Here is a 243,793-nt window from a genome sequence, read left to right as displayed (position 1 = left end):
CGCTTACGCTCGGTGTACTTTAACCTAATGGGGGTCGTCCGGGAGTCGGAAGGGGGAGGGGAAAGGGAGGAGGCAGCCGAGGAATTGTTTTTTTCTCTCGCCCCGCCCTCGCCGGGGCGGCCAATGGCGATGGGCTCCTTCCCCACGAGTCTCGCCCAGCTCCTTGGACTCAGCCAATGAGCGATGGAAGCGGCTCCGAGGGGGCGGGCCCGGGAGGCTGTGCGTGTCTTGTGAGAGCTCTTGAACCAAGTCAGAGAGCTAGAGTCGGCTGGGCGGCTGGAAACGGTGGCCGCCGCCGGTGACTCAGGGAGGCGGGAGGCGGGAGGCGGGGTAAGAGCGCCGCGGCCTCGGCTGAGGGGAGCGGAGGAAGAAAGGTGAAGGCGCCAAGCCCGCGGCCCCGCCGCCCCCGCGCCGCGGCGCAGGCTGGGGGTCTGCGGCCGAGTAGAAGGGTGTCGGGGCGGGGCGGCGGGGCAAGTGCGGAACGGCGGGCTCGTCCCTCCCGCGGGGCTGCCCGGGGCGGGGACCCGGCCGCCTGGGACGGGCCCTCTGCTTCGGGGCCTTTTCTTTTCCGGGGTGAGGGGCGAACACTTTGAAATCCACTTAAGCCACAAATAATTCTCCCCTCACTCTGTCTGCGTTTAGGTTTCAGGTTTTGAAAAAGCGAAACTTGGGAGAGCCAGGGTCACGCGACGCTTGGGCCAGTGTTTGCGGTGGGGGAGGGATCGGGGGGCGGGGAGGGCGCGGGTGGAGAGATCGGGTGCGGGGTCCTCCGTCTCACCCGCCGCCGCCGGGGGTCCCCTCCTCCGATCGGGATTAGGACCCTTTCCTCCGCCCTGGCCTCCCCCACCGACCTCTCTTCACGGCCCCCTCCCGCCGGCCGCCCCCGTTGCATTTTGTTTTTGTGTTTTTGCAGGGAGGAGCCCTTCCTGCAGCGTGGAAACCATGGTGCTCACGCTCGGAGAAAGTTGGCCAGTATTGGTAGGGAAGCGATTCCTCAGTCTGTCCGCAGCCGACGGCAGCGACGGCGGCCACGACAGCTGGGACTTGGAGCGCGTCGCCGAGTGGCCCTGGCTCTCCGGGACCATTCGAGCCGTCTCCCACACCGACGTTACTAAGAAGGATCTGAAGGTAAAACCGGCTCCCGGGCCTCGGCAGTCGGACGTTTCCTAGTTACCTTGGTAACGAGACAGCCAGCAACCCTCCCTCCCCTTTTCTGAAAAGGCGACCAGAAAGTTGGCATCTGATCTGAAGGTGCAGAAAAGTAGACCTTGAAAGTCTTTGAAATGGTGTGTAGAGCGAGGTGTGTTTGGCCTAGAGTTGCCCGTGTTTAATAATGGGCTTAGGGTTGCTCAGACATGATTAGTTATTGCACGCGCTGTGCCTCATTAGGGCTGTACGATGATTTCTCCGAAGGGGGAGTGTTGTTAATATTAAGTTGGGCAAGTGGGTGACGTTTGGAATCATTGAGAATTGAGCGCTAGTGCTCAGAAGTGCTTTCAGTCGGGTTTTTTGTTTGTTCCTTCTAATTTCTTCACCCAACTTCTTAAACTTTCAGACTTAGAAGTGTGAGTGTAGAGGAAGGAGCTTAATTCTCTTCAGTATATTAAGGTGGGTATTTGTCCGTATATGGTGGGTCAGGGCAGGAGTGGGTTCCTGGTTGTCTCTGATGAGTCTGTGAGTGGGTGTGGGATATGACCATATATGGAGGGCTGGGGTGGAGCTGCCCCTTATATGGTGTGTTGGAGGGATGGCTTAGAAATATTCCATTTGGGTGTTTGTGGGGAGGGAGAGAAATGGGAACAAGTGCGGCCAGTGATTTTTAATCAGAATGACACGCAGAACCTTTTTCAGTTAGATCTTTTCAAAAAGAGATGAATTCTGATCGTACTCCCTAATAGAAGTATTGGTGTGAAAGGATTGTGTGGAAACTACCAGTGAGGAAGCCATTGTACCAACAAAGACTCCTTTGTGCAAAAATAACTGAAAAAAGGTCCCCAACAAAGACTCCGAAGTGGTGATAACTTGAAGGAAGCTTGTCAGAACAGAAGAGTTTTCCATCCTGGGTAACGGATATGTTTCAGTATCTTCACTTGGTCATTATCTTTGCTTTTTCTTGAAAACTGCTCAAATAAGGGAAGCAAGTTTTCGCATTGGCAGTTGAATATATGTTGATTGCTGAAACACTGTTCAAGGAATTGGCATAACCTGTGTTCTGACCCAGAAAGTTTTGACCCTTGAGCCCACCTTCTTAATCATCGTGCTCCCTGATCAGAGGCTCTGCCACCAGAGGACTCCTGTCATACACTGTGAAATTTGGTTTCACTCCTAGCAAGGTGCGTTTTGATGTTTACAGAAAGAAGGTAATGTGGTACAGCCTATTTGCTTAGGCTAATAATCTTTCTCAATAAAATGGGCTTTGTGTAGTAGATTTCAGTCATAGTTGTGGCGCTTTATTTTACGTGCCAAGTAAAATTCTCTCTAGTGCATTTGTTTTTACCCGATTTGAGTGGAAATAAGATTAATCCTTACAGTCTTTAGTTCTTTGGCAGATGATGAGAGAGTAGGTGTTTCCTTACTCAGCAGTGATTGCGGACCTGTTGGGTTAGGAAGGGAATCTAGGAGGTCCTTTATGTGTGTTCTTTTTAATCTCCACATCTCCCCCACACCCAGCCTTTGAAGTGGTGGTGATATCTTCATTTTCAGAATAAAGAAATAGATTTAGGAAGGGAAATCTTGTCTAGACTTGCATAGTTGGCTATGTGTGTCTTCCACTGCACTAAGGTGCCTAACCTGGAGACGACGGGGATTTTAATTCAAGAACAATTTTGACTATAGTGGATTTTTTGCTTTACCTACAGACTTCACAACTCAGCCCTCATGTAAGAAATCTACTCAGTGTCTCTTTTCCAATCATGATTTATTGCTGCATTCCTTAATTGAGTAGCAGATAAAGTAATTGGTTTAAGTTTAAGGGCATGTTGTGTTAGCAAAAACACAGTTTTTGAAACATTGAAACCAATTGTGTTTGGCGGGATGCAGGCAGGAACTGAGTAACTAAGACAATGCCTAAGACCTGGGCTTTGGGATATTGAGTTTTTGGGGGTGGGTTGGGGGACTGCAATGAATATGAATGAATGAAATTCAAGTAGTGTGCAACTGTTTTAGTACTGATAGAAGTACAAGTCTGTCTAGACTGACTTGCTTCCTTAGTTGAGGTTGAAATTAATGAGACCAAGGCTTGTTAACTTTGTTTCACCTAGAGAAAGACTTTGTAACAAAGTCACTTACTCAGATACAATGTTTAGTAGTTGATTACAAAGAAGTTAGGTGAAGACATAATAGATACTTATCATGCAGTAAATACTTTCATTTAATCCTCACAAAAATCCTAGATAGTAAACCACATTTTTTAGTGTTAGAAATTGAGGCTTAAACAAGTTAAATAACTTGACCAAGTTTGTCTCCAGATCTTAAACACTAGGCTTTAATAAGAGTGAGGTTAGAGCAACTCTCTTTTGCTGGGTTCAGTATCCCCAGCACTGAGAACATTGCTTGGCATGTAGTTTTTGCTAAAATATTTGAACAAATGAAGGAATCATAAAATTGTTACTTGTATATAGAAAAGCGGTTTAGAAATTATTTTCCGATGGAGCATTGGCATTCTCTTTAACTGGGATAACAACAGATCTTAATTAGGTGTGATTATAAGTACTTCTTTAACCTTATTTTTATGCTACTCTGTTTGAGTGTGAGGCAGATTGCTTCCTAACTGGCTTTATTCCTTATGCATGCTGGGAATGCCTTCCTTACCCAACTTGTTTGTCTAGGTTTTTTCCTTGCTTTGAACCTACTTTTTCCTTGAGTCTTCTGCCCCTTCTTAGTTCTTTGGGATGTCCTTAGCAGATGAGTAGTATTTGCCAACTATATGTACCATTTCCTGCTGTTAAAGCCCTTTTTGGCAATTGGATGCCTTGACCAATCAATGCCTAGTTTATTCATCCTTGCATACAGTTGAAACTTGAATGTTGGTGGATTCTGTTGACAGTCAACCCATGTAAAATGAGAAACTCTTAGCACAGTGTAATAAAAACTGTTTACCCCTATAAATGAATGCTAGACTCTGGGATTTTAGATAAGAGTCTAGGTGTAAGAAGACATAAATAGAAGCATAATGAATTAATTCCTAATTTGTGAAGTAGTGAAATAAGTGGTATTCTGTACTGTAGTACTGGGCATAGAGTAGATATGTCATTAAAAACTTCGTGATTAAAAACCATGCCATTGTGTAAGTGCCTACTTTTAAACTTGGAAACACTTTAGTTGGCCATTCTGATAGTTTTCATAATCATATACTTAGGTAAGATTAGTGTATACTAAAAGTGGAGGTTTTGAGGTTGGCTTGATTAGATAATATTAATTCATATATCTTAAAGCAAAGAGATTTATCCATCTGGGAAGAACAGCTTGAAATAATTAACTTGAAATATCCAACATCTGGTCAAGAAATTTTATAGGCTAATAGGCACGTATTTACAAAATGCCCTATTTTTTAAATAGGAAATTTGGAAATTATAGGTAGTAAGTTGTAATTAATAGGCCTTTTTCTGGCCTTTGGAGTCAGACAGCACAGATAACATCTCCTTTGTGGAGCAAGGGATTGTGGAGGAAAGAACACAATTTAGAATGAGAACTAGTATCTGTCACTTTGCAGGAGCTTGGTCAAATCACATTAGTTCCCCCTGAATTTGAATTCTTACCGTTGTTTTTTTTAAATAGAAATTTCTGTAAAAGAGGCTTTTGGTGGGGGGGGGTGTCCTTATATATAGAACTTCAGACCTCAAGGCACAAATGAAAGATATGTGGTTATGATAAACAGGAAACTTTTAAAGAATGTTTAAGAAAGCTCACAACTTGTTGGTTTCATTATATTTTTTAAAAAGTCATCTTTTTAAATGTGAAGTTTTGACCAACACAACCTAATGCTTCAAAGTATTATTATTTATTTTTAAAGAACTAAACTTATTTATTTTATTTTACTTTTTTAAAACACTTTTATTATTTATTTATTTATTTATTTATGGCTGTGTTGGATCTTCGTTTCTGTGCGAGGGCTTTCTCTAGTTGTGGCAAGCGGGGGCCACTCTTCATCGCGGTGCGCGGGCCTCTCACTATCGCGGGCTCTCTTGTTGCAGAGCACAGGCTCCAGTCGTGCAGGCTCAGTAGTTGTGGCTCATGGGCCTAGTTGCTCCGCGGCATGTGGGATCTTCCCAGGCCAGGGCTTGAACCCGTGTCCCCTGCATTGGCAGGCAGATTCTTAACCACTGCGCCACCAGGGAAGCCCCAAACTTATTTATTTTTAAAGAACTAAACTTAATTTTCAGATTACTCAAAAATTGAGATATAGGGACTTCCCTGGTGGCACAGTGGTTAAGAATCCTCCTGCCAATGCAGGGGACACGGGTTCGAGCCCTGGTCCGGGAAGATCCCACATGCTGCAGAGCAACTGAGCCCGTGCGCCACAACTACTGAGCCTGCGCTCTAGAGCCTGTGAGCCACAAGTACTGAGCCCGTGTGCCACAACTCCTGAAGCCCGCGTGCCTAGAGCCCGTGCTCTGCAACAAGAGAAGCCACCACAGTGAGAAGCCCGCGCACTGCAACAAAGAGTAGCACCCGCTCGCTGCAACTAGAGAAAGCCTGTGCGCAGCAATGAAGACCCAATGCAGCCAAAAATAAATAATAAATAAATAAATTCATATTAAAAAAATTGAGATATAAAGAGGGACCTTGTCTAAAATTTGGTTTAGGGTTGATCATAAGCTTTATAGATAGCTTATAGATATGATAAGAACTGTGATATTGCATACATTTTGGGAAGCCACTTAAGATCTTAGATTACTTTTTTTCTCAGTAGATGTTAGATAATCATATTGAAGTCTTCCTCCTCCCATTCCTAACTGAAGAAGTGACACTCTGATAAATTAAGATTTGAATTACCACGGAGGTCTTAAAACTACCTAGTCTCCTTGCCAGATACTTAACATAAATTGCCTTTAAAATCTACCTAACAATTCAGTGAAGGGTGGGTGTTAGTACTTTCATTTTGAAGCTACCAGAACACAAGATTCAGAGAGCTTAGCTTCTTGACCTTGGTACAGTTAATTGGTTTCCTTTGTAATCCTACATATTTTATTTTATGCATGTAAAATCATTCTAAGAAAGCTTCAACATAGCTGGTATTTAAACCCAGATCTCTCTGGTTCTGATGTTGTAGATGTGCATTCCTCTTACACTACATTGATGGGAAAACTGTCATCCAAAGCTTAGTTGGGTTTGAGGTTGATGTGCTGTGGGGCAAAAAGACTAGGGGAGATGTCGGAGGACCTGGATTCTGTGGCTAGGCAAACAGAAAGGAAGATAGGCAGTCTCTGAAGCCCGATGTGAAGGACCACTGGTTGGTTATGGTGATGGATGGAATACACAGAACCAAGGTAGAGTACGCAGGGCCTTGTCACATAGTAGGTGCTTAACACATTTACACTTATTCTGTAATAACTGCAAGGTTAAAAGCCTGCCATACCAAGAAGATATGCAGCTTCTCAGGGGAAGTTGCCTGGGAAATTAGGGGTGCATATTTTGTGGTTGGGGGAGGATAGGATGGGTCTCAAATTATATTGATTTTAAAGATTGATAGTCTATAGCCATAAAACTGGAAAAGTTTGGGATTGAGGCTAGTGGTATATCAGTTGGGAACTTCCTGCCTTCCAAATGGATGAGAGAAACAAGGTAAGAGCCCAATTCAGAGAGAAATTTATTCATTCAACAAGTATTTGAGTACTGACTGATGAAATACATGGTAAGTAAAAGAAGACAGACTTTGACGGATTAGAGTTTTTAATATGTCAATCAGTTAACCATAAATAAATAATTCAAAATGTGGATTAGTGCTAGGAAGGAAGAGTACAGAGTTTTGAGTACAATTAGCAAGGGACTTCTCTTGGGAGAGAGGGGGGCTCTTTGGTAAGGGAAGGCTTCCTTGAGGAAAGGATTTTTGAATTGGGTTCTGATGAATAAATGGAAATTAAATAAACTTTTTTAAGTTAAAGGTTGAAAAGGGAGATACGATTGTCTATGAAATTATGAAGTATTGATAGATTTATTCACTAATTCTTTGAAACCAGAAATGAGACATCACTCTATTAAGAGGAGAGCTTTTAAATCAAATTAAAATAGTGATTTTTACACTGAATATTGAGGGAGTTTATTATATCTCAGTTAAAACATACGAAACATTTTAAAAGACTTAGAGTAAATTAAAGGGTAGCATATTCATAATGGGTTAAGGAAGCTAAGGTGTTTGGTACATTTATATGATTTTTAAGGTTTTGTGACTGATTCCTACTTACGGGTTACTGTCAGAGACCCACTTTTGGACTGAATTCTTTTTTTATGTTTTAAAATATCTGTACAAATTATAAGGGTTTTAACTTTAGGGCTAAAGGGTATTTTGCAGATCAGAAGCAGAAAACTTCATAGTTACTTGGAAAATAGTATTTCAAAGGTAGTTTAATTTTCATGTAAGAAGTTAGAGGTAGTTTTGGAAAATTCTGGGGTCCTGCGTCAATTACTTGTTTCTGTATGTAGCAAAGTTGTCTTGGATTTCAAACTCTGAGATAAATTTCCCAGTTTATTCAACTCAAAGCGTTGAAAGTGCCTTGTGCTGAGTCCTGCTGCTACCAGAGGGATTTGGAAGCCAGTGGTGGATTGTGTTGATGGGCGGTCATCTTAAACTCACTGACAATGTCAACATAGAATTACAATGCCCTGCGAGAAGTACTTTGGGTTTCAGATTTCTGTCTTTCAATTCTCAAAGCTCTGATGTCTAATTAACATATGTAAAAACCTTCTATGTGGGGGTTCTTTTTTGTTAAGGCTTCCCAGAGGTTACTTTGAGGGCAGAGACTGGTCTCCATATCCCTTGACTCTGCTTCCCAAAGTGGTTTGGGAGCCAAAGCTTGTTGGTTAGACTAACAGATCTGGTTAGTTTATTGTGGGTTTAGAAGGGAAGTAAGAGAGCAGGAGTCGGGGGCAGCATATTCAGATACAAGACTCGAGTAGAATGGTGAGGGTATAATTCAACTTAGGCATTTTTCATGTTTATTTTTGTTAATCAAGTCTGCTTTCCTTCAATTCTGTTTGTCTAGGTGTGTGTGGAGTTTGATGGGGAATCTTGGAGGAAGAGAAGATGGATAGACGTCTACAGCCTTCTAAGGAGAGCCTTTTTAGTGGAACATAACTTGGTTTTGGCTGAACGAAAGTCTCCTGAAGTTTCTGAGCGAATTGTTCAGTGGCCTGCGATAGTGAGTAAAACTCGGGCTTATTTGAACTCCTGAGAAGAGGGTATTTCACCCGTTATGAGTGAAACAGGGAAAATCTATACGTAATGCCTATATTTGGTCCTCTGGAAAATAATAGTACAGAGATATGACAGTGTAGAAGATTCAGAAAAACCCCCAGGACCTCCTGTCAGCCCTGCTAGGAGCCCTGCAACTCTGAGCCTTGACTTTCTTGGGCCTCAGTTTCTTCACTTGAAAAGTCGGGGGTGGAGGTCATGTGGGGAACGTCTAGGTCAGTGGTTAGAAACCAGCAGATATATACAGACATACAAATCTTTTTGGTTTGACCCTCACAGTGTTTTAAGAAAATCTAAATTAGTTGTCTACATTTAAAAAATGTAGAGAATGTCCTTAAAAATCTAGAGTTTCAGTTTTTCTTGGAAAAATGGCAAGATACAGCAACACTGGAGCCTCATAGCAATTCCTTATCGCAACAGTAGGCTGAAGCTGAAAAGTAGCTGTTGCCTGGCCCCTGTAAGGGTTTCCACTTTTGGTCTCATGATCTTTAAGGTTCCCTCTGGCTCATATTTCTTTGGCTTTAAAGATGCTAGCAGTCAGTATATGATTGTGCCATTTCCACACCTTAAGTCTGGTGCAGTTAAAGGAAAATAGTGATCAGGAGAGGACAGTTCAGGCTATTTGAGACATGAGCTGGGGCTTGAAGGAGGAAGGGGCAGATTGGATAGCTGAAAGGCTGAGAGGATGATTGAAAGACTGACCAGCTTGTGAAGGGCCTGCATGCCCGTATGAGCAAAGTTAAGATTTTGCCCATGGGTGAGAAGAGCTGCTGGAGATTTTTGAGTGATGTCGGGTTTTGTTTGAAGTTGTAGTTTGCTCTTTGTATTTTTTCCCCCATCTGTTAAGAATTTGCTAAAAACATGGCCCTGTCTCCCCACAGAAATGTACATAAAGCAATATTTTGCATAAATTTGGGGAAAGCCATACATCTGTGGACCCAGACCTATATGTTAATGACTCTCAAATGTGTATCTCATTTAGATTATTGATTCTGGATAAAAATTACGTGCTCCTGTTGTGGTTGCATAAATAGTTATTATTGAGATACTGGTAGTAAATAAACAACTGAATGGCTTTATGTCTTTCCACGTGTATGGAAAATTGCCAGTCCCCATTTTCAGAATTATGCTGACACAGTTATGATGCCAAAACATTTTCTTTTGTTTCAGATGTACAGATCTCTGCTGGACAAAGCTGGTTTGGGATCCATAACGTCTATTCGCTTTTTAGGAGATCAACAAAGAGTATTTCTTTCTAAAGACCTTTTAAAGCCTATACAGGTAAAACACGGAAACAATATTAAACCCTAAAAATAGAAATACAGACTCCTTTGATATGAGAACTAACATATTGATGTTGGTTGCTCTAATTCAGATATCTAACAGAGAAAAGGACCCATCTTATGAGCAGCTAAGTTGTCAGACATCATTGCTCAGTGTTAGCCGTTGGGTTGGTACTGTTTATTTGGGGTTGGAAGGACAAACGTACTACAGTTGATGATGTGTGTGTATAGAAACACCTAGGTGATATGAAGATAATTTCTAAGACTATCATTCATATATATACATATATCTGTATACATATATGTCAGTCCTGATTATTTAAGGATTCTGTATTTGGGAACTTGCTTACTTGCTAAAATATATTTGTAACCCCCCAATCAGTACTCTGGTGCTTTCATGGTCATTCACAGACGTGTGCAGAGTGGTGAAAATTTTCAGTTGTCTGACACATGTTCCCAGCTTAGGTTGAATAAGGTGACATTCTGCCTTTTTATTTCCTCTATTCTACTGTAAACAAGTGTCCTTTTCAAGGTCTATTTAGTACTGCATTTTTGTGCTTTTTTGTTGGTGATTTCACTGTTTAAAATGGCCCCCAAGGGTAGTGCTGAAGTGCTCTCTAGTGTTCCTAAGTGCAAGGAGGCTGTGATGTGTCTTAGGGAGAAAATACATGTGTTAGATAAGCTTCATTCAGCCGTGAGGTATAGTGGCCATGGGTTCGAGGTTAGTATTGCAGCAATATATACTAAATAGTGGGTTTTTCAACCGAAACACATAAAACAAGGTTATGTATTGATTGGTTGACGACAATGTTGTGACCAGAGGCTTGAAGGAACCTAACCCCATCTTTCCGCTAGGAATGGTTCAGTATTCACTAATTCAGTGTTTGTGGTGACTTAACGTAACTACCACAAACAATGTGAATTGTGTGTGTGTGTGTGTGTGTGTGTGTGTGTGTGTGTTCATATTCTTTCCAGTTAGCTTGCAGAACTCCCACTTTTTGTTCACAACATTTAGGCTCTTGGGTCTTGCTCGTGTGTGATTTTTTCCTTTATTATAAAAATGTTGGGAGGGAGGGGAAGAACACACAGATTACCGCCACAGATCACTACCTTGGGAATAATGTTGGTCTTATAATAACATTGGTTTTTTTATATGTCATTTGTGAAGCTTAGTAATCCCCTTTACCCACTTCTGTTTTGTGACCTGACTTGTTTCTATGGCCTGTAGAACAATTAAACCAGTTTATTTGCTAAAAGACAGTTTAGGACCAAGGGTCATTGCCATTGCTGGGCCTTGGCATTAACTGTTCTCTACTCAAGTCTTACTTTTACTTCCATGTCCTCGAAGTGAGTGAAAACAAGATTCACACTCTGAACCCTATATTATAATGTTTAAGTAAATGGAACAGAGGAAGATGCTTTTACTTAATTGCAGACACAAGTTATCTTCATATGTCAGATAGGCATCTTGATATTTTTCCTACATTAAAAGGCAGAATGACTGCTCTTAAGGACCAAGGAACATACAGCAGGGGCTGTGGATGTCTGCTTCACTGAGCAGTAGAGTAGTTTTTACTTCTTAGCATTGTTTTCGGGACAGTTCTGTTTTATATCTTTCATGTGTTTAACCTTTTCAGTTTTGTTTCTTGAGGTTGAAAAAGGTCAGTAAGTTTTATTTATTTAAGAGCCCTTTGTGGCTCGCCCGATTAACATGATATTTTACCTTGTAGTAGGAATTGAACACATTTAAAGTTTTTGAAATTGCAGTAGCATGGAAAAAAAAACACATGGCCCATTTTGGTTATTAATGTTGAGCTCTTATGAAACCCCTAGTTTAAGTCTAATGTTATTTGGCTTAAGAAATTTTTCCAGCATGGCCTCTCTAAAAGACTGTTCTTTCCAATGGGAGAAATGGATGAACTGTTTTTGGCCACTGTGTACCCATTTCACATGCAGAAAAGCATGAAGGCCTGATATTGGAAGGGCTTCTGTGCTATACAGTTTGGGTTTGGCAGGTTCCTCCTATTGACAGTCTGTATACATTTATCATAACTGAGTGTACACACAAAGCCAGAGCACTGTGGAATAGTGCCAAAAATAGAGCTGCCAAGAATTGAATGTTTCAAAACTGGCTTGCTGAAGGCTTAACGCTATTCATTCAGATTTCGTCCTTCCTCACCCCCACGGCCCCCTTCGTAAACAAGAATGTGTTTGGAATTCTAGTTAGGGTAAATGAATCTGTGTGAAATGATGTTTGTTAAAAACAGCAATTTCAATGAATTGCCACTGTGGATCTAAGTGATTTCTATGTATGTGTCTTTTGCCCCTTGCATTTGGAGCTGTGATTTCCCTAATCCATAGAGTTTGGGATACAGAGTATTTTTGACATCAACTGACTGGCTAGGTTGTTTGCTTATTATATTTAAAATTTGAGCCACTCTTAGTATCTGTCTTCCTCTTAGCTTGGGGTGACTTCACTTCTGTCTGCCTTATATTTGTGATGGTTTGATGGTTTCCTACTATTTGACCAGTCTAATTCATTGGAGTTGCAATGGTTTGCTGCCATCAAATGGCTAATTGACACTACTTTAATCCCTGTGATTAAACTGATTGAAATATCCACTGGAATTTAAACAACTCTTCTTACTTGTTACCTTAAAGTGTAATGATTTTCCATTTTTCAGGATGTAAACAATCTTCGACTTTCACTTATCGATAATCAGAATGTCAGTAAAGAATTTCAAGCTTTGATTGTGAAACATTTGGATGAAAGCCATCTTTTACAAGGTAAGAAGCTATGTTTTAGCCCTTCTCACTCATTTGCTCATTAAAAATTCTTATTTGTTAGAAATTCTTTTGCTGCTTTTCCCATGCAACTAGATGAGTGGAGGACTTTATTTATTCTGTAATGTATTCTAAAGTCTCTGAAATTTGGAAAGCTCAGGGATCATGTGAAGACTATAAAAGTGAAGTAGATATTAAACAAGCTCAGCTATATTTTGACATGGAATTTGATATGTTTGGAATTTCAGTCTTATAAAATTAATAAAACGTTAATTTGGTAATCTTGATCTTGCCATTTACTGTTATTGATTTTCTTGGTCAGTTTCACAATTGTAAGTATTTTATCAGACTTAGCAGTTTTGCTGAGGTTCCTGAATTTGTATCCTCTAAAACTCTGCATAGGAGAATGAGTTACGTCTCAATGTGTTATCTGATACTACGTGGTCTGCTACAAATGCTAGAATAAATATATTGCAAGTCTAAGATAAATCAATAGAAAAGTGAAGGTTAAAAATAGGCAGTTTAAATCTTCTTCTAGCTTTGCTGAAATGTCTGTCTTCTTGCATTTATAGCAGTATCTTTTAATGTTTACTTTTTGTCTACTGCATTTTTAAAGACTTGGGAAAAGATTATCCTGGATAATGGTGCTGTTGGGAGATAATGCATATTGCTCTAAGGATTTTTTTTAATTTTTATTTTTTAAGGTGACAAAAACTTAGTTGGTTCAGAAGTAAAAATTTATAGCTTGGACCCATCTACTCAGTGGTTTTCTGCAACCATTGTAAATGGAAACCCAACATCAAAAACTCTTCAAGTCAACTGTGAGGAGGTAAGGATGATGATAACTGTGTGTAAGATAACTTGACAGGGAAAGATAATTATAAAAAGGAATTATAGTATCTTATAGGAGCTAAACACCTTTATTATTTTGTATTAAAATATCAGAGTAGAAAAAAATCACAATTATTTTAAAAAGAAATTATATGTAAGAAGCCCCTATTGTTTGTTTTTTTAAATAAATTTTAATTAATTAATTAATTTATGGCTGCATTGGGTCTTCACTGCTGCGCACGGGCTTTTTCTAGTTGCGGTGAGCAGGGTCTACTCTTCGTTGTGGTGTGCAGGCTTCTCATTATGGTGGCTTCTCTTGTTGCGGAGCACAGGCTCTAGGTGCGCAGGCTTCAGTAGTTTGTGGCACACGTGCTCATTAGTTGTGGATTGTGGGTTCTAGAGCACAGGCTCAGTAGTTGTGGTGCACGGGCTTAGTTGCTCCGTAGCATGTGGGATCTTCCCGGACCAGGGCTCGAACCCGTGTCCCCTGCATTGGCAGGCGGATTCTTAACCACTGTGCCACCAGGGAAGTCCCAGAAGCCCCTACTGTTATGTTGATAGAGCTAATTTCTGGTGTGTTCCTAAGCATTTTTAAAATTTCCCAGTATCTTTGTTTTATTTATTTGTTTTTAAGATTCCAGCACTGAAAATTGTCGATCCATCACTGATTCATGTTGAAGTTGTACATGATAACTTTGTGACATGTGGTAAGATACATTGTTTGATTAAAATCTTTGTTCTCCTTTCCCCTTTATCCTTCTCATATTAAGAGAAACAGGGATGCCAACTTACCTGTTTTTAAATATTTTAGGTAACTCTACAAGAATTGGGGCTGTGAAACGCAAATCTTCTGAGAATAATGGAAGCCTGGTTTCCAAACAAGCAAAATCTTGCTCTGAGGTAACCTTGCTTTATTTTTGTCACTTGTGTAAACCTTTCTTTAATTCTCACAGTGCATGGCCAGTTTGTTTAGTGGTAATAAAGCTGTCTTCTCTGCTCTTCTGTGCTGTTGTGTCTGCTCTTTGCTAGTCCCAGATCTTGGCCGTAATTTCTATACTCAAGCAGATGGAGATAATATAAGTTTCTGGTTCACTATTTTTGTCAAGAAAAAGTTTTTAGTTTCGATGTTTCCTGAAAATTGTCAATCGATTTGACAGTTTCACCATATGGAGGTATTTTTGAAGATAAATTGAGTTGTGTGTGTCAAATCAGAAGAATGCCTTGCATGAGAAGAGGGGAGGAACCTTAGAATTCTGAGTAGATTTGGTGTTGGAATAGGACTCCCACCTCAATAATTGAGAGGTTTGATTGGTCATTTATGATTGGGTGAACAAACGTACTCACTTTTTGAAGGAAGTGGTTGGTTTGCCATTACTAATTTCTGCCTAGAAAACTACAGGCTTCTGTGAATGGCACTGTTGAGTTCAAGTACTGGATTTAATTCTATCCTGAAATAGGATTTGGATCAAGAAACTTAAGGCTGTCAGCTTTTCCCTCTCCTCCCTGTTGTAGAGAAGCTGGCCTTCTTTAGCTCTTCAAGTCCTCATGCTTTCTCCAACCTTAGGACTCACTGTTCTCCTTTCTCTTCTAATCCTATCTTCACTCTAATTAACTCCCATTTATCTTTCTAATGTGATGTTGCTTCCTCCAGGAAGCCATGCCTAACACCTCTACAATCATTTTAACCTATATCCCAGACTAGGTCAAATTCCCTAATTTATTATGCTTTGTAATTACTCGTACATGTCTTCAGGACATCACAGTGTACACAATGGGGCAATTTTATTCAGAATTCCCAAAAGATTAACCTAGACAGACTCGCCTAATGAGGGAATGGGGGACTGGGGTAGACTTCTCAAGGGAGGGTATAAATGACAGGGTCAAATTTTGAAATCTGGAGGGAAAAAAAGAAACTTAAGGCTTTTTCTTTTTTAAGTGAGTTGAATCCTTAGGTCCTATTACAGTACAGATTACTTTTCTCACAACTTAGGTATCCAAATGCACTTGTGGTACATGGAAAGTTTACCGTGTTATAATTGTCAAAAACGCCTTTATGATGCTCTGCTCCAGGCTGGAGTTTAGAATTTTATTTTATTTTATTTATTTATTTTAAAAAATATTTATTTATTTGGCTGCACCAGGTCTTAGTTACAGAATGTGGGATCTTTAGTTGTGGCTTGCGGGATCTAGTTCCCCGACCAGGGCTCAAACCTGGGCCCCCTGCATTGAGAGCGCGGAGTCTTAACCACTGGGCCACCAGGAAAGTCCCTGGAGTTTAGAATTTTAAAATTGATCAAGTGGATATTAAGATTGTTGGCAGCATTGTAGAGGGAACTTTGGAGCCTGGGTGGGGGCAGGGCAAGGAGAGACGGCGTGAGAATGGGTCAGGGTCAGTGAACGCATCTACGGCTCTGGATCAGGGCAGGCTGGACTGCATCAACAGGAACCGAAGCAAGCACGTGCTACACAAATACTAAGCTATCTGGGCGGCTAAGGTGACTGGCTTTCCTGAGTCTTAAGCCTGTGCACAGGCCACAGGAACTTTGATACTAGATGAGAAACTTTGTAAACCAGGATATCTAATACCTCTGTCTTCCTTCCAAATGTGTAGGCTTGACCTCAGGTGGTTCAGGAAAGAATGAAGAGGTAATTATGGAAATTAGCATTACCACTTTTTCATTTTGCCTTAAAGTTTACGAAGGGGAAGTAATGTAGTAAGGACTGTAAATTGAGGATGTCAGGCAAGTGATTATTGCCTCTTAGAGGCAGACTCACAGGGGATACTGTCAAGTAATCCGTGGTATTAGAAGCTGAAAGAGAAACAGAGCAGAACGGTAACCTGTCAGGTTTTGTACTGGATAAATTGTTAACAGTCTTGCGTAGAGGTAATAAAGGGCAGTTTGGAGAAGTTGATTGCATGTTGCCTGTCATGGAGAAGGCATCACTGTAAACGTTTGGTAAGATGAAAAGGAGAGCCACTTGATGTTATGTTGAGGTGGGGACCAGACCCGAGGAAATGGCATCCTGATGGATCATGGAGAAATCGACCTGGGGTACAAGCAGGACTGGGGTCAGTGGGGACCTCCTGTTGGTGGAGGTGCCAGTTCTTCAAAGTGTCAAGTTTATCAGTGATGTGATAGGCAATTGAGCAAGTAAATTTATAAGCTTGAAGGAGGTGCTTGTAAAATATGGTAACATATACGTATGTAAGTGATCCTCTCTTCCTGACTCACGCTCTTGAAGGGCAGGGAGCTTGTGTCTTTGCTCTCTGTCAGCATACTGTCCAGCTCAGTAGGTTTGTGTGCTACTGATTACTGGACACAGTAGAAGCTGTTTTTCAAAAAAGCCTGAACTTTGGTTGGGAGGTAAGTTCCTCAACCTATTTGAGCCTTAACTTCAGCATCTAAAATGTGGAAATAAATTTGATGTTTAAAAAATGTCTGTTCCAGCTCTTAAGAACTATCCTAGTCATCTTCAAATTCTAAAGGAATTTGGAGATGGTAAATTTTTACCTGGGTATTGACATTTTAGAAATTATTATTATTTTTTTAATTATAAAAGTTATTCTCCTTTTACATTGCACTTGTTTTCAAAATAAAGATTCTTACATTTAAAAAAAAGTTATTCTCATTTAAAAATATTTAGGAAACCCAGAAAAGCATAGTAAAGAAAAGAAACATCACTCATAATCATACTTTTCAGAGACTCTCACTATTCGCATTTTGGAATACCTGTCTTCCTCCTGTTTTTTTTCTTTTTCTTTTTCCTGTATATTCGTGGAGGCTTTTTTTTTTTTTTTGTAAACTAAAAGCCATACTCTTGTGTAGCTTCCTTGATTCCTTTACAGTATATTGTGAATATTTTTCCATATCCTGGGTGATCCTTGTAATCAGGCAAGTTTTTGGAAACACTGGCCTAGCCTAGATTTCAGGGGAGATGGAGAGGTAAAGGAAGAAGTGGGGAAAGAAAGAGAGTTCATTTACATGTGTGAGTGAAAGGTGAGTACAGTAACACACTTGGTGCACGTCTCACTGTGTCTGCACTTTCCAGATGTGTTGGACTGGCAAAGAGTTTGGTGGTCTTTGGATGACAGGAGTTTAGGTTGAGGTTGACAACACTCTTGATTGCTGGGATGAATACTTTTGGATAAGGTAAACCTGTTTGCCAGTAACATCTGGCTCCTTGAAGGTCTTCTCTGCCTAGCAGACTATTCCTCAGAGTTAGGACGTTGCCTGGTTAATTGAGAGAGTCTGCTGAGGAGTGTGAGCCAGCAGTGTCCTTTCTGGAATATCATTATACGCTCAATTATATTATCTCCGTCTGCTGGCAGGGAGGAACTATTGCCATGACTGGTATAGAAGACCTTCAGGGAAAACTCTTCAGGTAAGAAGAAACTTTGACCCTTGTCAAGTCAGAGGCCAATGCAGTGGTGTGCACGTGGAGATGGGTTTTGGAATCGGAGCCCTATCCCTGTTGAGCTAAACCTCAGTAAAGTTGTAGAGTGATATACTTCATTTTCTTAAAGGAAAAGCATCCAGGTTATGATAATTCTAACACATGGTGACTGCACCGAGAAACTTTTCAGGATATTTTTCTGCTTTGAGACAGCTAATCTATGTGCCAGGCGCTGTGGTAAAGCACAGCCCTGTACAGTATGCTTCATTACTCTCCTTTTTTCTCATTACTGTCATTCATTACTCCTCATTATGATTGAGGAAACAAGCTTAGAGAGGTTAAATAATGTGCGAGGAAGTGTCAGAGACTGGATTCCAACCAGGGTCTAACACCAAAACCCAATGCTCTTAGCCACTGTGCTGTCGTTGCCACTCCGCTACAAAACCTTTCCTCGGTGTGGTGAGGCACCATTGTAAAATCAGCAGAGTCCTCCCCCCTTCCCTCTATTCCTCCATCCTGCTTTCCAACAAATATTTATTGAACAGTTAATACGTGCTAGACGTTGGTGAGCATTACTGCCTGGTTCTTGAGGTATCTCACAAGACTTAGTTGTAGCTCTTTGAAATATTAAGTGCTAAGAGCGTTTATTCATTCATGCATTCCACCAGCCTTTTTTATTGAGCATCTCCTATGTGCCTGGCTTTAAAAGGTATAACAGTGGATACAAGAGCAGGGTCTCGTCCATAGGGGTTTACGTTTCATTGTGAGGAGACGGACAGTAAAAAAAAAAGTAACTTAAGGTATTTTCACAGTGTGGTAGTACAATGAAAGATAGAAACATGGCAGTATAATAAAGCGTAAGGCAGTGGCTTGTGGGACACTGCTTTGGAAAGAGTGATCAGAGATACTGAGGTGACAGTTGAGCAGATTTGAGGGTGAAGGATGGAACCAGCCAACCACGTGAAAACTGCCCAGACAGGGGGGATAGCAAGTGCAAAGGGGCAGGCAAGAAAGAGCTTAGAACATTTGAAGACTAGAAAGGAAGCTGCTGGTATAGTTGGAGCACCGTAAACAAATGGAGTGAGATGAGGGGCAGGGGTTGGCAGAGACCAGACCATGTAGAATTCTTGTAGGCAGTGGAGTGCCACCATCTGATTGATTTATGTTTTATAAAGATTGCTCTGTGGTAGAATAAATTTCAGATAGGAGGCAAAAGGTTTAGGCAAAAATGGAAGGGAGTCAGGCCAGTTAGTATACACATAGTAGTCTAGGGGAAAGATGGTGGTAATGGTGGCCCGGAAAGAAATTTATAGATTCCAGAAACATTTTGGAAATAGAGACAGGATTTCCTGGTTCATTGATCAGATATGGGAAATGACTTGGAGGATTTTTTGGCTCGAGCAGTTCAGTGGATGTTGTACAGAATAAAAATATCTGATTTCCTCATTTTAAGGATTAGGAAGCTGAGGCCCAGAGAGGTAAAGTTGGCTAGCCCAAGGATGTCCTTAGAATAGCCAAAGCCTCCCCCCAAAAATCCTTCTGGGGAACACTAAGCTGCTAATATTTAACCAACTGAGCTAACGTAGTGTAATATATGATCAGATGATTTAGCATTGATAGGTTAAAATAGTTGGAAGCTATGCCGAAACTGTAATAGTGATTAAGTACATTCTTATTTTTCAGATATTTGTATTTAGCATATACTAGACAGTATTTTCAAGGCTGTCAGAGTAAATGTCTGCGAAAAAGATTCATGAGTAGACTACATAGTCTGTATTCAGAATTGTGAGGTTTTAAAAATTTACTCAGGGAAGTTCTGCATCAAATTTTAGAAGTTAGTAACTAGAAGACGAAACTTTGAAGATTTTGCAAGTTTAGATTTGGTAAGGTGAATGTAAAGGTCATTGTGGTGTGAGAGAGACGCGATTGAAAAGGACAATGTGACTTTAAATTTAAGCACATAATGAAGAGGCTGGTGAAGATGGTCAGTGGGTTTCACCTGGTTAAGCCATAGACTGTTTAGTTGTCTGGAGTTGAGTTTAATCTCTTCCTTCTCTTTCCATGGTGGGAAAGTATAAACTGGATAGTATAAACTGGGAAGAAGTTGATCCGTTATTAACATTTTTGTAAAGTTAAAAGTACACGAAAGTGGAAGGGGACAAGTGTCCTAACTTTGTCCCACAGGCCTGTCATGACTTGATATTTTTTGCAGCTTGGGATGACCTTTGTGACTTGATGAGCCACATACCAGCAGGAACCATGTCCTCAACCTTTATTGCATTGTAAAGGCTTAAGTTGGTACCCAGTAGGCACCACTGCCTGCAAGAGTCCTATGTGGTCTGGTCTCCTGCCAGTCTACGCAGTAAGTGCGTGGTGGGCACTTAGTAATGTTGAACTGAATGCATGTGAAGCTGCCACCATTTGAAGACTGTTGATTAAAAGCTCACTTCTGTGCATTGCATTAGTAAAGTAATTGCCCCATGGCTGCATTTTCCTGGCATAATGATTCAGAGGTCTGTAAAAGATCAGCTTGTGATCTTTTACAGGAAGACGCAAGTTTTGTGAAAAGCTGGAGTGACTTATTTAATAGCTCTCAGGTATAAGTCCTTAATTTGTGATTTACTACTTGTTCTACTGTCCTGTTCTTTTTATTTGGTGATGTTGGTGTGCTTGTTTACTACTAAACCAAGCAAATAAACTTGAATCTTGCTGGCATTTCGTGATGCCTCAACTAGGGGCTTTCCTTTTAATGCCTGTTTGGTTTGGTGTCTTTTAGGCCTCTCCCAGTGTGTGTCCTGTACAGTCTGTTCCCACAACAGTTTTTAAGGAGATACTGCTCGGCTGCACTGCAGCAACCCCGCCAAGCACGGACCCGAGGCGTGAGAGCACTCCGCAGGCCGCCAACTCTCCACCCAACCTTGCAGCAAAAGTTCCTCAAGGGTGAGTAGCTACGAGTTAAAGGTGTTGAGTCATAATGCAAAGAACGGTCATTTTCGCCATGGTTCTTCCTGTCTGAGCTGACATTGCTCAGGTGGCAGGACTGACCCTACATTCAGCGTTTCTAGAGAGACTATTCGTGCGGCTACAGTTTGATGTAATTACCTGCCATCCAGCGTATCTCAGGTTGTCCAGGGAGGTTAGACTTTCCAAGTTGGTCAGGTGCCTTCAGAGGTGGTAAGTGTAGTAGGCATACAGAACAACATTTAAAAGGTTACAGAAAAGAAGGGGGTGTGAGGCAAGAGGAGCTTTCTTGACTTGATACAGGGAGAATGGTCAATGGAAATACTACAGACAGCTGGAGAATAGATGTCCACTTTCAAGGAAAAGGGAGCAGATGGGCTGTATGTGGAAGACTGAGGTCAGTGGGGGGTGTGGAGAAGAGGGAGACAGGGTTCCAGTGAGTGGTTCTCATCAGGCCAGACCTCAAGTATAGGTGAGAAATGTGGCAGTAGAGAAAATACTGAGTCATGAGGCATAGTTACTAAGTTACAGGTGAGGATAATAAGAAATGTAAAATTTAATCAGAGATTTAAAGTGGCTACAAGGTAAATGGAGAGAAGAGTTTTAAGGGAAGGATCTCTTTTAGGAGGAGTGGTGGCCTGTGCAGGCAGTTGATAAGAACCTAACATAGGGGTCAGAGACTGGTGTAGAAAGGTAGGCTTGGAAGACCACTGCAATAAGGTGAGAGAGTGGATGAGCACATCGGTTCACTGGGAGGACAGCGGGCTGCTTGGGAGAGAGCTTGAAGGAGGGACACATAGTCACACACAGTCAGAGAGAGGGCGGAGTGGTCTTCAGAGCAGAAAGAGGGAGCAGTAAGAAGTTCGGTGGTACCCAAGCAAAGATGTCTAGTATAGGTACTCAAGTGAGAACAACTTCTCCAGGATGAGATCCTTTGTTAGAGGAAGGAAAACAAGTGTAACTGGAAAAAAGGACTTTGCATTTTGCTGGGGGAAAGAACTTCAGGATGAATTTCAGAGAAAGAAAATTTCTTGCAGGATAGCCCCTATTGGGGGTGGAGGGAGTACCAGATTGGTCTGTGAACAAGTACGTAATCAGCTGGCTCTTCCCTTTGCTTTGGGTCTTGATCACTGACCAAACAAAAGTGAAATAGTCCAGTGCTAAGGCTGGTAACACGTTCATAGTCAGATAGGGTTTTGCGCTGCTGGTGATTTTGGTTCCATGTGATACTCAGTTTGTTTTGAGGGAAAGCTGAGGTTCATTTTGCTATGAGAAGTAGAACTAACTTGAAGTAGTTAAAGATTTATGAGAACATGCAAATAGGATTTAGGGTTATCTTTTTCTTAGTGTTTAATATATTTTTGCAGAGCCATTGACTGATTACTTTTAACTCCAGCCCACAGAAACCTGTCATAAATTCTCTCATATAAGCGGTTTTCTTTTCTCTTTCATACTGGTTACTTTAGGGAACCAAGCAATTATTTTTGGAAGGTAGGCAAGAGATAAAAGAGTCCTAGATGCTAGTTTTCATATTACTCTTTTTCAGAAGTCATAAACAGATTTTACCAGAACTTTCTTCCTGTCTAAATACAAAGCCTGAAATAGTGAGAACACCAGATGTTGTCTGCAAAGTAGGGTTGCTCTCTTCAAAGTCCTCTCAGATTGGAACTGGAGACTTGAAAACCCTGAGTGAACCAAAGGGAAAGTATACCCAGCTGAAGACAAACACTGACCAGGAAAGCAGCTTGGAATCTTTTCCTCCATCATCGACTGACCTTCCTAAGGAGTGCTTACCTACAAAGGCTTCTTCCAGGGCAGAATTGGAAATTGCCAGTACTCCTGAACTGCAGAAGCATCTCGAACATGGACCTTCCACATCTGATGTCCTTTCAAATAAGCCAGAAGAGAAAGCAGATGTCAATAGTAATAGTCCTAATTGTTGTGTAGAAAAAAAGGTAGAACCTTCAACTTTAGGTTGCCAGTCACAGAATTTAAAGGAGTCTTCAGCAAAAGGAGATACTGAAAGCTGTTGTACAAGAAGCAACAATAAAATCCAGAATGGTGAGTGTTTCTGCATATCTTTATTGGTAGAAGGTAAGAAATGGTTGTCAGTACGTACATATCTTCTTCTTACCTTTTGAGAAGATAATAGGAAAATGACTGTAGAAAAAGTTCGTACAATCAAAAAAGTCCAACGAAGAAAGTAAAATCCCTAAATCTTCTCAGAAATGATTACTTTTAACATTTGGGTGGACTTAGTTCCATGTATATAGAAACACAGATAAACTATTACACATATGGGTTCATACCAACAGTTTTACCCAGTGCATTAGTGTAGGTGCCTGTCAACATTTTAAAGTCTGCAAGGATTCCATTATATGCATTTACCGTATGACTTAGGTGGTTCCCAATTTTTGGTTGTAAGAAAATAATTTTGAAATAAAATCTAAAGTGATCTGATGATTGCTTTATCTTCAGCCTATTACTTATCTTTCTGTGACAGCCAGGTTGGAGTGAAGGAAGTGATTGAAATTTTATGCTCACACAGGTAGTCCAGATTTGAAATTTTTTTAAAAAGGGAAGTGCATCACCACCTCTAGAAAAGGGATTTTTAGTTAAAGAATTTAAGGACAGTGCTGAAACACCAGGCAGAGTCTCTTTGCTTAAGGGGAGGTCCGGCTGCACCCACAATTTAGAACTAAGCACTCTTCTTATAGAGAAAATGGCACATGTATTTCACACTGCTTATGTTAAGTTTGAGGATGAGTATCAGTGGTGGTAGTTATCAGATGCTCTCTTACTAGAATTAATAGAAGTAAATGGCTTCAGTATGTCAAAAGGTTCAGGCCTATTACAGTTTAAAAATAGATTTGATAATTGTCAGCTGTGTGGGAAAATTAACTTGAAAAAAAACCTTAATAAAAACGCTATTCATTTGGGTAAGTAACAACTGAATAATCCACACTCTAGCTTTTCCTACAGGCCTCTGAAACTAGAGGTGGGTTTGACTTGGGGGTCTTTTTGAAGTAGAGTTGGAGGAATTGGAAAACAACTTTCCTTGCTGAGTAATACTTCTAACCCAGCTTGTTCATTCTTGAGGCTTAAGTTGATATAGCTGGTAATTTGCACAAAATTAATTGCATAAGGTTCTACTGTTCCTCAGGAGTTATGTAACTCCCCGAAGAAAGTGAATATTCATAACCACGTCCCTGTTCTATTTCTTTATTCTTTTTGAGTCATCAGCCCTCACATTCAGCTAGTTTTTAAGGCAAATTATTTTAATATGTGAAAAAACTAAGTTCTGGACCAGTAAGCACATTATAGGTATAGAAGTGAGTTTCGGAGTCCAGCTTTGTCTTTCTTAATATGTTGTGCAGCTGTGCTCCAACTAAAATGATTTCAAGAGAAATGAAAAGCCTAGTCCGCACCCTGGTGCATGCTGTCTACTGGGACTTTTGGCTGAGGAGTAAGACAGTGTGATCAGAAGCCTGCCAGCACCTCTGTGCTGTTTCCACCAGTATTGCTGTGGGTATGAAGAGACTCGACTGGAAACTGCTCCTCTGCCGTGTGTCCTTGCTTGCTTAGGGGTTAGAAAACAAAAACAAGCTGGAGTTGAACAGCTGCCCTTTTTCTGTTTAGTAGATGTGTGGCTCCTCAGAAGTTGGTGTTGCTTTTTTCCCGTGGCTCTGCTCTGAATTGAGTCATTGATTGGGGATCAGCTGTTCCTCTCCTCCCTGAAGAGCTAGATTTAGATAGTTCAACTGGCTTATTTCTAGGTATTTCCTCTTTTAAGCCCAGGCAGAACAGATAAGATAATCTTTGGACTCGGTCTGGGAAAACCTGGTCCAACTCAATGGATGATGTGTTTCCAATATCTGAGTGATTAAAATTCCATCATGAACTACTGATTTCTTTATTTTCCCTCCTTTCTTGCTTTACCTTCTCTTTCACTAACTGAATAAGAAGGTTTAAGGGGTCAAGGCCTGATGGCATCCATTTAGCATTTTGCAGCGTGCTCTAGTCGTGCTTTAAAAGAGAGGTAAGATTAGAACACCTCTAAGGTAATTATTAAAGATGCTTATTTTATTTAAAGGCTTCTTTGGTTTGAGATCTTTCTTCTAGTTTCTTTCAAGACTACTTACCACCGTCTCCCACCCGTCTCTTGAGTGGTTCCCCAGAAGTTGTGTTTTTGTTTTTTGTTTGCCTAAGAATCCACTTTCCTCTTCTTAGCTCCCTTGGACCCCGAGAATAGGTCTTTTCTGTCGGTTTTATATGAAATACAGTCCCTCAGTATCTGAGAGGGATCAGTTCCAGGACCCCCTGTGGATACCACAAATCCACAAATGCACCAGTCCCCTACAGTTAGCCTTCCCATTCCCATCTGCAGGTTCTGCATCTGCAGATTCAACCAACCACAGGTCGTGTAGTATTTTCAATCAATGGTTGGTTGAACCCACGGATGTAGAGGGCCCACTGTATACCTCGAGGCTTTTGACTTAGAAATGGATTCCTCTCTGTGTTATTTGGTGTGACGCAGTGGTTGCTCTTTAATGTTACATCTCTATTTTTTTCTCCCTTTTTCTTTAGAACCCATCTTAACTTTTCCTTTCAAGTTCTCCTGCCCATTACAAGTTAAAACTTAAAACATGCATTTACTTAGAATCAAAATCCTCTCTTTAGCCGATGCTCTTAATCTTGAACGGAACATATGTGTGAAGGAAATAGAAGATATGTCAAGGGTCAAGTGGCATCTCTTAGAAGCATTTAGAGGATAACACTTTTTTTTTTTTAATTAATGAATTAATTTATTTTTTGGCTGTGTTGGGTCTTCGTTTCTGTGCGAGGGCTTTCTCTAGTTGCGGCGAGCGGGGGCTGCTCTTCATCGCGGTACGCGGGCCTCTCACTGTTGCGGCCTCTCTTGTCGCGGAGCACAGGCTCCAGACGCGCAGGCTCAGTAGTTGTGGCTCACGGGCCTAGTTGCTCCGCGGCATGTGGGATCTTCCCAGACCACGGCTCGAACCCGTGTCCCCTGCATTGGCAGGCGGACTCTCAACCACTGTGCCACCAGGGAAGCCCTAGAGGATAACTCTTATAGGCCAAGGGACCTGTGACATTTGGAATGGTTAGCTTTTGCAGAATGCTTTGGAAAACACATCTCAAACCAGTCTTTTTGAGTGTGAAAACTGACACAGTTGACTTCCGCACGGTCCTCTGTTGAAGCATTCTTCTTATCTAGGGTTGTGAATAGAGGTATGCACTAACTTGGAATTGTGAGTCTGGGGTTTTAAGTTGCCAAATGGGTTCACCAAATGAGATGTATTTTATAAAGAGAATAAAACTTCCAATTGTTCTGATAGTTGTCTTCTATTAAGCCATTTTTAGAAATTACTACAGTTGAACCAGTAATTGAGAAGAGGAGTTCTCCCTTTGGGAAAACTGACCTTTTGAATAGAATTCAGTCAAATATTGATGTGATTTTTTTAAAATTTGAGGTCCCATTTTCCTTCATCTTTTTTTCTAGCCCCATCCCGGAAGTCGGTTTTGACAGACCCAGCCAAACTCAAGAAGCTGCAGCAGAGCGGTGAGGCCTTTGTGCAGGACGACTCTTGCGTGAACATCGTTGCGCAGCTGCCCAAGTGCCGGGAGTGTCGCTTGGACAGCCTCCGAAAGGATAAGGAGCAGCAGAAAGACTCGCCCGTGTTTTGCCGCTTCTTTCACTTCAGGAGGTGAGCCATTTGGGGAAAAGCTGAGATACCCTGAGCCCTATAATGTACTTTTCTCCCTCTTCTCCTACCAACAGTAAGTCTAAAACTGAAAAGAGTACAGATTATACTTTTTAATCTTTCGATTTAGGAATCTAGATCTTATTACACATTCTTTCCTTCTCATTCTCCTTTTCAGGTTTTTTTTTTTTAAAGCAAAGAAGCTTAAAAATATAAACTTCCATTTTTTTTTAACATCTTTATTGGAGTATAATTGCTTTACAGTGTTGTGTTAGTTTCTGCTGTATAACAAAGTGAATCAGCTATATGCATACGTATATCCCCATATCCCCTCCCGCTTGCGTCTCCCTCCTACCCTTCTTATCCCACCCATCTAGGTGGTTGCAAAGTACCGAGCTGATCTCCCTGTGCTATGTGGCTGCTTCCCACTAGCTATCTATTTTACATTTGGTAGTGTATATATGTCAATGCTACTCTCTCACTTCGTCCCAGCATACCCTTCCCCCTCCCCATGTCCTCAAGTCCATTCTCTACATCTGTATCTTTATTCCTGTCCTGCCCTTAGGTTCATCAGAGCCATATTTTTTTTTGAGATTCCATATATGTGTGTTAGCATATGGTATTTGTTTTTCTCTTTCTGACTTACTTCACTCTGTATGACAGACTGTAGGTCCATCCACCTCACTACAAATAACTCAATTTCGTTTCTTTTTTATGGCTGAGTAATATTCCATTGTGTATACGTGCCACATCTTCTTTATCCATTCATCTGTCAGTGGACACTTAGGTTGCTTCCATGTCCTGGCTATTGTAAATAGTGCTGCAATGAACATTGTGGTACATGACTCTTTTTGAATTATGGTTTTCTCAGGGTGTATGCCCAGTAGTGGGATTGCTGGGCCGTATGGTAGTTCTATTTTTAGTTTTTTAAGGAACCTCCATACTGTTCTCCATAGTGGCTGTATCAGTTTACATTCCCACCAACAGTGCAAGAGGGTTCCCTTTTCTCCACACCCTCTCCAGCATTTATCGTTTGTAGATTTTTTGATGATGGCCATTCTGACCAGTGTGAGGTTATACCTCATTGTAGTTTTGATTTGCATTTCTCTAATGATTAGTGATGTTGAGCATCCTTTCATGTGTTTGTTGGCAATCTGTATATCTTCTTTGGAGAAATGCCTGTTTAGGTCTTCGGCCCATTTTTGGATTGGGTTGTTTGTTTTTTTTGATATTGAGCTGCATGAGCTGCTTGTATACTTTGGAGATTAATCCTGTGCCAGTTGCTTCGGTTGCAAATATTTTCTCCCATTCTGAGGGTTGTCTTTTCGTCTTGTTAATGGTTTCCTATGCTGTGCAAAAGCTTTTAGGTTTCATTAGGTCCCATTTGTTTATTTTTGTTTTTATTTCCATTTTTCTAGGAGGTGGGTCAAAAAGGATCTTGCTGTGATTTATGTCATAGAGTGTTCTGCCTATGTTTTCTTCTAAGAGTTTTATAGTGTCTGGCCTTACATTTAGGTCTTTAATCCATTTTGAGTTTATCTTTGTGTATGGTGTTAGGAAGTGTTCTAATTTCATTCTTTTACACGTAGCTGTCCAGTTTTCCCAGCACCACTTACTGAAAAGGCTGTCTTTTCTCCACTGTATATTCTTGCCTCCTTTATCAAAGATAAGGTGACCATATGTGCGGGGGTTTATCTCTGGGCTTTCTATCCTTTTCCATTGATATATATTTCTGTTTTTGTGCCAGTACCATACTGTCTTGATTACTGTAGCTTTGTAGTATAGTCTGAAGTCTGGCAGCCTGATTCCTCCAGCTCCGTTTTTCTTTCTCAAGACTGCTTTGGCTATTCGGGGTCTTTTGTGTTTCCATACAAGTTGTGCAATTTTTGGTTCTAGTTCTGTGAAAAATGCCATTGGTAGTTTGATAAGGATTGCATTGAATCTGTAGATTGCTTTGGGTAGTATAGTCATTTTCACAGTGTTGATTCTTCCAATCCAAGAACATAGTATATCTCTCCATTTGTTTGTAACATCTTGAATTTCTTTCATCAGTGTCTTATAGTTTTCTGCATACAGGTCTTTGTCTTCTTAGGTAGGTTTATTCCTAAGTATTTTATTCTTTTCGTTGCAGTGGTTAATGGGAGTGTTTCCCTAATTTCTCTTGCAGAATTTTCGTCATTAGTGTATAGGAATGCAAGAGATTGCTGTGCGTTAACTTTGTATCCTGCTACTTTACCAAATTCATTGATTAGCTCTAGTAGTTTTCTGGTAGCATCTTTAAGATTCTCTATGTATAGTATCATGTCATCTGCAAACAGTGACTGTTTTACTTCTTTCCGATTTGGATTCCTTTTATTTCTTTTTCTTCTCTGATTACTGTGGCCAGAACTTCCAAAACTATGTTGAATAATAGTGGTGAAAATGGGCAACCTTGTCTTGTTGCCCTGAAAAATGGTTTCAGTTCTTCATCATTGAGAATGATGTTGGGTGTGGGTTTGTCATATATGGCCTTTATTATGTTGAGGTAGTTTCCCTCTATGCCCACTTTCTGGAGAGTTTTTATCATAAATGGGTGTTGAATTTTGTCCAAAGCTTTCTCTGCATCTCTTGAGATTATCATATGGTTTTTATCCTTCAATTTGTTAATGTGGTGTATCACATGGATTGATTCGCGTATATTGAAGAATCCTTGCATTCCTGGGATAAATCCCACTTGATCACGGGGTATGATCCTTTTAATGCGCTGTTGGATTCTGTTTGCTAGTATTTTGTTGAGGATTTTTGCATCTGTGTTCATCAGAGATATTGGCCTGAAGTTTTCTTTTTTTGTGATGTCTTTGTCTGGTTTTGGTATCAGGGTGATGGTGGCCTCGTAGAATGAGTTTGGGAGTGTTCCTCCCTCTGCTGTATTTTGGAAGAGTTTGAGAAGGATAGGTGTTAGCTCTTCTCTAAATGTTTGATAGAATTCACCTGTGAAGCCATCTGATCCTGGGCTTTTGTTTGTTGGAAGATTTTTAATCACAGTTTCAATTTCAGTGCTTGTGATTGGTCTGTTCATATTTTCTATTTCTTTCTGGTTCAGTCTTGAAAGGTTGTGCTTTTCTAAGGAATTGTCCATTTCTTCCAGGTGGTCCATTTTATTGGCTTGTAGTAATCTCTCATGATCCTTTGTATTTCTGCAGTGTCAGTTGTTACTCCTCCTTTTTCATTTCTAATTCTGTTGATTTGAGTCTTCTCCCTTTTTTTCTTGATGCGTCTGGCTAATGGTTTATCAATTTTGTGTATCTTCTCAAGGAACCAGCTTTTAGTTTTATTGATCTTTGCTGTCCTTTCCTTCATTTCTTTTTCATTTATTTCTGATCTGATCTTTATGATATTTTTCCTTCTGCTAACTTTGGGGTTTTTTTTTTCTTCTTTCTCTAATTGCTTTAGGTGTAAGGTTAGGTTGTTTGAGATTTTTCTTGAGGTAGGATTGTATTGCTATAAACTTCCCTCTTAGAACTGCTTTTGCCACATCCCATAGGTTTTGGGTCATCGTGTTTTCATTGTCGTTTGTTTCTAGGTATTTTTTGATTTCCTCAGTGATCTCTTGGTTATTTAGTAGCGTATTGTTTAGCCTCCATGTGTTTGTATTTTTTACAGTTTTTTCCCTGTAATTGATATCTAGTCTCATAGTGTTGTGGTCGGAAAAGATACTTGATACGATTTTAATTTTCTTAAATTTACCAAGGCTTGATTTGTGACCCAAGATATGATCTATCCTGGAGAATGTTCCATGAGCACTTGAGAAGAAAGTGTATTCTGTTGTTTTTGGATAGAATGTCTAATAAATATCAATTAAGTCCATCTTGTTTAATGTGTCATTTAAATTTTGTGTTTCCTTATTTATTTTCATTTTGGGTGATATGTCTATTGGTGAAAGTAGGGTGTTCAGGTCCCCTACTATTACTGTGTTACTGTCGATTTCCCCTTTTATGGCTGTTAGCATTTGCCTTATGTATTGAGGTACTCCTATGTTGGGTGCATAAATATTTATAATTTTTATATCTTCTTCTTGGGTTGATTCCTTGATCATTATGTAGTGTCCTTCTTTGTCTTTTGTAATAGTCTTTATTTTAAATTCTATTTTGTCTGATATGAGAATTGGTACTCCAGCTTTCTTTTGATTTCCCTTTGCATGGAATATCTCTTTCCATCCCCTCACTTTCAGTCTGTATGTGTCCCTAGGTCTGAAGTGAGTCTTTGTAGACAGCATATGTATGGGTCTTTTTTTGTATCCATTCAGCTGGTCTGTCTTTTGGTTGGAGTATTTAATCCATTTACATTTAAGGCAATTATTGATATGTTTGTTCCTATTACCATTTTCTTAATTGTTTTGGGTTTGTTTTTGTAGGTCTTTTCCTTCTCTTGTGTTTCCTGCCTAGAGAAGTTCCTTTAGCATTTTTGTAAAGCTGGTTTGGTAATGCTGAATTCTCTTAACTTTTGCTTATCTGTAAAGGTTTTAATTTCTCCATCAAGTCTGAATGAGATCCTCGCTGGGTAGAGTAATCTTGGTTGTAAGTTTTTCCCTTTCATCACTTTAAATATGTCCTGCCACTCCCTTCTGGCTTGCAGAGTTTCTGCTGAAAAATCAGCTGTTAACCTTATGGGGATTCCCTTGTGTGTTATTTGTTGCTTTTCCCTTGCTGCTTTTAATATTTTTCTTTGTATTTGATTTTTGATAGTTTGATTAATATGTGTCTCAGCGTGTTTCTCTTTGGATTTATCCTCTGTCGTACTCTCTGTGCTTCCTGGACTTGATTGACTATTTCCTTTCCCACGTTAGGGAAGTTTTTGACTGTCATGTCTTCAGATATTTTCTCAGACCCTTTCTTTTTCTCTTCTTCTGGGACCCCTGTAATTCGAATGTTGGTGTGTTTAATGTTGTCCCAGAGGTCTCTGAGACTGTCCTCAATTCTTTTTTCTTTATTCTGCTCCCTGGCAGTTATTTCCAAAATTTTATATTCCAGCTCACTTATCCGTTCTTTTGCCTCAGTTATTCTGTTATTGGTTCCTTCTAGAGTATTTCTAATTTCCGTAATTGTGTTGTTCATCACCGTTTGCTCTTTAGTTCTTCTAGATCCTTGTTAAATGTTTCTTGTATTTTCTCCATTCTGTTTCCGAGATTTTGGATCATGTTTACTATCATTACTCTGAATTCTTTTTCAGGTAGATTGCCTATTTCATCTTCATTTATTTGGTCTTGTAGATTTTTACCCTGCTCCTTCGTCTGTAACATATTTTTTTTTTTTTTAATAAATTTATTTATTTATTTATTTTTGGCTGCTTTGGGTCTTTGTTGCTGTGCGCGGGCTTTCTCTAGTTGCGGCGAGCGGGGGCTACTCTTTCATTGTGGTGTGCAGGCTTCTCATTGCGGTGGCTTCTCTTGTTGCGGAGCACGGGCTGTAGGCGCATGGGCTCAGTAGTTGTGGCTCACGGGATTAGTTGCTCTGTGGCATGTGGGATCTTCCTGGACCAGGGCTTGAACCTGTGTCCCCTGCACTGGCAGGCAGATTCTTAACCACTGCACCACCAGGGAAGCCCTGTAACATATTTTTTTGTTGTTGTTGTTGTTGTTTTTTTTTTGATGGGTGGTGCTGTATTCTTGTCTTACTGGTTGTTTGGCCTGGGACGTCCAGCACTGGAGTTTGCAGGCAGTTGGATAGAGCTGGGTCTTGGTGCTGAGATGAGGACCTCTGGGAGGCCTCACTCCAGTTGATATTCCCTGGGGTCTGAGGTTCTCTGTTAGTTGGGTGGTTTGGACTCGGAGCTCCCACCACAGGAGCTCGGGCCTGACCTCCGGCCTGTGAACCAGATCCTGCAAGCATGTGGCAGGTGAAGTAGTGGTCCCCCAAAGACACGGACGTCCAAATCCCTGGAACCGCCTGGCTGGTGCGCGGCAGTGGGGATCCGGAGCCGCTGGAGGGGCAGGGCGGCGGCCTGAGGAGCACAGGGCCGCCTGGTGTCTAAAGTTCTATTTTTAAAAGTAACAAACATAGAAAAATTCTGAAGGTTCTAAAAAACCACCACAAATAACTACTGTTAACTTTTCAGTGCATTTTAGTGTTTATGTGGTCATAAAATATATTCAAGCATACCTACTTGGCGTGTTGTATATACTGTTTTTTTTTTAATAAATTTATTTATGTATTTATTTTTGGCTTCGTTGGGTCTTTGTTGCTGCACATGGGCTTTCTCTAGTTGCAGTGAGTGGGGGCTACTCTTTGTTGTGGCGCGCGGGCTTCTCATTGCGGTGGCTTCTCTTGTTGCAGTGCATGGGCTCTAGGTGCACGGGCTTCAGTAGTTGTGGCTTGCGGTCTCTAGAGTGCGGGCTCAGTAGTTGTGCACGGGCTTAGTTGCTCCACGGCATGTGAGATCTTCCTGGACCAGGGCTTGAACCTGTGTCCTCTGCATTGGCAGGCGGATTCAAAACCACTGCGCCACCAGGGAAGTCCCTATATACTGTTTTGAATTTTACTTTCTCCAGTGCATACTTTCCCAGTTTGTAATAGGAACCACTCGATCATGTTAACTTTTTTTTGCAAATACTTTTGAATAAGTATGCAAGAACCCATAATAACAGTGTTGGAAAACTCACTTAACCAATTCCCTTGTTGGTGTTAAGATTATTATGTATTTTTTGCCACTAAAAATAATACAGAAATGATCATCAGCTTGTCCACATCTCTGATTATTTATTTTGGAAAGGTTATTGGAAGTGGCATTACTGGGTCAGAAGGTGTGTGTGTTTTAAGGCTTTGATACATAAGTTCTGCCAAATAGCCCTGCATCCATGCCCACTGGCAGGGTTTGAACATTCCTGTCTCCGTGTACCTTTGCCAGCCGGTGTATCTTTAAAAAATCTTTTCTGCTTTTATAGGCAAAAACTTTCATTTTTACATTGCTTTTTTTTTTCTTTAAGTCAAATTAATTTTCTTTAAATTCTTCCATCCTGAGTGAAGAGAAAGGTAGCCTTCTGGTCTTTTTGATATATAAATGAGCAGTGTTGTTCTGGGTATAGATGAGCTTTTAGATATCATACATTTTCTCAGAAATCTAGGTAGTTTCAGTCTCAACTAAGTTCTAATCATAAACAGCAGTGTTGACTTTAATTTCTTCCTATTCTCCTCTCCTTTAGTTTTATCAAGATTAAAGATTGCTGATGAACTGAATTAAATGCACAGGCATTTTAATGATCAGTAATTATATCTGTGCTGATAACTTTCAGATTCAGGGTTATTTAATGAACAAGAGTTTTTTAGATGGTAGTTTGTCCCATTCATTCCTGAGTAAATTGCAAAAGCACCATGATAATATGTGTGTATAGCATTTAGAGCTGTGATAACTGTTAACAGAAGTCAGTGTATTAGAAACTCAAACAAACTCACTTCTTTGGTAAAAAGACTATCATGGTTGTAAAAGCAAAGCCTTTTTTTCCCTGATGTTTAGAGTGAAGATCGACACTGTCATTAGTCTTATCAAGTTTGTTTCTCATTGAATTCTGCAGATGAAATGGGAGGGGGTAGGGTCTCAGTGGTAAAGCTCAGTTGCCAAATCCTGTTTTCCATCTCCTCCCCATTTGAAATGGCTTCCAAATTTATTTTTTAGAACTATGACTAGCTCTAATTTGGGCTATCAATTAAAAGCTTGCATCTCTCCTTTGGACTCCTAGAAATACATTTGCATCTGTTATGCAACTCCCAGTGTCCTTCCAGTTCATTCTACACAGTTCTGGACAAATGCTTTTTCTAAAGCACAACTTTATGTGTGTCTCGTGGACTCAAAAAAGTTTCGGCAGCTGCCCAATGACTAGCAAAGAAATCAAGGTCCCTGCATTTTTCTTGCAAGGCCAAGCTTAATTATTGTCTCTAACATGAAGTCTTCTTCATATAAGACCCACAAAACTCATAGTCAGCACTTCTTCCTCTGACTCCTGTAAGACTCAATGACTGTTATGATACCTGTCATACCCTACTTCCCTGGGAGTTTTATGTCTACTTCTGTGTCTCCAGCTAGATTGACGTATAATGTTGTGTTTAAATAAGTCCAAAACTATTGCATAGCTTAGAAAAAACATTGCAGATGTCAAAGATGCTGAAAGAGAATGCTGAGAAAATATTCTGCTTTTTGCTCCACCTTCTTAGGTACTGAGGCCCATCTTAACACCTCCTCTTATTCCAGAAGCTTGCATGGTAATTTGTAGCTAGGATTCCTAAGGGTGTTGAGTACCTCATGGATCTGTATGGTCATGGCTTCAGTGTTGTCTAGGGTTAGCCTTCCCCTCCTGAGCATTATTCTTGAAACAGTAGTTGTATTCAAATTTGGTCAGATTATTTGTCACCTTCTATTTGTTATCAGTTTACCTCTGTGGTGACTTGTGATTATTCTTGCTATTAAGTTCCAAGTCAGGCAGGTTCAGTAGCTGTCCTTGAAAATGACATGAGTAGATCTTAGTTCGAGTGTAAAGCACAACTCCCTCTCCCTGCCAACCCCCCATGTCTTTTGGGGGAAAACTTGGAGGTTTTAAAAATCTTTCTATTGATGTTGCCAAGTAGCAATTGGCTGTGATTAGCCATGGAGATTATAGAAAACTGGGAAGGAAATGCTTGATTTAAATACCATTTAAAAAGTAACAACAAGATGTAAATCACTATTTCGTGTACGTAACATCCTTTTTTTATTTTTTCACTCCCTCTAGGTTACAGTTCAACAAACACGGTGTATTGCGGGTAGAAGGCTTCTTAACACCAAACAAGTATGACAGTGAAGCAATTGGCTTGTGGTTGCCTTTAACCAAAAACGTTGTTGGGACTGATTTGGACACGGCAAAGTATATCCTGGCCAACATTGGAGACCACTTCTGTCAAATGGTGATTTCTGAAAAGGAAGCTATGTCAACTATTGAGCCACACAGTAAGAGCATCTCTTAGGGGGTAGGATTTTTCAGTCCAACTCGATTTTTGTTCCTAAATGACACCTAAGTCCTAATTGCATGGATTTCATTTTCACCCAGAAGTGTAGATGACTTTGGTATAATGAAGTTGCATTTTTCCTTTTGTAACAGATTCTGCCTATTGATTTCATCAGAGTCAGTAATCTGTCTGCGGGGTTTGTTTCAGGGCAATTACTAAATTTTTTGTTAAGGTAAAGGTGAGGTGGTGGTGGAATTTGCATAGCCTTATACCAACAGGTGTGGACTCACCAAAAGGGATTTATTTTAAGACAAAGGTTCTTAAGAAAACATTTCAAAGAAGATAATGGACAGGCTGTACCCTAGACCTACTGAATCAGGGTCTGAGGAGGCTGGGACCCAGGCGTGAAAATGGGAACAAGTGCAGATGAAAATGATTCTGTTAGAGTCAAGGTTTTCAGGGAAAACTTGGAGGTTCCAGCCGGGTGTGTGCAGTGTCCCCACTCCCTGAGAGCACTCTCACACTAATCTGGCAGCCCAGTCAACCACAGAGATCAGTGTGGGTGACACATTAGAGCCAGACCTCCCTCACGACATCTCAAGGTACGGTGTCGAGGAGGACAGCACACCTCATGTCTGTGTGCCCTTAGAAGTGAGATATCCAGCCAGAAGCACCAAGGGGCATCTATCTTTTAAGTCTCACACTTCGTTCCATCATTTTATCTTTCCCAAATGGTTGCAAGTTAAAAGTGAAGCCTTTCCATCTCTCTGGTAGATATCTTTTCAGACTTTGCATAGCCAAATATGTTTCAATATAAGCATCCACACGTACTGATCTTAAGAATTTTGGTTGTAGGTCCCAGGAACTAACTGAAGCTAGCTTAAGCACAAAAATAACTTATTGGATAAGTTTGAACACTGTTATATCTCAGAGTCCAAGGAATGGGAACTGGCATTCCCAGGAGCGGGAATTCAGATCTAGGTGGGGTATGGGATTGTGAGCTCCATGGGCAGCCGGGGTCCTGCTAAAGTGAAGAGCAGCTTTATAATCACTGTTCTGTTGGGGTAGAGACTCTGATAAGTCAAGAATCGTATTAAAGTTGTTTTTCCTATAATCTGTTTAGGACACGTGATACTGGTTTCCCATTTTCAGTAGAGATACAAAAGCTTTCTTCTTATATACTTTTAAGTAAGAGAAGATTTAAAGAAAAGTTCTTAAGTAACTGGTCTAGAGGTAGTATATGAATGACTGGGTTGCAAAAACATTTTTTTGGAATATATTAGTAGCTTCCTGAAGTGGAAGGGCTGTTTTAAGCTACTGATGGTTTTTCTTTGCTCAAGGTGAGTCGTCTGAAAAATGTGTCCTTAAAGATGTAATTGTGATTAACCTTTCCTCCTTGCCTATTATCCTGTTCCCCTTTATTTCCTCTGTGACAAGCTGGTCAGCTGGAGAGAGGAAATCACTGTGAGTGATACTGAAAGATGCCACCACAAGGTGTCGCTAGAGAGGGGGTTGGGGGGTACCCTCTGATCCTGAGATGAGGAAGCGGGTCTCAGCCTTTATACATTTATTCCGTCTTTTCAATGACAAATAATCATAGGTGGCTAAGAGATCTAAGACTACTCTCTAATAAAACAGTCTAATCCAAGTGACCAAGGTGAAGTTCATAAAATCTCATCTGTAAAATGCCTAAAGTTCTATGTATTGTGCACTGAGCTTTTACATTGTAATGAATGGCAGAGGTTCACTCAGCAGTTGGATTAACTTAAAGCAAACTGAAGTTAGTCATTTCTTTTGTGGACAGTCTGAAGAAAGAAGTAACCACTGACTGGATTAGGAAAAGATGTTCTCCTTAGAACATGAATGTGACAGTATTGATCCTGTCTTGTTCAGGAGAGAGAGAAAGACAGACAGAAAACAGTCTTCTGATCAGCAGACATTGGGCTTTTCTGTGACGCAGGAAAATGTCCTCCCTTTGCTCTTACTCCTTGAAGCTTTCTAATGCCGTATGTGGCACTCCTCCATGGTCGGGGGGTGGGGTACGATTTCCTGCCCAGTCCTGGAAGGCCCCTCCCTTCAGTTTTCAGGGTTTGGCCACTGGAACCGAAGATGCTCCTTCATAGAATTCTTGATTGTGCCTCAGTCTGTTGGCTACTTGGTTAGTGTGAGTCGGTCCTGGGTGCCTGCATCACTCCTGGCTCTAAAAATTGAGTTTCTGACACTGACGCATGGCAGACCTGACTTTGGACCATTGTGCCCCCCGCTAGTTTATGTGCTGCTCCCTTCAGGTTTCCCTCGGCGGCCTGGGGTTTTTAGTGGGCAGTCTGAGTGGTTTCAGGGCATCTGTGAATAACCTGACACTCAACAGTGAAGGTTGGGTTTGTGTATTCGAGTCAGTTTTTTTTTCCTTTGGAGATAGCATGGTCCATGTTGCCTTTAGAGTCTCAGACGGTCTCATGACCCAAAATGTGAAGAACCACTGCTCCTTTATATTTGTGTCTGAACTCCAGCTTGCGTAACCAATGCTGCTTTTTTCATTGACTTACTCAGCAGGACCTACTATGCAGAGCTCCTCGGAGGGTGGGGTGGGGTGTGGGGATAGGGTACAGCCTGAGCAGGGATTCTGCTTGCATGGAGTTTAGTCTCCCAGAGGGAAGTAAAACTGCACCTGACCGCATACAGTGTGAAGAGGCCTGAGTCTGAAGTACAAATACAAGTTGATGGGAGTGCTGAAGGAATCCAGGAGAGCTTCATGGCGGTGGTGGGGGATTTGAGATGGGCTCTGGAGGCTGAACAGTTAATGGGAACTCCAGTGAGAGGGAGGAATGGCATCAACTCCCCTCCCACTTCATGTTTTATTTCAGGAGCCCTCTCGTCCCCAAGACTAAGTGATTTATTGATTTTTGTAGGACAGGTTGCTTGGAAGCGAGCTGTCAAAGGTGTTCGAGAAATGTGTGATGTGTGTGACACCACCATCTTCAACCTGCACTGGGTGTGTCCTCGGTGTGGGTTTGGAGTGTGTGTGGATTGCTATCGGATGAAGAGGAAAAATTGCCAACAGGGTGAGAACTGACTTGACTCTTCTCCAAGCCCCTTATACTCTTAAATTAAGCCTTTCATTGATGTGTGGTTGATGGATTTCTGAAACTTTTGGGACCAGAGTCCATAAAGAGCAATTACTACAAATCAGTTATTTGCAGGTGCTGCCTACAAGACTTTCTCTTGGCTGAGATGTGTGAAGAGTCAGATACATGAACCAGAGAACCTCATGCCTACGCAGATCATTCCTGGAAAAGGTATTTCGTGTGGTGCAATGATTTTCCTTTTCCTGTGTTTTGGGTAGCTCATAGGGGCTGGTAGTTCGGTTTTACTTTGTGTAGTACAATTACTTGCTGACTTTATTTTAGTATGTACCATAAATTGTCGAGAAATGTATTAAATAATGCCCCCAAACTTTCTGGTAAAGGCCTTGTAAATAGTTTTGTAAAAGGAAAGAAAATGGCACATTTGGGGCAAGGCATACTTAGGAGGTAAAGGGGGGGAGTGTAAGCACCCTAAAAAAAAAATGCTGCTAAAAAAAGTTATCCTGTTAGAAATATAAGCTTTTGCTTTGTAATGTTGAGGTTGAAAGTACCTAATATCCTTGTTCAGATGTTTGCCTGTGCCCTTTTTTTTAGCCCTCTATGATGTTGGAGACATTGTTCATTCTGTAAGAGCAAAATGGGGAATAAAGGCAAATTGTCCCTGTTCAAACAGGCAGTTCAAACTCCTTTCAAAGCCAGCCTCAAAGGAAGACATAAAACAGGTATTACTGTTTATGCTAGATTCACCATCCTTGTGATTGTTGTCTGTCTGTTTTCAAAAAACCCAAGGATTTCTATAGTATATTTGAAAGGAACATGGGGAGAGCTGTCAGTGGAAAGAGATAGTTCATGTGGTTCATGTGATACTTTATAGACCCATTCTCAAGTTTCACATTATTTTTGTGGACCTCATTTGTAGCCTCTTTTAGTAGGCTTTTAATTTTGTTCCTTGAAAAAGCAAAAACCTTGTCTATTATAGTCTACCTAATAAGTTGCTGTCAAATTTGTATAGGTTCTTTAACTTCTCATGTTTTACACAGTAAAAATTATTCAGATAAGCTTTAAAATTTTTTTAATTATTAAATATGTTTTACCTATAATATATATGAAGAATTGAAGGAAATAATACTGAAACAAACCTTTATGTAGCTCTCACTCCACATAAAAAATGTACATTTCCTTAGTGCTCACATGCCTCTTCCTGGTGACATTCCCTTAACCTTCACCATCCCATCTACCCCCCAGCTGTCTCCCTTTTTCTTCCTCACCCCAGTAATCATTATCCCACATTGTTTTTAGTAATCAGAAATTATTTTACATTTTGATAAAGCTGTGGTGTTGAAGGCAGCATAGGTAGAAGAGTTTTGATCTTTGTAGTCAGGATTGAATTTGAATTCTTTTTCTGCCACTTTCCAGTTGTATAACTTTGGCTCAGATGAACTCATGTACATATGCTTCAGCTTCCTCATCAGTAATAGAGGAATAGTAAACAGTGCTGGTAATTGGGCATCACAGAATTATATCACATGTAAAGTGAGGGCCTGGACCACAACAGGAATTTGACCCTCCTTTTTCCTTCTTATGTATGTATAAACGCACTAGCTGAGTTGTCAAGGCAGTTTTTTAAGTAATAGGAAAATAAGGTGTGTTCTGTCTGTCCAGTTTTTGTTGTTCTTGTTCAGTTTATGTTTTGAATTCTTTTTAGGGCTGTTCATCAATTTTTAAAGCCTACTACACTATGCTAAATCAAAAGAGCATTTTCTTTTTTCTGCATCCCATTTCCTTCTGAATTCACAGCTGTATTTCCTACCTTGCCTCATTTATTCGTTCACTCACTCAGCCACTGGGTTTTGAGTGCCTATTCATGATACAGGGGTGAGTTCACAGGGGAGATGGGCCACAAACTGGGCGTTTTAAAGCAACATGGTGAACGCAGTGATAGGGATATGAACGAGCATGAGGGGGGATACGAGGGTGGGGGTGGATGTCTTGCTGTATTTACATTCTTCACTTACATCTTATATTTTTACTAGTAATACTTGAAAGCTAAAAGGTTAAAATCTCTCCTACATAGTTCTGCTCTATTGTCGAGAGATTACTGCAGTGGTGGTGATGTCCAGGGCTATTAGGTGGTTTTGTTTTGGATATTTCTCTCTTACTGGTGAGCAGTTAGGGGAGAAGGTAAGAAAAGGGAAACGTAATTTTTCAGCTCGTGGAAGATTCTCCTTCTGTACTCACCACAGACTTCCTTGGTTGGAGAAAAATCGACTCTTGGTGCCGTGCTCCAGCAGAACCCCTCGGTGCTGGAGCCCGTGGCTGTAGGTGGGGAGGCTGCGTCCAAGCTGGCCAGCAGCGTGAAGCCTGCCTGCCCAGCCAGCACATCTCCTTTGAACTGGCTGGCAGACCTGACCAGCGGCAATGTCAACAAGGAAAACAAGGGTGAGTGTTTCCTGCCTTCCTGAGAACTTCCGTCTGTTCCCAGAGGGTCCTGGCAGCCTTAGTTACGGTGAGAACAGAGTGGTTAGAAGTAGCGTGGAGTGGAAAGTGGTTCCCTGTAGCCACCCTGAGACCTGACACAAATGCAGCGCCGGAGAGAACTTCTGCTTACGATAGAACTCTAGGTAAGGCTGAGATTGTGTTTGGCAAGAGTGGAGTGGGCTGAGACGTGTGTGTTTTAATAGTGATTTTTGCCTTTCTGCCTTTAACCCTGTGTATATTTCCTATTTTGTCTAAGTTGCAACGTTCTGGCTTCAGCTTTATTTTTCTCATCTGTGCTGTTGTCTCAGGATGCTTGATGATAGTATAAAGAACATGGGTTTGGAATCAGGTAGTTAGATTAGGATTTTGGTGATTCTGCTTTCTGGCTGTGTTACAAAGAAAGGAAAATTGCAGATCAGTTTCTTTCATGCAAAGATCCTAAACAACATCTCAGTGAATAGAATTTAGCACTATAAATAAAGGAATCATACAGGGTGACCAAGCAGAGCTTCAGAAATGCAGCTGTAGTTTTAACATTAAAAAAGCGGGGGAAAAGTCACGTGAAGAGATACAGGAAGAGAGTAAAATTCAAAGCCTATTTATAATTTTTTTTTAAAAACCTTAAATTAGGAATAGAAGGGAACGCCCTTAATCTAATGAGTTTCTACGATAAAACTAACAGCAAACATCCTAAATTGTGATTGAATTTTTTAATTGGTTGAATAATTTTTAACAGTTTCCCTCTGTGTTCAGGCATGAGAGAAGGATTCCTGCTTTCACTCTTTCATTAAACATTGTATTGGAAGTTCTGGCTATTTAAGTCAGTAAGGTAAACAAAGAGATGTTAGAATTGGAAAGAAAGGGATATAACTGTTGATATTTGTAAGCAATCTAATTATACATGGGAAAAGTCTTAAGAGAATCTGTGTTTGTAAACATATCTATCAGGGTTGATAATTACAATGTTAATTTACTAAAATAAATTGTATTTTGTATACTAGGAACAAACAAATAAAAAATGCAGTTTACCATAGTATCACCTTAGATATTGGATATTTATTTTTTTAATAGCAGTTGGAAATCCATGTCTAAATCAGTAATGTCATTTATCCTCTTAAGTTTTTTTGGTTCTAGTAAATGAAAACCAAGTTCCAAAGTAATTCCGTCAATAGAAGACTAGTAAGGGATTTGCCTTTTCAGAATGCTTTTCCATCTGGATGTTTTTGATTTGTTTTTAGAAAAACAACCAACGATGCCAATTTTAAAGAATGAAATCAAATGCCTTCCACCCCTACCTCCCTTGAGCAAATCCAACACAGTCCTCCACACCTTTAACAGCACAATTTTGACACCTGTAAGCAACAACAATTCTGGTTTCCTCCGAAATCTCTTGAATTCCTCTGCAGGAAAGGTACGCATTTGTTTTATTGTTTATTACTCCACCTTGTAAAGATGAATTGGAGTTAGAGTAGGGAGAAACTGAAATAGAAAGTAGAAAGAAGGATGAGTCCCATGCTTTCCTTCGTGGGTACAGAGGCTGTGTCATTGGCACATGGGCTTCACATGGTTAGAATTCTGGGCTGGGTCATTTTCACCTGTTAACACTTTTTCCTGTACCCGCTTCTGAGAGTTGTGATGTCAGGTAGAGGAAGAGGACTTACCTTTTTGAGGGTAAGATTCTTTCGTGGCTTAGATTCTGTCCTGGATATGTAACGTATACTCATCCTACCATAATAGGAATGGGTTTTTTGATGGTAAGGAATGACGTATTTAAGGCTCGTGGTTTTTTTTTTTCAAATTCAGACAGAAAATGGACTGAAGAATACACCAAAAATCCTTGATGACATCTTTGCCTCTTTGGTGCAAAATAAGACTTGCTCCGATTTATCTAAGCGGCCGCAAGGACTGACCATCAAGCCCAGCATCCTGGGCTTTGACACTCCTCACTACTGGCTGTGTGATAGTCGCCTGCTGTGCCTGCAAGATCCCAACAACAAGAGCAACTGGAATGTGTTTAGGGAGTGCTGGAAGCAAGGGCAGGTAAGCGGGGCCTCTGCTTTCCAACCCACTTCACATCCCCTTCTTGGTGCCTTTGGTAGACTCCTGACGACCCCCCGTCCCCTCCCACTTCCTGGATTATAAATGGCATATACTTTATCTCTTTTTATTGTTTACTGTGCATACCATTAGAGCAGAGTGTGGCTATGAGTCTTATTTCTTACCGCAGACATTCCTGAGCTGTATTCTCTGATGAGGTTTTGATTGCTTCCAACCAGTCATCCTTGGATTTTTGATGAGAGCATTCTGGGCTCTTGGTGATTCTTGTGTGATAAACCTCAATAGGAGAAGTGGGAATATGACTAAGGCTGGTGGGGTTTGGGGGATTAGACAAAATAGGATAAAAATGAGGCATCCCTCTTCCATTAATTAGAACCTTGTGCTGAAGACAGTTTTAGGTGGCCCTGAGCCATGTGGTGTCAACCTGGAATTGGTGTGTAGTCTCCCAAGGGAAGGAGCCTGCTTTTTTTTTTTTTTTTTTTTTTTAATTGATGAATTAATTTATTTATTTTTGGCTGTGTTGGGTCTTCGTTTCTGTGCGAAGGCTTTCTCTAGTTGTGGCAAGCGGGGGCCACTCTTCATCGCGGTGCGCGGGCCTCTCACTATCGCGGCCTCTCTTGTTGTGGAGCACAGGCTCCAGACGCGCAGGCTCAGTAGTTGTGGCTCACGGGCCTAGTTGCTCCGCGGCATGTGGGATCCTCCCAGACCAGGGCTCGAACCCGTGTCCCCTGCATTAGCAGGCAGATTCTCAACCACTGCGCCACCAGGGAAGCCCGAGCCTGCTTTTTAAAGGGCAGTGATGTTCAGTCTTAAGGTTCGGGTGATAGTTTAGGAGATGCATGGCTTCGTAGACCTGCTCCACTGCTTTCTTGTTTTGGTTTATGTTTTCTGGATCTTTGTCTTCTCTTCTGGGCCACATGGAGTCCTCACTAAAGGAACACTTTGCTCTTGGACAAGGCCAGGACTTGGGGAATTGTCAAATAGAAAAATGTATGTATTTAACCAAAAAAAAAAATTATTTTTTTCAGTCCTGTGTTCTAACAAGATTTGCTCACGATGACAATGACAGACCGAATACAGTCCACCAGCATGTTTTGTTTAGATTAGATAATGTTTTTTAAAAGTTGAACTTGTTGCCAATATTTTAGTCAGGTTCTTTCACATAAAGATCAGGATTTCGGGCTTGTCTTGGATAACCAAAAGACGTGGCAATCCAGGGCCCTGTTCCTGCCTGGTAACAATAGGCTGCAGGCCAGAGGCAGCATCCTCTTTGGACAGGGCGCTCTCGCTGCCTTTGTCTCTGCTTCACATCCCCTGCCTAGCCCTGAGCCTTGGCATTGGTGTTCTGTGAGTAGTGGGATCTGAGTTGGGAGGTGTGATCCTTGCTCTTAGAAGCTCACTAGTGTAGTTTGAGGGGTGTGTGTAGCAGGTGACTCAGGGGACTAAGCTGTCACTTTGGGATCTGAGACTGAGGACCAGCCACAGAGAAACACATCAGCAGCTGTTTGAGGAAGGGCTGCCTCGGGTGAAGGGACGGAGCTGGGGGAGTTCAAACTAAAGTCTTCGTTCTCTCCTCTTAGCCAGTGATGGTGTCCGGAGTGCATCATAAACTGAACACTGAACTTTGGAAACCGGAATCCTTCAGGAAAGAGTTTGGAAATCAGGAAGTTGACCTTGTTAATTGCAGAACCAATGAAATCATCACAGGAGCCACAGTAGGAGACTTCTGGGATGGATTTGAAGATGTTCCGAGTATGTATTAAAGACCTTTTAAGGGGGTTGAGGATGTGAAAGGAGGGGGCACGGGAGTAGCGGCAGCGACAGCATTTTCTATGACTCTGGAGTTTAAAATCAGTGTCTTATCTCCTCTTCCCCTTTCTTTTTACAAAGTTTATGCTTTTGAACCTGAGGCAAATTCGCTTTGTAGCTCCTTAGAGAGTGAGGTTTTAGTCACCTCTTCTTCAGGTGGCTCCAGGTCTGTCCTGTGACAGAAATGTGCCCAAGGGGAGGGGAGCACAGAGCCAGGGCTTGTGACTCAAAGCTGGTGGTTTTATATCGCCTCTTTATTTTTAAAAAATTTTAATTATGTTTAACAAGATAAGTAGAACTGAACGTGCCAGAGAACGTGAATCCGTTTAACGCAGGTTATCCTGGTCACTGCCTGCTTCACCTGGGCGAGGGGTGATGGTGGTGGTAAGGAGGCGTGAGTGTCTGGTGCTGAGCTTGGGCCCTTTCCGTGGACCGGCCAGTCAGTAAACTGTTTCCGAGAACCGCTTCATCAGCACAGGCACCTGGCCTCATGCTGCCACCCCCACTGGAGGGCTTGGCCAGTTCATTCTTATTGGACTCAATAATTCAACTTTGCTCATTTATCATTCTCATTCTTTTACGACATAGTTTTACCTTGTAATCTCCTGCTTCCTTATTTCCCATTACCCACGTTTACAGGTTATGGCCCATACTTTCAACGAACTTTAGAACAAAGGTATAGCTAACTCTAAGTAGGGCATGATGGGGGTTTCCACACGTAGATGTTAGGATTGAGTTTCAGCCGTAAGATGTTTACGTGGGGATCAACGTCTGTGAAGTGGAGGAGGAGGAAGCAGGACTGGGCTGGAGAAGGAGCTGGCTGCGGCATAGGCTCAGCGGAGCCTCCGCCAGTCTGGCAGGGAGCTCTGGAGCAGGCATCGCCTCTCATTGTCTCAGATTGGGCTGAAGTGGGGAAAGTCGGGGCCTTTATCCCCTCACCTCCCTCGGTCTCCAGGTGCCGGTGCCCCAGGGAGGGCGTGACCTGGCAGGACGGCTCTCTGCAGCTGACGCAGACCCCGAAGCTGTGTCTGGGCAGCAGGTCCTTTGAAAGGGGATCGAGGGGCACACATACTACAGTGTGCTTTCCAGTTAGGCGTGGGTTCAAATCCTGACTCTTGATATGTACTTGCTGTGTACGTGAGCTTGGTAATTGCATTTTTCTGGGGCTCACACTTCCTCATGCCTGCAAATGGTTAAGGCAGCCCAGAGGCCACCGCAGCCTGCCTCTTGCATACTGATGATTCTGCTGCCCAGACCCCCAGTACCCCACCCACGCTGAGACGCCACTGGTGTCCTGCACATACACTGTACCCGTATTTTCCTGTGTTTCTTGTCTCCTGGAGTGTGCAACTGTTCAAACTAGGTTATGGGACTCGGTTGACTATAGGACACTATACAGATGTTAGTCCTCATGAATATAAGGTTTGAAACTCGGTTCCAGTTTCAGTTCTGCTGTTTAATTTCAATAGCTGGACAGCCTCAGGCATCTGTCAGTTTCCTCATCCAAAAGTAGAAATATTAAATAGTGCCGAATCTCGCTGGGATGTCGGATTTAGTTGTAAGGACTAAATGGTTAAAACACTGAGCAGAGGCTGGAACACAGCAAGAAGTGAAATAATAGTTACCATTGCTGTTAATCATAATCGTCAACATATTTTTTTCAATTAGAGCTCCTTGGTTCTTGGTTCCTTCACATTACCTGCAGTGGGTAACTGCGCTATTAGAAGAAAATAGTTCTGACTAAACCCTGTATGTGTCACCTAGAAGATGGGGAGGCGGGGGAAAGTGGGCCCTATTAACCCTAGTTGTCTCTGGACAGGACATCAGGTAGCTTCAGTCTCTCTGAGCAAAGTAAGTCATTTCTATTTCATGCTGGCCTCAGAAAACTGGGTTTTCTAAAATCTGTGGTGCTTTGATTGTTAAATTGCTGTTTGTTAGTTGGGGAGCTGCTCAGTTCTTCTAGAACACTGTATAGGAGGAGATTGGATCTGTCAAAACACCGCCTGTGTGGAATAGAAAGAAGGGAGTGGCTGAAATCTCAAAGAAGGAGTAGCAGTTGAATAATCATTTAGAAAAGGCAGGGCTGTACACAGACTAGTTGGTGATCTTCATTTTGCTACCCCTTGCTGCTTCCTGGGTATGAATGGATTTCTTGGCACTGTAGAAATAAAATGATTGGCCATTTGCAGGAGGGGAATATTAAAGAAAAATAATATTTGTATATCAAATGTGTCAGGTTATGAAGATCTTGCAGAGATAAGTTTTATTTGCATTGTTAAGGCTTAAAGTGCTAATTTGCCATCGATTTTGGTCTGTTTCCGAGTTATGAATAGTAGCAATTCAGTAATTCTGGTTCCCTTGCAGACCGCTTGAAAAATGAAAAAGAGCCCATGGTGTTGAAACTTAAGGACTGGCCACCAGGAGAAGATTTTCGAGATATGATGCCCTCCAGGTACGATTATGGGGAGGGGGAGAGATGATCCTGTCCTTGACTTGGTAGGATGAATTTTTTTTGAGGTGGTGAGATGAAGTTACTGACTTTTAAATCTGGCTCACTAGTGAAAACTCCACGCGTTTCCGCTGTAGTGCTCCGCCAGAGAAGAGGCCGGCTCAGACGTGCACGCACTGATTTGGAGGCAGGAGTGAGATCAGACATGCTGGGGTTGGGTATCATACAGTGATATCATTGCTTTAGACAAGACAGCGGAATTGCTAGATCCATTTTCCTGAATTGAGCTTGAACCTTGCAGAGAATCCTCAGAACTAATGAATAATATATCCCTTAATGTTACTTCTTATCATCAGGAATTTGTTTTTCAGATCTTCTGTCTGCAGTATTCTAGATCATTTTGATATATATGTGTGTTGTAGGAGAGAAAGAAGATGTCTTTGTTCATAAGCACTATAATTCTAATCTTAAATGTTGGTTTTTTTAAATTTATTTTTTATTGAAGTATAGTTGCATTACAGTGTTGTGTTAATTACTGCCGTACAGCAAAGTGACTCAGTTATACATATCTATACACTCTTTTTTAATATTCTTTTCCATTATGGTTTATCACAGGATATTGAATATAGTTCCCTGTGCTATACAGTAGGACCTTGTTGTTTATCCATTCTATATATACCAGTTTGCATTTACTAATCCCAAACTACCACTCCTACCCTTTCCCAACCCCCTCCCCCTTGGCAACCACCAGTCTATTCTCTATGTCCCTGATTCTGTTTCTGTTTTATAGATAGGTTCATTTGTATCATATTTTAGAATCCACATATAAGTGATACCATATGCTAATCTTAAATGTTGTTAATGATAGCTATCTCCATCTTCACGAGCACAGATATTTTTGTTGTTCCTTTTGGTATAGAAGGAACAAATCAAATCCCACGATATATTAGAAACATAAGCTTATTTTGCAAATTTCATGGTTCTCTTGTCCTAGGTTTGATGATCTGATGGCCAACATTCCACTGCCTGAGTACACAAGGAGAGATGGCAAACTGAACTTGGCCTCAAGGCTGCCAAACTACTTTGTTAGGCCAGATCTGGGTCCCAAGATGTATAATGCTTATGGTAAGGAAGAAGTGGCTCACTTGAAAAAATTATTACAGAAGTAAGGCAAGTCAGAATGTTTGGAACATTGATTTTTGGGGAGGGAGAGATGGAAAACGTCTATAATCCTAACCCTTAACACAGCAGTAGTCTTCATTTTTGCATATTTCCTTTCACTCCTTGGTCACGTGTATGTATATTTCCATTTCATAGTTGCAGTCGTAGGGCATAGGCCATTTAAAAAGTTTCTCCTACACCTAATATTATACAGTAAAATCTTTACATGTTGCTTAATGGTTTTCAGTGTGATCGTTTTTAACGGTTGCATGGTACATAATTGAATGAATGTAATTTTATTAATTGTTTTAATGTTGCCGGACGTTTAGGTCAGTCTGCTAGCATTCCAGCTGTTTCAGCAACTGCTTCTCTTAAATTCAGTGTTCTGTGTTGGTGGGTAGTAGTTAGTTACTTAAGTTAGTACTGAAAACACCCTTAGAATTGTATTTCTCCGATTTATTTCCTTCCTCCCATAATGATCCCAGCTCCAGTCTCTCAGACTTGAGGGTGGCAAGCCAGAGTCTTTGGCATCTTTGCCATGTTCTCCAGATGCTGTTGGGAGAGGGAGGAGCTTGGACCTCAGCCCCCGACTTCTTCTGTTCCGGTGGAGTTGGCCCAGGGAACCACCTGGAGTGAGGTCAGGGAACATTCCAAGAGGGGAGTTTACCTTGGGAAGTTCCCACAGTCTAGATGCCCAGGATGTTCCCTTCCCCTGAGCCCTTCAAAGAAGCTGGATGGCTGGGACTTCGGGGCATATTTTGTTCACAGTGAAGATTTGCAATGAATTTACGTAAATGGAAGCATTTTTCCACTAAAGCAAATGGTGTAATGTTGCATAGTGATTATCCATGCCTTATAGAAATTATGCAGCTTTATAGGGTAGAAGTGGTTATCTGAGAAGTTTTCAAAATAAATAGTCTGCTTGGTTTAAATGGCTTGACAGCAGCTCTTTTCCTCCTAGATACCAATAGATAGAGGGCAGTGTTACTCTCTACTAGCTTTTCCTATCAAAATTGTTCCCGTTCAGAGTAAGCAGTTAGGGGTTGAAAATAAAGAAAACGTGTTCATTTTCAAACCCCTCACACCTTATCATAAACGTCGTTAAAGAGCAGTCGTTTTTCAGAAGTTGGGTGACTGAGCTGTGACTCCTCCACAGACAACGTGGGGTGAAAGGCTCTTTGGAAAGACCACATAGTCACCCTCTCTCCAGCTCCAGCTCCAGCACCAGTTTTACACATGGGGACCAGGACTTCAGGACGATAGAGGGGACGGTGACCTGATCAGGATATCCAAGGGGCATCTAGTAGCAGGTCCGGGAGGAGGACTTAAGTCTCCTAATTTCTAGGCTTGACCCAGCCTCCAACCCCAGTACTCTGTCACCCAGCAGCCCCTACTGTGTCAGCTTGTGTCCTTTTCATAAAAGTCCATGGTGTGTTTTGTTTCAGGATTTTCTATTTTCTGGGAATCCTTTCCCTGGGACCGTTGTTTTTGGTTCCGTCTGAGTTCAGGCTCTCTCAGTTTAGAGACTGGTTTCATCAGTGTGCAGTCACCCGTAGCTGGGATTGGCTGGACTTTGGGCTGATGGCTGGGTAGGTGTCATTTCCTTCCTCTTTTGCGGAACACTTTTTACTCAGTTTGGCAACGGCCAAACGAGCAAGCAGCTTCTGGCGAGGCTCTGAGACTTGCTCACCTTTCCTCACTCCTCCCAGCTCCATCTCCTTCCTTCTGCCCCCAGTGTTAACCAACATCCTGAAGTTTGTGTTTATCATTTCCTTACATTTATAGTTTTACCATATATGGTTGTGTTCCTGCAGAATATCCTTTAGTATTTAACCTGCTTTTGAGCTTTATATAAATGGAATCAGACTTCTGGATATTCCTCCGTGCTGTCGTGGATAACTGTTCATTTCATTCATTTGCCTTCTATCTTGTTAGTTGCTTTTTTCTCTTCTCAGATTTTACTTGTTCATTTTTTACTATAGAAAATTTTCCAAATGCACTGAAAACGTGAGAGTCCAGGACAGTGACTTCCCCTGTACTCATCCCCCAGTTACAACAGCTCTCAGGTTCTTTTCCATAATTGTTTCCTTATTTCCTCCCTTTATATTTTTCCTTTACTATTTTAAAGGAAATCTCATATATCCTATGATTTTTGTCCAATATCTGTTGCTTTACATCCTCCTAGGGCTGATATTTCAGCAAACTGGAAAGAAAGGACAGTGCAGCTGAGCCCTAGGGCCATGGTCCGCGGTTGAAATGATAAGGTCCCCTCTCCTGTGTATAGCTGCTCCTAAACCACAGGCCCCTGCAAACTAGAGAGAAGTTCCTTGGCCTCCGAACAAGACAGGGCTGCTTCAGGGCCTGGCAGGTTAGAAAACAGCCTCGGCTTGCCCACCCCGAGCTATACTTGGCTCTGCTGCCCATTCAAGAAGCAGTGACCGCATGTCAGGATGTGCGTCCAAGGTAACCGCAGGGCTTGACGAGCCTCAGGGCGAATGCTGAACACATGCACCTTCTCCTGGGGTAAGAGGTTAGAGTCTCGGGTTATGGGCACCAGCGTGGACCTCGTGCTCAGGCTCACCTCTTTCACAGTTGAGGGATCCAGGGAACATGTGGGCAGCGTTCCTTCTTGCACTGAGTCCATAGTCGTTTGAGGGCCCAGCTTTACGTGTTTCTGAGGGGGTTTCTGTTAGACTCACGTCTTACCCCAGAGTCCTTCTAGTCTGTGTCAACCGAAGCTTGAGCTCACCTGCTTGAGCAAACATCCTTTTGGCAGATCCCAACCTCAACAGTCCACTGTACCGTTCCCGAGTCCTGCTTTCTAGTTTTGGCTTTCTTCTTTTCTTGCCAGCATACTGACTCATTAAAAAGATATTTTAAAAAATAATTTCATCAAGGATTTTTAGTTGTTCTCAGCAGGAGGAAACCTATTTTGCCTCTCACCAGAAACAAGTGCTAGTATTAGGAGTTGGTTTTTTATTCTTACAAATAAATATTTAATAAGAACTTTTTTCCCCAAAGTTGAAAGGATAAAATAACTTAATATTAAATATTGTTCCATTACTTTTACATGATTAGAAAGGTAGCTTTTAAGTTTTGTGACCACGTATTCCAGGGAGTGGGAAAGACTGAGGGAGTTTTTGCTGTCTCAGTAAATTTAAGGCATTTTCTGTTTGCAGGATTAATTACTCCAGAAGATCGGAAATATGGAACAACAAATCTTCACTTAGATGTATCTGATGCAGCTAATGTCATGGTCTATGTGGGAATTCCCAAAGGACAGTGTGACCAAGAAGAAGGTAGGGTGCTGAGCATAAAAGTGGGGCTTATTCTCTGAGCTGGGACGTTGTGGTCTGATGTTTGCTTCCTCTTGCTCCAGAAGTCCTTAAAACCATCCAAGATGGAGATTCTGATGAACTCACGATAAAGCGATTTATTGAAGGAAAAGAGAAGCCAGGAGCCCTCTGGCACATATATGCTGCTAAGGACACAGAGAAGATACGAGAATTTCTTAAAAAGGTGTGCTCCTTACCCTATGGCATGTGAAGAGAGATATGCAGAATAGCAGTATTATACTACATGTCGAGACCTGACTGGGTTACTGGAGAATAATCACAGCTTCAAAAGTTAGATCTGGGCATCTCAGATTGGATAGGCTGAAGCTGGTTGCTAAGGAACAACGATTTCTAGATGATTAGGCTCACACCTCTGAAAAGAGGGAAACTTATCTTTTTTCTTATGTCTGTGTGTTACGTCATAGCGCACCTGGAGGTTTTTGTGCGCTACCTTCAAGGTAGTTCCTCTGATCATCGCGTAGTATGTATTTGTTTTTATTGCCTTAAAAATCTAAGCACTTCAGAAGTCCATGTGTCATTTCTTTGCTCTTGATAGCTGTGTTGCAAGTGAGTTACTAAGGTCTCTGTTGGTTTTATCCACCCTTATTTAGTAGTAGGTCAGGAAGACTTCACACCCTACTGTGGCCATTAGCTTATGCGGGAAAGGGATACAGGGACTTTGAAGATTCCAGGTTTCCAGTAGTTAGTTAGCACGTTGTTCAGCAAGGGTTCTGTGTGGAAGTTCTAGGCAACTGGAAAGATGGGCATATTCAGTTTTTAACCTATTCGCCACTGAGGCTGCTAGTTGCAGCCCAGATATTTGTGGCTGGTATTCTTCAGTTGTTCATGGGGAGTGGTGTTGCCTGGTGCCAGGTTAGACCCTTAACCAGCATTTGCTTCAATCAAGATGTTTCTAGCTAAGGATAATTTGACTCTTCCAGAAAACCTGCTGGTCACCATATTGTTCCTTTGATATTGTCACCCTGAGTCTGTGCTGCCAGATACTGGGTCTAGAATAAAGAAGTTTAACCTACAGCCAACTTTGGGACTGTTTCATAACTCAAATTGTTAAGTGAATACAGATTTTTAAGAACTGCAGTGTAGCAAGTCTATTTCTAAGGAGCTTAAGTCTACTTACATTCAAAAGCCTAGGCCAAAATACTGTCCTAACACAGTGTTTACAAAAATATGCAGACTGCCAGTCACGGTTTATAGGAAATGACAGAAGGGAACCCACATTTTCTTTCAGTCTCCTCTTGGTTCACTCAGTTAATGTCTTTGAGTGCTGTTTTCTCTTTCTGCCAACAGGGACACATGTTACAGAAGGCCTGACATTTACTGGCTGACTGCCCACACTGTCCAGGGGGCAAAATGCCCTCATGGAAACCCAGCATGTTACTCAGTTTCATAATACTTGGAATGTATTCTAGGTATCAGAAGAGCAAGGTCAAGAAAACCCCGCAGACCACGATCCCATTCATGATCAGAGCTGGTATTTAGACCGATCACTAAGAAAGCGTCTTCATCAAGAGTATGGAGTTCAAGGCTGGGCTATCGTGCAGTTTCTTGGAGATGTGGTATTTATCCCAGCAGGAGCTCCACATCAGGCAAGAACCATTACTTTATTCTTTATTCTCCTTACACTACAAACTTTGGCATGTGTGACTGATGTGGCTTGTTGTTTTCCAGGTTCATAACTTATATAGCTGTATCAAAGTGGCTGAAGATTTTGTTTCTCCAGAACATGTTAAACACTGCTTCTGGCTTACTCAGGAATTCCGCTATCTGTCACAGACTCATACAAATCATGAAGATAAATTACAGGTAAAAATGGCTGTGATTCCTGGCATTCTCTGACTCTGGCTTCATAGCCCATTACTGACCTTATAAAAATAATCAGCAAACTTGGCCATACCACACTTGGTACAGTGAGTTGATGAACTGGCTTTATGTCTAGTTCTGCTGCCTACTTAGGCAAAGGAGGAATAAACATGGAGGAAATCTCATTTTGGTTTAGAGGCTTTCAGTAGTGAATCATCTAACGTATGATTCCATGTTTGGAAAACTAGGGAAATAGATAAACTGAAAAATAGAGCTGTACCTTGGGGCTTGCTTGTGTCTGCACTCACTGGGAGCAGGGCCACGTAGGATCAAAGCCTCTGGAAGGGGGAAAATGAGCGTTTAAGTTCTTCAAAGGAGGCATGGGTTTAAAATGTGTATAAAATAACAGCCTAAAGGAGGCCAGGGGCCTTTCAAGTATTATTAACATTTCATATTGAATTTTGAGTTTTGAATTTCAAGAGCATGGTATAAAATTGGTAGGGGGAAGGTTTATTCTTACTGACAGATTTTAGATTTCATGGTAAGCTGACCATATTTTCTCTCGTTTTTTCAGGTGAAGAATGTTATCTACCATGCAGTGAAAGATGCGGTTGCTATGCTGAAAGCCAGTGAATCCAGCTTTGGCAAACCCTGAGGGTCCCAGAGGCGCCTTACCCCCGCACATTGGAAGTGAAGTACTGGCAGCTGTTCAAACTCTTCAGGCAGGAATCCTGTGGACTTTGAGACTCATGTTACCTCATCTTCTTTTTTAAACTGTACCCACCTGGTAAGGGTACTCTGTCTAATGTATATTTCTAGTGTTTACAGACACTAAATGTGTATATGTAGTAACTATTTACAGAACATGCATCCTTAAACTGTGACTTCTCACCTAGTGCAGAGCTTCTACCCAGCTGTAAAAACAGAACCCCTTATCAGCTCTGGAACAAGACCTGCAGTTATTCCCCAGCTGTGTGGTTGGACAGCTTAGTCAAATGGGTTATAACTCTTAGGAATCACCGCGCAGTTTATTTGGGTTGTGTTTTGTTGTGTCTGAGTACCCTCTCCCCGACCCCTTAGGGTTCAGAAGGGCAGTGGAGGAAGCGACCGCCGACATTTGGACGTTGTATTGCCTTAGGACTGGCATTATATAGCAGAGGTCAACTACTGCACCATTCTTGGGGTTAACCATCTTTAGTTAAACGGAGTTTTAATTTAAATGAAGCTTTGCTAATTTTAAGTGTTAAGCATTTTGCATTAAAGTATTCATATAATGTTCTGACTCAGTTTATTGGCATCATTCTCTGGTTGCAGAGTCAACACACACTTCATCAGTGTTACAGGTGTAAGAGTTTGCGCCAGGAACTCATCTTAAAAGCAGAGAAATTTGATGCTGTAGTGATTTTTGAGTGGTTATTACAATGCTAACATGGAAACAGGTTTCTCCCCAGCCAAGTTGAAACTCCTGTCACACTTCTGTAAAGAAACACCACTGATTAACTACCTTTAGAAGTGACAGTTAACCAAAAAACCAAATAGTGATGGGTTAAATAGTTCTCAAAAGGTAAGAGATCAAAATTCTTTGTCTCTCTTCTGACCCTTTATAGTTTAAGAGTTTACAAAGGAAAATGAAATTATTAGACGTTTTAGAACAGTAGTATCTAAAATAATCATCTCTATGAAGGAATAAAATAAAGAAGCCACTTTTCTATAGCTCATTGATTCTCCTGGCCAGCTGTAGCTGTACTAAAAGGAATTAAATTGAAACCAAGTAGCGTAGACAAGGCCTAGAGCCTGGATTTTTACCTGTGAGCTCAGAGTAGGAGATCAAAGATCCCCACCTAATGTCAGCCCTCTTCAAACCAAAATCTTTAATGGATGAACTTTCAAAAACAAAGTTTTCTGAAAAGAATAAGTAGAAATATCTACCTATCTTAGTGGGAAACGTCTTCCCTGGGAATTTCTTACCAGAAGCTTCTTTATACAGTTTTGGATCTAGAATTGGCACTGTTGATTAGAAATCTCCAATAGGCAAAAGAAGAGGAAAACTTGGATTCTCTATAGAGGAAATCACCTTCAAGCCAGGCCTCAAAGGAGTCCCACAGATGATAGTTCCAAGGACTGTTATTCACAATCAAATGCATTGTATCCACAAATATGAAAATTGAAAGCTACCATGAGCAAGAGTCAATGCAAACCTGAAACTGCCGTATTTATGAAACTTGCAAAGTTTGTAGGTTCTGGAATGATCCAGCACTTATTTCATATTCTGAAATGTTTAGTATGTTTGTTTGAAGAAATGAGAGTATAGGAATATGATGAAAGAATGAGATTGCCAGACATGACCAGATTTGGAAAGAAGCTGAATAGAACTTTTACAGAAATGAGACATGATGGTTAAAATTAGAAATTCAGCACATGAGTTAAGTGGCAGAAAAAAGTTCTTTTACAAACTGAAAGATTGGTAAAAATAACACAAGACAGCATTGAGTAACAGGAAACTGTAAAGAAGTGTTAACTTATAAGGCGGACACAGAAAAGTATAGGTTTGACCATCAGTGACAGAGAATTAAGAGACTGGTGAGGGAGGGTGACATTCTGAGACTGAAATTTTTCCAGTACTGACATGTCAGATTGAAGAAGCCTAACTAAATCAAGCAAGATAAATAAAATATCCACACCTGTGGGTAGTAAGTAACAGTAATAAGTTAAAAGAATACCCAAAACAAATAGGTTCTTAAAAGTACCCACAATGGGGAAAAATACGATCTTCAAAGAGGTGACAGACTTAACAGCTGACTTCTTAACAACAACAGGGGGAGTCAAGAAAGTAGATGCCACTCTTACTGTGCCAGAGAACATGACTGAAAATAAGTCTAGACACAGCAAAATTATTTTCCCCGTTCTTACTGACATTTTCAGATAAAAGCCAGAGTTTCTCTTCAGGCCCTTGCTGAAGGAACTTTTAAGAATATCCTTAGGATTAAAAAAAAAAGAAAAAGAAAAAAAGAATATCCTTAGGAAAAAAAAGTAACTCACATCATGATGCAAGAAAAAACGTTGTACAAGGGAAACTGTAAATTCATGGATAATCTTAAGCAACAGTGGAACAATATTTTCAGTAGTCTGGATAAAGTTCCTCTAAAAGTTAAACATAGAATTAATGCATGATCCAGCAATTCCACTTCTATGTTTATACTCAAAAGAATTGAAAGCAAGGATTCAAGCAGGTACTTGTAGACTCATGTTCATAGCAGCATTATTCACAAGAGCCAAGAAGTGGAAACAACCCAATAGATGAACAGATAAACAATGTGGCAAATCTATACAGTGGAATATTTTCCAGTCTTAAAAAGGAAAGAAATTCTGACACAGGCTACAACATGGATGAGTCTTGAAAATACACTAAGTGAAATATGGCAAACACACAAAAGGACAGATATTGTATGATTCCACTTATATGAGGGACAGTCATGTTCCTAGAGTAGAGACAGGAAGTAGAATGATGGTTACTGGGGCTGAGAGGAAGGGGGACTGGAAGTTACTGTTTAACGGTTACAGACTTTCTGTTTGGGATGATGAAAAAATTCTGGAGATAGATGCTGGTGATGGTTGTACAACATTGTAAATATCCTTACTGCCACTGAATTGTACACTTAAAAATGATTAAAATGGTCAATTTTGTGTTATGTATATATCTTAACCAAAATAAAAATTAACTCCAAGTAGGAAAAGCTTTTGGAGTTGAATGAGAAAATGACATTCTTATTGTTTTAACTGATTAAAAAGGTAGGAAAGAAGGAACAAGTGGGACTTTTCTAAATGCAAGTTTCCCCCACTATTCGAAAGTATTGAAAGTAGAGGTTTCCTCTGAAACCTTTTGCAAGCGTAGAAGCAGGTTCCCTAGGACACATCTTGCTAATGGATGCACAAAATAAATAGACATAAAGCACAGACGCTCACAGACACAGCTCAAGGCCATGGCGCCTTGATGCTGAGATGCTGAGTGTAGTTTCCTGGGAAGGAGCTTGGCGGGGCCGCTTTCACTGCTCAGGATGCACGCTGCCTCTGCAACACCTCTCTGCAAAACAAACGCTGAATGCTGTTTTCGCATCTTGCCTTTTTTTTTGTTAAAAGCAAATATCCTCTTCAGATTTCTTTCAGTTAGCAAAAACAGGTACTAATGTAGGTATTTCATAAAAGTGAAGTGTAGTGTAAAGTGAACTTTCAACAAGTGGACGATACTTGTGCTCCAGTTGCAAGATAAAGATGGTCTGACTGGATTAAGTAAAAGACTTGACTATATACTACTTACAGAAGATACAGTTTGTAGGTTAAAAGTAAAAGCACGGAAAAAGTTATATCATGCAAACACTAATTGTATGAAAGCAAATATGGCTATATTAATACCAAAGTGATTTTAAGATAGGGTTTTACCAGAGAGAAGTTGTTTTCACAATCATGAAAGGATTAATTCAGCAGGAAGATACAATAATCCTAAGTAAGTACGAACCTAATAACAGAACTGCAAAGTGATATGAAGCAAAATTTGACAAAATTAAAGGAGAAAACAAGTTCACAATTACAGTTGAAGATTCTCACCCACCTCTTTCTGTAATTGATACAATAAACATATAAAACCAATACAAATATAAAATATTTGAACCTATCAAACAAATTGACACTTATTAGAACACTAAAGCCAGTGGCTGCAAAGTACACATTCATTTCAAGCGCACATTGCTTATTCAAGAACAACCATACACTACCCAAAAACAAAGATAAAACTACAAAATTCTCAAATGTCGAGAAATTAAGCAACATACTTCTAAGTAACCCATTGATCAAGAAGAAATCAGAATGGAAATGAGATACTGGGAACGGAATAATAAAAATACAACCATTCAAAAGTTGTGGAATTCAGCTTACAACAGTGCTTAGATGGGAATTTATAGCTTTAAATGTATGCGTATGGGACTTCCCTGGTGGTCCAGTGGCTAAGACTCCGTGCTCCCAATGCAGGGGGCCTGGGTTCAATCCCTGGTCAGGGAACTAGATCTCACATGCCTTAACTGAGAGTTCACGTGCCGCAACTAAAGATCCTGCACGCCGCAACGAAGATCCTGCCAGCCACAAGTAAGACCTGGCACAGCCAAATAAATAAATAAATAATTTTAAAAAATGTATGTGAAGTAATGTTTCTTTCTAAAATGTTTAGTAGAAGCACTTCATCAGTGAAAACATGCAGTAGGATTTTTAACAGAGGATTCAGTTTTTTTCAACAGATCTAAGACTATTCAGATTTTCCTTTTTTATTTTTTATTGTATGCTTTGTGTTAGCTATGGCCTTGTCATATATGACACTATATATATTCAGGTGTGTTCCCTCTATATTCACTTTGTTGAGAGTTTTTATTAGAAATGGATGTTGATAGCTGCCTGTCAGACATATGATCCTGAGGGTAAACAACCAATGCGCTTCAACAATACTGTGTTGCTTGCATTTTGTACAGATTGTGGTTTGTGTTCTCACATCCTGTAATGTCTGCAAAACGCCCATCTGCATCTGCTGCTTCTAGTAGGAAGAAGAAGAGGAAGGCAATTACTCTTGAGATAAAACTCAAGGTAATTGCCCAGCACGAAGGTGGCAAGCCAGTAATGATCATGGCACATGAGTTAGGAATTTTGCATTGATGATAACCATCTTAAAGGTTAAGAAGTGAATCAATGATGCAGTGAAACAGCATCAAATACACCATCATCGTGAAGAAAAGAGCTGGGCTAATTGATGATATTGAAAAATTACTTGTCACATAGAAGACCAGATACAGAAACGTACACCACTTAGCTGACTGATGACCCAGGCTAAGGCAAGAAGTCTTTTCGATTCACTCTTTATACACAAGTGTTTATAGCAAGTCATGGGAGGTTTCAATGCTTCAAAAGCATCATAATTTTCATAATGTGAAATTCAACAGTGAGGCAGTGAGTGCCAATGCTAAAGGTGTTGAAGCTTTTAAGGAAGAGCTATATAGGATGATTGTGGGTGAGAAATATTTGCCAGCACAAAAAGTTAATATTGATGAAACAAGCTTGTTCTAGAACTGTATGCCAGAACATACATACATTCATGAAGAGTCCAAGACAATGTCAGGCATTCAGAGACCATTTAACACTGCTTTTGGGTGGAAATGTTGCAGGGTTCAAATTAAAGCCTTTCCTAATGTACCAATTAGAGAATCCTAGAGCATTCAAGAATGTGAGGAAGCATACACTTCCCATTTGTTATTACCATAATAAGAAAGCCTGGAAACAGTAGCATTGTTTGGAGACTTTTAACTGTCACAGGCAAGAGAATATTGTAGGCAAAACAACATCCCATTCCAGCTGATCTTGGACAAAGCTCCAGGGCATCCACAGCATGTCTGTGACGTGCATCCTGATGTAAAGGTTGTGTATTCGCTTCCAAACACAACCATGCTCTAAATGTGAACCATCACTGCAGCAGGGGAAGAAGTCGCACAGCAATGCATGAATGGCATTTGGAAGAAAGCTCTGAAGACCTACATGGACGCACTGAACGGCTTTTAACAAAGATTCTACTGTTGCCGAAATAGTAAAGGAACAAGATGCTAGTGCTTGGGAAGCAGCTAGAATTGGACGTTGATAAAGAGGATGTTCATGAGCTTCTCGGCATCGAGGCTGAAGAGCCTTCCAATGAAGAGCTGATTGAACTGGAGGAAGAAAGAAGTAAAGAAGTTGAGGCAGAGGAAGAAGAAGTTATACCCGAGGCACCAAGAAAGTTCACAGCAAAGAAACTGGCAGAGACGTTTCCTGCTATCACCAGTGGTGTATGGAAGTTAGAAGACATGGATGTTAATTACAAGAGATTGGCAAGACCTGGCAGGCAGATACAGGAAGCTCTTGCTTACCATAGAGAAGAAAAACTGTGCACTCAAAACTGGTTATCTTCCTGAAGAACAAACACTATGCCTGCTAAACCAAGTGTCAGTGCCCCAGGTCTTTCTACCGGCTGTTCTCAAGCCTCATCAGAAGAGAGACTGACGACCCTGCGGCTGTAGCATCCCCATCATCCAGCAGTTAACTGCAGTTCAGTCCTTCAAAATTCTTCAAATCCAGTGTGCTTTCAGCTGGGTACAGTAATGGTGAGTACCCATACAGCCATTCTGTTTTTCACTTTCAAGCACAGTATTCAATAAATTACATGAGATATTCAACACTTTATTATAAAATAGGCTTGTGTTAGATGATTTTGCCCAACTATGGGCTAATGTAAGTGTTCTGAGCACATTTAAGGTAGGCTAGGCTAAACTAGTAGGTTAAGTGTATTAAATAAAAAAAATTTTTTAACATCTTTATTGGAGTATAATTGCTTTACAATGGTGTGTTGGTTTCTGCTTTATAACAAAGTGAGTCAGCTATACATACACATATGTCCCCATATCTCCTCCCTCTTTTTTTTTTTTTTTTTTTTTTTTTTTATTAATTTATTTATTTTTATGGCTGTGTTGGGTCTTCGTTTCTGTGCGAGGGCTTTCTCTAGTTGCGGCAAGCGGGGGCCACTCTTCATCGCGATGCGCGGGCCTCTCACTATCGTGGCCTCTCTTGTTGTGGAGCACAGGCTCCAGACGCGCAGGCTCAGCAGTTGTGGCTCACGGGCCCAGCCACTCCGTGGCATGTGGGATCTTCCCGGACCGGGGCACGAACCCGTGTCCCCTGCATTGGCAGGCGGATTCCCAACCACTGCGCCACCAGGGAAGCCCTCTCCTCCCTCTTGTACCTCCCTCCCACCCTCCCTATCCCACCCCTCTAGGTGGTCACAAACCACCGAGCTGATCTCCCTGTGCTATGTGGCTGCTTCCCACTAGCTACCTATTTTGGTAGTATATATAAGTCCATGCCACTCTCACTTCGTCCCAGTTTACCCTTCCCCCTCCCTGTGTCCTCAAATCCATTCTCTACATCTGCATCTTTATTCCTGTCCTGCCCCTAGGTTCTTCAGAACCATTTTTTTTTCTTTAGAGTCCACATATATGTGTTACCATATGGTATTTGTTTTTCTCTGACTTACTTCACTCTGTATGACACAGTCTAGGTCCATCCACCTCACTACAAATAACTCAATTTCGTTTCTTTTTATGGCTAATATTCCATTGTATATATGTGCCACATCTTCTTTATCCATTCATCTGTCAATGGACACTTAGTTTGCTTCCATGTCCTGGCTATTGTAAATAGAGCTGCAGTGAACATTGTGGTACATGACTCTTTTTGAATTACGGTTTTCTCAGGGTATATGCCCAGTAGTGGGATTGCTGGGTTGTATGGTAGTTCTAGTTTTAGTTTTTTAAGGAACCTCCATACTGTTCTCCATAGTGGCTGTATCAGTTTACATTCCCACCAACAGCGCAAGAGGGTTTCCTTTTCTCCACACCCTCTACAGCATTTACTGTTTGTAGATTTTTTGATGATGGCCATTCTGACTGGTGTGAGGTGATACCTCATTGTAGTTTTGATTTGCATTTCTCTAATGATTAGTGATGTTGAGCATCCTTTCATGTGTTTGTTGGCCATCTGTATGTCTTCTTTGGAGAAATGTCTATTTAGGTCTTCTGTCCATTTTTTGATTGGGTTGCTTTTTTGATTTTGAGCTGCATGAGCTGTTTGTGTATTTTGGAGATTAATCCCTTGTCAGTTTCTTCGCTTGCAAATATTTTCTCCCATTCTGAGGGTTGTCTTTTCGTCTTGTTTATGGTTTCCTTTGCTGTGTAAAAGCTTTTAAGTTTAATTGGGTCCCATTTGTTTATTATTTTGTTTTTTCATTACTCTAGGAGGTGGGTCAAAAAAGATCTTGCTGCGATTTATGTCAGAGTGTTCTGCCTATGTTTTCTCTAGTTGCATCGAGCAGGGGCTACTCTTCGTTGTGGTGCTCGTGCTTCTCATTGTGGTGGCTTCTCTTGTTGCAGAGCACAGGCTCTAGGCATGTGGGCTCCAGTAGTTGCGGCTCACGGGCTCTAGAGCGCAGGCTCAGTAGTTGTGGCGCTCAGGCTTAGTTGCTCCATGGCATCTGGGATCCTCCTGGACCAAGGATCGAACCCGTGTCCCCTGCATTGGCAGGTGGATTCTTAACCACTGCACCACCAGGGAAGTCCCTCTCCTTCATTCTTGAAGGATAGTTTTGCTGGATGTAGAACTCTTCATTGAAAGTTTTTTCTTTCAGCACCTTAAATATGTCACCCCACTGCCTCTGGCTTCTATGGTTTCCGATGAGAAATTAGATGTTAATCTTATTGAGGATCCCTTGTACATGAGGAGTTGCTTCTCTTTTGCTGCTTTCAAGAGTCTGTCTCTTTTCAACAATTGGACTATAATGTGTCTTAGCGTGGATTGCTTTGATTTTATCTTGCTTGGAATTTGTTGAGCTATTTGCATGTATAGGTTAGTATCTTTCAGATATGGGAGGTTTTCAGTCATTATTTCTTCAAATATTCTTTTTGCTCCCTTTTCTCTCTCTCTTATCCTTCTGGTCCTCCCATAATGCACATGTTGGTGAGCTTGATGGTCTCCCACAAGTCCCTTGGGCAGTGTTCATTTTTCTTTCTGCTTCTCAGACTGGATCATTTCAGTTGTTCTATCTTCAAGTTTACCTATTTTTTTCTTCTTCCTCCTCAAATATGCTGTTGAACCCCTTTAGTGTATTTTTTTTTCATTTCAGTTATTGTACTTTCCAGCTCCAGAATTTCTATGTGGTTCCTTTTTATTATTTCTCTTTATTGATATTCTCATTTTGTTCATATATTATTTTCCTGGTTTTCTTTACCTCTTAAGCATATCTGAGACAGCTGGCTTAAAGTCTTTGTCTAGCAAGTGTGGTATCTGGGCTTCCTCAGGGATGGTTTCTCTAAATTTAATTTTTTTCCTTTGAATGGGCTGTACTTTCCGTTTTCTTGGTATGCTTTGTGATTTTGTTGTTGTTGAAAACTGGACATTCCAATATCCCAGAATAATTCTGGAAATCAGAACCTCCCCCTTCCCAGGGATTTTTCTGTTCTGAATTATTGAAGGCTTAGCTGTGTTCAGCCAGTGTTTTGACAGAGATTTCCTTGAATTTCAGAACCTTAAAAATCAAACAAAAACACCTCTCCCAATCTTCTATGGATTGGCTCTGTGCTGGGACACTCTTAACACTTAGCCAGACCATTTATGATTCTGCCTCAGCCTTCACTTTCTGAATGCACCAAGCCTATAGGTCAAGCAGTGGTGAAAACTGGGGTCTTCTCAGGTCTTTTCTGAGCATGATTCCTGTCCTGCTTTTCTAAATTCCCCAGTATACACAATTGCTTTTGAATGCACTAATATCCCAAAGAAATCCTTTCCCTGGCTTTTCCTCCCAGGTTTTGAGCAGTCTCTTGTAATCTTTTGCCCCAGGTGGCTCTGCACATTAAAAAAAAATAAAAATAAAAAAAAAATCCTTAACATGTTTTCAAGCAAAACTTGCTGCTTTTCCACCCTGAATAAATTCCAAGATAGGCAAACCAGAGATGAGCACCTTGTGTTAGTCTTTCAGGATGGCCCTTAGATTGGGACAAACATGACAATTTAGGAATAAGGTCTTCTCTCTTTCCCTGGGACTAGGGACCAGGGTCTCACATTTGAGAATGTGGGCTGCCGTCTTCAAGACCGCTGCAAGCTGGGAGAGAGGTTTGTCCAGGGCAAGTAAAAATGCCACAAAGCTTTCTTTCTGTTTTTAAGTTTCTTTTTTCTTAATACAGCATCTTCTTGGTTGCTGTAAACCTTTGTTTTCCAGAGTTCTGACAAAGTTGGTTCTGACAGTTTCTGGTACTTTTTTCAATGTTTCTTTGGAAGGATGGGTGTTTGGAGCTGTCTACTCCTCCATTTTGCTGACAACTCTATAAATATATTATAAAACTATAATTAGTAACTGACTGTACTGCTGAACTGAATGAATAAACATTTTCAGAACTCTAATGAAAAACTGATGAACTCATAGAAGTGCTAACAAAAGATCAAGATGAAAAAAAAATTAATTACATGGGACTGAGTGAACTGATGAGGAAGATTATAATTTTTGTAACTTTGTTTGAATTAAAAAAAAAAAATCCCACAAGGACTCAGAGGCAAAGAATATACATATCAATTTTCACTGCAAAGTAAAGGAGCTGTTACAGTGGAGGATTACTGGACTGAATGTCAATATTATGAGTGTATTTCATGTTTGGTAACTGCAATCATTGTTGCTTTTGTTGTGGTCATCCATTTACAATGATTGGTGTCAGTCTATTTATCTCTTGTAAAAATAAAATACAGTGTGTGTGTGTGAAAAAAAAAAACCAAAAAACTATAATTAATTATATGTAAATGAGAACTTCCTTAAGAAAAAGTATTTCCCTACTGTGGTTTAGACTTGGATTTCTGAAATGGCTCAGTGGCTAGGGAATGTTCATTCTGGTATCTCAAAAGGAAACTGCTTGGTTAAATAAATTGGTAAAAGCATATGAAAGGCTGTGAAAAGTTTAAAAAAACCTGCTTTATGTTTATTTCAACCAAACATTTCCCAAGTTTATTTTCACTTATGAGCCTTTCTTATTGGTAATACAGAATACCATTTGAAGAGCATCTGTCACTAGGGTAGGACAAGGAAAACTCCAGTTTTTCAAAGCTTTGATTTTTCACAGTTGTTTCCATAAATACAGTTATGGGGTTGGATTTTAGGGAGAGGTGCAGAGGCAGGCATGACTAGTACTATTTTGGAACAAATATGAGTCACAACCCCTTCTCTCCAGGAGTTCTGAGACACACCTTTAAGTATATGACACGCAAAAGGGCCTAAGGCCAGGTGAGCTGTACAATTGGCAAGGGCTCAGGAAGGTGTCTTTGATAGACAATATGGGGAGAGTGGGGAGGGACAGAGAAAGTGAAGTTATCTGCCTAGAACGAACTGCTGGGTGATCAACACAAGCTGCACAGTGATTTTTAAAGAGTACGCTGTGTCTGAAGACAAAACAAATGAGTTGGCAGTGTGGAATGCTATTCTGGAATGCAACCCTTTAAATTGGGTTTTTTGGGCACCAAGTAGATTCATCTGTGGATGGGGTGGGGAGAGTGGGAGCTGGTGTTGCTGGTGCTGGACCTAAATCAAGGGCCTGAGGTTTAGAGGAAAACTTTTATTGCAGGCGTTGACACCATGGTTTCCCTTTCCGGATTGCAGACCTTTCCAGGGCCAGAAGAGTATCTGACTCACCTTGTTTCCAATGATACCTAACAGAGTATTGAGGAAAAATGGAATATGTGGCCTGATAACGAGCCAAGAATGCTCTTTCCTTAGCCTGAAAACAGGAATGGAAAAATCAGGACCAATTCAAACGATTAAAACAAACCAACCCTACATTTACATCATTTTATTTGAATGGTGGAAAGAGTGCTTGTCATTATTCTGTCCATCCATGAACCTGGATAAACTTTGATTATCCACATAAGGACAAAAACGCTCAGGGATTTATGAGCATTCCTTAATTCCAAAATCATTCTGTGAATAAATTAGCCAGATAAATGGGATCATAAAACTATATCCTGTCAATACATCAGTTCCTCTCAACTTGACTTACAGATTCAAAGCAGTCCCAATCAAAATCCCAGCAAGTTTTGTGGATACTGGCAGATGAATTCTGAAGTTTATATAGAGAGGCAAGAGACGCAGAATAGACAACACTATTGAAGAAGAACAAAGTTGGAGGACTGATGCTACCTGACTTCAAGACTTACTATTAAGCTACAGTAATCAAGACAATTTGGTATTGGCAAAAAAATAAGCAAATACATCAATGGAACAGAATAGAGAGCCCCAAAATAGGCCCACATAAATATAGTCAACTGATCTTTGATGAAGCAGCAAGGGCAGTATACTGCAGCAAAGATAGTCTTTTCAACAAATGGTGCTCGAATAACTGGACATCCACATGCAAAGAAATAAATCTAGACACAGACGTTACATGCTTTACAAGAATTAATACAGATCACAGACCTAAATGTAAAATGCAAAACTATAAGACTACTAACAAAATAACATAGAAACTCTAGGTGACCTTGGGTATGGCAATGACTTTTAAGATCCAATATCAAAGGCACTATCATGAAATAAATAATTGGTAAGATGGACTTCATTAATATTAAAAACTACTCTGTGAAAAACAATGTGAAGAGAGTAAGAAAACAAGCCACAGATTGGGAGAAAATGTTTGCAAAATGTATTTCTGATAAAGCACTATTATCCACAGTATACAAAGAAGTCTTAAAACTCAGCAATAAGAACCCAATTAAAAACGGGCAAAAGTTCTAAACAGATACCTCACCAAAGAATATATACATATGGCAAAAAAGCACATAAAGAGATGTTCAACATCATATATCATCAGGGAAATGCAAATTAACACGAGATACCGTTACACACTTATTAGGATAGTCAAAATCCAAAACACAACACCAAATGCTGGTGAGGATGTGGAGCAATAGGAACTCGCGTCATTGCTGGCGGGAACGCAAAACGATACAGCCACTTGGAAGACTCAGTTTTTTACAAAACTAGACATACTCTTACCATAAGATCCAGCAACTGTGCTCCTTGGTATTCACCTAAATAGTTGAAATGAATGTCTACACAAAGACCTGCACACAGACATTTATGGCTTTATTCATAATTGCCAAAACTTTGAAGCAACCAAGATGTCCTTCCGTAGGTGAATGGATAGTGTGGTGCATGCGGACAATGGAATATTATTTAGCACTAAAAAGAAATGGCCTGTCAAGCCATGAAAAGACATGGAGGAAACTTACATGCATATTACTAAGTGTAAGAAGCCAATGTGAAAGGGCTACGTACTGTATGATTCCAGGAGTAAGTGTACTTGTGGGGTGCGAGATGTCAGTACATACAAGGGGGAGACGGTGCCTGTGTCAGGGCCAGAGGTGTACATGAGAACTCTATTTTCTGCTCAACTGTGCTCTGAACCTAAAACTTCTCTGAAAAATAATGTTTACTTAAACAACAAACTGTATCCTAAAGATGAGATCAAGAGCAATAGGACGGTCCCCTGGATTGAAGATTCCCATTTTGCAGGATGAGACTCGAAGGCCCTCGCTGCAGCACATCTGATACACTTGGATTTCTCCATACAATCTACAAAGCCAACCTGGGAGAGAGTGGTTGGGTTTTTTTTCCTACCTGTTTAGGGCACACAAGACTTGGACCAGAGAGACCTGGGTTGAGCCCCAGTTCTGCCACTTCGTGACTGTGATTTAGGATACGTCACTTCAGCAAGCTGTTTTCCTAACTTGTGAAGACTGAATGATTACATATGTTAAACAGCTTTGTAAACTGTCAAGCCCACACAAATATAAATTGCTACTGCTGAATTATTTCAAAATACAGCTTAGAAATGTGTGAGTTGTTTATAATGCATGACCACACCATGCCTCTTTCACCGGTCGGCTCCTGGCTTTGAGAAAGCACTGATATGTACGCCCATATCCCATGCGTCCAAGACAACCAGCTTAACGCACGGAAAGGCAATCAGAGGGTGAAAGAGTCCTAATCTCACAGCTGTCTGCAACTTGCAATGGGAAGGAAAGGGAGGAAAGCTACAGACACACACACACACCCCTCAGGACACACGTAATATAGTTACCCAGCCAACAAGACAAGGGGTCACAATTCCCAAGCATCCTTTTGCTTACACAGATGACAAAAAGCAGAAGAGTAGCTCACACAGCACATCTGTGAAGGCTGGGGAGCAGGGGCCACAGAGCAGAAGCCCTTTCAGCTGAGCTTCCGAATCCCATGTGCCCTGCTATAGCACCTCCTCTTTCCAAGGCCAACATATAAAATAATTTGGGACAGCAAACACCTTGAAAGTTCACTGCACCCAACAATCTACAATGAGACCAAGTGTTAAAGCAGAAATTTATTAAAATCCATTTATATAGTGTTTTACAGACAAAAAAAAAAATATAGAGTCCTCAACATTCAGGCAATTGACTCTATTCTCAGAAGTGCTTCATGAGAAGACAGACTTCTTTGCCCTCATCCCCCAAAAGATACTTCTGTTTATTCTCCTGAAATGATGCATTTATTACACCACCTCTCAAAACAATTCCACTGAGATCCCCAAACCTCTGCAGAGAGTGAAGAGAGATTAGCAGAGAACGTTCTCCAGAACGCAGTGCCTCACCCAGAGGTGTAGTGCAAGAGATACAGAAATCGGCGGAGGCTTCAAGGAGTGCGCGCCCGATGGCAGGGCCGGAGGAGAGCCTGGGGGCCAGGCTGGGCAGCCCTAGCTGCGGAGTGTGGCCAGACGGGACTGCATGGCCTCCAGGGCCTCTTCCTCCTCCTCATCTTCTGATGCAGCCATCGCTCCTGGAAGTTCAGGCTCTGGGAGGGCGTCGGTCACCTTACTAGGTGCTTTGCCCAAGGCCCCTGTAAAGAAACAGCACGCAGATCAACAAAACATCAGCTTAAGCAAGTGGTCCCTCCTTTTCTCTGTCCTTCAGACCTGGTTCAGTTTGACAAGAAACAGAAAAGGGGCAATAAAACAGCTGTTTTGGTGGGATTTTGCTCACTATGACAAATGTGTGCAAACACCAACTTCTAATGATATCAAAGTCATAATCACTAAGGATTTTGATTGTTAGAATTTTGGTTCTAATCTAAAATAAGAAATGTAGAAGGGAGTTATAATCTAAAGAAAAAGCTACTAGTTAATTTTGCGAATGCAAGAAGAATGGCCATAAAAGGAGAGGGGAAAGAGGAAGGATCTTGGGTCATACCTGCGGTGATTTCAAACAGAATTTTGTCAATTTCCATTTCTGCTGCTTCTTCCATTTCTTCTTGATCGTCCATGCTTTCAAAAGTGTCCTCTAACATCTCTTCTATGATCCCAGCCTAAACACAGAATAAACCATGTCACTTCCTGGAACTGTTTTTTTTTTTTTAATAAATTTATTTATTTTTTGTTTATTTATTTTTGGCTGCGTTGGGTCTTCATTGCTGCGCGTGGGCTTTCTCTGGTTGCAGGCGGGGGGGGGCTACTCTTTGTTGCGGTGCGTGGGCTTCTCATGGCGGTGGCTTCTCTTGTTGCAGAGCACGGGCTCTAGGCACGCAGGCTCAGTAGTTGTGGCTCGTGGGCTCTAGAGCGCAGGCTCAGTAGTTGTGGTGCATGGCCTTAGTTGCTCCGTGGCATGTGGGATCTTCCCGGACCAGGGCTCGAACTCATGTCCCCTGCATTGGCAGGCGGATTCTTAACCACTGCGCCACCAGGGAAGCCCCCGCAACTGTTAAATCCACTCCCAGCAGGCGCCCCTATGGGCCCAGCATCAACCGAGCTCTGGTGTCTCCAAGTCCTGTCCACACTTTCAAGGGCTAAGCCACAGACAGCTGGCTGCAGGCAACACCGCATGCTGTCTGCCCTCTCTGGAGGAAGCAAAAAGCCAAAGGGAAATTGCTCTCCAAATTTAGTACCAAGGTTGGAGGAGGGGGCCTCTATCAGCAGAGCTTCACAAAGTAACTCAGACGATAACGCAGCACGTGGGGAACAACTTGCTGAGATGAGAGGGTGCTGTCTCGGGAAGCATTTGCCCTGACATTGCAAATCTATGCGTGCAGGAGTTGAAACACAATATGAAAACTGGCTGGAGTCACAGCAGACACTATGATAACAAATACCAAGAGCGGGGTGGGGCCCCACGGAACCCCGAAAAGGCCTGTACTTCAGCACATCCAAGTTACAGCTGCTGGCCCAGGGTCTGCAGGGTCCTGGCAAGGATCAGTCAATTCACCAAAGCCTGAGAGAACTGATGAGACAGCGTTTCGGGGCCCAACAAGGCAGTGCCTTCCACAGTCCCTCCTGGAAGCCCCGTGCCTGGTAGCCTGAAGCCGGCTCGTCAGCCTCCTTCGCTCTCAAGAGCACAGCGCCACTGCGCGCACGAGAAAACTGCTCTCTAACACCAGCCAACACGAGCAGACCCTGCAGCCTTCCTGGCTGAGCAATGTCATGCGAGCGCAAGGTCACGTGCGGCAGCTCCAGCCCTGGCTCCCCTGCACTGAGCCAGGGCACGACTCTCACCGACCATGTGCTGAAGGTATCAGATTTAGAGCAAGCCCTCTCTCCTGCCTGTCCTGCTGTCAGAGCACTCAGGTGACTCTTAATGGCACGAATCTAGCTAGTTCCATATTCTGCCCATTCTCAGACCTTTTGCTCCCAACCAAAAGGAACAAATTCACATTCAAGGATACAAGTGGAGCCCTGTGGCCTGGGTGAATGGATCTTAGTGCTGGAGGCTAGTGTAAAAGAGGCTCGATACATACGCACCATCCCAGTTAAAAGAGCCTAGGGCAGCCTGACTAACAGTCCTCCGCATCCTGGAGGGACAAGTGGCCACTCACTTCTACATTCATCCAACCAGCAAGCATTTGTCAAATGTACGCTCTGTGCCACACGCCAGGCCAGGGTCTGGGGACAAATGGAATGACTGAGATCATGTCGTCGCCCTCGACACGCTGGGACCCCGCCAGAGGCTTCAGTGTGCACCTGGAGATGCACCCTTGGATGAATTCAGGAAATATTTACCATCTACTACATGCAGGCCCTCCTCCAAATCTATACTATGCTCAGTATTCAGAAACTTTTGTGGAAAAGATCCCAGATTCTAAAAAAAGACTCCGCCGCTCAGATCCTGGTGGCTACATAAGTCAGAGAGAGCAGGCGTGAAGTCAGTTCAGAATTACCTTGTCACCCAGTCTCACGTGGGACAGGCATCACAACCTGGGGGATGAGACATCCACCCACCACTTGTAAAGGACAGACCCCGCTGACCTGGTGCCCTCCTCATGACTGCCCAAGGATTTCTCACGCCAAAGACCTGGGCGCTGGGCTTTTTATGTTGCCTTTCTTTTCTATCAATTTTCTTCTCCAGTTCCTCTCTCCCATGCCCTAGAGCCCTGTTTATAACTCAAGTTCATACATGAAATTCCCGAGGAGGAGGGGAGGCAGCTTCTATGCACAAGCTGCAAACAAGAGTTTGAGGTGTACCCTCTGGGCTCAGGCCACAGGTTCAAAGTGTGAAACAGCACCTGATGAGGCACCTCTTATCACCATGTCTTCTGAGGCAGCTCAGGCATCTGTGCTTCAACCCCAGATCTGTCACCTCCTACCAAGGCCACTCAGATAAGTTACCTGGCAACTTGAAGACTCAGTTTCCTACTCCTGTATAAAATGGGGAAAAAAATACCTACCTCCCAAGGTGGCTGGGAGGACTTTCTAGGACAGCGTGTGTGCTGCACCACTGGCAGGCGGGGGCTCAGTAAATACGCCCTCCTGGGCCCTGTCCCCCATCTGAAGGCCACCAGGACAGGTCCCTGCCAGGCCCTGATCCCGGGGCAGTAGGTGTTTACTGCTTTCTATTTGGTTCTCAGTTTCCTTTTCTAGTCTAAGGGGTCAGCCAATGACAGCCTGCAGGCCAAACCCAATCCACTGCCTACTTTCATAAATAAAGTTTTATAAGAACATAGTCATGACCGTTTGTTTACACATGATCTACAGCTGCTTTCATGCTACAAGTAGAGCTGAGTAGTTACAACAGAGACGTATGGCCCACAAAGTAGAAAATACATTTACTATCCAGCCCTTTACAAAAAAAGTTTGCCCATCCCTGGTCTTGAAACATCTCCCTTGCCAGCTTTGCTAACACTCCCCTGAGACAAACGGAGGAACCTGGGTTTTTTTCTGTTTCCTTGTTCATGTCAGAACCCTTAAATCCTAGGTCCCCGAATCCCACGCAGTTGCTTCCTGGGTCTCCCACCTCCCCTAGAGCTCTGGGTATACTATCGCTTCTTCTAAGGAACACCCTGGCAATCTGACCCAGCCTCTGCCACGCTCAGCTCAGACGGTTTCAACCAGTGTTAACAGCTGCTCCTCTGTCCTCAAAATCATTTCTGTCTGGCAACAGTGGCCTGTCTACTCCTGCCCAGCCCCGACCCTAGCCCCTGCCGCTTGCTGACTCTTAGTGCTTTGGAACAGGACATAGGGTGGCCCCAGGGCACCTTCATCATCTCTTTGGACAGGTCCCGCATGGTGGCCTGGATTTCTGGGATCTTCACAAGACTCTGCATGGCCTTCATCACTTCTGTGCTCTTCTGCAGGGAACCAGCCACTCGCAAAACCGCTGAAAGGGAAACATAACAGTCAGGATTGCTCAACAGAATGTGACGCAGGATGGAATAAAGAAAGACAGTCAAATCACAAGCTATTCTAATAAAAGTCAGCAATAGTGGGTGGACTTCCAAAGCTATTTATGTACCTGTAGACTACATTACTGTCCTGGGACAAAGACTGACTTTCCTAAATTGTGTGCTACTTTGGCTACAATAGGTACAAATTTTCCGAGCACCCACACCAACCAGCTGATCTGGAGAATGGCCTGAAAGCCTGCATCTGACCTTTAGGGAAGGAAGCCAGCTAGGGATGATGTCACCCCCACGACAAGTCACACACGGGAGGAATGGCTCTAGGTAGGCCTTGCTGGGGCCACAATGGAAAAGAGGCTTTAAGCAACCCAAGCAGTGCTTCCCACACACCAGCCTACGTAGGGGGGCTGCCCGGGAGGGGCCTGTTGCTGGTCCACAGGAAAATGAGAGTCAGTATGTGTCAGTGTAAGATGGCTACAGTTCCTTGTTACAAAAAATGTTCTGTTGTCTGAGATCATACACATACTCTATGTTCTGTATAAGAAATCGTGGTAGTAACAAATGATCATTTCTCCCCCCTAAAGTCTTTAACATGTCAAAATAAAGAGCTGGCAACCCTTCAAATCAGTTTTGAAATTTCATGAGACTTAAAAGTTCTGAGAAATGCCTCACGTCCAGCTGTTCACCAAAACCGGTGCACAGGGCCCCGCAGCTACCCCAGGACTCACCACCAATCCACCTCTGTATGAATCCAGACTCCGGGATGCTGTCACAGCTAAGGAAAACAAGGGGCAAGGAAACAAGAGGAACCAGAGATATGCCTCTCTGACATACACAGCATTTTGTGATTTTTCTAAAGGAGTAAGGAAGTTTGCTAGTTGCAGAGAATACTTCATTTCCCTTGACATTGAAAAGAGAAAGTAAAATATTCATTTATTTATTAAGATTAGTCTATAGAGAAGAAGTATTAAGAATATGTATGGCTGAAATAACCAATAAATTATATATGTCATTATAATGATATAAGAAAGACAGAAATTCTACAATGTTAAAGTTACTATTGATTACTGTAAAAAGGTAAGTGATGGGAGGAAGAGAAGAAGGGTAAAAATAAAGCAAATTCCATATAGTTCTGCTTGAATGATACAAGTTTGATGTCTACACAGGCATATGTTTTATCCTAATTTGCATCCTGAGTCTGTATCCCAGAGAGAGTGGCTGAATATGACATGTGTTCAATAAACTTTTTTGAACTGGTAAAAATAAAAAGACAAAAAAAATGACGTGACAAGTGTTAAGTTAAATACTGAAACATTTGTATTTTGAAAAAGGTATAAACTTCTGATTGTTAAAAGAAACAAGAAAAGGAAGAGTCAATATAGTGGGGAAAAGATGAAGCAAAAATGAACTTAGAAATAAAACTAATTCCAACAATATTTAATTTGATAACCACTCAAAAAGGATTGGGGAGGTGGATTTTTAAAAGGACAAAATAAATGTACATGTACCCTGGAAACTCAAAACCAAGAAGATACATATTGATATATGAGAAAAATAAAATACTGGACCAAAATGTATTTTCTATGTTCCACAAGGAAAAAAAGCACACGTGACAGAAAAAATTATTTTATAAATAAAAATAGTGACCCCCACAAGAGAATGAGAAGACAAGCCAAAAGCTGGAAGAAAATATTTTCATTAGACATTTCTGATAAAGGACTGTTATCTAACGTATACAAAGAACTCTTAAAGCTCATCAATAAGAAAACGAACAACTCAATCAAAAACAGGCAGAAGACCTAAACAGACAACTCACCAAAGAAGATATACAGATGGCGAAAAAGCACATAAAAAGATGTTCAACATCCTATATCATTAGGGAAATGCAAATTAAAACAACAATAAGATACTAGTATACACCTATTAGAATGGTCAAAATCCAAAACACTGACAGCACCAAATGCTGGTGAGGATGTGGAGCAACAGGAACGCTCAATTATTGCTGATGGGAATGAAAAATGGTACAGCCACCTTGGAAGACAGTTTGTCAGTTCCTTACAAAACTAAACATACTTTTTTTTTTAACATCTTTATTGGAGTATAATTGCTTTACAATGGTGTGTTAGTTTCTCCTGTATAACAAAGTGAATCAGCTATACGTATACATATATCCCCATATCTCCTCCCTCTTGCGTCTCCCTCCCACCCTCCCTATCCCACCCTCCCTATCCCACCCCTCTAGGTGGACACAAAGCACCAAGCTGATCTCCCTGTGCTATGCAGCTGCTTCCCACTAGGTATCTATTTTACATTTGGTGGTGTATATATGTCCATGACACTCCCTCACTTCGTCCCAGCTTACCCTTCCCCCTCCCCGTGTCCTCAAGTCCATTCTCTATGTCTGTGTCTTTATTCCTGTCCTGTCCCTAGGTTCTTCAGAACTTTTTTTTTTAGATTCCATAAACATGTGTTAGCATACGGTATTTGTTTTTCTCTTTCTGACTTCACTCTGTATGACAGTCTCTAGGTCCATCCACCTCACTACAAATAACTCAATTTCATTTCTTTTTATGGCTGAGTAATATTCCATTGTATTTATGTGCCACATCTTCTTCATCCATTCATCTGTCGATGGACGCTTAGGTTGCTTCCATGTCCTGGCTACATACTCTTACCATGTGATCCAGCAATAGCCCTCCTTGGTATTTATTCAAAGGAGTTAAAAACTTATGTCCACACAAAAACTTGCACACGGACGTTTATGGCAGCTTTATTCGTAATTGCCAAAACTCGGAAGCAACCAAGATGTTGCTGTAAGTGAACAATAATAATGGATAAATGAAGTGTGGTACATCCACACAATGAGTATTATTCAGCACTAAGAAGAAATGAGCTATCAAGCCATGAAAAGACCTGCAGAAATCTTACATGCATATTACTAAGTGAAAGAAGTCAATCTAAAAGGCAACATACTGCATGATTCCAATGATATGACATTCTGGAAAAGGGAAAATTATGGAGGCAGTAAAAAGGTTGCCAGGGGTTAAGGGTGGGAGGGATGAATCGGCAGATCACAGAAAAATTTTAGCTGTATATATTTCACAATAAAATAAGAATCTCCAAAATAAAAAGGTTAAAATTCTACAGAAAACATTAATAAGTTAGCATTATAAAAACTAGCTGACATTTAAACTTAGAAAGACCAAAGTCGCACAGAGGGGGTTGTGAAACACAACGAGTAGCGCTTCATGGTTATGGCTCTTTGTGCTCAGCTCCTCCCCAGCAGCCCCGCCCGGGCCTCCTGCAGGCCCTCCAGTGTCCGAGGCTCCCTCCACCTTCAGGGCCTCCCTCTGCACAGTGCCGGGGCCCCCTGACGTCTCTAGAGAGTGGGGACTTGGTGGGTGGATTTCTTTTTTGTTCGTTCTTCAAATACAGTACCCTTCATGAATTTGCACGTCATCCGTGTGCAGAGGCCATGTTGACCTTCTCAGTAAGGTTCCCATTTTGGTACACGTGCTGCCCAAGACAGCACTAGGTTTCTTTTTTATTTGGAGGTGGACTCACGATTTTATTCCCAGTGCCTAGCGTTGTGCCCTCACACAGCTGACACTCAAATATTTGTTGAATAAACCAATGAATGGTTGAAAACAACAGAGAACTATAATATTCAAACTGGATAAAAAAATTAAACATATTAGTGTCTTAATAGTAAACAGCACTGAGGTGATTTTATGAAGACTCAAGTGCTCCTACATAAAATGACATATTTAGTATTAGGTCAGAAATTGGCTTTTCCTTTTTTGTACTGACCACAAAAATTCCAGAACATTTTTTTATAGAAATAAGTAAAACAGTAACCAATTTCAGATGGCAAAAGGAGGGTGAGAGATTTCACCCTAGCTCTCCTCAAGTTTTCAATTACAGACACAGTATGACTGCATACCTGTGACAAAAACATCAGTAGATGTACTAAAAGAAACTAAAACCAAAAACAACATAAACGGATTTAAAGAGATTAATCTTTTAGCATTTCATTGTGAAGAATTTCAAACATACACAAAAGTAGGCAAGTGTCATTTCACCAAAAGAGACACAATAGCAAATAAGCATATGAAAAAATGTTCCTAATCATCAACCATTAGGGAAATACAAATTAAAACAACAATCAGAGAGCTCTACAAACCCATCAGAATGGCTAAAAGAAAATAGTGACACCACCCAATTTTTTTGTTTGTTTTGTTTTCAATTTTTTATTGCCAGAGATTTAGTCTGTTAGGCATGGTGTCCTTGACTTTTTTTTTTTTTAAACATCTTTATTGGAGTATAATTGCTTTACAATGTTGTGTTAGTTTCTGCTGTATAACAAAGTGGTTCAGCTATATGTATACATATATCCCCCTATCCCCTCCTTCTTGCATCTCCCTCCCACCCTCCCTACCCCACCCCTCTAGGTGGTCACAAAGCACCAAGCTGATCTCCCTGTGCTATGCGGCTGCTTCCCACTAGCTATTTTACATTTGGTAGTGTATACGTGTCCATGCCACTCTCCACTTCGTCCCAGCTTACCCTTCCCCCTCCCCGTGCCCTCAAGTCCATTCTCTACGTCTGTGTCTTTATTCCTGTCCTGCCCCTAGGTTCTTCAGAGCCACTTTTTATTTTTAGATTCCATATATATGTATTAGCACGTGGTATTTGTTTTTCTCTTTCTGACTTATTTCACTCTGTATGACAGACTCTAGGTCCATCCACCTTACTACAAATAACTCAATTTCGTTTCTTTGTATGGCTGAGTAGTACTCCATTGCATATATGTGCTATATCTTCTTTATCCATTCATCTGTTGATGGACACTTAGGTTGCTTCCATGCCCTGGCTATTGTAAATAGTGCTATAATGAACATTGTGGTACATGACTCTTTTTGAATTATGGTTTTCTCTGGGTATATGCCCAGTAGTGGGATTGCTGGGTCATATGGTAGTTCTATTTTTAGTTTTTTAAGGAATCTCCATACTGTTCTCCATAGTGGTTGTATCAATTTACATTGCCACCAACAGTGCAAGAGGGTTTCCTTTTCTCCACACCCTCTACAGCATTTACTGTTTGTAGATTTTTTGATGATGGGCATTCTGACCGGTGTGAGGCGATACCTCATTGTAGTTTTGATTTGCATTTCTCTAATGATTAGTGATGTTGAGCATCCTTTCCTGTGTTTGTTGGCAATCTGTATGTCTTCTTTGGAGAAATGTCTATTTAGGTCTTTTGCCCATTTCTGGATTGTACTGTTTGTTTTTTTGATATTGAGCTGCTTGTATATTTTGGAGATTAATCCTTTGTCAGTTGCTTCATTTGCAAAAATTTTCTCCCATTCTGAGGGTTGTCTTTTCGTCTTGTTTATGGTTTCCTTTGCTGTGCAAAAGCTTCTAAGTTTCATTAGGTCCCATTTGTTTATTTTTGTTTTTATTTCCATTTCGCTAGGAGGTGGGTCAAAAAGGATCTTGCTGTGATTTATGTCATAGAGTGTTCTGCCCATGCTTTCCTCTAAGAGTTTTATAGTGTCTGGCCTTACACTTAGGTCTTTAATCCATTTTGAGTTTATTTTTGCATATGGTGTTTGGGAGTGTTCTAATTCCATTCTTTTACATGTAGCTGTCCAGTTTTCGCAGCACCACTTATTGAAGAGGCTGTCTTTTCTCCACTGTATATTCTTGCCTCCTTTATCAAATATAAGGTGACCATATGTGTGTGGGTTTATCTCTGGGCTTTCTATCCTGTTCCATTGATCTACATTTCTGTTTTTGTTGCCAGTACCATACTGTCTTGATTACTGTAGCTTTGTAGTACAGTCTGAAGTCAGCAAGCCTGATTCCTCCAGCTCTGTTTTTCTTTCTCAAGATTGCTTTGGCTATTCGGGGTCTTTTGTGTTTCCATACAAATTGTGAAATTTTTTGTTCTAGTTCTGTGAAAAATACCATTGGTAGTTTGATAGGGATTGCACTGAATCTGTAGATTGCTTTGGGTAGTATAGTCATTTTCCCAATGTTGGTTCTTCCAATCCAAGAACATGGTATATCTCTCCATCTGTTTGTGTCATCTTTGATTTCTTTCATCAGTGTCTTATAGTTTTCTGAGTACAGGTCTTGTGTCTCCTTAGGTAGGTTTATTCCTAAGTATTTTATTATTTTTGTTGCAGTGGTAAATGGGAGTGTTTCCTTAATTTCTCTTTCAGATTTTTCATCTTTAGTGTATAGGAATGAAAGAGATATCTGTGCATTAATTCTGTATCCTGCTACTTTACCAAATCCATTGATTAGCTCTAGTAGTTTTCTGGTAGCATCTTTAGGAATCTCTATGTAGACTATCATGTCATCTGCAAACAGTGACAGTTTTACTTCTTTTCTGATTTGGATTCCTTTTATTTCTTTTTCTTCTCTGACTGCTAGGCTAAAACTTCCAAAACTATGTTGAATACTAGTGGTGAGAGTGGGCAACCTTGTCTTGTTCCTGATCTTAGTGGGAACGGTTTCAGTTTTTCACCATTGAGAACAATGTTGGCTGTGGGTTTGTCATATATGGCCTTTATTATGTTGAGGTAAGTTCCCTTTATGCTCACTTTCTGGAGAGTTTTTATCATAAATGGGTGTTGAATTTTGTTGAAAGCTTTTTTTGCATCTATTGAGATTGTCATATAGTTTTTATCCTTCAATTTGTTAATATGGTGTATCATATGGATTGATTTGCGTATATTGAAGAATCTGTGCATTCCTGGGATAAAACCCACTTGATCACGGTGTATGATCCTTTTAATATGCTCTTGGATTCTGTTTGCTAGTATTTTGTTGAGGATTTTTGCATCTATTTTCTTCAGAGATACTGGTCTGTAGTTTTCTTTTTTTGTGACATCTTTGTCTGGTTTTGGTATCAGCGTGATGGTGGCCTCATAGAATGAGTTTGGGAGTGTTCCTCCCTCTGCTATATTTTGGAAGAGTTTGAGAAGGATAGGTGTTAGCTCTTCTCTAAATGTTTAATAGAAATTGCCAGTGAAGCCATCCGATCCTGGGCTTTTGTTTGTTGGAAGATTTTTAATCACAGTTTCAATTTCAGTGCTTGTGATTGGTCTGTTTATATTTTCCATTTCTTCCTGGTTCAGTCTCAGAAGGTTGTGCTTTTCTAAGAATTTGTCCACTTCTTCCACGTTGTCCATTTTATTGGCATACAGTTGCTTGTAGTAATCTCTCATGATCCTTTGTATTTCTGCAGTGTCAGTTGTTACTTCTTTTTCATTTCTAATTTTACTGATTTGAGACTTCTCCCTCTTTTTCTTGATGAGTCTAGCTAATGGTTTATCAATTTTGTTTATCTCTCAAAGAACCAGGTTTTAGTTTTATTGATCTTTGCTATCATTTCCTTCATTCCTTTTTCATATAGTTCTGATCTGATATTTATGATTTCTTTCCTTCTGCTAACTTTGGGGTTTTTTTCGTTCTTCTTTCTCTAATTGCTGTAGGTTTAAGGTTAGGTTGTTTATTTGAGATTTTTCTTGTTTCTTGAGGTAGGATTGTACTGCTATAAACTTCCCTCCTAGAACTGCTTTTGCTACATCCCATAGGTTTTGGGTCACACTGTTTTCATTGTCATTTGTTTCTAGGTATTTTTTCACTTCTTCAGTGATCTCTTGATTATTTAGTAGTGTACTGTTTAGCCTCCATGTGTTTGTATTTTTCACAGTTTTTTTCGTCTAATTGATATCTAGTCTCAGAGCGCTGTGGTCGGAAAATATACTTGATACGATTTCAATTTTCTTAAATTTACCAAGGCTTGATTTGTGACCCAAGATATGATTTATCCTGGAGAATGTTCCATGAGCACTTGAGAAGAAAGTGTATTCTGTTGTTTTTGGATAGAATGCCCTATAAATATCAATTAAGTCCATCCTGTTTCATGTGTCATTTAAAGCTTGTGTTTCCTTATTTATTTTCATTTTGGATGATCTGTGCATTGGTGAAAGTGGGGTGTTAAAGTCCTCTACTATTACTGTGTTACTGTCGATTTCCCCGTTTATGGCTGTTAGCATTTGCCTTATGTATTGAGGTGCTCCTATGCTGGGTGCATAAATATTCACAGTTGTTATATCTCCTTCTTGGATTGATCCCTTGATCATTATGTAGTGTCTTTCTTTTTTTCTTGTAATAGTCTTTATTTTAAAGTCTATTTTGTCTGATATGAGAATTGCTACTCCAGCTTTCTTCTGATTTCCATTTGCATGAAATACCTTTTTCCATCCCCTCACTTTCAGTCTGTATGTGTCCCTAGGTCTGAAGTGAGTCTTTGTAGACAGCATATATACGGGTCTTGTTTTTGTATCCATTCAGCCAGTCTATCTTTTGGTTAGAGCATTTAATCCATTTACATTTAAGGCAATTATCGTTATGTATGTTCCTATTACCATTTTCTTAATTGTTTTGGGGTTCTTTTGTAGGTCTTTTCCTTCTCTTGTGTTTCCTGCCTAGAGAAGTTCCTTTAGCATTTGCTGTAAAGCTGGTTTGGTGGTGCTGAACTCTCTCAGCTTTTGCTTGTCTGTAAAGGTTTTAATTTCTCCATCAAATCTGAATGAGATCCTTGCTGGGTAGAGTAACCTTGGTTGTAGGTTTTTCTCCTTCATGACTTTAAGTATATCCTGCCACTTCCTTCTGGCTTGCAGAGTTTCTGCTGAAAGATCAGCTGTTAACCTTATGGGGATTCCCTTGTATGTTATTTGTTGCTTTTCCCTTACTGCTTTTAATATTTTTTCTTTGTATTTAGTTTTTGATAGTTTGATTAATATGTGTCTTGGTGTGTTTCTCCTTGGATTTATCCTGTATGGGACTCTCTGTGCTTCCTGGACTTGATTGACTATTTCCTGTTCCATGTTAGGGAACTTTTTGACTATTATCTCTTCAAATATTTTCTCAGTCCCTTTCTTTTTCTCTTCTTCTTCTGGGACCCCTATAATTCGAATGTTGATGCAGTTAATGTTGTCCCACAGGTCTCTGAGACTGTCCTCAATTCTTTTCATTCTTTTTTCTTTATTCTGCTCTGTGGTAGTTATTTCCACTATTTCATCTTCCAGGTCACTTATCCGTTCTTCTGCCTCAGTTATTCTTCTATTGATTCCTTCTAGAGAATTTTTAATTTCATTTATTGTGTTGTTCGTTTGTTTGCTCTTTAGTTCTTCTAGGTCCTTGTTAAACGTTTCTTGTATTTTCTCCATTCTATTTCCAAGATTTTGGATCCTGTTCACTATTGTTACGCTGAATTCTTTTTCAGGTAGAATGCCTATTTCCTCTTCATTTGTTTGGTCTGGTGGTTTTTACTTTGCTTCTTCATCTGCTGCCTATTTCTCTGTCTTATCATTTTGCTTAACTTACTGTGTTTGGGGTCTCCTTTTCGCAGCCTGCAGGTTTGCAGTTCCTGCTGTTTTTGGTGTCTGCCCCAGTGGCTCAGTGGGTTCTGTAGGCTTCCTGGTGGAGGGAACTGGTGCCTGTATTCTGGTGGATGAGGCTGGATCTTGCCTTTCTGGTGGGCAGGACTGAGTCCGGTGGTGTGTTTTGGGGTGTCTGTGAAGTTAGGATTTTAGGCAGCGTCTCTGCTAATGGGTGGAATTGTGTTCCTGTCTTGCTAGTTGTTTGGCATGGGGTGTCCAACACTGGAGCTGCTGGTCGTTGAGTGGAGCTGGGTCTTGGTGTTGAGTCGGAGATCTCTGGGAGAGCTCTCACTGATTGCTATTACATGGTTTCAGGAGGTCTCTGGTGGTCCAATGTCCTGAACTCGGCTCTCCCACCTCAGAGGCTCAGGCCTGACACCCACCGGAGCACCAAGACCCTGTCTGCCACACGGCTCCAATCTGCGGAAACTGGAACCTGGTGCACAGGTGATGGGAATGCAAAATGGTGCAGCTGCTGTAGAAAACAGTCTGGCAGTTCCCACCGCTCCTTGGGAGATGGGAGACCAGCCCGGGGCCCAAGTCCTGGGAGCAGCAGGCTCACCTCTCTCCTCGTCCGGCTCCAGCCCACCTCAGCCCACCCAATTTTGAGGATGCAGAAAAACTGCATCACTCATACACTGGCAGGTGGGAATTTTAAATGGTACCACCACTCTGGACAACAGCTTGACAGTTTCTGATATGCAACCACAAAACCCAGCAATTGTTCTACTGGCCATTTATCCCAGAGAAGTGAAGACTTATGTTCAAGCAAAAATCTACACACATTTATAGCAGCTTTATTCATAGTAGCTGATAACTGGAAACAACCCAAATATCCTTCAGGTGAATGGTTAATCAAACTGTGGTACATCCGTACCATGGAATACTACTCAGCAAGAAAAAAAGGAATGAACTACTGATACATGCAAAAACCTGGGTTAACTGCCAGAGAATTACACTGAGTGAAAAAAAGTCAATCTAAGGGGGTGTTGGGCAAAATAGGTGAAGGTGATTAAGAGGTACAAACTTCCAGTTATAAAATAAATAAGTCATGGGGATGTAATGTACAGCACAGGGAATTATAGTCAAAAATATTGCAACAACTTTGTAGGGTGACAGACAGTTACTAGATTTATCGAGGTGATCAAGTTGTAAAGTATATAAATGTCAAATCACTATGCTGTACATCTGAAACTAGTGTAATATTATATGCCGATTATACTTCAATTAAAAAAAAAGAAGAAAAAGAGGAAAAAAAGCCAATCCCAAGAGGTTACATCCAGTCTGATTCCTATATAACATTCTTGAAATTATAAAATTATAAAATGAAGAACAGATTAGTGATTGCCAGATATAAGGAGGGGGTGGGGATGGGAGGGAAGTGGGTTTGGTTACAGAAGCGCAGCATGAGAGATCCCTGTAGTGATGGAAACTGGAAGCATTCTAAAGCTTGACTATATCAGTGCTGACTGCCTGGTTGTGATACCTACTTTAACTCTGCAAGATGTTACCACTGGGGAAAATGGGTAAAGGGTATACACAGAATCTTTCTATTATTTCTTACAACTGCATGTATGTGAATCTATAACTCTCTAAAAACTTAATTTAAAAAAACCTCAGAAGAGTATATAAAAACAAACAATATTATGTTTCCATGCCTGCTAGAGATACAAATGAAAAAAAAAATACACATAAAAATACAAGTTCTAAGACAAACAGCCCAAACAAAAAATGGGTGGAAGATCTAAATAGACATTTCTCCAAAGGAGACAGACGGCCAAAAAGCACGTGAAAAGCTGCTCAACATCACTAATTATTAGAGAAATGCAAATCAAAACTACAATGAGGTATCACCTCACACCAGTCAGAATGGCCATCATCAAAAAAATCTACAAACAATAAATGCTGGAGAGGGTGTGGATAAAGGGGAACCCTCCTACACCATTGGTGGGAATGTAAATTGGTACAGCCACTATGGAGAACAGTATGGAGGTTCCGTAAGAAAACTAAAAACAGAGCTACCATATGATCCAGCAATCCCACTCCTGGGCATATGTCTGGAGAAAACCATAATTTGAAAAGATACATGCACCCCTATGTTCCTAGCAGCATTTTCACAATAGCCAAGACATGGGAACAACCTACATGTCCATCAACAGATGCATGGATAAAGAAGATGTGGCACATATATACAATGGAATATTACTCAGCCATAAAAAGGAACAAAATTGTTATTTGTAATGAGGTAGATGGACCTAGAGTCTGTCATACAAAGTGAAGTAAGTCAGAAAGGGAAAAATAAATACTGTATGCTAATGCACGTATATGGAATCTAAAAAAACGGTACTGGAGCCTAGTGGCAGGGCAAGAATAAAGATGCAGATGTAGAGAATGGACTTGAGGACACAGTGGGGGAAGGGTAAGCTGGGACGAAGTGAGAGAGCAACACTGACATATATACATCCAAATGTAAAATGGATGGCTAGTGGGAAGCTGCTGCATAGTGCAGGGAGATCAGCTCGGTGCTTTGTGATGACCTAGAGGGGTGGGATAGGAAGGATGGGAGGGAGGCTCAAGAGGGAGCGGATATGGGGATATATGTACACATATAGCTGATTCACTTTGGTGTACAACAGAAACTAACACAACATTGTAAAGCAATTATACTCCAATAAAGATATTAAAAAAAAAAGAACCAAAAACAAATTGTAAAAAAAAGAAAAGAAACATGTATCCCATTGTTCATTACAGCACTATGTACAATAGCGAAGACATAGAAGCAACCTAAATGTCCATCGACAGAGGAATGGACAAAGAAGATGTGGTACATATATACAGTGGAATATTACTCAGCCATAAAAAAGAACAAAATAATGCAATTTGCAGCAACATGGATGGACCGAGAGACTGTCACACCGAGTGAAGTAAGTCAGAAAGAGAAAAACAAATACCGTATGCTAACGCATATATATGGAATCTAAAAAAAAAAAAAAAAGTCATGAAGAACCTAGGGGCAAAATGGGAATAAAGATGCAGACCTACTAGAGAATGGACTTGAGGATACGGGGAGGGGGAAGGGTAAGCTGGGACAAAGTGAGAGAGTGGCATGGACCTATATACACTACCAAATGTAAAATAGATAGCTAGTGGGAAGCAGCCGCATAGCACAGGGAGATCAGCTCAGTGCTTTGTGACCACCTAGAGGGGTGGGATAGGGAGGGTGGGAGGGAGGGAGACACAAGAGAGAAGAGATATGGGGACATATGTATATGTATAACTGATTCACTTTGTTATAAAGCAGAAACTAACACACCATTGTAAAGCAATTATACTCCAATAAAGATGTTAAAAATAAATAAATAAATAAAATAGCAAAGGAAAAAAAAAGATTATCAAGTGGATGGGGGAGAAATGCACTGGGAGTTCGGGGTTTTTAGATGCAAACTACTACGTAGAGAATGGATGGACAACAAGGTCCTACTGTAGAGCACAGGGAACTATATTCAATGTCCCGAGATAAACCATAATGGAAAGGAATATAAATAAGAATGTATATTAAAAAAAAGACTATCAATAATAAAGAACAAATTATATTCATGAAATAAGAACAAGATGATTTTTTTAAAAAAAGATCAGAGAACTCTTTCCTGAAAATTAAAATTAAGACAGCTAAAATAAAGAATTCAAGAGAAGAAATAGAAAATAAAGTTGAGCAAATTTCTCAGAAAGTAGAACACAAAGAGAAATTGATGATGATAATGACAATAACATTTAGAACCTACATATACAGCAGTTACCATGTGCCAGGCACTGAATTAAGTCTCACAACTATCCTATGAGGCAGGTACTATGATTATTTCCAAAGTGAAAACAGGAAAGATAAAAAAATTAAAGGATCAGTCTGGGAAATCTAACAACTGACTAAAATCTTTTCTAACAACTCACTAAAATCTTTTCCTTTCAGAAAGAAATAGAAAATATAGTGGAAACGAAATGAACACATCAACATACCCAAGAACTGAAGGACCTAGGAACAGAAGGAATAGAACCGTTGCTTTTTAGAAACCCATGTCGAAATATCTGCAGATGAAATTATATGATGTCTTGGATTTCCAGGGGGAAAATATAGGGAGAAGGCGGGGATACAGATGAAGTAAGACCAGCCAAGGTTCTTGGATGGGCATATTAATTTTGACGTATCCGTTAAGATATGAGTGGAGATGCCAACTATACACTGATAAAGTCAGGCCTGAAGATAAAGATTTGGAAATCAATGGCATTTAAAGGCACGAGGTTAGATGAGATCACCTATGGGGAAAGAGGAAAGATGGAAAAGAGCAGAGGATCTAGAACAGAGCCCTAGAGTATTTTAACATACAAGTATCAAATAGCAGATATTTTACTTTTCAGGTGTGATAAAGCCACAATATAATATATATTTGAAACAACATAATATATTATTATGGATGTATATTTAAAGGATAACAGGCTCTTGACATATGTTGTTTATGTTTACAGTTATGTTCATTACTGAAAGTACATGCTATAGGAGAAGAGATATTTTTCATGTAGATTAATGAATATTTGTGAGCTATAACTCCTTGAAAAGATATTTTGGAATCAGTACACAGGAAGAAAAGGTGAACAGAAGAGACTGGTCAAGCCCACTAGTTCCCAGGGAAATGTTATAACATTTCTCAAAAATTAAAAAGCCTGACAAAGGTTGGTGGAAAGGTATGGAAAAAAGACCTCTTATCTGCTGCTGGTGGGAATACAAATTTGTCTCTTTGGAGAACAATTTTGCAATTCTAGCAAAATTTAAACCCAGCTATTTTTAACCCAGCAGTTCTACTTCTGAGTATATAACTGTCCTAAAGAAACACATGTGTAAAAGTGAAAAGACATTCACAGCAGCACTGTTAGTAATAGCAAAAATTGAAAACAGCCTAAATGTCCATCAACAGGGAAGAGAAAAATAAAATGTGATACATTCACAGGATGGAATACCACCCAGGAGTTAAAAACATATTTATTTATCATATCAAACTATATTTATCATTATATCAATATATTTATCAAAATATATTTATCATCTTATCAAAATATATTTATCATTATATTTATGGGTATATTTCAACAGGACAATGATAAATGGGAATAAACATGCAGAATGGTACACACAGTATAATACCATTTATACAGATTTTAATATTCATGATAGTGGTTACCTCTGAGGAGGCTGAAAGAGAAGGGAATGGAACTGCGAAGGTGTATTAAAGAAGCTTCAACTTTAGTAATACTGCTTTCTTTTACAATATAAAAACTGAGGCGGGGGGGAAGGGGGGGTGGGATGAATTGGGAGATTGGGATTGACATATATACAATCTTGATACTATGTATAAAATAGATAACTAATGTGAACCTACTGTATAGCACAGGGGACTCTACTCAATGCTGTGGTGTGGTGACCTAAATGGGAAGGCAATCTAAAAAACAGTGGATGTATGTATAGGTATGACTGATTCACTTTGCTGTACAGCAAGAAACTAACACAACATTGTAAAGCAATTATACTCTAATAAAAATTAATTTTAAAAAAACTGAGGCAAATATAACAAAAATGTCAAATTGTATTGGTTCTCAGCAACAGTGACGTGACTGGACAGTTATTTGCTGGTCTGGGCCTCTCCACATGATCTTTCATCCCAGGCCTCTTCATTTTAGTGTAAGGATATAGAAATATTCAAAGACGATGAGACGTATCTTTATAGAACATTTACTTTCTCTGAAGCAAGGAGAAGTTAGAAAGAACTCCCTGCCTTGGGTCCCCAGTGAAGTCCTGGGTCCTAACTGAGGCTCTGTTAAGCTGTGTCTGGTCAACTCATTGATCCACCTTGGACTTCCCTTGATATAAATGTGTTTCAACTTTTCTGCCCCAGCCTACCTGACGGATAAGATAAATTCTCATTAGCAACTAAATCCAATTGATTAATTTAGTTTGTTTTTTAAGGTATTAAAAACTATATTATGAAAATAGCAGATTTCATAGTAGAACAATGCAAGGGCAGGTTAAATGAAAAGTTAATGTTCTTTCTCTACTCTCATTTCTTTGTTCTAGCTCCACAGATGTAACCACTATTAGCTTTTTGTATAGCCTTCTAGCAACTTTCTTAAAATATATCATTTAAAAATTAAAAAAATTAAATTGACAGTTCACATGTATGCTGAATACCCAATACAGGGCCTGAAGGTTCCTAAGATGTAAGAAAGCATTAGGTTGAGAGTCAGAGATGAGGCAGAAAAGGAGGTGAGTGAAAGCCAAAGACAAACTTAGACTATTTAAAATCCTGCCTGTGGCAACTCTTGGCCTAGGACAGAAGAAACTCTTTCCTTCTTATGCCTATGACTCAACCCTCAGGTCACTTTACAACACTTTTCACATGAGGAAATACAGTCTAAATTCTAAACAAAGTACATTTAGATGGAGATTTTCCCATTATTTCAACAACACTGGCAAAAGAAAATGAGTAACAATAAAATAAAAATCAGAGTAGTAAGTATATTTTGCTTTTGTATAACACCCCAATTAAGACAATGTAAAGAATAAAAGCCAATGCTAAGACTGTCCTTCCTATTCAAGGAAACCAGTGTTATAATAACGGCAAGAGCATCAGCTAATGATGTGGCTGTAAGGTACTGCTGTCTTACCCAGCTGGTTCTTCATCCCCATGAGCACGGAGTTCATGTGTGCTTTGGATGCATAGAGCTTGCTCACGGTCTTCCTTGACCTGATCATCTCCTTGGCCAGAACCACACAGACATCCTTCTGACCCTTCTTGGCAGCATCTTTCACAGATCGTTTCACTTTTTCTTCTTCTCTTTGGATATCTAAATTTAGAACATAAGACAGAACATCAAAAAATTAAGGGTAAACCAGGAGAGTTATTGGCAATGAAATCTGTTCTTACTGTGATATAAATGTATCTATTAAACAGGAAAACAGGAGGATATAAACTAAATAAGAATAATTAATGTGGTTGGTATACACTATTTCTGGAAACAACATTAAAGTAATATAAGAGTAAACAGAAAAGTAAATCCTATTATACTAGACAAAATTTCAAAACTGCTTTTGCAAGCCCATTCTAACACCTGTTGGTACTGCTACTAAGGAACTTTAAAAATACTGTAAATGCGGGGAATTCCCTGGTGGTCCAGTGGTTGGACTCAGTGCTTCACTGCCATGGCCCTGGGTTCAATCCCTGGTTGGGGAACTCAGATCCTGCAAGCCGCATGGCGTGGCCAAAAAAAAAAAAAAAAGAATACTGTAAATGAATTCCAGAGCTTGCTCTCATAATCAATAAGTAGTATTCCCACAATTACAGGAGTACAATCTCAGTACATTTATTAATGATTTATAAAAACCTACAACTAAAGGAAAGCCTGAACATACTAAAAGTATCACATCAGTATCAACTAGAGGTAAGTTATGTCTATGTTACGTGCTTTATGATTAGTAGAGATTTTTTCCAATTCTCGTAAAATATACATAACATCAAATTTACCATCCTAACCATTTTTAAGTACACAGTTCAGTGGTATTAAGTACATTCATATTGTTGTGAACCATCACCACCACCCATCTCCAGAACTTTTTACGGCTTTCAACACTGAAACTCAAAGGCTTTAAATAATAACTCCCTATTCCCTCCTCCCACCAGCCCCTGGCAAATACCATTCCATTTCCTGTCTTTATGAATCTGACTACTCTAGGTACCTTATGTAAGAGGAATCCTACAGTATTTTGTGTGTGTGTGTGTGACTGCCTTATTTAACTTAGCATAAAGTCTTCAAGGTTCAGCCATGTTGGAGCATGTATCAGACACCCTGCTTTTTAAAAGCCTAATATATTCCATTGCATATATATACCAAATTTTGTTTATCCATTCAGCTATCGACAGACACTTGGGTTGCTTTCACAACCTTTAGCTATCGTGAATAATGCTGCTATGAACAAGAGTGTACACGTATCTTTTTGAGACCCTGCTTTCAAATCATTTGTGTAAATACTTATATTACCATAGACCACGTGGCTTAAAAAATATGAATTTATTTCTCATAGTTCTGGAAGCTGTGAAGTCCAAGATCAGAGTTCCTAGTGAGAACCTACTTCCTGGTTTGCAGGTGAATGCCTTCTTGCTGTATCTTCACAGGGCAGAGAGTTCACCTCTTGTCTCTCCTCTTATAAGGGCACTAATACCATTCATAAGGGCTACACCCTCATGACCTAATTACCTCCCAAAGGCCCCACCTCCAAATACCATCACATTGGGATTAGGGCTTCGATGTATGAAATTTAGGGGCACACAAACATTCAGTCTATAGCATTCTGCCTCTGCCTACCCCCGCCACAATTTATGTCCTTCTCATATGCAAAATGCATTCATTCCATCCCAACAGCCTCAAAAGTATTAACTCATTCCAGCATCAACTTTAATGTTTAAGTCCAAAGTCTCATCTAAATATTCTCTAAATCAGATATGGTTGGGACCTGAGGTATGATTCAACCTGAGGCAAAATTCTTCTCCAGCTATGAATCTGTGACAGGCATAGAATAGTCATTCTTACTCCAAAAGAAAAAAACAGGAAAGAAGGAAGGGGTGACAGGTCCCAAGCAAGTCCAAAACCTAGCAAGGCAAACTCCATGAGCTCTTAAGACTCAAGAATAATCCACTGTGAGTAGAGTCACAGAGGTAGAAAACAAACTTATGGTTACCAGGGGATGGCGGGGCGGGGTGGGGAAGGGAGGATAAATTGGGAGATTGGGATGGACATATACACACTACTATATATAAAATAGATAACTAATAAGAACCTGCTGTATAGCACAGGTAACTCTACTCAATACTCTGTAATGGACTATATGGGAAAAAATCTATAAAAAAAGAGTGTACATATGTATATGTATAACTGATTCACTTTGCTGTACAGCAGAAACTAACACAACACTGTAAATCAACTATACTCCAATAAAAAACAAGCAAACAAACAAGAAAAATAAGAATAAACCTCTCTGGCTTGATATTCTGACTTTCAGACCAACAAGGGTGGCAATGTCACCACCATGGCTGGTGGGGTACCACCATGCTGCAGCTTTCTGTGGGGGCCCCACCCAAGCTGAGGCTCTGTCAGGTAAGGGGTCTTTGCTTGGAGGCAGCCTAGCATATATAGGAACTGAGGTAGTGGCCCTGATGATGTCTGAATCAGATTTGGGGACATTCTTTCCTTTCCCTGAAGAAAAGTGCAAGCTAAAAGCCTAAGTTTTACTGTCTTGTCCTGTAAAATCTAAGTCAGACAGCCTTCCTTTATTCTGACCTGGATCCATCTCCATCAGTTCAGACTGGCAGTGATCTCTCTGGAGTAGCTGATAAAATCCATAGGTCACACCCATACTAATCTCCTTATCAAATGGTCAGTCAGATAGGTCAGCCATACACCTGGTGTCTTCTGAACCAGCTTTCTCAGTTTTGCAATATGGACAAACAGAGATGATTCCAAATTTCTAAGTTCTGGTTCCACTTTGCTTAACAATTCCTTCTTCATTTCTCTCTCCTCACATTTTACTATAAGTAGTCAGGAAGAACCATGCCACTCCTCCTATATTTTGCTTAGAAATCTCCTCAGCTAAACACACAATTTCATTGCTTGCAAGTTCTAATTTCCACAAAACAGTAGACCCTGAACACACTTCAGCCAAGTTCTTTGCCACTTGATCAAGAATTGCCTTTTCGCCACTGTCCAATAACATGTTTCTCATTTCCGTTTGAGATCTCATCAGAATGGCCTTTACCATCCATACTTCTACTAACATTATGTACATGGTTATTTATGTGTTCTCTAAGAAGATGGAGGCTTTCTCTCCAGCTCTCTGTTTTTTTCCCTTAAGCCCTCACCAGAATCACCTTTAAAGGTCCACTCCTGGCAAACTAGGGTTTTGCTAGTACGCAACTCGAAATTCTTCTAGCCTCTACCCATTAACCTAGTTCCAAAGCTACTTCCACATTTTATGTGTTTCTTACAGTTTCTTGGTACCAATATCTGTATTAGATTAGTCAGGCTGCTATAATAAAAATACCATAGATTAGGTGGCTTCAACAACATAAATTTATTTCACAGTTCTGGAAGCTGGGAAGTCCAAGATCAAGGTGCTGGCAAATTCAGTTCCTGATGGAAGCCACCTTTTCCTGGTTTGCAGATGGATGCCTTTTTGCTGTGTCCTCTCACATGGAGGGCAGATATTATTTGTCTTGTGTCTCTTCTGGTAACAGCACTAATCTCGTTCATGAGGGCTCCACCTTCATGGCCTAATTACTTGCTAAAAGCACCCCCTGCCCCCCACCAAATGCTATCACATTGGAGATTAGGGCTTCAACACATGAATTTGGGAAGGACACAAACCTTCGGCCCACAGCAATACTCGAAACTGGAATTTCTGGATCACATGGTAATTCTATTTTTAACATTTTGAGGAACAGCTATCTGTTTTCCACAGCTGCTGCACCATTTTACATTCCTGCCAGCAGTGATCAATGGTTCTAACTTCTCCACATCCTTTGCCAACATTTGTTACTTTATGTTTTGTTTTGATTGATAGCAGCCATCCTAATGGGAATAAGGTGGTAGCACATCCTGATTTTGATTTATATTTCCCTAATGATTAGTGATGTTGAGCATCTTTTCATGTGCTTACTGACCACTGGTATGTTTTTTTCAAAAAATATTCTATAGACTTGAAAGTCTGTTCAAGTCCTTTGTCCATTTTTGAATAGGGCTTTTTTTTTTTTAAATATTTATTTGGATGCACCAGGTCTTAGTTGTGGCACACGGGATCTTCGTTGTGGTGTGCAGGATCTTTAGTTGCAGCACGTGGGGTCTTTAGTTGCAGCGTGTGGCATCTTTTAGTTGTGGCATGCAGGATCTTTTAGTTGCGGCATATGGGATCTAGTTCCCTGACCAGGGATCGAACCCGGGCCCCCATTATTGGGAGTGTGCAATCTTAACCACTGGACCACCAGTAAAGTGCCTGAAGAGGGCTTTTTTAAGTTGAGTTTTACGAGGTCAGTTCTATGTATATTCTGCAAATATTTTCTCCCAATCTATGGGTTGCCCTTTTACTGTTTTCTCTTTTTACTGTGTCTTTTGATTCACAAACTTTTAAATTTTCATGAAGTCTATGTGGTCTGTTATACTTTTTTGTTGCCTGTGGCTTTCGGGTCATATCCAAGAAATCATTGCCAAACCCTATGTCATGAAGCTATGGCCCTATTTTCTTCTAGGAGTTTTCTAGTTTTAGCTTTTACATTTAGGTCTCTGATCCATTTTTAATTAATTTCCATATATGGTTTTAGGTAAGGGTCCAAACTCATTCTTTTGCATGTGGAAATCCGGTTTACATAGCACCATTTGTCGAGAAGGCTGTCTTTTCCTCACTGAATGGTCCCCACATATATTTGACCATATACGTGAGGGTTGATTTCTGGGCTCTCGATTCTATTTCACTGGTCTTTATGACTGTCTTCATGCCAGTAGCATACTGGTTTTATTTAGACAGTTTTGTAGAAAGTTTTTTTCCTTACAGTTTTATTGAGATACAACTGACATACAACACTGTATAAGTTTAAGGTACACAGCATGATGACTTACTGACATACATCATGAAATGATGATCACAGTAAGTTAACATCCATCATCATATAGATAGAAAATAAAACACAGAAAAAATATTTCTTCCTTGTGATGAGAACTCAGGATTTACTCTCTTAACAGCTTTCAAATATAACCTACAGCAGTGTTCATTATATTCATCCTGTCATACATTACATCCCTAGTACTTATTTATCTTATACTGCAAGTTTGTACCTTTTGACCACCTTCATCCAATTCTCACTCTCCCCAAACCCCAACTCTGGTGACCACAAATCTCATCTCTTTTTCTATGAGTTGGTTTGTGTTTTTTTGAACTATTACTGACCTACATCACTATGATAGTTCCTGGTGTACAGCACAGTGATTTGGTATTTTTGTATATTACAAAATGATCACCACAATAAGTCTAGTTACCATCCGTCATCATATAATGATACTATATTGACTATATTCCCCACTCTGTACATTTCACCCCTGTGACTCATTTATTTTGTAACTGGAAGTCTGTACCTCTCAATCCCCCTCACCTATTTCACTCATTTACCTGCGCCCCTCCCCTCTGGCAACCACCCGTTTGTTCTCTGTATCAATAACGGTTTCTGTTTTGCTATGTTTGTTCATTTGTTTTGTTTTTTAGATTCCAAGTACAAGTGAAATCATATGGTATTTTCTTTCTGTCTTAATTTCACTTAGCATAATAACCTCTAGGTCCATCCAGGTTGTCACAAACAAGATTTCATTCCTTTTTATGGTTGAGTAGTATTCTAGCTTATATATGTATATACACACACATCTTTATCCATTCATCTATCAGGGGCACTTAGGTTGCTTCCATATCTTGGCTACTGTGAGTAATGCTGCAATAATCATAGGAGTGAATATATCTTTTCAAATTAGTGTTTTTGTTTTCTTTGGAAAAATACCTAGAAGTATAACTGCTGGATCATATGGTAGTTCTAATTTTTTGAAGAACCTCCATGCTGTTTTCTGCAGTTGTTGCACCAATTTACATTCCCACCAATACTGCACAAGAGCTCCCTATTTTCCACATCCTAATCCAACACTTGTTTGTTGTCTTTTTAATAATAGCCATTCTCACAGGTGTGAGATGGTATCTCACTCTGGTTTTGATTTGCATTTCCCTGATGATTAGTGATGCTGAGCATCTTTTCTTGTGTCTGTTGGCCATCTGTATGTCTTCTTTGGAAAAATGACTATTCAGGTTCTCTGCCCATTTTTAAATCAGTTTTATTGCCTATTTGAGGTCTTCTGTGTTTCCATATAAATTTTAGAATTATTTGTTCAGTGAAAAATGCCACTGGAATTCTGCTACGTACTGAAATGAATCTATAGATGGCTTTGAGTAGTATGGCTATTTTAATAACATTAATTCTTCAAATCCATGAGCATGGTATATCTTTCCATTTGTTTCTGTCATCTTCAGTTTATTTCATCAGTGTCTTATAGTTTTCTGAGTACAAGTTTTTTACCTCCTTGGTTAGATTTACTCCTAGGTATTTTATTCTTTCTGATGCAATTGTAAATGGAACTGTTTTCTTAATTTCTCTGACAGTTTGTTGTTAGTGTAAGAAACACAACAGATTTCTCTGCATTAATTTTGTATCCTACAACTTTACTGAATTCATTTATTATTTCTAATAGTTATTTGGTGGCATCTTCAGGATTTTCTACACATAGTATCATCTCATCTTCAAATAGTAACAGTTTTACTTCTTCGTTTCTAATTTGGATTCCTTTTATTTCTTTTTCTGGTCTGACTGCATAGCTAGGACTTCCAATGCTATGTTAAATAAACAGGGCAAGAGTGGGCATCTTTGTCTTGTTCCTGATCTTAGAGGAAATGCTTTCAGCTTTTCAACCTTGAGTATGATGTTGGCTATAGGTTTGTCATAGATGGCCTTTATTATGTTGAGTGATGCTCCCTCTTTTCTCACTTTGTTGAGAGTTTTAATCATAAACAGATGTTGAAGTTTGTCAGAAGCTTTTTCTGTATCTATTGAGATGATTGTATGATTTTTATTCTTCAGTTTATTAATGTGGTATATCACAATGTCTAATTTGCATAAACTGAACCATCCTTCCATCCTTGGATAAATGCCACTTGATCATGGAGTATGATCCTTTTAAATGTACTGTTGAATTTGTTTGCTAATATTTTGTTGAGAATTTTTGCCTCTATGTTCATCAGTGATATTGGCCTGTACTTTTCTATTTTGTGTGTGATATCTTTGTCTGGTTTTGATATCAGGGTGATGCTGGCCTCTTAGAATGAGTATGGAAGTGTTCCTTCCTATTCAAATTTTTGGAATAGTTTGGTTTTTTTTATTTTGTTGATGTGGTGTATTACATTGATTGATTTTCATAGGTGAACCATCCTTGCATTCCAGGAATAAATCCCAGTTGGTCATGGTGTATAATCCTTTTTTTTTTTTTTAGACATCTTTATTGGAGTATAATTGCTTTACAATGTATAATCCTTTTGAATCCTGTTTGCTTGTATTTTGTTGAGGACTTTTGCATCAGTGTTCATAAGGAGTATTGGTTTGTAGTTTTCTCTTCCCGTAGTGTCTTTGTCTGGCTTTGCTATGGGAAATGCTGTCCGTAGAGAACAAGCTAGATAGTGTTCCCTTTTCTTCAATTTTCTGAAGAAGTATGAGAAAGATTGGTGTTAGTTCTTTAGATGTTTAGTAGAAATCACCAGTGAATACATCAGGTCTAGGACTTTTCTTTGTTGGGAGAGATTTTTGATTACTAATTTAATCCCAAGAGTTATAAGTCTATTCAGATTTTCTATTGGTGTTTCACTATTGGTAGATTTTGTAATTCTATGAATTTGTCCATTTCATCTAAATTATCCAATTTTTTTAGTGTACAATTGTTCATAGTACTCTCTTACATTTTTTATTTCTGTAGAATCATAGTAGTGCTCCAACTGTCATTTCTGATTTTAGGAATTTGATTCCCTCTCCTCCCTCTCCCTCCTCCTCTCTTCTTCCCTCCCTGCCACCATCAATCTAGCTAAAGGTTTATCAGTTTTGTTGCTTTTTTGAAGAACTCACTTTAAGTTTGATTTTTCTGTCCTGCTTTTCTAGTCTTTATTTCTTTTTCTCTGATCTAATCTTTCTTATCTCCTTCTTTTTGTTAGCTTTAGGTTGAGTTTTTTCTTTTTTCTAATTCTGTAAGTTGTAAAGTTAGGTTGTTGATTGATATCTTTCTTCTTTTTTAATGTAAAGCATCTTTATAGCTATAATTTCCCTCTGAGCTTTTGCTGCATCCCTAAAGTTTTGATATATAGTGCTGTGGTTTTCACTCATCTCTAAGTATTTTCTAATTTTCCTTCTTATTTTTTTAAAACTGATTGAGACTTGGTTTTTGGCCCAACATGTGGTCTATCCTGGAGAATGTACCATGTGCACTTAAGAATGTGTATTCTGTTGTTGTTGCATTGAGTATTCTGCATATGTCTATTCTGTATATGTCTATTAGTATTCTGTATATGTCTATTAGTTCATTATAGTGTTGTTCAAGTCCTCTTTTATCTTTATTTATTTTCTGTCTGGTTGTTATATCCAATTTTGAGAATGGGTTATTAAAATCTTCAACTATTGTTATAGATCTACTTCCCTTCATATATTTTGACCATCTATTATTAGGTGCATAGATTACATCTTATTGTATTAAAACTTGTATTAACATATAATGTCCTTCTTTGACTCTTGGAATCTTTTCTAATTTTAAGTTTATTTTGTGTTATATCAATACAGCAATCTCCACTCTTTTGGTTACTATTTCCATGGAATATCTTTTTCCTTCCTTTCACTTTCAACCTATTTGTATCTTAGTATACATTAGGGTCATTTTGCCCCCATTCTGCCAAACTGTCTTTTAATTGGAGAGTTTAATTCATTTACGTTTAAAGTAATTACTGATGAGGAGGGGCTTAATTCTGCCATGTTGCAATTTTTTTCTGTAGGTCTTACAGCTTTTTCGTCCTTCATTTCCTGCATTAATGTCTTCTTTTGTGTTTATCTGTTTCTTTTCTTTTTTTTTTTTTTTAAAGGGAACGCTATTTATTTATTTATTTATTTTGGCTGTGTTGGGTCTTCGTTTCTGTGCGAGGGCTTTCTCTAGTTGCGGCGAGCAGGGGCCACTCTTCATCGCAGTGCACGGGCCTCTCACTGTCACGGCCTCTCTTGTTGCAGAGCACAAGCTCCAGACGCACAGGCTCAGCAGTTGTGGCTCACGGGCCTAACTGCTCTGCGGCATGTGGGATCTTCCCAGATCAGGGCTCGAACCCGTGTCCCCTGCGTTGGCAGGCAGATTCTCAACCACTGCGCCACCAGGGAAGCCCTGTTTCTTTTCTTATGGTGAAACTTCAAGTCCCTTTTCATTTGCTTTAGTGTATAATTTATATCTACCTTCTTTGTGATTACCATGGTGAATGCACTTAATATCCTAAAGTTATAACACTAATTTGAATTTATATGAGCTTAACTTTAATAGTATGCAAAAACTTTACTTCTATACAGCTCTGTCCCCATCCCCATACAGCTTCTGATGTCACAAAAGCACATCTTTCTGCACTAATGTGTTCAAAAATATAGCCTAATTTAAAAAAAATGCACATGCCTCCTAAATCATGTGAAAACAAAAAATGAAGTTACAAGAATATTACCTTTTATAATTGCCCATGTATTTACCTTTAATGGAGGTATTTATTTTTTCATATGGTTTCCAGTTACTGTCTACTGTCCTTTAATTTCAACCTGAAGTACAGACACCCTTTAGCACTTCTTCCCAGGCAGGTCTAGTGGTAACAAACTCCCATAGCTTTTGTTTAAGTGGGAATGTCAAAATTTCTCCTTTGTTTTGCTGGGTATAGGATTCTTGGTGTATAGGTATCTTCTTTCAGCATTTGAATATATCAACCCACTGTCTTCTGGCCCTCAACATTTCTGATGAGAAATCTGCTGAAAATCTTATTCAGGATCCCTTGTATGTGGCAGGTCATTTCTTCCTGTTTTAAACATTCTCTCTTTGTCTTTCTATAGTTCGATTATAATGTGCCTTGGCACGGGTCTCTGAGTTTATTCTACGTTAGAGTGTGTGGACTTTCTTGGATGATTATATTCATGTTTTTTATGAAATTTGTTAAGTTTTTGTCTTTATTTCTTCAAATACTCTCTCTTCCCCCTTCTCTCTTTCCTTTCCTTCTGGGACTCCCACAACATGTATGTTGCTCCAATTGATGCTGTCCAACAGGTCCCTTAGGCTCTGTTTGCTTCAAATTTTTTTCCTTCTGTTCCTCAGACTTGAACATTTCAACTGTATTATTTTCAAGTTCACTAATTCTTCTGCCTGCTCAAATCGGCTTCTGAATAACTCTAGCAATTTTTAAAATTTCAGTTATACTTTTCAGCTGCAGAATTTCTTTTTGGCTTTTTTTCATGTTTTCTATCTCTTTACTGATACTTCCATTTTGTTTATACATCATTTTCTTGACTTTGTCCACATCTTTCTTTAGTTCTTTGCGTATTTTTAAGATCATTGTTTTAAAGTCTTTATTTAGTAAATCTGTCACCTGGTCTTTTTCAGGGACATTTTCTATTCATTTCTTTTCCTTTCAATGGGCCATACTTTCCTGTTTCTTTGTATGCCTTGTGATCTTGTTGTTGTTACTGCTGAAAACTGGATTTAAACTTTTTAAGATGATAACTTTGGAAACCAGATTCTTCCACTTCCCCAGGGTTTGATATGGTTGTTTTGTTTTGTTTTATTGCTGGATGGTGTCTCTGTACTGGAGATCATCCTGAGGTGTAAAGTTAGCCTTCTCAGGTCTTTTCAGAGCCTGTGTATTTCCCTGGGCATGCACAGTGACCACCTATATTCCCCTGTAAGTGTGGTTGCTTTTGAATGTCTTAGCCCTTGATGTTAGGAATGTAAAACAGTGCAGTGCTGTGGCAAACACTATGGTGGCTCCTCAAAAATTAAATAAAGAATTATCACTTGACCTAGCAATTCCACTTTTGGGTATATACACAGAAGGACTGAAAGGAGGGGCTTGAACAGATATTTGTATACTCATGTTCATAACAGCATTATTCACAATAGCAAAAGGTAGAAATAACCCAAATTTCTAGTGATAGATGAATAGATAAACAAAATGATATATATACATACAACGGAATGTTATTCAGTCTTATAAAAAGAAGGAAATTCTGATACATTCTATAATATGAATGAGTCATGAAAACATTATGGTAAGTAAAATAAGCCAGACACAATGGGACAAATACACTGGGATTACACTTATACGAGGTACCTGGAACAGTCTAATTATACATAGAGACAGAAAGCAGAATGGTGGTTACCAGGGAATGTGGAGAAGGAAAAATGGAGAGTTACTGTTTAATGGGTACAGAGTTTCAATATGAGATGAAGGAAAAATTCAGGAGATGGATAGTGGTGATGGCTGCACAGCAATGTAAATGTACTTAACGTCAATGAACTCTGTATTTTAAAATGGTTTAAATGATCAATTTATGTACATGTGATATTACTTATATGTAGAATGTAAAATATGACACAAATGAACATATCTATGAAACAGAAACAGACGCACAGACATAGAGAACACACCTGTGGTTGCCAGGAGGGTGGGGGGAGGGAAGGATTGGGAGTTTGGGATTAGCAGATGCAAACCATTATATAAAGAATGGATAAACAACAAGGTTCTACTGTATAGCACAGAAGACTATATTCAATATCCTGTGATAAACCATAATGAAAAGGAATATGAAAAAGAATATCTACATAACTGAATCACTTTGCTGTACAGCAGAAATTAACACAACATTGTAAATCAACTATACTTCAATAAAATTTTTCTTAAATGGTCAACTTCTATTATGTATATTTTAATGTAATAAATAAAATGGCGGCAAGAATACTATGATTCATTTATAAACAAGTATTTATATGTAAGTACAAATACAGACAAAAATGTATCTGAAAGGATGATCACCAAAATGTTTGTGGCTGTTATCTCTGGGTGGTAGGATTTCAGAATGATTTTAACTTTCTTATTTATACTTTTCTGCATCAGTGTGTGTATTATTACCTTTATAGTCATGGGGGTAAAAACGTAAGCTAACTATGTTCATTTGAGGAGAGGGGCAAAATGAATGTTCTAAATTCACTCCAGTATTGCCTATCATGAGTGCTCTAAATGTGTGACATTTGGCTGAAAGCTAAAAATGTGGACTACCTTGAGTCCTCCATAAGAAGATAAGAACTACTTGTAGTTATACTTTGCTTTAAGTTACTATTGTTTTTCTTTAAATGTTTTACTGAAGTATATCATACGTACATACATATATCACACACATAACCATAAAGCCACATAAACTGTCACAAATTAAACACACCCATGTAACTAGGGACCACATGAAGAAACAAAATATTACCAACATAACATGAAGTCCTTTTATGTCCCTACTAATTCACCATGCCCCCAACAAGGGAAACCAATATCCTGACTTCTAAGAGCATAGAACAGTCTTGCAGGTACTCTTTTTTTTCAGTAATATATTCTTTAATATAGCAGTCACCTTGACTGCTAATATAAAACCAAATGAGGATTGGTTCAAGATGGCGGAGTACGCTCTGGAGACCGCATGCCACGGCTGCTGAAGCCCGTGTGCCACAGCTGCTGAGGCCCGTGCAACTGGGGCTGGTGCTCCACAGCGGGGGAGGCCACCGCAATGAGAAGCCCGCGCGCAGCGGTGAAACCCAACACAGTCTAAATAAATAAATAAATAAATAAAAAAGATGGCGGAGTAGAAGGACATGTGCTCACTCCCTCTTGCAAGAGCACCAGAATCACAACTAACTGCTGAACAATCATCAACAGGAAGACACTGGAACTCACCAAAAAAAAAACCCCACATCCAAAGATGAAGGAGAAGCCACAATGAGACGGTAGGCGGGGCACAATCACAAAAAAATCAAATCCCATAACCGCTGGATGGGTGACTCACAAACTGGAGAACACTTATACCACAGAAGTCCACCCACTGGAGTGAAGGTTCTGAGCCCCACGTCAGACTTCCCAACCTGGGGGTCCGGCAATGGGAGGAGGAATTCCCAGAGAATCAGACTTTGAAGTCTAGAGGGATTTGATTGCATGACTTTGACAGGACTGGGGGAAACAGAGACTCCACTGTAGGAGGGCACACACAAAGTAGTGTGCACATCAGGACCCAGGGGGAAGGAGCAGTGACCCCATAGGAGACTGAACCAGACCTACCTGCTAGTGTCAGAGTGTCTCCTGCAGAGGCGGGGGGCAGCTGTGGCTCACCACGGGGACAAGGACACGGGCAGCAGAAGTTCTGGGAAGTACTGCTTTGCGTAAGCCCTCACGGAGTCTGCCATTAGCCTTACCAAAGAGCTGTAGGCTCCAGTGTTGGGCTGCCTCAGGCCAAACAACCAACAGGGAGGGAACTCAGCCCCACCCAACAGCAGACAAGCAGATTAAAGTTTTATTGAGCTCTGCCCACCAGAGCAACACCCAGCTCTACCCACCACCAGTCCCTCCCATCAGGAAGCTTGCACAAGCCTCTTAGATAGCCTCATCCACCACAGGGCAGACAGCAGAAGAAAGAAGAGCTACAATCCTGCAGCCCACAGAACAAAAACCACAATCACAGAAAGACAGACAAAATGAAAACACAGAGGACTATATCTAAGATGGAGGAACAAGATAAAACCATAGAAAAACAACTAAATGAAGTGGAGATAGGCAACCTCCCAGAAAAAGAATTAAGAATAGTGATAGTGAAGATGACCCAGGACCTCGCAAAAAGAATGGAGGCAAGGACTGAGAAGATGCAAGAAATGTTTAACAAAGACCTAGAAGAATTAAAGAACAAACAAACAGAGATGAACAATACAATAACTGAAATGAAAAGTACACTAGAAGGAATCAATAGCAGAATAACTGAGGCAGAAGAACAGATAAGTGACCTGGAAGACAGAATGGTGGAAATCACTGCCACAGAACAGAATAAAGAAACAAGAATGAACAGAAGTGAAGACAGCCTAAGAGACCTCTGGTACAACATCAAATGCATGAACATTCGCATTATAAGGGTCCCAGAAGGAGAAGAGAGAGAGAAAGCACCCAAGAAAATATCTGGAGATTATAGTTGAAAACTTCCCTAATATGGGAAAGGAAATAACCACCCAAGTCCAGGAAGCTCAGAGAGTCCCAGGCAGGATAAACCCAGGGAGAAACATGCCAAGACACATGGTAGTCAAACTGACAAAAATTAAAGACAAAGAAAAATTATTGAAAGCAACAAGGGAAAAATGACAAATAACATACAAGGGAACTCCCATAAGGTTAACGGCTGATTTCTCAGCAGAAACTCTACAAGCCAGAAGGGAGTGGCATGATATATTTAAAGTGATCAAAGGGAAGAACCTACAACCAAGATTACTCTACCTGGCAAGGATCTCATTCAGATTTGATGGAGAAATCAAAAGCTTTACAGACAAGCAAAAGTTAAGAGAATTCAGCACCACCAAACCAGCTCTACAACAAATGCTAAAGGAACTTCTCTAAGTAGGAAACACAAGAGAAGAAGAGCACCTACAGAAACAAACCCAAAACAATTAAGAATATGGTAACAGGAACATACATATCAATAATTACCTTAAATGTGAATGGATTAAATGCTCCAACCAAAAGACACAGGCTCACTGAATGGATACAAAAACAAGACCCATATATATGCTCTCTACAAGAGACCCACTTCACAACTAGGGGAACATATAGACTGAAAGTGATGGAAAAAGATATCCATGCAAATGGGATGGAAAAAGATATTCCATGCAAATGGAAATCAAAAGAAAGCTGCAATAGCAATACTCATATCAGATAAAACAAAATTTAAAATAAAGAATGTTACAAGAGACAAGGAAGGACACTACATAATGATCAAGGGATCAACCCAAGAAGAAGATACAATAATCATAAATATATATGCACCCAACATAGGAGCACCTCAATACACAAGGCAAATGCTAACAGCTATAAGAAGGAATCAAAAGTAACACAATAATAGTGGGGGACTTTAACACCTCACTTAAACCAATGGACAGATCATCCAGACGGAAAAATAAGGAAACAAAAGCTTTAAATGACATAACACACCAAATAGATTTAATTGATATTTATAGGACATTCCATCCGAAAACAGCATGTGTTTCTGACCACAACGCTACGATATTAGAAATAAATTGCAGGGAAAAAAAACGTAAAACACACAAACACATGGAGGCTAAACAATACGTTACTAAATAACCAAGAGATCACTGACGAAATCAAAGAGGAAATCAAAAAATACCTAAAGACAAATGACAATGAAAACACGACGATCCAAAACCTATGGGATGCAGCAAAAGCAGTTCTAAGTGGGAAGTTTATAGCAGTAAAAGCCTACCTCAAAAAACAAGAAAAATCTCAAGTAAACAATCTAACCTTACACCTAAAGGAACTAGAGAAAGAAGAACAAACAAAACCCAAAGTTAGCAGAAGGAAAGAAATCATAAAGATCAGAGCAGAAATAAATGAAATACAAACAAAGAAAACAATAGCAAAGATCAATAAAACTAAAAGTTGGTTCTTTGAGAAGATAAACAAAATTGATAAGCCATTAGTCAGACTCATCAAGAAAAAGAGGGAGAGGACTCAAATCAATAAAATTAGAAATGAAAAAGGAGAAGTTACAACAGACACCGCAGAAATACAAAGCATCCTAAGAGACTACTACAAGCAACTCTATGCCAATGAAATGGACAATCTGGAAGAAATGGACAAATTCTTAGGAAGGTATAACCTTCCAAGACTGAACCAGGAAGAAATAGAAAATATGAACAGACCAATCACAAGTAATGAAATTGAAACCGTGATTAAAAATCTTCCAACAAAGAAAATTCCAGGACCCGATGGCTTCACAGGTGAATTCTATCAAACATTTAGAGAAGAGTTAACACTCATCCTTCTCAAACTCATCCAAAAATGCAGAGGAAGGAACACTCCCAAACTCATTCTATGAGGCCACCATCACCCTGATACCAAAACCAGACAAAGATACTACAAAAAAAGAAAATTACAGACCAATATCACTGATGAACATAGATGCAAAAATCCTCAACAAAATACTAGCAAACAGAATACAACAACACATTAAATGGATCATACACCACGATCAAGTGGGATTTATCCCAGGGATGCAAGGATTCTTCAATATACACAAATCAATCCATGTGATACACCATATTAACAAATTGAAGAATAAAAACCATATGATCATCTCAATAGATGCAGAGAAAGCTTTTGACAAAATTCAACATCCACTTATGATAAAAACTCTCCAGAAAGTGGGCATAGAGGGAACCTACCTCAACATAATAAAGGCCATATATGACAAACCCACAGCAAACATCATTCTCAATGGTGAAAAACTGGAAGCATTTCCTCTAAGATCAGGAACGAGACAAGGATGTCCACTCTTGTCTCTATTATTCAACATAGTTTTGGAAGTCCTAGCCACGGCAATCAGAGAAGAAAAAGAAATAAAAGGAATACAAATTGGAAAATAAGAAGTAAAACTGTCACTGTTTGCAGATGACATGATACTATACATAGAGAATCCTAAAAATGCCACCAGAAAACTACTAGAGCTAATCAATGAATTTGGTAAAGTTGCAGGATACAAAATTAATGCACAGAAATCTCTTGCATTCCTATATACTAATGATGAAAAATCTGAAAGAGAAATTATGGAAACACTCCCATTTACCACTGCAACAAAAAGAATGAAATACCTAGGAATAAACCTACCTAGGGAAACAAAAGACTTGTATGCAGAAAACTATAAAACATTGATGAAAGAAATTAAAGATGATACCAACAGATGGAGAGATAGACCATGTTCTTGGATTGGAAGGATCAATATTGTGAAAATGACTATATTACTCAAAGCAATCTACAGATTCAATGCAATCCATATCAAATTACCAATGTCATTTTTTACGGAACTAGAACAAATCATCTTAAAATTTGTATGGAGACACAAAAGACCCCGAATAGCCAAAGCAGTCTTGAGGGAAAAAAACGCAGCTGGAGGAATCAGACTCCCTGACTTCAGACTATACTACAAAGCTACAGTAATCAAGACAATATGGTACTGGCACAAAAACAGAAACATAGATCAGTGGAACAAGATAGAAAGCCCAGAGATAAACCCACGCACCTATGGTCAACTAATCTATGACAAAGGAGGCAAGGATATACAATGGAGAAAAGACAGTCTCTTCAATAAGTGGTGCTGGGAAAACTGGACAGCTACATGTAAAAGAATAAACTTAGAACACTCCGTAACACCATACACAAAAATAAACTCAAAATGGATTCAAGACATAAATGTTAAGACCGGACACTATAAAACTCTTAGAGGAAAACATAGGAAGAACACTCTTTGACATAAATCACAGCAAGATCTTTTTTGATCCACCTCCTAGAGTAATGGAAATAAAAACAAAAATAAACAAATGGAACCTAATGAAACTTCAAAGCTTTTGCACAGCAAAGGAAACCATAAATAAGATGAAAAGACAACCCTCAGAATGGGAGAAAATATTTGCAAATGAATCAACGGACAAAGGATTAATCTCCAAAATATATAAACAGCTCACTCAGCTCAATATTAAAGAAAGAAACAACCCAATCCAAAAATGGGCAGAAGACCTAAATAGACATTTCTCCAAAGAAGACATACAGATGGCCAAGAAGCACATGAAAAGATGCTCAACATCACTAATTATTAGAGATATGCAAATCAAAACTACAATGAGGTATCACCTCACACCAGTTAGAATGGGCATCATAAGAACATCTACAGACAACAAATGCTGGAGAGGGTGTGGAGAAAAGGAAACCCTCTTCCACTGTTGGTGGGAATGTAAATTGATACAGCCACTATGGAGGTTCCTTAAAAAACTAAAAATAGATTTACCATATGATCCAGCAATCCCACTACTGGGCGTATACCCAGAGAAAACGATAATTCAAAAAGACACATGCACCCCAATGTTCATTGCAGCACTATTTACAATAGCCAGGTCATGGAAGCAACCTAAATGCCCATCGACAGATGAATGGATAAAGAAGTTGTGGTACATATATACAATGGAATATTACTCCCCCATAAAAAGGAACGAAATTGAGTCATTTGTTGAGACGTGGATGGATCTAGAGACTGTCATACAGAGTGAAGTAAGTCAGAAAGAGAAAAACAAATATCGTATATTAACGCATGTATGTGGAATCCAGAAAAATGGTACCGATGAGCAGGTTTGCAAGGCAGAAGTTGAGACACAGATGTAGAGAACAGACATATGGACACCAAGGGGGAAAAACTGGTGGGGTGGGGATGGTGGTGTGCTGAATTGTGTGATTGGGATTGACATGTATACACTGATGTGTATAAAATTGATGACTAATAAGAACCTGCAGTATAAAAAAACAAACAAAACAACTAATACTGAACTTTCATTGGGTTATTTGTATGGAAATATGTTAATATAAATGTTTCAGACATTACATGAAATTTCTAAAAAAAAAAAAAAAAAAAGTAACAAGAAAAATCTCAAATAAACAATCTAACCGTACACCTAAAGGAACTAGAGAAAGCAGAACAAAAAATCCCAAAAGTTAGCAGAAGGAAAGAAATCAAGATCAGAGCAGAAATAAATGGAATAGAAACAAAGAAAACAATAGCAAAGATCAATAAAACTAAAAGCTGGTTCTGTGAAAAGATAAACAAAATTGATAAACCTTTAGCCACACTCATCAAGAAAAAGAGGGAGAGGACTCAAATCAATTAAAATTAGAAATGAAAAAGGAGAAGTTACAATGGACACTGCAGAAATACAAAGCATAAGAGTCTACTACAAGCAACTCTTGCCAATAAAGTGGACAACCTGGAAGAAATGGACAAATTCTTAGAAATGTATGACCTTCCAAGACTGAACCATGAAGAAATAGAAAATATGAACTGACTAATCACAAGTAATGAAATTGAAACTGTGATTTAAAATCTTCCAACAAAGAAAATTCCAGGACCAGATGGCTTCCCAGGTAAATGCTATCAAACATTTAGAGAAGAGCTAACACCCATCCTTCTCAAACTCTTCTAAAAAAATTGCAGAGGAAGAAACACTCCCAAACTCATTCTACGAGGCTACCATCACCCTGATACCAAAACCATACAAAGACACTACAAAAAGAGGAAATTACAGACCAATATCACTGATGAATATAGATGCAAAAATCCTCAACAAAATACTAGCAAACAGAATCTAACACACATTAGAAGGATCATACACCACGATCAAGTGGGATTTATCCCAGGGATGCAAGGATTCTTCAACATACACAAATCAATCAATGTGATACACCATATTAACAAACTGAAGAATAAAAACCATACGGTCATCTCAATAGATGCAGGAAAAGCTTTTGACAAAATTCAACCCCCGTTTATGAAAAAACTCTCCAGAGAGTGGGCATAGAGGGAACCTACCTCAACATAACAAAGGCCATATATGACAAACCCACAGCAACATCATTCTCAATGTTGAAAAACTAAAAGTATTTCCTCTAAGATCAGGAACAAAACAAGGATGTCCACTCTCGTCACTATTATTCAACATACCTTTGGAGGTCCTAGCCATGGCAATCAGAGAAGAAAAAGAAATAAAAGGAATACAAATTGAAAAAGAAGAAGTAAAACTGTCACTGCCTGCAGATGACATGACACTATACATAGAGCATCCTAAAGATGCCACCAGAAAACTACTAGAGCTAATCAATGAATTTGGTAAAGTTGTAGGATACAAAATTAATGCACAGAAATCTCTTGCATTCCTATACACTAACAACGAAAGATCCGAAAGAGAAATTAAGGAAACACTCCCATTTACCACTGCAACAAAAAGAATAAAATACCTAGGAATAAACCTACCTAGGGAGACAAAAGACCTGTATGCAGAAAACTATAAGACACTGATGAAAGAAATTAAAGATGATACAAACAGATGGAGAGCTATACCATGTTCTTGGATTGGAAGAATCGATATTGTGAAAATGACTATATTACTCAAAGCAATCTACAGATTCAATGCAATCCCTATCAAATTAGCAATGGCATTTTTTACAGAACTTGAACAAAAAATCTTAAAATTTGTATGGAGACACAAAACACCAATAGCCAAAGCAATCTTGAGGGAAAAAAAAAGACCTGGAGGAATCAGACTCCCTGACTTCAGACTATACTACAAAGCTACAGTAAGCAAGACAATATGGTACTGGCACAAAAACAGAAATATAGATCAACGGAACAGGATAGAAAGTCCAGAGATAAACCCACGCACCTATGGTCAACTAATCTATGACAAAGGAGGCAAGGATATACAATGGAGAAAAGACAGTCTCTTCAATAAGTGGGGCTGTGAAAACTGGACAGCTCCACGTAAAAGAATGAAATTAGAACATTCCCTAACAACCACACAGAAAAATAAACTCAAAATGGATTAAAGACCTAAATGTAAAACCGGACAGTATAAAACTCTTAGCGGAAAACAAAGGAAGAACACTCTTTGACATAAATCACAGCAAGATCTTTTTTGACCCACCTCCCAGAGTAATGGAAATAAAAACAAAAATAAACAAGTGGGACCTAATGAAACTTCAAAGCTTTTGCACAGCAAAGGAAACCATATAAAAGACGAAAAGGCAACCCTCAGAATGGGAGAAAATATTTGCAAACGAATCAACGGACAAAGGATCAATCTCCAAAATATATAAACAGCTCATGCAGCTCAATATGAGAAAAGCAAACAACCCAATTCTAAAATGGGTAGAAGACCTAAATAGACATTTCTCCAAAGAAGACACACAGATGGTCAAGAGGCACATGAAAAGATGCTCAACATCACTAATTACTAGAGAAATGCAAATCAAAACTACAATGAGGTATCTATCACCTCACACCAGTTAGAATGGGCATCATCAGAAAATCTACAAACAACAAATGCTGGAGAGGGTGTGGAGAAAAGGAAACCCTCTTGCACTGTTGGTGGGAATGTAAATTGATACAGCCACTATGGAGAACAGTATGGAGGTTCCTTAAAAACCTAAAAATAGAATTACCATATGACCCAGCAATCCCACTACTGGGCATATACCCACAAAAAACTGTAATTCAAAAAGACACATACACCCCAATGTTCATTGCAGCACTATTTACAATAGCCAGGTCATGGAAGCAACCTAAATGTCCATTGACAGATGAATGGATAAAGAAGATGTGGGACATATATACAATGGAATATTACTCAGCCATAACAAGGAATGAAACTAGGTCATTTCTAGAGATGTGGATGGACCTAGAGACTGTCATAGAGTGAAGTAAGTAAGAAAGAGAAAAACAAATATCGTATATTAACACATATATGTGGAATCTAGAAAAATGGTACAGATGAACCGGTTTGTAAGGCAGAAATAGAGACACAGATGTAGAGAACAAACATATGGACACTAAGAGGGGAAAGCGGGGGGTGGGGTGGTGGTGTGATTAACTGGGAGATTGGGATTGACATATACACTAATATGTATAAAATAGGTAACTAATAAGAACCTGCTGTATAAAAATAAAGAAATAAAATAAAATTCAAATCAAAGAGTAAATAAAGCTGTGTAATCTAAAGAAAAAAAACAAACAAAAACACAAAAAAACCAAATGAAAGACTTTGAAAGTGTTGCAGTGGTAAACCTTCATATGCAAGTAACATTTAAAGCAATCACATTATTTCAAAGTTATACTTTGTCTAAAGTAACCCCCACCCTCCTTTTTTGGTAACACCATCAATGTAGTAAATTGTCTACTATATGCCAAGTACTGTCCTAAACATTTTACATACATTCACAGATTTAATTGTCAGTACAGTTCTGTTAGATTCAAAGAATTTTAATAGGGACAGGTGGCTAATTGATAGCAGTGATGGTTTAAATCTGGTAGTGTAAGGACTCCAAAACCAACTATTATTTTTCTGATATCATGTTAGTTAGTTAGTTAACTAATAAATTGCTATGAATGAGAAATAACAGGAAACATGAGGAGAAAGACAGAGCTTGAAGATCATTTAACCAGATAAGTGAGCTACGGATGTGAGAAGGTTTACAATAAGCAAAGCACAAAACAGGAATAAACAAGGTTTGTGAGACACTAACAGAATTTATGTGGTTTCTAAAGATGACATTAATCAACTGTTTGTGCTATTATTGTCATACTGCTTAGTTCTACATATGTTTTATGCCCCACATTATTGTTTTTACTTTAAACAGTCAATAATTACTAAAAAGAAACTTTTAAAAGAGAAAAACATTATATTTATTTACATACTTATAATTTCCAGCATGCTTCATTCCTCTGGGTAAATCCAAAATTGTATCTGGTATGATTTTCCTTCAGCTTACAACTTCCTTTAACATTTCTCGTACTGTACACCTACTGGCAACAAATTCTCTTGGCTTTTGTATACAAGTATCTTTACTTCACCTTTGAATGCTGTTTTCATTGGACAGAGAATTCTAGAATAACATGGGGATTTTTCTTTTATCATATCAAAGATGTTTTGGTTCGTATTGTTTCTGATAATAAAATTTTAATCATTACCCTTTCCTCAGACTGTTTTATCTCTTTATTGTTACCTTTCAGTAATTTGATTATGATACATCCTGGCAAGGTTTTCTTTGTGTTTATCCTGTTTGAAATTGGAGTTCCTTGGATCTGTGGGTTTACAGTTTTCATCAGCTATTATATCATGTGATCCTTTCTGGACTCTCTTCCTTCTGAGACTCAAATTACATGCTGGATCATTTGACTTTTTTTTTTTTTTTTTTTTTTCTCTCAGTACTGCAGTTTGGATAGTTTGTATTACTATCTTTGATTTCACTGATCTTGTTTTCTGTAGTGTATAATCTGCTTGTTCAACCCATTCAGTGAAGCTTTCATTTTACTTCACTTCATTCTAGATCTTTCATCTAAGTCCTACTTTGTTCTTTTCAATATCTTCTATTTACCTCTTCATTATGTTCATGTTTTCCTTTGAAACATATGTTCATTATGTTTTCCTCTAAATCCCTCAACATATTTATAATAGCTGTTTAAAATCCCTGTCTGCTTATTCATTTGATCATCTATTTTTTTTCTGGGTCTATTTATATTTCCTGATTTTTCTCTTGATTTTGGGTCACACTTTCCTAGTAACTTTTCATTGGATGTTGAACACTCTAAATGTTTCATTTTTGGGTATCTGCAATTTTGGTAGTTCAGCTTTAAAGAGCTTTAAAGAATGTTCAGCTTTATTTTGGTTGTTCAGCTTTCAAGACTTATTTTAATTTTTATTTATTTTTATTTTATTTTTTTAAATTAATTTTTATTGGAGTATAGTTGCTTTACAATGTTGTGTTAGTTTCTACTGTACAACAAAGTGAATCAGCTCTCTCTCTCTCTCTCTCTCTCTCTATATATATATATATCCCCTCTTTTTTGGATTTCCTTCCCATTTAGGTCACCACAGAGCATTGAGCAGAGTTCCTGTGTATACAGTAGCAGATTTGTTTTTAAGCTTTGTTGGTGTGGGCTTATGGTAGCCTTTAAGCTAGGGCTACTTTCACCTTAATATAAAGGCATGACCCTTCTGCAGTCTCTATTGAATGCCCTAGATATTCAACAAAGTCTCTTTACTGTGTCTGGTCAGAACTCTACCATCTCTCAATCCTCTGTTAACTCTGGGAATTGTTTAGCTTATAGCCTCCTCCTGGTAGTTGTTCTGTCCCCAGTAACTGTTCTTTGCCTAGCCTCCTAAAATCTCATTCTAAGTATGCACAACTTAATAGTCAGCTAAAGACTCAATGGGACCCTGTGCGGATATTTACAGCTTTTTCTTTGGATATTGTTCTTGTTCTGATACTCTGTCCCACAAGTTCCAGCCACTGCAGCCTCCCTGAACCCTAGTCTCTTTCTCCTCAACTCAGTGAGAACACCACACTCTGCTTGGAATCTGCTTCCACATGCTATGACCCAGAAAGTCTCCCTAGGCAGAAAATGAGGACCATATTAGGGCTCTCTCCTTTTGTTTCCCTTTTCTCACTGATCAAAATCCTGCACTGACAGTTATCCAATGTTTGAAAACAGACGTTTCACAGCTTTTGTCCAGTTTTTTCTTTATTTACAATGGAGTGCAAGTTCAAATCCATAACCATTACTCCATCATGGCTATGAATGTAATTCCCCTCTGTAATTATTTTTTATTTATTTACTTTTGGAATATCTTATTTACAAGTATTTTTTCCACTTTTATTTTTTAATTGAAGTATAGTTGCTGTACAATATTATGTAAGTTACAGATGTACAACATAGTGATTCACAATTTGTAAAGGCTTTACTCCATTTACAGTTATTATAAAATATTGGCTATATTCCCCATGTTATACAATATATCCTTGTAGCTTATTTTATACCTAATAGTTTGTACCTTTTACTTCCCTACCCCTATATTGCTATTCTAATTCTTTTTTAAAAGGAGTGATATTGTGATACCTCTGTTATTAATTTTTCTCCAATCATGAAAGTGTTAAAAATCATAAAAGTTTTAAATGTTACTTTGCAAGTCACCTTAGTTTTAAGTAGTACTCAACAATAATCAACTTTATTTAGAAACATATTTTGCTCAATTTACAGCCATGCTAAGATAAACTGTAGTGAAAATGGAACTGCATTCCTTACATACAATTTATTTAATTTGAATTCCACAAAACCATTTCTTTGTAAGTAGGAAGAGATTTTACTTTTTTTTTTTAAATGGCTTAAAACAACAAAAATTTATTCTTTAATTGTGGTGATCAGAAGTCTAAAATCAGGACTTCCCTGGTGGTCCAGCGGTTGGGACTCCACGCTCCCAAAGCAGGGGGCCCGGATTCGATCCCTGGTTGGGGAACTAGATCCCATATGCCACAAACTAAGAGCCCGCATGCCGCGACTAAAAGATCCTGCATGCGGCAACGAAGATCCTGTGTGCCGCAACTAAGACCCGGCACAGCCCAATAAATATTAAAAAACAAAAACAAAAAAGTCTAAAATCCAGGTGTTGGCAGGGCTGCGTTTCTTCTGGAAGCTTCAGGGAAGAATCCATTTCCTTGTCTTTTCTAATTTCTAGAGGTCAACTGCATTCCTTAGCTTGTGTCTTCTTCCTCCATCTTCAAAGCATAGCACTCTAACATCTGGTTCTGTGGTCACATCTCCTTTTCTCTCACTTTTTCTCAACATACTGCCTCCCTCTTATAAGGACTCTTATAAGCCCACCCAGATAGCCCAGGATTAACCTCCCCACCTCAAGATCCTTAATTTAATCAAATCTGCAAGTTCCTTTTTGCTATGTAAGGTAACATATTCACAGGTTCTGGGAATTAGGACGTGGACATCTTTGGGAGGCCATTATTCTGTCTACCACAGAATGTGAGTGCCTGCTTTGTTTCCAACAGTAATCTGGACTCTAGGAAATCACAGATGAATGAATATGGCCTTTCCCCCTTGAGTAGCTCAATTCCAGGCTGGAGGAAAGATTTTAGTTCTTATCAAATGTGAAGATTTTTGAGTTGATTATATCTTGTTTTTCTTACTATAATTAGAAAGCAAATAATTAGGGCAGCCATAAATAATTAATATAAACTATGTTTTATAGATGTAGATACAGTTTACTTTTATGAACTAATGCAAAATACACCAAGATAAAGAATAGGAGATGTAAAATAATAATTTACCTCTTATTTGCCTGTCAACAACTCTCATTTCCTTTCTTATCTTCAATGACCATTCATTGACCTGGGAAAAATTTTACAAAAGGAATTATAAGTCAATACCCCCAATTCACCACATTTAAAGAATTTTATATTAATTCTACATTTATTCCTGACACAAGCTAGAAATAATATAAACCTATTTTGAAAGAAACAGCCTTAGGGCCAAATTCTTTTTTTTTAGTTTCTTCTCTGGTCAAATTCTGTTTTTTTTCCCATCTTTTTATTCACAGTACATAGAAGTCTCAAACTATTCAAAGATTCCTATCTGAAGGCAGTATGAAGCACTTTATACAAGCTCTCCAAGAAAGTTCAGTACCCTGCAGGTATATAAAAATTTTTCATGAGGTGCCATGGGCATAGAAAGGTTTTATGGGCATCAGAAGATTTTCAATTTCTATACATAATTATTTTTAAAAAACTGCTCTGTGTGATAAGAATTCACCTTTTCCTTCTCCCCTTTAACAATTACACTTTTTCATTTTACAAAAGAAATATATTCCTCTAACCTATGTGTCTCTTCTTACCATGATAGGTTTCCCTGAGAGGCAAAAACCTCTGAAGCACTAAACATAGGGCCAACTAGAAATACTGCTTTAGGTGTTGAAAAAGTAGTGAATGACTCTAATGATTACCAAATTCTTATGCATTTCTTTCTAATTCTTCAGTTTCAAAAATGAAGGAAAATCTGAGTTATCAGCTGATAAATCATTAAAACTAAATTTTACATTTAATCAATTATTGCTTTTTGGCATATGACACAGAAGTTCAAAAAACTAAGTGACACTGACACAGAAAAATCCTTTCTACTACCATCTACTTATTTATATTAACAATGTTTCTCATCATTTGAGTCTAATAAAACATAAAATAGGGCTTTCTCCTAGTTGAGGTGCCTCATGATGAGGCTGTCTTCTCTACATCACAGCCATGCCATCCAAGGACCCTCTGCAGTTGGCGCAGGCCTTCAGACACAAGAAGATGACCACAGCCATGGCACACTGGCTCCTTAGGTGAATGGGTTACCCCCAGAGATGATCCAACCATGCACAGCTACAATACAGCTACAATACAAGTTACTGGTACCAGTTCTGCTTCTGGACAAGGAGCAATTTGCTGGCATGGACCTCGGTGTCTGTGTGAAGGGTGGTGGTCACGCAGCCCAGCTTTTGCAATCCACCAGTCCACCTCCAAAGACCTGGTGATCTTACTATCAGAAATATGTGGATAGGCTTCCAAAAAGATCAAAGACATCCTCATCCTGTATGACTGGACATTGCTAGTAGCCGCAAATTCAAACATTTGGAGACCCTGGTGTCTGCAATTACTACCAGAAATCCTACCAATAAGCCCATCATGAGGATCAGGGTTCACCTTTACAATAAACAATGGTTGTGGGATTTAAGGTAAAAAATAATAAAACAGGAATGGAATTGATGCTAACCCTTTAGCATTCATCCATGAATACATGAACTAAATGGCATTAAAATATTCATATCCTTAAAATGTATTTAATGACTTTAAAATCATTACTTAACAAAATCTGTAAAATATTTATTATTCATCAACTCTAATAACTCCACCCAGCTGAAATATTAAAGCACTTAAAACTGTATGGTTATACAATTTTAAAAGTTAATGTTAGGTTTAAATATATATTTTTTAAGTGAAATTCACATAACTATACTTAGCCATTTTTAAAATAAATGCTATTTATTTATTTATTTTTAAATTTTGGTTGCTTTGGGTCTTCATTGCTGTGTGCAGGCTTTCTCTAGTTGTGGCGAGTGGGGGCTACTCTTTGTTGCGGTGTGCAGGCTTCTCATTGTGGTGGCTTCTCTTGTTGTGGAGCATGGGCTCTAGGCACAAGGGCTTCAGTAGCTGTGGCACACAGGCTCAGCAGTTGTGGCACATGGGCTCTAGAGCGCAGGATCAGTAGTTGTGGCACATGGGCTTAGTTGCTCCGCAGCATGTGGGGTCTTCCTGGACCAGGGCTTGAATCTGTGTCCCCTGCTTTGGCAGGCGAATTCTTAACCACTGCACCACCAGGGAAGCCCTACTTAGCCATTTTAAAATGTACAATTCAGTGGCATTTAGTGCCTTTACAATGTTGTGCAATCACCAACTCCCTATAGTCTCAGAAATTTTTCAATATGTCAGAAGAACACACTATAACCTATAAATAATCTTCCCCTATGACCATCCTCCCTCCCATTCCCTGGCAACAACTAATTTGCTTTTATGTCTTTTGATATGCTTATTTTAGATATTTAATAGAAAAGAAATCATATAATATATGGCCTTTTGTGTCTGGCTTCTTTCATTTAGTATAGTGGTTTTGAGGTTCATCTATATTGTACCATGTATCAACATTTTTTATGGCTGAATAATATTACATTGAGTGTACATACAACACAAATTGTTTATCCATTCACCCAGTGATGGACATTTGGGTTGCTTCCATGTTTTGGTTACTGTGAATAGTGCTGCTATGAACATCTGTATACAAGTATTTGTTTGAGTACCTATTTTCAATTCTTTTGGGTATAAACCTAGGAGTGGAATTGCTGGGTCATATGATAGTTCTATTTTATATTTTTGAGGAACTCCAAAACTTTTTTTCAAAGGGGCTTCACCATTTTACATTCCCACAAGCAATGTACAAGTGTTCCTATTTCTCCACATCCTTATCAACACTTGTTATCTTCCAATTTTTTGATTATAGCCAATCTGTTGGACCTGTTGAAAGAGCATCTCATTATGATTTTGATTTGCATTTCCTTAATGACCAATGAAGTTGAATATCTTTTCATGTGTTTTTTGGCCATTTGTATATCTCCTTTGGAGAAATGTCTATTGATGTCTTCTATCCATTCAGCTGTCTTTTTATTGTTAAGTTATATGAGTACTTTATATATTCTGATAGTAAACCCTTATCAGATATATAATTTGCAAATATTTTCTCCCATTCCATAGGTTATCTTTTCATTTTCTTGATAATATCCTTTGATACACAAAAGCTTTTAATTTTAATGAATTCCAATTTGTCTATTTTTTTCTTCTGTTGCTTGTGCTTTTGGTGTTATAGCAAAAGAATCCATTTCTAGATATGAGGTCATGAAGACTTACCTTTATGTATTTTCTGAGTTTTATAGTTTTAGGTCAAAGACTTTAATTTCGGTCTTTGATCCAAGTTAATTTCTGTATATGGAGTGAGGCAGGGGCCCAGCTTCGTTCCTTTACATGTGGATATATCCACTTGTCACAGACCTTGTTGAAGAGACTATCTTTCTCTCACTGAATGATCTTGGCACCCTTATAGAAAATCAACTGGCCACAGATGTATGGGTTTACTTCTGAGATCTCAATCCTATTCCATTGACTGATCTATACATCTATCCTTATGCTAATACCACAGTTTTAGTTACTATAGCTTTATGGTAAGTTTTGGAATCATGAACTGCGGGTCCTCCAAATTTGTTTTTCTTTCTCAGTATGGTTTTGGCTATTTGGAACCTGTTGTATTCCATATGAATTTGAGGCTCAACTTTTCCATTTCTGCAAGAAAGGCATTTGGAGTTTTGACAGGCACTGCACTGAATCTGCAGATCACTTTGGTGGTACGGCCATCTTAACAACATTAAGTCTTGCAATCCATAAACTTGGAATTTCTTCCTGTAATTTTTTGTAGTTTTCAGTGTACAAATGTACTGTTTCCTTGGTTTAATTTATCCCTCAGTATTTTATCATTTTGGATGCTACTGTAAATGAAATTTTAAAATTTCCCTTTTAGATTTTTCATTGCTAGTGTAAAAAACACAACTGATTTTTTAAATATTTACCTTGAAATCTACAACTCTGTTGAATTCACTTATAACTAGTTTTCTGGTGCATGAGGAATATTTAGCATATTCTATCTGTGGAATCATGTTACCTGCAAATTAATAGGTTTACTTCTTATCAGTGTGGGTGCTTTTTATTTCTTTCTCTTGCTCAATTGCTCTGGCTAGGACTTCTAATGCAATATTGATTAGTAGCAGCAAAATCTGGTGTCTTTGTCTTGTTCCTGATCTTAGGGGAAAAGCTTTCAGTCTTTCACAATTTATAATGTATAATGAAGTATAAGGTTAGCTGTAGATTTTCATAAATGTCCTTTATCATGTTAGGGAAGTTCCCTTCTATTTCTAGTTTGCTGAGTGTTTTTATCATAAAAAGTATTTACATATTTTTGTTCCAAGTATAATTATTTCAAACATAAAAGTATTACATTAGGAGAAATCTATGGGAGAAAGTGGAATAGAAAAAAAATAGAGATTCTCATTCAAAGAAAAAAAATAATGAATAATATCTGACTGTAAATAAGAACTTGTGCATGTATGTTTTAAATGAACATTGATAGGTATCGAATCACTGTGATACTTTTAGAAGTGTCATAACAATTCTATTCAAACACAACAACATTTACTATATACAAAAAATCATACCATTTACAACTGTTTAAACTCATGATAAAAATAAAAAATACAGATTTACAAATGTCCAAGGGGAACACAGGTACTCAAAATTATTGTAGATGATACATCCAGAAATATGAAGACACTGTTATAATCTAACCAGAACTTTCAGAAAGAGCAGGAAAGAAAATTCAACATTCAAACAGTCAAATGTTTACTGAGCACCCACTAGCACCTGTTCAATGTGCTAGGCACCACTCAATGTGCTAGTGATACAGCAGGAGACAAAATAAAGACTTATGAACTTACATTCTAATAAGGAAAAACAGAAAATAAGCAAATAAACATGTAAATGTATACTAGGTCAGAAAATTAGTGCTAGGGAGAAAAATAAATCAAGGAAGTAGGACAAGGGGAGTTGGGAAAGGATTACTTTATACATGGAGATGAAAGAAAGTTCAATGGCTGAGGTGACTTTTGAGCAGAGACCTGAAGATGCCTGCAAGGGAACAATGTGACTATCCACTATCCAGATAGGGGGAGGGGCTATGGCATTTTACTCTGTGTAAGAACAAAAGCCACTAAGAGACCTAGGCAAAAGAGTGTCCTTCAATACAGACTAAGGAATGGGGGTACAAGACCAGGTTTGATTAAATAATTTTTTAAAATTAATTAATTAATTTATCTTTGGCTGCACTGGGTCTTCGCTGCTGAGCACAGACTTTCTCTAGTTGAGGTGAGTGGGGGCTACTCTTCGTTGTGGTGCACAGGTTTCTCATTGTGGTGGCTTCTCTTGTTGTGGATCATGGGCTCTCGGTGTGCAGGCTTCAGTAGTTGTGGCACGTGGGCTCTAGAGCACAGGCTCAGTAGTTGTGGTACACCGGCTTAGTTGCTCCACGGCATGTGGAATCTTCCCGGACCAGGGCTCGAACCCATGACCCCTGATTGGCAGGCGGATTCTTAACCACTGAGCCACCAGGGAAGTCCCTGATTAAATAATTTTTGTTTGAACTAGCAACTTTGATAAGTAAAGCTATTTCAATTCAGGTTTATAGAAAAAATATTTATCATCTATTACACATAAAGAGTCATATAAGGCAGTGAATTACTCCTAATCCTGTATATGATACAGTTAAATCTGTTTAATTTTTTTTTCATGGATCAAAATACTGATTAGCTCCCATTATTTCTGCTTTCAATTGGTCATCTTTGATGATAGCCAATCTACTGGAAGCAATTCAAACTGCAGCAGTTACTGGAATTCCAGGAACAATGCCTAGTATAAATTTCACAATGCAAATTTAAACCTGAAAATGAGGCAGAATTAACAACTGCAGTGGTTTTTAAGCTTGTTTTTAGTAGCAGAATCCTTCAAATAAATGTAACATGGAACTCCACAGATACAAAAAAGATTATGATAATATACATTTACCACGTAGGTTCAGGTTCAAAACTTTTACTAATATAAAGCAAATAAATGAGAATACTCTGTCCCGATTAAAGATAAAACTTTAAATTAGTTCTTACGATGTTATACCAACTTCAGCATCCAGTGTCTTCCGTATTGTTTTACATGTCTAGTATTGAAAAATTCTAATTCAAAGAGATTAAGAAACTATTTTATTACATCTGTTTACCATTACAGTTACTTAACAATTTGCCTTTTAATTTAAGGCTGTCCATTGTTTAAACGAATCTAGAAGCTTGAAAGCAAAGTCATTTAAAAATGGTTGTTTCAAAATTTATTATTACATTATATAACTGCTCATGTTCACTAAGGGGTGAACATTCAATTTAAGACAATAAATGGCAACAGTGAAATGACTTTTGTAAAAACGCACTGCTGCACTGTTTGCAGTAGCGCAAGTCTAGAAATTACCTAAATGTATATCAACAGAAGACCAGTTAAACACATTAGAGAATTTCCATAAGTGAACAGTATATTCTAATTAAAGAGAGAAAGGCAATGCACTGAGGACTACCCATGGAATTAATTCTCAAAATATAAATGAAAATAGCAAGGTAAAGAATGTGTACAGTATAATATTACATATGTTAAAGAAAGAGAAAGAGAGAAGAGAGGGAGAGGCTAAAGGAGAGAAGGAAGGAGCAGGAAAGGGGAGGAAGAGAGGGAGGTGAAAAAAAGGGAGAGAGATATATAAACATGTCTCTATATATTCATATATTACAGAATATCGACAGAAAAATCCACAGGAAATTAGGCTGCCTTCAAAGATAGAAACTGAATTAATTTGTGAACAGGAGTGAAAGGGAGATTTACTTTTTCCTGTAATTTAGGATACACTTTGCTGCCTTTTGAATTTTATAATATGTGCAAATATAACCTATTTCAAGAAATGCTTCTTAAAAAAATAACATAAAAAAGTATTATGAAAAAAATCCAGGTTCAGAAGCTGCTTTAAATCATCCCAGTTTGGAATAAATACTTTAAAATTCTACCTTGTAATATTAGAATATTCATTAAGGCTATGTTTAAAAAATTGTTTTAGATGCCACACAGCCTTCTCTGTTAGACAATTACCCAAAACTTTAAAATAGTTCAATGTGAACCCAAATTTTGTTTCACTTTCGTAAGTGACAACCAGCAGTTTCTAAAATTAAAAAGTTTAAAAAAGTAAAACGTATGACAAATGATGATAATTGAAGACTAAAGTCAACCTGTCTTCATTATAGGGAAAAATAGTAATTAATTTACCTACTTTTATTTCCAAACCAGAATAACAAGTTTTCTGACTTAGTGCAAAATGTATTTTCATCTCTGTAAAAAGACTTCAATGTTACAGGTAATAAACTTCATTGTGAAGGATCACTGTATATCATATATGGGGTAGCAGCTCAGGAAAATGAGAGCAAGAAAGAGAAATGTGCAAATGATACAACACAGAGAAGAATATAATATGCACTTAGTGAGAAAATAATGATTCAAACAAAGACATTAAAGAAAGGTTTAATCTAAGGGGGGATAATTTCAAAAAGATTTGGAGAGTTCCATCTCTGCCTAGATATAGAAAGCTGAGAAGACTCTCAAGATGGTAAGACAAAGCTGAATGAACTACAAAATAACTTTTCCTGAACCTGTTGAAAAGGTCACAAGGCAACAGTGCAGCATGAAATCTAAAGAAAGACACTTCTAAGAAAAGAGGGAACACCAGCACTGAATCATCTGTGGCATAGCCTGGGATGGCAGGCACCTTACAAGCAACTGAAGAAAATTCAGTTAAATTTCTAAATAAATTGATAAAGTCCAAGTGTGGGTTAGTGGACAGCAAAGAACCTCAGGAGCCACAAGTACAATGGGAGTTCACATCAACTTTCAGGTTCTTCAAATGGAAATGGCATAAAAATGCTGAAACGTACACAAAGAACGCCTTCATTGGCTCACAAAACTTGACAGAGCTGAAGAAAGAATCAACAAACTTGAAGAAAAGTCAATAGAAGTTACCCAAACTAAAAAATAAAGAATAAAATAAAGCAAAGTATCCAAGAGCTATGAGATAATAACAAATGGTCTAATACATGTGTAATTGGTATCCCAGCAGGAAATGAGAGAAGAGAGCATAAGTATTTGAGGAAATTATGGCTGAAAATTTTCCAAAAATAATGAAAAATATCAAACCACAGATGCAGGAAGCTCAGAGAATCCCAAACAAGGTAAATATCAAAAACAAAACAAAACAAAAATATAATGTAACACCACACAACACACCTAAACACATTATATTCAAGATGCTGATAATCAGAGATAAAATCTTAAACCCAGCTAGAGAGGAAAAAAGTATGCATTAATGACAAAGGAATGAAGATAAGAAGTACATCAGACTTCTCAAAAGAAACTATGATCAGGAGATAATGGAGAGACATCTTTAAAGTGCTGAGAGAATTAAAAAAATCCTCTCAATCCAAAATTCTATATTGGTGAAAATATCATTCAAAGTGAAGACAACTTCCAGATTCAGCTCTGATATATAGAGATTGGAAGTCATAACTCCCATTCATAAAACAAGGAAAAAAACCAACAACTTTTCTTTGATTCAACAGAAAACCAAGGTTATAGGGCAAACTGCCATCCTGCAATGTGGAGAGAGAGGTGAATACAGAGAGTAACAGTTGAGATATGCTTACCTGGACCACTGGAAGGAACATTTAAATGGTAATTTTGACTAATTGCTGGTAGATGACTGTAGACTACCATGAGAATGAAACTCCTAGGGCCCCCAAAACTTTCATGGGCTTTACCTCCAAGAACCGTAGAAGTTTCTCATGGTGAAAAAGCAAGAAAGATACCCTTGTTTCTCTGGCAGGGAGAAAAGAAAAGTAACCATTCTGAATATTCACACAGTGTTGTTCTTCGTAACAAAGGCCTATTCTCCAGTAAAACAAACCTTGCTAGAGCCTTATCTCACCCTGGAGAAGGGCGTTTATCTGACATTATCTGCTTTCTCCTAGTCTTCCTATGTCACTGGGAGTGGGCAGGAAGCTAAGAAACACTTGTGAACGCCACGTCCAGGGACACAGGCCACTAAAATACTGAGTTTTAATAAGATTATAGAATGCTTCCAGTCCCCCACACCTTACCACCACACCAACAGGGCTCCAGTATAACAATGCATTAGAGATAAGAGACGCAAGATGCATGCCCTATCTAAAGAGGAGTTTTTGTGGATGCCCAAGATAACAAGAGAAATAAAAACAAGGACAGTAGAGGAACTTTAAGCCTCTGGCACCTATAGCCACAGCAAACAGTAACATAGCCAAACCCCTAGCCTGATCACCATAAAACCTCATACTGAAGACCTATTTACCTCATTTCCTATTACCCCACACATCATGTCCAGTTTTCAACAAAAAATTACAAAGCATTCTAAAAGACAAGAAAAAGCATAGTCTGAAGAGACAAAGTAAGCATCAGAACCAGACTTAAATATGACATAGATATTGACATTTTCTGGCTCTTGTGGGAAAAGTAAACATTACCCAAGAAGAGACAGGTAATGTAAGCACAAAGATGGAACCATTAAGTATCAAAAAGAAATGCTAGAAATATAAGACACGTTAATATTATAACAGAAACGAAGACTGCATTTGACGAGTTCATCAGTACATAAGACAAAGCCAAGGAATAGATCAGTGAATCTGAACCAGTGAATAGAAACTTGCAAAACTGAAATGCAATAGGAAAAAGAATGAAAACAAACAGAAGAGGACATCTAAGAAGAGTGGACAATTTCAAAAGATGTAACATACACATAATTGAATACCAGAAGGAGAAAAAAAGAGAAAACAGTACAGAAAAAATATGAAATAATAATGGCTGAGAACTTTCTAAAATTAATGACAGACCCCAAACCATGGATAAAGGAAGCAAAGAGAAGACAAAGTAGGATAAGAATTCAAAAAATGACAACTAGTTATCTCATTTCAAAATGGGGAACACAAGAGCAAAGAGAAAATTTTGAAAGACAGAGAAAAAACATACCTCACCTACAGGGGAACAAAGATAAGAATTACAAAAGACTCCTTGTTAGAAACTATGGAAACAAGAAGAGAGTGGAGTGAGATAAAGTGTTGGAGAAAAAATCACCAACCTAGAATTCTACATCCAGCAAAATTATCTTTCAAAAGAGGAGAAGTAAAGACTTTATCAGACAAACAAAAACTGAGGGAATTCATCACAGCAAATCTAGATTACCAGAAATGTGTTTTAAAAGTTCTTCAGGGAGAAGCAAAATTACACAGGTCAGAAACTGGGACATATATAAAGAAAGAATATTAGGGAAAGGATAAATGAAGACAAAATCTTTTTTCTTATTCTTAACTTTTTTTTTGGCTGTGTGGCGTGGCTTGCGGGCTATTAGCTCCCCAACCAGGTACTGAACCCATGCCCCAGCAGTGAAAGCGCTGAGTCCTAACCACTGGACCGCCAGGGAATTTCCTGATCTTAAAGTAATAATGGTAACAGTATATTGGGTGAAGATAGAATATGGATAACTGAAATGAATGAGAGCAATGTCATAATGGACAGAATACACTGTTAAAAGGTATCTGGGGCTTCCCTGGTGGCGCAGTGGTTGAGAATTTGCCTGCAAATGCAAGGGACACGGGTTCGAGCCCTGGTCTGGGAAGATCCCACATGCCGCAGAGCAACTGGGCCCGTGAGCCACAATTACTGAGCCTGCGCGTCTGGAGCCTGTGCTCCGCAACAAGAGAGGCTGCGATAGTGAGAGGCCCGTGCACCGCAATGAAGAGTGGCCCCCACTTGCCACAACTAGAGAAAGCCCTCGCGCAGAAACGAAGACCCAACACAGCCAGAAATAAATAAATAAATAAATAAATAAAAGACTTTCTATTTCACTAAAAAAAAAAAAAGGTATCTGCATTACATGTGAAACAGTATGATGGCATTTGAAGTTAACTTAATTACAAATGTATATTTCAAAATCTGGGACAATCACTAAAAACTTTTTAAAAACACATAATTGAAACGCTAATAGATGGGATTAAATGAATCGTATGAAAGGTTCAGTGAAAACCAGACAGGGGAAAGCAAGAAAGCGAGAGAGAGAGAGAGAAAGAGAGAAAGAAAGAAAGAGTCAACTATACATTGCTTACAAGACTAAGGTTAAAAGTAAATATAAAGACTAACATTAAAAGTAAAAGGAAGGAGAAATATACCATGCAAACACTAATCAAAACCAAGCTCTCTCCTATCTCACACACTATATAGAAATTAACTCTACATTCATCAAAGACCTAGATATAGGAGCTAAAACTATAAAACTCAGAAGAAAATACATGGATAAATCATAACTTTGGATTTATATTAGAAACATCCCAAAAGCATGAGCAAAAAAAAAAAAGAAAATACATATATTGAACTTCATCAAAACTGAAAAGTGTGCATCAAAGAATATTATCAGAAAAATAATAAGATCACCTATAGAATGGGAGAAAACATTTGCAAATTATATACCTGATAAGGGTCTTCTAACATAATATATAAAGAATTCGTGCAACTCAATAACAAAAAGACAACCTAATTAAAAACAGGCAAAGGGCATAAACAGACATTTCTCTGAAGGAGATATACAAATGGCCAAAAAGCACATGAAAAGATATTCAACTTCATTTGTCATTAAGGGAATGTAAATAAAAACCACAATATACCACTTCATATAGAGCATATTGACTATAATAACAGAATTGGCTAAAATCAAAAATATAAGTGTTAGCAAGGAGAGAAATAGGAACACTTGTACATTGCTGGTGGGAAGGTAAAATGGTGAAGCCACCGTGAAAAACAGTTATGGAGTTCCTCAAAAAGGTAAATAAATTCTACTCCTAGGTATATACCTAAAAGAATTGAAAATAGGTACCCAAAAAATATTCATATGAGAATGTTCATAACAGCACTATTCACAACAGTCAAAAGGTTGAAACAACTCAAATGTCTATCACGGGATGAATGCATGAGTTGTGAGATATGCATGCAATGAAATATCATTCATCCATAAAAAGGAAGTACTAGCTACATCATGGATGAACCTGGAAAACACTGTAGTAAATGAAAGAAGCCAGACATAAAAGGCCCATATATTGTATGATTCCACTTATAAGAAATTAGAATAGAAAAGCAGATTGGTAGTCACCAGATGCTGGAGGGAGATTAGAATGGGCAGTAACTGCTTAGAGGGTACGGGGTTTTATTTTAGAGTGATGAAAATGTTTTGGAACTAGATAGAGGTGGTGGTTGCATGTTATGAATGTACCAAATGCCACTGAATTGTTCAGGGTAAAAATGGTTCATTTTATGTTATGTAAATTTCACATCAATGAAAATAAAGAAGTAAAGAAAGAAAAAAGAAAGAGAGGGAGTGTGGGAGAAAGAAAGGGAGGAAGAAAGGGAGGGTAGCTGTATTATAAGACAAAGCAGACTTCAGAACAAAAAAACTTATCAGAGCAACAGAGGCATTAAGTAAGGATTCAATAAGAAAACAAAACAATCCTTAGTGTGCATGAACCTAAAAACAGAGCATCAAAATATATGAGGCAAAAATTGATAGACTTGAAAGGGGAAATGGATAAATCCATGTTATAGCTGGAGAATTCAAAACCTCCCTTGGGATAATCGACAAATGGAACAGAGAGGAAATCAGTAAGGATATAGCTGACCTGAACAGAACTATCAGTCAACTTGATCTAATTAACATTTACAGAATACTCTGTCCAACAACAGAATACATAGATTTCTCAAGCTCACATGGAAACACTCCTCAAGACAGACCACTTTCTGGGCCATAACACATACAGTCTAACAAATTTTTAAAAAATAGAAATCATACAAAGTGTGTTCTGAGACCACAGTGGAATGAAGCTAGAAATCAGTAACAGAAAAATAGCTAGAAAATCCCCAAATTTTGGAGATTAAACAACACACATCTAAGTAACACATGGGTCAAAGAAAAAGTCTCAAGATAAATCTAAAATCATTTTGAATTAAATTAAAGTGGAAATAAATACAACTTATGAAAATGTGTAGGGTGCAGCAAAAGCATTGGGAAGTTAATTTATAGCATTAAATGCATATATTAGGAGAGAGGTAAACATCAATTATCTAAGATTCCACCTTAGGAAACTAAAGAAAGAAGACAAATTTAAGCATCAAGCAAGCAAAAGAAAAGAAATAATAAAAATTACAGAATCAATGAAATTGAAAAGAGGAAAGTACAATAATAGAAAATCAATGAAACCAAAATCTGGCTCTTTAAACAGATCAATAAAATAGATAAGCTTTTAGCCAGGCTAACAGAGAAAAAAAGAGAGAAGACAAGTTTACCAATATCAGAAATGCAAAAGGGGTCATCACTATTGATTCCATGGAGAATAAAAAGACAATAAAGGAATATTATGAACAATTCTATGCTCACAAACTTGGTAAATTAGATGAAAGGGACCAATTACTTGAACGTCTACTAAAACTCACACAAGGAGTAGATTATCTGATTAGGCCTATTATTATTAAAGCAATTGAATCGGTAGTTAATAACTTCCCAACAAAGGAAGTATCAGGCCCAGATGGTTTCACTGGTGAATTCTACCAAAGATTTAAGGAAGAAACGATAACAATTCTCTACAAAATCTTCAAGGAAATATAAGAGTGAATATTTCTTAAATCATTCTATGAGGCCAGCATTATCCTAATAACAAAACCAGATAAAGACATTACAAGAAAGGAAAACTACAGACCAGTATTTCTCATGAATGCAAAAATCCTCAACAAAACGTTAGCAAATTGAATGTAAAATTACATAAAAAGAATTATAAACCACAACCAGGTGTGATTTATTCCAGGTATGCAAGGCTGGTTCAACATTCAAAAATCAGTCACTGTAATCTACCACACATCAATAGGCTAAATAAGAAAAATCATATGAATTGACACAGGAAAACCATTCTCCTATACTCACAATAAAAACTTTCCACAAACCTGAATAAAAGGAAAATTCCTCAATTTAATTTAAAAAAAATTGCAACCCCACCCTCACCCCAAACTATAGCTAACATCATAATTAATGGCAAGAAATTAGAAGCTTTCCTCCTAAGATAAGGAACAAGGCAAGGATATCATCTCTCTCTACTCCTATTCAACAGTGTAATGAAGCCCTAGCTAGTACAATAAGAAAAGAAAAGGTACACAAATTTGGGACAAAACAATTAAACTGATATATATATATATATATATATATATATATATATATATATATATATATATATATATATATATTTGTTGTTGATTCTTTGGAGTGGATATAAAAAAATCTCCAAGAACTCCAAGAATTAACAAGCAAATATAGCAAGGTCGTAGGACAGAAGATTAATACACAAAAGTTAACTGCTTTCCAATACACAAGTAACAAACAATTGGAATCCGAAATTTTAAAAACATTTACCATAGCACCAAACAAAACAATAAAACACTTGGGTAAAAATCTAACAATATGTATAGGATGTACATGTAGAAAACTACAAAACATTAATGAAAGAAATCACAGACATATAAATAAATGGAGAGATAGTCCATGTTCATGGATTGGAAGACTAAACACTAATATATCATTTCTTCCCAACTTCATCTGTAGATTCAATGCAATCCCAATCAAAATCACCAGAACCTATTCTGTAGATTTTAAAGTTTATATGGAAAGGCAAAAATGCCCTGGAGTAGCCAAGACAACTGTGAAGAAAAACAATGCTGGAGGAGTCCCCATTACCCAACTTTAAGATTTAATATAAAGCTACAGTATTCAAGAGAGAGTAGCTGGCCAAAGAATAGACACATAGATCAACAGACCAGAATAATTAGACCCACACAAATATGCTCAACTGATGATATAACAAATAGATATTTTTTCTCACAATTGAAAGAAACTAGTTTTTAAATGCCCTAAATTCAAATCTTCCCAATAATGCTGATTAAGCTCAATCTCCATTTTATTAACGTCCAAAATCCTAAATTCTACTTTCTGTTTATACTTGGTGAATTATATCTATAATTAGAACCCTGAGGCATGAATTGGAGCAATTTAATAACTATGTAAAAGGTGGCAACTAGCCGACAGAACAACTTCACACGACCACCAGAAAATCTTGCTTTCCCCAAATGTTAGCAAGAGTCAGAAAAATAAAGAACATATTTTCTGAACTTGGTCTTCATGTCTCAGCTTAAATGTTACTTTGGGAGGCCTTCCATGACCCCTGGGATAAGTTAAACCCACCTGCAGTATAATTAGGCAGAACCCTATACCTCCTCTCTTTTGTAAACATTACATTAATTATATTAAACTAACATAATTATATATAACTAATATACTGATATTAATGTGTATACACATTATAGACTGTATGGCTCCAGTAGGTCAAAGACCTTTTCTTATTCACTAACCCCTTGTGCCCCTGGCACAAAGCAAATGCTCAATAATTATCTGTTGAATTTAACTACATAAAATATGCGTTGTGAAGAAGAAGCATAAAATTGCAGTCATCAGAAACACTTACCAAAAATCTATGTTTTTAAATGTCAAAGAGAAAAGGGTTCATAAAACTGGTCAAAATTTTTTCTTTAACTTACAAAATCGAAAGGGATTTTGTGAAAGACAAAATTCCTAAGAGAAATGGGAATAACCAAAATTATCCAGCCATGACCCAGATCAGTAGTTCTCAACCTCACTCCACACAGAAGTTACCTGAGACATTTAAACAATACCAATTTAATTGGGCTAGTAATAGAGCCCAAATGATAGGTAGTACTTAAAATTTCTTCAGGTGAATCTAATGTTCTGTTAGGGTAAAATACAGTCCAGTACAAAGAGCTCAAGAAACTGTCTCAAACAAGTCTCACAACTGGAAAGATCACTACAATAAACAAGAAAATGAAAACTGATAAAATGGAAAATTAACAAACCTTTATTTAGTACCAATAGGGTTTTAGTAATAAACAAAAAGCATTTATAATTGATAAGTTAAGCAGAACATAAGCAAGGAGTACAGTATAAAGAAAAATCAAATTGTAAATCAGACAGTATGCTGTGAAAACCATAAGAACTCTACAGAGAATTTCACACTATCAAGATATATACTTTATTCAAATTCATTCATAGAGTCTACTACATGTCAAGCCAACTAGGCACAGGAAACTAAAACAAATAAGAGTGTGTTTTCTATAAACAGTGTGGAAACAAATGGTAAGCCAAATGGAAAACAAAATGATTGAATCCCTGTTCTCATCCTTCATTGAAATTAATTAAGTGGATTGAAGACTTAAATACAGAATGCAAAACTATGTTACCTTAAGAAGACAGTATAGGAGAATACCTTTATGATTTCAGATTAGGAAAGGATTTCTTCCTTTTTTTTTTCTTTTTAGGAAAAGATTTCTTTAAAAAGACACAAAAATCAATAAGCATAAAGGAACAGACTGATATTCTTATCTACACTGAAATTAAGAATTTTTACTCATCATAAGATACCATTTAAAGGAAGGAAAAAGTTCAGAAAATTGGAGAAGCTATTTGTAACCACATAAATGGGAACAAAAGCATTTATAAAGCCTTGGTATCCAGAATATATAAAGACCTGTATCCAGGATACATAAAGATTTCCTATGAATCAATGCCTTTTTTTTTGAATTCTGAACTTTGTATGTGAAAACCCACAGTATGAACGTGTCTCTGCATGATGTTATCTTCTTCCAGAGAAGACCTAATTTGCTTCAGGCAAACATCTAGCTTAAGAACACTAACAACTGGTTATTAATTAAGCTTAATAAATCCAATCAGGGATAGGGATGATTTGACACTGGACTTCAGTCTTTGTAAAGGCTGGTTTATTTCCAGCTCACTGTTACCACTAAGGTGTATCCTTTCAGAGTTCTAACCAAAAGTCTTGGGGACTTAACTGAGTCCCTCATCCTTGGTGTGCCCTGAACTCCAATTTTTGAACCCCCTAACCACAGGATGTCAAAATCTCTCCTCAAATTCTCAGTTTCTCAACACTGCATGAGGAATTAGAGGATCTCTTTAGGGGAAAACACTGGTCCCAAATGATTGGGCTCATGTAATTGAGCTTCCCACTTCTCTCAGATCTTGATTTTGCAATCCTTCACTACCTTGGTAGTTTTCAGTAATTTCAAATAGTTATACTTTTAATCTAGCTCTTCTAGTTATTTTCAGCAGGAGGGTTGGCTCAAAAAACCTAGTCTCTAATCACCTTCATGATTTTTTTTAAAATTTTTATTTATGGCTGTGTTGGGTCTTTGTTTCTGTGCGAGGGCTTTCTCCAGTTACAGCAAGTGGGGGGCCACTCTTCATCGCGGTGCGTGGGCCTCTCACTATCGCGGCCTCTCTTGTTGCGGAGCACAAGCTCCAGATGCACAGGCTCAGTAACTGCGGCTCACGGGCCTAGTTGCTCCGCGGCATGTGGGATCTTCCCAGACCAGGGCTCGAACCCATGTCCCCTGCATCGGCAGGCAGACTCTCAACCACTGCGCCACCAGGGAAGCCCCCATGATTTTTTAAAGAATATATTTCTTTCTTCTAATTAAAAGGCCTAGAAGCAAGAACACTCCAGTAGTAATAAGCACCACGAGCACCTAAATTTTGGTTTCTAAATACCATTCCCACTAAAAGAAACTTGTACTCCTTGGAGAAATGGTTGATTCCACGTATCAGGGTGGGATATACAAATCACACTGCTATAGACAGAATGTTTGTATCCTCCCAATTCCGATGCTGAAATAGTCGTCAATGTGATGGTATCTGGAGGTGGGGCCTTTGGGAAGTGATTAGGTCATGATAGCAAAGCCCTCATGAAATGAGTTTAGTGCCTTATAATAGAGACTCCAGAAAGCTTGATCCCCCTTTCTGCCCATGTGAGGGCACAGTGAAAAAATGGTCATCTATGAACTAGGAATCAGGTCATCATCAGACACTGAATCTGAGGGTTCCTTGATCTTGGACTTCTCAGCCTCCAGTACTGTGAGAAATAAATTTCTACTGTGTATAAGCTACCCAGTCTGTGGCATTTTGTTATAACAGCCCAAATGGACTAAAACAGATATATAGTTAAAAGTAAGTTCCCCTCCCACTTTTGACCCTCAGCTACCTAGCTCCTCTCCCTGAAGGTGATGTCTGTAAACTAGGACTTTGGGTATCCTTCAAGATTTAAAACATACATAAAACTAGAAATTAGCCAAAAGCAACAAATCTAAGTGAACTTAGGTCAAAAACTGCCTACTCTGATCACTGTCAGATGGATATAGAGAAGATGGTCAATTAGGGTATCTTCAAATGTGTAAGCATTTTCTCTCACCATCTCTACTTCTATTCATGAAGCAAATATTTGATAGACACCTTACTCTTATTAAGGGAGTTCAACACTATGCTGCAAAGTAGATAAGAAAAACACGATCCTTGCTCTTAAGAAGCTTACAAATTTGCTGAGGACACGAAGTAAAAAAGAAAGTATTCTTCCAGGATAATACTTTTTCTAATGTCTTCCCTGATCCCCTGAATTCTGTCTAAAACCACGCTCTGTGGTTCCTTCCTCTCCATCACCATCCTGTCAAAAATCTGCTCTTTTCCTGAATTCTCTCAATTTCAGTTCATGACACCAACACTGAGTGGGATGATGGATTTGATGGCGGTGAGGTTAAACAGAAACCTAAGAATCATCTTTGCACTTTCATCCCACATCCAGCAGATAAGCAAATTCTGACTATATATCCTAAATATTTCTAAAACTCCTCCTATCCTTTCTATCCCCATTTTTGCTCTCAGTTAAGACCAGCATCATCTCTCATCTGGGCCACTTAATTTCTCCATACCTAAGTCTCTTCCCTCAAATTCTTGCTCCAAACCACTATTCTGAATGCTCCCCATCCTTAGTAGGCATGATACATAGGCCTTCATTAATCTGCCCTCTACCTACCTCTCCAATTTAACATCTTACCACTGCCATCACTCCTCCTGCATCCCACTCAGATATAACCTTATTTCATCCTTCAACCATTCTAAACTTTTTTCTGGTTCCTCCAACCTACATTCCACACTTCTATACCTTGCATCTGCAGTTTATTTTGCTTGGAATGCCTCTTCTTTCCCAGTCCTATACCAATCCATCCACCTGGCTAATGCCTCTTATGACAAGACCCAGATAACCTCCCTGACCAGGTCCTCTTCCCTACTCTGAACAGTAAGTTACTCCCCCAACACACTGTGACATCATAGATTTTGTACATACTTATATTATTGCTCTTATTTACCCTAAAATATAAGCATTTGTTCACATGTCAGCCTCCCCCAAAACTTGGTATTCTTTGAAGTTGTCCTCCAGTGTCTTATTTTTGCAAACCTGATGTCAACCCAATATACACTAAAATATCTCAATAAACGTTTGTTGTATGAACTAAGTGAATGAAGCCTTCTCTTTTCCTCCATCTCCCTTTCTCATTTTCTTCCCCCTTCAGATAGCAACCCACAACCATGTGTCATGACTCAGTCTATGGATATAAGTTACTTACATGATTTCAGAATTCTGATGCCATAAAAGGTGACTACATGTTCTACCCAAAGGCTAAATTAGCAAAGTCCCTAAGTAAGGACAGCACAATTTTCCAGCAGAACCTCAGGTCCAAGAGAAGAATCTCTTTGGAGCATAATCTCATGTCCTCTTGATTCCCATCCTAAGACAGTCTCAGTTTCTAAATGGATTACAAGGCTCATCCTCAGCAGGCCCAATCCAGTCTTAAGTTGGACACTTTAAGATAGAACAAGTTTCACCACTAAAATGTCTCCATCAAAGTATCTGAGATAGCTGGGGGCAAAGACTTTAGTCTGTAAAGCCCGTTATACAGCTAATGTTTCCCTGGAATATCCCTTGAAACACTGCTCATCTTAATACTAGTTGACTTGAAACCTCACTTAATCTTATTCTGATACTCATTCATCACTCAATATTTATTTAGCACCTACTCTGTGTTGCATACTTTACCAAAGCTCTGGCGTCATCACCCATAACATAAATATGTATATGTGATGTGACCTGACTTGCCTGACCTGACTTGTGACCATGGCCTAAATGACAATGATGATGGTGTGGCATGGCTGCACCTGGCCCCTGCTTATTCTGTGCTGGGACCTCATCTTCCACTCCCCAGTGGAAGGCATACTGTAAATTGATCCTAATTCAAGAGTTGCCCAGCTGACTCTACAGCATTTAGTCGGTTCTCTTTTTCCTCTAACTCTTCTCTCTCTGCCAACATTATCTTGGATTTTGGTTTGTTTTTTAAGTTTCCATTACTAAGCTTCTTTTATAAAGTTGAATTTTTAATTTTTCTCCTTCTCCCTCTCAAAAAAATGCCGAACTAAAACTAAAATGTCAGACATTACTTGTCTTCTTATTCATATATTGGTTCTCAATACTTTACCTGTGCTTCCACAGCTCTACGGAGAAAAAAGTATTTCTCATTCCTGCTTTATTGGCACTTTCTGGAATTACAAATTCAATGCTAAATAATTGTGGCAGGTGACAAAACAATTTCCTCATAAATCACAGGGTATAAAGAGCTTGGTAGAAGCTGAACGTAAAGCCAACAGAGACACTCTTCTGACAAATTAGAACAAGGTATAATTAGAACTCAAAGGATAGCTTGGAGTACTGTGAAGAGGAACTTGAAGAAAATCTTGGGCAGGGTATCTCCAGTACCAGTTAAAGTAAATAATCTAGCACTAAAATTCCTACTAAAGAGTCAAGAACCTGGACTTCCCAGGTGGTCCAGTGGCTAAGACTCCACGCTCCCAATGCAGGGGGCCTGGGTTCGATACTTGGTCAGGGAACTAGATCCCACATGCATGCCACAACTAAGATCCCTCGTGCTGCAACCAGGACCCAGCGCAACCAAATAAATAAATAAACATTTTTTTAAAAAAGGAGAGTCAAGAACCAATTCACAGGCAGGAGGTGTGTGGAAAATATGATAGTGGAGGGCTAAATCATTTTTTTTTTTTTTAAGATTTTTTTTCTTTTTTCTTTTTTTTTAATGTACAGCTTCACTCTAACATATTTTTAAAATTATTCATTTATTTATTTATTTTTGGTTGCGTTGGGTCTTCGTTGCTGCCCACAGGCTTTCTATAGTTGCATCAAGCAGGGGATACTCTTCATTGTGGTGCACGGGCTTCTCACTGTGGTGGCTTCTCTTGTTGCAGAACATGGGCTCTAGGCACACGGGCTTCAGTAGTTGTGGCACGTGGGCTCAGTAGCTGTAGCTCGCAGGCTCTAGAGCGCAGGCTCAGCAGTTGTGGTGCACGGGCTTAGTTGCTCTGCGGCACAGGGGATCTTCCTGGACCAGGATCGAACCCGTGTCCCCTGCATTGGCAGGCGCATTCTTTTTATTTTTAATTTTTTTTAAATTTATTTATTTTATTTAGTTTTGGCTGCGTTGGGTCTTCGTTGCTGCACGTGGGCTTTCTCTAGTTGCGGCGAGTGGGGGCTGCTCTTCGTTGCGGTGCGCGGGCTTCTCATTGCAGTGGCTTCTCTTGTTGCAGAACATAGGCTCTAGGTGTGCGGGCTTCAGTAGTTGTGGCACGTGGGCTCAGTAGTTGTGGCTCGCAGTTCTAAACCACAGGCTCAGTAGTTGTGGTGCACAGGCTTAGTTGCTCCACAGCATGTGGGATCTTCCAGGACCAGGGCTCGAACCTGTGTCCCCTGCATTGGCAGGCGGATTCTAAACCACTGCACCACCAGGGAAGTCCCCCACATCATTTCTAATCACACAAGTCTGGGGGTGATCACTCCAACCTTTGAATTCCTGTAACTATATATGTGATACCCAATCCAGACTTGTTCTTGAAATGCATATCTTACTTGCTAGACAATACATTCTTTGGCTGTTTATTTCATCTTTATAATATCCCTCTGGCAGGCATATTTAAAAAAACAATCTCGTGCATCAACCCTGTGATTTTCAGGTTTTAATTTACTTTCACAGGTAGGCTACCCTATTGGAAGAGTATACGATCTTCGAGCTCTTAGCAATTACATTTATCATTTAAAAGCAGTCTAAGTGCTATTCAAGTAATACATGTACTAGAGATCAAAGAGTAATGAGACTATTTTCCCAGAATCTTCTCATTTTATGAATGGCAAACCTAAGACCAAACACTGAAGGTAATAATCCTTCCTAATGTCAAAAATGCACTTCTACAGTAAGCATCTCAGAGTACATACATGCCACAAAATGTGCATCTATATAATGCTATACAGTTTGAAAAGTAATGTCACATACTCTTACCTCATTTAAACTCCGCAATTTTTATTTTACCAGGGAGTGAAATTGCGTAAGTTGCCTGAGGGAACTAATAATTATTGAGTGCCTACTGTTCTAGTACATTAACAAATACGATCAACATCAACACACATTTTATGTGCCAACAACCTCATGATGCATGACATTGGTTTTTAAAACAGGCCTACTAGAGCTGAACATGTGAGACCATTTATTAAATGAAAGATTTTAGGTTTGTTTCCCATTATGTGTAAGTCTGTACTGGGTGCTGTAATTCTTCTCAAACTTTAATGTGCATATTCATCACTGGAGATCTTGTCAGAATTCAAATTATGATTCAATAGGTCTCGGGTAGGGCTCAAAATTTCTAACAAGGGGCCAGGTGATGCTGATGTTGTTGGTCTGCATTTTGAAAGCAAGGTTGGACTTCTCTGGTGGCACACTGGTTAAGGATCTGCCTGCCAATGAGAGCAAGGTTGTAGAATATATAATTTACCCTGGGAGTTCCCTGATAGCCTAGTGGTTAGGATTCCGGGCTTTCACTGCCATAGCCAGGGTTTGATCCCTGGTCGGGAACTAAGATCCCACGAGCAGCCTGGGGCGGCCCAAAACAAAAACACAAATTTACCCTAACTAGCACTACTAGCTAAAACTTAACGTCCTTTCATCTTCAATGACTCTTAAGTGACACTATTATCATTTCTACTTGACACCCAAGACTAAGGCTCGGAGAAATTAACTTTGCCTAGATCACAAAGCTGATGTGTGCGGAACCAGATTACAAACTTAGGCACACGGACTCTGCAGGGCACTGAACCGCTTCACAGTATCCCGACGTGATCGCAGTTGACAGGCAGATTCAGAAGTCTAAACCAGATGCAGAGTTGTTACTCCTGTGCCACTCTTCCGAGTGGGGTCCCTGCTATCATTGCGCGTCTGGTGTCAACAGAACGTTGGAGGGCAGGGGAAAGAGATCCAGAGCCTCCCTCTCAATACGGCGCAGTTGGTGGGGAACCGGCGGCGGGCGCCCGGACCGTCCCGCCGCGGGGACGGGGTGTTCGGGGTACCACGCTCGGAACCAGGGGAGGTCGGCCAACTGTCCGCGGGCGGGAGTGAGGGGGCGGGGCCTGCGCCAGGGAAAGGTTCCGGGCGGGACGTACCAACGCGCGTCGGGGAAGGGGTTCCAGAGGCGAGGCCGGCGCTGCTGCCTCCGCGCCCGGAGCCGAGGCCGAGGAAGTCTTAACCCGGCCCTCGGCTCCCTTGTGGAGTGGAATACCAGGGTTCACTTTCGCTACAGCCGTCTCCTAAGAGACTTCCTCCGGCCCCTCAGTCGAGTGGAAGGCCCCGGAAATGGGGGCCGAGCGGCACCTGGCCAGCCGCTGGGGGGAGACTGTCCAGTCGTTTACCAACTCTATCGCGCCCCACACAAACCCACCCACTCCGGTGCGGCCGCCGTAGCCCTTACCAGCTCTTTGGGCGGCTTCTCTGGGGTTTTTCCAAACAGTCCCATGGCGAACTGAACTCGTCTCACCCCTCCCAGCTTTCCGTTCCCTGCGCCCAGGCAGGTCACGGGCAACCGCCTGGGCGGGGCCGCTGAGAGGCTAAGAGTCGGGGCGCCAGGAGCAGGGAGCGGCCGCGGGGGAGCCTTGGTGCGCATGCGCCGAACTCATGCGCAGACTCGGGTCGGCGGAGTTTTGTCAGAAACATTGGCGCGATTGCGCACTTTCTGGGAGGGGACTTGTGGACCAAGGTGTGTTCTCCCGAGGCGTAGAGGCGGTTGCTCTGAAAGATGCGAGTTTATTGACTACACCTGGTGATTACAGCTGTGCCTGCTCACCTAAACCTGTATGTTGTGGCACCGGAAATCTGTATCTCTACCCAAACGAGGTACAATACTTTTACAACCACTTTCCTAACATCTTTATCCTTCTGTCCTATAGGCACCTCACATGCAGCGAGCCAGAAATGACCTCTTCTTCCCGGCAGACCTACTCCTCCCCTCTGTTGTAACTACAGTGACCTAGTCACTAAAACCTGGACATTATCTTTCCTGTCCCTCTTACCAAGTCCCAACAATTGTAACTTTCCTTTTTTTTTAAACTCCAGCCCTCCCCTTTCATCCCAAGTGTCACAGCTTCTGTTCGGGCCTTCGCCATTTCCAGCGTGAATAATTCCTACCTGCCATTTGTGTGTGTGTGTGTGTGTGTGTGTGTGGTCCTGCAGTCCACATAGACCATAACCTTAATCAAATTCTCAGAGGACTCTGGGACTAAAAAGGACTAGTCGCATTTTAGCTGGGCAGTCTCTGATTGAACCTACAATGGTGATCTGATGGCTGGTGTCATTACCTCCTCTCATGATGGGAAGACTCATTTAGTGCCTCAACCCCATACTCCCATCTCTGGTGGGAATGTAAAATGATACTACCACTCTGAAAATATTTTGGCAAGTTCTTTAAATGATAAATGTACATCTATCTCATGCCATTCCACTGCTAGCTATTTATCCAAGAGGGGGAGAAGCGTATGTTCTTACAAAGACTTGTACAGGCCTCCTTATTTGTAATTGCCAAGAACTGGCAGTAATCCAAACGTCTATCAACAGGTGAGTAGATAAACCAATTGTGGTAGATAATAAAAAAGAACAAACTTGATACGTGCAACAACATGGATGAATCTCAATTATGCCGAGTGAAAGAAGCCAGAAAAAAAAAAAGAGTACATTTTGTATGATTTCATTTCTATAACACTCTAGAAGATGCAAACTATAGTGACAGAAAGTAGATCAGTGGTTGCTAGGGCACAGGGCTTGGTTTTGAAAGAGGCTGGAAGGAGGGACTGCCAAGGGACATAAGGAATATTTGGGGGGGGGGGGGTGATGGATATTATCTGGTTTCTGGTGATGATTTCACAGATACCTACAGTGTTAAAAATTGGACACTTTAACATGGAAGCAACCCCTGAATGTCCATCAGCAGATGAGTGGATAAAGAAGATGCAGTGTACACACACACACACAATGGAATATTACTCAGCCATAAAAAAAGAATGAAATAATGCCATTTGTAGCAACATGGATGGACCTAGAGATTATCATAATAAGTGAAGTAAGTCAGACAGAGAAAGACAAATTATCATATGATATCATTTATATGTTGACTCTAAAAAATGATCAAATGAAATTATTTACAAAACAAAAACAGACGCACAGACAATAGAAAACAAACTCTTGGTTCCCAAAGGGGAAAGGAGGAGGAGGGATAAATTAGGAGTTTGGGATTAACAGAAACACACTACTAAATATAAAATAGATAAACAACAAGGACCTACTGTATAGCACAGGGAACTGTATTCAATATATTGTAATAACCAGTACTGGAAAAGAATCTGAAAAAGATTACATATATATATATATGTATATATATATGTGTATATATATGTGTGTGTATATATATATAAATTGAATTACTTTGCTGTACACCTGAAACTAACACATTCTAAATCAACTATACTTCAGTAAAAATGGACACTTTAAATATGTACACTTTATGTCAACATACTTCAATAAAGTTCTTTTTTAAAAAATAGCAGTATATGTTCACTGTAAAAAGTAAAACCTCCAAATCACTTCCTCAGGGAAAAAGGTCTCAAACTACTTACAGTTATAATATTAAATAGTTGGTGTGAATTCTTGGTGATCTTTCCTTTGGAGAATTTTTAAAATATATTTTTACTTATTTGGGAGCATATTCTACATATTGTTTTGCAATCTTCTTTTTAAAAAATTTTTACATAGATTTTCATTGATATAAATATCTAGAGCTAAGGGATTCCTTAGCAGGAATGTACTAACATTTATTTAACCATTTCCTTATCGTATGACATTAAGTGGTTTCCAGTTTTCCCGTTTAGCAATAAATATAGACACAGTTTAAATTTTTCAAGTACTACCAATATCCTCCATACAGGTTGCACAGTTTGAACTACCAACAGTGTGTGAGAGCACCCTATTCCCTAAATCCTTGCTAACAGTGAATTTAATCAATATTTTACATTTTTGCCAGCTCGAGGTATAAAATATTGTTTTAAATTTTCATTTCTCTGATTACTAGTCTAGATGAGCATCTTTTGGTATATTTGTTGGCTATTTGAATTTCTTCTGTGAATTGCCTCTTCGTATCTTTGCCCGTTTTCCACTGAATTGTCTCCCTTTCTTCCTTCCTCCCTTCCTTTTTTTTTTTTTTAGTGTGATGGAGCTCTCTGAAGATGAGAGATCTGTAGAAATATTTTTAAGTCTCCTTTACCATATTCCTCTTCTTTTTTTTGAGAATGAACTATAAGGCAGCAATTTTTCAGGTGGGAGGTCACTGGACTTCCAATTAGTCAACAATATTTATTAAATGCTTACTATGTGTCAGACATTCTATAGGCTGTAAGAAAACCACGATGAACAAGAAAGAACCTCATACAATCTGATGAGAAGGACAGATACTAAACAATGGTGATAAATAAAATTGAGTGAATTACCACAAGTGTGTAAAATTCTGACTATAGGAAGAACATGGTGTTCAGTGACTCTTCCCTGAGCATATTTTGCTTTATTATGCTTCACAGATACTGCATTTTTTTTTTGCAAATTGTAGGTTTGTGGCAACCTTGCATCAAGCAAGTGTATCGGCACCATTTTTCCAATGACATTTGCTCGCTTTATGTTTCTGCGTCACATTTTGGTAATTCTAGCAATATTTCAAACTTCTTCATTATTAGTATATTTGTTATGGTGATCTGTGATCAGTGATCTTTGATGTTACTATTGCAAAAATAATACAACTTGCTGAAGGCTCAGATGATGATTAGCATTTTTTAGCAATAAAGTATTTTTGTATGTACATTTGTTTAGACATAATGCTATTGCACACTTAACAGACTACAGTATAGTGTAAACATAACTTTTATATGCACTGGAAAACCAAAAAACTCGTGTGACAAGCTTTCTTGCATTATTTGCTTTATTGTGGCAGTCTGGAACCGAACCCACAATAACTCTGAGGTATGCCTGTATAAGCTGAGGCCTGAAGGGTGAGCTAGCAGAGGGGTGAAGAGTTTCCAGTGCAAAAGAAACCGCATGTGCCTAAGACCCTTCCCAGTTACTAGGGGCTGGGGGTTTGGGGCCACAGGCATTTCATTTCCTAAAGGTGCATTTGTTCTAAAGTTGGTCATCGAGGACAAAGAGGCCAAACAGAGTGTGGAGGACAGTTTGATTTGGTACGTGGCATCTCACAGAAATACAGAGCCCAAAGCTACCGACAGAGCCTTAAAAACACATCAGTGGGGCTTCCCTGGTGGCGCAGTGGTTGAGAATCTGCCTGCCAATGCAGGGGACACGGGTTCGAGCCCTGGTCTGGGAAGATCCCACATGCCGCGGAGCAGCTGGGCCCGTGAGCCACAACTACTGAGCCTGCGCGTCTGGAGCCTGTGCTCCGCAACAAGAGAGGCCGCGATAGTGAGAGGCCCGCGCACCGTGATGAAGAGTGGTCCCCGCTTGCCACAACTAGAGAAAGCCCTCGCACAGAAACGAAGACCCAACACAGCCATAAGTAAGTAAGTAAATAAATAAATAAATAAATAAATAAATAAATAAATAAAAACACATCAATGCATTTGCTCCTCAGCGACTGGAAGGGCACTATGCATCTTCCACGCATTTTCCAGGCTCCACACTTAGAGCAACATATACTTTCTATTCGTGTCCTGATATTGCCTTGGCATTGGACAAAGCTGTGGCTGCGGCTGAAATTTGTCCTTCCTACACAGACCTCAGGAAGCATGCATCGGATCCTCCCACCTGCTGAGACTCACATCTGAGGGGGTGGGAAGAACTAAGTGAGCAGGCATTCTAGCTCTTTGCTCCTGCCAAACACAGCAAGTATTTAACAGGATCACACTCCCTTGCCATGTGTTCACATAGACATTTATGCACACACATTTTAAAAGGTTTTATATGCATTCTCCTCCAGATCCCTGAAAAATATGATATATAGATGCATATCCTTGACTTGAAAGTTGCCTCAGTGCCTGATGCTTTAAATATTTCCCTAAATTTGAAATGACAAATAGAAAGGACTGTTTTTCCTTCATTCCCCAGATTGTCCTTGCTCATTTCAGTAAGATTTCCTACCTTAGTGAGCTTCCTGGCTCACAACTGTTCCCCATTCACCAGGTAGACTGTTAAATGAAATGCTTTGGGCAAGAAAGTCACAATCCAATTCCTGGCAGGAATTTTGACCTAATAAAAACAAGATGCACCTTGTTTTATACAACAGATGGACTCTGAAAATGTTAGATATAAACTGACCTTTGGGAAATTGAATTCCCTCCCTTGCCTTATATAATAATTTTGGAGTGGATTTCTTAATTTCTGACCAACCTTCAGGTATGAGGGACTCCTAATCACAGTTTATGACTTGAGATAAGGCAAAGAAAGACCTTGAGTCATCTCCTCCCCACTTGCAACCTTCTTCCACCAACCTTACAATGACTCTTGTATTAGATTCCTAGGGCTGCTATAACAAAGTATGACAAATTAGGTGGTTTAAAACAATTTATTCTCTCGCAGTTCTGGAGACTAGAAATCCAAAATCAAGGTGTCAGCAGGGCAATGCTCCTTCTGAGACTCTGGGTAGAATTGCTCCTTGCCCTGTCCTAGGTTCTGGTGATGGCCATCAATCACTGGCTTTCCTTGACTTGGCACTGCATCACTCCAATCCCTGCCCCTGTTGTTATGTGGTGTTTGTATTAGTCAGCTTGGGGTGCCAAAACAAAGTGCCATAGACTGGGTGGCTTAAACAACAGAAATTAATTTTCTTGCAGTTCTGGTGGCTGAAAGTCCAAGATAAGTGCCCGCCTGGTGACAGCTCTCTTCCTGGCTTGGCCTTCTTGCTGTGTCCTCACATGGTAGAGAGAGAGAACTCTAATGTTGCTTCCTCTTATGAGTACTAATCCCGTCATGAGGTCCTCACCTCATGACCTCATCTAAACCTAACCATCTCCCAAAAGACCCATCTCCAAATACCATCACATTGGGGGTTAGGGCTCCAACATATAATGAATTTGGGGAGGACACAATTCAGCCCATAGCAATGTTCTCCCCTCTGTGTCTCTTCTTCTTATAAGCACACCAGTCATATTGTATTGAGGGCTCACCCTAAGCCAGCATGACCTCATCTTAACCAATTACATCTGCAATGACCCTATTTCCAAATAAGATCACATTCTGAGGTACCTGGGGTTAGAACTTCAACATATCTTTTGAAGGGGTACATTTCAACCTATAACAATCCTCATTTATACACATGGGTCCCCCACTTTAAAGAAGAAGGTGATAGAGGGTGGAGGCAGACTGGTTAGCTGAATCCTTTAAAAAACAACAACAACGAACTTCTATCCTCCATGAGTGGGCCCAAAGTAGGGACAGTTTCCACTTGGGAGGGGTAAGTAGATATCTGAGGACTGACTCTAGCTTGGAGGATGTACCTTTCCCGGGAAATCACAGTAATCACTGCAACCATCCCACACTGCCATCTAGAGCACTATTTCCACCACCAAAGCACCTCTCATGGGAGGTTACATGCCTTTTCTTATTTCTCCACAGCACAGCAGAGACAAAGCCTGAACTTAGAAGAAAAAAAAAATCGAGCTGAATTTTTAAGGAATACTTTATTAAAGTCTCCAAAAGTCAGTATCACAGTATCAGAAATGGAAGAGTAGCATCCAACTCACACATTCAACATTACGGTGGACTGGATATTCTGAAAAACTCACTGCAAACACAGATTCTTGATAACAAACAGCCAGCACTATTTTATGTGCATGGTTAAGAGAAATCAGTAATATCTGCCAATAACAGAAGCCAAGAACCCTGTTTGTGTACTGTAAAAAGAATATGATATAGCTTGTAGATAGTAAAGTGCACAAGTAAGTGTATGACCTGATGCATTTCTACATATGTATAAACCCATAAAACCACTATGCAGATCAATATTTAAAACATTTCCAAAACCTTAGAAGGCTCCATCATGCCTGTTTCTAGTCAATACCCCCAAAAGATAACCATCATTCTGATTTCTATCTCTATAGATTAGTTTTGCCTTTCTTGAACTTCACGTAAATGGAATCAAATAGTATGCTTGGTTTTAATGATTGGTTAGAGGAACAGGAGGCAAGGCTTTTGGCAGGGTAAAATGGTGAAGCAAAATTGAGACCCCCTGAAGATAGGAGCCATTAAGACCTCATCCTTGGTGAAAGAGCAGGCTAGAAAAAAAGTCTATCTGCTAGCAAAGGGGACCAAGAAGAAGATGTTTGTTTTAGGTCACAGCTCTGATGAAAAAAGTAGAAGACTTCTTTAAGAAATCATAATTATGGAATTCCCTGGCAGTCCAGTGGTTAGTACTTAGTGCTTCCACTGCAGGGGGCATGGGTTTGATCCCTGCTCAGGGAACTAAGATCCCATATGCTGTGTGGTGCAGCTAAATAAATAAATAAATAATTTTTAATAAGAAAAAAAGCCAGTAAAAAAAAATCATAATTATAAATCTGCCCTCATGTGGGTTTAAATGTATACTAGTCACATACTGTTGGAAATCCCAAGCCTAGATATTAATTTAAACTGTTTCTTGGTTGATAACATCACGAGTACCTGGCAGAAGCATAGTAAGCTCATTTTGAAGGAACATACCCCAAATCCAGGCACTGTAGTATTCCTACAGATTAAGATAAACAAGAATTACCAAATGCACAAGGAAACAAACATCTAAGGCCAAGAGTAAATTTAAAAGGAATCATAATTATAGTCCAAAGCACATCAGATATTAGAATTCTCAAATGCAGAATAAAAATGTTACACTTAAAATGTTCACAGAAATAAAAGAGGGACTTAAAGGGAACAAGAGACCATAAAAATGAAAAAGAACAAAGAATTTCTAGATGTAAAAAAAATAACAGAAGTAAAAACCTTAGTCACTGAATAAACCTCAGTGAATGAATTAAGCAACAGATCACACATTACTAAAGAAAGAATAAGTGAGTAGGAAGATAGATCTGAATTATCCAAAATGCCTTGGAAATAAACTAAGACGTGAGTATACAGGAAAGAAGATGAAACATGGATGTTAGAACATGGATATCCATTATATGTTTAATTGAAGTTTCAGAAAGATTGAAATAAAATTATTGGAGAGAAAAGATTTTGAAAGGATAATAGCTGAGAATTTCCCCAATTTATCAAAGATATTAATCTTAAGACTCAAGAAGTACATAAATTGCAGGCAAGGTAAATTTTTAAAACTATGCATTAAAGTGGCAGTACAAAATATCAAAGACACAGAGAATACTGTAAACATAACCAGAGAGAAAAAATAGGTTACATACAAGAAGACAACAGTCAGACTGACAGTACCCTTCTCAATAGCCACAATGGAAGATGAAAGAAAGTGAAAGAACATCTGCAGAGTGGTTAGAAAAGAAAACAAAAAACTATTAACTTGTAACTGTATACCTTGCTAAATTATCATCCCCAAATGAGGCAAAATAAAGACATCTTCAGGGGAAAACTAACTAACAACCGACAAAAAAAATCCCCAAACAAATCAACACTAAACAATTTTTAAGAATGTGTTTTAGAAATAATAACAATGATCTTTGAAGGAAGGCCTTAGATACAAGTAGAAATCATGACAAATAATTTAGTGAACATATGGTTAATCTAAAAGCTTATTGAATAAACAATAATAGTGAATTTGGAGAGTTAAAAAGATAACTGAGCAAGAAGTCATTGGACTTAAAATGATCAAAGGGGATTCACACGCCTTCCCTTATTTCCCATCAGCAATGAGATACTGAAAACAAGACATACTTGATCTAACTTTTTTTTTTAATTTTTATTTATTTATTTATTTACTTATTTATTTTTGGCTGTGTTGGGTCTTCGTTTCTGGGCGAGGGCTTTCTCCAGTTGCGGCAAGCGGAGGCCACTCTTCATCACGGTGCACGGGCCTCTCACTATTGCGGCCTCTCTTGTTGTGGAGCACAGGCTCCAGACGCGCAGGCTCAGTAGTTGTGGCTCATGGGCCTAGTTGCTCCGCGGCATGTGGGATCTTCCCAGACCAGGGCTCGAACCCGTGTCCCCTGCATCGGCAGGCAGATTCTCAACCACTGCACCACCAGGGAAGCCCTGATCTAACATTCTTTGGGAAGGAGTAAAGATATTGAATAATTTTATGTTTTGTTTTTGTTTTTGTTGTTTTTTGGCCACACCATGCAGCATGTGGGATCTTAGTTCCCCGACCAGAGATGGAACAAATGCCCCCTGCAGTGGAAGCGCAGAGTCTTAACCACTGGACCGCCAGGGAAGTCTCAATAATTTTAGATTTTTAAATAAATTTGTTAGACCTGTAAGGATAAGCACTGAAATAAAAGCAAGCTTCCAAAATAGTAAAGGAAAAAATGGAATTAAAAATACTAATCTAAATAAGATAGGAAAGAAGACACAGAAAAGTCAGGAAAAGTAGAAGTCACAAAAGACAATGGTATAAATGTCATAGCTATAATATTATCAGACAAAATAGATTTTATGGCAAACTAACTTTTTTGGGATAAAGAAGTTACATAATGATAAAAATTTCAATTTACCAGGAGGCAAATCATAGTAAGAAGGAGGAGGAGGAGGGAGAGGGGAGGAAGAGGAGAGGAGGAGAATTTGTCACCAGAAAACTACCCTAAAAGAAAGGGATGTCTCTAAACAGAAAGTTCTCTAAACAAAAAGGTAACAATAAAAGAAGGAATCTAAGAACATTAGGAAGAAAGAAATATCAGAGTAGGCAAAAATATGGAAAAATACAGTAGGCTTTTGCTCCCCTTTTATCTTTCAAAATGTGTTTGATGGTTGAAGCAAAAATTACAACCCTGTCTAATGTGGTTCTAAATAGAGGTAATACTTAAAATAATTATATTATAAATAGGTGAGGGAAAAAGGACCTAAAGGGAGGTAAGATTTCTATACTTGAATTGGTAAAATGATGACATCAGTTGACTGTGATGAATTTTATATATATATGGTAATACCTAGAGCAACCACTAAAAACTATACAAATACATTTAATTAAGAGTACAAATTATCTATAAAATAAGCTACAAGGATATATTGTACAACACAGGGAATATAGCCAATATTTAATAATAACTATAAATGGAGTATAACCTTTAAAAATTGTAAATCACTATATTGTACACCTGTAACTTATATAATATTGTACATCAACTATACTTCAGTTAAAAAAAATAAGTTATTGTTTTAAGCCACACAAACATACAAGAAAAAACCCCATAGATTAGCCATCAGGGAAATGAAAATCAAAAACACAATGAGGAATCAGCCAAGATGGCAGAGTAGAAGACCCTGAGCTCACCTCCTCTAGAACAATCATCCATGAAAAAGATCGGAACCTACTGGAAAAGATGCTCTACAACTAAAGACATACAGAAGAAACCACAACAAGATGGGTAGGGGGGCCGACTCATGATATAATCAAGCCCCATACCCCTGGGTGGGTGACCCACAAACTGGAGAATAGTCACAGTGCAGAGGTTCTCCCACAGAAGTGAGAGTTCTGAGCCCCACATCAGGCTCCCCAGCCCGGGGGTCCTGCACTGGGAAGATGAGCCCCCAGAAAATTTGGCTTTGAAGGCCATTGGGGCTTAATTTCAGGAGTCCTGGGAAATAGAGACTTCACCCTTAAAGGGCACACACAAAATCTCACATGCACTGGGACCCAGGGCAAAACCAGTAATTTGATAGGTGCCTGAGCCAGACCTACCTGCTGATCTTGGAGAGTCTCTTGGAGAAGCAGGGGGCAGCTGTGGATCACCCTGGGGACATAAACACTGGTGGCAGCCATATATGGGAGCTTTCTACCGTATGGACACTGCTGCTGGAGGCCATCATTGTGGGATCCTCCCTCTAGCTCATCAGTGCCAAGACCTGGCCTTACCCAACAGCCTGTAGGTGCCAGTGCTGAGATGCCTCAGGCCAAGCAACTAACTGCACAGGGACACAGCCCCAGCCATTAGCAGACAGGCTGCCTAAAGACATCCTGGGCCCACAGCTGCCTCTAGACCTGCTCCTAAACACGGCCCTGCCAACCAGAGGGCCAGGTCCTAGCTCCACCCATCAGTGGGCAGGCACCGGCCCAGCCCTCCAGGAAGTCTACTTTAGCCTCTGGACCAGCCTTACCCACCAGGGGGCAGACACCAGACGCAAGAAAACCACAGTCCTGCAGCCTGTGGATCCAGCCTGCCCACAGCAAGCCAGACCCTGCCCTGGGACCAGCTGGGCCTCAGCCCTGCCCACGATTAGGTCAACACAAGCTTCAGGACACCCTGGATCCTGTACCCAATAGTGTCAGGAACCAGCCTCCTCCTCACCCCCCCACCCCCCACCGCCCCAGTGATCTGACACCAGCTCTGGGATCCCTGGGCCCTGCAGCCAGACTCCAGGACCTGACTCTGCCTGCCATTCGTTTGGCACTAACCCCGGGACCTGGCTTCACCCACCAGTGTCTTCACCCACCCAGAGTCTTCTGGGCCGTGACTCTGCCCACCAGTGGGTCAGCACTAGCCCTGGGGCCCCCTGGGGTTCTACAGTCAGTCATTTCGTGACTAAGCCTCCCCAGCCAGCAGTCAGAAGCCTCCACACAAGGCAGGGTCTGGCAACCAATCAGACTAGGGGCCAAGCAAGCCTACCAGACTGCCCACATAGTCAGCCCACAACAGAAGGAGCCATGCAGCCCTCACAGGGGGAACCCCTAGAGCATATAGCTAGGGTGATGAGAGGGGAGTGTGCTGCTGAGACACACAGAACGTTTCCTACAGAAGGCCACTTCTCCAAGGTTGGGAAATGTAACTAACCTACTAGATACATAAAAATACAAATAACAATGTAGGCAAAATGAGGCAGCAGAGGAACATGTTCCAGACAAAGGAACAAGATAAAACCCCAGAAGAAGAACTAGGTGAAATGGAGATAGTCAATCCAGCTGAGAAAGAGCTCAGGGTAATGATCCTAAGTGTGATCAAAGAACTCAGGAGAAGAATGGATGCACAGAGCAAGAAGTTAGAAGTTTTTCACAAAGAGTTAGAAAACATAAAGAACAACCAGAGATGAAAAATACAATAACTGAAGTGAAAAATATACTAGAAGGAATCAACAGTAGACTAAATGATACAAAGGAATGGATCAGCTGAAAGCATTTCCTCTAAGATCATGAATAAGACAAGGACGCCCACTCTCACCACTTTTATTCAACATAGTATTGGAAGTCCTAGCCACAGCAATCGGACAAGAGAAGGAAATAAAAGGAATCCAGTTTGGAAAGGAAGAAGTAAAACTGTCACTGTTTGCAGATGATATAATACTATACATAGAAAATCCTAAAGACACCATCAGAAAACTACCAGAGCTCATCAATGAATTCAGTAAAGTTGCAGGAAACAAAATTAATATACAGAAATCTGTTGCATTTCTATACACTAACAATGAAATATCAGAAAGAGAAATTAAGGAAACAATTCCATATACCATCTCATCAAACAGAAAAAAATACCTAGGAATAAACCTACCTAAGGAGGTAAAAGACCTGTACTCAGAAAACTATAAGATACTGATGAAAGAAATTGAAGATGACACAAACAGATGGAAAGATATACTGTGTCCTTGGGTTGGAAGAATTAATATTGTTAAAATGTCCATACTACCCAAGGCAATCTAAAGATTCAATGCAATCCCTATCAAAATACCAATGGTATTTTTCACGGAACAAGAGCAAATAATTTTTAAAAGACCCTCAATAGCCAAAACAATCTTGAGAAAGAACAGAGCTGGAGGAATCATGCTCCCTGACTTCACACTATTCCACAAAGCTACTGTAATCAAAACAGTACGGTACTGTCACAAAACCAGACACACAGATCAATGGAAAAGAATAGGGAGCCCAGAAATGAACCACACGCTTATGGTCAATTAGTCTATGACAAAGGAGGCAAGAATATACAATGGAGAAAAGACAGCTTCTTTAGTAAGTGGTGCTGAGAAAACTGGACGGCTACAAGTAAAAGAATGAAATTACAACATTCTCTAACACCATATACAAAAATAAACTCAAAATGGATTAAAGACCTAAATGTAAGAGCAGATACCATAAAACTCCTAGAGGGAAACATAGGCAGAACACTCTTTGACACAAATGGTAATAATATTTTTGGGGGGATTCGTCTCCTAAAGCAAAGGAAATAAAAGCAAAAATAAACAAATGGGACCTAATTAAACTTAAAAGCTTTTGCGCAGCAAAGGAAACCACTGACAAAATGAAAAGACAACCTACTGAATGGGGGAAAATATTTGCAAATGATATGTCCTATAAGGGGTTAATATCCAAAATATATAAACAGCTCATACAACTCAAGATCAAAAATCAACTCGATTAAAAAATTGGCAGAAGACCTGAACAGACATTTTTCCAAAGAGGAAATGAACATGGCCACAGGCACATGAAAATATGCTCAATATCGCTAATCATCAGGGAATGCAAATAAGAACCATAATGAGATATCACCTTACACCTATCAGAAAGTCTATCATCAAAAAGAAAAAAATAACAAATGTTGGTGAAGATGTGGAGAAAAGGGAACCCCCTACACTGTTGGTGGGAATGTAAATTGGTGCAGCCACTGTGGAAAACAGTATGGAGGTTCTCAAAAAACTAAAAGTAGAACTACCATAGATGTCAGCAATTCCACTCCTGGGTATATATCCAAAAAAACCAAAAACACTAATTCAAAAAGATATAGGCACCCCGATGTTTATAATAGCATTATTTACAATTGCCCAGATATGGAAGCAACCTAAGAGTCCATCAAAAGATGAATGGATAAAGAGGATTTGGTATATATTTACAACAGAATACTACTCAGCCATAAAAAAGAATGAAATTTTGCCATTTGCAACAACATGGATGGACTTGGAGGGTATTATGCTAAGTGAAATAAGTCAGAGAAAGACAAACACTGTATGATATCACTTACATGTGGAATCCAAAAAATACAACAAACTAGTGAATATAGCAAAAAAGAAGCAGACTCAGAGATATAGAGAACTAGTGGTTACCAGTGTGGAGAGGGAAGCGGGGAGGGGCATTATAAGGGCAGAGGATTAAGAAGTACAAACTATTATGTATAAAATAAGGTACAAGGATATACTGTATAACACAAGGAATATAGCCAATATTTTATAATAACTATTAATGGAGTATAAAATTGTGAATCATTATATTGTACACCTGTAACTTATATAATATTGTACATCAACTATACTTCAATTTTTTAAAATTTGCAAAGAAAAATCAAATCACTATGTTGTACACCATGAATTCTCATAGTGTTGTAGGACAATTATACTTCAAAAACAAACAAACAAAGAAACTCATAGAAAAAGAGATCCAGGGCTTCCCTGGTGGCGCAGTGGTTGAGAATCCACCTGCCAGTGCAGGGGACACGGGTTCGAGCCCTGGTCTGGGAAGATCCCACATGCCGCGGAGCAACTAGGCCCGTGAGCCACAACTACTGAGCCTGTGCGTCTGGAGCCCGTGCTCGGCAACAAGAGAGGCCGCGAGAGTGAGAGGCCTGCGCACCGCGATGAAGAATGGCCCCCGTTCACCGCAACTAGAGAAAGCCCTCGCACAGAAACAAAGGCCCAACACAGCCATAAATACATAAATAAATAAATAAATAAATAAATAAATTAATTAAAAAAAAAAAAAAAAGAGATCCAGAGGCAGGATGTGGGGGGAAGAGGAAATTGGATGTAGGTACTCAAAAGGTACAAACTTCCAGTTAAAAATAAATACTAGGGGGCCTTCCCTGGTGGCGCAGTGGCGGAGCATCTGCCTGCCAATGCTGGGGACGCGGGTTCGAGCCCTGGTCTGGGAAGATCCCGCGTGGCACGGAGCAACTGGGCCCGTGAGCCACAATTACTGAGCCTGCGCGTCTGGAGCCTGTGCTCCGCAACGAGAGAGGCCGCGATAGTGAGAGGCCCGCGTACCGCGATGAGGAGTGGCCCCCGCTTGCCGCAACCAGAGAAAGCCCTCGCCCAGAAACGAAGACCCAACACAGCCATAAATAAATAAACCCAAAAGAAAAAAATAAATAAATAAATACTAGGGATGTAATGTACAACATGATAAATACAATTGACACTGTTCTATGTTATATATGAAAGTAGTTAAGAGAGTAAATGTTAAGAGTTCTTATCACAAGGAAAAACATTTTTCTCTATTTCTTTAATTTTGTATCTCTATGTGATGATGGATGTTCACTAAATTCATTGTGGCAATCATTCCATGACATATAAATGTCAAATCATTATGCTGTACACCTTAGACTTCTATAATTATATCTCAATTGAAGTGGAAGAAAAAAGAATGGTTAATATTAAAAACACTGACAATATCAAGTGTTAGAAAATAATATGGAGCAATGAGGATTCTTATACACTGCTGATTAGAGTGTACAACTAGTTTGGAAAATTCTCTACCAGGATCTACTAAAGCTAAACATATATAAACCTTACGTTATAGCAATTCCTTCCCTTGTTATATACTCAACGTAAGTGTTCATGTCCATCAAAAGACATGTACAATAATATTCAAAGCAGATTTATTCATAACAGCAAAAACTGGAAACAAATGTCCGTCAGCAAATGAATACATAAATTATGGTATATTTATACAATAGCATACTAATTAGCAATACAAAAAATGAACTATAGGGGCTTCCCTGGTGGCGCAGTGGTTGAGAATCTGCTTGCCAATGCAGGGGACACGGGTTCGAGCCCTGGTCTGGGAAGATCCCACATGCCGCGGAGCAACTAAGCCCGTGTGCCACAACTACTGAGCCTGCGCGTCTGGAGCCTGTGCTCCGCAACAAGAGAGGCCGCGATAGTGAGAGGCCCGCGCACTGTGATGAAGAGTGGCCCCCGCTTGCCGCAACTAGAGAAAGCCCTCGCACAGAAACGAAGACCCAACACAGCCAAAAATAAATAAATAAATAAAATTTTAAAAAAGAAAAAGAAAATGAACTATATATACATGCAACATCATGGTTAAATCTCACTGTGCTTTGCTGGGATCAAGCTCTCCATTGCAGTCAGGAAACTGCTCTCTGCAGTGAGCTGGGTAATTGTGGGGTGTACCCTGTTAGTTGCCCTTCTCTCAGGGATCTCGGTCTTGTGCTGCCTACTGTCCACTGCCTGAAAGCAACTGCTCATATATTTTTGTCTGGTTTTACAGTTATGGCAAGAAGACCAGTCTAGTACCAGTTACTCCAACATGGCCAGAAGTAGAAGTCCTGAGTCATTATTAAGCAATAGTATCAGGACTTCCCTAGTGGTCCAGTAAATAAAACTCCATACTCCCAATGCAGGGGGCCCGGGTTCAATCCCTGGTCAGGGAACTAGATCCCACATGCATGCCACAACTAAGAGTCCACATACCACAACTAAGAGTCCTGCATGCCGCAACTAAAGATCCCACATGCCACAACAAAGATCCAGCATGCCACAACTAAGACCCAGCACAGCCTAAATAAATAAATTTAAAAAAATTAAACTGTTTAAAAAAAAAGGAGCAGTATGAACTGCACTCAGGAAAATTGGATGTAGGGATGGAGGAAAAATGACTAGGTAACCGCAGGAGACTTTACTCACACTGGAACCATAGACACAGGATACTTAGGTGAAAGGATGATTAGTAGATTTTTGAAATGGTATGATTGAGATGCTGTAATAGTTAAAGGCTAATCTGCTATAACAGAGAGACCCCAAAATGCAATGATTTAAATATTAAGTGTATTTGTTTGTGGAATAGTCTAGTACTCTCCATAGTCAGGTAGCTCTGCTCTGTGAGGTCATGCAGGGACCCAGGCTGGTGAGGCAGCTCTGTGCACTGGTCACACCTAACTTTCAAGGCTGCATTAGTCATCACCATATCTGGCAAGCTGGATGCAGAAGAGATAGTGATAATACACATACCCAGTGTTTTAAGTCAAGATCCAGAAGTGACATGCATCACTTTGTTTACATTGTATTGACAAGAATTAGTCACACTGGTCACACCTAACCACAATGTGAGCTGAGAAATATAGTTGATAGCTGGATATTTGTTCAGCTAAAATTCTAGTATAATGGAAGAATGGGAGAATAGGTTGGTGACAGGGTGTGAGGCGGCCACAATCAGCAAGTGTGCCATGGATGTTGTGGACCCTCCAAGTGAAATGCTCAGAAGATAGCTCTATATAGAGGTCTGGTATTGGACAGTGTTCTCAACTGGAAATGGACTCAGAAGCCATCAGCATATAAGTGGAAGTCAAGGACATGAATATTGATGAAATCACCCAAATGACTTGAGAACTGGAAGAGAACTCTGAAGGAGGAAGGGAGGAAGGAGATCCCAGGAAGGAAATTACGAAGGAAGGATCGGAGAAGTAGGAGGAAAACTAGGTAGTTTCAGAGAAGCCTAAGGGAAAGGAATTTCAAGAAGGGAGTGGTCAATAGAGTCACCATATGCAGAGAACGCAGATAATATAAGTACAAAAATACATTCATTGGATTTTATTATTAATTCAACTGGAATTAATCCAATCAATATATGAAGAATAAACAAATGAATGTTGAATGAGGTAATAAAGGCCCAAAGGATTAATAATGGAAACAAAAGGACAGATTAGGGCACTAGAAAAGGGTGATTTTCAGAAGGGATATAGTTGAAACATGATTGGTTGTGAGGTGACAATTGTTGAAGTTGGGTATATGGGAATTTATTATATTAACCTCTTTACTTTTGTGTATGGTTAAAATTTTCCAAGGGAAAAAAAATGGTCCCTCCTTTCCCCTAAAGGGAAAGCTACAGACAGGGAGAAAATATCTGCAATATATACATATTTGACAAAGGACTTATATACAGAATATGGAAAGAACTCCTATAATTCAACAAGAAAAGACAGCAACCCAATAGAGAAATAGGCAAAAGGTTTGAAAAAGGACTTCACAAAAGAGGTAATACAAATGGCCAATAAACATATGGCAAGGGTCTCAGTCTCATTTGTCATTGGAGAAATGTAAACTAAAACCACAGAGATATCTCTACATGCCCAGCAGAATTACAAGAATGAAAAAAAAAATTATACCATCGAATTTTAGCAAGAATGTGGAACAGCTGTGAGTCTCATATAGTGCTGAGCAGGGTGTAAATTGGTATAACCACTTTAGAAAATGGTCAGTGTTTACCCAAACCGAACATAGGCATACTCAATAACCCAGAAATTTCACCCTCAACAGAAATGTGACCCAAAGTCACATACAAGAATGTTCATAGCAGCACTATTTCTAATTGCCAAAGACTGGAAATAAGCTAAATGTCCACCATAATAGAATGGATAAATTGTGGTATGTTCATACAATACTATGCAGTAATGAATATGAACAAACGACTGCTCCATACAATAGAGATGAACCTCACGAACATAATTTTAAATGAGAGAAACTATACACAAAATACTATATACTGTATGGTTCCACTTATAAAACATTCAAAAAGAAGCAAAACTAATCTATGATTTTAGAAGTTATCATAGAGATTACATTTGGGGAGGATGGTGGAAGTAGTGACTAAGAAGGAACCAGGGGAGGTTTCTCGGATGTGGCAATTGCTCTGTTTCTTGATCTGGGTGATAGGTTACAAGCGTGTGTTGAGTTTGTGATAAATTAATAATCTTCACATTTAATATTTATATACTTTTATGGAGATATATTGCCCTTCAGTAAAAACTTTAATTAAAGGGGAAAAAAGAATGTATTTTCCCTAGATGGCTGAAAATGGTTAAGGAAGGAACAGATGGGGAAGGTACTGTCCATTTGTTCCATCCTTTTCTTGTCCTACTCCTCTCCTTTTTAGCTGATTAATACATGTTACGAGGCATCAAAAGCCTTTCCCAATTCCCACCTATGGTCCACCCTATAGGAATATTATTTCAGAAAACACTAGTACTGCACTCAGGCTATGGAATAATTCTCAGATAAATAAGCAACTTGTAGTTAACACCACATATTCCTAGACTAAAAACTCTAAGCTGCTTGAAGAAACTCGAGGTCTCTGATTACCAGATTCTAAATAAAACACATATATTGTCCCAGAATGGGTTAATTAGATACATTCCTCCTTAGAGTTAAAGGAATGCAACTGAATGAATTATTGTAGTTTTTTTGTTAGCCCTTAGAAAACTTTTGAAATTGTAAAGGAGCCTTTCTCCAATCTCTGTATAACCCAGTCTGGTGCACATTATACCATAAACTGTCTTTTGCTTTGGTTATGTTACCTCTCATCCTCTCCACAGCCATGAACATATAGCCGAGTCTGTAAGTCTGCCCTCAGTCAGTAACAGCAGAGAATATGCTTGGCTGAAAGCTGCTCTCATGTCTCCTGATCCCTGTTTTGGAGATATTTGGGGTAAGGGAATGAGTTTGGTGCTAAACTCTTGAGGATGGTCTTTAATACCTTATAGTTCACAGGTTTCTCTCCGAATAAAAATCCTGGTTAAATATATGCCATTTTGCTGAATAAATGTAAGTAGCATGACATATTTCAGAGCAAGTAGGTTATATCAGGACTAGTTTTTTCAACAGATGAACTCCTGATTCACTTTCCTTCCCAAAGATGGTGACGTGGGAAGTGTCCAACCACCTGTCCAGATCTGGGCTTTCAGCACCTGCTGTCACTCTATTGCCAGTTAACTGCATCTTCTTCTGTGGATCCTGACAGGTAGACTGTTTACAGATTCTTGCAAATGTAGCGTGTCTTTTGTTAAATGATGAGTGTGCCAATTCATTCACAACAGGGACATCAACAATCTAAATTAAGGCAGAAGATTGGACCAAAGGGCCTTCACATTTGCTTCTGACACTCAGATTCTATTATTTTAAACAATAAAACTATAAGAACCCTCTCTCATCAAAGAAACACCACTAAGTGCTATTAAAGCAAAGCATTATACATTAAGATTGGTCACAATCCACCATGTTCAATGCTAACAAGTAACTTGAATAATACTGTCTTAAAAGCCCAAGATATTGCTGTGTTCGGCATTTTAAGTGATGTCTCCTATCCAAGCCTCTGGCAACAAAGCTGGGAGTCAGCTTGAGGCATTTTGTTCCAGAAACCTATTGTTTTAGCCACATGGCTCAGGAAATTAGTAAAACTAAATGGAGAGCATTTAAACAATAAAACAAAAGGGGCCCTGAAAATATCAGAGTTCTAACTTCCCTTTTGCCGTGTCTGAAACCCTACTACTTTGTCTTTGTGAAAGGACCTCCTAAAACTCCAAATTAGTTACCCTTACGGAAACACGTCACCAGATGCTTTATCAACAAACAGATGATGTTCTCAAAGTACATTCCCCAATGAAAAAAGCTTGTAGAATTTTACTAAGAGTAGCAACACTGACTAAATATATACTGTATATGAAGGTCATTTTTCTATTATACAACTGATTGCATGGTTTATGGAAAAACTGGTTAAGACTGTTAGTCATTAAGCTTTTATAAGGGAGCCAAGGAATGAGATTTCTGTCTTTCCTACCCCATCCCCCTAAATGAGTTTTCCAGGAAATGGAAACTTTCCCCTTTGTTGAAACATTCTAAAGTTAACTATTTCGAGTATCATAAAATGAATTTTCCTGACTTCTTGTGCAAATAGTACTGGTAAATGTTTTTCTTGATGACATAGTCACTGTTGGCAAGAGAGTGATAATCCTCTCAGGAAATTACCTGCCACTGTACCACAAGTGACTGTTTTTTGTTTTGGTGTTTTATTTCTTTTTTTCTTAATATATTCTACCCCTTACTATAATACTATTGTAATTATGACTTGCCAGGCCTGCCTCTAGCAGGCTCCACTCCTACCCCCTACTCCATAGTCTCTCTACATGTAGCCTCTATTCTATTGACTGGGAAGCTAGATCACCGAGCTCATTCAAATTCTATGTAAAGAAGAAATTCTCTCTGAGTAAGCATCTGGATGGCTCTTCATTCATTCAGTAGATGCTTATAAGAAAACGCTAAGTGTTCATCAGTGGTTGAATGGATTAAGATGCGGTGTATATTGAATATATATAAACACACATACGTATACACACACCTACACACACACACACACACAATGGAACATTATTTAGCCATGAGAAAAACTGAAATCCTGCCAATTGTGAAAACATGGATCTTGAGGGCATTATGCTAAGCAAAATAAGTCAGATAGAGAAATACGTGTATCACTTACATGTTGAATCCAAAAAAGCCAAACTCACAGAAACAGGGAATAGAATGGAGGTTACCAAGGGCTGGGGGTGGGAGAAATGGGGAGACGTTGATAAAAGAGTACAAACTTCCAGTTAGAAAATGAATAAGTTTGGGGGATCTTATGCACAGCATTGTGATTATAGTTAACAATATTGTATTACATATTTGAAAGTTGCTGAGAGAGTAGATCTCAAATGTTCTCACCACAAGAGAAAAAATCATGTAATTGTATGACATGATGGTGTTCGCTAATGCTACTGTGGTAACTGGTGATATATAAATGTATCGAGTCAACACATCCTACACCTTAAACTTACATAATGTTATATGTCAATTATCTCTCAATAAAGTTGAAAATAAATAAACAAAACAAAAAGGAAACACATAGTGCACCCATCTTTTTGGGTGCCTCTGTATTTTTAAGCTCTTTTCTTATTAGATAAATATGCTACAAATACAGTTAGATATCCTCTATGTCAATACTAAGAATGAGTTTTAAAACAGACTGTGAATAAATACTCAAGCACCATTTGTTTAACATACAATGTGAAGAGCCTATTATCCCATCATGAGCATAAACCAAGAGAATGTGAAAAACAAGTAAGCAACTTAGCACCAGAGTAAAGGCGAATATAATTTTGACAAAAGTCAGTTTCCTATAGTTATACTTTCTACAAATGCACTTTTTAAATGAAAATATAGTAGAAAGAATCCTGAACAAGATAGGTAGATAGACTCTTATCCACAGGTTACAAAGAGGGCACCACCACCGGCTTTGACTGCTTGACACATTGTTTTAAAAAAATATCCGAATACCGTTAGGTGGAGTATATACACTGTTGCCCCACCGCTCCCTACTCAAAGTCTGTTTCAATGGGCCCTGACATAGTCATATCTTTAACTACAGTGGTTGTCCTGAGTTCTGATCATTTATTAAGTGGGAATTCCTTCTGTTCTACCTGTTGCATAGGAATATTAGAGAGTATTAGAAAGTAAAGTGATCTACTGTGTACAAAACAATGAAAACCTTTGGTGAGAAGATGGTACAAAAAATTAAACAGAGATTGCCTAAATTGATCATAAATCAATGTACTCATATTACTGACAACAAAGAACAAGAACAGAATGATTAAAACACAGATGATTCAAAAATAACATTTAAACAATTAAATCCGTTTTTTCTTCTCTAAATTTTTAATGAGATCCATTAGCAAAAAGTACTCAACACTTCTCTCTGTACCTTTTGTCCCTTTGGTAGAGTTTTAAGGAATAATAAAATGGCCAAGGGGGAAAATGAGGGAGCATGGAGAAAGATTACATGAATATTCTTCCAGGCTCCCACATAATCTAAAGAAGATATTATTTTAAAAAGTATGTGACTGCAGGAAAAAAATTAAGATTTTTCTCTTGGAGTAGGCCATAAATATCGATATCTTCGTCACTATTAATGGGTACTAAAAATATAATCTCTTCTGTTTTATCTTTTCCACCTATACTAGATGGGGAGTAAAATGTTTGGTAAAGGGTAAAATTAGAAAATATTTTTAAAATTCAAGCAAACAATTATTTATTATCTACTCTGGGTCTAATGTGTTAAAGACATAACAGTAGATTATAACATTACTCCTGCCCTCAGGGAGCTTATCATCCTTAAAGAAAGAAAAGACTTACATAAGAAATAATTAGAGAAGACAGAAGAAAAAACTCTTGAGCAGAACACAATTACGCGTTCCACCATTACAGTTAACCAGAATTCAGTAACTAGAAACCCCACATACTTGGAATCTTTAGTTAATTAAATTCACTAGGTTGCTCTAAGAATTCAAACGTTCTTTTTAAACACAGTTAAAGTTTAGAGTCTGTCAACCTTGAATATTTCCTTCAACTCTCTGCCTCCAGGAAAATATGACAAAAGCATTGTTTGCTATGCTTAACAATTAAGGGATGAGTCAAGCTTCCCTGGAGACCTCAACCTCTAGCAATTATTTCCTCCCTGACCTCACTGTAATATTTTTATTGCATGTCTAACATTCAAAAGGTATTATCTCTATTTTATGCCATGCATGTTGATATATTTAATGAATAAAGCACAGTTCCTACCTTAAAGGAATTCACCTGAAAAAGACACATGCATAGTTTTAATACAATGCAGCTATGTAGGACAGGCATGTACAAGGTATCACTGGGATATAAGAAGGACACATATCAAGAAAGGTCAAGGAGCAATGGGGTTGCTCCATTGTTGGTGATGCTAAGTTTGATCACTTGAGTAGGGTGACTACCACCTAAGCTTTCACTGTAAAGATATCTGTGTCTCTTTATAAGCTTGGTGGGGAAAGAAAAGATGGGTAGGAGGTGTAGAATTTCTGGAGAAAGTGGGATCTAGCCAGACAAAGTGGAGAAGAGGGGTGAAAACACTAGGCAGATGGGACAGCAAAGCAGCAAGCTGAGAAAAACCAGAGCATAGGCCTGAAGAGACAGGCAGTACAGAGTGTCACGATGGGTCCAAGAGGTGGGCCAGGAACAGATTATGAAGGGCCTTGTAATCCAGTGTTAAGGAGACTGGTTTATCTTCAGGGCTAGTACTATATTGCAAAAAGATTACAACTTGCTGAAGGTTGTGATGATAACATTTTTTTTCAGCAATAAAGTATTATTTAAATTAAGGTATGTACATTGTTTTCTTAGACATGCTATTGCATACTTAATAGACTACAGTACAGTGTAAACATAACTTTTATGTGTACTGGGAAAACAATTCCTGTGACTGGCTTCATTGCGCTATTTGCTTTATTGTGGTGGATTGGTACCAAACCTGCAGTATTTCCAAGGTATGCCTGTAGTCTCCAAAGTGCGGTGTGCCCCGGGACACTGGAGGAGAAATTTTAATTACCTTTTAAAAGATCTAGACTTGGTGTACATTTCATAATGGACAATATTATATGTATGAATTGAAATCAGGACCATAAGAGGAGGACTGGGGGTCAGGAAGAGAGAAGGAAAAGCTGCTTTGAGACTTACTAGTTACTTAAGAGCATCTAGGAAGAGTTGTTCAACAGACAGCTGTACATGAAACTGAGGATCTGGGGAGGGGCCTTTGCCTGGACACGTCGATTTGGGACATCTGCTGAAAATACGAGAGAAAAGAGCAGTGGAATGATGGCAGAACTCTGAGAAACACAAACATTTACAGTAACATGATTACTTTTTTTTTTGAAAGGAAAATTAGAGCACAAGGAGTAGTGTTTGTACTCGTTTTAAAATTTTTAAAAGCTCTCAAATATTAATACAGAGTAAGTAAATGCTAGTCCTTACTATTCCCATTACTGTGTGAAAATGAGGCTCAGTGTATCATGAAGAGAAAAAAAGGTTTCTGCTAGTAATCCAGCAGCAATTCCGAAGGAGAAAATTTAATTTTCTTACCATTTTGAGGGGCAGTCAATAAAGGGTTTTAAAGTCCCCCATGAAACCTGGACCCTTTGAAGAAATGACTGATTACAGGGTTGGGCCAGGAAAAATACAAAGTGAGCCTAGAATACCTTGTGTCAAAAGGCAAAGAAGTGTTTCAAGATCACAAAGGGATGTAAATAGGACGTAAGAGCTGGCTTAGAGGGGCTCCCACTTACCAAATTTGGGATGATTTGAGCGTCAAAAAGAATAATGAATTTTAACACACTGAATATAAAAAGAATCTGGGTCTACAGTGATATTTCAAAGCACAAGATGAAAAAATGGAAAGTTCTTCTTTCACACACAAAAAATGCCACTTAATAAATGTAGAATGAAGGATAGAATTTAAAAATCTTCAAGTCACGACTCCTATTTAATAACTGATTCAGGCTAATAATCATCAACAGATGTTAAAACCATTGGGTTAAAGTTTGTTGAAGAACAGGATACTCATGTGGCCTCACAGGTTCCTTCTTACTTATCAAGTGGAAAGTACCTTACATTGCAAAGATAAGACAGATACTATCTTAGGCAAGTTTAGCAACACCAACAATGGGATGAACTGACATCACGTGCCTTCTGATGTCATACAAACGGGAAATACATATCATCTAGGCAATATTGTTCACATTGTTCACTTTAAATCTAATCATGAAGAAACACTCAGACAAATCCAGAAATGTGGAACATTCCATAAGCCAACTAGCCTGTACTCTTCAAAAATGTCAGAAAAGACTTTTTTAAAAAAAAAAGGGGGCAGGGGAACTGCTCTAGAGAAAAGAATGAAACAAAGTAGACTAAACCCAATCATAAACTTTGTCTGAGTTCCCAATAAAAACAAAACAGAAACATATAAAGATATAGACTATTTTGGGAGCAACTGGGAAGTACGAATTGTATATTAGATATTATTAAATCAATGTTAAATTTCCTGGGTGTGATAATGGTGTGGTGGTTATATAAAAAATGTCCTTGTTCTTAGGAGTTACATGGTGATACATTTTAGTGGCAAAGAAGCATCATGATGACTGAAATTTACTTTCAAAGGGATCAGCAAAAAAAAAAAAAAAAAAAGAGAGAGAGAGAAAGGAAAAAAAGATTATAGACATAGAGAGAGGAGATAAAGCAAATATAACAAAATGTAAACACCTGGTGAATTAGATAGAGAAATGAATGTTCATTGTACTATGTTTCCAACTTTTCTATACTTAATTTTTTCAAAATAAAAAGTCAGGAAAAATATATAAAGTAATCTATGTGTGGCCAATATGCTATAGTTGATTTTATTTACATGAATATACTCATAAATGATTTAATACTTTAAAAAAAGCCCACCATGAAATTCCTTCCCATAAAAGCTAACCAAGGTGGACCAACATCACCTCTGGCTAGTGTCAGCAACATAATTTGTCTTGTTTTTTCCCCCACATGAGTCAAGAATCATATTTGACTTACCTGTGAAATTAACAAACCAGCAAAACACTTATAGCACTCAGCCACCTTATCAAAAACAATTTTAAAAAAGCTGTAATCTTCTGGTTTTAAAATAATTTATTTCATAGGTCTGTTTTAATTTCATGTCTCAGAGCATACATTATTTAACCAAGAGGTGCTGGACACAGATTGTAAAAAGGGAGGAAACATTTAGGATAAGAAACCGCCTCAATTCCATTAGAATTTGATCCTACCTTGTAAAGTCTTGCTAGGATAAATTTCTATCATACTTCTTTTGTGCTTACAAAAAAACATTAACTTCTGAATTTCCAATGTTGTAAATAAAAATTTTTACATTTAAGTATGCATTCATATTGACACACAAGGCAACCAAATAATTGTCATCAACATTAGCAAAATGTATATTTCCTGTCACTGCACTAACATTAAACTAAACGTCAAACCACAAAAACATTGCGACTAACATTAAAAAGGCAAGCTGTAAGATACGCAAAGCTTATAAAGGACAAATTGCACATGGTTAAGATGGGACATCATTTGACAAGGGCTGGTGGTGTGCATATGGCTGCTTTTTTTTATAAGAAGGCCACCGGCAAACAGGGCAACAGTGTCGGCCCCCAGCCAACCACATCACAATGCAATTCTGATGGAACACATGACCACAAGGCAACCCCATTAGCAAACATCCATTTTCAAAATTCTCTAGGCAAACAACACATTCGGTACAGTGCAGCATATCAGCAGGCCAAGTTAACCAATCAGGTTCCATGTCTTCATTAGTGCTGTATGATCCATATGACCGCCTCTTCCTTTCATAAGGGCTGGTCTGACAATATTTATTGGCACACGAACAAGCCTCAGCATCACAGTGACTTGCTCTTCCTGGAGAATTGTGAAATACGCTTTGTTTATCTTCAAATACTTCCTTCTCACTGCTAAAAGTGTCTATGCTCTCACTGTCTGAGTCATTTTCAATATCTTGAGAACCTTCCAACATCTCCTCTTCAGACTGGACTCCAAGACATTTAAATCGCCACACTGGCAAGTTTTTTATATAATCAGTTGGTATCAGAGGGTGAAGCCAAAGGTCAGGGAAAGCTAATCGCTCCAAGAACAAGTCAGGGTCTTCGTCCCAATCAGATTCTACAGGAAAGTTCTGAAAAGAAGCAATCGGGTGGAAGAGGTAGCTGGTGTACCAGTCCCACAGGCTTGATAACCACTCTAAGTTATTGGCATTGACTTCATCATTGTTGTTGTTGCGCCGTCTCTTCTTCTCAAAGTAATCGACTAGTAAACCATGTCCAAGGTATGTACTAAGAAACAAGGCTGGGTGTGAAGAATAAAACATCCAGTCTGCCCTGACCCATGAAGCCAGCGTGGTTGTATTGGAATATCTCAACAATTTTAAGCTATACTCGTAAAAGCTATCTAAGTAAGGGAGCTGTAAAAAGCCCAACACAGGTAGCCAGGAAATAATTAATAGAGAATTATATGTCCCTAAAGTGCTTATGAGAACCACAAATCGTTTTATGGTAGCTCCTTGTGTGATAAATAAGTCCATCCAAGCCATAAGATTAACTAGAACCAAGCTCAAAACAAACAAATCATTTACTTCAGGTTGTAATGAGCGCAAAAATGAGTCCATGGCCTGAAGGGATATAAATTCGCCTGTGTGGTTTCCATACCTGTAAATTCCTTCAGGAGTTCTAAGTATGTATGATGGCATGTTATATACACCAATATCTGTCATATAACTCTTATTGTCCCAATTTTCCACATTTACAAAAATAAACTCAACTCTTCCAGTAAACTTTATGCTTAGTGCAGAGAAGAAAGCTGGGGGCTGGTCAAGGTTTGCAAATAGGTATATTTTTACCCAGTATTGATCACTTTTATTCCATTCTTCTTTCAAACGTTCAGCATTATAAATGGTTTTGATCCGTGAAGCTGCATGAGCAGTTATCCACTTAAAAATGTGCTCTACTTCAATCTTGCGGCCGCTGTATTCTTTAAGCATGACTTTCCCTTTAGAAGTACTTGTTTGTGGAACAGACATAATGAGTGTGGATCGTACCCAGCCTCTTCTCCTGCAGTATCTATAAGAGAGGAGACTGTAAGTAAATAGCTAGGCCGCTAGATGAGCTAGCTTGCTTATCTTCACTGCTGTGCAAACAGTTTGTCTTTTCCCTGATACATTTCCTTAGCACCTGAAAGATACCCTCTCCCCCAAAACAAATTACCTGTAAACAATCAAAAGTAGTACCAATACCTGGCAGTTGTATAAGAGGAAAAGCAAGCTCTCTTTTTATCATATTTTTCGTTTGTATCTCTATGTTTCTTTTCTTTCTCTCTTTTCTTTCTTTCTTTTTTTTTTAAAAGAAAAGTGTAGCTTGAAAAGCCTTAGAGCCAAGAGAATCGGCAAGTACTTCCAGCATCTACTATGAAACTACTAATGCATTATGTGCTAATAAGATCCTAAAGATAATAGGAAAATAATTCCTGTTCACAAAGAATTTAAAATCCTATTAAGGAGACAAAAGTATAAAACTGTATATATTCTATTACTAAATAATGTAAAAGAAGTTAAAAAAAAAGGGAGTATCACTGGGAGTTTGGGCTGGTGAAGATTTCACGAAAAGTTTGGGAATTGAACTAGCTCTCTAAGGATGGTTAGATTCAGGTGGGCAAAGAAGAGAGAAGGAAACAGATTATCTTATATGCTGAGTCCCTGACTTGAATGCCGAGCTCCTGAGGGTAGGAGCCATGCTGTACCCACTTATTAACCCAAGCACCCACCACAATGCCTGACACACACAAGCACTGCCATAAAGTAATCTGCACAAAAGCTCACCTAGAAAAGAGCAAGTCCTATATTTTTCTGTACTCTCTCATCTCTTTAATGAGGACCATGAAGAGTGGTATTTGCAGAGATACTCAGAGAAACAATTTCCTTTAAAAAAAAAAAAGTTTTTTTCTAAAAACCTACCATGTGGAGTTTTACAATATATAAATTTACCTCAGTAAAGTTGGAAAAAGGAAAATCTACCATGTGGATACATTTTGTTCACTACAGATTTGTAAGTGGATGGTAATAAATGTTTAATTTTTAATTTTGCTATTCAGAATACTGATGTAAAAATTATAAATGTTATGCTTTACTTAGAAAGTATGGATTATATTTTATTAAATTAAATAAGCATATTATACATTTATATGATCAGATTAAGATAGAAGTCTTGATGTACGTGGCATATGGTTTTATGATGATAATACAATTAATTAATTTTATCTCAGGAATTTCATGATATAGTTTAAGATAAGTGAAGACAACATGTTATGTCACAAAGACAAGGTTAGTAACGACTCTGGGAAACTATCTGGGTGACTCAGGATCAGAGACTACGACTCAGCTTCTTGTTGAGTTGATTTACTTCCTTAACAAGATAGATACCATTAATGTCAATATTGCTTTAATTGAAACGGGTTAAGAATTATATACTCCTACAAAATAAAATATCTTCTATTCTGTAACAGTGTATTTGTCCAATGCAAAATAATAGTTCATTGACATGGTATTTCCACCACCCTCCCCCCAAAACAAGTCAACTACATATAGATAGTTGCCTTATTCACATCTTAAATATCTAACTAGCTTTACTTTTTTAATTGCATAGGATACACATTTCTACTCTTGGTCATTCTGTTCATCTTTCTATAACCACCTCAGAGAATATTTGGCTTCTGATTTGTGTCATAAATTAAATGACAGTCTTTCAAACAGAAAATTTTACTGTGTAAAACAAGCAAAGTCTTATCTTAGTGCATACATTTCTTCATGGAAGAAAACAAATGTACTATGTACTTTCTTTTCAGTTCAGAACTAAGTGACAGTTTTAAGGTTTATCATTTCACAAGAATTTAAGAGTACCCAGGACAATAAAATTTTGTATGTCATCATGTATCTTTCAAATTAAATCATGTTTTCCAGACTTGAAATCCAACACACAAATAAAGTATACCATATTAATTTTAAAACCCCACTGTTAGACAGAAAAGACTAATGTTCATATCAATATAAAAACTTTTTACTGCCAATTTAAAAAACCTTTTTAAAGGTCTGAGTAAGTTCAATGATGACACCACGAAAATATCCTCTAGTTCTTAAAGTAAACCTTTTGAGATCTCTTAGAGAATTTGAAGACTAAAAATGATTTTTAAAAAAACATGACTAGTGAGTTCTGGCACTCCAGTTTCTGGTAAGGCATACTATATTTAAAAAGCAACCTTGGTATTCTGTTCATAAAATGCTGTTTCTTCAGACAAGGTCATTGGTCTCCTTGGCCTTCCTGTCCTGCTCACCAATCTTCCCTTTACTTTCTTTTCCCTGCTTAGCCCATGGGCACGCATCCCTGATTCTTTCACCATAAGCCCTCCTGGCCCATGTATCACTCAGCTCCTGTAATTCCAGTGCCATCCCACTCTTTACTATCTCTGCCCCGCCTCTCCAACCTCCCGATACATATCCCACGTCACTTCCTACTTTCTCCAAAGGTGGGGGGAGAAAAAGAGTAGAGAATAGACCTGACAGGGGAAAGGCCCCTGAGATAGATCACTGGGTTGGGGAATTAGAGGAACTGGGGCCAGGCACAATGGCTGTGTGGGAAAGAAATGAAAACTGCTGCCATGGACAGAGTCAGACACTGTACAGAGTGGGGGTCCTGAATGTTCTTAAGGGGAGCAAAACAGGTCAGGAAAATACTACTATACGATGGGGCCAGCACATCAGAGGCTGTCCTGGAGGCCACGCAAGAGAAGGAACTACAGTCAAAGACAGCAATGTAGGCAGCAGCGTAGAGAGTTTTGCTGTTGTTAAAAATCTGAGATCAAGATGATGACTGAATTATTCAACATATTAAAATGCTTGCTTGCTGAATAACACTATTCTCTGCCCAGTTACACCCTGCATTGACATTCTGAACACGCTTTTCTATTATCTCCCTATTTTGTTCTTCTGTATCTCCATAATCCTCAAAAAAAAAGAAAAAAAATGACCCTGACTAAGCACAGCATCTATGACAAGAATAGTTCTTACTCTAGTTGGAAGACTTTCCAGATAAAAGGAAAGGAACATGACAATACTGAAACTGATACAAGTAACTCTGCATCAAGATCTTCATCTTTGTGATGAAACTAAGGAAGATGACGTAAAAGTGCTTCTTTAATAACAAAAAATTATAGCTGCAGTCAACAAAAAAGCAAAAAGTTGCTCAAAAAAGGTCTCTTCCATCATAAATAAGAGGTGGGATTATCTGAAGATGAAGATGAAGGATTCAGAGGAAACTTGGAGGTAGATTATATGTATCTCTTCACTGCTGCTCAGCTGGTATAGAATCAAAAAGGGCTTTTCAAAAGAAAAGCTAGAAAAATTTGTGCTAAAGTCCACTGGACTCAATTATGATACTTCTGATGCATTTTGCTTTATAAAATTACATTAAAAATAAATTTTAGGGCTTCCCTGGTGGCACAGTGGTTGAGAATCTGCCTGCCAATGCAGGGGACACGGGTTCGAGCCCTGGTCTGGGAAGATCCCACATGCCGCAGAGCAACTGGGCCCGTGAGCCACAACTACTGAGCCTGCGCGTCTGGAGCCTGTGCTCCGCAACAAGAGAGGCCATGACAGTGAGAGACTCGCGCACCCCGATGAAGAGTGGCCCCCGCTCGCCGCAACTAGAGAAAGCCCTTGCACAGAAACGAAGACCCAACACAGCCAAATAAATAAATAAATAAATAAATAAATAAAATAAATTAAAAAAAAAAAAAAAAAACCCATATGGACCCCGCCCGTGTGGAGTTGCAGTCCAGTGGGAGACAGACAATTAATTAAACAACTAAATATATAATTAGAATTCATCCTTAAAAAAAATAAAAAAATAAAAAAAAAAAAAATAAATAAATAAATAAATTTTAATTTACTATTTCCTTCAGTTTTTCGTGCTGAATAGATCATCTTCACTTTATGTCATGCTTAGTTTCATTTTGAATTCTCTATTGTTATTTAAGAACTTAAGTTAGACTGAAATATGTGTTTGACCTTTATATTTTTGTACATTTCTTTTTACTTGATATTTTCTAATATATTTATAAGTTAGTGTTCAAAATGTATTGTTTAGTTTATTCATTAAAAAAATAAGTTCTGAATATTATTCAATAAATCAGTGATCTTAATACTGACTTTGGCATTATCTGAAAAAAAAATCAAAACATCAGAACTATCATTTATTCTGGTATTGCAATCACCAGTGGGAGGGAAAAAGATCTTTCACTTAGACCATCTGGGAATGATGGAATAAGACCAAATGCCATTGTCTTTGGTGAACACAAGACAGAAATAAGAATGATTTCCTTTTCATAAGAACATGAACACTTACGCTATCTTGGACATTTCAACCAAAGGCATTAGAATATGATCAAGGTTCTGTGGTGAAGATGAAAATGGGAGCTTTGTGGGTAAATGAGGAAACTAAATGTGAGTCAGGAGACACAACAAGTTCCCTTCTTATCCCCAACTTTTAAGGAGTCCTCCTACCACACATCTCAGCCTACACTACAAGTGAGCAAAACAAGGACAGTGAGGAAAATCGAAGCAAACGTAAGCCTGAAGGAGAAGGGCAGGAGAATCTGAGGTGAAGCAGTGGTGGGGGAGGGTTTTCTACAGCGAATGGGTCTCCCATTGAGACCACATATAACGGACATAGATAAGCCAGGCGTATCTACCTACATTAGAAACTACGTAACGTGGGGGCTTCTCCACACATATCATATGCCCCGTCCTCAGCACTGAACAGAACATGCTGTACGTGCTAATCTTTTTTTTAAAAATAAATTTATTTATTTATATTTGGCATTGGGTCTTTGTTTGCGCGTGGGCTTTCTCTAGTTGCATTGAGCGGGGGCTACTCATTGTGGTGTGCGGGCTTCTCACTGCAGTGGCTTCTCTTGTTGCGGAGCACGGGCTCTAGGCACGCGGGCTTCCGTAGTTGTGGCACGCGGGCCCTAGAGCCCAGGCTAAGTAGTTGTGGCACACGAGCTTAGTTGCTCTGCGGCATGTGGGATCTTCCCGGACCAGGGCTCGAACCTGTGGTCCCCTGCACTGGCAGGCGGATTCTTAACCACTGTGCCACCAGGGAAGTCCAGCTAATCTTTTATTAAATGTCTACTGAATGGATAATTAAATGAACGAATGAATTCAAGTCATAACTTGGAGGAACTGGAAATTGAAATAAAACACATTTCAAAGAAGAAACAATGGAATAATGAAACAAGAAATAATGTGACAGACTAAATACTGGAGATGATGACAAAAAGAAAAACAAAAATGCCTGCAAAGAATTTTGTCTGAGAAAATGGAAAAAAAAAAATAGTAAAAGACAGAAAAAGAAAAGGTAGAAAGGGCACACGGTTTACTAAAGAAAAAGATGAATATGAATTTGAACACCAGGTTTAGGGAACAGAGTCTATCTGGGGTACTTGTATGGCAAATGGAAACGAGTGTCAAAATGCAAACTAGAGGTCCGAATTATGAAAGAAGATTTAGATCAGCACAAAGGTGTCACCTAAAGCCATCAATGTACTGAAGCCTCCTTGGGAAGTAAAACTGAAACAAAAAAGACTGAAGACATACTCCAAAGAGTCACCCCCGTTAGAAACAACATAGAAGAACCAGACAAAAAGAGATCTCAGAGAGAAAGTAAATAACTGCCAGTTATCAAAAACTATTAATCAAATACCTGTGTAACTAACAATGTGCTAAACATGCTAATTAACTTTCAGTTTAAACAGGCTTCGAATACCACTGTCTTTATCACATTAAAAAAATTCTGGTCAGAACTCAAATTCTAAGAATTGCCTAATCAGCTTACCTGGGGTCACTGGAACAGTTAAACGTGCCTGTACGTATTCCAAATCTTGACACCTTTTTCACCATTTTCTCCCAGTGGATTTTACCCACCAAAGGACTTCTGTCATTTGCTATAACCTATTCCCCCAAAAAGAAAAACAGATACTTTAATCACCTAAAATGGAGTCAAACCAACCATTTACATCTGTAACTTTACTTTTTTTGAAAAACATATTCTGTTCCTAGGTCTTGTTTACTATGTCATCATATTATCACCGCAATTCTTGTAAAAGGAGCAACTGTCCAGCTGGAAAAGATTTAAAACACTGAATAGAGTACATTAAACTCTCACACTCTGTGGTAGTTATGCAGAGGGGGAGTCAAAACCATATTAAAAAGCTAGCCACATTCTCCTCCATGTGGCTTATCCTCTAGAATTAACTTACACAGGAAGAAAATGGCCCTTGGAGTCATTTCTCTGCTCTGAAAAGAAAATTTTAAATAACCCAAATAAAGCTTACTAAAAATTACCACATGTGGGTTCAACGAGTTCAAATTTCACTTTTTTAAAAGTGTAATTATGGAGCCAAGAGTCAAACACATGTTTTCTATTAAACTATGCTTGACTAAATCAACATACTACTACTATGGCATTTTTCTTAACAATCACGAAGGGTTCTAACATATTAAAAAATTACCATTAATAAATTCTACATTCTTGAACTTCTAACTTCAAATTTGCAAATAGTTTTCAAACAGTTAGGATTGGGAGAAGAAAAAAATTTTTTTTTAAATGTAGATTAACCTTCAAAATATGCAGTGACTTTTCTCAGACTTTCTAATTGTTAATACCCTTTCCCTTTACTCCTTATCTTCCTGATTTTAATGAATAGAGATACCAGTAAAAAACAAACAAAAATTATATATTAAAAACAAAAATAACTAAATGGGAACTTAAAGGAAAGCCAAAAGTGTCCTATGTCCTCATGAACCCATCTGTTTGATTTACTTTAAGCCCAGGGTATACAGGCCAAGTTTATTTTCATGAATGCTATATTACTGATATTATTTAATTCAAAATTACAGCACAATACCCTGGGGGCCTCTAAACTCTCTAGGAGGAAGGGCCATTTTCACGTTCACAAAGCCTCCAGGAAGTGAAATCCCAGGTGACTGTGTGCAATGAGTGCCTGGGAGAGGCAAGAGTTGGTGCAAATACCTCACCTCTGGTCTCTCCGCTGGGAAGTCTAACAAATTTCAAGGGCAGCAGGAGGAGAGAACGTGCATGGTGGTGACAAGTGACTTAAAGTTCACTTTATGTGCCAACAGATTACTGTCCAATAACCTTTGCCATATATCATTGATACTATCATCCTCATACCTACAGAGACACACATAGGTATGTAACACTTTGTAACATAACTTTGATGCTTAATAAATACATACACAAATATACAATTTAGGGCATTGAACAAATGGTTCTGATAGTACTTTTAAGTGAAAATAAATGGCCTTAACGAGGGAGGCACATGTTATTAAAATGCTCAGACGGTTGAGGTAACCAGGAGGAGAGCAATCTGAGGACACGGTCTTAGTAGGTGAAAGCACTTTCTGAGGAGGTTCACACAGGTTACATTACCCAGTAAGTTCCTGGCTTCCACATTTTTCCATTGTCTAAAGGTGCTTTATAAATTTTATCTGAAGAATAAGGGAGATCAAGCAAGGAAGGCTTTTCTCGTCTCTTCTTTTTTTCTTTTCCTACCACTGAAGAGTTAATATGGTAGTTCTTTTTTCCATCAAGTAACCAAAGAAATCTTGAACTTATTTTTCAGATTACTCAGAAGGATTAAGAAATCTCTGTAAAATCATATCGCTATACTCCCTGGTCTTTGCCCTGTTTTTTAAAAATAACTCCCCTTTCACTCCTATTTCCTGATCAAGGCTGCAAATAACCCAGACACTTCAGGTCTGTATTCATAATGACGCTGTGTCAAGGGGTTAATCAAGCGGTTGCTTTAATCAGTGTAGGATTTGGCCCTCAGTCTAGGGGCATCTTTCAGTGAAGATCCTGATCACTGCACAGTCATCCAATGCTAGGAAAGGAAGTAGGAATGAGGGGGCTGTTCCAGGCACCCCTGGTTACAGGACAGACAGCAAAAGTGTGTGAAGAGAGGTGGTGAATATCTCCGAGGCAGGTACATGACAATGTTTAACCCCAGGGCCTTATTTATTCAGCAAGCTATTCCAACATCTGCTTTGAAGAGTGTAGTAATTCCTGACTAAGAGAACCACACAAAAATGAAAAATCCCTTAGGCAGTGCATGAAAGCATTTTATTTGACTCTTTAGTTATATTTACGCAATTAGAAATTGCTTTGTCCAATGTCCTATATAGTTATATTATTCAACTGAAGGTTTAGCATAAATTAAATTTCGTGGAGGCCAAATTAAACAACCACTAAAAATGTTTTAACAAAATAACTCATCTGGCTTGTCACATGGCACAACAAAATACTCTAAGCCTATTACTACTGTGTCACATCAGTAAGAGTTTCCAAGTTATAGCTCACATCCAAAAGCACGCACAGTGATTCTGAATGGCATTCACTCTGCTGGTGAAAGGGGAAACATTTCTCTGCAGTTCACGAAGGATGTTGCATTCTCTGTGGGGAATATTTTCAGAGACTAGAAAAAACTAGATGAAAGTACAGCCTGAGTTCCAAGTCTCAAGTCTGGAACAGACGTGGCAACACAGGCTAGCAGTGAAGCAATCTTTCCATCCCCCTTCCCAGGGTATCTGCCTCTCTAACCAGCATCCCTACACTTGCTCACCATTGTATTCCCTGCAGCTAGTATGGTGCCTAAGTCAGTTGGGCACTTATTAAATATTTATGTTGAATTAAACTATTTCAGCTTTTTATGGTTTAGTAACTCATTCTCTTACTTCTGATTATATAAGTTCTCTAAAGGCTCCAAGTTTCCGATTTCCGATATAATTAAAGTCCCTTCCCCAGCAACCTGTCATCTGGGATGTTTTCTGACAAACATTAGCATAACTAGTACCTGGCTATGCAACTGCACATCAATGTTCTTGACCCCAGTCACACACAAAGACTTCCAGTTCAGTGTATTTAAAAATACACTTTTTCCAGAAAAAAAACTACTAAGTTTTTCCTAGTACTAATTTTCCTGGTTTCTACTTTATTGTCTAACAGTTCTTTAGGATCTCTCAAGATGGTAGCACCATCACAGACCATCTAAGTGAGCTGGAAAAGGTAATCTATGCTAAGATTTTTTGCTGGCCCACACATTTTAGTAAACCAAGCTGTAAGCTGTCTTATGGCACAGACTGTAGGTTATTCGTCTTTTTTGCCCTTATCACAGGTTCAGCTGGCACACATTAGATTTCAACAAATATTTGTTAGATGGTTGGATGAATGGATGAAACCAGTGGTTTGCTGGTAAATGTTTAACAACTAGCTGTCTAGAAGAAAACAGAAGCTCTGATTTCTATCATTTACTTATTTCCTTGGTGTAAATACTCCCACATGGCTGATTTCAAGTTACCAACGTGACATCTCTAACTGTGGAGTTGGGAAGGGATGTTAACAATCGCCCTTCATGAAGCAGTTTGAGCTGGCTCCAGCACAGCACTGGAAGGAACTGAGTTGGACAGTGTGAGATGCTAAGTTGCCATATTATCTGATGTCAGTCTTGTGTAGTCCAGTTAAACTTACAAAGAAAAACTGGGCCTCAGGTTATTGCTTACTCCCTTCCACATGTATTACACTGGTATAAGAAAAAACCCACACGCTTTGGCCTATTTTTTAGAGGTGGGTTTTATTACCAATCAGAACATCTGTCATTTCGCTTTTAATACTGTTAATCCCCATACAACAACATGGAGGCTAAATTAAATAACATAACTCCATATAAAAGGAGTGTAGAGCTATATTTTTCTGCATCTCTCAATATTTCATTATAACAGCGAGTTTCTATTTTCAAAATCATAGACCACAGGGACTTCCCCAGAGGTCCAGTGGTTAGGACTCTGTGCTTCCACTGCAGGGGGCAGGGTTCGATCCCTGGTCGGGGAACTAAGATCCTGCATGCTGCATGGCATGGCCAAAAAAATAAATCATAGACCAACCTAAATATATATATGCAAATTGTATAAAATCATTAAAAGTGAAGATGAGTAATTGACAAAAACAAAATTCAACATCATTTAATTATTTCTTTGGTAGCCTCACTAGCTTTCTTTATGAGTAAACACAAATAAAAGCTCTTCACCAATACAAAATAAAGGATAAGATGGCTTGCCAAGTATTTCGCCTTTAGCATAGTGTCAAGAGAGGAATAAATAACTTAGAACCTCCCTGAACAAAACTACTGTCTAGGAGTAAAAAATAAACAAGTTTTAAAACAGCTAGTAACTCTTTTCAGCCAAACAGGAACTGTATTAACATAATACTACAGTAAATATTGACCTAAAGCTTTACTTTAAATCATATGATGCTTTTCACTGCTACCTCAATTCCACTGATGTTTAATTCCTTATGATGTGACAAAGCCAGTAGAGAACAGATAGCACATCCCTCTTTGAACTTCTTTGAACAAAAGTCAAAATGTAGAAATAGAAATGTTAAGATAAGGATAAATCCATAAAACCCATAATGTACGCTAACTTCTCCATTTCAAAAGCCTATCTACTGGGACTTCCCTGGTGGCGCAGTGGTTAAGAATCCACCTGCCAATGCAGGGGACACAGGTTCAATTCCTGGTCCGAGAAGATCTCACATGTCGTGGAGCAACTAAACCCATGCACCATAACTACTGAGTCTGCGATCTAGGGCCTGTGTGCCGCAACTACTGAGCCTGCGTGCTGCAACTACTGAAGCCCTCGTGCCTAGACCCCATGCTCCGCAACAAGAGAAGCCACCACAATGAGAAGCCCACGCACCACAACGAAGAGTAGCCCCTGCTCACCGCACTTACAGAAAGCCCGCGCCCAGCAACGAAGACCCAACACAGCCAAAAAAAAAAAAAAAAAAAGCCTGACCAAGAATCTTTTGAAAGAAAAGTAACTTCTATTTGTGATGCTAAAAAGATTGGTAGGCAGCAGAATCAAAGAATCCACAAAACTGGAAATAAAGAGCTAATGAAAGATATGAGGTCAGGTTAGGAACAAAGCAGGGAAACTTAGAATGTTAGAAAGAACTGATAGAAAAAAGATGACTTGGTTCTTTCATGGATTACATAGTGTATTGTTGGTAAAGATGTCCCATATGTGTTGCTGCTTTAGAAACTAAAATTAGTTCTTTCCACCTCATATTACAGAGAATATAGGAGAGACACGGAAAAGCTTCACATGAAAAGAAGTGTGCTAACACTCTGCTTTAATGTAAGGATAATTCGTGAGCAGTAATACATCTTAAAACAATTAGGAGAAAGATATGAAGACCATTAACATGTATTATTCAGAAAATAAACTCATGAGTTACCGAGAAGATAGAAATCATAAGGGATATAGAATGAATTAATTAAATTATAGAAATTCATGTTTCATTTTGTAGTGTCATTCCATATGCAGTGTCACCAAAAAAGATAATCAACCTAGATTATCTTTTATTATTACCAACCCATTCCAGAAAAATAATGAACTGACCAAGTGATGGAATAGCTAAGTCATATACCCATTTATTAAAGTCACATTTTCCCCAAATCAGTAAATCTAGACATCCTTTCAATGACATATAAAGTCTAAAGTGTTAATTATCAGTTATATGCTACCTGAGAGTTAGGTATTCATCTGAGAGTATAATTCATCTGAGTAAGAAAATGATATTGGAAACCTGGGAAGAAAAGAGGAAAGAACTTTGATGTGCTTAAATATTTCTTATCCAGGATACCTAAAATAAATGCAATATGAAGAAGACTGAATTGTTTGGGATCTATGCACCCTCACAGATTAAAAAAACGACAATGATAGAGCAAACTGAAATGAGTCAGCTTCTTTTAAAACAAATAGAAAAGAATGATAATTCAAATTGCTAAAAACTGAATTCTTGAATGTTATCCTTCACAAGAGATGAGATAAATATAATCTGAGCTGAAAGAATGACAAGCAACTGAGAGAGTATTTCTCTTCTGTTTTTAGAAGATATTTTCAATTAAAAAACAAAACAACATGGCCCTCTTTTAGGAGCTTAAACCAAAGTGTCTGTGTTGATTAGCTTAGCTAGCGAGTTCAGAGTGCTGAAGGCACTGTGACTGAGGTTTCGATCTCAATCTTCTCAGTTGTCCTGCCAGAGACTGTTCTTCCAACCCAAGCCAGCCATTTGACAGATGTAAGCCACTGGCCCGAGGGAACACAAGCCAGAGAGTGGTGATCAGTGCAAATCTTGAAGGTCACTGGAAAAATTGTGTCTTACTGCATCATTGACTATTGATGCCTATGAAGTTTAAAAAAACATTTTCAGAGAAAAATAATTCAGTGATTAGAATTTATAATGTTTACAGTCACTACCATTCATTACTTGTTTTTCACTTCATTCAAGTGTCACCTTATCAGGGAATTCTTTGCCACTCTCTTGTCTCCTTACCCTGCTTATTTTTCTTCTTAGCACTTTCCACTAACTGATATTATATTAAATATTTATTTAGTTAGTGCCTCCCTCTCCCAACTGGAATGTGAGCTGCCTGAAAGAGCAAGGACTTAGCCTGTTGTAAGCTCCTGGTATATCTCCAGAGCCTGGTGTACAATTAACTGCTGAATGAACTGTGTGAATTTTGTAACATCTTAAGGGAGTTTAACCCATGCTTATCTTTAATATGACATAGAAAAATAGTAGATCATTTATAAGCCAAGACTATAATGCTAATTAGTGAAGCAGAATGTGTTCGTTGTCTATAGGCAGCACTCTATATACCAAAAGAATTTCCAGACTTTTGACATAGCTTTTTCCAACTTTGGAAGGTGTTCAGCATCTTTACCATTCATCTCTATGGGACCGTTCAATGTGTGGACAAACATGAGACATAGGACATAGGGCAGTGGGACTGGCTATTCAGTTCAATCTCAGGAATAAAACTGAAGTTACCAAAATCAATAAGTCTTCTTCGATCAAACTATCAGAAATAAATATCTGGGAAAAGAAATAGAATAACTATTTATAAATTAAGGCTTTAAAGATGCTACAGTTTATTTTTTCAATACCAGTAATTTAACACAGAAATAAACTAGAATTTGATGGATAATGTATAGACAATACCCATACCCTCCTCCCAGTTTCTCTGTTTGCTAGACTTAAAAAATGCCGAATTAGATTATCTGGAGGGTAAAAGGTCAAACACAATAGGAAGGTTGTAAGTAAAGGAAAGGTCATGGATATCCAATGCAATCACCTGAAGAATTCCCAAACGTCAACCCGTTAGCCCAGTGGACTATAGTACTATTCTATCTTCTTTAGGTGTATAAGTATTTATTTGAGGCCATGTGCAACAGAATGTCTATCTATCCACAATCATATTGCAAATCAGTGACAGGACCAGATCTGCAAATAAGGTGTCTGGACTCAATAGCTTTTTCTACCCTATTTTGCAGTCATTGTTCTCAGAAAGAAATATGAAGCAGCAATTATTTTGTTGCTGAACAAAATATACCCTGAACCAAACTTTGCCAACCCCAGTGTGAAATAACAAGAACACTGGACAAGAAATGAGGGGGCCTGGGATTTGATTCTGGTTCAATAATCATAATTTTAGCTGAATTCATGTTACTAATTTATTTAATATGTTACTTTAAGTGAACTTATATTTTAAAAAATTTAAATAACTTTAGACTTTCCCTAAGCAATATTTATGAAATTACATGTTCAATATAATATTGATTTTTCTAATTTACATAAAAATACACAAATGATAATGTGTGTCCACTCATTTACCATGAGTGGCACATAAACCACACTTTGGGAAGCATAAAAGATGATTTTTAAGGCCCTTCATAGCTCCAAAATTCTAATATGCTAATTAAATCTCACAGTTTTGATAGCGTAAGAGCTAGGGTTTAAAATTATAATCTCATCAATTTCATGAGCAAAGTAATAAGTGCCCCCATCATTCCCCACAATAGTTCTTCCTCTATAGGCACAAAGTTGGCTATAGTTCTTTCTTTAGAAACAAAAATGACTTGGATCACTGAATTAAAAACTGGAGTTAACAAAAGCTGAGAGAAACAGCACAAATCACTAAATAAAAGGAATATATATGTGTTTCTTACTTTATAATGCAGATCCAACAACTAAAATGGATTTGCTTCTGCTGATTCTAAACAAAACAGTCAACCCTCTTTCCCCAACACTTCCCTTCCCCCACTCTTTAATTAATTTTCATTTTTGTTGGTCTGCAAAACCTCTTTAAGGGGACACTGGAGCCTCCCTATGAGAAGTGAGTTATGTCTAAGAAACATGACACAAGTACACAGAAGTGTCACCAGCTGGTGACTACTATTTTGGTAAAAATAATTTCACTTCTATCACTGTTTCTAATACCTGAACCAGCCAGATGCCATCTTTTGTGTCTTCTACAAGCTCATAGAAGTGCATTTCACCACTGAAATTGGTACTAGAAACAGATTCAGATGCTTCTTCTTCTTTGAGTGCAGAATAAAGCTCACCTTCCATCAGGTCACCTGAAGAAAAGAAAAAATAACACTAATAAGATTGCAAAAATCTCATGTTCCCAACTTCAATGATAAATGCTATTTTATACTGTTAAAAAATTATGTCATTGTACTTTCATTGCACTCTACAGAAGAGTAGAACCTGAATACACCTATTTAAGATTCATACATTTAGTAAATATGTAAGAAGAACCTTCTATGTGTCAGGCAAAAATGAACAAAACAGATAAAAATCCATCTCCTGATGGAGTTTATATTCTAGTGGCATCATCACATAATTTATTAGGAAATTACTGAATTTATACCAGCCCAAAAAGCCATCACAATATTATTTAGTTTTTGTCCAGGCAACAAATAATTTTTAAACAGTATGATTTATATACTTCTGACTTACAAGAATTAGAAATGGGTTTACAAAATTTGCTATCACCACCTGTGTAACATAGCAACAGGGCTTACATGACTTGGAGGTTAGATACAAAAGTTTACCTATAAGAACAAATTCCATATTCATACACAAATTTACAGTGTAAATTTACACCTTGTATCATCAAATAAAAAGTAAAGAAAAACACGTCAAATTATTTTAACTTTTGTCTTAAATGTTAACAATGCAAAAACAAGCACTGTATCATGACAGCAAAACCATTCACAACAAATATTTAAATTATAAAGTTAAATTGCTATACCAAGACCTGCTATAAAATGTGTGATCTGAGTCATATTTTTGTGAGCTGTGTGTATTCTTTAAATATTATGTGCACTCCTTGTACACTCAAAGTTACAAGTATTTTTAGGCCCAGAGGAAGGCAACACTAAATAAAAGTCACAAGAAAAAAAATGTGGTATCAAATTACTTTCCCATGAAAAATGATTTGGCTTGGACAGTTAAGGTACTTTTCACTTCTAAACCTAGAAAGTTTATTTATTAGAGATCTTCTACTTTACTTTATTCCCCCTACCCTACATGCCAGCCATGGTAGTAATAAAAGTCACCATAAACCAGTCAGTAAACAAGAGGCACAATTTTATGCAAATAACACACAATTTTACGTTTTCTCTAAAGAAAAATGCATCACTTTTACAGAGAGTGTTCCCTCCTCTATCCCAGTAGTGATCTTAACCTTAACCTGTGAATACGTGAGTGCTCAAGTCCTCTGGAGTTAGTATTCTTGTCTATCATACTACATGGTTATAAGATACTAAATAAGGAAAAAAAAAATTGTCTTGCAAAAGACACAGCTGACAGATACACATGAAACAACAAAAAAAAGATAACTATCAGTTTCAATTGCTTCCTACAGCAACCCAGAATGCCTTTCTCAAATTACAGTACATTCCCCTTCCAGGAAGTGTATCTAAACCAAGATATATTTTGTCCAGGGGTGAAAAAAATTAAGCACATTTCTCACCCAGTCCTACCCCAAAACCAACAGTTATTGAAAATGCATTCTTTAAGATGTTAAATATCTCTTAGCTCAATTCTATCCATATGTCTCAACCCATTTAAGCTGATGCAGCCCCTGTGGCACAGAAGGGAAAAAGTAGTTTACACCCAAGATATAAGAATTAAAAAAAAAATCCTTACAGAAATATAAACTCTTTCGAAACAAACAAGATAGGCATTCACAAAAAATATTCACCTTATTTTCACCAAATTTAAAGTATGAAAAGCTAATACTGTGCCCTGTACACTTGCTCTGTATTTAAACTCATTATTTAAAATCTAAATCTTAGAAAAAATTTTTTCTATTTAATTTTGTATCTATATGACATGATAGATGTCCACTAAACTTACTGTCATAACCATTTCATGATGTATGTAAATCAAATCATCGTGCTATACACCTTAAACAGCACGTCAACTATATCTCAATAAATGTGGAAGAAAAAATAAAATAAAAAACATATAAAATAAAATTTAAATCCTAGGCCTAAATGCCTCTTTGATATTAAGTATTCCAATGATGTTTTTCCCTCCGGGTAACTTGTTATTACTATGGTGACAAATGCTGCTATCTACAGGCAACGTTTTGGGGTTTCTCTTATATACTTATGAATTTCAACTGACAAATAATGCTTTCCAATTTGTTTGTAACTGGTTGGCATTTCCGAAATTTGAGAAAAACCCTCAATTTAGTAAACAACACTAAGAAGCTGCACTTTAAACTGTTATTTTAAAATAACCTTAGGAAGACACACCAACACCCCTACAAATAATTCCAGCCCAGCCTCCTCCCAAAAACTGGGATTTACTTTTTTTTTTTTTTGGTAGAAAACCTGGACAAAGGAAACCCAGGCAGCTCTGGAAGTAGTCTGCTTAACCCTTCCAAGTACCGCCTCATTCTGGGGGACCACCAGGTACGAGGAAGTACGGGTCGTCCCCTCCTCCGAGTGGAGGGGACCCTCGGGGAGCCGATACTCGCCTGACTTTTCCACCAGTTCCCGGACATCCTTCTTCTCGGGCAACCCCGAGTACCCCAGCCCCCGGCACTCCAGAATGGTCTTCAGCTTCTTGAAGCTGAGAGCCACCGGATCCACCAGCTGGGTGGCAAAGATGCCAGTTTCGTACCACACAATGGCCTCAAAAAACCTGGCCAGGACGAACAGGACCAGAAAATAGAGGAGCAAGAAAAAAAGCTTCAGCCACATCTTCCCCTGCGTCTTCGCTCTTTTCAGAGAGCTCAGAACACGAAGGAGAGGAGGGGAGACTGGGGGAGTGTGGGCGAGGGCACCAGCTCGGCGTGGGGTACGGCGCCCGCCGCCGTCACTGCGGGGCCATCCCCGGCGGGAGGCAGGTGGAGTGTGCGGGGGTGAGGAACAGACCAGGAGGGGCAGAGGCGCAGAGCCTCGCGCGGGGCCTTCCAGTCAAGAGGCGAGAAAAATAAAGGGGGAAAAAATTTAAAAGTCCACCCATGAAACCCCGAACGGAGAGAGGCGCGGGGAGAGCCCGCGGGTAAGAACAAGATGAGGGCCGATTCCCCGGGCGGGGGGCACTGGGATGTGGCGGGGTCGGCCTTCCTGCACCGTAATCTCAAGGGGGGAGGGGGGAGGCCAAAAAAATCATTCAGATTCACAAAGGAAGAGGGGGCCGGGCTGCAGGCTGCGGCCGGAGGGGCGGCGGTCCCGGGAGGCTGTTGGAGTCGGCCGGGCTGAGGCCGGGCTCCCGCGGCGGCAGTCAAGAGGGCGCGGTGCTCGGCGGGGCCAGGCCCGGGGCCCAGCGCCCAGCGCAGGGAGGACCGGCCGCTGCAGCGCCGCGCCCGGCGCCCAGGCCCCAGGCCCCGCCGGCCGCGAAGGCTCCACGAGAAGCGCGGCGGGGAACGGCGGCGGCGGCGGCGAGTGCAGGTTCGCTCAGGCCGGCGCGCGGCGCCTTTCAGGCGGGCGGGCACCGCGGCCCGGCCCAGGAGGGGGCGTCGCAGTCTCTGCAGAGGGAAATGAGGCGCGCGAGGCGACGGTCCCGGAGAAAAAACGCAAAAATAGGCCCGAGACGTCTCCCCAGGGCGGCTGTCGGGCTGCCTCCTGGTCACGCAGCGCTCGCCCCGCTCGGATGGGCGGCGTGGGTCCCGGCCGCCGTCCCCGACGCCCCCTCCCCCGCGCGAGGCCGCTGCCGTCGCCTCGGGACTACAGGATCCTCAGCGGCTACGGCCCAAACCGAGACATAACAACTGACGTCGGCGGCGGGGCGGGGCCTCGGGCGGAGCCACAAGGGGAGCGCCCGCGGGGCGGCGGTGGGGAGGAGAGGGTGCGGGGAAGGAAGGGGGCGCCCAAGCCTGGGGGCGGGAGAGCGGCGCGGAGCCGCAGCCTCAACGCGGTCTCCTCTGCGCTCCCGAAGTTGCCTCTCCAGTGTCTCCTCCTCTCTCTTTCCTTTTGCCCTGCAGATGTTTAGTAAGTGATTTTGTCTGAGGGTTGCAGTTACGACTGTGTCGCTTTGTGTGTTTTTTGGTAAAAATGGGGCAGTTAATCATCCTCTTAAAATAAGTAAAAATAAAAGTACGTGTATGCCAGGTCCCGGTTAACTGGGAAAATTTTGGCGCAGTTGGTTTGAGATGGTAGAAGGTGAAACCCAGAAAACAATGATTTTCCATCTCTAGGTGAGAATGTAGTAGTTTGCGCATTTCTGTGTTGGAGGAGATTTGGTCAAAGGGGGAGGCAGAACCTGGCTCACCCGTCCCTGCCCGTTACAAAGGCCTCCCCACACCCCCTCCTCACCCGTTGCAGTTCCAGTCTCAGGGGCGTTATAAGCCAGGCATCGAAGCGCTGAGTTCCCAGGGCAAAGGTTGTTGGGTGTGGATATGTCCCAGTGCAAATTTTCCGTGCGTTTTCTTTCATTACCCTCGCTGAGTGGGGCACCGCCAGCAAGAGGAACTTACATAAAATGAGCAACGTGGGTGAGCACGCAGTACGCGGTTCTGTAGTCATTTAACCCCGGTAGAGCATACTCTTCCTGTCGATCTCTGTGCCAATCTTGAGGGAGAAGGGGATTGCATACATAAAATGAACACGGCTGGCTTCTACCAGACCCCTTGATGAGGAAGAAGAAGACCCAGAAATTACAAGAGAAACGTTAGCTATTGTGTAAAGCTGTCATATGTCCTGAACTAGGGGTGAAAGTTGTAGGAAGAATGGGGGTGTGATCCTCAGGCTTGGAACAAATGAGGAATGGAAAGCAAAGAATGGACCGTGAGAATGTAGCCTCAGAGTGGTACCCTTTTAGAATAAAGCAAACAAAGGCATTTCAGTGTCCAGCTAGTGGAGGATTATTTAGCGGAGATGGGCCCAGGGACGAGGGAGAAAGAATCAGAGGAGGAGGTGTAGGAATGTACAACCGGCTCTTGGCCTCTGCATGTGTGTCTTAACTAGCGTCAATGTGGCTTTGTTTCCAGGGCTGGCAGATCAACGTGGGAGACTGTATTAAACATTCTAAAACGCTTGGTTCTGAAATTTCAGAATCCTTGGGCATGTCACAGTGATGCTGTTACTGGGTGATATTGCTGTCCAAACCTTGACATATAAAGTGATGTCCTTCATCTCAAAGAAATGTACTCACTGGAGAGGAAAGACTGACCACAAGAGGGGCAGGTGGGGAAAACTGGGGTGTGAGCTGAGGATGGAACCAGCCAGGCCAGAGTTTCAAATTGGAAAAATATTAGATTGTAGAAGGGACTGGAAAGGAGTTACTAAAGAACACTTTGGACATTTCTTGTTTGTCTTAACTGCCTCCCATCTTCAACACCCTGGATTTGTTCCTCAAGGTTAAAACACTTAGGAAAGATTACAGCACTGATAAAAGAAAACGCAGGGTTGGTGGGAAATAGGGATATGGATATTTACATCCTCTATTGATGGGAATGTACAACCTTTCAGGAGAGCAATTTACAACGTGAGTTAGAAGGCCCCCTGAAATATATGTTCTTTGGCACAGTGATCTCACTTCAGGGAACTTATCCTGAGGAAGGGATAGAATGTGTGCACAAAGATGCATGTGCAGAGTTTTGTTATTGTTGTAAAGTTAATAATAGAAAGAGAGAGAAAAAAAGGGAAAACCCAGATGAACTATTAGGCAGCTACTAAAAAGAAAGATACAGAAACAATAAAGACACATGGTTATGGACATGAAACCATGTCCAAAATATAGTGTTTGGGGGAAAAAGCAGGTTACTGAGAAGTTTGCATAATATGCAAACTTTTTGTATATGTATTAGAAAAATATATATATATATATTCTCTAATGTTAACTGTATGCATCTTTATGTGATGGGATTTAGGTGATTTAAATTTTTTTCTCTTGTGCTTTATCTCTATTCTTTTTCCGAAATAATCATACATTATTTTTGTAATTTAAAATTGTGTTTTAAAACATAAAACAGGGACTTCCCTGGTGGTCCAGTGGGTAAGACTCCGCGCTCCCAATGCAGGGGGCCCAGGTTTGATGCCTGGTCGGGGAACTAGATCCCGCATGCATGCCACAACTAAGAGTCAGCATGCTGCAACTAAAGATCCCGTGTGCAGCAGCTAAGACCCAGTACAGCCAAAATAAATACATAAGTAAATAAATATTAAAAAACAAACAAACAAAAAAAGCCCCACTAGAACTGCTTCCCTCGTCTTGAGGTTTAGCAGCAGGAATTCATCCTCCAGGACTCTAAGGGAGGTGTGGGCTGTCCTCCCATGAGGATGATTTCAGTTTCCACTACGCCTAACTGGGCAGATTAATTAGAATTTCTGTTCCAAGACCAGGATGACAAAAGGATGTTTGAAATATTTACCGTTTTTCATAATCTGTTTTTCTAACAGCTAGGCTGCTAATCTGGGTTCAGAATCTCAGGTTCTGTTCATTTGTGGGATGACTTAAATGCCTTATCATTTGATATTGTGGCAAGAGCACGGGAACCATAATTGGAGGGGCTGGTCCAGTGTAGACTAGTATCTACTAGCTGTGTCACCTTGTTAAGAAGTCACAAGACCGCTGTGAACCTCATTTTTATCACCTATAAAATGGGAAAGGCTGCTTATGTCATGAAGCTGTTGTAAAGATTAAATGAGGTAGTGAATGTAAAAAGTGCTTTGAAACAAACATACTGCTTGTATTTAATTTAAAATAAAGAATTAATTTTAGAGGAAAGGGAAGTCAATGCCTTTGGTTGAGCTGGATGAAACAAGGTCATTTAACTTAGGGTCCAAAGAGCCCTCCCTTCTTATTTTTATTAAAGTATTACCCATATCAAGTAACACTCCAAGGCTTCAAAATTGGGACAATTTTGAGGGTGGAAGGGGCAATGGTAACAAAATTATGCCAGACTATCAAGGATAAATTGGGACTGTCCCAGACAAACCCTACTCATAAAAAACAGATCCTCTGCTTGTCCCTACCCACTCTGATTCCCATTCCTCAGAGGCAACTGCCTTCAATTCTATTAAGCAATTTTTTCATGTTTACTTCTGTATTTCCTAATAATAGGTTTCCACTGCTCTTCTTGATTTTTCCATTTTATACATTATCTATTGATTTCTTACCATGGAAGATGAGGAATGATCTCTTTTATACCCTCCATTCACACACCATTTCCCGCCCCTCATTCCCAACGTGATTATATTACATATTCACTTTTATATTAATGTGTCCATATAAATCTTGTTCATGACTGAACCACATCATTTATATTTCCTTTCTTGTGCAATTGTTCATTTTTCCTGGAGTTAATAATTAACTCAAATTTTGGTTGGTTCTATTTTCTAGGGCCCTGTCCACTTATTCATTCCCAAACTCTCTTGTCTGAACTATCAAATTACTCAAATGGCTAATCTATCAATTCCATGTTTTATTGGAAATAAACCTTCTGTCCTTGGTCCTCCTGCTCTAGGCTAGACTTGTTACCTTGCAGACCAATTACACAGCTATTGCAATAGCTATGTAGTCATTCCAGGACTACCCTTCACTTCTCTTCCATGTTGGATCCTGTTTTTTTGATCCTGGTTACACTTTATTTCACTCCCTTGTTTGCATGGGACACAACTACAGTGATTTAGTAAGAAAGTGAACTTTGGAGACCTTACACACCTAAAAATTCCTTTATTCTACTCTTATTCTTTTTTTTTCCCCCAAACTTAAAAGACTTGGAAGACTATTACCAAAACCTCCTTAATACCCTTCACCAATTCACCAGTTGTCAACATTTTTGCTGTACTTGCTTTATCATGTCTTTATTTTGAATATGTAAATTTTTTTTCTTAAACCACTTAGGAGTTAGTTGCAGTTACTCTTCCTATTTGAATGATAGTCTGGCCAAGTAGAGACTTCTAAATTGGAAATCATTTCCCCTCAGAATTTTGAAGGCATTGAACCACTGTCTTATGGCTTCTGTTGTGACTGGACCGTTCTCTCTGTAATTTGACTCTTCTTTTCATCCTTGGTGTTCTGAACTTTTACGATGATGTGCTTTAGTGCAGGTCTCCTTTCCTTCATTGTGTTGAGCGCTCAGTGGCCATTTCAATGTGGCAACTCGTGACCTTCAGTTGGGAAACTTTTCAATAATTTCTTCTGTCCATTTTCTCACTTTTGTGGATCTCCTACTAGTGAGATATTGAAACTCCTAAATCAATCCTATAATTTTATTCTCTTCTTTCTCCAGTTTTCCTCTCTTTGCTTTTTGTTCTACTTTTCCGGAGATTTCTTCAAATTTATCTTTCACCTCTTCTAGTGAATTCTTAACTTTGTCTATCATTTTTTAATTTTCAGAGGCTCTTTCTTGTCACAGGGATGTGCCTTTTCTATAGCACCCTGTGCTTTTTGTTTTGTGTATGCAATACATTCTCGTATCTCTCTGAAGATAGTGGCTTCCCCCCTAAGGTTTCTTTTGCTCTTTGGATCAGGGTTCATTTTCTGTTTGTTTGTTTTGGACTTCATCTTTCACGTTAGAAGCTCACCTTAACTACTTGGTAATTCTTGACTCTCTCTCCTTGTTCGTAAGTTCATAAATGTGAGGTACTAAAAAGCTCATTGGAAGTTCTCTGAGAGTGACTGGGGCTCACTTAGGGTGAATAATGATCAGGGCCCAGCCATTTCACTAGAAGGATCTGTAAGTCTTTCCACTTGGGCTGTTCGTTTTTGTCAGAGAGGAATCCTGCCTGGAAAGTACAGGTTTCACTGTCAGCATCCAGGGACTGAGTGGGAGGAGGAGGCTGGGGAATATCAAGTCTCAGCCCTTAGGCTTGAACTTAATACTACGGGTTTCCGTGACGTTCCTCACCTCCCTCACATAGCTATGTCCATATTTTCAAGTCCAGAGCCTCTTTGTTCACTTCAGGAGGTAAATGTCACATCCTCCTCTGGGCTGGGAGAGGGGAAAGTGCCTGGTTGAACCGGGTTCAACTATATCTTATGAAACTTTTAGCAAATCCTCTAGTTTTCAGCCCCGCCCAACACCCTGGGCTTCCAAAGTGCTGTGTTTCCAATTTCTGGACTTTTCCTGAGTTCTCTGGCACCAGCTGTTTAGCATGGCAGAGGTAGTGCCACAGATCCACCACACCACTGCCTCTTTCCAGGAGTCTAGGCAGACCAGCTTGTAGACTTTCTTGCGGGTAGATTGGGTAAGTGACTGAATTCTGGCCAGTGGGAGTCAAGCGGAAGTGATGTGCACGCCTTCTAGACCTGGCCCTCATAAACAGCCTTGAGCCCTCTCTAGATTGGGTGGCCAGGGAGAGGGGTGGGCCCAGAGAACAGCCTTGAGACCTTTACCTTGGGGCCCCTGGGATTTGTTCTTCTCTTCTGCCTCTAGTTTTTGCCCATAGAGCTCTCTGCCTCCAAGACACAATCAATTCCACAAGCCAGAGGAGCAAAAGTGGGGCTGGCAGGGACCTCAGAATGGTAGACAGGGAGCATGGGAAAATGAATCCCAACATTTGCTACTTTACCTGCTGGTGGGGGGCAAGGAGAGTGGCAGATAAAGACAAAGGAAATAACCCCCTTTTCCTCACTTTGTTCTCTAACTCCATTATCGAGAACACATTTTGGTACAAAAATGGTAAGAATGGCTAGAAATGGTTAAAAAAAGAAAGGCTAGAAATCTTAAGTCCTATGGGTAGATTGAGTAGATAGATTGGGTGTTTATCATCGTATGTCTGGTTGATACACCCAGCTAAGCACAGATTTGAGGCAGGTAAGGGAGCAGTTTTAAGTCTATCTCCTGTGCATAAATGTATTTGAGATTTCTTATTTCAGGGACATAAATGTTCACTTCATGAGTAACTAATAACAAAAAGGATGATGTGGGTAGAGCAGCTCACCCTCCGGCAATTTCTCCTGGGAGCTCTTTGCCACATACACACTGTTGTGAGGTGATGCCAGGCAGTGCATACGTCCGCCCCCTGAAACCTGCTGTCCCCCTGGCTTCTCCCCTCTCTGCCCATAGATCCTCTGCCCTTTCTGGACCCTCTCCTCCCATACTTCCCATCCCTGCACAAGCCCCCTACCTGAGGAATCTCCTAAACAATTAAACAAAGTTAACTTAAAATTTATAGGATCTGTTTCTTTATTACCAGACTGATAGGTTTACATTTTGAAAGTTTACTATTGGACGGTGTACAATGATGTATTTATAGCTGATCTGAATATGGCATTTATGATCATTAAAAGAGAAGAGTTGGGACCTCCCTGGTGGCGCAGTGGTTAAGAATCCGTCTCCAATGCAGGGGACACAGGTTCGAGCCCTGGTCTGGAAGATCCCACGTGCCATGGAGCAAATAAGCCCGTGCGCCACAACTACTGAGCCTGTGCTCTAGAGCCCGTGAGCCACAACTACTGAGCCCATGTGCCACAACTACTGAAACCCATGCGCCTAGAGTCTGTGCTCCGCAGCAAGAGAAGCCACTGCAATGAGAAGCCTGTGCACCACAAGGAAGAGTAGCCTCCGCTTGTCACAACTAGAGAAAGTCCGTGTGCAGCAACGAAGACCCAACGCAGCCAAAAGTTAATTAATTAATTAATTTTTTAAAAAATGAGAGAGAGAGAAGAGTTAAGATCAAGCCCTAGGCATGGAGCTACCTAATTACATTTTTTTTTTTCCTGTGAGGAAATCAGACTTGCCTGAGTGCCTTCTCCAGGAACATCCCCTGCCGTGACTGTGAGAACTGCCCGTCCAGTCCTTTCTCTGTGGACAGCACCCTGTTGACTGACTATGACCACAGCGTTGGTACCACATTGTGTTTTCCAGTGCACTAGGCCATTCATTATCTGCAGGAATAAGCAACGTCCCGAAGCGATATTCAGAGACTTGTTTGGCACTCAAGCTGGAATCTTCAAAAGGAGGAACCTCTTTTCACCAGAGACATACCTACAGAACATGGCTTTCAACAAAGCTGAGAGGAATGCACCCTGGCAGGGCAGCACTGCTTTGCATGTTGCTGTCCATTTAATACACAGCCCTTCTCCCCTGGCCAGCCAGCGGCCAGCAGTCACCGGTGCCCTCATCTTCCAACACCAGGAACAGCGAGCAGGAGGACTCTGTACAAACACTTTGACGACAAAGGTAAATACGTGTGGAATAAGCAAATAGTAAGTCACCTTTCCTCCTGGAGTAAACTGTTCCCTTCTCTGATCACCTGAAGCTACAATGACACGTGGTCAGACCATGGGACAGCTGGCATTGCTGCAGAGTTTTCCCGCCCAGGACAAAATGAAAATGCAAGCCCTTTGTTCAAAAAGCAGGAAAAAAAAGTGCCATAAGGGGTACTATATAAAGCTTTTCCTTTCTTTCCCCCTCGCTCTCTTGACCTATTACAGTGGTTTTTAATTTGCAATTTAATGTAACTCTCCCTTGGGCAGGGGACATTCACAGGGTAGGTGCAGGTCCTCACAGGCATTTGGACCTCCTCTGGACCGCCCCCCTCCATTGGCAGCCTCCACCCCCCACCACCAGCAGCAGATGGTGCGTCCTGAAAGGATTGCAACTCAGCACCGGGACGTGCTCATACCTGGACTGGGGGTGGGCAAGAGGCATGATCTCAGCGACTTGTCCCCCAGCCCTCTGCAGACCTGAACCCAGGGCCCCACTGAGGGAGGCAGCAGAACATGGAAATGCCCCCCAGTGGGAAGGGCAGTCGTGGAGAGGGAGAGACTGGGCAGGGGCCCTGGGCACCAGGCAATGGAGGGCCAGCTGCCAGGAGGCGGGGAGCTGACCGCAGGCAGACCGCGTGTAAGCTGAAGGCTCCAAGGCCTCGGCACATGCTCCAATGTTCATCAGACCTCACTCATAAAACACAAAGCCAAAGAAAAAATTATTTAGAATTTCAAGATGGCAACTGCAGAGCATTAAACTCCAAGCACCCGCAGGATCCCTCTGAACCTGGGGTCCTGAGCCTCTGCTTTGTTGACACACCCATGAAGCCAGCTGTGTGGGATAGAATTATTGAAATCAGTGAAGGTCCAGAAAATTCTTTATTTTTTATCACATTTGTGGCATGCATAGGCTGCTGTAGATGGTTTTATTTCTGTACGTAACACTTCCTGGACGCCATCTGCAAGGCTTAGCTCCTACCCTTATCAGCTATTCTCTGGCATATTACAGCCCCTCTCTAAGCCTTATCTCTAAAACAGAAATAAAACAATGATCTCATAAGATTGTTATGAGGGTTTAATGAAGTAAAGCTGATAAGGCACTAAGCCCAGTGACTGGCACATGTTGTGTACAAATGGACACACATACATATATGTATTTACCCATGTACATGACACCCATACATCTCTGCTATGACGCACAGGGACGGTACCAGAGTACATAGAAGGTACGTAATAAATCTATGTTTTGGACAAAGAACATGGATAATAGGAACATTTTTAAAATGTCAATCTGGCTAATGAATGCTTTAGGTGAAATGCAATGCAAATATAAGTTGATTATTTAAAGAAGAAAGAAGAAAGCAGAAAAGCTTTTTTCAAAAACTCAAACCTGTTTTGATGGGATAATTCAAAAACTAAGTGCAACTGAATTAAGGACATGGAGAAAATGAAGAACGTCCTGAAAACCTTGGTAAATCTGATTTCAGAATGAAAAGAGGAAAGATGAAAGAAGTTGGAGCTGGAGAGCATGGAGAAGAGAAGGATAAGAGAGGACTTTAAAATAGCAATATTGCTTTCAATTAAAAGTGAATATTTTGTTATAAAAGTAGTATGTTTATTATAGAAAACAGGTATCAAAAAGACGAAAATCTAAAATATGCACAATCCCACTATTCTCACACAACAAACAAGTTTGTACCAGTTGATTATCCTACTGTAAATACAGGTTTGAGCATACTGGGCATTTGCATTTTTAAAAGTATTTGCCAATTTTACATCTGAAATGGCATCTCATTGCTGTTTTGATTTAAATTACTTCTTTGAATAATAAATTACTTCTTTCTCATCTTGTAAGTTTATTGTTCATATATATATTTGTGTGTGTGTGTGTGTGTGTGTGTGTGTATTTTTTTGGCCGTGAAGCGCTGCACGCAGGATCTTACTTCCCCGACCAGGGGTTAAATACGTGCCCTCGGCAGTGAAAGCGTGGAGTCCTAACCACTGTACTGCCAGGGAATTCACTGTTTTTCTTTTAAATAATCAGAAATATTTTAAAATGCATTTAAAAAGTACAGATAATAATATAGCATACAGTATTTCTATGTGTTTTTCAGAAAGAAAGCCTGTTAGGTGTGAGATGGGGGCTGTATTAACACAATCTGCCATGTTGCTAAAAAAAAGTTAAATGTTTGTCTTTCTTACATACTGATATGCAAATGTTTTTTGTATGTTAAGGTGCTAACCTTTTTTCTATGACATAGAGCTTTTGCTTTAATATTTTTGACTGAAAAGAACAAAAGGAAATTAGTTTAAATTAAAAAAAAATTTTTTTAGTTGGATATGAGAAACAATTTCCTGATGATGAAGAGAATAAATGCAGGAGAAGGAATTTGTCATTATGGAATCTCTGACCCACCATCTCTCTTCTACGATTCACCTTAAACTTAATTGGCTAGGAGACAGAAGCTAGACCAAGTGGTTGTTCACATTTTCCTAGATTCTAGGAAGCACGAATTTCAAAATTAGTAGGAAAAGTTCTGGGTTACATGGCTAATTTGACTTAATGTGTGTTTTCTTCACCATTGTAAGCAGAATAGCTGTATCTTTGCAGGTCTTCTGAGTAAGAGCTGCTAAGTCCACTGTTGTTTGGTGGTTCTGCAAATGAATGTGAATTCTATTATATAACAACTGGGACAAGTGTTCCATTTATAAACAATCAGCATGCTTACTGCTGAGTATGGTACTCTTTAGAATTATACAAAAATATTCTCTCTCCTTTCAGGCATGTGGTAAGAATGTTCTTTTCTGCCCCCTTGGAGTTAGGTGAGGTCATGTGACTTTCACTGGCCAATGAAATATGACAGGAAGTGACATTTTCACTTCTGGGCCCAAGTTAAAAAAAAGTTTTATATATAGTTTACTGTATGTCAATTATACAGATTAAGTTTATATGTAAATACATTTTACTAAAGTTTATATATAAAGTTTATAATAAACTACATATGTTTAAAGTGTACCGTTTTTACATGTGTAATCATCACTACAGTCAAGATAGTGAAGATATCTGTCACCTCCAAAAGTTTTCACTTTTGCTTTTCTAATCCCTCCCTCCCACACCTCCTTGTCCCCTATCTCCAAGCAGTCATCAATCTCCTTTCTGTCACTATAGATTAGTTTTGAATTTTCCACAGTTTAATCATATAGTATGTACTCTGTTTTGGCTGGCTTCTTTCACTCTGCATGATAATTTTAAGATTTATCCATGTCATCATATGTAGCAATGGTTCATTCTTTTTTATTGCTGAGTAGTAATCCATTTTATGGATATGCCATGGTCTGTTTATCCATTTACCTGCTGATGGACAGTTGAGGTGTTTCCAGTTTGGGGCTATTACAAATAAAGCTTCTGTAAACATTTGTGTACAAGTCTTTATATGGTCGCAAATTAATTTTTCTCTTGAGTAAATACTTAGGAGTGAATTGGGTGGATCATATGGTCATTGTATGTTCAACATCTTAAGAAACTGCCAAATTGTTTGGTTGTAATATTGACATTGTCACCATTGAGTTTTAGTTTCTCCACATCTTCATCAACACTTGGTATGACAAGTCTTTTTAATTTTAGTTATTCTGATAGCTAAGTAGTGTTATCTCATTGTGGGGTAATTTTTTTGAATTTTTGAATTTTATTTTATTTATTTTTTATACAGCAGGTTCTTATTAGTTATCTGTTTTATACATATTAGTGTATACATGTCAATCCCAATCTCCCAATTCATCTCACCACCACCACCTGCCCCCCGCCACTTTCCCCCCTCTCATTGTGGTTTTAATTCGCATTTCCTAATGACAATGATGTTAAGCATCTTTTCTTATGTTGCCATCTCTGTACCTTAACTTGTCTGTTCAAATCTTTTAGTCAGTTTTTATTGGTTTGTTTGTTATCTTATTTTTGCATTTTGAGAGTATATATTCTGGAATCAGATATATGTTTTGCAAAGATTTTTCACAGTGTGTGTCTTGTCTTTTCATTATCTTAAGAGTGTCTTTTAAAGAGTAGAAATTTTAAATTTTAACTAAGCCCAATTAATCAACTTGTTCTTTTATGAATTGTGTTTTTGATGTTATGTCTGAGAAATCCTTGCCTAACCCAAGGTCAAAAAGATTTACTCCTGTTTTCTTCTAATAGTTTTATAGATCTATGCTTTTACATTTAGGTCTATGACCCATTTTGAGTTAAATTTTGCATATGGTGTGAGTTATGGATCTAAGTTCTTTTTTTTTTATATGTATATACAATTGTTCAAGTACAATTTGTTGAAAAGACTATTTATTCTCCACTGCATTGTGCCTTTGTCAAAAACCAGTTGTCCAGATATATGTATGAGTTTATTTCTGGACTTCCTATTTTGTTCCATTGATTTATTTTTCTATCTTTATGCTAATACCACACTGTCTTCATTACTGTAGCTTTATAATAATTATTGAAATCAGGCAGTGTTATACCTTGAAATTTGTATGTCTTTTTCAGGGTGGTTTGGCTATTCTTTGCAGTTCCATAAATGTTTTAGCATCAGCCTGTCAATTTCTACAAAAAGTCCTATTGGGAGTTTGACTTTAATTGCATTGAGTCTATAGATTAATTCAAGGACAGTTGACATCTTTATGATACTGAGTCTTCAGATCCATGAACAAGGTATATCTTTCCATTTATTTAGGTCTTTTTAAATTTCTTTCAGCAATATTTTGTAGTTTTAGTGTACAGATCTTTTACTTCTTTTGTTAAGTTTATCACTAAGTATTTCTTTTTTATGCTATTGTATATAGTAATGTTTTTATATTCAAATTTCTGATTATTTGTTGCTACTACAGAGAACTACAATTGATTTTTGTATATTGAACTTGTATCCTGCAACTTTACTGGTCTCAATTATTAGTTCTAATAGCTTTTAAAAAAGATTCCATCATATTTTGTACATAGGTGATTATGTCATCTGAAAATAAAAACAGTTTGAATTCTTCCTTTTCAATTTGCATACCCTTTATTTCTCTTTCTTGTCTGACTGCACTGGCTAGAACCACTCCAAGTTTTGAATTAAAGTGATAACAGCAGACATTCTTACCTGGTTCCTGATCTTACGAGGGAAGTATTTAGGTTTTCACCATTAAGTATAATGGTAGCTGTAGGCTTCTTTAGATGACCTTTATGAAATTGAGGAAGTTCCCTTCTAATTTTAGCTTACTGAGAGTATTTATCAGAAATGAATGTTGGGTTTTGTTTAGATAAGCTTATGATTTTTATTTCTAGTTTGTATGTTGAAGTATATATATTTTTTTGACTTTTTTTTTTTTTTTTTTAGCTGAGCCATGCAGCATGCAGGATCTTCCCCCACCAGGGATGGAACCTGTGCCCCCTGCATTGGGAGCCTGGAGTCTTAGCCACTGGACCAGCAGGGAAGTCCTGTTGCAGTACTGATATATTGATTGATTTTTAAATGTTAAACAGACCTTCTAAGTCCTGGTTCCAGGATATACCTCATTTGATCACATCAATATGATGTTTTATACTTTTAATGTATTATTGAATTCAATTTGCTAACATTTTGTATAGAATTTTTGTTCATGAGGGATTTTGGTCTATACTGTAATGCCTTTGTCCTGTTTCATTTTAAAGATAATCCTGGCCTCTTAGAATGGGCTGAGAGCTATTCTCTTCTCTGATATTTTTGGAAGAGTTTGTATAGAATTGGTATTATTTCTTCTTTAAGTGTCTAATAGAATTCACCCATGAAGTCATCTCAGCCTAGAGTTTCTTTGGAGGAGAGTTTTGAATTATGCCACTTTCCTAAATAGATATAGTGCTATTTGGATTATTAATTTCTTCTTGAGTGAGCTTTGGTAATTTTTGTTTTTAAAGGAAATTGTCTATTTCATCTAAGTTGTCATATTTATTACCATAAAGTTGTTCATAATAATTCCTAATTGTCTTTTAAATATACGTAGAATCTGGGGCTTCCCTGGTGGCGCAGTGGTTAAGAATCCGCCTGCCAATGCAGGGGACACGGGTTCGAGCCCTGGTCCAGCAAGATCCCACATGCCATGGAGCAACTAAGCCTGTGTGCCACAACTACTGAGTCTGCACTCTAGAGCCCGTGAGCCATGACTACTGAAGCCTGCATGCCACAACTACTGAAGCCTGCGTGCCTAGAGCCTGTGCTCCACAACAAGAGAAGCCATCGTAATGAGAAGCCCCTGCATGGCAACAAAGAATAGCCCCTGCTCGCCACAACTAGAGAAAGCCCGTGTGCAGCAAAGAAGACACAACGCAGCCAATAAATAAATAAATGAAATAAACAAATATATAAAAAATATATATGTAGAATCTGAAGTGATATCACCTCTCTCATTCTTAATATTTTTCATTTATATATTCTTTTTTCCCTAATAAGTCTGGCAAGAATTTTATCAACTTATTGATTTTCTCAAAGAGGCATCTTTCACTTTCATTGATTTCTCTATTGTTTTCCTGTTTCTATTGTATTGATTTATACTTTGATCTTTCTTATTTGCTTCCTTCTGCTTACTTTGGGTTTAATTTGCTTTTATTTTTCTAGTGTGTTAAGATCATTGATTTGAAATCTTTCTTCTATTCTAATATAGGTGTCTGATGTTATAAATTTCTCCCTCAAAATTGCCTTAGGAGTATCCTACAAATTCTGATTTGTTTTATTTTTATCAGTTCAAAATAAGTTTTAATTACCCTTTTAATTTATTTTTTCACCCATGTATTATTTAGAAGTGTGTTTTTTAGTTTCCAAATATTTGGAGATTTTTCTGAGAATATTCTGTTATTAATATCTAATTTAATTCCATTATGGTCAAAGAACATAATTTGTATAGCTTGTGAATTGTGGCAGGAAAATTATAGCTTAGTGTCAACCAAAGGGAAACTATTATTTCTCAGGAAACCCTCACAGCCAACCAAAGTTGCTGTAATCATCTATTGATAGTTCCCAGGTTAATTCAAGTCGACAAATATTTGTTGAACAGTGATTATATATGCTCAAGTCCAAAAATAAAGTTCCAAAAATAAGGAAAGTAGAGTGCCTGATCTCAAGGAACTTACAATCTAGATATGAACTACTGATACTAGGAAAGACATGGTAAAATCAAAAAGTAGATTAAACAAAGAAAAAGAGGGGTTCAAGGAAGGGAAGAATTGAGACCGGCTTCACATAGGAGGTGGGCCTTAAGAAGGGTCTTGAAAGAAGTGTTCAAGTTTGACAGGTGGAGATGGTGGGATGGTCCTCCAGGCAGAGGAAACAGCATAAGCTCAGAGACAAGAATACACAGTGCATGCTTGGGGAACTTCACTTTGACTGAAGGTTAGGGGAGTGGTGGGAGGTAAGAGGAATATTTTATAAGACTCTGAGGTCTTTATACTTAGATGAATAAGCATTTGGGCGGCATTAAGATTTTTTGAGCCCAAAAGTTATTTTCCTTCACCCACCACACTTGCTCTATCAAGTCCTGGTGGGACTCCATCCATCATAGAGCTCTGGAAAACGTCAAATGGTTGGATTACATCCTTGACTCCCTTGCTTAAAAACCCTTCATTGGATCCCCACTGTACTTAGAATAAAATCAAAACTTCTTTTCAGACCCTGAATGGTCTGCCTTCTGACTATCTCACCTTCTACCATCGCTTTTTAACTTTATTCACTACATTCTACCTCCCTCATCTTCCTCTCGCTTCCTGAAACATAATTAGGGTTTCTCGCACTCAGGACCTTTGCAATTTCTTTCTTCTGCCTTGAACACTTTCCCAGTTCTTTGCATGGTATGGCAGGAAACCTCTAAGATGGCCCCAATCATCCCTGCCTCTTGGTATTCACACCTTTGTGTTATCCCCTCCCCTAGAATATGGTTTGGATTTAGTGACATGCTTTTAGCAAATAAAATGGAGTACAGGTGATGGGTTACAAAAGGAAGGTGGTTCTCATTTGGGGTACACTCGCTCTCTCTCATTCTCTGGCTCACGCTGAGGGAAGTCAGCTGCCTACTGTGTGGTACCCTATGGAAAGGCCCTCGTGGTGAGGAACTGATGTCTCAGGCCAACAGACAGCAAGGGGGCCTTCCAACAACCACGTGGGTCAGGTTGTAATCTGATCCTCCGCCAGAAGACCCTTGACTTGACTGTAGGCCCAGCTAATACCTGGATTTTAACCTTGTGGGAGACCCTGAGCCAGAGACATCCAGCCAATCCATGCCTGGATCACTGACCCACAGAAACCATGAAGTAATAAATGTTTGTTGTTTTAAGCTGCTATGTTTTCAGGTAATTTCCTATGCAGCAATAAGTGACTACAAATGGCTGGCTCAGTCTCATTCTTCATGGCTTAGCTCAAGTGTCACCTCCTCAGAGAAGCCTTTCCTAACTAGCCTGGCTAAAGTGACTTTCTTCCTGACCTGTCTCTTCCCAAAGTCACTTCCTAATATAGTGTCCTGTTTTCTTTTTTCCATAGAGCTTATTACCATCTTTAAGAAATCATTTACTTGTGTGTTGTCTGACATCCCACAACTAGAATGTAAACTCCTTGAGGGTAAGGCTGTTGCCTGACTTGTTCACTGCTCTATCTCCAACACCTAGAATGATGCCTGGTTCAGACCCTTGTTGAATAAATGTAAGAGAGTAACGATGCTGCATTATTTGCTCCAGAAACTTCCTTGTGTTTAGCAGAGCCAAATCCTATGAACCGAGCATAATCTGTGCTTTGATAAGAACTTTGACAGCCAACAAAGCCTGGGGCTCTTTTCAGGTTTTAAAACAAGATGTGCTTTTACTTTATGATCAGGGAAGTAACTTGCCAGAGTCACAAAGCTAGTAAGCCGTGGAGCTGGGATTCAAACTGAGATCTATCCGAGTTCAAAGCCAATGCTGCTGCAAAAAGTTACAACTATTTAAAACAAAATAGATAACAGGAGATAAAGATCAACGGGAAGCCAGAAGAATATTTTACAGGAAATCATGTAATGGTTCATGAACAGTTGAAGTGGAAGACAGCATGGGACCCTGGGCTTACTTAGAAAACTCCTGTGTATTAAAAGGACCAAATGGGGAGCAGCCTAACCATGAAGGGTGTGTGGGAAAAAGTCATCTGTCACAGTAAAAGTACCCACACTACCTCGTCGCTTGCTGTCCAGCCTCCCACTCCAGGTGATTTTGCAGGTGCAGGTGTCTGACCCTCTCCCAGGGGACTTTGGGTCCTGCAGTAGATTTGCGTGAGTCTTGCAAATTTTGCTACTATGACAACTCAAGGTGCAATGCCTAGCAGGGACTATAAGATGTAGTACATTACAAAATAATTAAAGCCACACCATTGCCCACCTCCTCCCCCACCCTCTCCCGCCCTCAGTCTCCCCAGCAACAGCAAGAGTGAAACATATCAAGGATGCCATGTTCCTGGCAAGAGCTCTCAGAGGGCTTTGCGTTCATGTCTCAGCTCTGCCATGTTCCACTGAACACTAGTGGTGGAACCTTGAGCAAAATACCTCTTGTGCATTTCAGAAGCTCTCAGCCTCACCTCTTATTTTGGCCATTGATGAAATGACCAGTTCTATGCAAGTCTAGATGGTGTAGCCTGATAGCATCTAAGCTACATGCCTCTTGATTTCAGTCCCGGGGCTTTTCTGACATGCCTTGTGGTATGGCTACAGGACTCCTCTCAGCTCTCACTCATGTGCAGCTTGGAAATACAGCACTTTATGTACGACGGGGCAAATGCTGACTAATGGAATGGGGCTGGAGGTAGCTGATGTACAAATTTGTCTTCTGTCTTCCTTGGCTGGAAAATTCTCAGAAGATCCCATGGAATCAAGCAACCAGTCTCTGCAATGCTGGTCATCTCAATACACATCCCTGTGTTGGTTTCCTTTCCTTCCCATTTCACTCCCTTCCTCCCTCACTCCTGCCCCTGGGATCGTTTTCCCAATTAAACTACTCCCCCAAAAGTTTTTGTCTTGGGCTTTGGTTTTGGGGAAGCACAGATTATTTAATCTCTCTGAGCCTCAGGTCATCATCTGTAAAATAGGGAACATTTGTGTCAATTTTACAAGGTTTGTATGAATGTAAATTAATAATCCATGAAAAGCATGTAGGGGACTGCCTGCTACACAGCAAGCGTACTATAAATTCCAGCTATCGCTGGTGTTGAAAAAAAAGGGAGCTTCCAAGTGTATATGGAAAACCCAACTTGTCCCTAGCTCTGAGAAGAATCCATCTCAGTATGAAACATCTTTATTTTCTTCCCCAAACTTTCAGCTGGATGTTATGTGCTATTCTACTGAAAGCAAACAAAAGAGAGAAGGATCTAGAGGTGCTCCATGTAGAAAATTGGCACTGATGAAGTCAAAGACAAAGACGTTGGGGAACTTTTTCCCCCAAATTTAATAACCTGGGGATTGTCAGCATCAAACAGAATTTATTTAAAGGTCACATATGCATGCGACTCTGAGATGTCTTTTGCGGGGGGATATTCTCAAATGGGGATATATGGCTAGTGTTTACAGTCATTTTAAGGTATAGGTTTGCAAGTCAGCCCTTTGTGAACTGAATGTGTCCCGTCCCTACTATGCCTGCTCTTTGCTTAGCTACCACAGGTGGTCAGCAGTGTCCTAAACTAGAGAGCCATGCAGAACTATCCCCAAAGACTTCCCCAGGAGTGAACAAAATTCTGAATATCAGAGTCAGCACTGGCTTTTCTTTCTCTTTCATAGGCCACACCAAATGCAACATCCATATTCCACAGAGCCTTCTGTGGAATGTCTCCCATAGCTGACCTCCTCTTTCCACTCACCTTTACTTTTCCTTACACTTCAGAATTTCTTCAAACATTCCTTGAAATACCTTTCCTCTGTTCTCTATCTGTCCAGGTCAGAACATTCTTTAATCTGCAGCTCTTTCCCTCTCCATGAAGCAACCTCAGATCCATGTCTTGCTAATTCTCCTGCCTCTGGCATGCTGGCTACTGATATCTCTCACTTTAGGAGAAAAATCTCTTTGGAAGCTGCTCCCTGTCCTGGAATATGCTCTACTGAGACTAGCTCAAGCCCAGCGTCATCCATTAAGCCACAAGCAGCTGCCTCAGCCCATGCTGACAATCCCCTTTTCTCAACCTCCATCCTAGGCTAAGTCCATACCTCTGAACCACCCATATATGCTTAAACATTTAGTAATACATTTGTATGTGTATGGACTATTCCTTGTCTCAATTTGCTGTGTAGAGAGAGTTTCAAGGCAATGACACAGGGAGGAGGAGCCCAGGGAGAGACCAGTGATCTCCCTGCATTGAGGAGATCAAGCTCAAAGCATTGAAGACCAAAGAGGATAGAGTTTGCAGGACAGAGTATCAAGGAGAGAGAGCTTCACAGAGAGACTACTCTGAAGATTTTTAGAGTGTGCCCTTTGAGTATTGATCAGCACATGTGTGTGAGGAAACTCTGCAAAGCTAGGTAAAGAATCACCCATAAAGATTAGAGGTAAGAGTGCCTGGCATTCACACAGGCTGGAAGACTGCCAGGTCATTGGGGAGCTTACAGAGAAGTGTGTTGCCTCAAGAGGGGAATAATTAACTCCAAACTGAGCACTGGTCTGGTCCTATCTGACAAGTCATGAAAGCAAAACCCAAAAGTATTAGATTGCTTCCAAGTAACTTAACTGCAATCCAGAACAAATCTCAAGAATATCTGTAAGGATCAAAAATATCCACCTGTGGGAAGGGGTTGGGGAGGGAGTTGAATAAGCAGAGCACAGAGGATTTGTTGGGCAATGAAAATACTCTGCCTGATATTATAATGCCTGATATAATGCCATTATACTTTTATCCAAACCCATAGAATGTTCAACATCAAGAGTGAACCCTGGGACTTCCCTGGTGGTCCAGTGGGTAAGACTCCGTGCTCCCAATGCAGGGTGCCTGGGTTCGATCCCTGGTCGGAGAATTAGATCCCGCATGCCGCAACTGAGTCTGCATGCTGCAACTAAGAAGTCCTCATGCCAGACTAAAGATCCTGTGTGCTGCAACTAAGACCCGGTGCAGCTAGAATAAATAAATAAATAAATAAATAAATAAAAAATAAATATTAAAAAAAAAAAAGAGTGAACCCTAAGGTAAACTATGGACTTTGGGTTATCATGATGTGTCAATGTAGGTTCATCCTTGGTAAGTGTACGATTTTGGTCAGTGATGTTGAAAATGGGAGAAGCTATGCATGTATGGGGACAGGGGGATATGTGAGAAGTCTCTATCTCTCAGTTTTGTTGTAAACTTATAATTGCCTTAAAAAATTGTCTTTCAAAAAAATCCACCTCCCAACAAGGTGAAATTTACAATGCCTGGCACCCATAGATTGCCAGACATGCAAAGAAGCAGGAAAATATGTCCCATAATGAGGAGAAAAATCAATCAAAAATGAACCAGAACTGACACAGCTGTTAGAATAAGGAGTCAACTAAATTAAAACAGCTATTATAACTGTATTCCATATGTTCAGCAAGTCAAGTAGAGACATGAGGATAGAAAACCATCCAAATTGAACTTACAGAGATGAAAACTACAATGTCCAGGATGAAAAACACACTGGATGTGATTAATTGCAGATTAGACATTACTTAGAAAATGATTAGTGAAGACCCAGCACTAGAAAGTCTCCAATGAAATACAGAGAAAAAAGTGAATTTGAAAAGGAAAAAAGAAAGAGCTATAAGGCAACTTCAAGCCTAATACACATGCAATTGGAGGTCCAGATGAGGTAGAAGGGGAACAAGGGGAGCTCAAAAATGTTTGAAGAAACAATGGCCAAAATTTTTTCAAATTTCGTGAAAATCATAAGCCCACAGATCCAAGATGCTCAATGGACCTTCAAAACAAGAACTATGAAGAAAACGACACTAAAACACATCATAATCAAATTGCTCAAAAACAATGACAAAGAGAAACATCTTAAAAGCAGCCAGGGAAAAAGCTACCTCACAGAGGGGCACATATAAGGAAAGCATTAGTTTTCTTGCCGAAAATAATATGAGATGACAGTGGGAGAATATCTTTAAAGAAATGTAAAAAAAAACAACCAAAAACCTGTCAACCTAGAATATTTTACTCAGTAAAAATATCTTTCAAAAATTAAGGACATAGAGACAGAAGGTAGATTAATGGTTATCAGGGTCTGGGGGGAGGGAAGAATGAGGAGTGACTATTAACGGGTATGGATTTAGGGGAACTGATGAAATATTCTGAAGTTAAATAGTGGTAATAGTTGCACAATTTTGTGAATATACTAAAAGCTACTGAATTATACACCTTTATAGAGTGAATTTTATGATATCTGAATTACATGTAAATTTTTTTTAAAAACTAAAAAAAAAAAAAATCATAGACTTTTTTAGACATACAAGAGATGAAAGAATTTATCATGAGCCAAACTACATTCCAAAAAATGTTAAAGAAAATCTTATGAACAGAAGGAAAGTGATACCAGATGGAAATATAGATCTACACAAGGGAATGAAGAGCACTGTAAATGATAACTATATGGTAAATATACAACTTTTTAAAATTTAAATCTCTTTAAAAGATGACTGCTTTTTAAATGAAAATGATGAAATAATAATAAAAATGCATTATGGGGTTTATAACACATATAAGTAAAATAAATATAACAATGATAGCATAAAGAGTGGGAGGTGAAATCACAACATATTCTACAGATATTAAAAGGATAATAAAGGAACATTATAAACATCTTTATGCCAATAAATTCAATAACTTAGAAACAATGGTCAAATGCCTTGAATGACACAAACTACTAAAGTTTATGCAGAAGAAACAGATGGACTGACTAGCCTTATATTTATTAAAGAAACTGAATTTGTAGTTAAAAACCTTCCCACAAAGAAAACTCCAGGCCCAAATAACTTCACTGGTGAATTCTACCAAAATTTAAGAAACAAATAATATCAGTATTATACAAATTCTTCTTTGATATCAAAACCAAAGAAAGACATTACAGAAGAAAACTACAAAACAATATCCTTTATAAACATACCTGCAAAACTTCTAAACAAAATCTTAGTGAATCAAGCCAACAATAAATAAAAAAGATAATACATCGTAAGTAAGTGGGGTTTATCCCAGGAATTCCAGGTTGGTTTAACATTTGAAAATTAGTCAGTGTAATTTGCCATATCAATAAACTCAAAAAGAAAAGTCATATGACCATCTCAATAGATGCAGGAGAAGTATTTGTCAAAATCTAACATTCATTCCTGATAAAAATTCTCAGCAAATGAGGAATAGAAGGGAACTTCCTCATTCTGATAAAGGGCATCTACAAATTCCTACAATACCATCACACTCTATGGTGAAAACGGAATGCTTTTCCTTTCTATTTATAACATCATGCTGGAGATTCTACGCAGTGCAATCAGGCCATAAAAAGAAATAAAAGGCATCCTGATTGGGCAAGAAGAAGTAAAACTGTTTTAATTTGAGATGACATAATAGATGACATGTAGGAAATCCAATATAATATCCCAATTCCATTGTGGGTTTAGAATAAGTGAATTTAGCAAGTTTGTAGAATACAGGATCAATAGACGAAAATCAATTGTCCTACATATTAGCAACAAACAACTGGAAATTGAAATAAAAGTTTCCATTTACAACAACATAAAAAATTGAAAGAGATAATTCTGACAAAAGATATGAAAGACATGCACACTGAAAACTATAAAACATTGTTGAGAGAAACTAAAGAAATTAAAGAACAGAGAGTTCATGGGTCAGAAGACTCAATATTGTTAAGATGTCATTTACCCTCAAATTGATATATAGATTTAATGCAACCTTAATCAAAATCCTATCAGACTTTTTTTATGGTAGAAATGCAAGCTGATTCTAAAATTCATATGGAAATGCAGGGACCTGAAAAAGTGAAAACATCATTGAAAAAGTAGAACAAAGGTAGAGAATTTACATTATCTGATTTCAAAAATTATTATAAAACTACAGTAATCAAGATTGTGTCGTACTGGCACAAAATTAGGAAAATATATTAGTGGAACAGAATAGAGAGTTCAGCAATAAACCTATGTACATATGTGGTACCTAGCATATTGTATGTACTCAATAATGTGATGATGATAAATGATTTTACAGTAGAGCAACGATAGACCAAAAATCAGGTAGACAGAGGGCATAATTGAGAGGATTTAGGATGCAGAGGATGCTTTGCCATATTTTGCCATGTATCTTAGAGAAGTTAAATACAGAGAGCTCTTTTTTTCTAAGAAAATAGCACTAAATTTTAATAAAATATTACTGAATTCTGGAGACAGTGAGTGAGGTTTGCAGACCTCATTCTTTTAGCAAATAGGCTAATCTGTTGAAACTAGGGCCAAACTGTCTACATCAGTTGTGAAAACTGTAATTCCTGATAGTTCTGCAGTTGTTTGAGCAGAGATGAGCAGGGTATAAAATTAGAAAACCTGTTTTTTGAAGACATACCTCCTTTACCAGAAAGGCAGACCCACCCACAGTGGAATACTGACTTTAGCTGGCCTGGGAGAAGCAGGTGACAGCTTATTAGAATAGGCAGGGACGTTAACTCTTCACATAATTCTTTTTATTTTTTAAATTTTATTTATTTTATCTTTTGGCTGCACCTCGTGGCATGCAGGATCTTAGTTCCATGACCAGGGATGGAACCCGTGCCCCCTGCAGTGGAAGCACAGAGTCTTAACCACTGGACCACCAGGGAAATCCCGACTCTTCACATAATTCTTACAGCAATCAAACATCATTTATTGTTGACATTTGATTGCACAAATAATTTGTGATGTTCAGAGAAAAACAGAAAAATATGACCAAGCAAGAAGAGACTATCAGGGACTTCCCTGGTGGTGCAGTGTTAAGAATCCACCTGCCAATGCAGGGGACATAGGTTCAAGCCCTGGTCCGGGAAGATCCCACATGCCACGGAGCAACTAAGCCCGTCTGCCACAACTACTGAGCCTGCGCTCTAGAGCCTGCGAGCCACAACTACTGAGCCCACGTGCCACAACTACTGAAGCCCAAGCACCTAGAGCCCGTGCTCTGCAATGAGAAGCCACCACAATTAGAAGCCCACGCACGGCAACAAAGAGTAGACCCCGCTCGCCGCAACTAGAGAAAGCCCACGCGCAGCAACGAAGACCCAACGCAGCCAAAAAATTTTAAAAATTAAAAAATAAAATAATAATAAAAAAAGAAGAGACTCTCATAATCTTAGTCTCGTAATCCCCTCTCTCTATTAATGCCTTAGTGGAAATCCTTCAGAACCTCTTCTACGTATTTTTAAAGAAACAAAAATGGGATAATAACACAATGTACACTTTTATATAAATTGTTTTCTTCACTTGCCAATATATTCTGAATTTTTTTCATTTCAAGTTGATGCATTTCTGCAACATCATGGATATATGATCATCTGTTTGATCAATCCCATAATTTTCAACATTTCTGATAATTTGAGACTCCAAACAAGGCTTTGCTGACCATCTTTGACTTTACCACATGATTCTACAAATTATTATCACTGACAATTTCCTTAGGAGAAATTCTATAGAAGAGAAATTACCTTATCAAAGGATGTGAACATTTAAAAGACATCTTGATATGTTTTCCAAATGTCCCTTCAAAGTAGTTGTACCAATTTACAACTCCCACTGTCAGTGCTCATGCTGTTACTTTCAACAAGCTCCGCAAGAGAAGAGTGTGATAAACTCATGTATTATTGTCCCTTTTTCTTTGAGCAGTGAACACAATGCAAATGCAGTTGCTTTCCATATCTAGATTGGGATTAGGGTAGGTAGCTCAGGGTAATCAGGGCTAGGCAGGAGGATTTCTCCAGAGCTGGGGAGCTTGAAACGTTAACCAATGTTTACAAATAGAAGAAATAGAAAAAAAGGAAAAGGCTACCCAAGAAAAGGTGAAGCAATTAATAGTGTATTTTTGCTGTTTATCTTGTAAAATTGTTCTTACCAATACATTTTCCACAAACAAACAGAGGGGCTTTAGGGAGGTCATGCCAAGGCTGGAGGGTGAAGGTGCTAGGAGGGGTGCAGGCTCAGAAGTCAGTGGAAGAGAGGACCTCAGGAAGTCTGGATTGAAAATCTAAGGATTAATTGTTAACAACTCATGCTTATACAGCACTTTTTAGTTTACAAAGTACTTTTTCATGAAGTGCAGAGAAATAGTAGAACATCTATTGTAGTAGGAACCTGGTTATGGATGGTGCTGGGGGGTTTCTACACTAGCACTACACTGACTACCTCCTAACTTCTTGTGACTTGAGGCATAGAAACAACTTATTTTTTTGTACTGCTGTAGCCAGCTGCTATAAACTGCATGTTTGTGTCTCCCGAAAATCCACATGTTGACTTAATCTCCAATGTGATGGTATTAGGGGCTGGAGCCTTTGGGAGGTGATTAGGTAATGAGGTGGAATCCTCACGAATGGGATTAGTGTCCTCGTAAAAGAGACCCCAGGGAGCTGCCTTGCCCTGTCTGCTGAGACCACTGTCTATGAACCAGGAAGCAGGCCCTCCCCAGACACCAAATCTGCCCACACCTTAATCTTGGACTTCCTAGCCTCTAGACCTGCGAGAAGTAAGTGTTTGTTATTTAAGCCACCCAGTCTGTGGTATTTTTGTTATAGCAGCCCAGATGGACTAAGACACCAGCTATCTTTTTTTTTTTTAAATAAATTTATTTACTTATTTATGGCTGCATTGGGTCTTCGTTGCTGCATGCGGGCTTTCTCTAGTTGCGGCGAGCGGGGGCTACTCTTCGTGTGGTGGGTGGGCTTCTCATTGCAGTGTTTTCTCTTGTTGCGGAGCACGGGCTCTAGGCGCGTGGGCTTCAGTAGTTGTGGTGCTTGGGCTCAGTAGCTGTGGCACACGGGCCCAGCCATTCCGTGGCATGTGGGATCTTCCTGGACCAGGGATCGAACCCGTGTCCCCTGCACCGGCAGGTGGATTCTTAACCACTGCGCCACCAGGGAAGTCCCACCAGCTATCTTTATGTGCAAGCAAATACAATCCTAACTTATACAAATGATTAAGTAATTTATAAAATTCTCAAACTAGTATATATAGGTTGGATAAACAACAAGGTCTTACTGTATAGCACAGGGAACTATATTCAATATCCTGTGATAAACCATAATGGAAAAGAATAGGAAAAAGAATATATAAATGAATAAATAAATCACTTTGCTATACAGCAGAAATTACAACATTGTAAGGCAAAGTTATTCAATAAAATAAAATAAAATAAATAATGTATACAATTCCTAAGTGGAGGTGTTGCATGATTTTATTTAACTGTGACAAGGTAAACACTGTCAGAAAAAGCATAGAGTCAGAAAGGTCTGAAAGCATAGGAAATGCTGTTGTGGTGTGCTAGTGACAGAGCAGCAGGCAATGGCTAACTGACCCAGGGAGAATGTAGAGAGTGAAGAAGAGAAAAGTGTCAAGGTAAAAACCCACAAAAGACCACATCGTGGGGTAGGGAAAGGCTCAGGGAAGAAGGGCCAGAGAAGGAGAAAAAGAAGGAACGGCCAGACCTAGGAGGAAACCAGCAGTGGGGTTACTGGCTGGAGAAGGGAAGAAACAGGGAGGACAAATAAGCTGTTAACATATTTGAAGGTTTTCTTGTGGAAAAGAGATTAAATTTATTTATATAACAAGTATGTGACAATTATTTACAGGCATCCTCGGAGATATTGTGGGTTCGGTTCCAGATCACAGCAATAAAGCAAATATTGCAATAAAGCAAGTCACGTGAATATTTTGGTTTCCCAGTGCATATAAAAGTTATGTTTACACTATACTGTAGTCTATTAAGTGTGCAATAGCATTATGTCTAAAAAAACAATGTGCATACCTTAATTAAAAATACTTTATTGATAAAAAAATGTGATCATCTGAGCCTTCAGCGAGTCATAATATTTTTGCTGGTGCAGGGTCTCTGCCTCAATGTTGGTGGCTGCTGACTGATCAGGGTGGTGGTAGCTGAAGGTTGGGATGGCTGTGGCAGTTTCTTAAAATAAAACAACAGTGAAGTTTGCCACATCAATTGACTCCTCCTTTCAAGAACGATTTCTCTGTAGCACGCAATGCTGTCTGATAGCATTTTACCCCCAGTAAAACTTCTTTCAAAATTTTGAGAGTCAATCCTCTCAAACCCTGTGCTGCTTTATTAACTACTTTTATGTAATATTCTAAATTGTTTGTTTTCATTTCAATAATATTCATAGATCTCCACCAAGCGTAGTTTCCATCTCAGGAAACCACTTTCTTTGCTCATCCAATAAGAAGCCATTCCTCATTCGTTAAAGTTTTCCCATGCAATTGCAGCAAATCAGTCACATCTTCAGGATCTACTTCTAATTCTAGTTCTCTTGCTATTTCCACCACATCTGCAGTTACTTCCTCCACTGAAGTCTTGAACTCCTCAAAGTCAACTTCTTCCAAATTGCTGTTAATGTTGATCTTTTGACTTCTTGCAATGAATCACAAATGTTCTTGATGACATTTAGAATGGTTAATCCTTTCCAGAAGGTTTTCAATTTACTTTGCTTAGATCCATCAGAAGAATCACTGTCTACAGCAGCTATAGCCTTATAGAATCTATTTCTTACATAATAAGACTTAAAAGTCAAAATTACTCTTTGATCTATAGGCTGCAGAATGGAGATTGTTAGCAGGCATGAAAACAACTTTAATCTTGTCATGCTTCTCCATCTGAGCTCTTGGGTGACCAGGTGCATTGTCAACGGGCAGTAATATTTTGAAAGGAATCTTTCTTTTCTGAGCAATAGATTGCAACAGTGGGCTTAAAATATCCAGTAAACCATGTTGTAAACAGATGTGCTGTCATCCAGGCTTTGTTGTCCCATTAATAGAGCACAAGCAGAGTATATTTAGTATAATTCTTAAAGGCCCTAGGATTTTCAAAATGGTGTATGAACACTAGCTTCAACTTAAAGTCACCAGCTGCATTAGCCCCTAACAGGAAAGTCAGCCTGTCCTTTGAAGCTTTGAAGCCAGGCATTGACTTCTCCTCTTTAGGTATGAAAGTTCTAGATGGCATCTTTTTCCAGTAGAAGGCTGTTTCATCTACACTGAAAATCTGTTGTTTAGTGTAGCCACCTTCATTAATGATCTGAGCTAGAGCTTCTGGATAACTTGCTGCAGCTTCTACATCAGCGCTTGCTGCTTCACCTTGCACTTTTATGTTAGGGAGATGGTTTCTTTCCTTAAACTTCATGAACCAGTCTCTGCTAGCTTCAAACTTCTCTTCTGCAACTTCCTCACCTCTCTCAGACTTCATAGAACTGAAGAGAGTTAGGGCCTTGCTCTGGATTAGGCTTTGGTTTAAGGCAACATTGTGGCTGGTTTGACCTTCTATCCAGGCCACCAAAACTTTCTCCATATTAGCAATAAGGCTGTTTTGCTTTCTCATCATTCACGTGCTCACTGGAGTAGTGCTTTTAATTTCTGACAAGAACTTTATCTTTGCATTCACAACCTGGCTGTTTGGTGCAAGAGGCCTAGCTTTCCACCTATCTTGGCTTTGACATTCCTTCCTCCCTAAGCTTAATCATTTCCAGCTTTTGATTTAAAGTGAGAGACTTGTGACTCTTCCTTTCACTTGAACACCAACAGGCCACTGTAGGGTTATTAACCGGCCTAATTTCATATTGTTCTGTCTCATGGAACAGGGAGGCCCGAGGAGAGGGAGAGGGACAGGGGAATGGCCATTCAGTGGAGAAGCCAGAACACACACACTTAAGTTCACCATCCTATATGGGCATGGTTCATGGCACTCCAAAACAACTACAATAGTAACATCAAAGATCATAGGTCACTATAACAAATATAATAATAATGAAAAAGTTTGGAATATTGTGAGAATTACCAAAATGTGACACAGAGACATGAAGTGAGTAAATGTTTTTGGAAAAATGGTGCCGATAGACTTGCTTAATGTAAGGTTGCCACAAACCTTCAACTTGTAAAAAACACAATATCTGTGAAGCACAGTAAAGTGAAGCACAATAAAGCAAGGTATGCCTGTATATAACACAAGAGGTAAAATAAAACCCACTTGGTGGGACTTCCCTGGCAGTCCAGTGGTTAAGACTCTGCACTTCCAATGCAGGGGGCATGGGTTTGATCCCTGGTCGGGGAACTAAGATTCCACATGCTGCATGGCCAACAAACAAACAAACAAACAAACAAACAAAACAAAACAAAAAAGAACCCACTTGGTGAAGGTGAAGGTCAGGGAATCTGTTTCAGTTGAACGTGGAGTAGAAATTAGTGTTCTTATCTATTCAGGATACATTTGCCTCCCCAGCTTCTTCTGTTAATAACAGAAGGTCCTTGTAATAGCAGTGGGTCCTTGTTATAGCAGTGGTCCTTGTTATAGCAGTGGGCAATAATATTATTCCATCTCTCTTGACACAGTGATTGGTCCAGAGATGGGCATAGGAGCCCAGCCAAGACAATCAGAATCCTTATCCAAACATTTTCTAACAGGACTGGTCTTCTTTTCTTCCCTTTTGGTCACTGATTTTTTTGGCTGTGGGCCCAGAGCTGTTGGAAGGCATATGTGCTGGGTATGGAGAGTCCATCTGCAAGAGGAGGTCTTCAGCACAAGCTTTCCTAACCTGAATTAGTGATGAGGTTATTGATTAATTAGAGAACATGATCTGTGTGATGTGCCAACTGCTGTTGTTATGACCTCATTTAGAACTAGCAAGCAGTGTAGAAAGAAAAAAAAAAAACCAAAAAACCCACATAGTTGGAAGCAATACCAGCTGCAATGCCTGAGTGACTTCATGCTTTGCTTACCTAAGCAGTGGGTTGTAAAGTTGATGACAACCTGTGCAGGTTGTGCTGGTCATAAGGATGGTGGAGGCAGTAAGAGTCAGTACTCTTGAGTAAGAGCCGTGTGTGACGTAGGCATAAAAGATGATCATGAGGGCCTTCCCTGGTGGCACAGTGGTTAAGAATCCGCTTGCCAGTGCAGGGGACATGGGTTTGAGCCCTGGTCCGGGAAGATCCCACATGCTGCGGAGCAACGAAGCGCGTGAGCCACAACTACTGAGCCCATGTGCCACAACTACTGAAGCCTGCGCACCTAGAGTCAGTGCTCCACAACAAGAGAAACCACCGCAATGAGAAGCCCATGCACTGCAACGAAGAGTAGCCCCCGCTCGCCGCAACTAGAGAAAGCCCGCGCGCAGCAACAAATACCCAACGCAGCCAAAAAAGAAAAAGAAAAAAAAGACAATTACGAACCTAGAAAGACTTAGATTCATACAGGGTTAATATTATTGATGCGAAGTGTTGGAATAAAAGAGTATAGGTCACTAAATGCTATGCTTCTCAGTAAGAAAAGGATCCTATAGCAATCTAAAGAGGGGAGGGAAAAGTCTATTTAAATTTAAATCTGATTACCCATATGAAATGCCATTTTTAAGTCAAAACTAAGACACTTTCTGAGATATTGAACAGCTAATTACAGTTCAGTTATACAGTTCCTATTTAATTTCCCAGGAACATAATCTTAAATTGCAACTAGTGGGATTTGGGAATGCTCAGGCAAGGGGTTTGCAATGAGTGTTGAAGATTGCTTGACATAGTAATGAAGATGAAATAGAAAAATATCCCAAGCTAAGGACAGTAGCATAAGTAAAATAATGGAGAGAACAGTGAATACAGTATGCTACCTTTTGTATAAGAAAAGGAAACAAAGTGCATATTATTTATTTGTATAAATGCTTAAAGTTTCTGTGTACTCATAAGAACCTAATATCAGGGTTGGCTATTTGGAGTCAAGTATGTGGTCTGGGTGGATGGGGGATGGGGGTGGAAGGAAGACTTGACTCCCTCCACCCCCTATCCCCCATCTTTAAGGTTCAAGAGAGAATTTAGTGGGTAGTAGACTAGGGTGGCATTAGATCAAACAAAACCTCGAATGTTTTACTACAAGGTTTGTACTTTAGTTTCTGGGTAATGGAAAGCCACCACAGAATTTGAAATATACGCCTGACATAATAAAGTCTTCATGGAAGGGGTAAGAATTTGCTCTGTAACCTGAAATGCAAGTACTATTATACTCTTTTGTGTTCCAAAATCAAATCAAATTTGCTTCATTCCCCCATTTGTCAGAGTTGCAAAAACCCAGTTTCATTCCAGATGAAGGTGTTGGGGAGGAGTTCTCCCCACCCTCCCAATTCCATTAGGATCATAGAAGAGTCTGGGAGCTTATGGATGTCCTAAAGAGAAATCACTCAGCCTGTGACCCAGACTTTGCTGTTTCTCCCTATCCTGGAGCAGGACCAGCTACATAATTTGCAGGACTCAGTGCAAAATGAAAATACAGAGCCCCTTGTTCAAAAATCGTTGACAATTTCAAGATGGCGACAGCAGAGAATTAGACCCAGTGTGGGGCCCTTCTGTGTGTGAGTGCACAGACCCATCTCAGACGCACGAAGCTGGCCCTGCTCTGAGGGCAGGCAATCTCATGTGGGCTACACTACTTTGCGAAACTAAGCTCCAGGAGTCTCCACTGGAGTAAGATCTGAGGCCAAAAGGATTAAAGTAGTGCACAAAGGGTGCCCCTTAGAATGCTCCCCAAACTTTAGTGTGCACATAAATCACATGGATAGTGCTAAGATGCAGATCCTGACTCTGGGGTAGGTCTGGGGTAGCTCTTGAAATTCTGCATTTTTGCAAACTCGCACGTGCTACTGGTTCTGTTGGTCTGTAGACGACATTTTGATCCACAAAGTATTACCCCTAACCTTAGATGTACTTCATCTTCAACCCTCAGACTCTCCTCCTGACTCTCCAAGAGTTCAAGCTTGGTGTCCAATCTTTTATGTCACAAAACCTCAGCTGCTAAGGGCAGGGAAGGAGGTAAATATCCCCTTCTGTCTATAACCTAGAAGACAAGTGGTACTTGAATTTCCTGATCGGGGTACCTGGACTGGTCTATTTTATAAGGATAATGCAGATGTCAGCATGAGGCATGGAAAAAAAATCATGAAGAGATGAGAGGCAGCTGTAATTAGGCAAGAGTTAATAAGGTCCTGAATTGGGCTTCCTTGGGGATTAGAATGGAAGCAGTCAGAAGAGGCTTTTCAAAGGTCAACTCAGCTGGCTGAGGAAGCCAACAGGATGCTAGCTGAAGAGGGAGAGGGAGGGAATGGAGGTGACTCCAGAGTTTTGAGCCTGGATGTGCCTAAAATGATGAAGATGCCACTAACCCAGGGGGGCAGAAAGAGCAGCAGGTTTGGGGGGACATGAGTTCAGTTTAGTCACACTAAGTTTTAGGGGCTGTACGTCCTTATATCTAGGAGAAATCTTAGGCATCTAAGCAAGAAGAAATCAGAACAAAATGGTAAAATAAATACAATAATGGGTAGCAAAGGAGTATGGATGTGAAGTACAAAGTTTTTAGAAATAAGAATGTGAGGACACATGTTCAGTGAGTGGAAGAAATCTGAAATAATGAGTGGGGAACCTGTTTTGGTAGTGTAGGCCAGTGCTACTAAGAAGTCCTAGGTGAAATAAAAACCTTTGCTCATAAGCAGGTATGTAGCACTTTCTTCTATCACAAACTGTGGGGAATCTTTCAGAAAATCTTTGTTTGAAGCTTCCTGGAAAGCTGATTCGGTCCCTGCCATATCTGTTCTGTCATTAAATATAGAATCTGAAACACTGGAGTTACTTATCTGATACCTTTTATGAGCACTGCTTGTGCACAAAATAGTCGTCTGTGTTCTCTTTTAATGTGGTCAAATGAATATATTTTGGTATGTAAATTTCTTTTCTTAGTTCTAAAAACAATTTGCAAACAATTTTACAGAAAAAAAATCATATGTATAAAACAACTTGCTACAGCTTTTTGGATCTTTCTTCAATCCTTATTAGCGTACTACACATGATTAATATGTTCCTTGTGGGATTGGCTGTGAATCATTGGTGTGTAAGTTGTTTAATGACCACATACTCCACCATTCCTTCTCATAACACCCTTTGCAATGTGACCTAGATGTTCTTCTTATCAAGGTATAGAGTCTATTACCTCCCCTCTTGAATCTCTACTGGCTTATGACTGGCTTTGATCAAGAGATTGCAGTTTCTGCTCTTGCCCCCTTGCAATGCTGCCACCATCCTGTGAAGAAGCTTGACCTGCCCTCCTTGCTATGAGAGAGTATGTAGAGAGAAAGGCCTACCCTTCGGCCAGCACCAAACTCCAGCCAGGTGAATGAAACCGTCTGAGACCATCCAGCCCCAGTCGAGCGGCCAGATGACTACAATCACAAGAGTGACCCCAGGTCAGGCCAGCTAAAACACCATGCAGCTAAATTCAGACCAAATTGCTAACCCACAGAAGTGTGAGCAAATAAAATGGTTGTTTTAAGCCACTAAATTTTAGGGAATTCCCTGGCAGTCCAGTGGTTAGGACTGCACTTTCACTGTTGAGGGAGTGGGTTTAATCCCTGGTTGGGGAACTAAGATCCCATGAGCTGCATGGTGTGGCCAAAAGAAAAAAAAAGCCACTAAATTGTAGGTAGTTTGTAGGGCATAATAGATAACTGATATAATTTGGTATATTATATTTGCATTCTAATTTTGGAATTATTATTTTGATATAATTTTTTATGTATTTGACCAAGTTGCAAGACAATTTAAAATGGTTATATGCAATTCTATTGTATTCCTTTACCACAGTTTAAACTTTTCCCAGTAATTGGACATTTGGTTTGTATACAACTTTCCATTTTTGTGGATAATACTGTTCTAAACATGTTTTTACAAGTGCTCTCTAAATTTTTTCCGTGTTATTTTCTTAGGAAATTTTTTTTTACCAAAAGTGGAATTGGTGGGTGAAATGATGTCAAGTATTAATTCTCATTACATATTGCCTGACCGTTTTCCAAAAGATTGTTATCAATTTACAGTGGAGCCAGCAATATATCTGTCTCTCCATACCCAGCTATCAAACTTTCTAAAAATTTAGCATTTTTTGCTTATTTTTAATTTTTTGGCTGTGCTGCGTGGCTTGTGGAATCTTAGTTCTGCAACCAGGTATTGAACCTGGGCCATTGCAGTGAAAGCGCCGAGTCCTAACCAGTGGACTGCCAGGGACTTCCCAGCAATTTTTAAATTAAGATGTAGCATATATACAGCAAAGTATGCAAATTTTAACTATATGTCTTGATTAATATTTACAAAGAGAGAGAGAGAGAGAGAGAGGGAGGGAGATAGATAGACATAGATAGAGAGATAGACAGAATCCATGTAGTCACCCCCAGATGAAGATTTGGAATGTTTCCGGCTCCCCAGATATTTCTCTTGTGCTCCTTTCCAGTCAATACCACCCCCAGAAGTAACCACTATTCTGGTTTCCATCACCCTTTCCATCTACTCTTGAACTTCATATAAATAGAACCATGCAGATTGTATTCTCCTGTGTCTGCCTTCTTTTGCTCATTATTATATCTGTGAAATTCATCCATGTTCTTGTTGTGTATGGCAGTGGCTCATTCTTTTTTATTGGTAATATTATCCCTTGAGGATGCCACAATTTCCTTATCCATTCTTCCTTTGGTGGACATTTCAGTAATTTCAGTTTCGTGCTATTAAATAAAGTTTTTTAAACGTTTTTTCACTTATTTTAATAGCTCAATAGTTGTGTGTTGATACTTTAGAAGTGTTTCAATATTAATTTCTTTGATTACTATTGGAGTATAACAGAGGAGGGACTAGAGATGAGTCTGAATGAGTGAGCAGGGGCTAGATTATGAAGGACCTTGTGAGACATGCTGAGGAACTTGAACTCTGTGGCATGGACAGAGGGAAGCCATTGAGGGATCTGAAGCAAGAGAGGGAACTTATCAAACTTGCATGTTAGAAAAATGACTTTGGTAGTAGGGAGGAGAATGGATGGTTTGAGGAAAATCCTGCAGGTAGATTTCTAGGCAGAAGACTATGGCAATAGCACAGGTGAGAAATGAGCTGGGCCTGAACTAACACAGGAGCAACAAAACTTAGTGTGTGTTGATATTTGGGGGATGAGGAATTAGGAAGATCTAACTGCTGGGTAACTAGGGTGGCCATAGATGCATTGACTAAGACAAGGAATGCAGATGGGGAGCAGGAGGAGATAGCACCATAGGAAAGCTAATGAGTTTATTTTGTATTTGTTGAATTTGAGATATTTGTGGAATGTCCAGGTGGAGAGGACTATTTGTCAATTGGATGCATAGGTCTAGAAGTCTGGAAGTGGTCCTGCTACAGGCGGAGATTTGGGAGATCACCAGCACATAGGTAGAAGAAGAGATAAGGTAGATAAGGTTAGTTAGAATAGTCATTGAGGTGGAGGGGGTGGGCAATGAGAAGCCAAAGAAGAAGCCTGAAGAAGAGAGGACCAAGATAAATGGGAAAGCTGTGGCTCTTAGAAGTCCAGGGGTTAAAAATTTCAGAAAGAGAGTGTCTCAGAGAGGTAGGTGAGATAAGGACTGCATAATAACCTCTGGATTTGGAAACTAGATCATTGGTGAGCTTGCCACAGCAGTTTCAAAGGAGTGATAGGAGTGGGTGCCAGATTGCTGCGAGTTGAGAAAATGGATGGCAGTAATTAGACTTTCCTTTTGAAAAATTTAGTTGCAGGTAAAAAGAAAGATGACATTATCAAGGCCAAGGTCAGTTTTCTTTTTTAATTAACAGAGATCTGAGCATGTTCATAGGCTATCAAGAGCAAGAGATTGAACAAGCATGAGAGGGAGGCAATAACTGATGGAACAGGATCCTGGAGTTGGGACTAGGAGATGGGGATTATATGTAGACATAGACGGATTGGATAGGAAGAGAGCCATCTCATCCTTTGAGACGGAAGGAAGGGCACTAAGACTCTCTCCCCCAAAACACTCAATCATCAATTTGAGAGGACACCATCTTGCTTGGTTGTGTGGTTTGCCCAGAGGCTTTCAGCAACATAGGTGTAGGTGGAATGTTGGATTCTCTTACAGTCAATCACTATGATAATATCTAGTTTTTCAATATTTTAAGTAATGGCAAAAGTAATTTTTATTAGTTCCTTTTTTCTTAAAAAAATATATTACTAATACATTTGAATGCCTGATCTCATTTCCCTCCCCTTTTTCTTTGAGGTAACCACTGTCCTGAAGTGGCAATATGTCATTCCCAAACAGCCAGTGCATTTTCATTAAGTATGTAGTATCCATAACTAAAATACAACATTGTTTTGTATGTTTTAAGGCTTTTAATAAATTGGTATCACACTGTACTTATCATTCTGCAACTTGCTTCTTTTACTCATTATTAGATTTTTTTAGATTTATCCATATTGATCCATATGAATGAAATTAGCTCTGATTATTTAGCTGCTGTATGATTTTTCTTTGTAAAAAATGCTACTATTTATGAATTCTCCAGTTTTGTTTCAAGTGTTTCATTATTACAAAAAATGAACATGTGCAAGATTTTCTTTATGATGATGATTTCCACACGAAAAGAGTGTGTATTCTATGTTTTATTAACGTCAATTAGATCAAGTCACTTAATAGTATTGTTGAACTCTTGTGTCTTTACTGACTTTTTGCCTGCTTGTTCTATCAACTACTGAGAGAAAGATATTAAACTCTTCAAACATGATTGTGGATTTGTCTATGTCTTCATTTAGTTCTGCAGTTTTTGCTTAGTGTATTTTGAAACTTTTTTATTAGGTGTGTACATATTATAATGTTCATGTCTTATTGATGAATTGACCCTTTTATCATGAAAATGTCCCATTTAATTTTCTATTCATACTCTTTGTTTTGTGTCTATTTTGTCCGATATTAACATTGCCATTTCAGATTTATTATGATTAATGTTTGCATGGTATATTTTATCCATCCTTTTACTTTCAACCTATGTGTGTATTTAAATGTGAAGTACGTATGTTGTAAACAGCATTTAATTAGATCTTGGTTTTTAAATCCAATCTGATAGCCTCTGCCTTTTAATTGGAGTACTTAATCTATTTATATTTAAAATAATTTATATAAGTTTTAGAGACAGACTGTTGGGGTTCAAATCTCAGCTAGTCCACTTAAAGTCAGTATGACCTTGATGATGTCACCTGTTTTTCCCTTTTTCTTTTTCCCTTCCTTCTTTCCCTCCATCCCTCCTTTCTTTCTTTCTTTCTTTCTCTCTCTCTCTTTCCCTTTCTTTCTTTCTTCTTTCTTTCTGTTTCTTCATCTGTGAAATAGGATGATAGGATGAATAGTGGTACCTACCTGTTGGATTTTTATTGGAATACTATACATCATTAATACATATAAAGTGCTCAGAACTGTGTCTGGTACACAGTAACAATAAATGTTAGCTAAAATCTGGATTTGACATTTTGTTTCATAGGGATTTAAAGTTTTGTTTTAATATCTAAAATAGCTGTAAAAGACACCTCACAAAAATAATCAATTCCAAGTGATTTATATTTCAATCTCATCCAACAATTATGCAAAAATTTATGTTGAAATTTGGCTAGTCAATTTTCATCTTCCCTAATGACAATCAATTGTTCCTGCAAGCTAATCAGAATATGCTACATTTACATTTTAAATAAATGTGTTCAAAACCCACTAGAGTGCTTTAGAAACTTTTAAATAGGTTAGAAAATCCTGTTTAAAAGTTTTTACCTTTTTAAAATTAACTCTGGAGATAGAGTTTTTAAAAAATAATTGATAGACTTTATTTTTAGAACAGTTTTAGGTTTAGAGAAACATATATCTTCTTTATCCAACTCCTTCCTCCCCAGTTTCCTTTATTACTAACATCTTGCATTAGTGTGATGCATTTGTTAACAATTGATACATGAATATTGATACATTATTATTAAATAAGGCCATAGTTTACATTAGGGTTCATTCTTTGTGTTGTATGATTCTATGTGTTTTGAAAAATGTATAATGTAATGTATCCATTACAGTATCATACAGAGTAGTTTCACTGTCCTGACATTTCTCTGTGCTCCTCCTGTTCATCCTTCCCTCTTTTCCCGAGAATCCTGATTTTTTACTGTCTCTATTTTTCCTTTTCTAGACTGCTGTATAGTTGGGATCATACAGCATGCAGGCTTTTCAGACTGGCTTCTTCCACTTAGAAATATGCATTTAAGGTTACTCCATGTCTTCTCATGGCTTCATAGCTCATTACTTTTCATGAGGAAAAATACTCTATTGTATAAATATACCACAGTTTGTTTATATATATACCTATTGAAGGACATCTTGGTTGCTTCCAAGTGTTTACAGGTATGAATAAGGTTGCTATAAACACGTGTACAAGTTTTGATGTGAAATTTGTTTTTAACTCATTAGATAAATATCAAGGAGTGCAACTGCTGGATTGTATGGTAAGAGTATGTTTTGTTTTGTAAGAAACTGCCGAACTGTCTTCCAAAGTGGCTATACAGTCATTGAGCTCCATAGAGACAGTGCCCAGGCAAGTGAGAGCCAGAAGGGCACTGGGCGACTCTGTGCCTCGCTGAGGAAAAATACTTAAACATGGGCAAAGGAGATCCTTAGAAGCCGAGAGGCAAAATGTCATCATATGCATTCTTTGTAAAACTTGCTAGGAGGAGCACAAGAAGAAGCACTCAGATATTTTAGGCAACTTCTCAGAGTTTTCTAACAAGTGCTCAGAGAGGTGGAAGACCATGTCTGCTAAAGAGAAAGGAACATTCAAAGACATGGTAAAGGCAGACAAGGCCTGTTATGAAAGAAAAATGAAAACTTATATTCCTCCTAAAGGGAAACAAAAAAAGAAGTTCAAGGATCCCAATGCACCTAAGAGGTCTCCTTCAGCCTTTTTCTTGTTTTGTCCTGAGTATCGTCCAAAAATCAAAGGAGAACATCCTGGCCTATCCATTGGTGATGTTGCAAAAAAACTGGGAGAGATGTGGAGTAACACTGCTGCAGATGAAAAGCAGCTTTATGAGAAGAAGGTTCCTAAGCTGAAGGAAAAGTACAGAAAGTATATTGCTGCATAAGGAGCTAAAGGGAAGCCTGATGCAGCAAAAAAGGGAATCGTCAAGGCTGAGAAAAGAAAGAAAAAGAAGGAAGAAGAGGAAGATGAGGAAGATGAGGATGAAGAGGAAGAAGAAGATGATGAATAAGTTGGTTCTAGTGCAGTTTTTTTTTCTTGTCCATAAAGTATTTAACCCCCCCGTACACAACTCACCCCTTTTAAAGAAAAAAATTGAAATGTAAGGCTGTGTATGATTTGTTTTTGAACTGTACAGTGCCTTTTTTTGTACAGTTAACACACTACTGAATGTGTATTTAGATAGCTGCGTCCTGGTGGTACTTTCCACAGCCACTAACCTTGCCTGGTACGGTATGGGGGTTGTAAATTGGCATGGAAATTTAAAGCAGGTTCTTGTTGGTGCACAGCACAAATTAGTTATATATGGGGATGGTAGTTTTTTCATCTTCAGTTGTCTCTGATGCAGCTTATATGAAATAATTGTTGTTTTGTTAACTGAATACCAGTCCATAATCGCAAAAGAAAGAAAAAAAGTTGCAGCTCTTTTGTTGACATTCTGAATGCTTCTAAGTAAATACAATTTTTTACTAGGAAAAAGCAAACAAAAACAAAACAAAACAAAAACCCTACAAAGTGACTGTACCATTTTGTATTCCCACCCCCAATGAGTTCCTGTTGTTCTACAACTTCGTCAGCATTTGGTGTTGTCAATGTTTTGATTTTAGCCAATCTAATGGGTGTGTAGTGGTATCTCATTGGTTTTAATGTGCAATTCCCTTATGACATATAATGGTGAGCATATTTTCATATGCTTATTTGATATATGTATGTCTTTCTGGTGAGGTGTCTGCTCGATCTTTTGCCCATTTTACAATTGGGTTGTCTTTTTATTGTTGAGCTTTAAGAGTTCTTTGTATATTTTGGATATATGTCATTTATCAAGTATGTGTCTTGCAAATATTTTCCCCTAGTCTTTGACTTGTCTTTTCATTCACTTAGTGTCTTTCTCTGACCAGAAGTTTTTAATTTTTTTGAAGTTCAACTTCACAGATTTTTCTTTCATGGATTGTGCTGATTTTTTCTTCTGTTATCTTCTAGAAGTTTTATAGTTTGCATTTTACCTTTAGACTTATGATCCTTTTTGAGTTAATTTTTGTGAAAGATGTAAGGTATATGCCCAGATTCTTTTTTTTCCATGTGGATGTCCAGTTGTTCCAGCATTATTTGTTGAAAAGACTATCCTTTTTCCATTGAATTGTCTTTGCTCCTTTGTCAAAGATCAGTTGACTATATTGTGTGATTCTACTTCTGCGCTCTCTATTTCTTTTCATTGACCTATTTATCTATTCTTTTGCCAAATATCATACTGTCTTGATTACTGTAGTTTTACCATAAGTCTTAAAGTTTTGTAGTGTCAGTTTTCCAACTTTGTTCTTTTTTTGGCCACATGCAGCTTGCGGGATCTTAGTTCTCCAGCCAGGGGTAGAACCCAGGCCCCTGCAGTGAAAGTGCCAAATCCTAACCACTGGACCACCAGGGAAGTCCCTGTTCTTCTTTTCAATATTGTGTTGGCTATTTCTGAGTCTTTTGCCTCTCTAAACATTAGAATCTGTCAACATCCATAAAATAACTTGGGATTTTGATTGTGATTGCATTGATTTCAAGTATGAAAAACTGACATCTTAATAATATTGATCTCCTTTCCACAATTCTTTTATAAGAGTTTTGTAGTTTTCTTTAAATAGCTCTGTTCATATTCTGTTAGATTTATACTTAAGTATGTCCTTCTGGGGGGGGGAGGGTGCTAATGTAAATGGTGTAATTTTTAAATTTTAAAATTCCAATTGGTTATTGCTGGCACATACCAAAGCAATTGACTGTTTTTTGGAAGTGTAACTGATTTACAATATTGTGTTAGTTTCATGTGTACAGCAAAGTGATTCAGTCATATATATTTTTTCAGATTCTATTCCATCATAGGTTCTTACAAGATATTGAATATAATTCCCTGTGTTATACAGTGAATCCTTATTGCTTATCTGTTTTATGTAGAGTAGTTTGTATCTGTTAATTCTATACTCCTAATTTGTCCCTCCCTCCCTTCCTCTCCATTTTGGTAACCATAAGTTTGTTTTCTATGTCTCTGAGTCTGTTTCTGTTTTGCATATAGATTCATTTGTATTATTTTTTAGATTCAACATATAAGTAATATCATATAGTATTTATCTTTCTCTGACTTACTTCATTAAATATAATATTCTCTAGGTCCATCTATGTTGCTGCAAATGGCAATATTTCATTCTTTTTTATGGCTGAGTAATATTCCATTGTGTATATATATACACACATATGTATATATATACATATGTATATACATATATATGTATATATGTGTGTGTGTATGTGTATACATATATATATATATATACACACACATATACATACCACATCTTCTTTATCCATTCATCTGTTGATGGACATTTAGGGTGCTTCCATGTCTTGGTTATTGTAAATAGTGCTGCTATGAACAATGGGGTGCAAGTATCTTTTTGAATTAGAGTTTTTGTTTTATGTTTTTCTGGATATATACTCAGGAGTGGGATTGCTGGATCATATGGTAACTCTATTTTTAGTTTTTTAAGGAACTTCCATACTGTTTTCCATAGTGGCTGCACCAATTTACATTCCCACTAACAATGTAGGAGGGCTCCTTTTCTCCACACCCTCTCCAGAATTTATTATTTATAGACTTTTTGATGAAAGCCATTCTGACCAGTGTGAGGTGATACCACATTGTGCTTTTGATTTTCATTTCTCAAATAATTAGTGATATTGAAAGCACATTTTCAAGTGCTTTTTGGCCATCTGTATGTTTTCTTTGGAGAAATGCCTATTTAGGTCTTCTGTCCATTTTTAAATTAAGTTGTTTGTTTTTGTGATATTGAGTTGTATGAGCTGTTTGTATATTTTGGATATTAACCCTTTGGATATTAACCCTTTGTCAGTCACATCGTTTGCAATCCCTGTCTATAGGTTATTTTTTTGTTTTGTTAATGGTTTCCTTTGCTGTGCAAAGCAATTGACTTTTGTATGTTAACCTTATGTTTGGCAACCTTGATATAATTTCTTATTAGTTCCAGGAATTTTGGACTTCGTTGTTGTTGTTGCTACCATGTCAATTCTTTGAGATTTTCTACAGAGACAGTCATATCATCTGCATGAACAAAGTTTTATTTCTTCCTTCTTGGCCTGTATACTTTTTATTTACTCTTCTTGCCTTATTGCTTTAACAAGGACTTTTAGTACAATTTGAATAGGAGTGGTGAGAGGAGACATCCCTGCCTAGTTCCTGATCATAGAGGGAAAGAGTCTAGCTTTCCACCAGTAAGTATGATGTTAGCTACAGGTTTATTATACATATTCTTCATCAAGCTTAGGAAGTTCCTCTCTATTCCTAGTTTGCTGAGTTTTTTTTATAAATGGGTGTTGGATTTTGTTGAGTGTTCTTTCTGCATTTGATCATATGATGTTTCTTCTTTAGTGTGCTGATGTGGTAGATTATATTGATTGATTTTCAAATATTGAACAAGCTCTGCATACGTGGAGTAATAAATTCCACTTGGCCATAGTGTATACATTTTAAAAATACATTTTTGGATTCTATTTGTTAACATTTTATTGAGGATTTTTGCACCATTATTCATGAGAGATATCACTGTGTAGTTTTTTTTTTTCCTTCTTGTAATATATTTCTCTGGTTTTGGTAATTGGTTAGGGTAATGCTGGCCTCATAGAATGAGTTAGGAAGTATTCCCTCTATTTCTATTTTCTGGAAGAGATTATAGAGAATTGGTATAATTTCTTCCTTAGATATTTGATAAAATTCACCAGGGAAACAATCTAGACCTGGTGCATTCTGTTTTGCAAGTTTATTAATTATTGATTCAATTTCTTTAATAGATTTAGGCCTACTCATATAGCCTATTCCTCCTTGTGTGAGTTTTGGTAGATTGTGTATTTCAAGAAATTGGTCCATTTCATTCAAGTTATCAAATTTCTGGGCACAGAGTTGTTCATAACATTCCTTTACTATTCTTTTAATGTTCATGGTATCAGTAGTGATGGCCCCTCTTCACTTTTGAGATTAGTAATTTGTGCCTTATCTTTTTTTCTTGGTTATCCTGACTAGGGGTTTATCAATTTCACTGATCTTTTCAAAGAACCAGCTTTTTGGTTTCATTGATTTTTTTTCTTGTTGATTTCCTGTTTTCAATTTCATTGTTTTCTGTTCTAATATTTATTAATAGTTCAAAAAATTTTTATTACTAATTTTATTACTATTTACTAGTTTCCTAAGGTAATTAGATTATTAATTTTAGATCTTTCTTCTTTTCCAATATATGCCTTTAGTGGTATAAAATTCTCTCTAAGCACTGCTCTCATTGTATCCTACAAATTTTGATAAGTTATATTCTCATTTTAATTTTTTTAAAAATAATTTTTAATTTCTCTTGAAACTTCTTCTTCAACTCCTTTGTTATTTAGAAATATGTTATTTAACTACCAAAGATTTTGGGATTTTCCAGCTGTCTTTCTGTTATTGATTTCTAGTTTACTTCCACTGTCATTTGAGAGCATATGCTATATGATTTCTGTTCTTTTAATTTGTTAAGGTATATTTTATGAGTAAGTATGTGGTCTTTCTTGGTGAATGTTCCATGTGAGCTTGAGAGGAATGTGTATTCTATTTTTGTTGGATGAAGTATTCTATAAGTACCAATGAGATCCAGTTGGTTGATGGTGCTGTTTAGTTCAACTATGTAATTGCTGATTTTATGCCCGTTGTAACTCTCCAATACTAATAAAGTGGTGTTGAAGTCTCCAAATATAATAGTGGATTCATGTATTTCTCCTTGCGGTTTTACCAGTTTCTGCCTCATGTATTTTGATGCTCTGTTGTTAGGTGCATACACATTAAGGATTGTTATGTTTTCTTGGAGAAGTGACCTCTTTATCATTGTGTAATGCCCCTTGTTATCTCTGATAATTTTCCTTGCACTGAAGTCTGCTTTGTGTGAAATTCATGCGTCACACCAGCTTTCTTTTGACTAGTGCTATCATGGTATATTGTTCTCCATATCTTTACTTTTAATCTGTATCTTTATATTTTAAATGGGGTTCTTTTCAACAGCATATAGTTGCATCTTGCATTTTTATCCATTCTGACAGTCTCTGTCTTTTAATTGTTGTATTTAGACCATTCACATTTAATTATTGATATAGTTGGATTAATATCTACCATATTTTAAGTGTTTTCTATTTGTTGCCCTTATTCTTTGTTTCTTTTTTGTCTTCCACTCTTTCTGACTTCTCTAGTTTTAATTGGGCATTCTATATGATTCCATTTTTTCTCCTCTCTTGGCATATCAATTATACTTCTTTAAAAATATTTTAAAGTGGTTTCCCTAGGGCTTGCAATCTACATTTACAACTAATTCACTATAATGCTTCATGGGTAGTGCAAGTACTTTATAACAGAGTATTATCAATGCCTCCCTCCCATTTCTTATAACATTGCTGTTATTCATTTCACTTATTCATAAACTATAATCACTGAAAGCATGGGTTGCGTTAGTTAGAACTGAATTGCACAGTAAAAATGTCACATTTTGCAGTAATTCTTCTCATAAAGTTATTTATAACAATCTACCATTTCATATTTTATTAGTGTTTGTGTTCTTAAACATGTGTGTTTGTCCAACAGGATTACTTTTAAAGACAAGTTGTAAGATGGAAGAGAAAGAGTCTGATCGAGTTTACGATGAAGAGTTTCAATCTTTTGAAGCATCTCATTGTACCTGGGGACAATGGACTCTGATAATCCAAGTTGTTCTATTCCTTTGTGCATGTCTGTACTAAACAGCTTACAAAGTAAGCAGTGTCTCCCACAAATTGCAAAGATACTTAACTTCAAATCCCAGTCATTTGAAAAGTAAGGAGGCTGATTATTTTAAGTGGCTATTGGAATCTTGAAACAGAGTAACCACTGTTAAAAAAAATAAAGTCACAAACAAATGGGATCTAATTAAACTTAAAAGCTTTTGCACAGGGCTTCCCTGGTGGCGCAGTGGTTGAGAGTCTGCCTGCCAATGCAAGGCACACGGGTTCGAGCCCTGGTCTGGGAGGATCCTGCATGCCGCGGAGCAACTGGGCCCGTGAGCCACAGCTGCTGAGCCTGCGCGTCTGGAGCCTGTGCTCCGCAGCAAGAGAGGCCGCGACGGTGAGAGGCCCGTGCACCGCGATGAGGAGTGGCCCCCGCTTGCCGCAACTGGAGGAAGCCCTTGCACAGAAACGAAGACCCAACACAGCCAAAAATAAATAAATAAATAAATTTAAAAAAGCTTTTGCACAGCAAAAGAAACCATGAACAAAATGAAAAGACAACTACAGACTGGGAGAAAATATTTGCAAACGATGTTATTAACAAGGGATTAATTTTCAAAGTATACAAAATAGCTCATACAGTTTAATAAAAAACAAAAACAAAAAAATCAAACAACCCAATCAAAAAATGGGCAGAAGACCTAACTAGACGTTTCTCCAAAGAAGACATATAGATGGCCAATAAGCACCTGAAAAGATGATCAATATTGCTAATTATTAGAGAAATGCAAATCAAAACTACAATGAGGTATCACCTCACACTGGTCAGAATGGTCATCATTAAAAAGTCTACAAATAATAAATGCTGGAGAGGGTGTGGAGAAAAAGAATCATCCTACACTGTTGGTGGAAATGAAAATAGGTGCAGCCGCTATGGAGAATAGTATGGAGGTTCCTTAAAAAACTATACAGTTACAATATGATCTTGCAATCCCACTTCTGGATATATATCTGAAGAAAACTTGAATTCAAAAAGATACATGCACCCCGATGTTCATAGTGGCACTATTTACAATAGTCAAGCATGGAAGCAACATATATGTCCATAGACAGATGAATGGATAAAGAAGATGTGGTATATATACACAGTGGAATACTACTCAGCCATAAAAAAGAATGAAATAATGCCATTTGCAGCAACATGGATGGACATAGAGATTACCATATTAAGTGAAGTAAATCAGACACAGAAAGACAAATATCATATGATATCACTTATAAGTGGAATCTAAAAAAATGATACAAATGAACTTATTTATGAAACAGAAATAGACTCACAGATATAGAAAACAAACTTATAGTTACCAAAGGGGATAGAAAATTTGGGGTTAACATATACACACTACTATGTATAAAATAGATAAACAACAAGGACCTACTGTACACCACAGGGAACTATATTCAATATTTTGTAATAACCTATAATGGAAAAGAATCTGAAAAAGTATATATATATAAATATGAATCACTTTGCTCTACAATTGAAACTAACACAACACTGAAAATTAACTATACTTCAATAAAAACATAGGAAAGAAAAAAAAGTCACAATTGGTGAAAAAGCTCAGAAAGCATGTTATTTAGTAGCATTTATTTATTGTCCAGAAAAGGAAAAATCACCCAGCAGTATAATCAGTCAACATATTAGGGACACATAACATTAGACCAACAAAGTTTTGTGTGATAGACTGAACAACAATTGTTTTTCTATCCAGGTTGATGAGTCAACATATTTTACCAATAAATGTTGTAGCATAACATTGGTAAGATTTGTAAAAAATGGTGAAAATTGAGAACATTTTCTTCTTCTTCTGCAAGGAGCTCCCTAAACAAGTCAAGGCCAAGATACATTTAATATTTTGTCTTTGTATCTGGAATCAAAAGATCTGACCTGGAAGAACTGTGTGGGCATCTGTACTGAATGGGCCCACCAAAGGTTGTCCCCAGGAGAGGCTTTGCCTCTAAAGAACAAAGAAAATTCTGACTTTGTTCACAACATATTGTTTTTTCCACAGTGAGGTGCTGGTGTCAAAGCCTATTAAAGAAGAAATTTTAAAAGTCTACATGATGTGACAAAAACAGTCAACTTTATTAAAAAGTGGCCAATACAATTGAGAATATTTTATAAACTGCATGGACACATGGATAAAGAGCACATAAATCTGCTACAAACAGAAATATAGTGGTTTAGCAGAGAAAGAATTCTCAGTAGGTGTTTGGGCTAAAACATGAATCATAAAACCTTGGAGAAAACATTTTAACTTCAAGAGGCAAGGTTCTTGGATTTAGAAAAAATGGAATCTTTTGACAAATTATGTTGCAAAGGGAAATACTGATGTGTTTCCACTGTTGATTAGGTTTGAAGGTGAAGAAGGGTCTCTGCAAACCTCACATCTTATTGAAAACCTCCTGGAAGAACCACAGAATCATGCTGAATCACACTCCCTGTATACACAAGTGATAACTTAGGCAACTGACATAACCTGAACCTGCTGCTCAGCCTGAGAACTGTGCCTTTTGGAGAAGAGAAGGACTTTTTGAGATGCAGTCTAATTGTATACTCAAGATGAGGTTAATAAGTTCTGGATTCCTCTGAAAAAGTAGGATCCTGCTATTTATGGAAAAACAATGAACAGTTTGCTGACGTGTTTAACTTTTCTTAAATGTGTAAATAAGTTTTTTTCTTATTTAACAAGCATCAGAAATTGTCTCATTTCAGTTGAAAATGAAATCTGTGGAGGAGAGATTGGTTCAAGATGGCAGAGTGGAAGGACGTGTGCTCACACCCTCTTGAGAGACCACTGGAACCACAACTAACTGCTAAACAATCATCAACAGAAAGACACTGGAACTCACCAAAAAAGATACCCAACATCCAAAGACAAAGGAGAAGCTGCAGTGAGATGGTAAGGGAGCACAATCAAGATAAAATCAAATCCCATAACCACTGGGTGGGTGACTCACAAACTGGAGAACAATTATATCAGAAGTCCACCCACTGGATTGAAGGTTCTGACCCCACGTCAAGCTTCCCACCTTGGGGTCCAGCAATGGGAGGAGGAATCCCCAAAGAATTGGACTTTGAAGGCCAGTGGGATTTGATTGCAAGACTTTGACAGGACTGGGGGGGAAACAGAGACCCCACTCTTGGAGGGCACACACAAAATAATGTGCGCATCAGGACCCAGGGGGAAGGAGCAGTGACCCCGAGGAGATTGAACCAGACCTACCTGCTAGTGTTGGAGGGTCTCCTGCAGAGGCAGGGAGCAGCAGTGGCTCACTACGGGGACAAGGACACTGGCAGCAGAAGTTCTGGGAAGTACTCATTGGCGTGAGGTCTCCCAGAGTCCGCCATTAGCCCCACCAAAGAGACTGTAGCCTCCAGTGCTGGGTGGACACAAGCCAAACAGCCAATAAGGAGGAAACACAGCCACACCCATCAGGAGACAAGCGGCTTAAATTTTTCTGAGCTCTACCCACCACCAGTCCCTCCCATCAGGAAGCTTGCACAAGCCTCTTAAATAGCCTCATCCACCAGAGGGCAGACAGCAGAAGCAAGAAGAGCTACAATCCTGCAGCCCGCAGAACAAAAACCACAATCACAGAAAGATAGACAAAATGAAAACACAGAGGACTATGTCTCAGATGGAGGAACAAGATAAAACCATAGAAAAACAACTAAATGAAGTGGAGATAGGCAACCTCCTGAAAAAGAATTCAGAATAATGATAGTGAAGATGATCCAGGACCTCGCAAAAAGAATGGAGGCAAGGACTCAGAAGATGCAAGAAATGTTTAACAAAGACCTACAAGAATTAAAGAACAAACAAACAGAGATGAACAATACAATAACTGAAATGAAAAATACATGAGAAGGAATCAATAGCAGAATAACTGAGGCAGAAGAACGGATAAGTGACCTGGAAGACAGAATGGTGGAAATCATTGCCACAGAATAGAATAAAGAAAAAAGAATGAAAAGAAATGAAAACAGCCTAAGAGACCTCTGGGACAACAATAAGTGCAGCAACATTTGAGTTATAGGGGTCCCAGAAGGAGAAGAGAGAGAGAAAGGACCCGAGAAAATATTTGAAGAGATGATAGTAAAAATCTTCCCTCACATGGGAAAGGAAATAGCCACCCAAGTCCAGGAAGCACAGAGAGTCCCAGGCAGGATAAACCCAAGGAGAAACATGCCGAGACATATAGTAATCAAATTGACAAAAATTAAAAACAAAGAAAAATTATTAAAAGCAACAAGGGAAAAATGACAAATAAAATACAAGGGAACTCCCATAAAGTTAACAGCTGATTTCTCAGCAGAAACTTTGCAAGCCAAAAGGGAGTGGTATGATATACGTAAAGTGATGAAAGGGAAGAACCTACAACCAAGATTACTCTACCTGGCAAGGATCTCATTCAGATTCGACAGAGAAATCAAAAGCTTTAAAGACAAGCAAAAGCTAAAAGAATTCAGCACCACCAGACGAGCTCTACAACCAATGCTAAAGGAACTTCTCTAAGTGGGAAACACAAGAAAAGAAAAGGACCTACAAAAACAAACCCAAAACAATTAAGAAAATGGTAATAGGAACATACATACTGATAATTACCTTAAAGGTGAATGGATTAAATGCTCCAACCAAAAGACACAGGCTTGCTGAATGGATACAAACACAAGACCCATATATATGCTGTCTACAAGAGACCCACTTCAGACCTAGGGACACATACAGACTGAAAGTGAGGGGATGGAAAAAGATATTCCATGCAAATGGAAATCAAAAGAAAGCTGGAGTAGCAACACTCATATCAGATAAAATAGTTTAAAATAAAGAATATTACAAGAGGCAAGGAAGGACACTATGTAATGATCAAGGGATCAATCCAAGAAGAAGATATTATAATTATATATATATAATTATATAATTATATATATTATATATATTTTATATATATATAATATATATAATTATATATATATATTTTATATATATATAATATATATAATTATATATATATAATTATATATATATATTATATATATATATATTATATATATAATTATATATAATTATATAATTATAAATATATATGCACCCAACATAGGAGCACCTCAATACATAAGGCAAATGTTAACAGCTATAAAAGGGGAAATCAGCAGTAACACAATAATAGTGGGGGACTTTAACACCTCACTTACACCAATGGACAGATCATCCAGACAGAAAATTAATAAGGAAACAAAAGCTTTAAATGACACAATAGACCAGATAGATTTAATTGATATTGATAGGACATTCCCTCCAAAAACAGCAGCTTACATTTTCTTCTCAAGTGCACATGGAACATTCTCCAGGATAGATCACATCTTGGGTCACAAATCAAGCCTCAGTAAATTTAAGAAATCTGAAACTGTATCAAGCATCTTTTCTGACCACAATGCTATGAGATTAGAAATAAATTACAGGAAAAAACCGTAAAAAAACCCAAACACATGGAGGCTAAACAATACGCTACTAAATAACCAAGAGATCACTGAAGAAATCAAAGAGGATATCAAAAAGTACCTAGAGACAAATAACAATGAAAACATGATGACACAAAACCTATGGGATGCAGTAAAAGCAGTTGTAAGAGGGAAGTTTATAGCAATACAATCCTACCTCAAGAAACAAGAAAAATCTCAAATAAACAACCTAACCTTACACCTAAAGTAATTAGAGAAAGAAGAACAAAAAAACCCCAAAGTTAGCAGAAGGAAAAATATCATAAAGATCAGATCAGAAATAAATGAAAAAGAAATGAAGGAAAGGACAGCAAAGATCAATAAAACTAAAAGCTGGTTCTTTGAGAAGATAAACAAAATTGATAAACCATTAGCCAGACTCATCAAGAAAAATGGGAGAAGACTCAAATCAACAGAATTAGAAATGAAAAAGGAGGAGTAACAACTGACACTGCAGAAATACAAAGGATCATGAGAGATTACTACAAGCCAATAAAATGGACAACCTGGAAGAAATGGACAAATTCTTAGTAAGGTATAACCTTCCACGACTGAACCAGGAAGAAATAGAAAATATGAACAGACCAATCACAAGTAATGAAATTGAAGCTGAGATTAAAAATCTTCCAACGAAAAAAGTCCAGGACCAGATGGCTTCATAGGTGAATTCTATCAAACATTTAGAGAAGAGTTAACACTCATCCTTCTCAAACTCATCCAAAAATGCAGAGGAAGGAACACTCCCAAACTCATTCTAAAAGGCCACCAGCACCCTGATACCAAAACCAGACAAAGATACTACAAAAAAAGAAAATTACAGACCAGTATCACTGATGAATATAGATGCAAGAATCTTCAACAAAATACTAGCAAACAGAATCCAACAACACATTAAAAGGGTCATACACCATGATCAAGTGGGATTTATCCCACGGATGCAAGACTTCTTCAATATATGCAAATCAATCAATGTGACACACCATATTAACAAATTGAAGAATTAAAACCATATGATCATCTCAACAGATGCAGGAAAAGCTTTTGACAAAATTCAACACCCATTTATGATAAAAACTCTCCAGAGAGTGGGCATAGAGGGAACCTACCTCAACATAACAAAGGTCATATATGACAAACCCACAGCAAACATTATTCTCAATGGTGAAAAACTGAAAGCAGTTCCTCTACGATCAGGAACAAGATAAGGGTGTCCACTCTTGCCACTATTATTCAACATAGTTCTTGAAGTCCTAGCCACGACAATCAGAGAAGAAAAAGAAATAAAAGGAATCCAAATTGGAAAAGAAGAAGTAAAACTGTCACTGTTTGCAGATGACATGATACTGTACATAGAAAATCCTAAAGATGCCACCAGAAAACTACTAGAGCTAATCATTGCATTTGGTAAAGTTGCAGGATACAAAATGAAGGCACAGAAATCTTTTGCATTCCTATACACTAACAATGAAAGGTAAGAAAGAGAAATTAAGGAAACAATCCCATTTACCACTGCAACAAAAAGAATAAAATACCTAGGAATAAACCTACTGAAGGAGGTAAAAGACCTGTACTCAGAAAACTATAAGACACTGATGAAAGAAATTAAAGATGACACAAACAGATGGAGAGATATACCATGTTCTTGGATTGGAAGAATCAATATTGTGAAAATGACTATACTACCCAAAGCAATCTACAGATTCAATGCAATACCTATCAAATCACCAGTGGCATTCTTTACAGAACTAGAACAAAAAATCTTAAAATTTGTATGGAGATACAAAAGACCCTGAATAGCCAAACCAATCTTGAGGAAAAGAAAAAAACAGAGCTGGAGGAATCAGACTCCCTGACTTCAGACTATACTACAAAGCTACAGTAAGCAAGACAATATGGTACTGGCACAAAAACAGAAACATAGATCAATGGAACAGGATAGAAAGCCCAGAGATAAACCTACACACCTATGTTCAACTAATCTACGACAAAGGAGGCAAGGATATACAATGGAGAAAAGACAGTCTCTTCAAAAAGTGGTGCTGTGAAAACTGGACAGCTACATGTAAAAGTGTGAAATTAGAACACTCCCTAACACCATACACAAAAATAAACTCAAAATGGATTAAAGTCCTAAATATAAGACCAGACACTATAAAATTATTAGAGGAAAACATAGGAAGAACACTCTTTGACATAAATCACAGCAAGATCCTTTTTGACCCACCTTCTAGAGAAATGGAAATAAAAACAAAAATAAACAAATGGGACCTAATGAAACTTAAAAGCTTTTGCACAGCAAAGGAAACCATAAACAAGACAAAAAGACAACCCTCAGAATGGGAGAAAATATTTGCAAACGAATCAACAGACAAAGGATTAATCTCCAAAATATATAAACAGCTCATGCAGCTCAATATTAAAAAAACAAACAACCCAATCAAAAAATGGGTGGAAGACCTAAACAGACACTTCTCCAACGAAGACATACAGATGGCCAGGAGGCCCATGAAAACTTGCTCAACATCAGTAGTTATTAGAGAAATGCAAATCAAAACTAAAATGAGGTATCACCTCACACGAGTCAGAATGGGCATCATCAGAAAATCTACAAACAACAAATGCTGGAGAGGGTGTGGAGAAAAGGGAACCCTCTTGCAATCTTGGTGGGAATGTAAATTGATACAGCCACTATGGAGAACAGTATGGAGGTTCCTTAAAAAACTAAAAATAAAATTACCATATGACCCAGCAATCCCACTACTGGGCATATACCCAGAGAAAACCGTAATTCAAAAAGACACATGCACCCCAATGTTCACTGCAGCACTATTTACAATAGTCAGGTCATGGAAGCATGGATAAAGAAGATGTGGTGCATATATACAATGGAATATTACTCTGCCATAAAAAGGAACGAAACTGGGTCACTTGTAGAGACGTGGATGGACCCAGAGACTGTCATACAGAGTGAAGTAAGTCAGAAAGAGAAAAACAAATATCGTATATTAACGCATATATGTGGAATCTAGAAATATGGTACAGATGAACTGGTTTGCAAGGCAGAAATAGAGACACAGATGTAGAGAAGAAACATATGGACACCAAGGGGGGAAAGTGGGGGTTGGGGGGTGGGATGAACTGGGAGATTGGAATTGATGTGTATACACTAATATGTATAAAATGGATAACTAATAAGAACCTGTTGTATAGCACAGGGAACTCCACTTCACTGTACAGTAGAAACTAACACAACATTATAAAACAACTATACCCCAATGGAAAAAAAAAATCTGTGTGTTGGACCAGAAAAAAAAAAAAAACAAACAGGCACAGGTTTCAATTAAGAGGTTAATTTCATTCTTTACTTTTACTTTCATAATGAGTAGTATTAATGCTTTTATATGGTCTGATAAAAGAGATCATGAAATTAACATGCCTATAATAATTTTGCAGTTGCTAGACCTACATGGGAGCCTGATCATGTCACTCAGCAAGGGAATGCTTTTATACAATCTTGAATCAAACTGTCTTAGGTGATATTTTTATTCATATCGTTTGGTTTATAATTTTAGTAACTTTCAGCATTGTCAATAAATTTCATATTGTAAATAACATTAATTAAAATCAATTTATGACCGTCACGTAAATTAAATCTACTCCCCTACCTTTAAAAAATTAAATTTCATTTTGTCTTAAGCCAATTATTTAACAAAAATGTATTATATTTGCCTCATGAGTTTTAAATATTTATGACAAGGCAATAAGGAGATAGATTTCAAGAAAGGTAAGCTAATCTTAATTATCTGATTCTTTTTCAAAGACAGATGGTTAAAAGAAATTTTAATTTTAAATAAGGAAAATAAATACTCACGCACAACATATACCACATAGCAACCTCATTAGAATATCCTTTAGTAGGAATTTGTGATAAGAATTTCAGAATAGTTGGTTAAGATAAAAAATCAAGTAGGTATTATAAGTTAACATCTTTTGTTAGTAGGAAGAACCTCACAACATAGTAGGCTAATCAATTAGCTTAAATAAACAGATCCTCAAAAAAAAATTATTCTCTACTCAAAAGGTCATTGGAGTGGCGCAGTGGTTAAGACTCTGCGCTCCAATGCAGGGGGCCTGGGTTCAATCCCTAGTCAGGGAGCTAGATCCCACATGCATGCCGCAACTAAGAGTTTGTATGCCACAACTAAGACCCAGTGCAACCAAATAAATAAATAAAATAAAAAAGATCATTGGCGATTATTATTGGATTGTTATATCTACAATATAATGATCATGCTAATGTACTATGAGCTGTAAGAAAAAAAAATTATACAGATGTTCTCTGAGACCTGAAAATTATTCCAAGAGCTCCTCTAGAGGGAAAAGATTGAGAAAGATTATGCTAGTGAAACTCCGTGTGGTATCAAAAAATTGCATTTGTGCTTTCCCATCTCAATACAAAATATTGTAGCTGGTCTAGCACTGAAAATACTTTTTTTACAAAAATAAGATTAATCATGTCCATGACACCCTGCAGCAAATACACTGTGATATGTCACAATATACAGAAAATAAAAGAAAAGGTATATCACAGGGTCAATGTATAAAGCTGTTAAAGAGAAAACCACAGGCCCAAAGTGGTGTCACTTTTGCTAAAGCCCAGGATACCAAACCTAGATTTAATACCTGACCTAATTTTAGTTTCGGCCTTCCCCAGTAATGTAATCTTAGTGGACCAGTCTGGGATTTTCTAATCAGCACCAGTGGGGTAATCTGTCACGTGGGCCTTTCTATTCCCCCTTCCCCCAGAGGAAGAATGCATAATGAAACCTGTGTTTGGGGAATTCCCTGGCGGTCCAGTGGTTAGGGCTCCGTGCTTCCACTGCAGGGGGCACAGATTCGATTCCTGGTGGGGAACTAAGATCCAGCGTGCTGTGCAGCGTAGCCAAATAAAACCAAAAACAAAAAAACAAACCTCCCCACCCCGTGTTGTTGTTCCCTTCCCCACTTGGCCTAAAACAATCCTTTTTTTTTCTTTTGCTAATCCCTTCTTGTCCCACTCTCCTTCTGCCTACAAAAACCTTCCATTTTGTACAACCCCGAGAGTGCCTTTCTCTTTACTAGATGGGAGGTTGCTCATGAATTGTTGAATAAAGTCAACTAGATCTTCAGATTTACTCAGTGGAATTTTTTTTTTTAGCAAAGTAAATACAAATACGATTAATTTGTTATTTTAAGGATATATAATTTTAATTTACTTATCTTATAAATTATATATTAAATTAAAAATACATATATAGCTTATAAAATTACTTTCTGTATCCTAACAGATCATGTAAAATACTTTCAGGGGTGTATATACCCACTTTGGAAGCTACCGTTTTAATCACAGAATTCCTAGTCACAACCCATACATCTATTGTCAACTGATTTTCAACGAAGGTGCCAAGACCATTCAATGGGGAAAGAATAGTCTGTTCAACAAATGATGCTGGGAAAACTGGACATCCACATGTAAAAGAATGAAATTGAACCCATAACTCACACAATATACAAAAATTAACTCAAAATGCAGTGAAGATCTAAATATAAGAGATAAAGCTGTAAAGCTCTTAGAGGAAAACGGGGGTAAATTTTCATGACCTCAATTTGGCTGTGGATTCTTAGATATGACACCAACATCACAAGTAACAAAAGAAAAAATACATAAATCAGCCTTCAAAATTAAAAACTTTTGTACACCAAAGCGCACTATAAAGAGAGTGAAAGGGCTTCCCTGGTGGCGCAGTGGTTGAGAATCTGCCCGCCAGTGCAGGGGACACGGGTTCGAGCCCTGGTCTGGGAAGATCCCACATGCCGCGGAGCAACTAGGCCCGTGAGCCACAATTACTGAGCCTGCGCGTCTGGAGCCTGTGCTCTGCAACAAGAGAGGCCGCGATAGTGAGAGGCCCGCGCACCGCGATGAAGAGTGGCCCCCACTTGCCGCAACTGGAGAAAGCCCTCGCACAGAAACGAAGACCCAACACAGCCATAAATAAATAAATATTTTTTAAAAAAATTAATTAATTTATTAAAAAAAAAAAGAGAGAGAGTGAAAGTACCTGGAGAAAGGGAGAAAAATATTTGTAAATTATATTGAAACTGAGCAGACCCTGCAGGGCCCTCCTGGGTACAAAAGTCCCTCTATGTCCCCTGTTTCTTGTTTATGGAAAAAGGCTTTATTCTCCTAGGCCTTCCCTAAGTTTCAAAGAGCAGATTCAACAGTTACTAGTTGGGGAAGTGAGGGAATGCAGAAAGAAAGGAAAAGCAATCAAGCAAATAAAGTAATGATAGCTTAAACAATAGTTCAGTGATAAAACAGAGCCCTAGTTCTCCTCAAAGGGACATACATAACAATCTGATGCAGATCTTTGAGTTGTTCTGAAGGAGCCAAGACCCGCACCCCCCTAGGTGGAGGATGGTGACTACATGTTGACCACAAGCACGTAGACCCCAGTCTGGCTGGAACCAGAAGGTTGATGATTAAGATTCCTGAAACATCACCATTACCTCACCACCAACCAATCAGAAGAAAGTTCACGAGCTGCAACCATTACCTCAAATATTGCCATTAAAACCCTTCCCTGAAAGCCATCGGGGAGTTCGGGTCTTTTGAGCATTAGCTGCCTATTCTCCTCACTTGGTGCCCTGCAACAAACACTGTACTTTCCTTCACTATAACCTGGTGTCAGTAGATTGGCTTTGCTGTGCAGCAGGTGAGTAGACCCAAGTTCAGTTCAGTAACAATATTATCTGATAAAGGCCTGGTATCTGGAATGTATAAAGTCTTAAAATTCAACAACAAAAAACCAAATGATCCAATTTTTAAAATGGATAAAGGACTTAAATAGGGGTGGTATAATAAGAAATATATTTGCTGATTGTATCTAGGTTCCTGGCACAAAGTGTCTAAAACCCTTGGAATTTCCTGAGTAATAGAAGTATCTTTTGTTATTCATTAAGAAGCCCCCTTTAGAGCACAGGGAGTTTATTATGCCAATGAGGTGACTTAGAGTGAGCCCCTAGATAGCTTCAGAATGGAGCTGGTCACCACAAATATCAAGTGATTAGAAGGTTGGAACTTTCAGTCCCATCTATCAACCTCTGGAATGGGGCAGAGGGAGAGGGAGAATCTGCAAATTAAGCTCTATAAAAACTCTTGAACACGTGATCTGATGAGCTTTTGGGCAGGTAAAATTATCCATATACTGGAGGATGGCATATACCACTTCCATAGGGACAGAAGCTTCTGTGCATGGGACCCTTTCAGACTTCATTCTGTGTACCTCTTCATCTTGCTGTTTATCTGGATCCTTTATAATATCTTTTATAATAAACTGGTAAACCTAAGTAAACGTTTCCCTGAATTCTGTGAGCTATTCTAACCAAATGATCAAACTGGAGGCGGGGGCTGTGGAATGTCTAGCGTTTTGATTGGTGTCTGATGTGGGAGCAGTCTTATGGGACCGGGCCCTTAACCTGTGGGATCTGATGCTACCTCCAGGTAGATAGTGTCAGAACTGAGTTAAATTTGTAAGACACCATGTGAGTGTCTGCTGAGAATTGCTTGATGGTGATAGAAAAAAAACACTTCGGAATAGGCATTTGTCCAAAGAAGATACACACATCACCAACAAGCACATGAAAAGATGTTCAACGTCATTAGTCATTAGGGAAATGCAAATCAAACCACAATGTGATACCACTTCACATCTGGTAGAATGGCTTTAATAATAATAATAATAATTAAAAAAACAGAAAATAACAAGTGTTGGCCAAGGGTGTGGGTAAAGTAGAATTCTCACGCATTGCTGGTAGGGTGAAAAATGTTGCAGCTACTATGGAAAATGGTTTAGCAGTTCCTCAATAAGTTAAAAATAGAATTACTATATGACCCGGCAATTCCACTCCTGGCTATATACCCATTGAAAATAGATGTTCACTTGCACATAAATGTTCATGGCAGCACTATTCATGATAGTCAAAAGGCAGAAACAACCAAAGTATTCACTGACTAATGAATGAATAAGCAAAATGTGATATATCTATACAATGAAATATTCAGTCATCAAAAGGAATGAAGTACTAATACATGTTACAATATGGATGAACTTTGAAAACATGCTGAGTAAGAGAAGCCATTCACAAAAGGATATATGTCATATGAAATAAAATTCATAAAGATAGAAAGCCTATTCATGGTTGCCAGGGTCTTGGGGAAGAGGAGTAAGGAGTGCTCAACTTCTCTTTTTGCTGAATGTTACTTCTCTCCCTCCTTACAAGTATTGCTCCCAAGCACACTCTCCAATATCTTCCGTACACAGATCTCTGTCTCAGAGCCTGTTTCCCAGAGAAGCAAAGTGCAACATTATAAGTTTACACTATTGCTAGCAGAATATAAGAGCTCCTGGGTCTTACATCCTTGCCAGCACGTGGCATTATCAGACTTACTAACTTATGCAAACTCAAAGATGTGGAATGTTCTCACATTGTTTTATTTTGTGTTCTCTGATTACTAGTAAGGGTGAACATCTCTTTAATCTTTTCTTGGCCACTCCAATTTTTCCTTCTGTGAATCAGCTGGATAAATGTTTTTCTTTCTTTTCTTCTTACTTCAAGTTTTCTAAATCTTGTTGCATAAACTTTTTTTCCAAATACCTTTTTTATTACAAAGTATCATATGTTCTTTGCAGAAAATGTAAAACACACACAGACACACACATACATACAACAGAGAAAGAGATAAATAAAGTTATATGTAACCCCAGCTCCCAATGATAACTAGTAAGTAATAGAGTAGTCCCCCCTTATCCAAGGCGGATACATTCCAAGAACCCCAGTGGATG

General features: G+C 39.0%; 3 protein-coding genes, 1 non-coding gene and 1 pseudogene across 8 annotated transcripts; 2 read left to right on the top strand and 3 right to left on the bottom strand.

The window, feature by feature from the left end:
- Positions 1-250: 250 nt before the first annotated feature.
- On the top strand, positions 251-54,810 carry KDM3A (lysine demethylase 3A). Of its 3 annotated transcripts, none has more exons than XM_059942138.1 (26): positions 251-374; positions 914-1,128; positions 8,202-8,357; positions 9,581-9,691; positions 12,378-12,480; positions 13,182-13,306; positions 13,943-14,015; positions 14,120-14,208; positions 20,480-20,643; positions 22,211-22,725; positions 26,186-26,390; positions 35,125-35,339; positions 38,248-38,400; positions 38,539-38,634; positions 39,016-39,143; positions 40,665-40,860; positions 42,138-42,310; positions 42,703-42,939; positions 44,538-44,709; positions 47,131-47,218; positions 48,210-48,340; positions 51,556-51,675; positions 51,759-51,895; positions 53,142-53,318; positions 53,401-53,535; positions 54,107-54,810. In XM_059942138.1, the coding sequence occupies exons 2-26, from the start codon at positions 943-945 to the stop codon at positions 54,185-54,187; spliced, it is 3,966 nt and encodes a 1,321-aa protein (XP_059798121.1). In that variant the 5' UTR covers positions 251-374; positions 914-942; the 3' UTR covers positions 54,188-54,810. The 3 variants fall into 3 exon arrangements, with proteins under 3 accessions (XP_059798121.1, XP_059798118.1, XP_059798120.1); XM_059942135.1 differs by having other exon boundaries at positions 252-374; positions 51,756-51,895; XM_059942137.1 differs by having other exon boundaries at positions 292-330; positions 51,756-51,895.
- Positions 54,811-68,516: 13,706 nt separating this feature from the next.
- On the bottom strand, positions 68,517-138,984 carry CHMP3 (charged multivesicular body protein 3). Its single transcript, XM_059942336.1, is given in 7 exon segments — positions 68,517-69,043; positions 69,394-69,508; positions 72,665-72,786; positions 88,978-89,157; positions 114,950-115,010; positions 138,765-138,938; positions 138,940-138,984. Coding segments are annotated over 7 exon segments (825 nt in total). The 5' UTR covers positions 138,970-138,984; the 3' UTR covers positions 68,517-68,900.
- Positions 76,234-76,340, bottom strand: LOC132347174 (U6 spliceosomal RNA). The gene has a single exon (XR_009497128.1). It is a non-coding gene; the product is annotated as a U6 spliceosomal RNA (small nuclear RNA).
- Positions 138,985-164,742: 25,758 nt separating the features above from the next.
- On the bottom strand, positions 164,743-183,884 carry RNF103 (ring finger protein 103). Of its 3 annotated transcripts, none has more exons than XM_059942333.1 (4): positions 183,659-183,884; positions 181,102-181,241; positions 172,573-172,688; positions 164,743-166,749 (listed from the first exon to the last, which is right to left on the bottom strand). In XM_059942333.1, exons 1-4 carry the CDS (start codon positions 183,882-183,884, stop codon positions 165,174-165,176), a joined length of 2,058 nt encoding a protein of 685 aa, XP_059798316.1. In that variant the 3' UTR covers positions 164,743-165,173. The 3 variants fall into 3 exon arrangements, with proteins under 3 accessions (XP_059798316.1, XP_059798318.1, XP_059798317.1); XM_059942334.1 differs by lacking the exon at positions 164,743-166,749 and adding an exon at positions 167,511-167,603; XM_059942335.1 differs by lacking the exon at positions 172,573-172,688 and having other exon boundaries at positions 166,596-166,749.
- A 39,094-nt stretch (positions 183,885-222,978) lies between these two features.
- On the top strand, positions 222,979-223,589 carry LOC132376715 (high mobility group protein B1-like; annotated as a pseudogene).
- Positions 223,590-243,793: the final 20,204 nt, after the last annotated feature.

The sequence above is a fragment of the Balaenoptera ricei genome, chromosome 13 (genome assembly GCF_028023285.1).
Source record: "Balaenoptera ricei isolate mBalRic1 chromosome 13, mBalRic1.hap2, whole genome shotgun sequence".
NCBI classification, from domain to species: domain Eukaryota; kingdom Metazoa; phylum Chordata; class Mammalia; order Artiodactyla; family Balaenopteridae; genus Balaenoptera; species Balaenoptera ricei.
Note: the sequence above shows the minus strand (reverse complement) of the source record. Positions and strands in the feature narration are given on the sequence as shown.

Excerpts from the sequence above, each read along its gene's own strand:
- KDM3A (XM_059942135.1), top strand. The coding sequence starts at position 943 with ATGGTGCTCACGCTCGGAGAAAGTTGGCCAGTATTGGTAGGGAAGCGA. Across the intron at positions 9,692-12,377 it reads ACCTTTTAAAGCCTATACAG|GATGTAAACAATCTTCGACT; the intron begins GTAAAACACGGA and ends TCCATTTTTCAG. Across the intron at positions 38,401-38,538 it reads GAGGAAAAATTGCCAACAGG|GTGCTGCCTACAAGACTTTC; the intron begins GTGAGAACTGAC and ends AGTTATTTGCAG.
- RNF103 (XM_059942333.1), bottom strand. The coding sequence starts at position 183,884 with ATGTGGCTGAAGCTTTTTTTCTTGCTCCTCTATTTTCTGGTCCTGTTC. Across the intron at positions 181,242-183,658 it reads GGAACTGGTGGAAAAGTCAG|GTGACCTGATGGAAGGTGAG; the intron begins GCGAGTATCGGC and ends TCTTTTCTTCAG. Across the intron at positions 172,689-181,101 it reads ATGGCATCTGGCTGGTTCAG|GTTATAGCAAATGACAGAAG; the intron begins GTATTAGAAACA and ends TTGGGGGAATAG.